This window comes from Vanessa cardui, chromosome 27, assembly GCF_905220365.1.
Source record: "Vanessa cardui chromosome 27, ilVanCard2.1, whole genome shotgun sequence".
Taxonomy (NCBI): domain Eukaryota; kingdom Metazoa; phylum Arthropoda; class Insecta; order Lepidoptera; family Nymphalidae; genus Vanessa; species Vanessa cardui.
Genome location: NC_061149.1, coordinates 4,124,221 through 4,383,102, shown reverse-complemented (window position 1 = coordinate 4,383,102; position 258,882 = coordinate 4,124,221). Strand labels below are relative to the sequence as shown.

Here is a 258,882-nt window from a genome sequence, read left to right as displayed (position 1 = left end):
TGACTTATCTTTACATTCATACCCGTTCAAATTCTGAGAAATATATCAGCCTCATAAATGTCCAACCACTCGACAAAGTTTCTCTCCTTAAACGGAATGAAGTTAATTTTGGTCTGGTCAATATTCATGGATAAACTATTTCGCAGAATTCAATCTGACATCGTGAGGATAATAAATAAAAAGAAATGAAGCACGATGAAACTCAAGATACGAGAAACCTCGTTGCATTTCTCGATTTATGCACACAACTTGTTAGACTCCATACACACAAGACCAGATATAGAGTTAAGAAGAATACATAAAATAGACACAAAAGGTAAGTTTTCATCAGAGAAATATTATCGACATAATTCTAGAAAAATTGTCTTACCAATCATTCGTCATTAATCAGCTATTTATAAATAACTTGTAATTTAAGTAGCAATTAGACAAGTCGTATCAATAAGCGTCCATAAGTCAAATCAATTGTAAAACGACGGAACTATGGAATGAAATACGAGCTTTGGAACAATGCACTTTGTACTGTACAATAACGTTATGACGTATGTCCATGATAGCTATTATTGTTCTTTTTACCAAGACATAAGCGCTATTTTCGTCTGTACATATATTTAAATGAATAAAATTTTACGAGTCAATTGGCGTATAAATTTTTTACTAAATATAAAGTTCCTTCTACATGCCATTACGGCACTAATCTCAGTCATTTTTGGAGCCCATGAAAATTTCAAAAAAAGAATCTTTTTTTATGTTATTTTACCACATAAACGTCTTATGTATACCGTTAGTCTGTCCGTGGAACAGAGACGGGTAGTTAGACTCGTATGATGTTTTATTAAGTATTCAGTGTCTTTGAATGAAATTTGTAAAGTAGTTCGATATTGACTAAAAACTCACCGTTATTCTCTGTTTGAATATTAATTTACATTTTTTCCTTCTGTTAATTTGTTATATGGCCTTTGAGGAGTTTAACTGATTCGTTACGGATTATTTACAGACATGTCATTTATTCTTTTCTTGCGCGTTTTGTGATAGAAGGCATACAATATGTAAGTTTGCAGTGAATTCTCAAAATACCAGTAGTGGTACGCCTTTATAAAATATAATTTTATTCAAAATGGTCTAATGCATTGCAAATCAATTTTATTAGCTGTGGTTTGTGAAATATTTTCCCACTAGTATGATATAATTTTTTACATTAGTAACAGGCGTTGCGCCAAAATATTCAAATGTGATAAAGCATTTCTAGATAAGATTCGCCGTTATTTGACTGATTACGATTTAAGGTTGTCTCAAACCAAATCTTTCAGATAAAACCAAACCTAGATCGTTTTAATATTATAACATTTCTCTTTTATCTTCACTGATATTCTCAATACGAAAGCAACTTTGTCTGTTACCTTTTTGGACTTAAACCGGTGAACAGAGTTTGATTAAATTTGGTAAGGAGATAATGTAAGCCCCGAAAAGTCATAGCCTGGGTAGATTTTTTTTGGAAACTGTTTTTTCAAAATTTACGACATACCCAACACGGCACAATGTCCAATTTATAATCAACAACAACAACAACAGCCTGTAAATTCCCACTGCTGGGCTAAAGGCCTCCTCTCCCTTTGAGGAGAAGGTTTGGAACATATTCCACCACGCTGTTCCACTGCGGGTTGGTGGATTTATAATCGAATTGCTTTAAAAATATATTGTTTCGATAATGTAGTAACCCTGACGTTTTATTAATCATAATTAATTTTATCTTGTCTCAGTAGCGAAGAATGTAAGCGCCGATAAAAACATAGTTTCTAAATAGTATATTTGATTTTATGTTTAACAAGTCACGACACGGTACATTTACAATGATATAAGCTTCTATATTTCCTTCTGCTGACAGACGTTTTATTGCCTGTGTATAAATTATCGCGGCGGTTCAATGGTATATAAGTTGAAGTGCTGCAACAAAATCTAGTAGGAAGTTAATACAAAGTTTTTTTGTTACTCGACAAAAAATCTTACTTAAGAGTTAACTAATAGACGTCTCTGAAATCCATTGGTTTTTTGTAACGATCTTTATAGGCGAACGTGCGAACTTATCATACTAAGCACACAGCACCCAATAGGACGATCAAGGCTTAAAATATATCCAAAAATGTATTCGTTTGTATAAATAGTCCGAGATGGCCCAGTGGTTAGAACGCGTGCATCTTAACCGATGATTGCGGGTTCAAACCCAGGCAAGCACCATCTCGTGCTCAGCGGTGAAGGAAAACATCGTGAGGAAACCTGCATGTGACAAATTTCATAGAAATTGTGCCACATGTGTATTCCACCAACCCAACCCGCATTGGAACAGCGTGGTGGAATATGTTTCAAACCTTCTCCTCAAAGGGAGTGGAGGCCTTTAGCCCAGCAGTGGGAATTTACAGGCTGTTGTTGTATAAACAGTCAATTTACCTGTACGAATTTCCAAGAATGTTTCATTCATTACACATATTATATATACATATACATATGGCAATCTTACTAGAAGACACAAGAAAATGTCACTCCTTCCGATATTACGCCACTAACAATATTATCTGATACGTTATCGTATGCCTGTATCAACATTGGCTCACTCAGGTTTTAAATCGGAACATCGCAAAAGTAATCATATTTGAAGATAGAATAAATTGATTAGGTAGTGATAGTACCACTGGATATCTACTTATTACCAGTACCTAATTAAAATAATTTGTTTATTTATTCAAAAATCTATCAAATTCGGACTGATAAGTGGTCTGCCCTTAAGACATTGGTACAGATATAATTATTCCTCATATAATCAATGTACCACAAATTTTGGGTACTAAGGTGTTATGTCCCTTGTGCCTATAGTTACACTGGTTCATTCCCTCTTCAAACCGACCACAATATTGCTGATATTAATAGATACTAAGTATTGCTGTTTGCTGGAGCTGAGATGGCCCAGTGGTTAGAACGCGTGCATCTTAACCGATGATTGCGGGTTCAAACCCAGGCAAGCACCACTATATATATGTGCTTAATTGTGTTTATAATTCATCTCGTGCTCGGCGGTGAAGGAAAACATCGTAAGGAAACCTGCATGTGTCTAATTTCATCGAAATTCTGCCACATGTGCATTCCACCAACCCGCATTGGAACAGCGTGGTGGAATATGTTCTAAACCCTCTCCTTAATGGAAGAGGAGGCCTTATCTCAGCAGTGGGAAATGTACAGGCTGTTACTTTACTTTACTTTTTTACTTTTTATTGCTGTTTAGCGGTAGAATATATCTCGGTACACACAGACGAGCTTGTACAAAGCCATAATACCAATGAAATAATCTTTTTGTTTATCATTTATTCAGAGAAAAAAAACACAGCATTCCTAATACAAAAAATATATTAAGTGCAGGAGCACTTAAAGGTCGCAATGCTGTCGCAAATTTTCGAATTTTATAAGTTCGTGTTCACGGATACCTTTTAATCTACAGCTTAATGCGAAATATTTATTTATCTGATATACTTCTATCACAATGTGATAAGACCAAAAGGCAATGACCAAAATCGGCGAATAAAGCATGCTGTCCAACGTATTCAATCAGGATAAGGATAATAATTATGTTTAATGTTTATGCTTTTAAGTATGCTATTTACTTATGATACTCAGTTTCTCCTGTCGACGGACAGGTTTCATGATCGGTAGTTTTCACCTCAGCCCATTGCATTGGGCTCTTAAGACCTTACAACCAATAGTGCGTTTGCCTACATCTGAAATGCGTGTGCCGCCAACCATAGGAATTATGAATTGCTAACCAGACAAATTTGAGAGATTGCTATATTCATATAGTCTTCTCATTACGACTCCCACCTCAATAACAAATTAGATAATTCCTTAAGCAACGAATTGGTTTTTAACAGCTAAGCTTTAGTATTCAATCAGGTAAACTCTATTGAATCTATTTCTTTTCATTACATATCATTGTTGCATGCCGTGATAAACTTGAAAAAGCTTGAAAATATGGTAGTTGTATTGATGAGTGATAAAATTTGTCCATAAGTATTCTTGTCTTGGAAAAACTATGATTTTAAAAGTAGTTATGCCTTTTTAACTAACATTTCATTTAATGGTCCACCTTGTTTATGTTATACCATGTGTGTTTATCAGATTAAGTGAAGTTATTAAGACATTATTCATAGTTCAGCTTTTGAACAAATATAGATCGCAGAAATTATTGAAAATATGTATAGATATACATATATATTCCATTATTTCTCGGCAAACGTAGGGTAGGACGTCCTAAAGCATGGTGGAGTGACAACAGGCGCAAAATGAAGTGATATTGATGAACTCGTGAAATGATATATATCTATATCAAATCTGGACGTACAGACAATAATGGCGTTTCACAACAGACAAAGAGGTCAGATTACAATTAAAACTGATATATTAAATGTGTTTATCGTAATGACATGAAATTACGTTAAGTTAGTGGCTACAAATATAGCTACGTCTATTTATAAGTCGAGTTAAACGCAAAATGTCGCCAGAACTTGGCTAGACGCCATTTTCATTCGCGAAGGTCGAATACTTTCTGTAAACAAAATTAGCACAATAACAGTGGTTCATTCACTGTCTTCAATTGTAATATTTTAGTGATATTTCCAAAAAAATATTTTTACTGGTAATTTCGACTAAAGATAGACTAAAAAAAATGGGAATTTACCAAAACATTAGCTCACGGTTTGGGAAGTTTGAGAGTATTTCTTTTTCAAGAGGCCCATTTTAATCCAGGGCGCACCGGGTGCTTATAACTTGGGCACCTTCACCGATGATAGTGAGTCCAATCTTGGGCAATCAGAGAAGTCTAATCCTATCTTAACCCAGCTGTCTTGCAATACATGACTAATATTACGTTTCTCTTCTAATTAGGCTTTACACTTGTGCTATACATAGGAACCATAATAGCACAAGGCGCTAACATTGTATTACATTTATTACTGGTAGTAAATACTATCTCTATTAGTCATCATCGACTACGTTTTACACATCTTTATATATACAAATTGATGTTGATATACCTTTTTGAGATTAAAACGTTACGACCTTATTCGCTGTTCGGCATGAAAAACGACACGTAGGTATACGTGCAATTTTTGCACGAGTGAAAACCAGCAGTGGGCACTTTCTCCCTGATCTAGACTAGGTTGGATAAGTGCCTCCAGACCCTGATTACCCGGACAATTACTCACGGGGAGCTTTGGCTATCTAGTTAATCTGTTTTGTTTTTTACTTTGAAGATCAAAGCTTACTAAAATGGGCCTTGCGAGTGAGATGGAATTTTGGTTGTGCACCAAAATCGATGATTGCGGGATCAAACTCACCTACCACCAATTACACCCATTACACCCAACCACCACGGAAAACGTTTTAATGGTAAGTACGTTATTGTAATTCACCACTAGAGTGCGTTGCGTAAGTTTGCAATATGCTACATAAATTAGAATAACTTTATATAATACAAAAGGTTTTTTTTTTAATATAAAATATACTATTACTATACAAAGTAAGGCATCGTCTTATCAACGAATCAGAGTTCACGCCGTGTTATCATTAACGCTATTAGCTCGCGAGTGATTTACGTAAATCGATAAATTAACCCCATTTATAGAGGTTCGATGAAATCATTTTCACCGAGCGTGTCTCTACCTTACTTAAAATTCTTGGTGGTGGGGCTGTGTGCAAGCCATCTGGGTAGGTACCATCCACTCATCAGATATTCTACCGCCGAACCATAATACTTGGTGTTGTATTCCGGTTTGAAGGGTGAGTGAGCCAGTGTAACTACAGGCTCAAGGGATATAACATGTTACTCCCTAAGGTTCGTGGCGCATTGGCTATAAAAAGAATGGTTAATGTTTCTTACAGCGCATTGTTGCCTTTACTTGTCTTAGGGCGGTGATGACCAGTTACCAACCAGGTGGCCCATATGCTCGACCGCCACACAATAGCATAAAAAACGTATATATTTAACAGGGAGATGTGTTAATGGATTATCTGATGAATAATGTATTTCATCCATTCCTGGCATTGTCATACAATTATATAATTGGCACCGAAAGTGAGTTCTCGTGATTGACATTACACTGGCTCACTCATCGTTCACACGGGAACCCAGAAATAAATACATGTTTATTGATAATAATTGTATGTTTATGATATAAATTGATTATATTTACCGGTATCTTATTATATAAGATAATTAATCAATTTAACAACTAGCAAATGAAAATATAATAAATTAATCTAATCATTTATAAAAATAATACTAAAACTATATTAGACTAAATATTTGAGAATCGGATGTATGAAACAAGGATCAAGATTGATTGTGTAAGAGATAAAGACAGGAACAATTTCCAAACAAATCCATCACAGGATACAAAGCTATCACGGAAAATGATTGAGAAGCATGTTTTGAGAATATAAGATAACTCAAAAGGCTATTTATATCATTCATTTACTATGATTACAAGATGAATCTTAACCGACAAAACTGAGTTTTGAACTCAAACTTCCAGGTCAAGTACTGCTGGTTTTATCATCAAGCTGAACAGCGTGAAGAAACCTGCACGTATTGATAAGAATCTGCCAAGTGTAGGTATCCTACATTGGTTAAGAGTGGAAACTCAGCACATAAAGATGAGGGTTTTTTCCGTTTCTTATTGCATATATTGTGTGATTTATGTTCATTCTATATGTAGATTCATTGTCTTATTTTTATATCTGTCATATATCACTTCATATAATATTAATATGACCTGAATTTCTATTGTTATATTTACGTTTCCACCAGACATCTCTCGTGCCTTTGGTGTATCAGCAATTTGTTTCTTTTTTTACTCTTCTGCATGTTTTCATTACCATTCAGTAACAAAATTCAATTACGTGACAAATTAAAGATTAAGTTAACAAACGGTTGCGTGTTCTACGAGCAAGCGATATGGCATTTTCATCTGCGCTAATTGTCTTTGTAATTCATCTCGTTCACCTTAACCTAACTATGGAACAATTAACTACACCTTACTTGAAGAGTTATAAAGGTACGATTTCATTGGCAACCATTTCAAAATCAAAGACATTAGACTAAGTTACAGAGGCATCATGATACAACAAACCGATGGAAAAGATACAAAATTAGACATGAGAATTCAAGAAGTATTTTGCAAAGCAGGAAACGCAGTTCCAATCTTACTATCTCATTCAACTTAATCAGCTACAAGATTGCTTCCGACATTGATCCGAAACTCCACTAAAAGCGGCTTCGTCATTTTATATTACACGGACATTATCATTAAATGGATATTCCATAGCAACAAAGACTTATATATTTATAGAGGTTCATTCACACTTGATAGCGGAAATACCTCGTGATCGGTGTGTTACGGATTTAATCAGCTGTTTATAAACTGCCGTGACTGAAAATTGTACTAATATTATCGTCTTTTGTTTAATGTCGGAAGTGATTGGATCTTGTGTCATTGAAAGTTTATTTGGACGTATGTTATGGAGTTGCATTTTATGGTTATGTACATCTGTACATTATAAAACAAAGTCGCTTATCTCTAACAGGTCTGTATGTTTAGATATTCTAAACTATGCAACGCAATTTAATACGGTTTACATCAATAAACAAAGTGATTTTGTATGTAATTTATGTATATAATAGTAGAAAAAGACGATAATTACAACTAGAAAAAGAGATGTCCATAGGAAATAATAAATGGATCTAAATACTCGTGACTCTAGTCAAATTACTTTTTTATCCCTTTTGCTGTCGAAACACTTACAGGAGAATTGGTGCAAAACGCATCATCATAAGTATAATACCTCGCCTTATTGCCTCCACTGGTGGCAGGAAGGTTCATTAATTTTTTAACCCAGAGGATTGGAATTGCGATTCAACGAGGAACCTTTTGCCACTATTTCACGGGGTCAAGATTTATACAGTAACTATTTTTAATCCATATTCGTATATATATTTTATATTAATAGGAAATCTATTAAATGTAATATTATCCAACATGAATACTGTTAGGTTTATTTGCGTCTTAATAATGTATTTTATTGGCAGCGCGGTTGCTATGCGGTATTACAAGATCACTAACCTACCAGTTTGAGATTTTGAGAGGTGCTCAAGGTCAACCTCATTTGGAACCAGTCATTGCATATCCATTCATATCGTATTTAGAAACGTCTACGAGGAATATATTCATAGCTTGATTATGACATGGGCTTAGCACACACCCGTCTGGGGAGATACTATCCATTTATTCCATATTCGTCTATTCTGTTTTTAGCAGCAAAATTTACAATTTTGAAAATTTATCAGAATCACAGTTACTAGCAGTTTCTTGCCGGCCCTTCCCGGTAGAATCTACATTTCGAACCGGTGGTAATTTTACTTAATAAAGTTTGTTAAATGACGATTTATAAGTACTTGCAAATGTGCTGAAATCTAAAATAAACAAAATTCGGTTAGCGTAAGTAGAGTGTAATGCGCATAAAAGTACCGTAACAATTTCTTTAGTTTTACATTTTTTAACCAACAATTATATCAAAACAGTACGGTCATGTTTATTACTGGCCAATTTATTGTGAGGTAATAACGCAGCATAATATTCGCCCTGATGGTCGAAACTACGTGCTTTTATTAAAAAAATCTTATCGACATAGAAGCAGACTACTCAAGGGCAGCAAAATATCTTCAAGACAAGAGAATAGGCGTCTTGTAGGCGTGTTCAATCATGGACTTACCATGGAATTAAACTGTAATCAGGTGCCTTATCAATTATCTTAATTTAAAAAAAAAAAAACAATATTTGTATCAGCTATTCATGTACACTGGCCAAAAAATGTCCAAAAAGTCAAGATTTTTTGGATATATTTTGTCCTACAATATTAACATGTAGATCCCTATCTCATCCATGTGAAATTGAGATGAATAGCTAGCAATTATAAAAAACTACAAATTTTCAATCGTTACGAAATGAGTTAATGAGTTAGATGACATTTAGAAAAACCGTGAAGGACGAACGTAAGCGGTTAAGGTCATCTCTAGCTCTCGAACATAAGATGGTCTATTTCCATCAGCTATCAGATCTTATCTCATACTTGACGAACAATTAATATGTAATGCGACTTCAATATAATATATTACAATATCTATAAATATTTTTTCAAAAATCAAAATCAAAATATACTTTATTCAAGTAGGCTTTTACAAGCACTTTTGAATCGTCATTTAACAATTAAGTGAAGCTTTATATAAATTAACTTACATGTCGTTTGATCATGAGTGGAAACTAAAGGTACGGTAAATTTGGTAGTATTCGTAAGTGGGTGATTTATATGAATCATAATTCAGAGACGTAAAATCCAATATACGTAAAATATACCAGGAGAAAGTTTTAGTATACAGTATAACTGATCTTGTCAGTTTCACTCGTAAACACAAACTTGCAATATATTTATTGACAAATGTTATATTATTTGCCGAATTAAGTCGTACAAATTGATGCGAATGATTAACAATTATAGAGAATAGAGAGATAATTCGGGAGAAAGAAAAATATTTTGCCGATGAAACTAAATAAAATTATGATTATACATAGATTTAGACCTATCCCATTATTTAACTGGGTATGTCAAAACCACTTCCTAAAAGATCCAGACGAATTTTTAAACTCATTATTTAAACATAGAACGTAACAAATTAATCTAAAAATTCTGAAAGAAAAGTATGTCTAATATGGAACAAAGAAATGCAACATATATCTATAAAGACATTTAGCAATCTCAATGAAATATACAGATAAGTAGAAAGTAGACACAGCTCAGAAAATGCATGCGCAGTAGATTCTGCAGTCAATTTATTGACTAAAATATTTTCCACGTGCTTGGGTACGTATTGTGCGAAGATAAATAGCCGTATACAAAACAAATGAGAGGAACGAATTAATTGATGTACAAATATTAGATGTTTTTAGGAGGAAGCAGATCGTAAAGTATCTACGGCCTTAATTAAACGCTGGTCTTAGTCCAGCGTGTTTAAAAAATCCAGACGTCGCTTCTTAGGTTGCGCCAATGGCGGTCAAGTTTTGTAACAAAGGTTCGAGGTCTCCTAATAATCTGTTTTTAGGGAGAAACGGTAAACAATGATTTGCTGGCTCCTGTCAGCATTGATGGATTTTACTTCCGTTAAGCCCATACCGACCAACCCGCATTGGAACAGCGTGGAGGAATATGTTCGAAACCCTCTCCTTAATGGAAGAGGAGGTCTTATCTCAACAGTGGGAAATGTACAGGCTGTTACTTTACTTTACTTTACTTAAGCCCATACCTTCGATACACTTGCATACCATTACTACTACCATGGCCCACAACTTTTGTAACAAACATTTACCTGTAAGTTCACTACCTATTGCACCACACATGCAAAACATATTCCTTTGTAGATTTGAAAATAAATTTTGATGCTACTTTGAATTCTATATTCGTTACCTAAAGTCTAGTAGTAGTAGTAGTAAGTAGAGGGTTTGGACTACACGGAAGTTTATCCTTGTTGATCTTACATTTAAAAGAATAAGACTTGAGTTTTGTTTAATTAATTACCACCGCTAAGTATAAACGTTTCTTGGACAAATTGCACAATATTATTCAATCACTAATGTTCTTTCGTTATCACTATATTAATTAGGATAGTTTTTCTATTGAAGAAAATTTGATAAGGTCTGACAATCGGATGAACTAACAAGATATATATTCTTACATATATATGTATTTTGTTAATAGATATAAAATTATAAATAATTACATGAAAAAAAAGAAAATACTAGCTAATATTGCAACAATGCCGGGCAAGTCTATCCATTTGACAATTTTTTTGGCCAAATGACTTTGGATTTGGCCAAAAGAGGACTTTCAATACGTAAACAGGTATTCAGCCAAAATTCTGTCACGGATCGGATTAATGTGAGTCAGCATACACGCAGACCACTCACATAGTTCTGACGCATTCGACAGAAGCTCGTCAGTCCATCGCGAAAGTAGGTGGTTATAGCGTGTGAATTTATCGAAACACAACTCTCCTGGAAACACCTGAGAAAACCTGAGCTGACATTGTCTATTCAGCAGCTCGCACGTGTTAACTAGGCTTTAGACTTCCTTTAGATTAAGCAGTTACGTCTGATTGATCATCCACGTCATCAAATACCAGAAAACACCTTATTATAATACAATGAATCAACATTTTACATATTGTAAGGACATCTGTTTCAGGAAGCCATACAAATTCGTATAAACGCCTATAAAATTTATTTCCTATAACGTATTCATACGATATGACGAGGTCAGAACGACACAATAGTTTAATTTGTACGTTCATACGTTACGTAGTTTATTCCTTGTCGCGCAAACATATTAGTATTTTTAGATAGTGCGTAGTTACGATTATTTCAGTAACAACACATAATTTATATGTTTACTATTGTGATTATGTCCTTGTTGAATTGAGGTCTTGGCGTCAAATTTTAGGTTTTAGCCAACTTTTAGGAGATATAGATACAGGACCAATTGTTTTTGAGGCACGCGAAAATAACTTTACCAACGTACTAACTGTCAGTTGCTATTGAATAATTACAAAAGAAAATATCGGTGATATAAATCCAGGATCACAGGATCGAAAGCCTTATCATCTAAACAAACGAGTTCTTTAACTTAAAATCATATGAAATGTATTCTTTGTATACAAACTCTTTTGTTTCAAATGTTTCTGGTCTTATTTTTAAAACGTCTTATAATCAATCAGTAAACATAAAACTATCGTCTTTAGCTTTTACGGGATGAGAGATATGTGATTCTTTTCCGAGAATATTACCTATATAGTCTGTATGCGTTAGTTTGTCCGTAAACAAATACGATGAATAGTGGGACTTCAATAACGGAAACACGATTTCTTATTAGAATCTTATTACATTTCGGAACGAATTTCAAAGTTTAGAATGACAAAATGAAGCCGAACCTTTTTATAATTAAATTAATAGCGGAAACAGCGTGACATTACACTTGGAGGTCGAACAAAATATTGGGCGAACCAAGATGCTCAAGGAAGCGCCACTGACGCGCACGTTAGGTACTCTCAATGTGATAGCAGACAAGGTGGATTTGTTTCGTTGCAGACTGAGTGAACTCGCAAGGATTGCTACTTGGAATATATCCTATACAACATAGATATAGATAGATAATCATACTTTAAATATTTTTGTTTAACATGCTTTAATATTGAATTGGGACAACATCCTGTAATGTTATGTATACAGTTTTGCATTATAAACAAATAAATATGTTTCATACATTTTTAGACAACACAAGACAAGTAATCTTTATATTTGTCTGAATTTAAGTGATCACCATTTTAAGTCACCTGATACGAATAAGGGGACCATCTAGATTTAGTCTACCTATCGTATTGACAGAACTTAACTATATAGCTTGTTATATATACATTATTGTACATCATATTTATGGTTGTCACGACATACAAGCTGTAACCGCTTTCAACTGCTTCCAATATGTACAATGTGTCAATATAATCATGTTAATGTATTACATAGGAACGACATTGCGAACTAGTTCAGTCAACAATTTTTATTGTGTTTACATTACAGTGTACAGTGGCTGAACAAATGCAATAATGAATGAATAAACTGACTAAAAGTGAATAAATACTTTTAGGTTATAAGTTGTGGGGGTTTGGAAAATATTTAGCCAAGATTTTCCTAGATTATCCATAAAAAGGTATTTATTTATCTGTTCAACATTACTAGACAATTGGTTTCTATATAAAATTTAAAGTGATTTGCATTCTTTAAGCCTCTGTGATTTAATTTGGTCAGGTGTCCAAGTTGTAATATTAATATAATAATAAGCAAAAAGACAAGGGGGCAAATTATATGATGAATTAATGATTACAAGCTCTGTTACCACCAATAAAAAAGTAGTCTTGGGTTTTGTCTAAGTGCTTTAATTCATTAACATTGATATCAATTACATTGTAATTATTGCAATTAATTAGCAGCCCTGAACATTCAATGTTACCAGATATAGGTTTGAAAGAGTTTACTGTAACATGTAATAGTCAATTTAGAGACTATGGGGTCACTTGTCAATGGGAGAAGCCTGCCAGGTGCTATCACACCCTCTGCAGGACTGACGTGGACTACAGAGGAGTCTGATAATAGGATAAGAGCTATTAGAGCATTATTCACAGCCAATAGCTCCAGATTTAAATCAATTCAGTTCTCATATAAAATTGGTTTGAAAAATATTTTACTTTTTTTTTTTATATCACTAATATATTTTGTGGTTCCTTTTTATAAATATGCATCAAATGAAGTCCAAAACATTTTTTTTTTAATTCCTTTAAATATCAGCCTCATTATCATATAAGGAAGACTGAAGTTTACATAACATTTAAGAAACAGTTATTAATATCACAGCTCAGTAAAAGCATAATTATTTTGATCATGAGACAAAGTTTTGACACAGACAGGATATACAGACCTATACAGAAACTACAAAATGAAATAATTTGAGGATTTTTTTGGTAATAATATAATGAAATGACTATTAATATATTTATTAGTGATTGCGTTTCAATTTAAAGAACTTAATATGTACTGTTCATGTGAATGAATTAATTAATAGTAATTATATTTTTTTTCTTACGATATTCTTAAATATTTAAGGACATGTTTATATACTTCAGTTTTACCGCGTTATTTTTATCTGTTAATAGGATTTACCATATTAAGCGCACTTGATTTAGTTAAATGTCTTATAAATTTAACATTATTCAGAGTTTAAGTAACTAATAAATAATTCAAATCTTTACCTGCGAATATGTGAGTCTCAGAGCGTACTGGGCGATTTGTGTCGTTTTCATTATGTCCGAACCAGATTGTTGGCTGAAAAAGAAATAACACGTTCTAAAAACACGTAAAACGATCGAAATCACACTTAAATCCTTAGAAAATTCCCGTAAAATCACTTGTCTCAAACTTTTACATAACCTAAATTGTATTGGAATGTCACTCTAAATATTTGACAGAAACATCGAAAAAACTAGTTTTTAAAAATCGAAACATTCATATTTATTAAATTAAAACGGTAAATAAACTGCAATACTTTTTTTAAAAGATTACAAAATAATTTATAATTTTCACGTACATTACACCCGCTGACAACCGCGAATGAAACAAAAGTATCGCTATTTGCTTTTGTCTTTTTCGCCGTTTCCTTCGATTTGTTTTGTTAGATTGCCCAACTTGTAAATCAGTAATACTATCTTAAAAAGGTAATAATACCAATTATTCGTATTTTTTTATTAACATGAGAATTAATTGCATTAATTCTTACAAATATATCAAATATAAATGATATTAAAAACCGAATTACATTTTAAAATGAATTTGAAAATCAAATATAATTTATTATAGTATTAATGTTATATTTATGAATTTCTTTTTTAATAAAAAAAACTAATAATTATTGTAAATCTATTAAAAGAAGAGCTATTTTTTTTAAATAATTCTATTTATATTTTATTATTGTGAATTAAATTTGTTACCTAATTTGATGAGTACTTTATGTTGTTGGCAACATTTATAAAAGAAGTTTACAGGTTTACCAATTGCACAAGATATGTATTGTGTTTAATGAAAATATATAATTCCACATTGTTTATTCAGGAAAATTAATTAAAATTTGTATGTAAACTTTTATGGGTTAATAATTTAATGAAAAAAAAAACTTGCATAAATAGTTATATTACTACACCAAGATAAAATCTTGGTAGCACTCTTATACATGATGCTTTTTCATATCTAATACAGATGGCGCTTTTCAGTACTTTACTTTTTAAGAAATAGTACTTAAATATTTGTCTAAAATAAATAGGTAATGCTTAAAATCACCTATTTATCGATAAATAACTTTTAGACGTTTTAAAACGTTAAATTTATTTTATTAATATATATTTTCTCACACTTTCAGATACGTATATTTTTATTAATGTATGAACATCGTTATCGACGTAATTTGTTGAGATAGGTATTTTAAAGGAATTAAAATCCTTTTTTATCATTCAAAAGGTCAGACGTACAGCAAATTTCTCGACAGCTAGCTATCCGAACTTGAAACACGTGTTTGATCGGTTACGTCCTTTAAATTACGAGGTGTACCTACCTATACGTATATTATTCATCAATATACCCACTTACTCAGAATTTAATTTATATTACGCAGATCTTACTATAAAGAAAACTTATTATTAATTACCTAAGTTAAATTGTATACAAATATAACTAAAGGAATTAACGAGATTGTTGGAAATTTCCTTGTAAAAATTTCATTCATCATCTTATTATTTTTTATTATGTTTATTTTATTAGATTTTCTATTCTATCTTTAAGTAGCGGAAGTTTCAACCTCAGAACACAGTTTATTTTGTAACACATGTTCTATTCAGGGAACCATCTAGGCATAACATACTTGTCATCTTTGATCTTAAACTAATATCATTTTGTAACCTAATTCACATAAAAATATAGCTGAGATGTTGAGTTTGAGATATTTGCATTGGTATTTAAAATATAATAAATATAATATAATTTCGTCACACCATATCAAACAGGCGGTATGTTTACACACGTTGTTTGATCAACTTATCGTGTGCTATCTCATAAACGAGGACAAGATACGAGATGAAATTTCAAATGATAAGTATGGAATTAAAATTTGAATCTCTTAAATAGGAATGTGTAATTAGTTAAGGTTTATAGCGAATGCTTCAATCACTATCTGTCTTACGGCTTTACTGAATTATTTTTATGGTTTCTAATCGAGTTAGTTTTTGAGATTCGTCCTTTAAAACATGCTAACTCCAGCTTCATATTATACTATTGAAATTGCGGTTTAGTCCATGTGAAATGTGTAAAACACTTCTAAGCTCTGTTTTACTATCGTAGGGAAGTTTCGAAACTCTTAGGTCTTAGCGAATGTCTAAACACTATAAGAAACTTACCAGCCAAATTTCAAGTTATTAGGTGAGATTTTGTGATTATGTAAGTCGCTGCTATCTTATAAATCATGAATTAAAATAATATAATAGAACTTATGATGAAAATATTTTCTTTCCTTTTTCTTTCGGTACATGGGAAAGAGATAGCGACTAAAAGTAACAGACTTATAGGTACATAAGACCTTTTAGCAGAAATTAGAAAGAAATGGAACAGTTGTACCATTCATAAAAAAACTCCATGTTCCATGTCAAATTCTGTCAAAATTTAATGAATGTTATTGCGTTATTCTTTCTTGCCTAGATCTTATCGTTATATCATATAATGTCTTTCAAGTTCGGTGACTGTTGTCCAGTGGCGTAGCTTGGTGAGGAAGGGCCCCGGTGCATAGAAAAAAGAATCGGGCTCTAACTCCCTCTTTCCCATCACTCTTTTACCTTTAAAATCATAGATACCAAATAAAAAATATTGTGCGCAGCGTCGTGATTTTTTAGCTTCAGAAGCTTAAGGTATAGTTTAGCCGGCCCCCTGAACTCCGGGGCCTGGCCGGGAATTGGCCCTATGATAAGTACGTCACTGATGTCGTCGTACTCAACAGAGATCACCCAACTCTTCGAGATAAATTAGAGACATATATTAGTGCACAAGTGCATAAAAATCACGTAAAACGAGAGTCCCATTTTATTATGGCCTTAGTCTCTTAAGCTGAAGAATATTTTACAGGCCGGACTGAGATTAAAACAAGGACCTCAATGGTTTGTAGCAAGCTAATTTATATATCAACGAGGCATTTTTCTTAGAGAGAGGTTACCCAAATATTACATATTCTTTTGACAAATGGCAACACTTAGTATTACATTACTTAGTTAATACAACTCTCCTTTTGAGGAGCATAATCCACCACGCTGTTCCAGTGCGTGTTGGTGGATTCATGTGTGACATAATTTCGTGGAATTTAGACTCATAAATCACATGAAAATTCAGTGGCGCTTGGCTGGGTTTGAATTGATTTTGAATACGTTAACTTTAGTTTTCGACACTTGAATTTGGATGTTGTTAAAAAGTAAATAATTATCAGATATGTTTCTATAAAATTTAAGATACTTTAATTTCACCTAAAAATAATAATATCAAATCCTCATAGTACTTTAAATTTTGCATATAGTTTATGGTTGTTATTATTAATTAGTGATAATGTTTTAATGACAAAGTATTCTGAACGCCTAGCGCTTTCCAAGCAACTACGAAAACTTTAACCGAAGAAACTTTACTTCTTGGATTATTAATATATCGAAATATTGTTTCACTACAAAATAAGTATATGAAACCAACTTTTTTATCTTGGTGTGTGTGATAGCCACGCTTGATTCGTCAATTGTAATACTACTTTACAAGTGTGCGTGTTTTTGTTGGACAAACGTTGGCCTTACTTTTTCGACGCGTACTCGACGGTCTATCTATACTTCTTTTTATGCTATAGGTTGGCGGACGAGCATATGGGCAACTTGATGGTAAGTGGACACCACCGCCCATAGACAATGGTACTAAAAGAAACATTAAAAATTCCTTACATCGCCAATGCGCCACCAACCTTGGGATCTTAGATGTTATGTCTTTCGTGCCTGTTGTTACACTGGCTCACTCACCCTTGAAACCGTAATACAACGCTACCAAGTACTGTTGTTCGGCGGTAGAATATCTGATGTGTGAGTGGTACCTACCCAGACGGACTTGCACAAAGCCCTACTACGAAGTAAATACGAGGGTTTTAAATTAACATGGTTATTTTTTATTATTTATTTTTACTCATATAAAGTTACATTTTTAAATTTAAAATACAAACATATGTATAAAATATATTTAAAAATATAAAATACAGAGACCAACCAGTGGCGGGAACAGGGTCTAAGCCACCGGTGGTCAGGGCTCCAAAGAGAGGAACTTCCTCACAATACGCGCCGTGCCGAGGAGTACTGCCTTCTGCATCAGGCCCTTGACCCAGCTGCCTAACGAGAGCCTCTTAAGATGTTGGTCGAGGCTCTTGGCCATTAGGCCATTCGCTGAAACAACTATCGGCACAATAACTGCTGTATCCACATCCCACATGTCGACAACCTCGTGAGCTAAGTCAAGATATTTTATTTGTTTATCCTTCTCAGCTTTCACGAGATTCTCGTCATGAGGGATGGTGATGTCAACAATTATCGTGCGGCGCTCTGATCGATCTATCACCACTATATCAGGCTTGTTGGCGACAACAGTCCTGTCAGTGATTATAGATCGGTCCCAGTACAGTGTGATATGATCATTCTCGAGAACTGGGTCGGGCACATACCTGTAGTACGGTACCTCTGATACCACAAGACCGTATCGAAGTGCAAGTTGTTGATGGATAATCTTGGCCACTTGATTATGTCTGTACAAATACTCACCGTTAGCAAGACGAGAACAACCGGAAATAATATGTCTAAGGGATTCGCCCGGAGTGTGACACGCCCGACAAATGTCCACCGTGCCATCCCTCACAATATACTTCCGGTAATTGTTCGTCATGATAACTTCGTCCATAATCGCACAGACAATGGTTATTTTTATTATTAAAGTTATTAATTTCGGGATATTTACCATGTTTTTTATTTTTGTTCGGTGGAGCTCGATATTTCGACATTGTCTACGAATGTCTTGTTCACGAGACTGAAGTTTGCGGGTAGATGCTGATAATGTTAGAGGTGTCCGTATCGAACTACCTCCTTTCTTGTACGTTTGCTACGTTTTTACGTACCAACTACCACCACCACCGAACAAAAATAAAAAACATGGTAAATATCCCGAAAATTAATAACTTTAATAATACGAGTATATAAATATTCATAACATTTCTATCTGCCGCCCTAGGCTCCAGCCTACTTAGCCTATTGGTAAATCCGCCACTGCGAGAAGTGCTATTCTGTAAGAATGTACACTTGTAATTACGTTAACGTAACGTATTGAAAGCTGATATTTAGAGGATGCGCTATATTGATAAATGTTTTATTTAAAACAGATGGAGCTATGGAGTTCCGTAGCTGTAACTAACACCATTTCTTTTTTCTCATTTTACCAAAAATTTATCCGAAACCATAATTGTATTTGTCAAAAAAAATGTTTTTGTTTGTTTGTTTTAAAGGTTATTTGTTTTGTCTGTGATATACGTAATAATGGTCCACAAATAAAGTCAAATTGTTACTTTTTTATTTCCTCTTTAACAATTTACAAATAATCAAAAATTCGTTACTGAAACTATTCAAAATATTATTATTTAAATATACTTATCGATATCCAAAACAACATATATAATTTACAAATTTGTAACAAATTTCCTTTTAAAATCTTTTTGACATTTGACGACTTTTTTCGATACTATGTGGTGCAGACGGAAGGATTAATTATCTCGATACTATTATAATACCTTAATTATGACTGTCTGTTATCTAATCAAATAATAGTGGTACTATACTACATGTCAGATATAAATACGCTAAAAAATATCATGTCACGTTATCAAGACATCGTTAAAAACTATTGACTAATTGATTTTTAGTCTTAATCTTTCACTTAATGTACACAAGCTAAAGTTAAATAATTTAATTTAACATTATTTAAATAACGGGTTTATTCTTTCATTATTTTAAATATGTTATAATGAAATTTTTATTTATTGGATTTAGACTTTCGTTTGTTGACATTACAAATTAGGGATTGAAAAAAAAATATGTTCGAATTTTACAATCTGAAGTCAGAACTCATGGTTTTACTTCATAATATGATAAATGCGGAACCAAGGTGGTAGTTAGTCAGCCAAACAACTATTTAGAAGAAAATATAACCGAAGTATGAATTTATTTCAACATTAATTATCATATTATAGTATTAAATTGTCATTACGAAAACTATTGCAATTGATAAAGCTTTTTAGTTAATTGTTCTTAGTTCAGCTAAAATTATAAAATAAAGAATGAAATAAAATATACGTATTGTTTTATCCCAACTGCGACTATATAACATAAATTATTACTAATGAATAATATTAAAATTGACACTAAAATACAAATGCTGAAATTTCTAAAACAATAAAGCGAGGTGCTGTAACCGCATACTAGCTCACATCTACCACTTAAACGTAAAACAATAGTTGAAAATCGAAAGCGACCGCCGTCCTGGCTATAAGAACGATTTTCCAACATACACGCCTCGAAACGATAAGAAAATATGAATAATATCCATACAGATGTGACGTAACAGGTAAGTTTGTATAAAACGCCACACTCGGAAGCGCAGCCGCCATTTTAAAATTTACCGTACACGGTATGGGTTCGTTTGAATTTTTTAAAATAATTATCACTCATTAACAACTTTTATATTTAGAATATTTTACAAAATTCAACGTCGAGCGAACGAGTTTTTCGATGTAGTTACATTATAGTGTTTCAATTGACTAGTGATATGTCAAATTTCAGCGGGAATTCGTTTATTGTTTTATCGGAAAATTTCGCTAGGTATCTTTTATCTGATTGGACAATAAATTATCTATGGTTATAGATATATTTAGTTCGTCTGCTCTCTGATTGGTCACATGACTGTGCAAGCAGTACATCATAATGAACTAATGAGATAAACATGTGATCCAATATGGCTGAACATTTTCATATGAGAATTCATAGAGGAGGCTGTGCCTAGTATCGGTAAGAAACTAATTTTTTTCTTAATTCTTTCCTTATATTTTTTCAAAAACTTTTTTTTTTTTTAAATTAACTTCTGTAATGACTCCATTACAGATAAGTAAAAAAGCAATAAAACTATTTGAATTGTATTGTATTATCGTGACGAGTGTAAAAAGAATAACATATTAATGTATTTCTATGGAATTTATAGTTTAGTTACGGTTTAAACTTAAGCTAAAATTTATACATACTGAATATTAATCATTTTACAACATTATCAAAACGACTTAAATATAAAATGATTTATATAATAATTATATTCGAACCAAATTTTAAATACTTAATAAGAATTATATACAACCGTTAAAATAAAAATAAAAACTATTCTAAAAATAAAATAACAGTTACATCTTATAAAATCTCATTAAAAATGTTCCACAGACAAAAAAATATACGAACAAAAAAGTTCCTATCTCAAATTCCGATGGCAGATCTAGCCTTCAAAACGAAAGCTTTTTCAAACATACTTTTATCATCTCACGCAGACCTAATTACACCAGAGATTAATGAACAAATATTTTAACTTTGAATACGGTCACACTGTTCAAGTAAACATTTTGTATTATCTAAGATTACGGTGCGGTAAAACCGCTGATAACAGAAGTAGGTCTAGTTATTATTTCACGGTTCAATTGGGATATAAACCGGTATTAAAATAGAAACATTTGTTTATAGCAATATAGAAATAGGTTTGTTAAAAATAAATTGAACTACATCAATCATTCAATTAAAATATATACAGATAAAAAATAACCGTGAAAGCGTGGAAGGGCAAGAATGTACCTAAGCAGCCATTTTCTTTGAAGTAATTTCGAATTCTGGATAAATTAATCAAATAATACTGAATTAAATTTGACTGAAGATCTCCTCAATGTTAGTCATTCTAAATCAATTCTATTGTATCGCAAATTGTTTTAATTTGACCTAATTTTAAATTTTAAGCCAGTTATAATGCCAAATTAAAAAAAAAACTGTCATTCTCTATATGTAAAGGTAGTTCTGAAATAAGTATTTCTAATCAGAATAATTAATTAATTGTTTTTGGCTGCTTGTAATACGCATTTTTGAATTATAAAAGTTTAATTTTACTTTTCTCATTTGGAATTCCATTCTTCACCGTTATCACAATTTTTAACCTCAGAAGATTGAGCGGTACTGATAAGCGATATGCGGCATAGTATTATACAAACTGTTCCTAAACGTTTAAAAAAAGAACGTGTTTTTTTCTTCTAATAAAATTAAGATTAGTTGTCAATGGTAATTGTTTAAAATTGATTTTTATTTAATATATACGATACAATTTTAACTACGTCGAAATCTGTTATACTAAATGAAGAGATTTTTCTCGACAGGCTCACGTAACACAATCAATGTCGGTTAATAGATAAAAATATTTTTTTGCGAAAATCTTTATGTCAATGATTCGATTTCAACGAGACAAAAAAAGTACACTTTTATTCTTTTTAAACGAGTATACTTTTATTCTTTGTTAATAATTAAACGAAAAATAAATATCGATTTTTAAAATGTAATCTATCGTAGGTCGTACGGTATTCTTAAATTACATTCAACACACAAATATTAATTTTATTTATATAAGAAAATATTACATAATCTTGTCGATGGATACTATATAAATAAAATTTTAACAAAAAGAAAAACCGACTTCAAACAAAACAGTATTTTAAAACAAATTAAAATGCACTCAAAAGTAATAAAAATAATTGCATATTTAACACATTTTTGAGAGTCCTCCTAGGTAAAATGAAATGAAAAATATTAGACTACTTAAAAGTCGATTTACGATTATATAACGTAGTTATAGTTATTGTTATATTTGGAGCCGGTGTCAGCCACAGGCACACGCTTCAACAATCAAAAGAAAGAAGCGATACGAGCCTCTTGATTGACCCAGTATAATATCGTATAAAAGGTAATTTGTAAGAAACATTTCTTAAAGTATTCTCGTATTGTTTTTTGGTAGGTATAGTATAGGGTTGGCTGACACCGACTCCAAATATAGCAATAATTATAACTACATTATATAATCGTAAATCGACTTTTAAGTAGTCTAATATTTTTCATTTCATTTTACCTAGGAGGACTCTCAAAAATGTGTTAAATATGCAATTATTTTTATTACTTTTGAGTGCATTTTAATTTGTTTTAAAATACTGTTTTGTTTGAAGTCGGTTTTTCTTTTTGTTAAAATTTTATTTATTTTTTGATTTTAAGTGAAGCTGATGTAGACTAACATTTTTTTCTTAATATGGATAGATTAAGCGTGCCGATTATATGAATCAGAAACTACTTCAGGGACAATTTCAAAAGAAACTTTCGAATAAAGCAAAAATAGACTTTCGAAAATGCGGCTTAAATACGTCATGCGGCATAAACTACAAGGTACCACTCTCGAAAGAGCTGTAATCGACCTCAGTAAAAAAACTTTGCAAAAGAGCTATTCGTATGCTATGTCGTACATCATATACACAAAATTTGTTTAAAGACAGAAAGAAATTCTGCCCCAAATCGCACCCTAACTGTAAGCCGTTTAGGAGTTCCGTCAATACATAGTATAAAACAAAGTCGCATTCTCTGTCCCTATATCTTTAAAACTACGCAACGGATTTTGATGCGGTTTTTTTTAATAGATAGTGTAATTCAAGGGGAAGGTTTGTGTATATAATAAATGAACAATATAGTAAAGAAACACTGACAATTTTAGAAGTTTGCAATGTGATGTCGTAAATAAACAAATTCTTTAGTATATTTAGTATCAGTATTGCACCCGTGAGAAGTCGGGGCGAGTCGCTAGTTGATTATAATATTTGATAATGACAATTACATGAACATAACCACGTTCCGGAAGGTGATTCAAATATCCAAGTAACCCATAAATAAAAGATTCGACCGAGTATTGCTAACGTGCTCCTCAGAATTGTTCCGTTCCCTCCCGTTCCCTTAATTTGTCATGGATCCTGTGCTCAGAACCTTACCAAACTTTCACCAAACTACCCTTAAAGTATATCCTTTATAATAAAAAAAGAATCATCAAAATTGGTTAACGTGATTTTGAGTTATTCACCTATTTGTCGCGCATATACATAATGCAAATTTAAGACTTACGTCGTTTTCATACGGATACCATCATCGGAAAAAAATAAAAAAAAAATGGGACCCCACGGGAAGCACTACCTTTCAAACAAAAAAAAAATTATCAAAATCGGTCCACCCAGTAAAAAGTTATGAGGTAACAAACATAAAAAAAAAAAAAAAAAAAAAAAAAAAAAAAAAAAAAAATACAGACGAATTGATAACCTCCTCCGTTTGGAAGTCGGTTGAAAAGTGTTTTAAAATATATTTAAAAAATTGGTATTTATTGGTTGAATATCTTTTGTAGTTAATTCCGCTAATGTATGAAAGTCTTCATAAGCGAAATGAATTAAAAACTCAACAGTTCCAAACATTAAAAATATATGTATTGCTAACATTTTGGTAGGATCGTGTATTTTTATTACAATACCGTTTTTTGTCATAAGAATCGCCACTGACTTGAAACGTAATATAATGTGTTACGACAAATATTTCGTAAACTTGGTTTGCGAATATGTTATAATTGGTTCTGTATACATATTTCGCACACACATATGTCTATTTAAACTTATTGTTAGGATTCAAGGCTTTGTATAAATACGTTTTCGTCTGAAGGCACGGCTTATATGTATTTATAATGCAATATATATTTATAACTTAGTATAAAAAACTTCAATTATAAATTCCTATGTACAAACTTGAGTTCTATTTTTGAATGTGAATGAAATTTTAAAATTCGTTATGTGTGATATTCAAAAGAATATTGCATTATTATAATGTTTTAATTTTGAAATAAAAAGTTTGGCGGAAGTATATTTTTTTCTAATATATTTTTTTAAAAAGTCGGCTGTAATTTTAATCAAGATCTATCTACTACGTTTGCTTTCACACAAGTCGTCGTTTGACTTATTTTATTCACTAACCAGTACAAACCAGAATTCAACTGTTTTTTTTAAACACAACGATAATTATAAAACGCTAATAATACGTGTTTAATTAAGATGACTTGACTGAAAAGTAACATCGACCATCTTGTGATATTATATATCAAATATTTTTATCCAAGCACCTTAAAATAGCAGTAATTGATTTTCTTCGAGAAGAATTTAAATTTCGAACGAGTATATTACCACATTCCAGATCTGTAGTACTTTCTTTTATAGGATGATAATTTTTTTTTTTTAAATTTAAATTGGAAGATGTGAATCTTATCAAGTGCAGCCCATAGATAATTTATTATTATAAAGTAAGAGGCATTAGTCATAACTATCAGTGCCAATATGTTTCGAACGATTGAATCTCGAATCCAAGCCATTGTCTCGTGTAATTACTAAGATTATATAAATATAAATATTACTCACTTTTAACATAGCTAGTAAATAGGTATAGTACTGAACTTAATCAAGAAAAATTTGTACATTTAATCTGCAGGGAATATTCGTTGTCTTATAGACATTATTCCAAATTATATTTTTTCACTTTACTTTGGATCACAAATATTGTGCCTTGTAGTAATAATTCAAATATTATTTAAAAAAAATAACGCTTGCTCTTAATGCCTGCACTGGTGACAGGTGGGAGTCTAAATACAAATTCTTATGATGTTGAAACGTTCGATTAGAACGTTTCAAAAATATATCACAAAAAAATAGATTTAAAATTAGAACGTGTCTATTATTTATCATGATATTTAGTTTTTTTTTAGAGTTGCATTCGATATGACTAATTTAGTTATTCATTACAAATGTATGTATGATTTAAAAATAACTGATTCATATTCGTTTTTTTTTGTTTCGTCCTCGAATCCGTTCCGATTATTGACACAGCTGATTAGGGTGTAATCCTAAAATGAACCTTATTACTATTAAAATATGACATGTAATTACAAATCACGTATCATTGATATACGGTCTGTTCGTTCAGCTGATCGTTTTAAAGAATAACTATTTGAATATTTGAAACAATATGACCATAGACAAAAATTCGTGTTTCGGAGAAATACTTTGTTTGAAATAGAATTGGAATTTTTGTAAAGATGTGTATTTTACATTCTTATGATAGAGAGAATGTTGCATATTCGATAATTTGCATATGCATGTAGAAGAGGCATTGGACATCCAAATGTCTGGTTATATATGCAGTATTTCCTTATTTATACTAATATTATAAATGCGAGCAACCCCGTCGGCCTGTTTGTCTGTTACTCATTCTCGACTAATACACTGAACAGAATTTGATGAAATTTATTACTATCAGACATGCAACTGACGAAAAATCCTAAAAACGTGGAGCGAAACCGCGGTATTCTAAAAACATACTCACAGTTCATTAGAAGGTGATGTACAACGTTGATAATAATAATTAAACATTTAAAGAACACTTAAAAAAGTACACATATTAAAAAAAGCGTATACCTGATCGATCGATCGATTTGCAGTAAGTGAGATACGATTTATAGAATAGTACTGCAACAAAAAACAGATTACACCTAGACTTAAATGTAACTTTTATTATTTTATTTAAACCATTTTTTAAGCCCGCCTTGGTAGTTTAAACCTTATGGTTATTCTATCGTAAAATGAGAAGTTGATTCTTATTTCAAATTTGTTGATACCGATGCATTTAAAAACCTGGTTTGACCAAATGATCAAGGTATTTCTGCCAAGTAAGGTTTTTCTGTCAAGATTTTTTTTATTCGGAGATTCCTCCTTCACTATAATAAATGGGTCATCTGACGGTAAGTGGTCACCACCACCTTATTCTATTAAACGCTGTAGAACCAACCATGTCTGACATTGTCAATGCGCCACTAATTTGTGTAACTAAGATTTTATGTCCTCGAGCCTGTGGTTAAGTTACACTGGCTCACTGACATTTAAGACTGGGACACAACAATACATAATAATATATACCCTTATATATATGTTTAGCTCTACAATATCGAATGTGTCGGTGGTATTTACACGGTATTGTACAAAGCCCTACCATCTAGTAAAAATCTCAAGATATAATATATTTCATTACTTTATATATTTTAAATAGCTAACTAAACCGTTTCACAATTAAAACACTTTGTAACAATCAGCAACAGAAGTATTTTATGTGACAGTCAGTCGCGCACGACTATGCACATATATAACATAGTATAAAACAAAGTCGCTTACCGCTGTCTGTCCATATGTATGCTTAGATCTTTAAACTTACGCAACGGATTTTGATGCGATTTTTTTTGAATAGATAGAGTGATTCAAGAGGAAGGTTTTTGTATATATAGTACATGGACAATATAGTAAAGAAACAAGACAAATTCCATAGTATATTTTTTAAAATTTAGTATCAGCATAACACCCCTATGAAGCCGGGGCTGGTCGCTAGCATGTTATAAGTTTTAGAGTAGGTTAAGTAGGTACAGATACGTTAAGAAATATCGAAGATCACACATACCGAACCATTATTTTGCAATGACAGATACTTAAACAGAATTTAGGTCCAAAACATTCGTAAATTTAGACATTCCTTATTTATTTTTTCGAGAAGGACTCTCAAGAAATATTGTAGTTCCTTATTATTACTGAGTATAAGCGGATTGAGTTCTGTTGCTAGACTCATACCCAAGGGAGACAATCCAACTGCATAAATCTGAATTAAACTAAATTTAATTTGAATTATATTCGTAAATATGAGAGCAATCTCAATTCCTTCATGGCAAAAACCCTGTAACAGTTTATTGCCCGATCAAAGGTTTGAATCCAGCATTACAAGATTTACGGCCTTACATTTTTTTATGATGTAGGTTGAGGAGGTAAGTGGTCATCACAATGCGCAACCGATCTTTCGAAGTAAGATTTTACGTCCTTTATGCCGGTAGTTACTTTTACTCACTCACTTCAAATTAGAACGCAAAATATTTGAGTACTGCTGTTTGGCGGTAGAATATCTGATGATTAGTTGGTTACCCAGGCGTACACGAAGTCCTACCTAAAGTATTTCGTCACTGAACTTAAATATCACTTCTCTGTTGAGCTAATATACTTTGACCGAAAATGAAAACGACAAATTCAAAGCTACATCTTGCGTACATAAGTCGTTTTAATATTTTTTTTAAAGTTGACATAAGTTACAATTTTCATTAAAATAACGAAATAATACGTTCATTCAAAGCGCAATCGTGATTACTTCAAGGATGTGAAGCACGAGATGAAATAACTAGAAATAGTTTAGTTCTATTCAAACGCAAATGTCTTAGAAAACCGCCTTATGAATTGTCTCATACCAATTAGCATCTATTTTGTTCTCTATTGTTCCTAAAACTATTTGTCTTGGACAGCCGTGATGCAACAGCCGACCCATTTAGGAATTTAGTATGCAGGCAATGATTTAACTTATGATGGTAATAACGGACGCGTTTACTTGAATTTGTATTATATTATTCGTTGAACCAATTTAGTTGTAACGTCTTCTATTGTTAGAGATTTTAAGACTATTAACTATTTTTTTGGCCCAGTATTTGATGCCTTTTTCTTTCGGTAGTATTTTTTTTTTAATTTTGACCTTACGTATTTAATTTATAAGGTAAAGGTATAAAATTATACGAATATGACGTATACATATACGCAAAATATTATTTTTAAGATTCAAGAGTTCTAAGCATATTCATTTCTGCTACAATTAGAAATACAATCGACACGCTCGTAGCAACTAATAATAATGTAGATTTTTTTTAATTTTTTTTTAGAATTTGATCATTAGTTCTGAAGAAGATCATGATCATTTAACTCAATTTTTTTTATAACAAACAATTAACGAAAAAAAATATTATTTAACAGATAATAAATCCACAATCGAAATCGAATCGAAACCGGAACGCGTCAATTAGAAAATAATTAACACGTTTCACGAAATCGTATCGAATTCCAAGATCTCCAACAAATAGTCCGTCCTATATTAGACGTGCATATGTCAACACGAGATCTTAATATTTTGAGCATATATATAAAAACCGTACAAAAGTTAACGGTTTCATGCGCCTTGTGTAACTCCGACAATCAAATTAGTCCGTTCGTGAGATACATGTTCACATAGTTAGATGTCTCTCGATAATTGTTCACTTTGCTAACCTAACCTCTTTTTATAACTGACTTTGACCGATTTTGTATTACATCGATTTGGAGAACTGGAGAAAATGTACCGTTAAATAACTTTTTTTTGAAATTGACATTTGAAAGGTAATTGTAAAAGGTCCAAATTTTTACAGCCCAATGAGAAATTGTCATAATTTGCTTATATGTTTTTGAAGACCTTCGCTCTGTGTGATAACATTTTCAATCCCATGATTGATAATGAATTGCGAATAGAATGAGTTTTAAAGTAGTCAAATGCACAGATGGCTTTATACTTCTTTCAAAAATTAAATTAAAAAAATTAATAAATATTTCAAGAAGTCCATTTAAGTTCTATACGCAGATATTTTGAAAATTCATAACATAATATTGCGTCAATTCGACGCCAAATGTTTTTTTTTTTTTTTGATTATAATATACCAGTAAAGTTATTCTGTAGAATAAACTCGAAACTCAATGCAGAACGCGTGAAATTTCCAAATGTGATATGCAACAATGATTATAATAATTGTGTAATGTATAGGATACACTTATCAAAATGGCGTATCACTGTAAGTTGGTTGTCAAACATTTTGTACAGAATGACATAAGTATACAGAGATGAAAATTTTCATCTGACGTCACAAAACTATACCTGAAATTGTACAGTTGGTAATAAAAGTAACTTACGCTCATCTGTTAATATTAATAGCGCCGTAAATAAATGATATAAATGAAATTTATAGACAATTGTCCTTTCGTTTTAAATCATTACGAAATGTTAAAACTACGAAAGTTGTCATTTCAATTTTATATTATACCTTTTTTGTCGTCAATAATGTTATCATTTACCTATTGACGCAAAATATTATTTTATTGGCATTTTTATGTTGAATTGTTTTATATTGTGTAAATATACTTTTTAAACGTTACGTTCTTGTTCTTGAAAAAAACAGTTAAGTTGTTATTAATGTATTGTATAAAATTAATTGTATGTAATATTATAATTTTGTTCAAGTAATTCGTTGTATGATAATCCAGCCCCGTTTTAATCACAGGATATTCAGATGATCTTCGCTTTCTAACAAAAAATATCAATGTTGTTTATTTACACCTATAAAGATATATCACCTTGAATGTTACCCATATTAAATATTTTATTTTTTTAAGTGTTTAGTGATATGTCGATGGTGTCACTTTTTACAATAAATAAATTAATTAATGGTCCAAGGCTGACCATCTTCGCTAAGACGCCAAAGAACGGGGCTGAGATAATAGAATTATTAAAATGTATTTTTGTGTGTTAAATTACACTTAAAACATTTAGTACATTTTGTATACGTATTGCAATTAATTTTTGATCAGAATTTCAAAAATATCGTATTTTGTTCAAAAGAAAAGTCAAATAAAAACTTAATGTTACATTTTTTTTCATATTATAATTTTACAATAATAAAACTTATATATATTATAATAGACATCATCACAGATCACCACGAATTTTAAATACACAGATTAAAAATAATTTTTATTTCAATGATCACAAAGTTTTTTTAAGCGGTTATTTCCAGGCAAAGAAGAGATCTTAAGAAGCACCTATAATCTGTTAATGAAGAGAGCTATCCGTCGACAGTATTGATACTAAACACTGTCATGGAGTTGCTCTCTTTATGAACGGATGCTGGTTCAACATATATGTATCATATAAACAAGATGGCGACTCAAGAATTCATAACGAAGATTTATATGTTTATAATTATTAATAGTGGTGCAAAAAGCTTCATCAAAAGTATAACACCTCGCCTCATTGCCTCCACTGGTGACAGGAGGGCTGGTTCGTTTTTTGCCCAGAGGATCGGAATTGCGATTCAACGGGGAAATGCTGCTAGCATTCTTGCCACCATTCCACGCGGTCAAGATTTATACAGTAACTAGTTTTAGTTCATATTTGTATATATATATTTAAGCATTTAATGTTGTTGATATTTTTGTGCATTTTTTTTATTATAGTCTAAACTAACTGTTATAGAATAATGATTTTTGAAGTTTAATGTACTTAATTTGTTTTTTTCTTTAATAATAAGTTGCTGAATACAGCATCGATATTAAAATATATTAAATTTAAATATTTGTATAACTGCTTTCAAAGCACTTTTGAATCGTCATTCTACAGAATTTCACGTAAAGTAAAGTGAGAAAAACCAGTTAAATAATCAGCATATTAGTACTAAAAACTTTTTCGAATCATCAAAATTATTTGGAATTAAAATTTATACCTTCAACAAATCGTATATGAAGAAATAATTTTTAACTTTATGGTATAACTCGGTACATGAATATCACCTGATTAAATATTTTAAGCCTCCATATCTATGGTATGTTTGAATAATTATAAAGATATGTTTGATCATTCGCATGTAAGAGATAGCGTCTATCATACTATTGTCTAATTGTTATCTAGATAATGTGTTGAAAATATGTTTTGTTTAATGTAAACTTATAGCTATAATATGACTAATGTTGGCAACATTGATTTAAATGGTGTTTTATTGTAAGGACTTTATTAAATATTTTTGAACAGTTCATCTCATTGCTTCCAGTGGTGATATGAGTAGGTATACCACATATAAATTCGCATTTTCCACCAAATCGCATTAGAACAACATGTTTGAATATGTTCCAAGCCCTCTTTTTAATGGAAGAGGAGGCCTTATCCCAGCAGTGGGAAATTTAAAGGCTGTTACTTTAATTTACTTTTATATAAATCGTAATACTTATTTACACAACAATCATCATTGCATAGTATAAAACAAAGTCGCTCATCGCTGTCTGTCCCTATATATGCTTAGATCTTTAAAATTGCGCAACGTATTTTGATACGTTTTTTTTTTTAAAGAAAAGTGATTAAAGAGGAAGGTTTTTGTATATAATACATAGTATAATAAAGAGGCACGGCTAATTTTAGAATTATCTAAAGTGATGTAGTAAATAAACAAATTTCGTAGTATGTTTAGTATCAGTATTGTACCCGTACGAAGCGGGGCGGGTCGCTAGTATAATATAATTATAATATTTTTTAAAGTAATAAGCTTTCTTTAAACACAAAACAACACACAACAGCAGCCTGTAAATTCCCACTGCTGGGCTAAAGGCCTCCTCTCCCTCTGAGGAAAAGGTTTGGTACATATTCCACCACGCTGTTCCAATGCAGGTTGGTGGATTACAAATGTGGCATAATTTCTATGAAATTTGTCACATGCAGGTTTCCTCAAGATTTTTTCCTTCACCGCTGAGCACGAGATGAATTATAAAGACAAATTAAGCACATGAATCAGCGGTGCTTGTCAGGGTTTGAACGCGCAATCATCGGTTAAGATGCACGCGTTCTAACCACTGGGCCATCTCGACTCTATATATTATATTTCTTTAAACACGGTGGTATACAACTCTCTCAGATGAGGTCTTTTATGTAATATATTCAAGTGTTCTACTTATTAGACGATAAAGAAACGCCTGGACTTAGCTCTGGTTTCGTCAATGACTGATTCAACAATTGTGAATAAGTTACTTGTTGTTTCTTCGTGAAGTTCCTTTCCGAAACGTTAGAGTTTAAACATTGACGATTCACACTGTAAAGATTATTTAAATATATTTGAATTATTGAATAGTTTGTTGATATAATTGTCAAATAAAAATATTGTCTTGTTCCGTACTTTTCAAAGTGAGGGTTCTATTTTTTTCTTAAATAATTCTAATTGGGATCAAGGAAGAAATGCCGTTGGGATTCGTGGTTATGAATTTATAATTACAATTTAAAATACTAGATATATATTTGTATATTTTATAGTACTTTTTCGTGTTACTAGCAATGTAGAAATTACCCAGAAGATACGGACCAGAGACGTAAATGTATTACTTAGCATTTACATACTGCACAATATTAAACAAATAACTACGCTCCACCCTTTTTTCTCATATATTTGTTTCTTTTTTATTTAATTGAATTAGTGGCAAATGTTAAAATGTCTGCGGTTAATTTTACCTTGATAGGTAAATATTGTTTTAAATATATTAAGAAGCAACATATAAAAGTTTTAGATTAAAAAAAATACATAGTAAGGGTACAGGTTTTTTGAAACTTATAATAGTCTTTTATAAATCCAATGATATTCTAATAAACAGATATGTTATATCCATACTAAACAACAGAAAAAAGTGTGCCGCGCCGGGGACCGTGTATTTTACATTTCGTTACAAGTAAAAAGGATAGCTTGATAAAAACAATAAGTAAAAGGGATAACTAGATGTTTTAATTACGCAAAACGTAGTACTAGGTAATTATGATGTATTATAACGTATTACTATGTAAAACGACTAAAGGCAAACGTCACAATTAGGACGTTTTCTAGTCTTCACTTTTTGCGCGTTAGTAACATATCTGTCTACTAGAACATCATTGTATAAAGCTGAACTAATATTATAAGTGATTATTTTTATTGTTTCGTCGTCTTATTACGCTATACAAATCCACCTATCTTCATGATGGCATAGACATTCTTAGGGATAAATGAAAGGCCAAAGGACTACGATGTTTGAGAATATACAGGTACAGTCTCTGTATCCCTCTGTTTTAAAATCATAAACCGACCTGAGCAATTATTTCTTCAGAAAGCCTTACGAACTAATACATGTACATTATATTTAAATAATCACTAAAATAATTTATAAAGCTTGTGTCTTGAGAATCATACCTCATCAGTAAGTCATCCCAGAAATCTTCCACAAACAGTTACCTAACTTAGTATAAATAGATTAAAACCGCCTTATCAGTGATAAGAGAGTTTGATAAGACTGATAGTAGGTCGGTACAGCGTTGAAGTAAAACTAGGTAAGTGAAAACTTTATCAAGATAAAGATGTAAGAAAATTGTGTATGCTTATTTGAAAAAAAGTTGAAGATATTACCAGTTAATATAAAATCTCGTCGTATCCTGCGGCTTCAACCGCGTTGTAAGCAGGGCCGTATTTAGGGGAGGGCAACCGGTGCAACTGCCCTGGGGCCTCCACATTAGTGGGGGCCACAGTTTTCAGCAAGTTAACAAATAGCGAGATATAGTCAAATTATAATAATGTTATTATTACTGATTGAAATAAAAAAAGTAATTAATTCATGTTAATATAATTATTAGGTTGTTTACGCTTCTGTTTGTCTAGGCCCCCACTGCTTTGTGGCCCGGAGGCCTCCAGACCTTTAAATCCGGCTGTGGTTGTAAGGTATGGTCTTCAGCTGTTAGGCGTAAAATTGTCTCACCCTGGAGTTCATGTTTGGCGGTGAAAGAAAGATTAGCAACAGACCCAGTTACTTCCAAATTTATAATATTAGTATAGACAAATAAATTACCTACTAACCACTCAATGTTTGATTCTTTTTTTTGTAATAAAAGCTACTTTCGGTATTTATGAAGATAGTTTGTTTATTGCTTATTTTTATGAATAATCGCCGAATTCTACTCTTGAAGATTAGAATGTTTTTTTTTCATATCTATATACATATATGTCGCAGAATCATATAGGTAGCTATTTAAACGATCAATATTGTCGTCCGATCTATTGATTTTACTTATTCAGTCAGTACCTACGCACGTCTGGCGCTGTAGCCGTCCCAAGATCAAGGGATCAAGAGCCTCATTCAACAAAGGTACATACACTGACAAATTTTTAAACATTGTGACATCTCTAAACAGATAACCTATAAAACTTAATTACGTTGTGTGTTATTGTCATTCTAATAAATGAGGTCGTATACCTGTAAATTCGTAATCTGCGACACACATATATGCATGTTAATTATATTTTCATGTAAACGCAATGTATTTTAAAACCCTGCTAAATATTCCTAGATTTATAACACCGAAACGTAAATGTCACAACCAACGCCAAATTTTCGTCGTCATTGTGTGACGTCATGAGAAATATGTTCAAAAATCGAATCAAAATGTTCACATACGCTGTTATAGTTTCAAAGCCTCATTATCAAGTAACCTGTATATGATTGACTTATTTGCTTAGCCTCATGTTTGTATGTTTTGACAAACATGATAGCAAGTGTCATTTATATATTATATGTATAATGATTTTATGGATGGATGGCTTTTCGTAGAGGACATGATTACGGATATAGAGGTCGTAAACGGCATGTTTTGGTACAATAGTACGCTTATACAGGGTGATACAACATTAATATGAGAGGAATTTACAACAATACAATTAAATGAAACAACATGTATAACATCAGCGATACACTTCGAATCTCACTTATGAAATGAAATCAGTAGTACGTTTCTGTAAGAAATCACTTCTTTTCTATTTACGAGTGAATGAAATTTTAAACGTGTGTAGTACAACAACAAACAACAACAATAGCCTGTAAATTTGCTGCGCTAAGGCCTCCTCTACATTTGCGGAGAAGGTTTGGAACATATTCCACCACACTTTTCCAATGCGGGTTGGTGGAATACACATGTGGCAGTATTTCTATGAATAATATGTGTCTAACACATGCAGGTTTCCTCACGATATTTTCCTTAACCGCCGAGCACAAGGTGAATTATAAACACAGATTAAGCACACGAATATTCAGTGGTGCTTCCCTGGGTTTGAACCCGCGGTTAAGATGCACGTGTTCTAACCACTGGGCCATCTTGGTTCTTTGTGTGGTATACATTTTATAATTATTATAGTCACTGTATGTCATATCCTGACATTTCAAGCTGGTGTTCTTCGGTGAGCTTAGATTTTCTTGTAACAGAGTTTTTTTTCGCTGAAAAAACGCATTACGCGCTTCCCCCACGTGATGGAAAGTGGGGGGGTGTGTGCGACTCCCAGGAGCATTGGATGCCGAGTGCGCCCAAGTACGCCGGGTTTACCCACTAAAAAACCAGCGGTACCCTCTCCGTCTTTCGGCGGACGCCACGTGATCGCTTACGCATGCTACCTTGACGCCCTGACGGCTGGCTCTCTAACACCTAGGGGGGTTTCCGGGGTACTGAGACCCCCCCTGTTCCCTGCGGCGCCTATTGAGGCGGGGGGAGAAGGTGCGTGTAGCGTCTTTTCCTCCTCCCCGTTCGTCTTCTGCGGAGCGAGTCAGCGGCGGCATTACTTTACAGAATAGCCTAACAGACTCTGTGTGTGCTTAAAATGTTACAATTATCATAATCAATATCGCATACAACACATTGACATTTCACGATCGTCCGCGGCGAGCTTTGATTTCGTTCTAATATAATAAATCTACAGGAATAAGATTTTAAAACGGATGTTTTAGATAAACGTCATGAAGCAACTTTGGTTACGAACGATTTATATTTTTAATATTGAACTATATATGGGCGCAAGTCGCCATCTATCGTTAATGATTGTCAAATAACGATGTTTATATTTTAAGTAATCGTTTATATTATTATATTTTATTATATAAATGTCTAAGGGGCGTAAATATGTATTTTAATAGCTATTTGTAAACATGATGATGTTATTTATCAGGCTCTAATAATTAATAGAGATTTGATTGTTTTATTCTTTGAAAGATGAGAGCTCATGTCGCCATTTATCGGCAATGGTTTTAAAATATTAATGATATTAATTAATAATTATATATTGTTAATTATCATTTTAATGTTTCTATTTTATTATGTAAATTTGTAAAACACTACTTAGCGTTTAATTTCAATGGAAGCTGGCAGCTGCGATTCGGCAGTGGTCAAAAAAAATTAAGGACGTATAGGCACCGTGCGTAGCGATGACTCTGCCATCTCATGACTCATATTCAAAACTTTTATCCTCAATGTCAGAAATTCTACTGTCAAACCACGAAAAAAAAATTCTGAATTTTCGTGTTAATTTTTGTAAATTTGAGCTATCGAAATGTATTGTTGTAGTTCTGGATGCTGTAAAACATCGAAAAACAACTTTAAGGGTGTAAAATTTTACTGTCACTCCTTTATCATAACCCAGTAATTGTCGTACGGTTTGCCCCATTCTTGTGCGTATTTAGTTTTCGATTCTGCACCTTCTGCAGAATTCACGTAATAGACTAAGGCACAGACGTGCTTACATTGTCCGGATAGACCTTCCTTGCATTGCAAGGAACAAATTGCAACTTTGATGTTCCAATTATTTGTTATAATCTAATTATTTGTTATTGCTATATGTATTGCAATTAAGCTGAAAAAAGAGGGATAAAATAAAAATAATGGTTTTCAAAAGATATTGTATTAACAATTAATTTTAAAAAGTACTTACTGTTATCTTAATATCATATACATTTGAAATTTTTGTCTGAGCAGCAATTTTTCTAGTTAGTATTGTTTCTTGTTCTTGGCCAACTGTTTTTGTGACATCGAAACATGTCCTGACTCGAATAGCTTTTTGCTTTTGATACATTTTGACCCTGCTGCCGATCGTTGTTTATTGGTAAAAAACCATATTTTATAATTTTAATTATAAAATATCATATAATATAATCATTGTAAAATCATATTTACAGACTTGACAGCTGCCAGTCTGCACTAATGTGCCTGGGAAGTTTCTGTTTTTACTCGCACGGTGTCTCTAGTGTTGGGATTATAACGCCCTCTATTGTTTCTGCACGATGCCTATATCGTTTAGACACATTCGTTATATGAGAGAGAAGAAAGATATGACGTATTGTGAGAGGGAATGAGAGCAATACTCTATTCCAACTATAAAGATATGACGTATTGTGAGAGGGAATGAGAGCAATACTCTATTCCAACTATTATAGAAGAAAAGTCAAATAAATAACATTTATCAGCAAACTGACCGGATATCATTGGCCGAGACCTTGATTATGATATTTAGTATGAATTTGCGAAAAAGGGGCGTTTTAAATATTGAAGAACTGTTATCGGAATTTTGGAACTAATTGAACATATATTTAGAACTAGCTTCTAGCTCTTAATTGTACAATATAGCTGAGTTATTAACGGCCGTTTTCAGTAATCTATCTATCCCTTCTTTCAGTAACTAAAGATAACCAAATCTATCCTTCTGCCTTTACTTTGTTTTCAATTACCTATCAACGGTTACCATTTCCTATCGATACTAGCTATCTGTCATCGGAATGTAATCGCATGAAATACGGTTTGAATATAAGTTTTGTATAGGTATCTCTTTTTCAAATTTCCATTGGACCACGCATATAATATCTATACTAATATTATAAATGTGAAATTTACTCTATCTGTCTGTCTGTTGCTCTTTCACTACCAAACTGCTGAACCGAATTTGATGACACTTGGTATGAAACAAAATTGATCTCCAAGACGGGCCATGGGATACCTTTTTTGCCTGACATATGACAACCAACTCGTTGCCATTGTCCTGGTGCCGTTAGGTGAAGGATTAACAAAAACGCTTTTATAATATTAAAGACACCGATCAATCTTCGTGTCTTCACCATCCCACATTATATTGACGGATTAATAATCTGTGCCTTGTGATATAACTAAAAGCCATAATACTAAGAATGCAATTGAATTGAATTACACAAAATCATGATATTAATTAAGAAATTGTGCAAAATAAAATACTTTAATATATGTACCTATTACCCGCCCCGGCTTTTCACGGGTGCAATGCTGATACTAAACATACTACAGAATTTGTTTTATTTACGACATCACATCGCAAACTTCTAAAATTATCAGTATTTCTTTACTATATGCATGTATTATATACACATACCTTTCCCTTGAATCACACTATCTATTAAAAAAAACCGCATCAAAATCCGTTTTGTAATTTTAAAGATTTAAGCGTACAAAGGGACATAGGGACAGAGAAAGCGACTTTGTTTTATACTATGTAAAGATATAAATTACTTACTTATCATAATAAATCAAATTCTAGAACGATGCAAAGAAATAATTGGAATACATATATGTAAGGTTCCCACAATCGTACGAGCTATTAAGGGCATTTAAAAAAATTACCTTATTTTTATACGACTGTGTATATCGTACCTTAATGTATTCACATACAATATGAGATGGCCTAGTGGATAATATATGTGGATGTAAATCGAAGATCGTGGGTCAAAATATTCAAGTTAGGTCAAGTTTGAGTTTAATTTCATATATCAGTATGTACTAGCAGATATGGCCCAGTGGTTAGAACGCGTGCATCTGAACCGATGATTGCGGGTTCAAACCCAGGCAAGCACCGCTGATTCATGTGCTTAATTTGTCTTTATAATTCATCTCGTGCTCAGCGGTGAAGGAAAACATCGTGAGGAAACCTGCATGTGATAAATTTCATAGAAATTCTGCCACATGTGTATTCCACCAACCCGCATTGGAACAGCGTGGTGGAATATGTTTCAAACCTTCTCCTCAAAGGGAGAGGAGGCCTTTAGCCCAGCAGTGGAAATTTACAGGCTGTTGTTGTTGTTGTTGTTGTTGTGTTTTTGTATCTACTAGTAATCCCTCGCGGCTTTGCTCGCTTTTTAGGGATCAATCCACAGGTATTAGGTATAAAATCTTCCCTGGGAGTTCAAGCTTACATCATATCAATTTTCATTCAAAAAGTCAAACAGACAGATTTAATTTCTCTTTTATAATGTATTAGTATAGATTACATTTGATATTTCACTAACTAAGGCATAAACTATTTTACAAGGAGATAACAGATTATTTGGATCAAAATACGAATACCTTCGCTATTGTAAATATTAATAATTAAAAAGCTATTTACGTTCTATTAGCCTTTGTTTGAATTTCCCGCCAATAGCATTAATTGATTATCATCTTATTTGACTGATAAAATGACGCATTAAGTATTCTAACAATTTCGATATAAACACAGATAATCTATATGATAATTATTATTGCCGATAATATATCAGTTAAGTTAAATCAGTGCAATAATTGTGACGGACAAAATGGCCGCGAGAAATGTATTATTGTTTATGTGTTTCATGCTTTGTTCGATATACGTAAATTGTGACATTTTATGTGAACAAGGATTTTGTAGAGTAAGTAATGTTATTTTTAATAAGATTTAGGACTTATACATCGTTCTAAATTTAAAATTAGGTTTTTAGTTGCAGATGTAATTTGTAAATATATTATAACAATTAACAACTATGTATACCGTAAATTCAGTTGAGATTTCCCTAAAAAAACATTTTTGATAGCAAATTATTAAAACAATGAAATTAATAATTAATAAATTGCTTTTAATATTTCACAATAGATTTGTGTTGAATATATAATTACAAATGAGATACTATTTTAAATACCTATTTTTGAAATGGCAACGTTTTATTATTTCTTATGAAATAAACTGTTTGTTATTATATTTTACACAATAAATTATATTTAAAAAGTTAAATCAGAATATTACCAACAATAGACAATCAAATGATTGTGATAATGGCGCTTCCACACATGTTACATTATGGTTAGCAAAGTAAAAAAAATAAAATATATTGAAATCAAATAATTATTAATTCTTTCAGGGACATATTAATGATGATAACCAATGTTCAACGCCTGCCCCAGAGTGTGCGATTAATAATGCAACCCATACGGGGTTATGGTTGCCATCACCTACTATATGTAATTGCTGCTCGTTCTGTTTGCCGTTCTATCGTACGTGTTTTATAAAATTATTCTTTATTTTACATTATCATAAAGTTGTTTTTTGAACGATAAATAAAATTATTATGAGTATTTACAAAACAATACATATCTTCATCTTATAGATAAATCAACATTGAAATTTTGTATCTATCGTTTTTTCTTCAGTGTGATTATGTGGACTTCCCGTCAGAGATATCCAATCAGGGATTTTTTATTTGTTAATATTCTTTTTTCAAAATTTTTAGTATAAGTTGTATTTTTCAGAATTGGGTCAGCCATGCAGTTTAGGTGGATCGGGCAATGGAATAACAATTGGCAGATGTGGTGATGGATTAACTTGCGATAACTCAACACGCAAATGTGTTAGAAGTAAGATTATATGATATGATTCCTTTTTAATAGTGTTTAATTTACTTGTTGGGTCGTATTTTTCACGGACAATTCACTTTCGGCCAGTTCATTGAATAGCTTAAGAGGGAGACTGATCACATATAATACATACATAATTATAGTTTTTAGGTTTGAGGGTCAGTCTGAGTGGAACATTTTGGTTCCGAATATCAGTGAAGCATTGACGAAGAAAGGGGGTTTTTATATTTTTTAAAGTCACAATATCTAAGGTTGATAGTGGACACATTGCATTAGGTAGTCATTAGTTAATGCCTATATGTAAAGCCCATATGCATTCTCTCATAGATACTGGTACTAATTCAATACAATACCGATCAAAGGATCGATCAATGGTCATTGATGTTAGATGATATTTGTTTTGTTTTTCTGCCAGAAATTACTTTCGCTCCATTATTATATTATGTTTATTATAATTTCCAGTGAAAACAAAATGTCACGATGCACAGGACGACTACGATGCCCGACACGCTAGAGGAGAAACAGGTTCTTTTGAGAATCGCCCCAGCTGCGACGAGAAAGGAAAATTCGCTTCCTTCCATTGCGTGCCTTCTCAAACGTAAAGTTAAATTAGATAAATTCGAATGTGATCGTTGTTTTAGTCTATTTTAAATTGATATACTATTATTAAATTAAAAGATCTCTGCTTAAGCTGTTTTTCTACGTACGTGTATAGAAGTTACTAAAAGTTACACTGAATAATTATCGAACATATATACTTCCAGATGTTTCTGCCAATCGGAGGATGGGGAAAGATTGTTCGGGGAGGTTCTATATACAGGCCGGTTTATGAATATGCCTTGTCGTAAGTCTGGTTTTGTTTCATTATCTATAAATTCGATTATTAATAACATTTAAGAACTCTTTGTTGTTTTAATATTATCTTCTAGCGTTGTGCCAAATGTATAAATTAAGAATGAATTAACCAATCGTAAATACTAAGTTAATTCCATAGACAATTAATGCGTCTATCATGGATGATATTCCTAACAGAATTAAATCCGTCAAAATAAATAGTAATTTATTGGTAATTCCCTTCTACTTATGCTCATAATCATCCGAAAATTTAGATCTTTATGAAACGGTAATTGAATATTTTTTTAGGTTGTTCCCGCATGGCTCACAAAATCCAGACGTTAATAGCGAAAGACTTACCGTACCCAGTATTCGGTATGAGATGTACTGCGGATGGGAATTATAATCCTGTGCAGTGTATAGAGAACATGTGCTATTGCGTAAACAGAATCACTGGTGAAAGGATACCTGGTCACAGTGTAGATTTGGATACTACCCACATATCCGAATTGCCGTGCTGTAAGTTTTATAACAACTCAGTTAACAAACTTAATCTATATTAATATTGTGTGAAAGTAACTCTGTTTGTCTGTCTGTCTGTCGCTCTTTTACGACCAAAACCGCTGAAACGAATTTGATGAAATTTGCTATGAAGTAAACTTGAACTGCAAGATTGGACATAGGTTACTTATTTGCCTCTAAAAAGTAGCTTAATTAAATTTCAACCGTTATATCCAAAAATTATAAAATATCCCTTAAACTCCAAAATCTTAACTTATTCTCATTTAGAGTGTACGTTGCCAAAATTCAATCGTACCTATTGCTTTGGCGAGGTTATGATGAGTTAGTCAGATGTATTTCGCATATACAATTAAAGCTAGTTAGTTACAATTTTAGTTAGTAAAAGATTGAACGTTAAACTACATGTAAAACTTAAAACCAAAGGTTATATAACCTAATTTACTGTCCTCACTCTTATGCTGACAACTCAAGCACACTAAAATCTTGTAAGCGCAAGTGTGACCCATTACCAATCACCGCAGATAATTTAACGTGGGAGCTCCATAGAAATGGAAAACAGGGCCTTTGTATGAAATAGATTGATATAATGATCAATTTATATTTGCAGATGACGAAAAATTGGACTTGTTCCCGAAGACAGAAGACAGTGAGCCTCCGTATGAATACACCACGCCTTGTTTCAACAGTGTGCAAGAAAGACGAGATCTAATAGACAAAAGTATTGAGGAAGGATATAATGTTGAATATTTCTCTACGTTTGGTTCCATTAGCTGTCTACCAGACGGAACTTTTGGGAGAATGACTATAAATTCGAATGGATCGTAAGTACAACCTATAAACGCTGGAAGTATTTTGTTTAGCTGTGTCCCGATGTAATGCTGAGTGATCCAGTACGGGTAAAGGAGATAATATCTTAGATCTTGTCTTCCTGAAATAATGAAGATTTTATTTTCTGCTTATCAAAACCCTATAACGAGATTCCTTAGTACCTATCATTTATTTATAAATTCATTATAGGTGATATGTTACACCTGGGAAATAAGAACAACCAGAGGACCAAGTCAGACTGCCTTACTTAAATGCATGTAACTAACTAACATACATAACTTTGGTACCAAAGGTTACTAAAATACTGGCTCACTTTCCTACCAAATGAAAATAGCATAAATTACCATCCAAACTGTTTTTATAGTTATTAAACATATTTCTATCTTTTCTCAGAAAGATTTGCGTGAACGAGCGTGGAGAGAAGTTAGGAAATTACGAGGCTCCAGCGAACACACCTCAGTTTAACGATATGGACTGCAGTATGTATACATTTTTTAGATAAGAATTTTCATCATCCATCAACAAATAAAAAAAATTGCCAAAGACAATTAAGTCTGTAGGATACTCGAAGAGAAAAGAGACCAAATTGGTAAATCCCCTGACAAAATAATCAAAACGTGACTTAAAAGATTGCTTCCAAAATCAAAATTACATCACTAATTGTCATAATATACAATTTAAATTCAACAATTTCAGAGTGCGCGCTGTCAACGACAGTAATGACGTCATCAAATGAACCACCACGGTGCTGCAAGAACGGCAACTTCAGGCCGATTCAATGTCACAGAGGAACGTGTCGTTGTGTAGACTCAGACGGACGACAAATTGGACGAGAATCAACAGATGTTACAAGATTACCATGTTACACACAAGATTGGAGGAACTGCTGATTATTATGCAAAAATTATTAACGTATCCTAATTTATAATAATAAAATGAGTACATATCGAGAGTGTGCATATTCACTTAATAAAAACTAGTACAATAAAAATATATAAAGTGGTTTTTTGAAAAACACTATTTCATTTCAGAGTAGAAATCAAATCTTTTCATACAAATAATTTGGACTAAATAGTTATTTGAGTTAAATTAAAAAATAGGTCACTCAAGTAGTTGTATATGAGCGCAAGCACTCTGAAATCATTATTTTTTCAACCATCGAGTTTTCACTCTTTTCCAACATTTTAACAAGAAAAGGATGTCAATCAAATACAATATATTTATATTATACAAAGACGAAGACAATTAACTATTATTACGCCAGCGTGTATTCATACAAACGCTTACTTCTCTTAATATAATAATTTTTTTTATTTTTTTATAAAATTGTTTATTAAACATTATATACATACCGATGTTTTTTTTTTTATTTATATTTCTAAATAAACAAAACTAAATAGTTGGATACCTATGGGATTACTCTCCCATTTGATAATTTTTTAAACGCTTTTACAAAAAGTGACTTTTAATGTTTTTAAATATGTGTATAGCACGCGTACATTGTAATTAAATAGCTAATTAATTTCGGATCGTAGGATATGAAGATATTTTTTTAAAATTTAGATGCTTTAATGTTTAAAAAAAAATCAATATATATTGTATTTAATAAACGAAGATGTAAATGAAAAATGAAAATAGATATTTCAAAGATATTATACAAATGATTATTGTGTATCATGTGCTTTATACAACAGTTTTCCTTCTACCGTAATGCCACGTCGGTTATTAATTGAGTTTTTCTCTGGACTTAAGTGTGACGTAAAATGTAAGGCAAATAAATTTATTTCACCAAAAGAAGAAGGATATATATTGAAAAAATAATTTATATTTAAAATTTTATATTTTAAGAAGAATTGTATAATTTTACCTAACGACTGATGTGGTCTAAAACGTAACGTTTATATCCTCTGTGGATTCGGTCTTTACGATTGTATGATAATGAAATAATATACTCGGAAAAATATATCAAACATGAAACTATTTATTTTGCAATAAAAATATTTTATAACATATTTTTTATAAAAACGCTTCTGTCGCAAAACCTTTCGTGAAAATTCGTTTCGTTTCGCATAATCTATGAGGCTAAGTTTGACTTCACTTGTTTCAGCTCAGTTTCGTGACTTGTGTAGCGCCTGCTTAACAATAATGAAATAAAATGAAAAAATTGTCTATGGCTTGAACAATCGTGAGTCTTGAAGCATGAATGACATATTATTATAAAAAGACGAGGGTGAATAAACGGATTGTGTCAAATTCGCTTCGCGTCTTATTTGTTTCGAGTTTTTGCTCTTGTATTTTTTCGTTTCCAATCTAATTAAATATTTCAACTGGATATGAGATCTGATAGTGTGTAATAAGTGTTCTAAATTATTCTAATATTTTTCAAATGTTCCAATATTTGTCGGCATTATAGGTTAGAGATATTCGTCATCAAAATAACGTATGTGTAATGAAAAAGTTATTTTTGGAAAGTAATAATTTAATACAAACCTCATTCAGTGTTTAAAAAGTGTGAAATTTCGAACATTATATTACGCACCTGGAAAGAAAATGGGTCTGATAATATCTAGATTTCGCGTAAGTATTTTGATTGATATTAATCTTATTTTGTATCGAAGCCAAAACTATTTCGATAGTTTAACATTTAATATGTTCTGGCGCGAATTCAAATGACCTACAAGTAGAATACTAACTGATAATGATGCTATATTAATTAAACGAGAAATAATCGCACAGGAAATAGGTTCAATATTAGACATTACATCCTTTAGAATGTTTAATTAATATTGTTATAAATTGTGAAAATCAAAAAAAAAAAAAACAGAAAAATTATATATTAATTGTCAACATCTAGCTAAAATTATTTAGCTAGATGTTGACAATTAATATATAATTTTAATAATGTCGACACCATATGTTTAGATAAAAATAAAAAAAATATATATATTCATATCTTATATAGTATCAATTAAAAAATTGAATTAAATAATTAACTAAGTACCCTCATTTCATATTAAAATTATAATATGATATACAAATATGTTCTAATGATATTTTCATAATCATAAAGTAGTTATGTATTAATGAAAGCTATAAATATTTATCATAACTTTCTTTTTTTTTCACTATGGCAACTCGACACCGAATACCCTTTTATATTGGAGAAATTTAAAACTAGAATACATTCAATTGTTATATATGCTCGAAAACAGGTCGATCTGGTTTTGTAACACCACAGTGAGGTTTTGTTCTACCTGTTCTTTCTATAAATATCGCTGTGTACGCAACGTAGTAGTAGATACCTCAGACATAAGTTTAAGCACTTTCAAATTTACCAGCATTAACATTCAATTTATTTCATCCTGTGTAATATGATTAGAAATTAAATATCAAAAAAGAAATATGAGAATGAAGACTAGATTATATGACTTAAATACAATACTGCTATTAATGCTTATACTAAAATATATGCAAATTAAAAGCATATGATAGATAAGTTACTTGTAATGATCACAGTTTTGAGATTTCCTATAGTAGATCAAGTCTGTAATTAAAATGGTGTTAATTTGTTACTACTGAGTTTCTCATTGGGTCTTCTCGGTAGAATCTACTGTGCAAACCAACAGTAGCTTTATGTTTAATTCAATATTGTAACATGACAATTTATAAATAAAATTTTAACAAAAAGAAAAACCGACTTCAAACAAAACACTATTTTAAAACAAATGAATATCACGAAAAAGTAATAAAAATAATTGCGTATTCAACATATTTTTTAGAGTCTTCCTAAGTTAAATGAAATGAAAAATATTAGACTACTTAAAAGTCGATTAACGATTATATCATGTAGTTATAATTATTGGTATATTTGGAGCCGGTGTCAGCCATGGTGCCCTTGATTGATCCAGTATATTATTGTGTAAAAGGTAATTTGTAAAAAACATATTTGTTAAAGTATTCTCGTATTGTTTTTTGATAGATATACTGTAGGGTTTTATTGGCTGACACCGACTCCAAATATAACAATAATTATAACTACATGATATAATCGTTAATCGACTTTTAAGTAGTCTAATATTTTTCATTTCATTTAACTTAGGAAGACTCTAAAAAATATGTTGAATACGCAATTATTTTTATTACTTTTTCGTGATATTCATTTGTTTTAAAATAGTGTTTTGTTTGAAGTCGGTTTTTCTTTTTGTTAAAATTTTATTTATTTTTTGATTTTAAGTGAAGCTGATGTTGACTAACTAATTTTTTTTAATATGGATAGATTAAGCGTTCCGTTTATATGAGTCAGAAACTACTTCGAGGACAATTTCAAAGGAAACTTGCGAATAAAGCAAAAATAGACTTTCGAAAATGCGGATTTAATACGTCACGCGGCGTAAACTACAAGGATCCCTCGAAAGAGCTGTAATCGAACTCAGCAAAAAAACTTTGAAAAAGACCAACTATATTTCGTACATCATATGACATCACATCACATACACAAAATTTGATTAAAGATAGTAAGAAATTCTGCCCCATATCGCACCCTAACTGCGAGCCGTATAGGAGTTCCATCACTACATAGTATAAAACAAAGTCGCTTTCTCTGTCCCTATATCTTTAAATCTACGCAACGGATTTTGATGCTGTTTTTTTTAAAAGATAGTGTGATTCAAGGGAAAGGTTTGTGTATATAATACATGAACAATATAGTAAAGAAACACTGATAATTTTAGAAGTTTGCGATGTGATGTCGTATATAAACAAATTCTGTAGTATATTTAGTATCAGTATTGCACCCGTGCGAAGCCGGGGTGGGTAGCTAGTTGATTATAATATTCGACTATGATAATTACATAAACATAACCACATTACGGAAGGTGACTCAAATATCCAAATAACCTACAAATAAAAGATTCGACCGAGTATCGCTAACGTGCTCCTCAGAATTGTTCCGTTCCCTTCCGTTCCGTTACTTTGTCGTGGATCCTGTGCTCAGAACCTTACCAAACTTTCACCAAATTACCCTTGAAGTATATATTTTATAATAAAAAAAGAATTATCAAAATTGGTTAACGTGATTTTCAGTTATTCACCTATTTGTCGCGCATATACATGATGCAAATTTAAGACTTATGTCGTTTTCAAATGGATACCATCATCGGAAAAAAAAATTAAAAAAATGGGACCCCACGGGAAGCACTACCTTTCAAACAAAAAAAAAATTATCAAAATCGGTCCACCCAGTGAAAAGTTATGAGGTAACAAACATAAAAAAAAAAAAAAAAAAAAAAAAAAAAAAAAAAAAATACAGACGAATTGATAACCTCCTCCTTTTGGAAGTCGGTTGAAAAGTGTTTTTTAAGCCTAATGTAATGGAGAATAATTTGATTTGATTTGTATGGCTTTGTAAGTTAATTATGATGTAAATTATCCACTTATTATTTTATCAACAACTTAAACATATAATAAGTCATTAGATGCTATCATTGGTGATATATTGACAGTGTAAGTAGTATATATTAATATTTAATCTGTCATGTGAGTTTCTATAGAGTAAAAGTGACAACTTATGTGCATTTGAATGAACAAAGTCTTTATAATTAAAAAAAAATGGTGTCCATGTCTAGCTCATCTTCAACTATCCAATGGTTGTATCATAAGACAATGATATCAACATTATCGACAAACAGTCTTATGAACGGCAAAATAAAACTGTAATTAAATCACACATATGTTACTATTTATTGTTACACTTATTTATGTGCCTTACAATTTTATTATCATTCAATTACCAATCATTCTCAACTCCACGTAATAACATTCTTGAACCTATTAAATTACTGTCGAGCGGAGAATTGGGCTTGACAAAGAATGTTTGTTTCAAAAGTTTTAGAATAAAAATACAGTCAGTTTTTAGTGTCTGATCAATGTTCAAGTACTAAAATCATCAGTTAAGAGTTATTTTACATTAAAGATATATAGTATTTACTAACTTTTAAGGATTTTCCGGGTTACATATTTTACATATAAACAAAATTTAATTGTGATATTATCTCACTATAATTTTGTCTAAATGTCTGATAAAATTTCTATAATAAAAGCATTTGTAAAAATTTTATAAGTGAGTGTTGCATGTCACAATGTGTAGATAGTCTTTTTTTTTTATTGAGAAACATTTGTAATCAATGAACATGTTCATTTCTGACAGATTGTTTGATAACTTTTTATCTGTAATCAGATTGTGAATAGCAGACATTACACAATACTCATTTTATGTTACATTTTCATGAATATACATTTCGATACTAAAATCGTAATTCGAAAGTGTTGCCATATTTCTTGTAATTTTGTTGCTAGTGATATTTAATTATTTGAAACCAGTTGTCGTTGCACGCGTCTTTAATTACGTTTTAGGGGTCACTCGTCAGATTTTAGACATAAAAGTATTTTTATATCATGTATGTAACTGGAATCACAGAATGTTCCTATTCGAAAGGCTATTAGCTCAGGACATTTATAGACTATTTCAGATGTATTTATTTTAACCATTTTAAGCGTGAAACAGCGCTGTATTCTGGACTATTGATTTATGCCGGCTTTTATCCCAGCATAACACGAGCGCCGGAACGCTTTATTACCCCGAAACCTGCTGAGCTAGATTCAGAACACGAAAGGTTTTGCGTATCTTCTGTGTTTCTTTGAATGATAGAACAAACTCGAACTAATTTAAACCAACACGTAATTAATAATAATAAAAGTCGAGTATAAACTTTTTCGTAAAACTCGATTCAAGAGTCTTGAGTCTAGTTTTATTCTCGTTTTACGGCTTTCAGTCAAGGACGGTGATGCATTTATACCGTGAGAGTGACTCGTTGGTTTGGAGGCTTGTTCATAATTCTGCATATACATACGTTTGAGCGCCAAGTCAGGGTAGTAAAAAGTTATTGAGTTATTCACCAATAACCTAAAAAAAAAGTAAAGTAAAGTAACAGGCTGTAAATTTCCCACTGCTGGGCTAATGACCTAATCTCCCATTAAGGAGAAGGCTTGGAACATATTTCACGACGCTGTTCCAATGCGGATTGGTGCAATGCACATGTAGCAGAATTTCAATGAAATTAGACACATGCAGGTTTCCTCACGATGTTTTCTTTCACCGCCGAGCACGATATGAATTATAAACACAAATTAAGCACATATATATGGTGGTGCTTGCCTGGGTTTGAACCCGAAATCATCGGTTAAGATGCACGTGTTCTAACCACTGGGCCATCTCGGCTCTCAACCAATAACCTGGAGTCGTTTTATTATCCTACAGCTATTGGGTCCTACGTCTGATTATTAGAAACTAGAACGAGTGTCTGTCGTCCTAATGGACATATACCAACTTTCATCAAATCCGATTTAGTGATCTTGAAAGAGCAATAGACGAACAGACAGACAGATCTTCGATATAGTAAATTGAGTTACGATATTCGCGTGTACATTGTTAATGATTACAAATCAATTCTATTGTACGAGAAGGTCAGAAAGTTCGACAAAATTATATTGAAGTACAGGAAATCAATCGTGTATTTATGTCTTTTGATTTTGATGCAATAGTCTGATCACCTTTATGTGTATTTAAAGTTGTATAATATAGTCTCCAAGTAGAGACCGTAGTGATGTTCTATCGCTATTATTCTTAATTATTTTCAGTATTTATTGATTTTATATTTCGACCGTTGCCGAGATTTACGATTTGTCTTCCCATAGGATTATCAGAGTGATGGAGGAAAGGACCAAGTTGTAAGGAAGGTTATGGTTGTAGATGGATATAGAGGAAGGGGACGACCGAAGAAACAATGGATGGATTGTGTGAAAGACGATATGGGTAGAAAGAATGTTACTTGTGAGATGACGTCAGTAAGAGAACTAAGGAAAAACAAGATCCCAAAGGATATTAAGGATGCTTGCACTTGCTACCAAAAGTAAAGATGGTCTTGGTGAAATCTCTACTAATATTATAAACATGAAAGTAACCGTTTCACGCTTAAACCGCTAAACCGATTTGGATGAAATTTAGTATGGAGATAGTTTGATAGTTTATACCACGGACCGGAAAGGACCTTGGATATTTTTTATCGAGGAAGTCAGTCCTTAAAGGTATAGGAAAGCGAATGGAAATTTGTATGAGAAATCAATGTTTGTTTGTGGCTGAAATGGATGCAATACAAATATATAGGTATCCTCACGATGTGTTTCCGTACTGCAGAACAAAAGACAAATTATCAGCAAAAATACGTAATATTTCATTATTTTAAACCGCAATCGTTCATGATAAGAGTTTAAGTATTTATTTTAGTCCAAATAATAATGATAGTGTGAGTAAATGTAATCTTTGCCTTCTAATTAATAATATTATAAGCCATTATCAAGTAAGTCAGTGCTCTTCAAAATTAATTACGACTGAATGATGTATTCTAACAAAATTACTTCACATATTTAGTGTCAGAATTTGAGTAACTACTGAGTTTTTTTGCTGATAACAAAACGTTCAATTGAATCCTTCGATTCAAAAATCATAAATAATTAGTTATATGTTCACAGAAATCAGTTTGATATAACGTAATTGATATAATTAATATTTTACTGGTGTTCCAAAACACGAGTGAAGTTGAGGGTTAAAAATAGTTTTCTGAAAGAGTTACAGCTTAAGACTTTTTGGTCCTTTTCCTGCTTTTAAATGGTATTTAGTTGAAGCAGTGAAAAACTTATTCATTATTAATAATTCGATTCAAACATTCCTGCTGTAACCGCTGTGATAAATCTCACCACCTAGTGGTATATGTGCAATGTAACTCGAAACTCACCGCATAACACGAGTACGAAGTGTCATAGCTTGATATGCGATATTGACTATAATAAGTATAAAATTCATAGAAGATACGCATCAAAATGCCGTATCACCAGTTATCATAAAGTCAGTTGTCAGCGTACAAAGGGAAATGCACAGCTGATCTTCTGAATTCTTGGCACCGTTTTGCACTGACCTATGATGATTCAGATAGTTCTGGTAGATGTTTAAAATATCACAGCTGGCATTTCAATAGTACAACCGCTCATTTCTTCTTCGATCAATTTTCTTCTGCCACTTGATACCATTTAAAAGTATCGGAAGAATTGACAGTGTATTGGAATACGCAATCTTGAGTTCAAACATCGTTTTTTCTTTATAACGTATGTAATGGTTGAAAGCTTTGCGTTAACAATGCTTACTATTTTAAAATAGTACATTTAGAATATGGTACAGTCCAAAAATAAACCCTCATTACAAGAGCAGTTCTGTCGAGTGACACGTATTTTTCAAGTATTATGATCTCTTATTGCTAGTGAAGTTTCATGGTGGTTTCATACCTGCCAGCCCAACAACACACGGTGGTCAGGAGATATAGATTATTTTGACTTTAAAAGTCCATGCAATTGGGTTTTTAGTAGATTGGCGTTAGGGCTTTGTGCAAGTCTCTTTGATCAGGTAACACCCACTCATCAGATATTCTGCTGCCAAACATCAATACTTAGTATTGTCGTATTCCGGTTTGAAGAGAGACGGATCCAGTGTTAGAAGCAAAAGGGCCAAAACCTTAGTTCCCAAAACTTGGTTGTTCACTACTGTGATATTAAAAACGGATATTAATATTTCCTATAGCCATAATCTGTATGAATGGGAGTGTAATATTTTTTTTTAGTTTTTAAGGCATATTTGAGAAAAAAAGATCTAAAAATAATTGAAAAAAATTAATTTTCCGTCTGGCATTTTTAAATTTGGACCGATAATTATTGTTTAAATATTGACAAATATCCAGTGATTAATCGTTTTTATAAAACAAAAGAAAAAAATTCATTTTAATTGATACTTTTTTAAATAAATTTTTGAAGTTGAATTTTTGACAAATTTTGAAAAAAAGCTAAAAAACATGGTAACTCAAAAATGGGTCACTTTTGGATTATGCATATGGGGGTTAAAATTATTGCAAATAGTCACCCCTATCACCTTCTAACGGGTTTACGTCGAGTTACCAATAACCCTGTATATGTGCGGTGGTGATCACTTACCATCAGTGTTCCATTTGCCAGTCCACACTCTTAATATCCCAATAAAATGAATACATACATACATAATTAAAAATATTAATATGCATTTAGCTTGTTGAATTGAATTAACTTATCGTATGAATATGTAAACGAATATGTAGGCGCACCAAAATTTATCTTTAAAATAATCTGCTGGGCTAAGGCCTCCTCTCCCTTTGAAGGTTTGGAACATATTCTACCACGCTATTCCAATGCGGTTTGGTGGAGAACACATGTGGCAGAATTTCTACGAAAAAAGACACATGTAGATTTCCTCACGATGTTTTCCTTCAACGAGATGAATTATAAACACAAATTAATCACATGCATGTTCACTGGTGTTTGCCTGGGTTTGAATCCACAATCATGAGTTAAGATGCACGCGTTCTTACTGGGTCATCTCCGCTCGTGTAGTACCGCTTGTGGTATAATTATTGTCGTTTCTTCTGCAGTCGGTCTCAGGAAAGAAATAAAGATAAATAAACAAATTTGACCTTGAATTGACGCGACGTCATTGGTCGAAATCTATGTTATCTGTGGTATTCGTGAAAAATAACAGTTTGGATATGGGCCAAGTTTTTATTGGAACTGGAAGTGAGATAAATGTGAATTTATGTAATCAACTCCAAAAGTTCTTTGTTATTGCATAATGTACCAAAATATTAGCGAATCTTTGTAATATGTGATCTATTAGATAATGTATCTATACATATAATAAAATTGGAGTGTCTATTTGTAATATTAAAATAGCCCTTTGTACACGTACATATACCAAAATAACATTTTTACAATTTTTGTTCGGCTGTCTGTTTCTTTGTTGCGGCACTTCTCTGGATCGGCTGGCCCGCTTTTGATGTGACTTTCACTAGCATATAACTGATGTAACAAGGAGTAACTTAGGCTGCAATAATATATTTTTTTGATAAATTCAAACGCGTATAAGGTAGCGGGTATAGCTAGTTTGACATATATATAGCATTACGTTTAATGCAATCCTATAAAAGCGTACTTAACTAAAGTATATTTTGATTTGATTTGATATTTATATACTAACGCTTGCGATAAAAAAGATACATTTTACTGCCACTGGCAATTGCAATGACACAACAACAACAACGGCCTGTAAATTTCCTACTGCTGTTCTAAACCCTCTTTTCCCTTTGGGGAGAAGGTTTGGAACATATTCCACCACGCTATTCCAATGCGGGTTGGTGTAATACACATGTGGAAGAATTTCTATGAAATTAGACACATGCAGGTATCCACGAACACGATGTTTTTATTGACCGCCGAGCACGAGATGACTTATAAACACAAATTAAGCACTTGAATATTCAGTGCTGCTTGCCTGGCTTTGAATCCGTAATCATCGGTTAAGATGCAAGGCTGCATGCGTTCTAACCACTGGGTCATCTCAGCTCTCGGCTCTGACACCCCAGTAAACAAATAAATAGTTAAGTTAGTATTTGTGTTATAAATGTAATCATATTAATTAATAACTCAGTAGTGAGCTATACGCAAATAGCTAAACATAGCTGAACTATTACCAGATCAAATGAAATACGTCAATCAAAGGTTTGTTTAACTTTATTCCATTTTCGAATTGAATAGACTACCCAATTTGTCATCATAATATGTCTTGATCTGTCAGATTGGAGTAGTTACCGAGATTCACTCAGGAACATATCAACAAAGAATTCGAAACAACAATCGATGTTTATTATGTTTTTCAATAATATCTCGTCTCGAATTCGTACGGTAACGTGGTCACTCTACCATTCAATACAGTAAATATTTATTCTAGAATTTATAAGCTCATTGTTCTATTATACTACAGAGCTCATTGTATTTAACGGTATACGTTGATACTGCTCGGAATGACTTATCGAATGAACGGACGTGTGTAAGAAATTTTAAATAGAGCAACATTCAGTCGAAATTTTTGAACGAAACACACTCATTTGAGACTGTATGCTTATGTAAATGTTTATGTGCTGAAGTTCGATAATGATTCGAAATTCAAATTAAAATCGAAATTAAAACAATAAGTTAGGAATAGAGACTGTATTTCGGATTTAACGTTATTTATGTTTATGTAATTGGAGTTCGATAATGATTCGAAATTCAAATTCAAAACAATAAGTTAGGAATAGAGACTGTATTTCGGTTTTAACGTTATTGATGTTTGTGTCATAGATTCGAAATTCAAATTCAAAACAATAAGTTAGAGATATAGTTTTTTTTTTTACTTTCCTTTAATGTCTGAGGTGTTTCTTTGAAGTATATTAACATATGAAAAATTTGGGTAATACAAATTACATTTTAATGTGATAGTACCGAGATAGTTCGAATTACTAGGTCAGCCATGTATTTTAAGCTTATAATTGTCGTATTGATTCAGGGGCTAGCACATACATCTATTAATAAAGAGGTCCAGTGTTCAAATACTCGGTGTTGCCGTTCTCTTATGCGTTTTGCTAATCTCCCTTGATATTTCTTAAGCCAACGAGACCGATGTTGATCAGACGGAAATCGTCATAATGATACAATTATTTTGTTAATATAATTTAAAAGAACAAAACACTTAATATAGTCCAGGTTCCATGGTCCATTTTTTCACTTGATTAGTATCCAGTTAATATTTCGTTAGTAGTCCTTTGTTAGTTATGACGAGGCTCTCAATTGTAGTAGTTAATAGAAGTAGAAAGGATATAATATAGATTTGATTATTCTTGATCTCAAAATTTTACCTACTCACTTAACTTACCTACCACCTCACTCACTAGATAGTAATCTAGTGAAAAATATGGACCATTGATACTGAACGAATACTATGTTCAATGTTTCAATATTATGATCCTTTACCCAAAGGTTGCCTGGAAGAGATCGCTGCTGAGCGATAAGGCCGCCTGTTGCACCTCATGCAACTTTTGTGTAACAAAAATGTTTTTTTGTTAATGCACTTGCCCACTATGTTTTCTCTTGTAAGTCTCTTTCAGTAGGGTTGCCTGGAAGAGATCACTACTCAGTGATAAGGCCGCCCTTTGCATACTTTTGTAGTGATTTTGATTTTAAGCTTTTTTCTTGTATTTTGTTTATTTTCTGCGTGCTTAAAGCTGTTTATTATTATTATTATTAAAAATGTTATTTTTTAGTTTTAAGATTGGGTGCAATACAGAATAAATAAAAATGTTATAACGCAAAGAAGCGATCTTCAAAAAACTTAAGTCGACATATAAAATTGGTTATTTAACATACTTTTTAAATTGTTAATACGTTGTTAGTAGGAAATACAATTTCGTTTTACAAAGTAATTTATCGTTTCGAAAATATTCTACTTTATGTTTTTCATTTCGATCGAGAACGTTTTAATGACATTTATGACGTCACACCATTGTAGCGGCAGCAGACACATTTACCTAAATGAGCGTTTTTAATTATTTTCGAATTCGAATTTCGAATGACAAAAACAATTTATTTTAAATTAAGAATTGATATCGATAGGTATTTTATGCATTTTTTTTGTAGTATGAAATTGGATGAAAATTTTGTTCTAAATTGTTTTCAAGCTTTATTTTTTTTTTGTAATTAAATCGATTCAATACCAAGTTAAGCGTATATATTACATACATATACATTACAGTACTGCTTGCGTTCTTTTTTTATTTTCTTACGCAGATATAAATATTGTTTTATTCTGTATGTAAAACTTCTATTGATTGCAAGAAGGATTCCCTTGAAATTCATTCGTATAGCAAATACATTGAACCTTAAACTATACTAATGTATACTTCTATTCTTATACTATAAATGGTGTCCCATTTATAGTTATACTATAAATGGGACAGTAAATCAGCTTATTGTTACTGTTGCTTTAATGGCCAAACGACTGAAGCGAATTCTGCTACATGTGTACCCACCGATCCGTATTCGAGCAGCGCTGTGAAATATGTTCTGAACCATCTTCTCAAAGAGAAAGGAGGCCTGAGCCCCGCAGTGGGAAATTTACAGCCTGTTATTGAGTACCACTGCAGATCAGTGGTACTCAATAACTTAATTTGTTTTTCTAATTCATCTCGTCCTGTATGTACCTAAACGACCTCCGTCGTCGAGTGGTGTGTACACCGGTTTTCATAGATAACCTTATCGAGTTTTCGGGTTCGATTCCCGGCCGAGTCGATGTCAGATAAGTTCATTAGCCTCCTATGTTGTCTTGGGTCTGGGTGTTTGTGGTACATTGTGATCAGAGTTATGTATGTGATGTTGTCCAATACTTATTATTATTATTAATCAAATTAGATGTAGCATCGGAAAATGCAATGGAATGCTAATAAAACCGATTACTGCCGATTTACACGACCAATAGAAATAGCTCCCTATCGCGCCATTCAACGCTAATCGTCGCTATAGATTTTCGCGACAGAGAAAGCAAGTGCAAGTAAAGCGACGTGTCAAATTGATGAATATATTAGGTCATATGATATTACAAGTTATTACGTTTGTGCAAAGATCATATTCGCATGAGAAATAAATATTGATAATTTGGGATAGCGTACGTAATTCGGATGTGATCGGTTTTACGAATTTTGCCGATGCTACATCTAAGTTGAGTCGTACTATACATAGTAACGAATTAAATAAATCATACCGATGTACCGAAACCGCGATTAGTCCGAACATGAAAGTTCTTAAATATCTCTATCAATGCTATAGCGTTAGAAATTTACTTTCAAACCTACCTCTTGAAATGCGACTCTACGAAAGTGTGTTACGTAAAAACCGCTCCAATTTGAACCTTATTACGACGCAATAAGATTTAACCGATGCGGAAATGGACTTTGATACGGTCTAATGGTTTTACTTTCGGATGCAATGTAAAAAATACAATTCGAGATTCATTTTGATGGAGTTTCTGAATGCAACAGTCATGTCTGTATAGTCTTAGGATGGTCACGAGTTTAAACAACGATATTCTTTCAGATTCATTTATTAACACTATTTTCACATTCATTTTACACATAATACATCCCGTATATTATTCATAAACCTAGCCTATACAACAAAAACAACAACAACAGCCTGTAAATTCCCACTGCTGATCTAAAGCCTTCCTCTCCGTTTGAGGAGGTTTGGAACATATTCCACCACGCTGTTCCAATGCGGGTTGGTGGAATACCTACACATGTGGCAGAATTTCTATGAAATTTGTCACATGCAGGTTTCCTCAAGAGGTTTTCCTTCACCGCTGAGCACGAGACGAATTATAAAGACAAATTAAGCACATGAATCAGCGGTGCCTGCCTGGGTTTGAACCCGCAATCATCGGTTGAGACGCACACGTTCTAACTACTGGGCCATCTCGACTCTATAATTAGCCTAGCCTATAATTCTCATTATTTCCAAATTAATAATATACATTATTCACCAAACATTGCCGCTTTCAATTTCTTGACATTATGTCCCTTACCAGCCAGCATCATACATTCGACCAGTATGGATCTTGAATATTACACTACAACATATTCTAAAAATACTCAATCGACATATTATTAATTAAATTATTCTAATAAATTATAGTTATACAATGGTTAAATCAAATTAAATCAAAATAAACTTTATTCAAGTGGACTTTGAATCGTCATTTAACAATTAACTAAAGCTACCACCCGTTCGGAAAGTAGATTCTACCGAGAAGAACCGGCAAGAAATTTAGTAGTTACTCTTTTTCAACATTTAAAAAAATACAGTTATGTTAGTTAATACAATTATTAAAATTAATATATCCTGGAAGTCAACAGGTATTAAAAAAATAACTCTGACAATGGTATAAAAACAAAAGTCGCTCCGATGTCTGTTCGCTTAGATATTTTGAAAAATGCAAAGGATTTTGATTCGGTTTTCATCAATAAATAGATTGATTCTACAAGAAGTTATAGTATAAGTTATGTTGTCTTAAATTTTCGCGATTATTACACACTTAAATAAAACTACGGGTAGACCTACCCGTGACCACGAACGCTGTGTGCTCGAAACGTCGGGATGTCAAAAATAATTAATATACGCGATTAAAATCCGTTATAACTAGTTTTATTAAGTTATAATTTAAGTCATATTATAGTAGAGAAAAGCCGAGTATTTCAAACTTTCCTAGTTTTTATTTTTTTGTGTTTTTTTATTCAATTAAAAACACATGTAAACAGGATGGGTAGCTAGTATTTCGTAATATATAAGATATTATCATTGCTATAGTTATATGGACTTTGTTGGTCTTTAGTCCAGTTAGCTTATAAAGTTCAAACTAGGATCGGGTCGATAATTTACTTATTTATTATTTGCAATTAATTGCAAAATTACTAACTAGATATATGTTACAATATGTACTTATATAAATTACTCTAGGTTTTCATGTGTTATGCAAAAAAGTTTGCTTAATACCAAATTTCATCAAATTCGGTTCAGCGCTTTGGTCGTGACTGAACGACAGACAGACAGAGTTACTTTCACATTTATAATATTAATATAGATTAAAAAAAATAGATGGATTGTACAAAGTTCCGTTAAGCGTAAGGCGGTCTTAGGTTGAAGCAGCGATCTCTTTCAGACTAACTGTAAAATGTGTGACACAATAAATAAAATACATAATTGTACACTGTAAATATATCGTCCGTTCTAAGAAGAGCTTAAGCGCCGGAATTGTGCTTTTGTAAAATGAATTTTAAAGTGATTACTTTAAATCTCATTTCTTAAAATTATCACTACGGAGGTTTAGCGGTTTTGCCTCGCTATTACGTGGTATACGTGGGAAATGTAAGGCGTTTCTGAACCGGAGTTTCTGTGTGTTAACGTTGTCTCGGGAAGTATGTAAAGCAGTTGCTTCTTTGACCGGAAGTCTTCTAGGTTTTTGAAATTTCCAAAGCGGAATACAACCACTTAAGCTAAGCACAGACTAGCAATAAAATGTGCTCTGGACTCTTGAGAATTATTATTCGACTACCCGTTTTATTATTATCACTACATATTATTAAAATGAAGTCCCCCGGTCGCGTCTGTCTATCTGTCTGTATGTTCGCAATAAACCCCAGAACTACTGAACGTATTTTCATGCGGTTTTCACTAATAGACAGAGGGATTTATTAAGGTTTTTGTGTAAATAAGTTGAAACGGAACGACAATTGTTAAATAGGTATGTCGGAAAACATATGTAACAGAAAATATATAAATGAAAGGTAAAAATATTAAAAAACATATATGTCTACCCACGCAAAGCCGGGAAAAGTCTGTAGTTCGCCATAAAACAATAAAAAAAAAGTCAAATTCAATTAATTATTTGTTTTTTTTTGGTTAAATTTTTACCATTAAACTGTCGATTTCAAACGTGCGTAATATGTAAATATAAATTAAAATACACTAAACCGCTTGAAAATTTTCGTCATTTAACGAAAGTAAAATTTAGTTTTCCCGCAAGTTATAGAATTTATGAAACCTATTGGTTATTTCAATGACTTTGACAACGACTCCGTGGCGCAACGGTAGCGCGTCTGACTCCAGATCAGAAGGTTGCGTGTTCAAATCACGTCGGGGTCATCTTGTCTGTTGCTGTATTCTTTTGTTTTTTCGTTTTTCTGACATTAAAATATTTTAATCATTTAAAATTATTTTAACTATATAAGGATTATTACGAATTTTGGATCTTCATAAAACTTTTTTTTTTAATTTCATACAGATAGACTGCTGCATGGTTATCTGATTGTGAGTGGCCACCGAGAAATGTTCAATGTTCATTAAAAAAAAAAAACACAGATTATATACATATACGCGGGTCGCATTTTCGCTGGCTTAAATTTAGACTATTGAATACGTGAAAAGCGTTAAATAAAGCAATTTATTGGATTGTATAGCTTAAAGATTAGTTGACGTTATCACCTTTCTTTGAAATTCAGATCAATGACGTCATAAAGCAAAAATCATCGTTCAAATATACTCGAGCTAAACAACAATGTAATAATGAATTAATTCGAATTCCGACCAATGGATGACTCTCAATTAAATGCTACGAAATTATACTTGGTTGTTTGGTCGTTGGTCTTATACTTATAAACAGAAGCTTAGCTAACATAAAAAAAAGCATACTCAGAAATAATTTCCATACAAATTTTCATCACCATATAACTTGTAGATGAATTTTGAATAATCTTCTTTTAGTGCTCATTTTGAGTCATAAAGAACTCCTTTCAAAAATCCTTCTTGTAAAACCCGCTCGTTGAGGTTAAATATTTTATTGAGTACGTATAAAGGACCCAATTGAAATCTCTATGTAAAATCTAAATTTACTTATACAGGGTTATTGGTAATTCGACGTATATCCGTTAGGAGGTGATAGGGGTGGCTATTTGCAATAATTTAACCCCCATAAGTATTACGAATTTCCAAAAAATAACTTTCCTTTCAAAGACTTCTTCGTGAGGATAATAGTAAAGAAATAAGATAAGAAATAGTAAAGAAATGAGATAAGTAATATTAGTGTTGCCCAAATGCAAGACCAAGACGAGACTTAGCCAGTCTTGGTCTTGGTCTTGCGCCAATAAACCTGGTCTTGGTCTTGGTCTTGGTCTTGCGCTGCCAGTCTTGGTCTTGGTCTTGGTCTTGCAGCAAGAGTCTTGCAAGTCTTGCAATTACCTATTAGTCTATTACTATTTATTAAAGTTTATTTTAAATCTTAGAAAAACGTATTAGAATTGGAACATTGTGAGCTTGAATTAACATAGCCATAGTAAAGATCAAGCAGATTAATAAATTACTGAAGATTTGATAAGAAATTTGAAAAATCAACTGACCTATATGTCGTTTAAAAACTTAAGAAATATAATGACTGAATGTACAATAATAGTACCTAAGTAATTAGTTTAAAACCATATAATCAATATTATAATATATACTTACTAGAATAAATTATTATGACATCTACTATCTATCCTTACCATTTTATCGTAATCATAATACTACTTGCGTGATCATTATAATGTATTCATTTTCATTCTAAGCACTCGGAAACTTATTTATTCTTTGGAACACCTGTAGGTACTCTTAAAATTCGAAATTATTTTGCATGAGTATACCTACGCCCTGTGGCGGCCATAAAATAGTGTCAAATGTAGTGATTTTGGCGCGGCGGCAACGATTGTTGTATATGATTTCAAAAGAAGCCGCCGGCGCGTGTATCATAACCATGTACTTCCGAAAAACGGCAAATATCTTTGAGAAGTAAGTACAAAACCATTGATGCCGCATTATCAAAGTGCCAATGATTAAAACATAACTATGCATGCACTCAGTTTGATTTTAATGGATATTTTTTATTCGCTATGTAGGTATGTTTATGGTATTAGTCGTAATGCGCATAGGTCCAGTTTTTCATATTCTTTGATACAGTTTTTTGCGTCTCATAGAATTCCTAAGCGTACCTATACACCGAACTGTTACACCTAACTACTCCGTGAAATAGCGCTAAGTACTAGCTGCAAGACGCAAGAGTCTTGCAGGGTATGTCTTGTTCTTGCTCAAGTCTTGCACGGTCAGTCTTGGTCTTGGTCTTGCTAGAAATACGCGGTCTTGTTCTTGGTCTTGGTCTTGCAAAAACGCAAGAACAAGACCAAGACTGCAAGACCAAGACTGAATTTGGGCAACACTAAGTAATATGGACAAATATCCAGTGTTTAAACACTGGATATTTGTCCTGGATATTAAACACTGTAAACGATTAATCGTTTTTATAAAACAAAAGAAAAAAATAGATTTTAATTGAAACTTTTTTTTAAATAAATTTTTGAAGTTGCATTTTTGACAAATTTTTGAAAAAAAAACTAAAGAACGTGATAATTTAAAACGGTTTACTTTCGGATTATGCATATGGGGGTTAAAATTATTGCAAATAGCCGCCCCTATCACCTCCTAACGGATATACGTCGAGTTACCAATAACCCTGCATAAACAAACACTAATGATTATTCACGACATCTCAGTAACTAGAACTATTCAAAGTTATTAACCTACCAGAGGTTTCTTATGGACATTCGCTAGGAATGGATTTTACAAAACGCCACCTCTAAAGGGTAAAATGTGGGTTGGTAGTTTGTGTTCTATAAATGTGGCGCTGATAAAGCTAGTATTCATATAGTAGTGATCTTCTTCTTCTCCACTGAACATGAAATGAAATAAAAATCTATTGGTTCTTATCTATATTTCTATATTCATATTGTTAATGTGTAAGTAACTCTGTCTGTTTGTTGTTGTCAACAACAACAACAAAAAAAACCCACTAAGTTTCTTACGCCGGTTCTTCTCAGGTCAGGGTATTTTCTTTTCCGAACCGGTGGTACTGTTTCAATTGACCATCAATAAGAAAGTGTAATGCTTCTATGTTGAATAAAGTTATTTGAGTTTGAGTTGTGTGTCTGTCGGTCTATTAACCCGCTGAACCGAATTTGATTAAATTTGCTATGAAGCATTATTGAACTCCAGGAAAGGACGTAGGCTATTTTATTTGCCGAAGCTGTGGGCGACTACTAGTATTTAAATATTCAATGAACTTTTACTTCTGCAGCGCAAGAAAACAACAATAGAAGTACTAGATACCCTCGAAACGAAGATAAAGAGCATAGAACAAGATGGTCAATACAAGGAGCAGACGCACAAAAGGGTCATCGGTTACGTGATGGCGTACTCAGTGGGCCTTTACGTCCTGTTTGCGGTCCTCTACTACTACATGTACGCCGGGAGGAGCCAGCACTGGTTACATTCCCTGCTGTACGCTTCGCCGCTACTGATCCTGCCTGTTCTGTAAGTAACAACAACAACGGCCTGTAAATTTCCCACTGATAAGGCCTCCTCTCTCATTGAAGAGAAGGTTTGGTTCCAATGCGGGTGGAATACACATGTTGCAGAATTTCTATGAAATTATACACATGCAGGTTTCGTCATGGTGTTTTCCTACACCGCCGAGCACGAGATGAATTATAAATACAATATAGCACATGAATCTTCAGCGGTGCTTGCCTGGGTTTGAACTCGCAATTATCGGTTAAGATGCATGCTTTCTAACCACTCGGCTCAGTTCTGTAAGTATATTGAAACAACTGCCAATCGCGAAGCCCTATCAGTACGCAACGATTGAATATCCAAGCTTTTTTGAACGTTCTCGAACAGTAGATTGAACTCACAGAAATCTTTGAGTAAGAAACAAACGTTTAACCCTCTATTTCAACCCCTATCCAAAATTCCTTCCTTAGTGGGTGTCTACTCTATAAAATGATCCTACTCGCCAAATTTCTTAGCCCCAACTTTAATAGTTTACGCTCGGCGATGATGGAGCAATCAGTCAGGACATCTTATTTTATATGTATAATAAAGATAGAATAGAATAGATAATAATTATTATGTCCTAACAATATTTAGATCATTCTCAACGGAGACTGGCCATTAGCACAATCCGCAAATACAAATGTTAGTACTCCACATATCCTTAATTTGTCACAACCAGAGACGTACTTGCTTTCAGATTCTCAAACATACTCCATTACTCCAAGACTTAATTTCTTCTAAAGTAATTTTGTTATGTCTTGTTACAGCGTGATATTCCTTCGATCAGCGATATCGTGGTACTATAATTGGACGCTTAACAAGAATCGTGTGAAATTGAACAAAATGAGAGAAGAGAAGAAGAAGATTCTAGAAGATGTTATGAACACGGAGACGTATAAGGTAAATAATGTTTCATTTACAGAAAGCTTGGTAGTAGTCCATCTGGGTAGGTAACACTAACAACAGCTTGTAAATTCCCACTGCTGGGCTAAAGGCCTCCTCTCCCTTTGAGGAGAAGGTTTGGAACATATTCCACCACGCTGTTCCAATGCGGGTTGGTGGAATACACATGTGGCTGAATTTGTCACATGCAGGCTCACGATGTTTTCCTTCACCGCTGAGCACGAGATGAATTATAAAGACAAATTAAGCATGAATCAGCGGTGCTTGCCTGGGTTTGAACCCGCAATCATCGGTTAAGATGCACGGGTTCTAATCACTGGGCCATCTCGACTCAGGTAACACTAACTCGTCAGATATTCGATCGTCAATCAGCAGTACCAAGTATTGTTGTGTTCCGGTTTGAAGGGTGAGCCAGTGTAACTACAGGCACTAGGGACCTAACATCTCAGTTTCCAAGATTGGTGGCGCATTGGCGATGTAAGGAATGGTTAATATTTCTTCCAGCGCCATTGTCTATGGGCAATGGTGACCACTTACCATGGTGGGCCGTTTGCTCGTCCTCCTACCTGTATCATAAACAGTACTACCAACAGGTACATTATTAAATTATCCAATTCTAATAGGACGGCTGGTTGATTTTTCGCGATACAACGAAATCCTCAAATTAAAGCTAAAATCTCATGTTCAGTAACTATTTTTTATTTTAACATTGTTCTCAACTCTTTGTTAAAGTATATCTAATCCAACTTATAAAATAAAATAAATAAAATAAATATGAGACAACATCACATATATTACTCTGATCCCAATGTAAGTAGCTAAAGCACTTGTGTTATGGAAAATCAGAAGTAACGAAGGTACCACAAACACCCAGACCCAGGACAACATTGAAAACTATTGATAATCTATATCGACTCGGCCGGGAATCGAACCCGGGACATCGGAGTGGCGTACCCTTGAAAACCGGTGTACACACCACTCGACCACGGAGGTCTTATGTAAATGCGAAAGTTTGGATGGATGAATGTTCATCTATTACGCTAATGAACTTATCTGAATTTAATTTGGCGCAAAGGTTTTCTTAGAAGCTCCCCTTTCCCTCCCATTTCAACACAAGCCATATGTAGGTAGTAACTAATACCCCGTCCCAATCAATTTTCTCATTGAACACCAACTAGCGTTCTAACTATTCATAGAAATATTCCCAGAATGTTAATCTCACTCGGGCTTACCCACTAGACGATGTGGTTATGGCCAGTAGAGTCAGATGCAAAATATATTACTATAGTAAAATTTGTCAAATTTAGACGACCTCCATGGTCGACTGGTGTGTACACCGGTTTTCATGGGTACGCCACTCGGGTTCGATTCCCGGCCAATTCGATGTAGATTACCATTAGTTTTCTATGTTGTCTTGGGTCTGGGTGTTTGTGGTACCGTCGTTACTTCTGATTTCCATAACACAAGTGCTTCAGCTACTTACATTGGGATCAGAGTAATGTATGTGATGTTGTCTCATTTAAAAAAAAAAATTAAAAGTAAAACAAATGGCCTTGAAGTTTAAGGTTACTTTTTAATCACAATATTTGTGTGTCAATCAAATGATATATAATATTCTCGATACGCGCCACTGCCTCGTATATTATGTCTTGTTTATTTGTTAACTAGTAGTTCCTGGCGGTTTTAGCCGCACTAATCATGGATTAATTATATTTACTTGGTGGTAGGGTTTTGTGTAAGCCCGTCTGGGTAGGTACCACCTACTCGTCAGTTGTTCTACCGCCAAATAACAGTACTCAGCATTGTTGTGTTCCGGTTTGAAGGGTGAGTGAGCCAGTGTAACTACAGGCACAAGGGACATAACATCTTAGTTCCCAAGGTTGGTGGCACATTGACGATGTAAGGAATAGTTAATATTTCTTACAGCGTCATTGTCTATGGGTGATGGTAACCACTTACCATCAGGTGGCCCATATGCTCGTCCGCCAACCTATACTATAAAAAAAAAGCTGAGATGGAATAATGGCTACATCATTTGCTACATACCCAGGCATGGCGGTTTTGACGTTCTTGATTTGTGAGCACGATCACCTCGTGCTCAGTGATGAAGGAGACCTGCATGTGTTAGCTGATATTCTGGTATTTCTACCAACGTGCAAGGGCCCGCGTGGTGGAATAAACTTAAGACTTCATAAGACCTCCTAAAGAGGTTCGAATAAAAAAGTTTTCATATATAATGTGTAATTATACACATTACATATTTCTATTTTCTGTTCATCCTCCCCCATAGCATGTGCTAATTATATAACTTTGGTTTATAGGTTTAACGAATGTTTAAGAATAGTCATTCCATAAGATAAAGATGAACTGTGTTATAGTTTCTCGTCTAAGCTTAACGAATGGTGACCTCAAACTTGTAGCAAAGATAAATAGCGAATGTGTAGCGTCAGCTTAAACATTTATAACGAATTGTAATTCGAACCGCGTCCTTCGCTAGACGATATAGTTTTCTGACCACTACTAAAGATTTCTTAAGATTGTATTCGTAATATAATCAACGTTATCCATTGCAGGTTGCAAAGGAGATCTTGGATAAATACGGAGGGCCAGAGGAGCAATCTAAAGCAAGCAAGCCGTTTACATCATTCAATGCATCCAGTAACGCGACTAAAACACCACCAGGTAGAAATAGTTTTCTTGATTACATATTTAGGCCAAAATATTACGGCTATCAGAGTGTCGTTTGATTTTCGACCTTATTACAGTGCTATAGAGTTGTACCACGACTTTTATATGTCTCAAATAGCTATTAGTATATTTTAAAAATAGAATTAAATATTCTAGAAAATCTGTCCAAATATATACTTTTTTAATTGTTGACAGTTTTTTGATTTGACATTTAGGCTGTATACTGCCATTCCTTAAAGGAAAATTTTTAAAAATATATATCACATTGATATGACCTCTTTTTTTAATTTTAAAATAAAATCAAAGTAAAATCTTCATTTAATTCCAAATATTGCAGTTTTAATGTAAAACATGATGTGGTATGAAGCCGAAAGTACTGATAATAATAAAAATAAGAAAAAATACCATACATTATGTATTATGAGATTTATTTATGTTCTTAATTGTTATTATAACTTTAAAATTGTATGTAAATATTAGAAAAAAAAAATTAGGCCTGTGATTATTATTTATTAATGAAAAATTTTACATCATTATAATTTTAAAGTATTATTAATAATATAAAAATACTTGGTTGCCATATCAAAAGATATTAATATATTTATTAAAAAAAAATAATCTTTTATTCTTAATAAATGTTAACAATTTTTTTAACAACAAAATTTACTTTAAGATCACATATATCTTACTTTAAGGACTAAATAATAAGTACATTATAAGTCATAAAAAATATTGGCGATTATATTAATGTTACTTTACTATGACCAGTAAATCCTAGGGAACTAATTATTTATTCTATTAGTTGGTTTGAAGATACATATAGAGTTGCTACAACCGCCGAATGACATTAATTTATTTATAAAAAAAAAACAAACAATGATATTGTAGTCTGTTCCAATTGAAAAAGGAATACAGATAAATAAAATTTTACAGACCATTTATGTCAATTAACTGTCAAATTCTATTCTTTTCAAATTATATATGGATTATAAGAAAATGGCCGTATTTTTGTCAGAATTTTAGTAATAAAAGTAAAGTAGCTATGCTGGATTTTATTTCTCTAAATAGACAATATTTAAAGCAAATTTATTTCCATTTTCGATACATTGTTTTTTTGGAGTAAAACCAATGCTGTGCTGAATTTTATTAATCACAGTAAGCATGTATTTGCTTTAAATAAACAATATTTAAAGCAAATTTACATTTTCGATACATTGCATTTTTGGAGTAAAACCAATACTACTATATTTAATAGATATTCATTCACTAAGACCCTAAGTTTTAACGTGGAGTTGTGTACTCTCAGATCTAAATGTAAGATTACTTCAATATAAAATAACTTATTTAATGGTTGTATCAACTCTGTGTCAATATCGTTCTTTTTGAGATTAATTATCTCTTATTAATCCGAACTGATTAATTGACTGTAAAATAAATCCGTTCATCCAAAATTAGCAATTAATATTAATCTAAAAAAAACTACATATAACTAATTAATTAAATTTTAATTAATATATAAATAATTGTGCTATTAGGATATCTAGAAATATTTATTATTATATAAAACTAAATATACATATTTGTTAAATTGTAAACAATTTGAATTACATATAATTTTTACGATTTTTTAAAATTGTTCTTCATTTAAATACCTTTTCCTAAACATTAACACATTAATAGAATATTTAAAAAAAAATCTTAAATCGAATTAAAGTTCTTTTTTTAAAAAAATAGCTTCATTTAGAAAATGCAATAAAAAAGGTCACAGACAAACAATATATTATATAGATTAAAAAATAAAACAAAATTGAATCAATCAAGTTGAACAGGAAGTGGTACCACTAAGCGAAATCGTTTTACATCTATCACTGTGTCCTGCTAAAAATATAATTTAAAGGGTATTCCCCTTTCAACGATAACTGAGCTTGCTAAAAGATTACATATAAAAGCGATTCTCCTTTACAACCAAATGATTGCGTTGTGTTGTTGAACGGGGAAGTCCCGACTAGCGGTTCTTTTTTATACGTTCTATTTTAATTCAAACTTTATTACATATAAATTAGCTATTTAAAATGGAATTTGTAATATTTTATTATCTATAAAAGTACAGATATTATAAATACATATAGTAAAATTATTAATTCGAGTCAGTAAAATGACATTTCCAGTGTTGCAGGTTTTTAATCTCAAATAAATAGTGATGTGATAGAATCACGACTATAATTTTGGGAATTTCGACTAAAGCACTATTACTAATTCCAGTCAGTAAAATAACAAGTGCAACTGTCACTGATACTGTTCGGCAATCAATAGACATAGTCATGCTTTATTTTATTAAGTATCAAAGCGTTTTTTTATTATAAATATTTAATACATATTGTATTAAATAATACGATTTTAGAAATATGGACCTTACCAGTGTATTAAAATTTCTCACTTATTATATATTTCTAAAATCGTATTATTTAATACGGTATGTATTAATTTACAATAAAAAAAACGCTTTGATACCTAATAAAATAAAGCATGACTAAATGTCGAAGTCTATTGATTGCCGAACATCACTATTGTAGCAGGTAACCCTTTTTTGTATCAGTGACAGTAGCACTTGTCATTTTACTGACTCGAATTAAAAATCGTACTATAGAAGTGATATAATGTGTTTTCTCAGTAAATATCTCGTATACTAAAGATCGATATCGTAAAGTAATAACAGATTTTTGATGCTGGTTTTAATTTTTTTTCGGTACATCAGAAGTGACATAATGTGTTTTCTCAGTAAATATCTCGTATACTAAAGATCGATATCGGAACGTAATAACAGTTTTTTTGATGCTGATTTTAAATTTTTTTTCGGTCAATCAACATGTTCGTCAAGTATTCAAATCGATCTAGTTTTTGATCAAAACTGAGAGGGGTTTGCCAAAATGGACATTTTGCGTCTTTATATAAATAATATTTTCGTTTAGACGCGTAACTGTCTCATCGGTTGTCCGTCTATGCATCTTTTTAAGGAAGATAGTCGATGTCTAAAATGTAATCATGCTATATTTATTTATTGATTAAAACAATTTAATAATTAGACATGGTATATATTATGTTACTAGCTGTGCCTTGCGGCGTTATAAATACTATATATGAAATGAAATGAAATATTAACAATAATAATAATAATGTAATCAAAATAAATTTAAATTCAATAAAACCCAGAATATTATATACTTATATGTTTAATTACATTACATATAAATATACAAAGTTCAAGCAAACTTTTGATAGCCATAATTTATTTTAATAAATAAAGACTTATTCGTACTTTAGAATATTGATATAATTCTAATATATTTTTTTATTCGATTTAAGATCTACATTCAGGTATCAAAAATAAACAACTCAACAATAATCGTTATTTATATTATTATTGTAACATTTTTGTATAGTCTGTCCATAAAGGTCCATAGACAATGAAATTTTAAATTTGGAACAAGCGGTTGAACTTTTAATGTTTCTTTTCAGCGACGCCGGTTCAAATACGACCGAGATTAGCGATACAGAACTCGACGCCGATAACAAATAATAATCTTAATTTAGTTCCCGTCAACGCACCGACGGCTCTCTACAAGGGACCGCGGCTCAGGGTGAGTTGCATTCAAATCAAATCAAATCAAAATAAACTTTACTCGAGTAGGCTTTTGAATCGTCATTTTACAACCAAGTGAAGCTACCACCGGTTCGGAAAGTAGATTCTACCGAGAGTAACCGGCAAGAAACTCAGTAGTTACTCTTTTTTAACATTTAAAAATACGAAGTCATGTTAGTTAAATACAATTAATTAATGTATCCTGCGTGGAAGTCAACAGGTATTAGCTCCACGCTTTTTTATCGTCTATAAAATATTGTATTGAATAATATGCTTTTTAATTAATATAATCATCAACAGCTTATAAATTTGCCACTGCTTGGCTAAAGCCTCCTCTCCCTTTGAGGAGGTTGGTGGAATACACATGTGGCAGAATTTCTATGAAATTTGACACAAGCTGGTTTCCTCACGGAGTTTTCCTTCACCGCTGAGCACGATATGAATTATAAACACAAATTAAGCACGCTGAACACGAGATACATTATAAACACAAACACATGCATATTCTTCTATTTCAATAATATTAAATACATAATACAACCTGATGTATAGTCGGGGTAAGAAAAGGTTCGTCACCTTAAGATCTATTTTCGTGTGCTCAGTATGAGCGATAATCTGCTTTACCGATCGAGAATGACATATTGCGTCGCAATGATTTGATGTTTAGATTCAAAAGGTACCTTAAGACTTGATAAAGGAATTAACTTGAAAACTAACAAAGGTTTTCTTACTCTGACTGTACACATACAACAGTGCATCTCGTTTTTTTATATTCGAAATCAAAATCAAAGTATACTTTATTCAAGTGGGCTTTTACAAGCACTTTTGAATCGTCATTTAACAAGCAAGTGAAGCTACCTAAAGTAGATTCTACCGAGAAGAACCGGCAAGAAACTCAGTAGTTACTCTTTTTCAACATTTAAAAGAATACAGTGTATGTGTATTTGGATGGTTTTCGTATGAGATTTTAAATGTAATAATGAAACCTTCTTTTTCCAGTCGGACCAGTTGCCGAGACCGTTGCCTGATAGCCACCGCTCTGCTTTAGATAAAGTGGTGGACTATCTCCTCAAAGATGGACCGAATCACCGCATGGCCCTTATATGTACTTCTTGTTTCTCACACAATGGTATGTTATGTTCTCACATTATCCCTGAAATCATAGAAAATCTATGAATATTAATATTATAAGGGGAAGTAGCTATCTGTCTGTCTGTCTGTGTGAACCCAGTGATCGAAATTCGACGAAAATTTATATGAAGCAACTTTTAACTCCAAGACAAGACATTGAGTACTTTTATAACTAACGTCCACTTTCCCCCTCCCCCTAAAACGTGGTCCAAATCCACCATAAATTAAAAAGAAACATTGGAGTTTTTTGGATAGTTTCTTAATTGAATATTCAAGCAAATCCAATTTTATCGTATCAGAGTTAGCTGTTAATTACGTGGATCTTTAGAGGTAATAAATAACAAAAAGATCTTGGAAACATTCTGAGGTAGTTACCAGTGTTTATACTCCTGTATTTTTTAAGTCTTTGGTCCTGCGCTACAAGTTATGTGGGATTGCCATTCCATCGTGAAAGTAAGGGAGCGCATTTTAGCAAAAATATGGGACCACTAATTTTTGCGCACTTGGCGAATTTCTGTCGATGATGGTGGTAATGCCATGTATCCATGACACGTAGCGTTAGTTACCTGATGACCTTGAAATAAAACTAGCTATAACGGATTTGAATCGCTTATATTAATTATTTCTAACATCCCGACGTTTCGAGCACTTTACAGCGTTCGTGGTCACGGGTAGACTAAGGTGACATTTGTCTGTTTGAAGAACAAAGGAAATATTATTTACAACTACCGTCAACGATAAATTTAATTAAAAGTTTTATTTCAATGTGTAATCACGAATATTTAAGACAACATTACCTGATTTAAAAAAAAAACAATTATCAGATTTTTTATTGAATAATAAGTAGATCTAATTTGTAAAATAACAATTAAATTTAATTTGAGTGTATAAGGTGAGACCAAGTTAAATGTTTTAATTATACACGATTATTGTTTTGTTTGTCGCTAAAAAATTTTGTTACCTATGTATGCGTACCTACAATAATACATAAATGTTATATAAAAGTAAAAAAAAGTAAAGTAACAGCCTGTAAATTTCCCACTGCTGGGATAAGGCCTCCTTTTCCATTAAGGAGAGGGTTTGGAACATATTCCTCCACGCTGTTCCAATGCGGGTTGGTGGAATGCGCATGTGGCAGAATTTCTATGAAATTAGACACATGCAGGTTTCCTCACGATGTTTTCCTTCACCGCCGAGCACGAGATGAATTATAAAGACAAATTAAGCACATGAAACAGCTTGCCTGGGTTTGAACCCGCAATCATCGGTTAAGATGCACGCGTTCTAACCGCTGGGCCACTAATATTAAATGTAATGGCTACGACGATAGACTGTAAGTGAACATTGCTTTAATTTATTGTTATCACATAAGTGACAATGTATGTAAAACTAGTTATACCGGATTTGAATCGCGTATATTAATTATTTTTGGCATCCCGACGTTTCGAGCACTTTACAGCGTTCGTGGTCACGGGATGCCAAAAATAAATAATATACGCGATTCAAATCCGGTATAACTAGTTTTATTTAAATGTGTAATAATCGCGAAAATTTAAGACAACATTATGACAATGTGTGTCTTTGTTGGTAATAAATTCTTTAAAGCTAAACCTGATGACGTGTTCGTGTGTGTCAGGCATGGCGATGGCGGAGGAGTTCGAGTACGTGTCGTACGTGTGCGCGTACTGCGGGCGTCTCAACGCGGCGCGCAAGCAGCGCCCCGCCGCGCCGCTGCTGTCGCCCGCGCGCGCGCTGCCCACCCCGCGCGCCCTCGGTGAGTACCCAAACGACATAAGTGCCGCGAGTGTGCCTCTCGAGAACACTCTTTTAGAAATAAATTACTTTTCATAAGTTTGTCGCCGCGCGCCCTCGGTCAGTGCCCGAACGACATAAGCGCCGGGGGTATGCCTCTCGGGAACACTCTTTTGGAAATAAATTACTTTTCATAAGTTTGTTCTCATTTTTGTAATGAAATAAGTATAGTACGTCACAACTTAGATGTCGCATCGGCAAAATTCGTAAAACCGATCGCATACGAATTAAGTACGCTATCCCAAATTATCAATATTTATTTCTCACGCGAATATGATCTTTGCACAAACGTAATAACTTGTAATATCATATGACCTAATATATTCGTCAATTTGACGCGTCGATATACATGCACTTGCTTTCTCTGACGCGTGAATCTATAGCGACGAATAGCGTCGAATGGCGCGATAGTGAGCTATTTCTATTGGTTGTGTAAATCGGCAGTAATCGGTTTTATTTTCATTCCATTGCATTTTCCGATGCTACATCTAATTTGTGTCTTACTATACTTGGAATGACCTGACATGGGTACTTAAAAGGTGTTTCAATGCTAACTCCGTCAATGAGTCTTGAGAACTAAGCTGTTATTCCCTTTTTATACTTTTTTTGTAACACACACTGCTATAGGAAGATATTACTAATTAATTTAAATTAATAATAATAAGAAAAAAAGTCATTGTGTATTATGATAATAATATGTTAGCAAAGCAGTGTAACGACGCAAAAGAGAGATTAATCAGCTGATGTTTAAAATCGCTGATGAAATAAGCGTAACAGTTCAACGCTTATGTTGAGTGATTGCCTAAGAAAGTACCATACGAACAACTGTAACAGCTACAAATAAAATTAGCTTACTGGCTCACCTACCCTTCAAACCGAAAATGCTGGAAATGAGCTACCCAGAAGGGCCAACATTAAAAATGACAATTATATGAATTCTAATTTCAAGCCTGTAACATAGGCATAGGTAGTTTAATAATAAATACTATTTTCCTTATGTTATTCACAGGTAGTGGCGACGACTCCTCGATAGCCAGTTCGAGTGACAGCGAAGATGAGAAAAATAGTAACGATACTACGAAGATTGGAGGTAGGTTTTAAAATTAGAGCATCAATAGTGATGCCAGATCTGGTGTTGTCGTAATGCCTCAAAAGTAGTTTAAAAGTAATAATTAAAGGACTATATACACCTAAACAAAATGTTATATGAAAAATGAGTCCCTTTATCGAAGAATAGCACATCCGGCTCGAAGGATCATGAATAAATCATAACTACTAAGCTAATATTATTTACTTTGCCAAAGGATAGCGTGTTTCAGAAAAACCAATAAAATTATTCACGCCATCTATTAATAGATATAAAAAGTAATTAAATGTTTAATATTATAGATAAAAGCTATTATTCCAAAGTTATTGTTTACAGCTTTCTTTAAAGTTTTATTTATATTGTAGCCATATTAATGAACATTACCAGATTTGATGGCATATAATTAATATTTACCCTACTGACATTTCTAATTAGTGGTTTTAATTTTGTACTGAACCCTCTTAGTGTAAAATATTGAAATACATATGTATAATTAAAACTTCATTACTCTTTCAGAAGGCGAACCGGATCGTCCCCCCTCCCCGATGGAGGTCGAGACGAAATCCGAAATGGAGAAAAAAGAAGACTGAATGAATTGTTGCATTGTTAATTATTTAATTATAATAAATGTCTGCTGATAATAGTTACGAGCAATCGATTTAACTCGGCTGGAAATGTTGATTTTTAAAACGCGCCGTATAACGTTGGTCTTATGAATACAGAAAAATTTTAAAAGCAGTTAAGTAAGTAAAATAATATATGCGCTAGAATTATTTATATCATCCAAACTTTTTTTTAGAACAGTCTGTATAAATTTATTTTAGATGTGTATAGTATGACTTAACTAGGATGTAAGCATCGACAAAATTCGTAAAACCGATCACATCCGAATTAAGTACGCTATCCCAAATTATCAATATTTATTTCTTATGTGTATACGAACATTACACGAACGTAATAAATCGTAATATGATATGAACTGATTTGACGCGTCGATTTACATGCACTTGCTTACTCGGGTTGAACTGACGCGTGAATCTATAGCGACGAATGGCGTCGAATGGAGCGATAGGGAGCTATTTCTATTGGTTGTGTAAATCGGCATTAATCGGTGTTATCGAATTTACCGATGCTACATATAAGTTGTGTCGTAATATAGTCATCTCTTTAGTAATATCGCGAAATAGCAATATTGTCTGTCCTTTTCATACTGTTGGATGTTTCGAATATGACAATTATATACAAGTCTATCGATAAGCGTTTATTAACAGGAGTTTTAACTTTTTTTTAAATTATAATAAAGGCTTAGAACTCGCTTTAAAATATGGTGTTCATAATATAAGCAATCTGTGGTGAAAACGTAAAGCATTAAATACTTTTTTGAGGTTCGACTACAGATTAAAAATAGCGTTATTTTATATATAACGTAAAATCATAGTAAGATACTACACGATTTATGTTTTTTTTTATGATCTTTACATATTTATGTGTTTAAATGATGTTTTTTGAGGGAGGAACAAGGGAGTTTTTGTGGTAAAGGTTTTGAAGAGGTCGCTTAATTTATTTAACCGATGTTCACATTATATAAACTCATTATTTATTTTAAAACGCAGCAATTATATATAAACTTCAAAGTATATTTTGATTGAAGTCTGACAACTAATATCTTTAACATGGCAATATTTAATAACGTCAAATTTATAAATGGATTATTTTGCCTTTGACATTGACATAAAGATTTGATGTTGCCATTTATATGAATATTATTTGCAAATTTATTACATGTCTTCTTAATAATTCATAAAAAAATTGTTATAAATCTATAATTAGAACATAGTTGTAGTTTTTATAAATCTTACAAAATATATACTCACTATGAAAATTAATATAATGGATGTTACAGTCAATTATAAAATTTAGTAACAAAAGTTTTTAATTCGAATTGTTTTTTTTTTTAATCGTTGTACGTAAATCGCTTTCTAATATTTTTGCTCTGTTATATATGATTTACAAAACATGCTTATTGCAATAACAACAATTTCTATGTTTTGTATATATTGGTCTTAAGTCGTTTTTCTTCCAAGGTATGTATTTATAGCATGCGTCGTAACATATTCCATTCTTTGACTAAAATTTTAAAGGTAATTTTACACTAGTCGGATAAATGCTGCGTTTTAGCTACATACTAATTTATTAAAGTAATTTTAAGTTATTATGAATCTTCCTAGTTGTAGAATTAGGCTTAATACAACCTACGGCTTGTTAGGCTCGATACTTAATTTGTTTTTTTTTTTCTATTTGACATCTCAGAATTAAGTTCGCTTTTCTTTAGACAAAGTAATATAATTCTTTGTTTTTTTTTAAATTTGCTTTTAGAAAATAAAAATCTGTAATGCAATAATTCTTCGTTATGATCATTGTTCTAAATTTAAAATGACATTTTGACACATGTTACGTCATTGCATAACGCGAAACGTCACTTTTGCCGCTAATTTTTGAATGCAGTACACGCATAATGATTGCTGTTACTAATTGAGGCTGCCTTTGCCTGCTCTATCTCAAATTTCTAATTTATAGATCAATGTAATTATTTCGTTTATATTTCATTATAGTTAAAGAATTTACACTCTCATATATTTGTATATAGCAATACTTTGTTTGATTTAAAAATATATTCAATTCATATATAATCAAACAGTATGTGCTTCAATACCGACGTTAAATTTTATTTAAAGAAATATTAATATATATTTTTTTAATTAAATATTTATCGTCGTGGGAATAATTACGTTCAGTTATATCAAAACTTTCAAATATAAAAGACTTTTATAAATTCAAAAAGCGAATACTCTTAATGCCTACTGTATTGATAACGGCTAATATAACATCATTGTACTTATTGTTGGTGGTGCCTGTGTTTATTCGCGGTGGTGGCCACTCACCATAAGTTGATCCATTTGGCATTGTTGAATTCAATTTATCAGTACGAACATATGCCAGTGTAAATTCACCATAGAGAATTTAAAATCATATTTGCATGTAAATGAAATTTTTGTTCCTATTAAAATTTAATTGTTATTACAGTAAGTATTTTCTTGAACACGATATAACACCCATTCTTAATTATCAGTTATGATATTTTCCATTAAATGCATAATTCCGTTCCATAACAATGTATTAATGTTTTTTTTTGTTGCTAAAACAACTAATTTCTAAATAAAATTGTTTACTTCAAAACCTTTTCTAGTCAACTGGATAAAAAGGCATTTTATACGATCTTTTTAAAGGATTATAAATTTATATTTAGACCAGACATTCCTTATATGAATCGTTTTAAACAAAATAAACATAGAATTGGTTACTGCTTTTCATCACACTATTGTTAAGGTAGTTATTGTTTGCGTTTTTTGTCCGAAAGTTATGTTAGGGTCATACTTGTTTTTTTTTAATATTCAAAGGTCTAGCCGCAGCTTCAACTTTTAATAACTCATACTAATTGCATTTTTTTATCTTTGATCTATACTTAATATATATAGATGATAGATTATGTTGCAATAGCGCTATATCGCATATATTTATTGTGCACTGAATAATTTTAAATATTGTTAAAAATAATCAAATTAATTTAGCATTTGACTTACATTGTAATTTACTTATACGTTTCTAACAATTTATATTTTAGTTATCAACAAAATTGAGTGACTGGTGACCGCTAATGTCATTTTGTCGATGCCAGACATTAAAATATTTTAAATAACAATGCAAATTATCTGTTAATTAATAAAAAAAAGTTTTTACAATTGTGCTGAGACGGCTTTGGATTGTTTGATAAATTTGATTGACAGACTTTCTAAGTCTTTCGTAAAATATTATATGTTTATATTTTATGACATCAATTACGATCAGTTTGTTTTCTCTCCATATATAGTCGTTCGTATTTTCATTTTTCTTTAATAATCTGTTAAGTTGACATTTGAAATGTCAATGTATAGTGAAACGTCACTTATCGCGCTCTTTTTTAAATGTACAATTTAAACAGTTTAATGTTTCTGTGTTTCACTAAAACTGAAACAGTTATCGGTCTTTACTGTATTAATTTCCATTATAATATAATATTATAAAATTCCATTTAAATATACGTATTTTGTCTAAATTTAATTTTGACTAAATAGGACTTTTGCTATATAGCAAACTTAAGAAAAACAAATGTATACATTTTTCAACTTGTTAAATTATTATCACACTTTCATTCAAACATTTATTTTATTTAAAAACATTTTACTGTAATAATCTCATATAAATGTCAGATGTCTACACATTTTGTAAAAAGTTAACATATTATTTATCGAATGATAAGTGATAATTATATAAGATTGAAGAGTAGGTATGTCGCTGTGAATTGCAGAATTAATTGTTGAATTGTTTGGACAAGGGCAGTTAGGGGCCTTAAAAACGACATTCGTTAAATTTGTCCACGAATGACCATAAACATTTAACTTTTTTTATAAATACATTATGATTCCAATTCCTGCATATTATTAAGATGTAAAGACAATAATATTCGTGAAATATGTTACATGAAACTGCATTTTTTGAATTGACAAACTTTACTCCAAGGATTTACAGTCGCAGATAAAAAAATAAGTTTTTTAAATCCTCACATGTGATTAAGGCGAAGTCGAATGATTAGCGTTGTTAAATTTGTTATTTATTGCTTGTATCGTTGATTAGCCGTTTTATAATGGAACTAATATATTGTAAGAAACTATTTGATGTTTTTTTTTTAATCTGTACCAAATTTTTAGTATTAAAGCCTTATATTTTATTTCCTTGAGCATAATTTAAATGATGTGATGAGAAGTAAGAGATATTTTTTATAGAGCAATTGCCAACTATGGTAAGTCACTGCCCATAGACACAGCAACGCACCTGTTCACCCATCCCTAGGTTTTACTAATGGCAGTGGCAATCACTTTCCGTGAGGTGAGCTTCCTACTCGATTCTATTGTATTTCATAAAAAAAATAAAAGGAGTTTCAGTTTTCACCCTTCAGCTGCAATAATACAGTTCTTACAATTCATGGAAGCTTTATTGCATTCATTTGTATAAACACTGTCGGGGAAATCCCATTTGACATATATCTACATCCAATCACCGATCACGTGATTAATTATAAACGCAAATAAAGTAGCCTTTCCATTGGACACCAGTTAGAACCACTAAACCATTGCACTTAAAAGACGTAAAATTATTTGGGGTCAAAGTACGTTTAAGAATAAGTTTCAAGCTATCGTTGATGTTCAAATTTAGTAATAAAATGAATAAGCCATGTTCGTTTTACATTTTGAAAGAAACTTATAGATAGAGTATAAAATCATTAATCATCAATATCATAAGCGTTAATATTATGATAAGCATAAAATTACACGATATAATAATTTTTGCAGCATTTATATTTTTTGTCAACTTAAGGGAAAACACAATAACTATAATTTTCCTCTTTACGTAAGAAAGTACATAAAATATTTTACATTCTCACAGGTAATGTATGTTGCGATACGGCAACTGATCGTACCGATTTTCTAATCTGTTATAATCATAAAATCCTTATATGTTACTTTTAGAGACTGTTCGATTAACATCATCATGCATGATTATTAAATACAAAGGCGGTCTAGTCCGTTACAAGATATTTTCAATGGTGAAGCTGAAACGTGGTTGGCGAATATTGTTATTATTTATTTGTAATGCTAAACGGAAGTAATAATAAGAATTTAAAATCTTAAATTTATTTCACAATTTTATACGACGTGGTGTCTTCTTTCTTTATTTAATCTTAAAAATAGACTGGGATATTGGGTATATTTTAATTTAATATCGAAATTTGAATGTCATCTCTATTAAAAGTATCCTTTTTTGAAGTACTTACCATTATTATTATTCAGTCCATGTTATTGTGAAAATCAAGATATCTTACTGCACTTGTTGTAATTACAATTGCTTCTAAAAACTTTTCAAGGTATTATTAAGCTGTAACATCCTTATTACATTTAAATTCAATAAATATTAGTAATATACGTGTAGCGTTACGTTTAAAAAAATAGCAAAAAGCCTTAGACTTTAAGAACGAATGATATCTGTCAAAGTCAAAATGATTACCTATTAACTAATCTGTAGAATGTAGATATTCTGTAGGAATTCAATTCGCTATCAAATTTCACAAGGTCGTGCAAAAGATTTTAGGTTTTATGAAAGTTTATCAAACACATTGTTATCAATTATAACTGATTAAATATATATGGAAATAATTTATCTGTTGGTCACGCCTCTAATTGACAGTTCATTCACAGCTGTGAAGGCGTGTACATGTATATCGGAGTAGTGAAAAAATAATATTTATATATTATTTACGTTTGGAAAAAGTGCTTAAAATGTCAGTGTTAAATAATTTTACAGTGTCGATAGCTAAGGGCTTGAGGCGTAAGTACTTATATTTATTTTTGATTATGAATACTTTTTGTTGAAAAAAAAATAACACGTCTTGCGATTACGGTAAATCTGTGCAAATTTTCGTAAACGTTTAAGTTTCGATTAAAAAATATATTTCAATATCTATAAATATTTTAAATAAATATACGAAATGAAAATATACTTTTCGTGTAAATGGGCAGAATTCTTGTTTACCTTTGTGTAAAGCCATAAGATAAAAAAAGTAGAACATGTACTTTCAATTCCTTTTTGATAATGAATATTAATCTATTTCCAGCATAACAAAAATCATCATATATATAATTTAAAGAAGTGAATTAAAAAAATAAATAACATTCTGTTTGTAAACTTTGTTATTTCTACAAGGTGAAATTTATTTATCTCTAAGTATACTTTAAACATTAGCAGGCAATATTTGTAACAAAACGTCATAGAGAAGCTAATATTTTAAACATTATTTTACATAGATACAGCTGATTAATTTTTAAGGTTTTTCTAGAAAATTCTGTAGTAAAGTTATAAAACTATAAGATTACTAAAATATGAAACTAACTGCTATATTTTGGGTGTGCAACTGTTTTCATATGTATTCTATATAGGCTAGCATAAATAGAGTAATATTTTAAAATGTGACTTAGTTAGTTGATATAAAGCTCATTTAAAAGTTAAATTCCTTTAAAAATATAAGTTAATTCATAGTATAAGTATAGTTGCATGTATTTATATTATATTTTTGAAAAATTTTAATGAAAGCAATTTTTAAATTAATCAATTAACCTTTTAACTTTGAAAAAGTATCATTAATTGCATAATTTCATAAAGAAGGACATTATCAAGATCATTCTATTTGTTATTATAGCAATGTTATCTTTCCGCATATAGATAACAAACCAAAATAGCGATTAATTACCATAATATTATGATAATTAGTTGATTACTCTGGTATTCCTAGGGTTAAGGTTGAAACGATACATCTAATACCCAATAATTATGCTCTTAATATGAAGATGTAAGGAAATAATATATTTTCTATTTATTTTTTTAAGTAGTTGTAGACACACCAAAATATACAACATACTTAAATTTTATCTTATATTAAAAAGAAGTAATTGTCTATAGGATCATCTTAATAATAAAATAAAATAGTTGATTTATTTGACAGTATGCCAGAAGGCTATATATCTCATATATATGGAGTAGATTGATTAATCTATATCTTTAGATCCAGTACATGTAAACAAATTTTACCCCTGAAGGGGTATTTTTTATTTAACCTTAAGGGGATTATCCTTAAGGGAGATAAACTAAAATTATTACATCAATTTAAAATTGTAATTGTAATCACTGGCAGAAAGCTACATTATATGAGTGCTAAAAAATATATAAAAATTGTGTAATTTATTTTATTAATAAGTGGCAATGTTGTCAAGCCAAGGTAGATTTCTGGTACGAGACTAAAGAGTTCTTCTGACAGTAATATATATATATCAGAAAGATTTTCTCGTTCTTAATTGAATGATATATTTACTGCTAATTAGAACTAGATTGAAATTAAAACAAAACATGGTTCTTAGTTCTAATTAAGGCCATAGGTCAGTATTGTTACACATGTTGTTAAACTATATATTATATATTATACAATTACACATGTTTATAAACTATGTTTAAAAGAACAAACAGTTTAGATAACGCTATTGAATGTAAAATCATGAATAGACATGTCAATATTATTATAAGTTAATAATAACTTGCTAATAATAAATCTAACCATAATATTTTCCATTGATTAAATATTACAATAACATGAATTGTCAGTCATAGTAAGCTATGCAGATTAAACATCAAAATTGATTAGTTATTGAAATTATTATTGAAAAAATATATATCGAGCAAAATATCACAATAAAAATTACACAAATGTTTCCTTATGATGTTTACAGAATGAATAAGAGATTTTTTGTTGTTAAAGTAAATATATTTTACTTATTATAGTATATATTGTAGTATAATTCCTGTTTGAAGGCTTAGTGAGCCACTGTAACTACAGGCACATATGTGTTCCCAAGGTTGGTGGTCCATTTGTGATATAAAGAATGGTTAATATTTCCTGCAGCACCATCAACTATGGGCGCTGGTGACCTCTTACCAATAGGTGGCTCATTTGCTTGTCCATCTAAATACATGTATCATAAAAAAAAGAAATAGGAGTTCTTGCAACAAGACAAGTCACTTTTGATGTTTATTATCCGTTTTTATGTTTTTTATTGATACTTAATCTTACTAAATTAGTTACTCAAATGCTGCACTTGTAACACATGACAGGAATATCCCTCAAAATTCAAAAGTCTTAAGAAATCTAGATCTCAGCGAATACATTAATCCATCAGGTGCACAGCTAGTGTTAGAATAGAAGTAACTTGGCAATTTCACTCGCTTTTAATTTAGACTATTTGAAGATAAACTTGCTGAAGAGTGAATTGAATATTCATGTACAAAATAATCAGCACCTCATACTAGAAACATAATTGACTTTCAAAAAAATGTCTTTTGTTTTTTAGTACTTAATTAATTATATTTTTACTTAACTTCTGATAAAATAAAGTTTCTCTGACTAATTATAGAATAGAAATAAACAAAGATGTGATAAAAATAATAATTGTAATTACTTTTGAGAGATAGTAATATTGAAAAAATTACATATATTTTTATGAAGTGAGCAGTGTTGCATAATGTTGAACTATATGTTGTACGAGACAATATGTAAGAGATAAATAAATTTAAAATAAGTTAAGAGTTTACACCAATGATATTCTAATAAACAGATATGTTATACCCATACTAAACAAGAGAAAAAAGTGTGTCGCGCCAGGGACCGTTTATTTTACATTTCGTTAAAAGTAAAAAGGATAGATTGAAAAACAATAAAAAAAAAGAGGCAACTGGCAAACGTCCCAATTAGGACGTTTTCTAGTCTTAACTTTTGGCGCGTTAATAACATATCTGTTTAATAGAACATCATTGGTTTACACATTCAGATTACCCTCATATTAATTCTCCGCTGAGTAGTAATACTTAGAACTGTGTTCCGATTTGAAGGGTGAGTGAGTCAGTTTAACTGTAGTTCCAAGAGATGTCTGAATTCCAATCCTAAGGGCGATGTTGCATTGATTACGACGTGATGCATTGTGCAAATTTTATCTGTGGTCAAACAACACTGACAAGTGACTCAAATATTTTTTAATTATAACAAAAAACGTATATAAATTATCCAGTAATCTTATAGCATATTGTAGCGTGATTACCACGTGAGTATGTTTGTATCATGAGTTTATGTAATATTTATTAATTATTGCTAGTACATTATATAATAAAAGCAAAAAAATGGATGTCATTATAAAAAATCGATAAGAAATCGTTACGTGTATTTGCGATCATGTAAATTCAACCTAGATAGTTCTTTTAGATAATATAAATTGTTGATAAACAATTTTAAAGAAAAAAATTATCATGGATTTCTAATAGATAAAATTGTATTTGACGTAATAATTAATCTGTGTAATGTACGATGCCCCCGGACTTTGGAATCCAAATGCGATTCTTTTTACGATATAAACCTTCAAAAAAGTCAAAGAATATGGGTATACAAAGAAATTAAAACTATGCTTTATTATTTCAATATTTGTAACATACCTTATCTAAGAATTTCTTCCATTATAATCTAAAAAAAAATTTTTTGTTTTTTATCAAACATTATTAATGAACTCTATATTTAAAAAATAAAAAAAGAAAACGTTGCACTAACTAATTAATATACACATTAAGTTATATAGTCCCAAATGTATTTAATTGATAGGATATAATATACGTTTTTTCATTCGCAAGACGCTTTGAAATTGAATTGGAATTACATATATGGATTTAATATCGAAATGTTTTGTTTATGCGAATTACGGATAGTTTGTCAACTACAAAGTTGACAAAGTAATAACATTTTATAATTGTGGATAAGTTCAGATGGATTCTCTCGTAGACCTAAGCGAATGAATATAGAGTAGCTTAATTTTTTTTAAAAAGATATTGTATAATACATATACTTTTATATAAAACCTACTTAAGACTACGACTTCCGTGTTCCGCATTGAAAGTGACGCTCTAAGTCAAAGTAGCCTTTTAAGATAGCGCATATAAGATACTCTACGCTTTAGGTGGTCGTTTTATCTAATCTTGACAATATTAACGCTAATCATAATAGATTGCAAAGGTCAAACAGACATAATACATACCTGACTGATTATAATTTGTTGTATAAACATCCCATAGAAAAATGCCATGGAAAAAATGTGCTAGTATACCCAAAAATCAAGACAATCAACAATACCAAGGTTTCACTTTTTCCACAGAGCAAGCAAATAGTCATAAATCGAAGACCTTTTGTACACAGATAATGTATTCTGTTTGTTTTTATTATCATGTGAATTTTATCTTTTAATTCATTACTAAGAACTTAAATTGGAAATTGACAAAAAGATTAAGAGCATTGCGTCATAATTAACAATAATCTTGCGTATAGCCATAATAATATTGATTATATTGATTGAGATAAATACGTAGTTATAGTTAGGGAGGCGAATAGGGGAATTTTCGGTAATACTCGAGCGTGGCAGTTTAAGATATAGGAGATACCTTAGACCTAATAGAACAACCTTGCAAAGTATTTAGCTCTATATGTAGTGACGCGCGCCTAGGATAGACGATCAGATTAGTAAAAAAAAATTGATAGTCTGAAATACTCGAGCGCGTCAGATTAAGATATTGGGGGTTGATTTTAGTGTTTTAAGACTAAATTTAACTAATCTGACGATACGTCCTTGACGCCGCCGAGTTATAGGGTCGCGAACTTGTAAAAAAAAAAACGTAAATCCGGCATTCTCGAGCGCGATTTTTTTTATTTTTATTTTGAAGAATATAATCTAAATCTTACTAAAAATACAAAATCTGCCGGTTTCCGCATGACCGGAAGTCCGGAGGAGCCATTTCGTCTTCCGAAAAACGCGTTGCGGCATATAAGTCGCGAACGATACATTTTACAAAAAAAAAGATTAAATAAACAAAAAAGGTAATTTTATTTTACACAAAAAAGGTCTCTTTACATTTTTGTCCAAAGTTAAAACTTTTTGACTTGAAGCATCATGATAACTCAAACTCCCGGTTTTTTGAGTATATCTCGAAAACTGAGGGTGTTAAAAAAATTGCTATAAAATAACGATGATTAAATTATGTGACTTTTATTATATCTCAATTTTTTTTTTCTCAAGCTTCTCGACAATTTTCGTGGACTCGGAAAAAGTTACGCGTATCTGTATACAAAAGTATTATTAACATGTACAGTTTGATGTATGATCAATAGCCTGTTGATCCTCAAATTGTTTTTTGGACGTACCGTAAGCATAACGAACCAGTATTTTTCTTTTATTTCACAATATTGATGGTGGGGAAAGGAGCGGTAGAAGGGAATTTTCGGTATACCCTTATATATATATATATATATATATATATATATATATATATATATATATATATATAGGTTTATGGTCCCCCTACCGTAGACCTTTGTGCCCTCACTATGACGCCGATTGAAGAGAGAGAAAAGACCCGACGGTATGTTTCTCGAATGTGCTGGAAACTTTCTCCCCTGTAGCCCCGCCCCGCACTCGCTGTATCTATTTTTATACAATAAATAATACAATTCGTACGACATTTCATCTACATTTACGTTGGTTGTATCTATTGCTTTATTGTTATTCTTAAATTCCCCGTTTAATCGAGGAGAAAGAAAGGAAAAAAAAAGAAACCCAAAAACCTTTTTCGGTCAGATTAAGAGAACCCACCAACATTTTTGTCAGATTAAGAAAATATGCTCTCAGGATACCGTGATAAACCTCCCCTTTGAAAATCTGACGCGCTCGAGTATTTCAAAAAAACTTTTTTTTTTGCATTTTCAAAAATTCATCGTAACTTATCGTCACGCCGAAATCGTCAGTTTTTTTAAAGGGAGCTTCCTTGGGGCCTACTTAACACCCCCTTCCGAAAATTTGACGCGCTCGAGTAAATTTTTTTTTTGTGCATTTTTGACTACTTCATATGCCTAGCCCCACCACGCAAACCGGCAGATTAGTATACCGTTGTTATCAGAGGCACTTGGGGCATACGTAGTATGAATATCTGACGCGCTCGAGCATGCCCAAGTAACTGTTTTTTTAACAGTTTTGAAAAACCGTACACGCCAAACCCACCGCTAAAATTGTTTTTACCATACGAGCTTTTCTTTTCGAAATTGTTTTATCTTTCGATTTTGATAGGTCTCGACGGCGCCGTTGAATTACGCCATTTAGCTACCTCGCCTCCCTAACTATTAAGATAAACAAAATACTAACCCTTGTTTTTAATGAATTATGTCTGGTTTACATATTGCGAGCTAGCGTGCCAATTGGTATATCTAGTGAATGCAGTGCAGCAACTCGCTTCTGTGTAAATTTACCATACGTGTTATTCGCAATTCTAAGTTGAATTTACCTTCAACATTTTTGGGTTTCACTGACCTGCTCACCTTCTTCCACCACTAGCCATGTATGCCAGTCAGTTACGAGAAGATCCTGATAGTTGTCGAGATACATCACTGTCTCATCTCATCTTGAAAACAGTTCTAATAAGTAATAATGATTCCGATAATATTCCGATTCAAGTTCAACAATTCTTAACAAGAATAATTGTCAATTGATTGATTAATGGTAAACGTGAGTGATTAATTTACGATGCAATTTCGACTGAACCTAAAACTAAATAGGCTATTTGACAATGCGAATAATAAATTGTGAATTATTGTAATCAGTGTATATTGTGAGTTTAGAAATGGTTATTTACTAACGAAATTTGAAAATAATACTAAATTTATTTAAAAATAAATAAATTAAAATGCATTTTTTTCAAACGTTTGTCACGTGACACAAAAAACGGTCCTGATTGGCCACACCACAGATTAAAATACAGCAAAGTGACGTCACCGACCCCATTGCAGCGCCATATTGTCCAAGTAGCGTTTTCGCGCGTTATTTAAATATAGAATTTTTAATATGATATTTTTCGGCAAATATGTACTAGAAATAAAAAAAATCAACTTTTACTGGGTTCCTTAACCTCTACTAAATAATATAAAATTGATTTTATAAACCAGTCAAATAGCCTATTGGTGTTTAAGTAATGTAACGGTATAAAATGTAAACTGGTAATAGACAACGATGAAGTTTCGATGTTATTGCTATAAATTTACAAGTGAGAACCAGAATTGGCCTCCAGATATGTCAAGCCTAGCTATTGATCAGCTGTTAAACATCTCGTTAATTTAAAACTGATCTATATGCACACTGTGAGTTTTGCTAAATACTCGTATAACTCGCTCGATCACTCACCCACTCGTCGTACCATCTCGTTAACTTAAATTATACTTTTCAAATTGTCAAAATGTCATTCACCTTTAAAAGATTAGTATAAATATTAAGAGTTGTATAAAATATTCCCACACCAATTTCTTAAAGCGGTAACGGGACTTATCTTCTAATTTGACCCAAAAAAATATGATCTAATGTTTGGCATTAAAAGTAAATACATGGTATTTATTTATTTATTTATTTATTTATTGTAAAAAGTTACACCATCGACTTATCACTAAACACTTAAAAAAAATAAAATATTTAATATGGGTAACATTCGAGGTGATACATCTTTATAGGTGTAAACAACATTGACGTTCAAAATTAGTAACCAAACTAATCTATGTAAATATAAAATCTTATTTTAAACTAAATTATATAATAAATTTAATAATTAAAAATAACTAAAACAAATCATAAAAGCTAATTATAAAATTTAAAAAAGAACAAAACTTAAACATATTACTTATAGGGTTTGAGATCGAACTATGAGATCTTTGGAATGTTTAACAAAATAATTTATATTATTGTGAAAGATGTCAATATCGCCGTTAGATGACAAGTCATTAAACGAATTCATAAGTCTGTTAATAGGAGCATATTTACCCAAATTTGTTTTAGATGTTGCAGTGATAAAGGGTTTTTCAATTGGACGTCTAGGTATAGTACGAGGAACTGCTAAGTTGATATGCTGGATTAATTCAGGTGAAAATATATCTCCGTGAATTAGCTTGTATAAGGTCAAGATATCAGTGATTTGACGGCGCATTTCAAGCGATATAATTTTAAAGTGAGCTAGTCTCGTATTATAGTTAGCTCGATACGGACAAGTGCGATCTTTATAAGCTAAAAAACGGGTAAAATTACGCTGTATACGTTCTAATCTTTCGACATGAATTTTATAAGACGGGTTCCAAATTGAAGAGGCATATTCGAGGTGAGATCTTACAAGGGAATTGTAAACACAAAGCAAAGTGGGTATATTTTTGAAGTCCTGGCCAGTGCGTTTTAAAAAACCTAACATCTTCCATGCCTTCAGTATAATGGTATCTAGGTGATAATTAAAGTTTAATTTACTATCCATTATTACGCCCAGGTCACGAATTGTATTAGACTCAACTAAAACAGTGTTAGAAATTGAGTAATTGGATGAAATCGGGTTTCTGTTTCTAGTAAATTTGATATGAACACATTTATTTATGTTGATATCCATTTTGTGTATTTCGCACCATTTAGAGAGAGCATCTATATCTGCTTGAAGTAGGGTAATATCGGATGGTGATTTAATAGGCCGATATATTTTTAGGTCATCAGCGAAAATTAAGCACTTACTAAATTTAACATCTTTTGAAATATCATTGATAAAAACTAGGAAAAGTATCGGACCTAGATGAGACCCTTGGGGAACACCAGATGTAGGTACAAATGCAAAAGAAGTATAGCCATGTGTAATAACACGCTGTGATCGATTTTTTAGGTAAGATTTGACCCAACCTAACAGATTACCATGAATACCGTAATGTTCTAATTTTGTCAGTAATATGGCGTGGTTTACCTTATCGAATGCGCTACTGAAGTCAGTATAAATAGCATCTATTTGAGTTTTATCATCAACATTCTTGGAAAGATCAGTTACGTAGTTTAAGAGATTACTAATTGTGGACCTATTCTGCCTAAAGCCATGCTGTTGCTCGGATAGAATATTTTTAAAATATTGAGTTATAAGTGGACAGATTAGTTTTTCAAAGAGTTTTGGAATTGTACTCAATATTGAAATTGGACGGTAGTTTTTCACATTACGCTTATCGCCTTTTTTATAAATTGGTACTATATTAGCAGCTTTCCATATTTCAGGAAATATCGCCGAAGGTTTCACTTTTTCCACAGAGCAAGCAAATAGTCATAAATCGAAGACCTTTTGTACACAGATAATGTATTCTGTTTGTTTTTATTATCATGTGAATTTTATCTTTTAATTCATTACTAAGAACTTAAATTGGAAATTGACAAAAAGATTAAGAGCATTGCGTCATAATTAACAATAATCTTGCGTATAGCCATAATAATATTGATTATATTGATTGAGATAAATACGTAGTTATAGTTAGGGAGGCGAATAGGGGAATTTTCGGTAATACTCGAGCGTGGCAGTTTAAGATATAGGAGATACCTTAGACCTAATAGAACAACCTTGCAAAGTATTTAGCTCTATATGTAGTGACGCGCGCCTAGGATAGACGATCAGATTAGTAAAAAAAAATTGATAGTCTGAAATACTCGAGCGCGTCAGATTAAGATATTGGGGGTTGATTTTAGTGTTTTAAGACTAAATTTAACTAATCTGACGATACGTCCTTGACGCCGCCGAGTTATAGGGTCGCGAACTTGTAAAAAAAAAAACGTAAATCCGGCATTCTCGAGCGCGATTTTTTTTATTTTTATTTTGAAGAATATAATCTAAATCTTACTAAAAATACAAAATCTGCCGGTTTCCGCATGACCGGAAGTCCGGAGGAGCCATTTCGTCTTCCGAAAAACGCGTTGCGGCATATAAGTCGCGAACGATACATTTTACAAAAAAAAAGATTAAATAAACAAAAAAGGTAATTTTATTTTACACAAAAAAGGTCTCTTTACATTTTTGTCCAAAGTTAAAACTTTTTGACTTGAAGCATCATGATAACTCAAACTCCCGGTTTTTTGAGTATATCTCGAAAACTGAGGGTGTTAAAAAAATTGCTATAAAATAACGATGATTAAATTATGTGACTTTTATTATATCTCAATTTTTTTTTTCTCAAGCTTCTCGACAATTTTCGTGGACTCGGAAAAAGTTACGCGTATCTGTATACAAAAGTATTATTAACATGTACAGTTTGATGTATGATCAATAGCCTGTTGATCCTCAAATTGTTTTTTGGACGTACCGTAAGCATAACGAACCAGTATTTTTCTTTTATTTCACAATATTGATGGTGGGGAAAGGAGCGGTAGAAGGGAATTTTCGGTATACCCTAATATATATATATATATATATATATATATATATATATATATATATATATATATAGGTTTATGGTCCCCCTACCGTAGACCTTTGTGCCCTCACTATGACGCCGATTGAAGAGAGAGAAAAGACCCGACGGTATGTTTCTCGAATGTGCTGGAAACTTTCTCCCCTGTAGCCCCGCCCCGCACTCGCTGTATCTATTTTTATACAATAAATAATACAATTCGTACGACATTTCATCTACATTTACGTTGGTTGTATCTATTGCTTTATTGTTATTCTTAAATTCCCCGTTTAATCGAGGAGAAAGAAAGGAAAAAAAAAGAAACCCAAAAACCTTTTTCGGTCAGATTAAGAGAACCCACCAACATTTTTGTCAGATTAAGAAAATATGCTCTCAGGATACCGTGATAAACCTCCCCTTTGAAAATCTGACGCGCTCGAGTATTTCAAAAAAACTTTTTTTTTTGCATTTTCAAAAATTCATCGTAACTTATCGTCACGCCGAAATCGTCAGTTTTTTTAAAGGGAGCTTCCTTGGGGCCTACTTAACACCCCTTCCGAAAATTTGACGCGCTCGAGTAAATTTTTTTTTTGTGCATTTTTGACTACTTCATATGCCTAGCCCCACCACGCAAACCGGCAGATTAGTATACCGTTGTTATCAGAGGCACTTGGGGCATACGTAGTATGAATATCTGACGCGCTCGAGCATGCCCAAGTAACTGTTTTTTTAACAGTTTTGAAAAACCGTACACGCCAAACCCACCGCTAAAATTGTTTTTACCATACGAGCTTTTCTTTTCGAAATTGTTTTATCTTTCGATTTTGATAGGTCTCGACGGCGCCGTTGAATTACGCCATTTAGCTACCTCGCCTCCCTAACTATTAAGATAAACAAAATACTAACCCTTGTTTTTAATGAATTATGTCTGGTTTACATATTGCGAGCTAGCGTGCCAATTGGTATATCTAGTGAATGCAGTGCAGCAACTCGCTTCTGTGTAAATTTACCATACGTGTTATTCGCAATTCTAAGTTGAATTTACCTTCAACATTTTTGGGTTTCACTGACCTGCTCACCTTCTTCCACCACTAGCCATGTATGCCAGTCAGTTACGAGAAGATCCTGATAGTTGTCGAGATACATCACTGTCTCATCTCATCTTGAAAACAGTTCTAATAAGTAATAATGATTCCGATAATATTCCGATTCAAGTTCAACAATTCTTAACAAGAATAATTGTCAATTGATTGATTAATGGTAAACGTGAGTGATTAATTTACGATGCAATTTCGACTGAACCTAAAACTAAATAGGCTATTTGACAATGCGAATAATAAATTGTGAATTATTGTAATCAGTGTATATTGTGAGTTTAGAAATGGTTATTTACTAACGAAATTTGAAAATAATACTAAATTTATTTAAAAATAAATAAATTAAAATGCATTTTTTTCAAACGTTTGTCACGTGACACAAAAAACGGTCCTGATTGGCCACACCACAGATTAAAATACAGCAAAGTGACGTCACCGACCCCATTGCAGCGCCATATTGTCCAAGTAGCGTTTTCGCGCGTTATTTAAATATAGAATTTTTAATATGATATTTTTCGGCAAATATGTACTAGAAATAAAAAAAATCAACTTTTACTGGGTTCCTTAACCTCTACTAAATAATATAAAATTGATTTTATAAACCAGTCAAATAGCCTATTGGTGTTTAAGTAATGTAACGGTATAAAATGTAAACTGGTAATAGACAACGATGAAGTTTCGATGTTATTGCTATAAATTTACAAGTGAGAACCAGAATTGGCCTCCAGATATGTCAAGCCTAGCTATTGATCAGCTGTTAAACATCTCGTTAATTTAAAACTGATCTATATGCACACTGTGAGTTTTGCTAAATACTCGTATAACTCGCTCGATCACTCACCCACTCGTCGTACCATCTCGTTAACTTAAATTATACTTTTCAAATTGTCAAAATGTCATTCACCTTTAAAAGATTAGTATAAATATTAAGAGTTGTATAAAATATTCCCACACCAATTTCTTAAAGCGGTAACGGGACTTATCTTCTAATTTGACCCAAAAAAATATGATCTAATGTTTGGCATTAAAAGTAAATACATGGTATTTATTTATTTATTTATTTATTTATTGTAAAAAGTTACACCATCGACTTATCACTAAACACTTAAAAAAAATAAAATATTTAATATGGGTAACATTCGAGGTGATACATCTTTATAGGTGTAAACAACATTGACGTTCAAAATTAGTAACCAAACTAATCTATGTAAATATAAAATCTTATTTTAAACTAAATTATATAATAAATTTAATAATTAAAAATAACTAAAACAAATCATAAAAGCTAATTATAAAATTTAAAAAAGAACAAAACTTAAACATATTACTTATAGGGTTTGAGATCGAACTATGAGATCTTTGGAATGTTTAACAAAATAATTTATATTATTGTGAAAGATGTCAATATCGCCGTTAGATGACAAGTCATTAAACGAATTCATAAGTCTGTTAATAGGAGCATATTTACCCAAATTTGTTTTAGATGTTGCAGTGATAAAGGGTTTTTCAATTGGACGTCTAGGTATAGTACGAGGAACTGCTAAGTTGATATGCTGGATTAATTCAGGTGAAAATATATCTCCGTGAATTAGCTTGTATAAGGTCAAGATATCAGTGATTTGACGGCGCATTTCAAGCGATATAATTTTAAAGTGAGCTAGTCTCGTATTATAGTTAGCTCGATACGGACAAGTGCGATCTTTATAAGCTAAAAAACGGGTAAAATTACGCTGTATACGTTCTAATCTTTCGACATGAATTTTATAAGACGGGTTCCAAATTGAAGAGGCATATTCGAGGTGAGATCTTACAAGGGAATTGTAAACACAAAGCAAAGTGGGTATATTTTTGAAGTCCTGGCCAGTGCGTTTTAAAAAACCTAACATCTTCCATGCCTTCAGTATAATGGTATCTAGGTGATAATTAAAGTTTAATTTACTATCCATTATTACGCCCAGGTCACGAATTGTATTAGACTCAACTAAAACAGTGTTAGAAATTGAGTAATTGGATGAAATCGGGTTTCTGTTTCTAGTAAATTTGATATGAACACATTTATTTATGTTGATATCCATTTTGTGTATTTCGCACCATTTAGAGAGAGCATCTATATCTGCTTGAAGTAGGGTAATATCGGATGGTGATTTAATAGGCCGATATATTTTTAGGTCATCAGCGAAAATTAAGCACTTACTAAATTTAACATCTTTTGAAATATCATTGATAAAAACTAGGAAAAGTATCGGACCTAGATGAGACCCTTGGGGAACACCAGATGTAGGTACAAATGCAAAAGAAGTATAGCCATGTGTAATAACACGCTGTGATCGATTTTTTAGGTAAGATTTGACCCAACCTAACAGATTACCATGAATACCGTAATGTTCTAATTTTGTCAGTAATATGGCGTGGTTTACCTTATCGAATGCGCTACTGAAGTCAGTATAAATAGCATCTATTTGAGTTTTATCATCAACATTCTTGGAAAGATCAGTTACGTAGTTTAAGAGATTACTAATTGTGGACCTATTCTGCCTAAAGCCATGCTGTTGCTCGGATAGAATATTTTTAAAATATTGAGTTATAAGTGGACAGATTAGTTTTTCAAAGAGTTTTGGAATTGTACTCAATATTGAAATTGGACGGTAGTTTTTCACATTACGCTTATCGCCTTTTTTATAAATTGGTACTATATTAGCAGCTTTCCATATTTCAGGAAATATCGCCGATTGTAAGGATTTCGAAAATGAAGCAATCCTACGATAAATCGTTAAATAATCGATATCAATACTATTTAACATTATTATAAATATTACGTTTTCGGTTTAGATCTTCTTAAGAAAGTACTTGTAATTAATTCACAGGAATAATCTGTATGATTATTTGAAGTCTTTTAAGACGGCTAGCTTGAAGTCCACAGAAGATCTGCTAAAAATATAAAATATTAAACGCAAAATGTGTTAAAGTTGAATGTAAAATATTTATCAACATCCACGGGTCCATGCAGTTGATGTGGATGTTGTTCAATTGTTTTTTTAATGAAATAAAGAAAAAAATAATCTGAAATGCTCCAGTGACCAGAACATGCCCAGCCCAATTTTTTTTATTTTTTTATTATTGTACATATTCGAGTCACCGTACGCTGTTTCGCTTTTACGTGTTGAACAATTACGTTAAGACAGGTTCAGCCGTTTATATAATAAATCGAAGTGATGTGCAAATCGCATATTAATTATACGCGATTTGCTTGATGTCATATAGTTCCTGCTTTTAAAGCGTATAATTTACAATTATGATAATTACAATTGAATTTTTTGCCAATCAGATAGATAGCTTATCTTCGTTGTAATTTAAATATTCGTAACAAATCCAGTCGTGTAATTGTATTTTTATATACAGTATAATTTTGAAGTTAATAATGTTTGTACTTCCGTGACAGATAACGAAAGGGAGGGAGAATCATCTAGATCTCTCTCTGCTACCTTTCCATTTCTCTCTATCCTTTCCAATTTGTCCATATTATCGATTTCTGATGTTCTTTTGGTCGATTTCCGAATCAGCTTTTACTTCTAAGTGAGTGTAAGCATTATCATCGTACGACGAGGCACGCACACTTTTGCACGAGAATGTTCGGAGAATTTCTGTCAATCAGTAATATGTAATCAAAATCTGTCTGCATTTTATCATCAGTATCATGACATTAAAATAATTCTTATTAATTTATTAGACCGTAGTAATTTAACGAGATAATTACAATGATTAAAATGATATTTAAAAAGTCTGTAATATTGGTGCATAGGTAATACTTGGTATTAGACTATATGCAGTCTGAAACTCTTTTGGAACAGGATCTTTGCAGAATATTTGTAACAGGATCTGACAATGCTTGATTTTTTATCCTACTCACTCATCACCGCTAGTCAGTAATAGTTAGTATTGTTTCGTTATGGTTTTAAGAGTGAGGGATTCAGTGTTACTAAAGCTACGTAAGATCTCATAGTTTCCAAGGTTGGTGAGAGACGAAAGGAATAGTTGGTATTGCTTTCTATCCCAATATCTATGGGCGGTGGTACCCATTTAACATCAGGTGACCTATTCGTCTATCGCTTACCTTTACCATAAAATAAAGATTTGTAGAAGCGTGATTTACATGTTCTTGTATTGAATAAGGATATTTGAATTTTCATTCGAGCAATGTAATTCATTTGACAGGCAGTTGCATTAATTGAGGGCATGGTCAATGAGAACGATCGTATAAAGTTTCCTATCATAATAAATTGACAAAATAACGATACGTACATGTTTCGTTTCGTCGTAAACAAATAGCTTATCGTCACTATTTTGTCGATAAATAGAAATTCCTCGGTAAGTGTAAACGGCCTTTATGTGTCATCGATATATTTGTTTATATTTTAGCCACAAGCTGAAACTAAATACTTTCAATGAATTGGTTAAGAAAATCTAAAAGATCTGGCAATTTGACGAGCTTAAAATAATAGAGGATACCAATTCAGCCCTTTTTTGTATCATAATCTTATTTTCAAAATGGAGGATTTCCTTTAATAATTAGTAATTGTTACACGACAGCGTATGTAATGAAGATTTTGTTTGTGTGGATATGGACCCAAAAATTGTCTTCCAACTGAAACAGTTTTAAATTGGAACCAAAGTTTTACACCACGTACTGGATTGAAGTGATTTTTTTCCCACAATTATGGTACTGATAACAGAACAATATGACATATTTTATATCGTAATTTGTTCCAATTTTCCAGTAAGTAAAGTTTTATTAATTTAAATCTATATGAAGTTTACATTACCAAAATTATTAGTAATTTTAAAGTTACTTGTCTATAAAACGATGTAAAATCTACTCTACTGTTATAATAATAATAATAACTTTATATTTCAAGTGACTATGATTCATTTTTATTGTTAGTGATACATATTACTTATCTCCTATGTTAGTGTAATAAATTAATTAACAAAAAACTATCACTAAATTGTAATTATGGTAGTAATTGCTGAACTAATCCGCTCGAAATTTATTGTTAATGCTCGAATGTTATTAAGGCTGTCCATAATACCGTCTCTAGGAACGACATCCCTGTCAGACAAAAATAATATTCTTTGTATTGAAAAGTATATGACCATACCCACGAGACCGCCATTAGTCAGCACGTTAAACTTTTCAGCTTCATCTTAACGTGATTTTAAATAAGCTGTAGTGCTTCTAATAAATGGAATATTTCAAGCGAAAATATTTTTCATTATCTGACGGTGAAACATGAGATTAGCGCAAAAACAAATTATACTCTTCTTTTTTATGTCATGAAATTTATGTCTTAAGAATGTGTCCCATAAAAATTTTATTCAACAAAGTCCATCTAAAAAAAAATAATCTTTATGTGTCAATAAGTACAATATATAAATAAGACGAAACCGCTTCACGAAGTTTCTCTCGATTGCATTCCGAACAATTCCAGTGTTTATCTCTTACCCTCTGCCCTTCCTCCGTTCTGATCGTACGAACCAATTCTTTCCGGTGCCCGCTAAATATAGCGATCAATGGAAAACTACCAGGCTAAGATAAAAGTATCATGCGGTTATTGGGTCGATGTTAATCTATCTTTATCAATTAATACACAGAAGCTTCATTTTTATCTGTTTCGTTAACGCAAATAAGTGATTCAGTTTTTCTGCACGAGTACAGAGATAAAGTTATTAAGTAAATGCGTCTAAGTTGGTGAAATGCGTAGTTTTATATTTATTCATTTTGATTAGAACCGTCTCCTTGTTTTATTTGATTATAAGGCTTATTCTGATGTCCTCGGTCCGTTGTAAGAAGCAATTTTATAAAAATAGTATTTTTATGCAAAACATGCTCCATAAATAAATTCCATTATTACGAACAGACTACTTATTTTGGTGGTGTAGTGCCATAAATGCTGCAAAATTCTGAAGTCAAAGGTTATAATTTTCATGACCTTAGGTAGGAGAATTATCCTATCATCAAGATATTACAGATTTTTTTGTTTTATACGTAAAATAGTCGAAAAAAACATTCACTTATTACGATCTAAATATCGATGATACAAAAACCCCGTTTTAAGCTATTGAGGAATTTCCATCTATCGATACGATAAATTATTTTGTTATCGTAAATAGATAATGTGACAGTAAACATAGTTATGATTGATGGATTTGATGGATGAAATTCCTGCCCTAGTCAGAAGAGGTGGCATTTGGTGACCACTTTCTAACTGCTTTCAGCCTAGGTGACCATTAACAAGGCTATATTCGCGTGCCCAACTTTGCCCAACAAGTGCAATCTGATTTTCCTTACTCTCACTGACGTCACATTTTCACTCACAGTGTCTTTTAAGGCGGAGGAGATTAGCTTATGGTACTACTGAAAGATTTTCGGAAGAAAAACCCAATAACATTTTAATAGCCTCAAGTCCTTTGTAATTGAAAGAAAAGAAGTATACCTCTTTAACTTATGAGTAAAAATACATCCATAAATAATGACAAAGTTGTTTTTAATGATTATTTCGTTAGATTATAAACAAATGACGAATAACAAATCGGATGTTTTTGTAAACAAATATGAACTAGAAGTCTTATAAGAATTGGTTTCGCAATGACATTTATGTTTTAGTTTTATATTTAGTGATTGGGTATAGTACGACACAAATTAGATGTAGCATCGGAAAATGGAATGGAATGAAAATAAAACCGATTACTGCCGTTTTACGCAACCAATAGGAATAGCTCCCTATTGCGCCATTCGACGCTATTCATCGCTATAGATTCACGCGTCAGAGAAATCAAGTGCATTTAAATCGACGCCTCAAATTGACGAATATATTAGGTTATAATATGATATTGCAAGTTATTACATTTGTGCAAAGATTATATTCGCATGAGAAATAAATATTGATAATTTGGGTTAGCGTACTCAATTCGGATGTGATCGGTTTTACGAATTTTGCCGATGCGACATCTAAGTTGTGTCGTACTATACGGAAAACATCAAGAGATAGTGTTAAATTCAACGAAGGTCATATGCCAGGTACAGTCGGGGTAAGAAAAGGTTCGTCACCTTAAGATCTATTTTGTGCTCTGTATGAGCGATAATCGGCATTACCGACAAGAATGACGTATTACGTCGCAATGATTTGATGTTTAGATTCAAAAGGTACTAAGAGTTTAAGAATTGACAAAGGAATGAATTTGAAAACTGACGAAGGTTTTCTTACTCTGACTGTACATATGACGACTTATAAATATATTTTTTACAATTATATCGTAAACTTAAAAACAAAGTTGTTGATATTAAGTATAAAAATAGCATTTAAGTAGTGAATCACTTAAAAAACAAAACACAATCTTGGCTTGATTAGATATGCCTTCAAAACAATTTATTATAAGTACATTAAATTAAGCCTCCCATTATTGACGATTTATAATGATTACTCTGTTTTGTGTTTATAACAAGGAGTAAATTGTCTGTATCGGCTAAATAATGCTTCAATTTATCAATGTCAGAACATCTTAACCGATGATTGCGGGTTCAAACCCAGGCAAGCACTACTGAATATTCATGTGCTTAATTTGCGTCTGTAATTCATTTCGTGCTCGGCGGTGAAGGAAAACATCGTGAGGAAATCTGCATGTGTCTAATTTCGTAGAAATTCTGCCAAATGTGTATTCCGTCACCCTGTATTGTAACAGCGTGGTGGAATATGTTCCGAACCTTCTCTTCAAAAGGGGCCGTCCTTTTGAGGAGAAGGCACAGCAATGAGGAATTCGCAGGTTGTTGTTGTTGTTATTGTTATCAATGCCATCTATTAAAATTTAAATAAAATAAGTGCCAACTGTGCCAAATTTATGCGTCGTGTATAAAAAAAATATTGTCCAAAATTTTTTCTAGAAAGATCGTAAAAATACTGGACCTATCTTAATTTTTTTGTCTAATGAAATTCTGTAATTAATTTCTAGGTCTTCGTCAAAGTAAGGAGCTATGCGACCGGGGCTCAGGTCTCACGCGAAAACAGCACGGCTCCAATGAACAAAGTCTGAAAATGCAGAAATGTCTCATCGTCTCCAAAGTGACCAGATATGAATATGAAAAGTAAGATTTATAATTAAGAAATGTCAATTATATCTTAGTACAAAAAATCAAAATATACTTAAACCAAGTTGGTTACAAGCACTTTTAACAAGAATCGTCATTTAACAACTATTTTAAGTGAAGCTAACACCGGTTCGGAAAGTAGATTCTACCGAGAAGAACCGGCAAGAAACTCTAAATCTTATTACAATTATATATGTATCTATTTTATCCTGCCTGGATGTCAACAAGTATTAATTCCACGCTTGTTAACGTCTGCATAATCTTGTATTAAATAATATGCCTTGTTTACCAATGTATTTTTTACAAATGATTTAAATTTATGAAACGGCAATGTTAAAAATGTCTGTGGAATTTTATTAAAGAAACTGACATCTTATCTCAAGGAGGATTAATTGACTTTGCGAAGTCGGAAACTAAGTTTAACCCAACTATATTCTACTACTGGACTAAAACTCTTTGTAGATTAAATTTGTCGTATTTAAACTCTCGGCTAAGTTCTCATCTCTAGCATCCCAAGTTGATTATTTTAGTCTCTAAAACATACAAAAAAATCAGCTTCAGGCTGTTACCAATTTTGACGTTCCAATTTTGAAATATCATTGGGTTTTTCTTAATAATTCTTATTTCTTCTATTTTTTAGGCACAGCCATGATAATATAGAAGATTCAAAGTTGGAGAAGATCCTGAGGAAGCGTGGATCAGATTACGACGCAATGATCAGCACTCATCGGGAACAGAAGGCGTTTGAGGAGAGTGTTGCCAGAAATTTGAAAGATATGGGGCTCGAAGTGGAAATGGCTAGTAGGTAAGGTATATAAATAATATTGTAAAAAAAATATAAAACCTCAAATTGCACAAGGGTATAGTTGGCTTCGATCGGGTGCAAAGCTGATACTAAATATACTACAGTTTTTTTTTATTTACGAAATCACATTAGACTATATAGACTATATTCTCGACTATAGACACGAATTCCTCTATTTATAAAAAAAAAACCCGCATCAAAATCCGTTGCGTAGTTTTTTAAAGATTCAAGTATACATAGGGACAGGAAAAGCTACTTTGTTTTATACTATGTAGTGATAATATAATTTCCTTGATAATGAAACATAACGGATTTAGATAATGATTTTCAATTTGGTTCTGTATTTGAAACAATAATTAATTAAATAACTATGACTTTCAAATCACGATAAAAGCCATTGATTGTTATTAAAAATTAAAGTGTCATGGTTGTATTCCGTTACTTTTACAAGAATCGAATATTTCTGATATTCACTGTTAAAGATTAGCAGTCATGCACGATTATGGTTTATTTGTTAGAAAGGCATTTTACAAAGTCATTTGATAGCAACTATTTATCACGTATTGTATAACAAAACAATAATACTAAAAATATTTGTGTTACGGTTATGCAAGTGAGTCGTTGGTGCATTGGAGATTTAAGATATGATTTATACTTAATTTTGGTGTCCGCTGTTGGTGTTAAGCACTTACAATTAGGTTTGCATTCATCATAGTTCCCAAGATTGGTGGCACATTGACGATGTAAGGAATAGTTAATGTTTCTTACAGCGTCATTGTCTATGGGTGACGGTGACCACTTACCAGGTGGCCCATATGCTCGTCCGCCAAATACAAAAAAAATACTATACGTTGGATAAATTGTCATTATTTAAAAGTTTGTTATGTTGACCTTGGATTACTCTCATTAAAGACAAGCTATCAGACAGAGTTTCGATAGTTAATAATATTTAATATATACATATGACATTTACGGAAATACCAACTGTCGTTTATTTTTATGTTCGTAATTTGATAAGATATGTATTCTCAAAATAATATAATTTGCAAATATTGTGCATTAAATAAATGTTTCTCTATCAATAAAGATAATCTCTGCATGTTTGATCTTTGTGATAAAAAAAAAATGTTTGAGTGATTGGGTTTTCTATTGACATCATCTCGGGGATTCTCCTACTTTGATGAAGTGTTAGATTTGAGATAATTTTGTCTGCCTTTGTCTGTTTTCTGTTTACATTCATGTCACGATAAAGGTCTACATATCGTCTAAAGACATCTCGGAATTTACAATTTGCTTAATTATCATTTAGGAAAATGCAGTCGAATTTCCCTTTAAACTTTCATTTAATCAATTTATAGAGGGCTACGAAATAATTTTTAGAACTAAATGTAGACTAAAATATAAGTCTATTTTAGTCTACATTTAGTTCTAAAAATTATTATTATTATTAATTATTATTTTTCTTGTCCAAAATTACCAACAATTATATCTGCATATAATAAGTAGACAATTGCTGTGTAACCTATTTAAATGGAAATAGGAAAAAGGATAAATGAACCTTAGATTAACATATTTCATGCAATTTGTTACTTACTTTTCGGCTATATTGTAAGTTACCAACAGTTCTTGATTTTAATGAACATGTTTTTATATATAATACAACACTATTGCACGTAATCACTTTTTTCACTTTAATATTCCTTCCAAATTCTGATCTGAATAACAGTTTCGTCGACATTCAAAACGGCATATTTTCGCAAATCCATAGATTTTGCATATGAATGTCATGGATTAATCGAGCTCTTGACCAATGATAACACTTCAATTTGGTGTCAATATTTGCTTATATGGTTTCTTTCCTGTAAATGCAATTTATATATAAAATATAGCTGAGCTCTTAGCAAATTGTGTGAAACACGTAAATCTATGCTTTTTTATCATTATCAGTTAGAAATCCATCCTCCAGCCCTTATCCCAATTTTATTCCATACTTCTCTGTCAGACGTCATCTCAAAAGTAACATTCTTTCTAACCATATCGTCTTTCATACAATCCATCCATCGTTTCCTTGGTCGTCCTCTACCTCTATATCCATCCACATCCATTCCTTTTATCCGTTAGAAATAGACTATAATAAAGAAAGGAAACTTAATAGCATGCGACCTCTACTCATTTCTTTTTAATTTATATACTTTTATAAGATCGTTATAAAATACGAAAGTCAATGCTTGTGCCTTTAGTAGTTTAAGTTTATTTCATTTGTTTCAGATTAACATACAACGAAGAATTAATAAATTGGTGCGACGTAGTGGTACCGTGTGGTGGGGATGGAACGTTCCTTCTGGCAGCTTCTAGAGTTCGAGATGCGAAGTGAGTTTGGATGTTTTTTAAAATCTCTCGTCTTAGTTTCGATAAATTTTCTATTCATAAAAAAATCGACTTTATGGCACTCATCATAAGGTCCACTATTAATACTTATCATGTATGTATAAATATGTTAAAAGACTTTTACCTCTTAGTTTCCATAAATTTTCCATTCATAAAAAAGATCGACTCTATGGCTCTCAACATAAGGTCCACAATTAAAATTCATCTTATATGACATGTCTTCATATATTTTTTCTTCTTAGTTACGGATAAATTTTCTATTCATTTCAAAAAGCGTCTTTATGACGCTAAACATAAGATCCACTACTAATAATTATCATGAATAAATATGTAAAGACTTTTTCTTCTTAGTTTAGATACATTTTGCATTCACTGCAAAAGGTGACTTTATGTCCCTTGACATAAGGTCCACTATTAAAATTTATCATATATACATATGTGCTCAAAGATTTTTATAGATACCAATTATTACTTCTGTAGGTTTTTGTCAATTTATTTATCTGTTACGATTAATTTATCGACGACCTCCATGGTCGAGTGGTGTGTACACCGGTTTTCATGGGTACGCCACTCTGAGGTCCCGGGTTCGATTCCCGGCCGAATCTATGTAGATTACCATTAGTTTGTTGTCTTGGGTCTGGGTGTTCGTGGTACCGTCGTTACTTCTGATTTCCATAATACAAGTGCTTCAGCTTACATTGGGATCAGAGTAATGTATGTGATGTTGTCTCATATTTGAAAGGCCAGGAGGGCTTTCACCAGAAGAAGGGCCTTCACCAGAACTCATTTTATTTAGAGCGGGTAGATGGGCGTGGTAAAATAAACGATCCAGTCCAAAATGTTAATTACAATTTAATAATCACTGTAGTCACAGGAATAGTTCGAATACACAGCACTTTCACACAAAAATCAACTAAGATAGTTTAAACAAAACGGCAATATGGCGGCAATCACAGCGATTCGTCATAAGTGTGGTAAACGGGCGCCGTCTCGTTTTAAGATGGCTGCTCGCCTCCAACGACAATGACGCTTCGCTAGGTTGACAGCTTGTCAACCTGATATAGGACGGAAACGCCGTCATATTTATTTATTTATTATTATTTATTATTTATGTGTTTCAGTAAACCAGTCATCGGTTTCAATAGCGCTCCACACAAGTCAGTCGGGCGACTTTGTCTGCCAACATGGTGTTCAAATGACGTCAAGGGTGCGCTGCAAGCGCTGAAAGAGGTAGTCCATCCCTTTGTAATATTTCACAACAACAACAGACTGTAAATTTCCCACTGCTGGGCTAAGGCCTCCTCTCCCATACAGAAGAAGGTTTGGAACATATTACACCACGCTGTTCCAATGCGAGTTGGTGGAATACACATGTGGCAGAATTTCTATGAAATTAGTAGATACATACAGGTTTAATATCCTGCCTGGAAGTTAACAAGTATTAATTCGATGCTTTATTATCGTCTGTTTAATCTTGTATTGAATAATATGACATATTTACCAATTTATTTTTCTATAAATAATTTAAATTTATGAAACGGCAAAGTTAAAAATGTCTGTGGACATTTATTATTATACGATTAATAATATCGCATGCAGAATAGTAATATTGCACTCAAGCATAGGAAAGACAGTGTTATTCTTTTAAGTGTCAGATAACACAATATGAGCTGAGATGGCCCAGCGGTTAGAACGCGTGCATCTTAACCGATGATTGCGGGTTCAAACCCAGTCAAGCACCACTATTTATATGTGCTTAATTTGTGTTTATAATTCATCTCGTGCACGGCGGTGAAGGAAAACATCGCGAGGTAACCTGCATGTGTCTAATTTCATCGAAATTCTGCCACATGTGCACTCCACCAACCCGCATTGGAACAGCGTGGTGGAATATGTTCCAAACCCTCTCCTTAATGGAAGAGGAGGCCTTATCTCAGCAGTGGGAAATGTACAGGCTGTTACTTTACTTTACTAATAAAATATATGGCATCTGCTACATATATTTTTACATATACATATGTATATCTTTGTTGATCTACAATGCTGTATTATTTTAGGGTAGGTTTACATGGATGAGGCGTTCTAGGATAAGGACGACGATTAAATCTGAACCGAAAGTTCTGGACACAATAACGCCAGTTGACCTGCACACATTGCATTATTGCAGGTAAGGAATATTTAATCAATTATCACCTTTGTTGTGTAGGTAATAAATGCGTTTTTGGAGTGGTAACTTCTTATGGGAGGGAAACAGTTTCGTTATGTAACGCGTTACGGCACTAGTCTGTCTCTTTCTCTCATGTATATGGCAGCGGTAAGTAGGCTATACCTTTCTCATTCTTAATCACAACGCTAGTCGTATTTCGGACAGTTCAAATTAACACTTCTGGCGGCCGTTCCGAAACGCATATTTATCTTTTTATAATCTGTAATTTTAAATATAACAATAATTGTTTGTTGTATTCAACTGAGATGTTTGCTAGTTGTCCCCCTAAAGATAAAAATTTAGATTATATTCAATTTTAATGTCTTATTTTCAAGTTCGATTAAATAATTCTAAAATGAATTAAATAGAAGTAATAGTCAGAAATAAGGCATAGAATAGTAGTATATTCCTTAATATTAATTATTAAAAAAAATAAGCCTGCAATTGAAAAATGCCAGTATGCTAAAATTCAAAGATTAAGCTTTATATGTTTTTCCGAGACTTAGGAAAAGTGAAGCACTTTGAATATCGAACTCTGTACTGATCTAACAAGTTCGTCTTTTAATTTTATGTGTTTAATTTTTGTAACAGGTATCCCCCAGTGTCAAATCCGCACGACAGTCCAGAAACTTCGAATAGTCCGAACTTCAGTAATGAGGAGTCAAATTCGACGCTGGCAACTAAAGTTTTACCGTTTCTAGCTTTAAATGAGGTAAGTACTTTTTTATTTGTAATAATTCCCAAATAACTATCGGAATTTTAATTTTTCTTACAGCGATAATGTCTATGGATGGCAGTTATCATTTGCATTGGCATTCTATAATATATTAACAATTTCGTACATCGCTAATGCATCACCAATCTTGGGAACTAAGATGTTAAGCGCCTGTAGTCACATTTAGTCATCCATCAAACCTTATAGCTGATGATTATATGATGAGACGGTGGTACCAGCTGGTACCCGGACGGACTTCCACAGATGCCCACCAAGAAAATTAAAAGTTTATACATATATTCTAATGACAAATGGCATAATAAATTGATACATAGTAAAAAACAAAGTCGCTTACCGCTGTCTGTCCCTATGTATGATGAAATCTTTAAAATTACACAACGGATTTTGATGCGGTAAAAAGAATGATTCGAGAGGAAGGTTTTTGTATATACTACATGGACAATATAGTAAAGAAACAAGAAAAAACTGTAGTATATTTTGTATAAACATTGCACCGGTGTGAAGCCGGGCGGGTCGCTAGTATACAATAATACATGCATCAACTAAGTTCCCACTGATAATGATCATTAAAATTTGACAAAGACTTAATATCAATCAAATTGACTATTGAAAGTAGTAGTTGTTAGATGACGAATGTAACGATAATAGTTCGTTTCATTTTCAAATTTTGTTTTGAACAATGATTTACTTATCGTAACAAATCGAAGACAACTATTGCGCGATTTAAAAACCCACTAATGCCATCTATTAGTGATAACTTATAAAAATAATTTGATCAACATAAACATGAACGGTAGTAGTAAGTTGTGTTTTTTTTTTTTTTTTTTTATGGTATAGGTTGGCGGACGAGCATATGGGCCACCTGATGGTAAGTGGTCACCATCGCCCATAGACATTAACGCTGTAAGAATTATTAACTATTCCTTACATCGTCAATGTGCCGCCAACCTTGGGAACTAAGATGTTATGTCCCTTGTGCCTGTAGTTACACTGGCTCACTCACCCTTCAGACCGGAACACAACAATACTGAGTACTGTTGTTTGGCGGTAGAATAACTGATGAGTGGGTGGTACCTACCCAGACGGGCTTGCACAAGGCCCTACCACCAAGTAAGTGTGTCTGTTCCAGGTATTCATAGGCGAGAGTGTGACCTCCCGCGTGTCTCTGCTCCGGCTGCAGATCGACAACGGCCAGTGGACGCACACGAAGAGTTCCGGCCTGTGCGTGACCACTGGCACGGGGAGTACTTCGTGGCATTACAGGTGAGCAGCTTTCTAATTGACTGGCATATCAACCCTGGCCGTGCCAGTGCGACCAACCATGGGAACTGTGATGTTGTGTCTAGTTACATTGGTTCATTGAACCTTCATTTATACGTTGGTTTTTTGCAGAAGAATTTATCTGGGATATTATTAATTTACCCAGACCGACCACTTAAAAGCTCTACCTCCAAATATAACCTGCAACCTTTCCTATAAACAACCTTATTATTTCTATGTCCATTTCTATGACTATTCCTTAAATTTATAGTCTTTAAAATATGCTTGAGCAAATGGTCCAGTGGTTTAAATCGGTTAAGAACCGATGATTGCGGTTTCAAACCCAGGCAAGCACCACTGAATTTTAATGTGCTTAATTTGTGTTTATAATTCATATCGTCCTTGGCGAAAACATCGTGAGGAAAACTGCATGTGTAATTTCAATGAAATTCGGTCACGTATCCAACAACCTCCATTAGACCAGCGTGGTGGAATATGCTCCAAACCTTCTCTTCAAAAGGAGAGGAGACCTTAGTATAGCGGTGGAAATTTGTAGGCTGTTACTGTACTGTATTGTAAAATGAGCGTAACACGGTAACGTTACCAATGTAACGGTATTTAAGTTAATATTGTTTTCCCAGTATAAACTGTCTCCGCACCCACTCAGTACTGGAGCTGATGAAGATTCTCGGCGAGGATTTCAACGTCAAGATGGACAGCTCCTTGGAAAAGGCGAGGGAGGTCACCGAGAGATATAACCAGAAGTTGATGTTTCCAGCAGGTAGGCTTAATACCAATAGGCTATTTGACAATGCGAAAAATAAAGTCTCAATTATTGTAATCAGTATAAATAGGCTGGTTATTAAAATCCATTTTATATTATTTAGTAGGAGTTAAGGAACCCAGTAAAAGTTGTGTTTTATTATTTGTAGTACATATTTGCCGAAAAATGTCATATTAGAAATTCCATATTTAAATAGCGCGCAAAAACGCTACTTGGACAATATGGCGCTGCAATGGGGTCGATGACGTCACTTTCCTGTATTTTAATCTGTGGTACATATAGTAGAAAAGCAAAGTTTACAAGAAAGTGACTTCATCATAAGCCCGGCCAATCAGAAGCGTTTTGTGTCACGTAACAAACGTTTTTACTAACGAAACATTTACTAACGAAAGTTGAAAATAATACTTAATTTATTCAAAAATCCATAAATAAAAATGCATTTTTTTAACGTTTGTAACGCTCCTGATTGGCCGGGTTTACGACGACGTCACTTGCTTGTTAATCTCGTTTGGCTACTGTATGTGGATTATAAGTACCACAGATTACAATATAGGCAAGTGACGTTACCGACCCCATTGCAGCGCCATATTGTCCAAGTAGCGTTTTCGGGCGCTACTTAAATATGAATTTTTTATTTTGATATTTTTCGGCAAGTATTGTTTGGAACATATTCCACCACGCTGTTCCGATTCGGGTTAATGGAATACACACAGAATTTATATGAAACTATAGTAGCGGCACGCTATGATGGCCGTTTTGACGTTTGCCCGCTCATGAAGTTTCGTATTCAATAAATAATTACATCAAAGGAGCAAATTGTTGTTCTTTATTGTCAATAAACGTCACGTCACCACGTGCAGTTAGTCATAAAATTTATCGAAAGTGATTTCTAAACTACAAATATTAGGGTAAATAGAACTATTAAATTAATAAAGGACGATTATGAAATAAATGTGAAAATAGATAATATTTTAGGAAATGAACTTATAATTAATGTGAGTCACGATAGCAGTGATAGTGAAAGCAGCAGTATGGACGACTCCGATTAAATATAGCCACTAGTGATTTTGGTTTCTTTTTTGTATCAACTTATTTCTTGTATGTAATGTGTTTATGAAGTTATTTATTCTAATTCTAATTTTTGATTTAAATTACTTCGTTCGAATATATTAGTTAAACTTATTTTATATTTTTTTTATTAAACCTTTTTAATCAGATACTACTTGCAACAAAAACTTTAATTAAATTACTTGCAAAAAAACAAAGATTTGAATATTTTATATCGATAATAAATTTACATTTCACATCACTTTTTTAATGTGTCAAAACGGCCATCGTATCTTGCCGCTAGTATAGACACATGCAGGTATTTTCTTTTACCGCCGAACATGAGATGAATTATAAACACAAATCAAACACATGAATAATCAGCGGTGCTTACCTGTGTTTGAACCTGCAATCATCGGTTAAAATGCACGCGTTCTCTCTGGGCCAAATCGGCTCTTTAATAGTAGCCTTACCTGATTTAATTACTGGACCTTGTCTATGGTCTGCGAGATCATATAAATCGACGAATAGACTAACAGAGGTGTGGTTTCAGACTCGGAGTACCTCGCGTACTCGGTGCGCGAGTACATCACGTTCGAGGAATGGCCGGCGCCGCGCGGACTGCGCGTGCGCGACCGCGCCGCCGCCGTGCGCGTGCGCTCGCACTGCACCGACGCCGGTGAGCTACCCGTCCCGCTCTTACTATATGCCGCGAAAGCGAGATAGGAGATGCCAATTATGTATTACTGATATGCTGAGTGTTTTGTTTTATTAATCACAGTGTGTTATTTAATGTTAGAGTTACTCAGTGGAAATGCGAACATGATTGGAATCAATTAATTGTCATTTTGAAGGTATTTTTACATATTGTTTTTTTCTAATGATGCAGTTATAGTTTTCATTGTTATAATTACAATTTAAGCTTATTATGACGTATGTAATGGCTTATACGTGACAATAATTTGTTATACGCGAAATATAATTTCCAGTTCATTCTACATATTATTACAATTTGCATTTGAGTTTGATTTGCACAACCTTAGAACCTGTACTGAGGGCTGAGGTACAGTAAAGTCAAGTTTCCTTAAAATTGATTATAGATAATAATTAAAATATAAATAAAAAAACTTGCTATCAAGACTACCTCTGAAATAAAGCCCCTCTTATTTCATATCTAGATTTTCTTGGATAAAAACGATTTAAGATAAACATTACTTACAGGCTTGGTCGTCGATGGCAGCGTATCGTTTCCTTTCAACGATGGCACAGAAGCGTTACTCGAAATCCACCCAGAAGATTCACTCATGACTGTGCACATGGATGACAAACTGCCGTATTGATAACATACGTCGAATTCGTTCGTATTTCTCCAGACTCTCCCCTGGGTAACCGCTATGCCGCGATAAGAAGTATACTTTCCGGTGACCCAGGATGATGCCGTGAGTGTAAATCATGCACAATCACAAATAATATTTAAGGTTTAAAGCTTCGATTATATGCTTTAAGTTTTTTTGTAGATTGCATTTATCGATATTGAGTGTTTTTTAACCTGGGTCACCGGTTGTGTCCCATGGTGACCCAGGGCGCATTTTGGGCTTACCGTGAGATTTAGCCTTTTTGATTGCGTGATGTACGGATAGAACAATAATTATGATAATGTTTTTTTTTATATATATGTCCCATGCACAAAAACTATATTCTATATGATGACATATATATATATTATATCACCCTTATAATACCAGGGGACGGAAAATCAGACAAGAACGCAATGAGTTTTTGTAACTGTTGAAATTATCACTTAAACTTAAAGTCATAATTTTATAAAGAAACTATTTTTTAAGTCTTAATTGTATTGAAGCTAAGGTAAGACAGTTAAACTTATTTAAATGTTAATATATCCTTTGTGATGCTATACTTTATAAATAATGTAAAAAAAGATACTTTTTTTAAATTTAATTCATAATTTAGCTCAAAGTAAAAATAGACAAGTCTAAATACTTAGTTTATTTTTTGTTATATCCAAAAGCTTATATAATATGTCATAATTTATTTTAAGATAAAATGGTTCGTAAACGTTCAATAATTCAAAATATGTTCAAATGAATTTATATAGAGATTAATTACGAACTCTGTAAACGAAATTTAATTCTTAAGTGTAAAGAAGTGTTGAATTATTATGTAAAGTCGATTCCAATGGCACTAGGAGCGAAGGTAAACAAACCTACTTTGACCTTGAACTGACATAACATCATTGGTCGAGAGTTTTATAGTCTGTGGTAATTACGGATTCGTGCAAAAATAGTTTTGATTATCGAATAAAATCCTCATAAGACGTGACGATCTTCGTGGTAGTGTGTACACCGGTTCTCATGATTACGACACTCCTAGGTCCCTCCCGGGTTCGAATCCCGAATCGATGTAGAAAAACTTCATTAGTTTTCTATGTTGTCTTGGGTCTGGGTATTTGTGGAAACGTCGTTACTTCTGATTTTCCATAACACAAGTGCTTTAGCTACTTACATTGGGATCAGAGTAATGTATGTGATGTTGTCCAATATTTATTTATTTATTATATAGGAACTTTAAGATATTCCAATCGAGAATTTTTATTAGTGCATAATATATAACGAATCGTTTTAATTATATGTTAGTCTATGGTTTGTTTACCTTAATCCTGCTGTTGGCATATAGTATAGTATAAGACTGAATTTATATAAGAAAAACTTGCCTTATGTAAACAATTGTGCTTCCTATGTGATAATTATATATAAGTATCAATATTTTAAAGTGTTTTGATTTCGTGGTCTTATCGCATTTAATTCTATGGCACTGGGATAAAATGTCGCAACTTGAATATTTAGATTTTTTTTAAATTAAAATATTTTGGTATGTCTCGGTTGCCTTTCGATTGTAAGAAATCTGGAAGAAGTTTCAGTACTTTAGGCTATTTGACTGGTTTTTAAAATACATTTTATATTATTTAGTAGAGGTTAAGGAGCCCAGTAAAAATTGTTTTGTTTTATTTCTAGTACATATTTGCCGAAATATATCACATTAAAAATGTCATATTTAAAAAGCGCGAAAACGCTACTTGGATAATATGGCGCTGCAAATGGGTCGGTGACGTCACTTGCCTGTATTTTAATCTGTGGTACGTATTGCAGAAAAGCAAGGTTAACAAGCAAGTGACTTCATCATAAGCCCGGCCAATCAGGAGCGTTTTGTGTCACGTGAAAATCGTTTGAAAAAATGAATTATTATTTATGGATTTTTGAATAAATAGAATATTATTTTCAACTTTCGTAAATAAATAACCATTTTTACACAAATTACAGTAATTGACACTTTATTTTTCGCATTGTCAAATAGCCTATTGCCACAGAATTTTTTTTTTTCGTTGTCCAGGAACCCTTATAGATTTTTTAGTAAAAATTGTGATTTTCAGGAAGATTAAAAATAAAGTGACTACTTAAGTTGGGTTTATATCTGTAAACGTGCCATCTGACTTAAAATATGACGGATGTGACGCTTGCAGTACCCATTTCTCAGATAACACGTTAACAGTAATAAGAATTGCCTTAGATATGACATAAGTTCATACGATTATTGTGTTGCCAGTTAAACGTACATTTGACGGAAATTAGTTTTGACTGTAACATTTTTTTTGTACATTCTCGTCCGTATTTTTCATAATAAGTAATCATATAATAATAATATTAGCCTTTTTACAATTTTTCCAACATAAATACTTTTTATTTATATGATTATTTTTTATTTATTATTAATGAGTTAATTTTTCACAAAATATGTTACGGTAGCTTTGTTAAATCTTCGTTTATTTTATTATCTATAAGCCAAGTCTAATTTAGATGTGAAAATAGATCAAATTTAAACGCTTAATGTAAGTATAAAATTATTTTAAGCTTAATTTACATTTTTCTATGTTTTGCTGATGTAACAAGTCAGTACTCACCTTTATATATATTATTTAAAACTAAACAACGTACTTATCACAATTTTGTTAATAAAATCGATTTATGTATTCTTATCGAGGAATTATTAAAGACATTTTATTATTGATATATTTTTTGTTTTTTTTTTTCCAATAACTACTCTGTGGTTTCATATAGGACCATAAGGGTCTATATATAAGTTGGAATAATACAAAAACTCTCCTCACAATCAATACTTTATCTCTCCTGAAGTGGTTTACGATCCTTCCAATTCGACGATTAAAGTAAGAATGACCATTTCTAGGCTTACTCATAGTATTTAATGTTTACACGCCCCTCCTTCGACTGTAGCAACATCCGGTTTCGATCCATTTTAAAAAACAATTTAGTCAAAACCGGATGTTGACAGTCAACGCAAATTGTAACAACTATTTAAATCGAATTATTTATGCTGATAATACTATAATACATTAAAACAATAAAATATGATCATATTAAAATAAATATGCTAACACAAGGTACAGATTGAGAAACAAAAATATAAAGAAAAAATATTTTTATTCCGACTAATAAAACTCTCAGCTGTAATATGCATGTATTATATGCAAATCTTCCTCTTGGATCATTCTGTTTATTGATGGAAACCGCATTAAAATCTTTTGTGTAATTTAAAAGATCTAAGCGTTTAGATCACCCGATGACACTTTGTGTTGTACTGTTTCTGACAATTCATGATTATGTTCTGAGTTTGTTCTAACACCTCTTTAGTTTCAAATGATACTTCAAAAGATTTTTTATGCAATCGATGTGGACATTGGCAATAGAGATTGGTCCTGTAAATATCAACCATTTCTTACATCGCCAATGCGCCACCAACCTTGGTCGTCAAACTGTACGTTTTCTTTTACTTTAGGGCGTGAAGGTTGTAACAAAATAAAAAAAAACATAATTTTTATGTCAGTATATTTGTTAAAAATTCGTACACATACAATTTTAATCTACATTTTACGCTTCGATATGGTTCCAGAACTCCATTGTAACTAAAAAAAAAACTAGGTAAATTAGTCATATACTAAAATACAATGGAGTAATTATGAAACACGTATCAAAATTCGTTGTTACAACATTATAGGAAGCAAAAAGCATTTAAAAAGCTACTAATATAAAAATAGCACCTATACTTGGACGGAATACTGGCTACTAAGAAGATTTAAAAATTAAATATGGCATCTATATGATGAAAAAAAAAATCGATACAGATAATATTACATATTTAAATACAATGACTACAGTCTTTTAATGCTTAAGTCGAGATAATATTGAGTAATTGTGTCTCTTAACCAGATTAGCGTCATCTACTGGATTTGGATTATATTTTTTTATGAAAACTCTTTTGTAATTATAATTGTCAAATAACCATGCTATCACAGACTATATAAAATATTACGTAGTCATCATATTCTTTTACATAAAGAGGGACCTCTAACCATGGACAGATTTAGTTCCCGCCACCGAAAAAATAAAAATAAGGTCCCGTGCAAACTATCAATAAAAAAATTGAGATAATCATTTGTTATTCTTATATTGTCAGTGCTAGTATTATAACATACATTTATTTGAATAGTTCACACGGGTTCAAAGTAAAATTAAACTAAAATCACATAAAATATTGACGTCGAAGAAAAATTTATACATTCTTCTAAAAGAAGCTACAATTTTTTTTCTAAAATTTATTACGTAACGCAAGGCAACCATTTAACGTAACTTAAGGGACGGAAACATTAATGCACGAACTATCACAAACGACGTATTAAACACATAATATCCCCGCTGTTTTTAGACTTAAGATTAATTTATTGGTAATACTTAACTAAAATTGACTGAATCGTTGTGGTTTCTGAACACAACATTCTATTTTTAAATAATACGTGGACCTAAATAAGATATATCGACATATCGATATCGAATAAATGATTATTTCATTAAGATGTTATGACTGTATCTTAAAAAAGTATTAAGACGTTAAGATTATAGTTGAAACACTCAAACACACCTGAAGACAAACAGACATTCAAACACACTAACAAAATTTTTCTCAATTGTCATATTTATTCGTTGTAATATTTTAAAACCAATTTATTTCATACTAAATAACTATAACGAAATAGTCACGTTTACCCTAAAAAAATTCTCGTTCCGGTTACAAATTCAATATATAATGTAACCGTCGTACGTAGGGTAAAGTAGCTGATCATGGGCAGTATTAGCTCGTGTGTGAATATCCGGTGTTAGTGTACGGTCCACTGTAGAGGGAGCTACCGGTCCTAGAATAAGTTTTAGGGTTTCTTCTCCTTGCGAGGATAAACGCAATGGCAGCGATCACGCATATCATTAAAATTACTCCAGCGACACATATTCCGATTGCGAAGTTGCGCTGTGAAATGCAGATTTCATCTTCTTTCTGTAATATAAACATAGTTTAAGTAGTATTGTATTGGGGTTGTTAAAAAGGATGGTTATCTAGGAAGCGTTTAGCTTCTAGAGCATAGGATTGTATTTAATTGGGATAGGGTTCTACAGAGTCGAGATGGCCCAGTGGTTAGAACGCGTGCATCTTAACCGATGATTGCGGGTTCAAACCCAGGCAAGCACCGCTGATTCATGTGCTTAATTTGTCTTTATAATTCATCTCGTGCTCAGCAGTGAAGGAAAAAATCGCGAGGAAACCTGCATGTGACAAATTTCATAGAAATTCTGCCACATGTGCATTCCACCAACCCGCATTGGAACAGCGTGGTAGAATATGTTCCAAAACCTTCTCCTCAAAGGGAGAGGAGGCCTTTAGCCCAACAGTTGGAATTTACAGGATGCTGTTGTTGTTGTTTGTAGAATTCTACAAATTCCAAACAGTTACTTTAACTTACAAAACTGGTGCTGTGCCATAATCTATCACACAAAAAAAGTACTATTAATGATTTCTGTCAAATCGTTCAATAATTTGGATAGAGCTTTATATATATAACTATACATATTCCTCTCGATATATATAATTTGTAAATTTTTATGAAAAATATGTGTTTATTTTTTTTATGGTTTAGGATGGCGGACGAGCATATGGGCCACCTGATGGTAAGTGGTCACCATCACCCATAAACAATGACGCTATAAGAAATATTAACTATTCTTAATATCGTCAAAGTGCCACTAACCTTGGGAACTAAGATGCTATGTCCCTTGTGCCTGTAGTTACACGGGCTCACTCACCCTTCAAACCGGAACACAACAATACTGAGTACTGTTATTTGGTGGTAGAATAAAATATTAACTATTAAGTTCGGTTTTCTAAAGGAAATATATTAATCCGCCATGCATACTTGCTAAAAACAGTAACAGTCTGTAAATTTCCCACTGCTGGGTTAAGGCCTCCTTTCCCATTAAGGAGAGGGTTTAGGAACATATGCAACCACGCTGTTCCAATGCGATTTGGTGAAATGTTGGTATTGTTGGTAAATTTGTTCTTAATTTGAAAACACTCTTAAGTGAAATCAAAATATGAATACAGTTTACTGTTTGGATTATTCAAAGATCCTACCAACCTTTTCGCTGGTAACCTCATCGTTATCGGGCGAGTCAGCTTCGTTGACGTACAACCCTGAGAACACTTCCACAGTAGCTGGTGACCCTTCGTCCGATTGGCGACGTACTCGGTTCTTCTTATGGGAACATGGCTCCTGGAATTTCATTAAAAAAAAAAATTAATTATTAAGTAAAATATTGATTGATTTTTTTTTAATTTTAATTTTTACACCGAAAAGCAATGTGACAAACTGCTTATCTGGATCTATACTCAAAAACACATGCTTTTTTAAAAGTGTATTGCAATTATTGGATTGTCCTCAAAATATTATATTATCGGCCATATTTTACCAACAATTTGTGTACTTTTGGAATCTCCTACTATCTAGTATATTCATTTCACACTAGTAGTCATTTTTGGAGTAGACGATGCTACTGTCTAGTCTTGTCATAATATAAATTAAAATAATGAAATCTCATAATACTAAGTGCATTGCAAACGATATTTTTAATACAGCACTTGGATGACGGCCAATGTATTTCTCAAATCTTTATGATTAAAAAACGCAGTAACGGCCCAGTTTTGTGTTTATTATTTTTAGACATATAATTATAACGTGCGTCTGATAGCCCGTTTACATTACGACGTTACGATTTATATAAGCGATAAGTGTTTTTGTTTGGGTTTTTAATATGCTTATCGATTACGATTATTATACTGGTATTCCTTTGATGTTTCGTATTTATATTACATAAGAAAATCACTATTAGTCGCCCGCGGCATCTCTCGCGTTTTAGAATGTTGGTTGTCGTGTGTCAAACAAAAAAGTAGTCTATGTCCTTTTTTGGAGTTCAAGTTTGCTTTATACCCAATTTCATCCAATTCGGTTTAGCGTTTTGGTCGTGAAAGAGCGACACACAGATAGAGTTACTTTCACATTAATAATATTACTATAGATCAGACACTCAAGAAGATTAAGAGATTCTGCAACATTGCATAGCTTACACTAATAAAATAGTGCACCACATTAGATTATATCGTAGTTGCAATGCCGTGCAGGTATAAAGTTACTTACGCAATCAGTCGGGTGATTAAGATCGCAGAGCTTGACTTCGCACGTGTAGTATACGCTGGCTGTGTAGGGGAACTTGTGGGCGGGGAAAGACACGCGGGCCTCTTGCTTCTCGCGAGAATATTGGAACAGTCCCATAATCTCACCGTCAAGTGGACATCTTGAATAAAAATATTATGGAATTAGTTTTTCTTTTAATTACCTTTAAACACAATCTTACAAAGGTTTCTTGATGGTATCTTGTACCCTCAATTAATCGTAGTTTCTAATACGATTAGCACATTTGATTAAATTGATATTATTGCCACATTTTATATGTTTTCTATAGCATTTTACTAAATTGAAACAACGTTTACGATTAAATAGAAATGACACAAAATAAAGAACTGTCTTGTTATAAATTGACATATTATGTATTGGACAAGTTTCTGTGCACCATTGGGTTGCAATATACATATGAAGTGTTGGACTTGTAGCTCTTTTTCCAGTCGAATTGATTTGCAATTTTTTTTGCATATAAATGCTGCTGCACAACAGTATCTCCAGTCTTAGCTGTTGGACACCGTGGACAAAATTCGAGCACATCATTATGGAGTGAACAATTTATAATCACTTGATAAATTCGTTCCAACTTCAAAATATCACTAAGCATAAATAATAAAAAAAGCATAAATATAATAAGAGTTTGGGTTAGTCCGGGACGTTCCGTGTCTACTTTTCTTGATTTTAGGTGTCTCGTAATGTTAAAGTTATTCAGAATTAACTTTTTCTTCAATAAATGTAGAGTGTTTTTAAAAAAATTGACTTTAATTGATTTACTTGAATTTAATTTTTTTTTAGAAAAAACGTTTAATATTACTCTTAAATTCCTGGGAATTCTTTGGATTGTAGGATGTCTCGTGTCCCGGGACTTTGATATTGTCACCAATTCCTAAACCCTAGTTATAATATGTGAATAATCCTCAACTAGGAGATAGAATAATCTTACCCGTCGTCCGCTATAAGGCTTTGTTCGGCCCATCCCAGACCATCTCTAACGGAGCATTCGGAGACCAGAAGACCATACTGCCGTTGCTTCTCCAACGAAACGACCAGGGTCAGAGTGTCACCAATTTTAACGTTCGACGCCACCTAGAAATGTATAACATACAATACAGGATAATTAATAATCATTAAAATAAAATGAATGTAATCTTTTCCTTATAAAATATTTGTCAATATCATTTTTTTATTCATTATATTTCTATGCCAAGATGTTTCGTTATCTGAATGATTCAGATTGAATATTATTTAAAATAATTAATTAAAATTTGATTAATTTAATATATTTTAATTTGATACTGGAATTATTGGTGATGATTTAAAGAGAGAAAAAAGGGCATTTTCTACTTTTTCTGATAAGAATAATAATCAAGCATGTATATGCAATATTATGTCATATTTTAATTATTAAAATATATATTATATGTGTACGGGCAAATGAGTCCCCTCCTGCCTAAGTTACGCCTGGCTCACTCACTCTTCAAACCGGAACACAACAATAATGAGTAATTGTTTGGCGGTAGAATATCTGATGAAAGGGTGACCTACCCAAACAGCAGACAATTCAACCAGCAAAAGAAACCTTACTAACAGTTTTTATCTATCTTTGGGTACTAGGAGATCATAAATTAATATTACCTCTTTATCTTCAGGGTCTCCTTTGTATATCTTCATTGTGACTGATGGCAGCAATCCTGAGTCTTCATCGTATTCGTCACTGTTAAAAAAAAAGTAAATACTTATTCAACTATTTGTTTGTGGACGCTTAAAATAAAGTAGAGCAAACATCAGTTAGATTTGTTTGGGAATATGACTTAGCAGTGGAGCAGTAATCTGTTATATCTCAAAAGAGCGCTTGACTATTACACAGGTGTGTGTGGGCATCATTTATGGGTACAAACGTTCAATGCGCAACGAGGTCTAATACGCCTCGTATGTACAAGAAAAACATAGATTTCTTTGTCGTGCTGAGGCCGTAACATCTATTTGATATATTGGAAGAAACTGATAAATATATTTGTACAATGCCTGTTGAAAATAGAATGCTAAGGTATATCTACTTAATACGGGGTCTTTTCGACCATGTACCGCACTGAAGAAATAAAATTCGATTATATCACATCACATCGAGTTTTAGTTTCTTAAGCGTTACGGGGTCTAATAAGCCCCGTACCGGTATTACGGTAGTTTACATCGAGGTGTTAAACGCCTTGTACCGCAGGAATGGAATAAATAAAAAATTATACCGCAGTCAACGTGTTGATATGTTTGTTTTAATTAACTGGTTTTAATTTATGACTGTATTTTTATACTAATATTGATAAATACTTTTAATAAAAAGAGTGCATGTGTCATTTTTATAAGATCCAACTGTATTAATATTTAACGAAATAAATGTCATATTCAACAATTCATTAAAAATGTAAACATTTATATGTAACAGTTGTGTGTGACTAAGTACTTTCATTTATCATTGACTTAAAAAACGTCCTTGGACGTAAGTAGGTATCTTGTAAATGTCAAATCAATAAAAGTCGTGAAATAGGCATTTATAATATAATATTAAGTGTATTTAAAGTGTGCTCCTGTTGTTCATTTCAATTTTGTTGAAATCCAAAGCACGGGAGTCTATAGTCCGACACAACTTAGATGTTGCTTCGGAAATATTCGTAAAACCGATCACATCCGAATTAAGTGACTTCGAAATGATCAATCTTTATTTATTTCTCATGCGAAAATGATATTTAGGCAAAACGTAATAATTTATAATGTCGTATAACATAAAATTCGCAAAAAACAAAAAGCTATCAATCTTCAATGACATGTTTTTGGTTTTTATTTGTCGATGCTACATTTAAAATGTGTCGTATTATATAACAACAAACAACAACAACAGAGCTGAGATAGTCCAGTGGTTAGAACGCGTGCATCTTAATCGATGATTGCGGGTTCAAACTCAGGCAAGCACCACTATATATACATATGTGCTTAATTTCTGTTTATAATTCATCTCATGCTTGGCGGTGAAGGAAAACATCGTGAGGAAACCTGCATGTGTCTAATTTCATCGAAATTCTGCCACTTGTGCATTCCACCAACCCGCATTGGAAGAGCGTGGTGGAATATGTTCCAATCCCTCTCCTTAATGGAAGAGGAGACCTTATCTCAGCAGTGGGAAATTTACAGGCTGTTACTTTACTTTACTTTTAAACGTATTAATTTATAATGTCGTATAACCTAAAATTCGCAAAAAACAAAAAACTATCAATCTACAATGATATGTTTTTGTTTTTTATTTGTCGATGCTACATTTAAAATGTGTCGTATTATATACATTTCCAACTTTGTGTCTTATATACTGTACTCCTTAGTCTACATACGTCATTATAAATTATTACGTTTATGTAGGCCCTTGTCTAAATAGAAAGATTATAATGAAGAACAACATAAAAAGAAAAACAATTTTGCAACCAGGAATGATGCCCAGCATACGCAGTATTGCTCACCACAATTTCCATAAAAAAGAAATCAATGGTGTATAAACGCATTAATTACAAATATATAAAAACGTTATTTTTCACTTACAAAATTTTAAATGTATTCACTATTTACGGAACCATTTTATTTATCAATAACTAACGATATGCCCCCGCTTCGCACAGTTGCAATCCTGATACTAAATATAGATACTGAATGCCTTACAATGTTCACAGTGTTTTTAGTCATTTTTACTATATTGTGCATGTATTATACATATAAATCTTCCTTTTGAATCAATCCATCAATTGAAATAAGCCGCATCAAAATCTGTTGCATAAATTTAAAGATCTAAGCATACATATTGACAGACAGCGGTAAGCGACTTTTATGCTATGTAAAAACTTACTTATTATAATTATCCCTGGTGTTCGTCAAACGGTCAGCGTGTGGTCGATGTAGGTGGTAAAGGGTGAGGTCACGGCGACGGTAGCGGCAGCGTACGTGGTACCCTCGTCCTTGTCCAGTCACGAGCCGAAGGTGAGGCTGTACTATGATGTTGTTGTAATATTCTACAGTACCATCGTCCTGGAAAGATGAAAAATATTTGATTAAATGTTTGTTTGTGTGTTACAGTTTAAAATTAAACTTCTCCTTTACATATGGTATCTTCAATGATATTCTAATAAACAGATACGTTATATCCATACTAAACAATAGAAAAATGTGTGCCGCGCCGGGGACAGCTTATTTTAGTTTATTTTTACATTTCGTTAAAAGTAAAAAAGGATAGCTTGATAAAAACAATAAGTAAAAGGGATAACTAGATGTTTTAATTACGCAAAACGTATTACTACGTAATTATGATGTATTATAACGTATTACTACGTAAAACAACTAAAGGCAAACGTCCCAATTAGGACGTTTTCTAGTCTTCACTTTTTGCGCGTTAATAACATATCTGTTTACTAAAACATCATTGGGTATCTTCATATTGATGTATAAGTTTGACAAATGATGACGTCGTATCTAGGAGAGAAAAGTTGAATCAGTTGATGAAAATGACGTCAAAACTCATTAGCTTACTACATGATTTATTTCAATAATAGCCTGTAAATTTCCCACTTCTGGGCTAAGGCTCTCTTTGAGGAGAAGGTTTAGAACATATTCCCTATATATATATTAACTTCATTTAAAAGTTAATTATTTTGATATCTTGTAAATATAATGATTAATATTTAGAAGGAATTAAGCACACGACTTAAATTTAAATGATCAATAACAAAGCAATCAATCTATATAAAAATAATAAACGTGTAAGTAACTTTGTCCATCTGTCATATTGTTCGCTCTTTAATCAATATCAGAAACATTTTTATCATTTTTTTTTTTTAGAGCAGAGATGGCCCTTTGGTTAGAACGCGTGCATCTTAACCGATGATTGCGGGTTCAAACCCAGGCAAGCACCGCTGATTCATGTGCTTAATTTGTCTTTATAATTCATCTCGTGCTCAGCGGTGAAGGAAAACATCGTGAGGAAACCTGCATGTGACAAATTTCATAGAAATTCTGCCACATGTGTATTCCACCAACCCGCATTGGAACAGCGTGGTGGAATATGTTCCAAACCTTCTCCTTAAAGGGAGAGGAGGCCTTTAGCCCAGCAGTGGGAATTTACAGGCTGTTGTTGTTGTTGTATTTTTTTTTTATGTTATATCTATTTTTTTTTATCTAAACAAACAAAAATACATAAGAAAAAATGTACGGAACAGACTTGTCTTTATCTATCTATAAAGACACACAGTTCACACATACATGGCGCAAAGGGGCGTGTCGAGTAAAGCCTATTTATTTCAGCCTAGCTCTCATTCGCCAAGCGATTGCCGTGTGATAAGGAAGTTTCTCCCAATTCAATTGCATGTCAAAAACGTCCAAAGTGCATTTCCTTGAAATACAAATCCCACTAACACTTAAAATTTATCGACTTTGTTAAGTTAAGGATTTTGTGTTTAATATTAATATCGTGTTAAGCGTTATAAATTGAGGAAATACTTTGTTTTTAGATTGAATTTAAATGTCATGACTATATAAGACCTAATAATTCGGAATTTACATTAATATATCTTTCAATGTAACCTGGAAAGGAAGAAATCCTAAAACGTCAAAATGATATTTTTGACATCTGTCAGAATATTTGTTATTCTTTTTTAATCCCACACATATGAATGAAAAGGCAATATTTGAATACATATGTAGCTGCCACCTGCTAGGTTGTTTGAGAGGATATACTGGTTGTATATTAAAAACTAAAATACACCGAGTTCCGAAATATTTCCACCAAAATTGTATATTTTAAGATCTGCGATTTGATTTTTTCCATGGAGCCAGATAATTATCAATGCATTGTTTAGTTGCTTATAAATTCCTATCACATATGTCCGTTTCCTTCCGACAGCTGTAGGACCGGATGTGACGTCAGCTCCCCCTTCGTCATGGCCACTGAGCGGTTCTAACGATAATTACCCATTTTCGGGTGATTCAAAAAGTTTTACAAAGTCTATATATCTGAACTAATATAATTAATTTAAAAAAGTAAATCGGTTTTCAAGCTGTCATAGCTAAACTACTGAACCGAAATTGATGAAATTTTGTATGAGCTTGAGTCCCAAAGAAGGACATTGGCTTTTAATACCAAAAACCTTCAAAAACCGACAAGAACGAAGAAGGCTGTAAAACCTAGTTGCGTCTGATATGAGTGTTGGCGACACATCTATGTTATAATATGAAGAACATTTATGTCAAACCGTTAACTATCAGGAGAAAACTATAGCCATCTTCTTCTGATTTATAGGTTCTAGGCGGGTGAGAGAGAGAAAACTATGCAAGTGTGCAGAGCTCATGTGAGTGCGCTATTGCAGACGCGCTGTCTATTCCTTTACTTTTATAATTCGATGAGAATTATTAAAAGTGTTTTACTTGGTTTAGGAAGTTCTTTTCTTAGACACTCTAACAAACTACAATCTTGAGAAGTATTCATCAGATAAACTGAATGATTTATTATTGTTAGGGCTAAATTCTTAAGTATGTGATCGATGTAATTGCTGCTAAGTGATTTTCTAATAAGATGTTCTGCTTCATAGACGTGTCGATTTTTTTTTAAACTAATCGGGAAATAGGCCAATGTTAAGTGGTCATCATCCGTCATAGGTATTGGCACTGCTAGAAATATTAATCATCCCTTTTGCCAATGTACCACAAACCTTGGGAACCTTTGTGCCTGTAGTTACTTGCTGCTTGGCGGCATAATATTTGAAAGTTTTGCTATGAAGCCAATTTTGCTATACGACGTTTTGCTAAATAGATATTCTGGTTACCTGGAAGTTTTGGTACTTGGACTTATTGATTAAAGGCCTAGTTTAAGACAACCGGGTCCGCTATCATAAAGATTATACTAATAAGGTTTTTATTGGCGTACAGATTATGGAAGTTATGTAAAGAATTTGACGCAGATCCAGTATTAAGGAACGTTTAAGACTTGTTGTGACAGAGCTGGCATTCTTTTTACGAAATGACATTAAGCCGGACCTACACATGCAATATAATTTGAGTCATTTCATATTCATAAGTTGTCCAAGCCGCCTCCACACAGCAAGGCCAACAAAAGGTCTCTTGCTTTTCGCTTTTGAATATATGTCATTTTTACACAGATAATTAATTATTCGAAATTCGAAAATGTTTCTTCTTGAATATATGCTATGACTGTTTTTTTTTTTATTGATACGTACTCATTTTTTAAGTTACACGAATTTAATTATATTAAAAAAAACATTTGACTCGATTTGAATTATACCACAAGAGGCAACCCGTTTCGTTATCAAAATCAAAATAAACTTTATTCAAGTAGGCTTTTACAAGCACTTTTGAATCGTCATTTGACAATTAAGTGAAGCTACCACCGGTTCGGAAAGTACGGGGACACCGGGGAAATACTACGGGGACGAATCGGCAAGAAACTCAGTAGTTACTCTTTTTAAACATTTAAAAAATACAAAGATGCGTTTCGTAATAATGATGAGTAATTGATAAGCGTCCATTTCAAGTTCTTATAAATAAATAAATATAAAAAATCCTAAATTAAAATTCTACCCGACAGCAATGAAAAGAAGGATAATGTATTTGTCTCATTTGCATGCTGACATCACCTTGAAACGTCTTAATTAATGTCAAGTTCAAAAATAATAATAAATATATCAAATTTAAATGTTAAAGAGCAGATTGTAGAGTTAATTTATTTTAATTGTTATTAGTTCAACATATCAATGTTATTTATTGTGTCTTCTTCTTTCGAATGACTAATCAATGATGTAAGAAAGAGAGAAAACAGTGTTTAAATAAAGACAGTTATAAAATGATTATTATATGTGAGACTGTACATAAACATCATCAGTGAAAAATAAGAAAAGCTAAAGCACCGTTTGATACTATTGGAAAATGAGGTTTATCCACTTAACATTAAATCTCATTTTTCAAAAGTACCATCTTGGCGCTTTAGTCATTTTTTCTTTCCGCTGACGATGTACTCGTAAAATTTAACAGGTTATCTTCTAGAATTCAAATAATTTCCTACTCCTCGAAGCGTACTCTACATATATGGTCTACATTTTACATTACATGGTCTAACCTAACCTAACCTAACCCACTCCTCCCCAGAACTAGTGACAATATTAAAGCCAGTAATGAGTAAACTCAACAGTTCAGAAAAAATGTGATTGAGGATAGTAATTTATTGGTTCAAACGCTTTACCATTTATGGGAATGTGTCACCCATTCAACAGTCATTATATCACCATATATGAATACTTCGTATATGTGTGTGGATTTTAAGCATGTGTGAGTGAACCGTCCGAGAGGATTGAAAACATTGACGTTGAAAGAAATCTTACCACCACCACTTGACATTTAATTAATCCAAATCTTGACCTGGATCTCAAAGAACGTTACAGGAACAAATCCAAATCAGTCAACTTACTAGAGAAAGAAATTACGTAATTATATTTAAATAATTTGTTTTAATAATTGTCGAATTAGATTACATAGAAACTTATATTTCAGAGAAGACATTCGTATCTTCGAGGCATTTGAGGTTCAATAACAATTAATGTTATGTAAAATTTTATCTTAGACAATATGCACCCTTTTTATCTTCAACTTAACTTAATAGTTAAAATTACTTTTAAGCACACTCGGACAGATAAATAATTATTCCTATTACGTTTTTTAATTAGAAAGAGTCGTGATTGAAACACAGTAAAACCTTTTTATTAAAAACTCTGAGACAAAGCGTCGAAGTTTTATATAAAATGTAGTAATATGTACCAGGTTAAAACAGGTCGTCTGTGTGTAATTACAAGATGGATAGAACAATGCGATGAGATAAGATGTGAGATAAAAATTATTAACAAGTATATTTTAAGTATTTAGATCTAATCGATTGTTTTGTTTACGATACACTACGACCTTCGTTAAGTAATTAAACGCATCAAATAGATATACATATGACCTACAAGGTAGTTCTAAGGTAAAACTGATAATTATTGACCCCTGTGATATTTATGTTTTTTGTTTAATTAAAATAATAGGATAGCATTACATAGCTGAGATGGCCCAGTGATTAGAACGCGTGCATCTCAATCGATGATTGCGGGTTCAATTCCAGGCATATCTCTCTATATATATGTGAGCAATTTGTGTTTATAATTCATCTCGTGCTCGGCGGTGCACTGGAACATTGGAACAGCGTGATGGAATATGTTCCAATTCTTCTCCTTAATGGAAGAGGAGGCCTAATCCTAGCAGTGGGAAGTTTACAGGCTGTTACTTTACTTTTATAGCATGGTTAAAAAATGACTATTACTGTATGTCGTATGCTATTTTCTGTTACCCTAATAACGTGAATGATGGAAGCGTGACAAATGAAAATATCACTTTCTTTTTGAATTTTAGCTTAGAAGTACATACAAACCTTTCGTCATCTATTTTTCAAGTGATAATAATTTCCGAATATAGATTAACGAACGAATAAGATATAGTTGAAAGTTAGTATATTTATTTCTTAGTTAAAATATTTTTGATTTTAATTATATTCATTATGAATTGGAAATACTTATTAGCTTAATAGTGACTTCATAGTAACAATATTTTGTCATTTAAGTCCTATTTAAAATTAAAATAAACAGCATGGTAACAGTAATTGTATCTGTTACCCTACAATCATAAAATAATTAATGAGAATACTTTTAATTATTGTAATTATTTAGCTTCATCTAAATACTTTTACACTTACACAGAGAGCGTCTAAAGTTATTTAAAGCGACATTCTTTTATACTTGTTCCATAAGTGGCAATGAGTAGGCGCTACAGGATATTTGCATAAGTAATCTCGCTATTCTAAAAGAATTTGCAAGATTATGAAATGCTCCATGCTCATAATTGTGCAAAGTTTCAACGTTAAAAAAGAGTAACTACTGATTATCTTGCCGGTTCTTCTCGCTAGAATCTACTTTCCGAACCGGTGGTAGCTTCACTTAATTGTAAAATGACGATTCAAAAGTGCATGTAAAAGCCTACTTGAATAAAGTTTATTTTGATTTGATATTTAAAATGAAACTATGCAAAAAAAGTGTTGAGAAAAATTAAAATTTAATTTTAACAAATTACAAATTTCGAAAAAGTAGTATGAACGTCAACTTCAAGTAAAAAGCTTAACAATTACTAAAATTGGAAAGAATGTGGTGAACCCAATTGAACCAAACTCCAAAAATCGCTTCACAAAAAAAGGTACATGTAAACACACATAAATAAAAAAAGCGTTACAACTTTGATAATATTGTAACGACACAAAACGAACTAATATTTGATTTTCGAATGTTTTTAAATTTCGAACGTCACTTTTTTAAAACTATTTACTTAGGTTCTCTTGTTTGAACTTAAATAGTGTAACAATGAAGTGTTAGTATGAAAACCGGCGTATAAATATTTGACTAAGAGATATACTGATTATTTATATATTTAGATAGAGTATCGTACTACAAATGAACTAAAACAAATAGGCCATTTGTTATATTGGTGTGCGTGACAGCGTCCTCAGTTTTGACAGCCTATCTGACATATAAACAATCAAAGATACGACTAAAATACCAGGTTAAAAAAAAGAAATTGACTTTTGCATTAAAATTATTGTCTTTGTTTTAAACATGTTTTTTTTTTAAGAATTAATATAGTATTTTTTTAAGTTGCCAGTTATGTAAAGTTTTTTATTTATTTGAATCATTTTACGTTTTAATTTATTCTTAATAATAATTGCCTACAATATGTTGACGCTAATAAACTTTACTTCCTTTCTTTAATAGTAGAGAGCATTTGTAATGCCTTGTTAGTCTAGAGGTAACTTGTTTCAGTTGGTGGTAGGGCTTTGTGCAAGCCTGCCTGTGTAGGTACCACCCACTCATCAGATATTCTACCGCTAAACAACAGTACGCAGTATTGTTGTGTTCCGGTTTGATGGGTGAGTGAGCCAGTGTAACTACAGGCACAAGGCACATAGCATCTTAGTTCCCAAGGTTGGTGGCGAATTGACGATGTAAGGAGTAATTAATATTTCTTACAGCGTCATTGCCTATGGGCGATGGTGACCACTTACCATCTGGTGGCCCATATGCTCGTCCGCCAACCTATACCATAAATATATATATATATATATATATTTATATGTCATGAACTTAACTCTTTCCGTTCTTGAAATATTCTCCGTCTCATCAAATTACATTGAGCGAAAAAAGAGTGCATCTACATATGTATATGTATGTACATATTTGCCCACGCACTTGATATTCCACATTTTTCTGCCATTCCGATAACAAACATTTCGATGGCACGTTTTTTTTCCTATTACGTAATGTCAATACAATTTAAAGTAACTAGTGATTCGTGATCGTGATCTTCGTATTACTCACGGTCTACGATGTTATGAATTCAATACACCAAGTCATACGAGAAAATAGATAATAAATAATAAAAATCATAGATATTTTTTTTTGGCTGATAAAAAAATGCCTTCGACTGTCAATTGTTTTAGACTCATCTATATTTCGTCAAGATTTCATCAAATATCAAAATATATATTTTATTCAAGTAGGCTTTCAAAAGTTTCGTATCTAAACAGAACTATATTAAGTAAAGGTACCATTTCGGAATGTACATCCTACCGAAGATGGTAAGAAACTCAGTAGTTACTCTTTTCCAACATTTAACTAAATCACCGTTTTGCGAAACGTTTCTTTATTTTATAAATATGTCAATTAAATTAATAATTAAATGTAATTTTAATTGACATCTCAAGTATTCGCTTTCCGTGTTGTTTTTACTTATCAAATACTTAAATAGCAGTAGTAAAAGTATCTCTGCCCATAAATAAAAGTATTTATCTCCACTGTGTTACTGCAATACAGATCGGTAAAATACTAATTTAGTACGTAAGTATCGATTCACCCCACCGAATACTATTTAAACCCATTGAAGTCCATAGCTAAGATTAGATTTTATACCCTAAAATTTTCAGCGTTTAGCAGAATATATCATATACACCAAAAGTAATACCGCTCATTCGATTGTATTGTACGGAACCTGTGACTTATGACTTCACAGTCGTGACCTCCGTGAGGTTTTCGTCACGAAACATGAACTCATACTGTTTGTTTTACATATTCGTACCAATCATAACATTTCCTGTTCCACGTTAGCTCGTGGGGATACCAACCACTCTAATTGGAATTCATTTTTTATACATTGTTGTGTTAGTAGGGGTCTTGTTATAGTGGTTATAGCGCGTGGAGATATCACCCACTCAAATTTGACAGCATTTTTCTATACATTGTTGTGTTAGCAGGGGTCTTGTTATAGTGGTTATAGCGCGTGGAGATACCACCCACTCAAATTTGAAAGCATTTTTCTATACATTGTTGTGTTAGTAGGGGTCTTGTTATAGTGGTTATAGCGCGTGGAGATACCACCCACTCAAATTTGAATGCATTTAGTGATACATTGTTGTGTTGATAGAGATCATGTTATAGTGGTTACGTATGGTACTAGTTGATTATGTAAGGAATTGTCAAAAAGTCGCGCCTCTGCTATTAGATATTCTCTCAAACAATCGTCATCGTCACATTTGAGAGAATTATTGGTAGCCATTTTTAGGGTTCCGTTCCTCTAAAGGAATAAAGGAACCCTTATAAGATCACTTCGATGTCCAACTATCTATTTTTCTGTATGATCGTCAAGATCGTTCTTAAGATTTGAAACGACCGTTGCATAATAAATTCTGGGGTCTGAAATATGGAGGTTTTTTCTTTTTTTTTATGTGATAGGTGGCAAACATGCAGGCACCTGATGGAAAGTGACTACCACCGCCTATGGACATCTGCAGCACCAGGGGGCTAGCAGGTGCGTTGCTGGCCTTTGTGGAAGGAGTACGCTTTTTTCTTGAAGGTTCCTATGTCGTATTGGTTCGTAAAAACCGACGGCGAAAGCTGGTTCCACAAAATGGTTGGGCGAAATTATTATCTATCGTATTTCCCATACATTCGTAATAGTAATCAAACCTTTAAGGTTCAATCCTTTCATCTTAATCATGTAATTTGACAAGGAGCAATGTCCAAAAACGAATACATTTCGGTATTGTCTGGTGATACGGAACCCTCAGTACGCTTATCCGACTCGCACTTGCCCGACAAAAATATTATAATTAATATATAGCAACAGTTGCTATGCTCTACACGTAATAACCCCACTGGTTTGAATGGTGAGCGAGCCAACGCAAGGGACTTATCAGTGGTGGTACGCAGTCAGTGGATGCTTTAAATTTAATTCAACAGTTACAACAGTATTAGTTCATGTAAAACGAAGATTCAAAAGTGTTATGTGAGCCTACTCAATATTATACACAAGGTTTGACCTTATAGGTGAAAAAAATGGATCCCGCCAGGTGATTTGGAAACAACAACAACAACAGCCTGTAGATTCCCACTGCTGGGCTAAAGGCCTCCTCTCCCTTTGAGGAGAAGGTTTGGAACATATTCCACCACGCTGTTCCAATGCGGGTTGGTGGAATGCACACGTGGCAGAATTTCTATGAATTTTGTCACATACAGGTTTCCTCACGATGTTTTCCTTCACCGCTGAGCACGAGATGAATTATAAAGACAAATTAAGCACACGAAACAGCGATGCTTGAATGGGTTTGAACTCGCAATCATCAATGTGGAAAACCCCGGGCTTTTCCTTGATCTTCGATTAAATTATCCGGACTGGCTTTTAAAGATGAATTCCGTCGAGTAGTGTGTACACCGGTTTCATGGGTAGGTCCCGGGTTCCGATGTAGAAAAAGTTCATTAGTTTTATATGTTCTCTTGGGTTTGGGTGTTCGTCGTCGTTACTTCTGATTTTCCATAACACAAGTGCTTTAGCTGCTTACATTGGGATCAGAGTAAAGTTGACCATTATTTATTATTATTATATAAAGATCAGAAGATCACTTGCTTATCGTGTTATCAATAGAAAATCGAACATATCAACTTTGATTACTGTTGTTACTGGTAATATAACTCCGATATTACTAATTGTTATAAAATGCCAAGGTCCGTTATGACGAATGTTTCCTTCGAATAGATCGTAAGATGCATCGATTCATATCACGTGCTTCCTCTTGCGTGCGCATGCGCAACAACACGCACACATGTGCACTGTGTTAGTGACTTTGATATGTAACAATACCTGTGAATTTGAGGAACGAAATATATTGAACCTGTACTAAGAGTTGACGATGGCGAAAAGGTTCCGTATGATATCTTAAGGGATATTACGTTCGGTTATATTTTTGGAGCTAATCACGTAAGGAAGCAGTGTGACATGATTTAAGATAATGCTTTCATCTCTTTCTATTTCCCTCTTTCTCTTTCTGTTATATAGCATGATTGCTTGTATAACATTATTAATTTATTTCACTATGTATTGTAGTACATATATATACGAGCTACAATTGAAAGTAGTGACATTTATTTAATAAAGCTTAAATAATTTGTATTAACTATTACTTAATTTAAACAAGTTTATCTGTATACGTATCACGCACTCATTTTATATTCTAGTTTCAAATACAGTTACATCCTATACATTTACCATTGCTGGTATAAAGGCTCCTTTAGGGAGAAAATTTGGAGCAAATTCCACACACTCATATGCAGACTTCACGATGTTTTCCTTCACCGCCGAGCACGAGATGAATTATAAACATAAATTAAGCACATGAAAATACAGGTGTTTGCCTAGATTTGAACATCGGTTAAGACCCAAGCGTATTTGCTTTCTTCAAGTAGAATACATAGTATTGTTGTATTCCGGCTTTATAAGTCAGTAAGCCAGAGTATAGGCACAAGGGACATGTAATTCCCATGGATCTTCCCGGGGAGGAGGCTCTTACCCAACCGTGGAATATTAACAGGATGTGACTCTACACAACTTTTTCTAATTGTTTAAAATATTTCGTAAATTCAAAACGCTTCAAAAATAATTATGTAATGAAATAAATAAAAAATAAATTTCACTAAACGCAGTTTAAAAGTTTGAAATATATTATAATTTTACGCAAGACTCCTGTATAATTTACACTGTTTCTCTTTATTACGCCACGGCATATAACTTGGATGGACCCCGTTAATTGAATTGCGTTAAATGTGAAAGTTTACGAGCATTTTGTAACGCACAATGTTTTGGTAATTCCATGTATGACGTTCTCTTGATGATCAAAATTCATTTGGAAATTCATGTAATATTCCATTATTTGGAGTATGAAATTGTAAACAACAACAGCAACAACAACAGCCTGTAAATTTCTTACTTCTGGACTAAGGCCTCTTTTCCCCTTGAGGACAAGGTTTGGAACACATTTCACCACGCTATTTCAAATGCGAGTTGGTGGAAGACGACCTCCGTGGTCGAGTGGCGTGAACACCGGTTTTTATGGGTATCCCACTCCGAGGTCCCGGGTTCGATTCCCGGCCGAGTCGATGTAGATTATCATTAATTTTCTATGTTGTGTTGGGTCTGGGGTGTTTGTGGTACCGTCGTTAGTTCTGATTTCCATAACACAAGTGCTTCAGCTACTTACATTGGGATCAGAGTAATGTATATGACGTTGTCTCATATAATACACATGTAGGAGAATTTCTATAAAATTAGACACATGCAGATGCTTACGATATTTTCCTTCACCGCCGAGCTCGAGATAAATTATAAGCACATGAATATTCAGCGGTGCTTGCCTGGGTTTGAACCTGCAATCATCGGTTAAGATGCACGTGTTCTCTGTGGTCATCTTGGCTCGAATGAAATTGAAACAACGCCATTTTTTCATTTCTTAGCTACAGGCACAAGGGACTTAGTACCCAAGATTGGTTTATTGGCGATGTAAAGAATGGTTAATATTTCTTAAAGCGCCATTGTCTATATGACCCATTTGTTCGTCCGTCTAATTATATAATTTAATAAAAAAATATGAGGTCAACCAAGTTCATTGCGCCTTTGATTCTTTTCTTAATTTTGAAGCATTACATTAGTAAATTCAAATTGGAATTATTTTTTTCAATATTTAAAAATTAATCGTACTCATTATGGGTAGTCGAATTCGTAAGTAAAATAAATGAATTTTACGGATTTTTTTCTGGTATGGGAAGAAAGCGTAGTTTTTTTATTCCATTCATATTGTTATTAATTATAATTAATTATTAAAAATAAACGACTTACATTATCGATGGACATCGTATTGCATCCCTTTAGAGGTAGAGTGTATTGCAGGTCACCTCTTGCTGTCACGTATTCCCGGAGACACGTCGAGTTGCTCCCCAGTCCCGCTGGATACACGATGCCGTTGAAAGTGTCGTATATACTGGAAATTATTTAAACATCAGTTACAGTGGCATAACAGCCCCATGTCCACTATAACTGGGGCTTACAGACTTTATAAGATAAATAAAAATTTTAACAAAAAGAAAAACCGACTTCAAACAAAACACTATATTAAAACAAATGAATATGCACTAAAAAGTAATAGAAATAATTGCGTATTCAACATATTTTATAGAGTCCTAAGTAAAATAAAATGAAAAATATTAGAGTACTTAAAAGTTGATTTACGATTATATAACGTAGTTATTGGTATATTTGGAGCCGGTGTCAGCCACGGCCACGCGCCTCAACAATCAAAAGAAAGAAGCGATACGCGATAGCCCCTTGTTTGACCCAGTATACTATCGTATTGTTTTTTGATAGATATACTGTAAGGTTTTCTTGGCTGTCAACCCAGCGAAAAGTTATGAGGTAACAAACATAAAAAGAAAATACAGACGAATTGATAATTTCCTCCTTTTTGAAGTCGGTTGAAAAACAAAATTTACTTTATTCCAGTAGGCTTTTACAAGAATTTTTCAATCGTCTTTTTTAAACTGTATTAAGTGAAGCTACCACCGGTTCGGAATGCAAACTCAAACTCAAATAACTTTATTCAATATAGAAATATTACACTTTCTTATTGATGGTCAATTGAAACATTATCACCGGTTCGGAAAAGAAAATACTCTGACTTGAGAAGAACCGGCGAAAGAAACTCAGCGGGATTTTTTTGCAGATTCTACCGAGAGCAACCAAGAATAAACTCAGTAGTTAACACAAGGGACATACCATAATAGCCTATAAACGTCTTACATGCTGTTACTTAAATAGGGATTGTCTCATACAGATCCTCACAATATCTTTCTTCATAACTGCCAGATATTAATTATACATACAAATTATGTAATGGAAGGTATTAATTTGAAGCAGATTTGGTCCTGTAATCTTCGATTGTTTCAAGTATTCAGGCTGCTAATAATTTTTGCTATAAATTCACTCATTAAAAATTGACATTGTAGTAAAATTTCAATTTGACTCTGTAAATTTATCCTCAACTGTTTTCAAACTTCATTAGGCAAAGAGTGGACTAAGATGAGGTTTGAGTCATCCAGTTCATAGATGTGTGGAAGACTTTGTCCAAGTCACAGTTCGAATCTGGCTTAGATTATTATAGAGGCAAGTGATAGGAGAGGCTTATGCTCATTAGTGTGATAAAGAAGGCATGATGAAACAGCAATATGTATAAAAAGGTCACTCGTCCAATCAAAGTCTAGGGATTTAATGAGAGAATACATATAGATCATTTCGACGGTAGCACGAAGATATATATAGTACGACACAACTTAGATGTAGCATTGGCAAAATTCGTAAAACCGATCACTTCCGAATTGAGTACGCTATCCCAAATTATCAATATTTATTTCTCATGCGAATATGATCTTTGCACAAACGCCATAACTTGTAATATCATATGACCTTATACATTCGTCAATTTGACACATGATTTGTATACATTTGCTTTCCCTGACGCGAGAATCTATAGCGACGAATAGCGTCGAATGGCGCGATAGGAAGCTATTTCTATTGGTTGGGTAAATCGGCAGCAATCGGTTTTATTTTTATTCCATTGCATTTTCCTATGCTACATCTAATTTGTGTCGTACTATACTTAGATCTTGAATTGATATGACGTCACTGTTCGAGATCTAAAATAATCATTGGTATTAATTACAGATTTGTGTAAATATGGTTTTGCATTTTGGACAAGTTATTATCTGAACTTATATCTACGTAGAGTAGCTGACAACCAAATGGGGACCATTTACTATAAATGGTTACTATCATTTTGACTATAGTAAGACCACCCTTCAAAAGGGAATACAACATTGCTGACTACTGTTGTTATGCGGTAGAATATTATAAAGTTGATATAAATATTAAAGTGGAATAGTGTGGTATTAGAAATAAAAATCGGAAATGGTACAGTGGTTAGAACGCGTGCATCTTAACCGATGATTGCGGATTTAAATCCAGGCAAGCATCACTAAATATTAATGTTTGTTTTGTGTTTATAATTCATCTCGTGCTCGGTGGTAAAAAAACATGGCGTGGACCTGCATTCCGCATTGGAACAGCGTGGTGTAATATGTTCCGAACCTTCTCCTCAAATGAAGAGGAGGTCTTAGCCCAGCAGTGGGAAATTTAGAGGCTGTTGATGATATCAATTAAGAGTTAATCGTATGGATCACAAAATAGAATATTAAAATTTGATGTTTGTTTATATTAACTTCTCTTGCCATTGGATTAGACATTACATGTATTTTGATTGGACGTAAATATAGAACGGAATGTCAGTAACACGAGTAGCGCGGTTGTGTGTGTGTCTTCGTGGTTTGATTACTTAACAAACCTGTGTACGTATAAAAATGTCGATATATTTATGAAGAGCTAGAAGATTATTTAATATAGTTATGTTATGTAGTTAAAAATGTTTTAGTAATTTGTTTACAATAGCTATGTTTTTTTATGGGAGTAGTAATTGTTCTTATTTTATCTTCTTTTATTTTCCAAGTAGGTGAGCAAGGAATGGGGATAATAATGGTGAAATTAGTCAATGAGATGTTGAGCCCCCTAGCGGTTTATTTTTGAGCTAACAGAAAAAAAATGTTTTGAAACAGCAAAGTCTTTTTAAAAAAAATGTAACAAAATATTTTATATTGGAAAAAATGTAACATTGGACTACAATGTTGCATATAAAATATTTTGTTACATTTTTTTTAAAAAGACTTTGCTGTTTCAAAACATTTTTTTTCTGTTTTGAATATTTTTGTTAAATGTATAATATCTTATTGATCGGATGTGTCCGAGTAATTTAGTTAATTATTAACATATTACTCAAATTAAACTAAAATTATAAATACAATTAATAGCGTTAATGTAAAAATAGCCTGTATAAATAAAAATAAAAGGCTCAATATATAAAGCCTCTTTAAGTTCTTTTTTGAAAGAAAGGATTTTAACCTTTGTACATTCCGTAAAAATTATCTGTGCGACAATTTTTGCATTATACCTGTTTGGATGTGACTGGATGTGTGCGAGGGAGATGGTGACATGCATGTTCTCCTTCTCGCAAGCAACTGCAAGAGTGTCGAGGGGCGCCAATGCTCCGGGCCATTCTGAGACCGGCTCCGTGGCCGTCGCTACAGTTGTCGTAGCTATTTCTGAAAGAAAAAAAATGAATTCCAGCTGTGAAAACTAAGATAAGTAATCTAGTCACAAAGAGGCAAAGACATCAGTACATTATGTTCTAGTTGTCAATTGTTTTTGTTCGTTCGCTAGCTCGAATGTTCTTAAAAAAAAAAATGAATCAAAATTAAGAAGAATAAGTTCGATTTTTAAACAACAATGTTCTTCGTTTGAACTATGATCACTGGTCGAACGCTATTATTGAATAGTTTGACATAATATGAATTCAACTGTACAGTCTAAAAATAATTTTCTGTTCACTATATATTTTGGTATTTTAATCTGTAATAATTAATACCTATATTTATAAAACCCTTAAGGCACTTATAACATTTTACATTCAAACAGCAATACTTGGCATAGTTGTGTTGCAGGGCGAGTTGCCAGTATAACTTCAGGGACATATTATCTTAGTGTCTTGGGTTGGTAACGCATTGGTGACGTCATCAGTTATTATTCAACTGAGTGCCAATGTCTTTGAATGGTAACGATCATATATCTTATGATCGTTAAATATGATCATAAAATAATAATAATTAGAAAAAGTCTGAGGCTTCAATAATCATTACATAGCAGAAAACAAAGTCGCCTATCGCTGTCTGTCCCTATGTATAAAGATACATCTTTAAAATTATGCAACGGATTTTGATACGGTTTGTTTTAATAGATAGATTGATCCAAGAGTGAACGTTGAATATCTTAGATGTTTTGTAGTAAATTGAGTTATTAATTACGGGATATTTAGTTTAGTTAAGTTTATTCTTTATTGTACACCACACAGAGAAATAAAAATAAATATAACAAAGATTTGGCCTTCATAGAACAGGCGTACAATTTTGGCGACGGTTGTTCCAGAGCGTAATAGCCTGAATTGTAAATGATTTATCATGTTTTACTAGACTCTTGTGAACAAAACATTCGTAGATAATGTCGAAATATCGAGCTCCACCGAACGAAAATAAAAGATATCGTAAATATTCCGTAATTTATAACTGTAATAATGTTAAATTTAATTTTAACAAAAAGAAAAAGCGACTTCAAACAAAACACTATTTTAAAACGAATAAATACGCGCTAAAAAGTGATAAAAATAAATGAATAAAGTCCTCCTTAGTAAAATGGAATGAAAAATATTAGACTACTTAAAAGTCGATTTACGATTATTATAATGTAGTCATAATTATTGCTTTATTTGGAGTCGGTGTCAGACGAATTGATAACCTCCTCCTTTTTGAAGTCGGTTGAAAATAATCATGTTAATTAAATATCATATAAAGTATATTGAGGTCATAAATCAGTGGTCCTTATCGTCTTACAATTAGTTACGGATCTCTAATTCATGTAACGTCTAATGTATCGCATGTCCGGAACCGTGTTCACGGATGTGGAACTTACACTTGACTAATTTATACTTCCTCCGGGAGTACTGGACCAAAACGGTGGTTTCTTTATATGTTATTAATATTATATACTTATACCATATATAATAATCTATATTAATATTATAAATGTGAAAGTAACTCTGTTTGTTTGTTGCTCTTTCACGACCAAACCGCTGAATCGAATTTGATGAAATTTGGTGTGAAGCAAACTAGAATTCCAAGAAAGGGCATAGACTAGACTATGCCTAACGCGTGACGTCACGGTAGCATGGGTAAGCGATGCCGTAGCGCTCGCCGAAAGACGGAGAGGGTACCGCTGGTTTTTAGTGGGTAATCCTGGCGTACTTGGGGGCACTAAGCGTCCAGCGCTCCGGGGAGTACCACCCCCCACTTTCCATCATGAGGGGGAAGCGCGTAATGCGTTTTTCCAGCGAGAAAAAAGGCCTAACAACCAACACACTGAAACGCGAACGAAGCCCCAGGTGACCATTAGTATATAATATGTTTAAAAGTGTATGTTGGTTTACTTGGTAGGGCTTTGTACGAACCCGTCTGGTAAAGAAACTGATTTGAATGGGAGTGGGTGGTACCAGCCAGACGAGTACTAGAATATCTGACTAGATTCTGGTATTGTTGCGTTCCGGTTTGAAGGGCGATCAAGCCAGTGACACTACAGGCACTAGGGATGTAATATTTTAGCACCAAAGTTTTTTTTTTTAATAAATATGAGACAACATCACATACATTACTCTGATCCCAATGTAAGTAGCTGAAGCACTTGTGTTATGGAAATCAGAAGTAACGACGGTACCACAAACACCCAGACCCAAGACAACATAGAAAACTAATCGACTCGACCGGGAATCGAATCCGGGACCTCAGAGTGGCGTACCCAAGAAAACCGGTGTACACACCACTCGACCACGGAGGTCGTCAAATTTGATGATTGATGGTATATTGGTGTGATGAAAGGAATGGTTGTTTCTTATAGCGTCAATATCTCTGGGAAGTGGTTACTACTTAGTGTCAAGTCCATTTGACCACCTTCATAATAATTATTTCAAAAAATATCATGTGTGACCTTCACATTGATCTATATTATTAATATTATAAATGTGAATGTAACTCTGTCTGTCCTTAGTCATTTTTCCGGATGAAATTAAAATAGTGTAATCAAAAAAAAAAAAATCGATGCATTTGATTCAAATGAAAGATTAACGAGATCAAAATTGGAACATATTATATAATATGCGTTTATACAAAATGCACTGTTTATGTGATAAACAGTTATTCCTCTTTATTTTTATTATTCGTTTTATTAATACATTCGTATAGCTTGGTGGTGTTTAACGGTGCAACTATTGTCGCCGTCTCGATGTCCAAAAGTACAGCTACATTAAGCCGGGTGTCCGACCAGGTCAACGACCGAACAGTGACGGATCCTTCACGATTATACGAATCCTTAAAGACTTTATTTATAGATTTTAAATTAAATACGCTTGTATATTTTAACTGGTAGTCATCACGGTACTTGGAGTACCAAAGTTAAGGATAAAATATTTAACTGATTCTCGAAAGTAACTAGTAAGATAACATATGAACATGTATCGTCAAAAGCTGAGATGGCCCAGTGGTTAGAACGCGTGCATCTTAATCGATTATTTCGGCTTCAAACTCAGGCAAGAACCACTATATATATATGTGCTTAATTTGTCTTTATAATTCATCTCGTGCTCTGCGGTGAAGGAAATAACGTGAGGAAACCTGCATGTGTCTAATTTCATCGAAATTCTGCCACATGTGCATTCCACCAACCCGCATTGGAACAGTGTGGTGGAATATGTTCCAAACCCTCTCCTTAATGGAAGAGGCCTTAGCCCAGCAGTGGGTAATTTACAGGCTGTTACTTTACTTTTTTATGTATAGTCACAGAATTAACATTTTCCTAATAATCATCTCGTGATTGTTATTGGAGCAAATTATTAGCTATCTTTCAAATGTCACAATCCGCTTTGGAATAGTGTGGTGTGTAACTCCAAACCTACTTCTCAACAGGCGATATTAAACATTTAAGTTTGACGTATGATTTATCTTCCACTAGTTGCTTTTTTATGGAATAGGTTGGCGGACTAGCATATGGACCTGATGGTAAGTGTTCACCACCACCCATAGACAATGACGCTGTAAGAAATATTACATCGTCAATGCGTCACCAACCTTGGGAACTAAGATGCTATGTCACACACTGGCTCATCTTTTAAACCAAAATAATAGTAAGTACTCTTGTTTGGGAGTAGAATATCTGATGAATGGGTGGTACCTACCCAGACGGGCTTGCACAAAGCCCTACCAATAAGTAAAACACGCTTGCGGCTTCGCTTGCGTTTTAGGGCGTCGGTTGTCGTGTAACAGGCAAAAAAGTAGCCTATGTTCTTTCTTGGAGTTTTCTTGGAGAAATTTGCCAACCAAATTTCATCAAATTCGGTTCAACGGTTTGGTCGTGAAAGAGCAACAGACAGATACAGTTACATTCACATTTATATTATTAATATACATTTTTGAATCGTTATCCTCAGTAGGTGATAGATAGATAGATAAAAACTTTATTGCACTCAATATCATATAAAATAAAAGTACATATAAAATGGTTCATTATAGAAAATTGAAGGCAAGGCCTTATTACTAAAAGCGATCTCTTACAGGCAACCCAACAGATGAAGACAACATATTTTGTAAAGAGGGTAGTGCATATTATATTATGATGCACAATGATTTTCTAATAAACAGATATGTATAATCCATACTAAACAACAGAAAAATGTGTGCCACGCCGGGGACCGTTTATTTTAGTTTATTTTTACATTTCGTTAAAAATAATAAGGATAGCTTGATAAAAACAATAAGTAAAAGGGATAACTAGATGTTTTAATTACGCAAAACGTATTACTCCGTAATTATGATGTATTATAACGTATTAATACGTAAAACAACTAAAGGCAAACGTCCCAATTAAGACGTTTTCTAGTCTTCACATTTTGCGCGTTAATAACATATCTGTTTACTACAACATCATTGATGATGCATAATACAATGGATATTTGATTTAATATAAATTACGTAATTAATAAGGTTTAAGTAAATAGTGTTACCGGTGTTGGAGGGTATTTGCTTAGAACGCGCGGTCGCGAACAGCGCTGCTACCATCAGTATACTCCACATATTTCAGTCTGAAAACAAACAAAAATATATATTTAACAATCAATTGAATCAAAACTAATTATAAAATAACTTTATTTTTTATTTAAACTAATATTTTATATCTGTAGTTATAGTAGCTATATAATTGTGATGACAACTCTATTTGACCGGTTAATATACTATTGTTACGTACAGTCGGGGTAAGAAAAGGTTCGTCACCTTAAGATACATTTTTGTGTGCTCAGTATAATCTGCTTTACTGATCGAGAACATACGACACTGTCAGACAGTAGGAGATATCATATCTAATTTAAATTTGTAATGACTTATTACACCTTTAAAAAAATTTCATTTTGATATAAAACTAGACGTAGTACAAAGATGTTACACTATTTTGAACTAAGTTATTATACTATGTAAGTTTAATTGTATATGCAGTTTAATGCTTTAGTTTTAAAAGGTACTAAGAGTTTACGACTTGATAAGAGAATTTGAAAACTGACGAATATTTTCTTATTCTAACTTGACCTACAGATATTGATATTCATAATAATAATTCTATTATTAATAATTATTTTTATATTATAATACCAGAATTAAAAATATTTATCGCCCAGCTTGTGTAATTTATATGGTTCAGGTACACATTGTACCTTATAACAATCAACCATAATGTAGTTTTCTAGTACTAGAAGTATTAGAAGTACGTACGGAGAAGCAAGTTTTACTGTAAAGGATATTAGTATTGATTTGAAGTATGAGACAAGTCTATTAGTTTTTGTTACAGCATTTAAAACAAATCTAATATACCTAGATGTTTTTCTAAATGGGATTAAAATATATGTGTAATTTAATTTATTTATAAAGAATAATTTAGAAAATCTGTATTAATATTAATGAAACTTAAATATTCTACCGAACTAGGTCACACGTTATTTTGAATAAATCACATAATGGATATAATATATTCAAATCTACAACGAGTTTACCAAACATATGGACCAGCTCAAGTAAATATTGTTTCAACAATTTCATAACACATAATATATCTTTGTACGTAACATTTGGTTAAATATGTCGACAGACGCTTTTGTCTTATGTTGCGTTAAATAGCAATTGTTTAAATACGAAATATACATATTATAATGACACATTTACTAAAACAAGATCACATAAAACACTTTTTGCGATGTATAGTAACGACACAACTTAGATGTAAAAAAAAAGTAAAGAAACAGCCTGTAAATTCACCACTGCTGGGCTAAGGCCTCTTCCATTAAGGAGAGGGTTTGGAACATATTCCACTTTGGTAAAGTAAACACATGTGGCAGAATTTCTATGAAATTTGACACATGCACGTTCTCCCTCACGATGTTTTCTTTCACCTCGAGAACGAAATGAATTATAAACAAAAATTAAGCACATGAATATTCAGTGGTGCTTGCCTGGGTTTGAACCCGTAATCATCGGTTAAGATGCACGCATTCTAACCGCTGGGCCTTAGATGTAGCATCGGCAAATTCAGTAAAACTAACTAACTTAGAAGTCAATAAATACTAAGTATACTGTTTTTTATCTTTAACATAATCATGCTTTGAGTAATACCTTCTTAATCCATATTGTATTGATATGGGTTTTAGTTTTTTTTTAACAGGATAAGTCAAAAATAGCTGTGACCTCTTATTATAGAGACAAATACTTTGAAGAACATAACTTTTTCATTTGTTAATCTAATAGGAAGGAAATTGAATGTTAAAATTTAAGATTCAATTTCCTTCCTAATAGATGGACATTGATGATGATTGATACCCAAAAGAAAAAAAATATTACATTAAATTATTACAATTATAATTTAAAATATGTTCATTTTCGATTCTTACGTTTGCCTAATAAAACTTTTTGTAAAATAAAATTTACAGTTTATCTAGCAAGGGTTAAAGAACTAGGGTTAAGAATTTACCTTATTATTTCGGACATTTTTGAGTTTACGAAAATGATTATTTATTTATTTGTACGCAAAATGATTATTCTTTTGTATATATTATATAAGTTAATTTTCTCTGACGCATGTGACAGATTAATTAAGAAATAATTGATTACAAAAATGCTCACATTATTTATTTTATGTTTTAATCAATTCTGTAGTTATAATTATATATATAGTTATAGTTATAATTAAAATAAATAATTTGTGAATTGTATTGATAACACGCAGAATCCAGATGTTTTCCATTAAATTACAAGTAACGTCAGAAATCTTTACTCGGAGTAAAGATTTGAGTGAAGAGTTTACAAAATAAATTACAGCCGTCCGAAGCCAGGTATGATTGCTAGTCAATAAACTAAAAGTTAGTAACAGTCCATAAAAATTACACTTCCGTAGTTAAAGCCTCCTTTTCAACCGACTTCCAAAAGGAGGAGGTTATCAATTCGTCTGTATTTTTTTTTTTTTTTTATTTTTTTTTTATTTTTATGTTTGTTACCTCATAACTTTTCACTGGGTGGAACGATTTTGATAATTTTTTTTTTGTTTGAAAGGTAGTGCTTCCCGTGGGGTCCCATTTTTTTTATTTTTTTTTCCAATGATGGTATCCATGTGAAAACGACATAAGTCTTAAATTTGCATTACGTGTATGCGCGACAAATAGGTGAATAACTGAAAATCACGTTAACCAATTTTGATAATTCTTTTTTTATTATAAAATATATACTTCAAGGGTAATTTGGTGAAAGTTTGGTAAGGTTCTGAGCACAGGATCCATGACAAAGTAACGGAACGGAAGGGAACGGAACAATTCTGAGGAGCACGTTAGCGATACTCGGTCGAATCTTTTATTTATAGGTTATTTGGATATTTGAGTCACCTTCCGTAATGTGGTTATGTTTATGTAATTATCATAGTCGAATATTATAATCAACTAGCTACCCACCCCGGCTTCGCACGGGTGCAATACTGATACTAAATATACTACAGAATTTGTTTATATACGACATCACATCGTAAACTTCTAAAATTATCAGTGTTTCTTTACTATATTGTTCATTTATTATATACACAAACCTTCCCCTTGAATCACACTATCTTTTAAAAAAAACCGCATCAAAATCCGTTGCGTAGATTTAAAGATATAGGGACAGAGAAAGCGACTTTGTTTTATACTATGTAGTGATGGAACTCCTATACGGCTCGCAGTTAGGGTGCGATATGGGGCAGAATTTCTTACTATCTTTAATCAAATTTTGTGTATGTGATATAGTTGGTCTTTTTCAAAGTTTTTTTGCTGAGTTCGATTACAGCTCTTTCGAGGGATCCTTGTAGTTTACGCCGCGTGACGTATTAAATCCGCATTTTCGAATGTCTATTTTTGCTTTATTCGCAAGTTTCCTTTGAAATTGTCCTCGAAGTAGTTTCTGACTCATATAAACGGAACGCTTAATCTATCCATATTAAAAAAAATTAGTTAGTCAACATCAGCTTCACTTAAAATCAGAAAATAAATAAAATTTTAACAAAAAGAAAAACCGACTTCAAACAAAACACTATTTTAAAACAAATGAATATGCACGAAAAAGTAATAAAAATAATTGCGTATTCAACATATTTTTTAGAGTCTTCCTAAGTTAAATGAAATGAAAAATATTAGACTACTTAAAAGTCGATTAACGATTATATCATGTAGTTATAATTATTGTTATATTTGGAGTCGGTGTCAGCCAATAAAACCCTACAGTATATATATCAAAAAACAATACGAGAATACTTTAACAAATATGTTTTTTTACAAATTACCTTTTACACAATAATATACTGGATCAATCAAGGGGCTCGTATCTTCTTTTGATTGTTGGGGCAAGGGCACCGTGGCTGACACCGGCTCCAAATATACCAATAACTATAACTACATGATATAATCGTTAATCGACTTTTAAGTAGTCTAATATTTTTCATTTCATTTAACTTAGGAAGACTCTAAAAAATATGTTGAATACGCAATTATTTTTATTACTTTTTCGTGCATATTCATTTGTTTTAAAATAGTGTTTTGTTTGAAGTCGGTTTTTCTTTTTGTTAAAATTTTATTTATATCTCAAGGTTTTTGGGTTTATTAATTTTATTATTTTTCATCATTTGTTATATAAAATATAGGCTATATATAGGCTATCCTTTTATTGTATAGTTCTATAACAAATATATGCTTGTTTTTTTTTGTTATTTGTAACGTAACATTCAATACGATTGGTATAACAGTTACGTTTAATTTAGTATCCTAGGAGAGAAAGTTATACCTAGGCACTAGTCTAAACCTAGGTGTTACGCAATATATACCGTTCACTTAGGTGCAGACTACGCCTACTTCGAAGTCCTTAGAACAAATTAATTAGAAGTGATACGAATTTCATTAAAATGAGTCAATTTCATATGTCTTATAATAATTTATTGAAGTATATCGATGATGAAACATCATTCTCAATTCATTAAATTTATAATAAAATAAATAACCGATTTTATAATTTAAAATTTCAGTCTTGCTTATAGAATAAATTGAACTTAATAGTATTATATATTTTAATGTTGAAATAATTTCTTAAATAAGTTAATTCGTGACATTTTATGGTTAAGGAATGGAAATTGTTTAAAAGTCCTCGGATGAACAAAATTCTTCACGAACTGTCTGTAGTAGAAAAATTACGAAATAAGCCTTTTTTGCATTAAGAATGCGAAACGAGAAACTCAAAGTTAAAATGCCGTAAGTACTTCAGAAAGCACGTAAGCTGTCGGACTTTTTGGTTCTAGAAGAGATCGTTAATTAGTCATAATTCCGCCTATTTTACAACACATCAAATATTTTTTTATAATTTTGTTTCTATTTTTGAAAATATTTCTTTTTTTTTGTATTCAGATTTCTGTATTTTATGGTTGTTGGACACAAAAAAGTATATATTAACTTTTTCAACTATTGTGATGGTTGTCTTCTTTGAGATAGGAGATCGGTTGCAAGATCGTGTTGATGTAACGTAAGGCATCCACGGCCCCTCTCGTGAATCCATTCATAGGTCCTGCATAATCTGACCTTGTGTTTAGGTACAATTCATTTCATGCTGTATGAATGCCAGCACGCGTTTATTATACAGTAGCTATTTTTTTTTTAAATTGAACCGAAAAAGTGGACCCTTATTTTGCATTTACAGCCTGTTACCAACTCGATCTTTGCCTAAGCGGTGAATAATTCAAAAAAATAGTAGTTATTAAGCAATCCTACTGAAAAGTATATCTATTATTTAATATTCTGTTTTTCAAACGAATAACTTGACAAGTACGCGTTATTCCTATTATTTTTTTAAGATTGTTAGTAAGAATCGCTAAAATCTTAGTTTAAACAAGAGAATAATTATATCATATTCAAAATAAATATTTTTTTATTATCATTTGTATTCCTCACAAATTTAATTAAACAAAGTCAATTCATTTTACATAATAACGGTATTTTTGGTGGAGTAATTTAAAATAATTGTTTTTTTTTTTTTTTTTTCTAAACGAAATGTATTTATATTTATCAAGTATTTTATATGCGACTTAAAAATAAAAACAGTAACATAAATTGTTGATAGATATTTTTCGAAGCAGTAGATATGGCCAAGTATGTAAAAGGAACACTGGCTGTTTAATTACTTGGGAAAGTTAGAAAAAAAAAACATTTAAAAAAAAGAATTCACATGATAATGCTGATGTGAGTTATCACATATACCTCTATTACTGACACCCACAATTATTTTGATTCTTAGACCATTATTTCTGTCTGAATGTCATGCTTCGCGGAGTATGACCTCTTCCGCGTTTAAATGGATGTACGGATGGCTGTTTGTTAAATCTATACGTATACAGATAATAAAATACTTATGTTCTTTTTTTAAATAACAATAACATGTCAAAGTTCGCGGTAATAGCACAAAACATTATGTCAAAAATCCCTGTGAACATCTTTTTTTATTACAGTTTAGCACAGATCACGGTGATACAGCCATGAATGAACTTCGAATAATTAATAATTTAATTTTATTAATGGGGTTATTGAGCTTATAATGTTTTAAATTTTAAGAGATATTTTATTATAATAAAACCCTTATCATTTAATACAATATTTCTGATCTGAATGGGAAAGTTTTTTTTTTAATTGATGTAAATACAAAAGGAGCCGAAGGTTTCCACACATTGTGTCAAAAAAGGTGATACAGTACAACTAATATTTATTAACTGTTTTATTATTAATGCGTTTCCAACCTGGAATATATGACTTGATATCCTTCTCTAATTACAGAGATAACTCATCCTTCAAATTTTATTACATACATATATAATATATATTATGCAAATTGAAATTCTCAAAGTGGCAGATTGAGTAAAGTGTAATTAATATATTTTATATAAATTCGTATACAGACAAAATCGTAGTCAGAATTAATATATATTATGTTATACCCTACTATTATTATAAATGAATTTCTAAGGATGGATGTAAGTATGTATTTTTGTTACTTTCTCACGAAAAAACTACTGGACGGATTTGGATGAAATTTTACATTAATATTGGATGTACAGTCATAGTAAGAAAACCTTCGTCAGTTTTCAAATTCATTCCTTTATCAAGTCGTAAACTCTTAGTACCTTTTGAACCAAAACATCAGATCATTGCGACGCAATACGTCACTCTCGATCGGTAAAGCAGATTATCGCTCACACTGAGCACACGAAAATAGATCTTAAGGTGACGAACCTTTTCTTACCCCGACTGTACATCAGAATAACATATAGGTTACAATTTATAATGATTTTATGTAATTCGATCATAATATAACGATACGTACTAAGTAGCCGTGCGTAGCCGGGGCGGGTCGCTAGTTTAATATATATCTACGGATACAAGATACGTACGCCTCAAATATACCGTATTGTAATTAACGATTGTGATAATAACACTTAAACGAACGTTCTACTTCTTTTATTATGAAAATTTTCAGTTTTATAATCTTTTAGGATTGCATTATTTTGTTATTTGAAGTAATCTTACTGTTCATTAATTTTATGTGTAATTATTTCGTTACTATCTTGCAAAATTTGATTAGCGTATTTAGATTAGTTTCTTGGTATCTTAATTGTGTAGGACTTATGTACAGATAATATAAAATAAAATAAAAATGTATGTCGGAGCATCAAAGAGTTTAATTTTTTTTTATCGTAAATAAAACAATCATCAAATCAATGTATTATATAATCATAATCATAATATATTCAAGTAGGCTTTGTCATTTAACAAATTATATTAAGTGAAGCAATCGGTTATGTAGATTCTGCAAAAATGATCGGGCAAGAATCTTAATAGTTACTCTTTTTCAACATTAAAAAATACAAAGTCATGTTAGCTAAATTTCAATTATATATGTACGTATTATATCCTGCCTGAAAGTCAATTAGTTTAACGCCTAATCCGCCTATCTATAAAATCTTATATTGAAATAATTCTTCTTTACCAATGTATTTTATATTTACAAATGATTTGAATTTATGAAACGGCAAATTTAAAAACACCTATTTCTTTGGTATCAGTCAGTTGTTCTGTGGTAGCTTCAAAACATAGATTTTAAAATGACGATTCAAAAATGCTTGTATGATATATTTTGATTTTATAAGCTCAGGCGTATTTATGATAATTTCTCGAACGAAAAACCCTATCACTTGACCTGAATCAGATTTGAACATAACAGTCAAACGAGGCACTCGGTGGTATCGAATTAATTCTAGATTCTATAACTAATATTACAAATGCGAAAGTAATCTGTTACGCTTTCACGACCTAATGACCGAACGGAAGTTAATATAAACCAAGCCCCCAGGGAAGAACATAGGCTAAGTATATAATAGTACGTAACACTTATCACCTGATCACAACCCCGCTCCTGAAACTGAACGACCACTTAACTTAAATAAATAAATATGAGACAACATCACATACATTATTCTGATTCCAATGTAAGTAGCTAAAGCACTTGTGTTATGGAAAATCAGACGTAACGACGGTACCACAAACACCCAGACCCAAGACAACATAGAAAACAATTGATAATCTACATTGACTCGGCTGGGAATCGAACCCAGGACCTCAGAGTGGCGTACCCATGAAAACCGGTGTACACACCACTCCACCACGGAGGTCATCAAACCACTACCACCACTAACACTTTTAAAGACACAAATATTATTAAACTTTGCTTTCAAACTTATAAAGATATCTTATATATAAGAAATTATGGCATGACCTTTTGGACAGATGCAATCATTAAAAATACATAATTATAATAACAAAAGGTCACTTGACCGAAAGAGATGATTCAAAAAAGGTTATACATATTTAAGGCGAAGTCGGTGTTTGTGAAAGTAGGCCGCTTACGTAACTAAGGACGTGTATGTGTGTCATTCATAAAAAAAAAACAGCAATATTTAGTATCTGTGTCTCTTGTAAATTTTCTTGGAAACAATATTTAACATGATAACAGAGACATGTTACTTCTGTATTGAACCGAGATGGCCCAGTGGTTAGAGCATCATAAACAATGATTGCGGATTCAAAGCCCAGGCAAGCACCACTGAATGATCATGTGCTTAATTTGTGATTATAATTAATCTCGTGCTCGACGGTGAAGTAAAACATCGTGAGGATGCATGTGTCTAATTTCATTGAAATCTAACACATGTGTATTCCACAAACCCGCTAAGGAACAGCCTGGTATATGTTCCAAAACTTCTCAAAAGAGAAGTTGACGAAAAAATAATATGACTTTCTTTTTTAAGACATAAAATTAATCAACAACAACAACAGCCAATCCCAAAGCTGGGCTAAGACTTCTTCTCCCATTGGGAGAAGGTTTGGAACATATTGCATTTATCAATGGTATATATTTAATAGATAATATAAATAGTGTCTTCTCTATCTATCATCATTTATTTCACATAGAAAAGAAGAAAACAGAGTATTGTTGGACAAATCACTCGTTAAACAATATCCAATATGAAACCACATTAGCGTGAGTAAGACAATTTAAACTACATCGGTTAGTCTGAGTCAATATTTCATAACTTAAATAGGAAAGTAAGTTTATGAAAACAAACCAATGCCATTAGTACTGTAGAAAGAACACACCAATCTGTATTGGTTTTGAGAGTACTGTAAGCAAAAAAATTGTTTTTTTTTTTAATTAATTAATTAATTATATAAATTACTATTACATTATTTTTAAAAAGTTAATAATGAAATAACAATGATTGCTCTGTGTAAGGTGCGGATTGAAAAATAGAATCAAGTTGATTTCAAACCGGGGTCATTCAGTTCAAGTTGAATTTTTTTGTTAATTTATATTCTTATTGACCTTTTTAGGTGTTTATTAATTAACAATTTTAATAATTATAACGAATTTGTTTTGAATCAAAATCAAATTATACTATATGTAATGTTATTAGATTAAAAGTTATCTCTTGTTCGGAATGTTTGTTTAATTGAGATCCGTCAAGAAAATCAGTAGTAACTCTTTTCCAGCTTTTTTGTATTGTTATGTATTACTTATTCTGCATGGTAATCAAGTAATACTGTTCTGAATCTGAATGGTTATTGATCAATGACAGATGATGACGCGATACGTGACCAATGAGGGGTCAGTATTTAGACATACCTATCTGAAAAGGTATTGAATATTTTATAGCTTTTGTCATGGATATTATTTTTTTTTTAATTAGGGATTCGTCCCAGCTTCACACGGGTGCAATAGTAATACTAAATATACTTCAGAATTCGTTTATTTACGACATCACATTACAATATTCTAAAATTATTAGTGTTTCTTTATTATATTGTCTATGTATTATATACAAAAACCTTCCTTTCGAATTACTCTATTTATTAAAAACCGCCTCTAAATCTGTTGCGTGGCTTTAAAGATTCAAGCATACAAATGGATATAGGGACAGAGAAAGCGACTTAGTTTTATACTGTGTTGTGATAGAGAAGTATGAATGTGGTACTATCATGTGGATTTTACGAAATAGAACCAGGAAAACCCCAGACATTATATATTATAATTATTGATGCGTGGCTGGAAATTAATATTTTTAAATATCAACGTATCGGTTTCATTGAGTAAGAGCCACGCCTTGTTTGATTCATAAATACAAAAAATACCCTTGAAGTTTTTCCCTAAGCGTTTAAGCTGAGTTCCACGAGGTCGAATTACGCAATTTTATGCTTAACGATGAGTGGGCTACATACCATAATAGTGCATACCATTAATTTAATTAATTACTTATTTTGTAAATGAAAAAAGAACACAAATTTGACTTTATTGAGTCTTTCAGTAGGAAGTTTTGAGTAGGAATTAATTTAAGATTCCTACTGCTAAGTTTAAGGGAAGCCCCTTTTCATGAAGTATTTAAGACTATAATTTGGATCAATTTTCAATTGAAATATGATCTGACCCAATCAAGAAAGCATTTGTCTCCGTAATAATCGTTAAAGATTCATGGCTTTTAACCACTGCACCACTTCTATTCTTGAAACACGAGTCTCACGAAATTTTATCTTGAATTTAATTGGCTGTATTTGATTAATGTTTGTTATTCGTATAACTTAACAATAAATGATATCGAATACAATCTGTGTTGTGAATAAGAACATATCATAGTTTTAATTATGTTAATGTTATATAATACTATTGTTTTGCTGACTCTACCCAAGAGCCGGTTGCACAAGGTTACTTACGTCAGATTTTGGGGCGAGTGGTCGCCACTCGAGTATCAGATCAATGCTATGTGCCGTTACTCAGAGTTCGATGCTCATTTTTTTAGTTCAAAATGGTCTTAAATGTAATTATAGTTCTATTTCTAAAAAGTCGAATAGCGATTACGTTGTAAAATATATGTTGCATAGTATCAGCAACTGCTCTTTAATTTATTATATATAAATAACAAAATGTATAGTTATATATTTATTGAAAGTAAAGAATCTGTAACATTTAAAACAAAATTTGAGAAACATTTTAGTATCCGCGAAGTACACTAATCACATATATCTGACAGTTTAACTTTAATAAATGAAAAAAAATAAACATTCTTGTTTTCGGAATCGATCGGATTTTCTTTTATTCTTGTTCAAATAATAAACAAATTAGACACATGCACGATTCCTCACGACGTTTTCCTTCACCCCCGAGCACGAGATGAATTATAAACACAAATTTAGCACATGAATACTTAGTGGTGCTTGCCTGGGTTTGAACCCGCAATCATCGGTTAAGATGCTCTTACTTTTACTTTACTTTAATCAACAAAATCGAACCCTTGAGAACCGGTGTACACACTACTCGACCACGGAGGTCGTCAGATTTGATGTGTTATCTAAAACAGAAAGCTATTATTGCAGTCGTATTTCATAATCATTTTTTAATCCCACAAGACAAACTATAATCCAATACATAACTCGTTCATCCGGTGTTGCGGTGGTCAGTCTTTAAAAAATCCGGATCGATATAATAAATTGAGATAAAAAAAAACATGTTTACTGTTACGACATACGTTCGAAATTTAAATTGAAAAAATCCATAACAGTACACACATAAACAAATGTTTTACATGACAAATAAAACCTTTAACTTTGTTGCATGAACATTTTTAAAAACATATAAAACCTCGTTTGAACGACTTCATTGGGTACAGAAGGCTCTTTTGTTGGTTTGGTTGGATTGGTTCTTTTTTTTGTAAGTTCAAATTGTGATTCAACAGCAATGTTGCTATTCTTGTCACCATTCCGTACTGCTTTGATTTGTACAGCTATTGTATCAAACCCGGCTTCACACAAGTTGAATAAGGGACTTCGTAAAAAAAATGTCCTGATATAAATGTCTAGCTGGCCCAGTGGTTAGAACGCGAGCATCTTAATCGATGATTACGTTTTTAAATCCAGGCAAGCACCACTATATATATGTGCTTAATTTGTGTTTATAATTCATCTCGTGCTCGGCGGTGAAGGAAAACATCGTGAAACCTGCATGTGTCTAATTTCATCGAAATTCTGCCACATGTGCATTCCACTAACCCGCATTGGAACAGCGTGGAATATGTTTCAAACCCTCTCCTTAATGGCCTTAACCCAGCAGTGAGAAATTTACAGGCTGTTACTTTATAAATGTCTATTGGTCTGCATGTTTTTTTCCGAGAATTTAAACAATTATACTCAGTTTACGTAGAAACCTTGATGAATTATGCATTTAAAACTTCCTTATAAATCACTTAATCTATTATTGAAAACCGTATTTAAATCCTTTCATAGTTTTTGAGTTTATTACGCCCAGATGAGAAGAATTTCTAACACGTAATGATTGAATTCTTAAAATAAATAATTATTTGTTAATGAGAATATACACCAATTTGTCTATAATTAGTCTTTCAGTAGGAAGTTTTGAGTAGGAATTAATTTAAGAGTCCTACTGCTAAATTAAGCGAAGTGAACTTTATGAAGATTTTAAGACAATAATTTGGATGAACTGAGAAGTCTTTCTAATACGTAATGATTTAAGTTCTTAAAATAAATAATTATTAATTACTAGTATTCGCCTGCGGTTTCGCTTGCGTTTTAGGGCGTAAAAAAAGTAACCTACGGTCTTTCTTGGAGTTCAAGTTTCCTTCATACCAAGTTTCATAAAATTCGGTTCAGCGGTTTCGTCGTGAAGGAGCGACAGTCAGACCGAATTAATTTCAAATTCATAATATTAATATAGATTATGTTTTTGTAATAAATTGTAAATTTTTTGTTCATTAATTTATTTTCGTGTGCGCGCATGTGTTTGTTTGCCCAATAGTCAGGGGCCATCTGAAAATCAGTGCTGTGCATTAGCACAGCTTATACTGAGACGAACCCCTTGCTACTTACACTGTGTTCTTTAAATTTAATTATTTTCTTGTGTATAATCTGTGTCATGTATGTGTGTAGCAAAAAATAAATGGTTTATATAATTGTAATAAAACCACGCGCCTGAACTAGGTTTTTTCTAGTATAGTATGCTAAAGAAGGTCAATACCGATATGCATCAGTGACAGTGCGTGCGCGCAGCCAATCAGTGATCGACTTATGTAACTGAATCACTTGTAGTCCGACTCTGCATTCAATATTAGTTTTGTAGCTCTACACGATTCAATATTTACGATTTAATGGACCAGATTTCTTCAAGGTCATTGGATAAATATAATCCTATATAACTATCTATATATATACTAATGTAATAAACAAGCTATGCCAGCGAACTTTTACGCATTTGAATTTAAAAAAAAAGTTATTGTAGTCTAAGTTACTCCTTATTATATCAGTTATCTGCCAGTGAAAGTCACGTCAAAATAGGACCAGCCGTTCCAAATGTTATATGTACTGTGTATTCATACATATGCATTGAGTAAAAAAGGACTATTTTAATATTACAAACATACACTCCAATTTTATTATATGTATAGATGTAAAAGTAACTCTGTCTGTCTGTCGCTCTTATACTACCAAACAGCTGAACCGAATTTGATGAAATTTGGTATGAAGAAAATTTGAATTCTAAGGAAGGACAGAGGCTACTCTATTGCCTAACACATGACAATCAAACCCCTATAATTATAGCGAAGCCGCGGGCGACAACTAGCTCGTAGTGTATAACAACAACAACAACAGCCTGTAAATTCCCACTGCTGGTCTAAAGGCCTCCTCTCCCTTTGAGGAGAAGGTTTGGAACACATTCCACCACGCTGTTCCAATGCGAGTTGGTGGAATACACATGTGGCAGTATTTCTATGAAATTTGTCACATGCAGGTTTCCTCACGATGTTTTCCTTCACCGAATTATAAAGACAAATTAAGCACATGAATCAGCGGTGCTTGCGTGGGTTTGAACCCGCAATCATCGATTAAGATGCACGCGTTCTAACCACTGGGCCATCTCGACTCTAGTTACACAACAATGTACATATACTAAGTATATTATATTCTATGTTTACTGAGTATTATTAATATTTAATGGTACCAGAAAATTGCTGGTTGTATTAATATTAATGAACGTCAATGATCCGTCAGGCCTATCAAATAAGATGTTGTATTTTGTAATCACGCTGACCTTATTTGTAAATACATTTATAATTGTATTTAATTGACATGACTTTGTATTTTTAAAGGAGAATGAGTAGCTACTGAGTTTCTTGCTAGTTCTTCTGTCTGCATTCCGAACCGGTAGTAGCTTCACTTAATGTAGTTGTTTAATGACGATTCAGAAGGGCTTGTAAAAGCCTACTTGAATAAAGTATATTTTTATTTTGATAAGTGTACTCCCCCATATCTAGGCTACATACTTACAATATTTTCGATTAATTTTTATTCGAATTATTGTAAATCTAATGTATTATGTATAAAAATATATGTTAACTCGAATTCTATCGAAAAGAACCGGAAAGAAACTCAGAACAGTAGTTACTCTTTTTTAAACATTTAAAATACAGTAATGTTAGTTAAGTTATTGTCATCAAGTTTGAAATATTAATTGACATCAATGATGTTGTAGTAAACAGATATGTTATTAACGCACAAAAATGAATACTAGAAAACGTCCTAAATGGGACGTCTGCCTTTAGTTGTTTTACGTAGTAATACGTTATAATACATCTTAATTACGTAGTAATACGTTTTGCGTAATTAAAAAATCTAGTTATCCCTTTTAAATTATTGTTTTTATCAAGCTAGCCTTTTTACTTTTAACTAAATGTAAAAATAAACTAAAATGAACGGTCCCCGGCGCGGCACACTTTTTTCTGTTGTTTAGTATGGATATAACATATTTGTTTATTAGAATATCATTGATTGATATAATTCCGCATAAGGATAATTACATTTTTGGTGATTGTATTTTTTAGACGGAATATAGAGATATTTTAATATTGAAATGTTTTTGTAATTCAATTGTCGATTGTAATGCGGTGTGGTATATTTTTTTTTCAAGTGTTCCGTCGCCAGTATTCGTTTGCGAAAACGTTCGTTTCTCATAGGCCTTTGTTAGCTGGGAAAATTGTGAAATTAGAGTTGGTAACATTTTGTAACAGTCACACAGGTGTTGGGTTTAATTCGAGGCATTTTAAATGTTGAATGTGTAGCGAGGTCTAATGTGCCTCGTATGTGTCTCCCTTGCGGTACGGCTTCAAAAAACATTGATTTCTGTGTCGTGCGGAGTCCGTAACAGTTATTTGATATATTGTAGGAAAGTATATGATGCCTATTGAAAACCGAATGCTATGGTATCCTTACGGGGTCTCTTTGACCACGTACCGCATTGTAAAAATAAAATTCGATCACATTATACCAAACTTGAGTTTCTTAAACGTTATGGGGTCTAATAAGCCCCGTACAGGTATTATGATAGTTTTTATACGAGGTCGTAAACGCCCCGTACCGTACGCAGAAATGGGGAAATTAAAAAAAAATTGCCATCTGTCAACGTATGCTAATATTCTTCTTATGACTAAAAGTCAGATACTGCGGTGTATTATTAATATATTATTAATTTATCTATCATTAATATATTATTAGCTATGAAAGCTTGGAGTCCGGAACTGGATGTAAGCGACTACTACCAATATGTATAGGCGATGGACTTATCAGATAATCTATTTGAAAATGAGCCTACTTCGATGGTTTTAGAAATTTCTCTAAAATTAGGTTGTCTGGAAGAGATTGCTTATTAGCCATAAGTTCGCCCGTTGTACAATCGGAATAAACATAATTTTTTTTATTTTTGCATTTTACTAATTTTGTTTTATTTTTTTTGCAAATATATATAAATAAATATATGTGTACACTTCATTTCAAATTCGCCTCCCGATTTCCATACGATAAATTAAAAAGTTATTTATTACTAGCCTAAGATGAAATAACTTTCGACGTTTTAATTAAAAGTATATCAGTATATTAAAAATTTAAAAGCGGGTGTGATATTAAGCGTGCAAATTAAAAACACCCGCATTTTCAAGAGACGAGATATTATCATTAATGCTTTCATAAGTCCAGCCTTGATTTTAAAAGGTAATGTAAAACGTGACGCTGCCGCTCTATATTGTCCATGGTGTTACAACACTGTAATAACTTCGTTTGAGCCCCAGTAATTCAATAGTTAAAAAGCTGGCATAGAGGTTATTATCGGGGGTTCAATTCTAATCAGGAAGTAAGCGTGGCTTTGTGCTAACCCGTCTGGGTAGGTACTACTCGCTTTAGATAATGGGTTTAGTACATTTTCATTCACCTCTAATTAGTAATATATAACGCTGTCGTGTTTTGGTTTGAAGGGTGAGTAAGAGTACCTAGAAGCACAAGAGGTATAACATCTTAGTTCCCAAGTTGGTGGCGTACTGGCGATGTGAGGGATGATTATTTTACCACCTACGACCTACCAACAAGTGGTCCATTTTCAAGTCTCCCATCCTATATGATATAAATGAAACTAAAATAAAACTTTTGGTAGTCAGATTTATTACAAAATCTTAAGGCTAATATCGAAATGATTAATCTGGATGACAGGTTCCAAGTATAATATATTAATTTTTTTCTGTATATGAGCCGAGATGGCCCAGTGGTAATGATTGCGGGTTAAAACCCAGGCAAGCGCCACTGAGTATTCATGTGGTTAATTTGTTTTTATAAATTAGTGTCTTGTTCGGCGGTGAAGAAAATACCCTGAGGAAACATGCATGTATCTAATTTCATCGAAATTCTGCATGTGTATTCTAACAGGAACAGCGTGGTGGAATATGTTCCAAGCCTACTCCTCAAATGGAGATGAGGTTTTAGCCCAGCAGTGAGATATTTATAATGTAAAAGCAAAAAAAAATTGAAATGTTTAATTTTTGAGAATAATAAATTTCATAATAACAAGAATACCATAAATTTGTCCACATATGTAGCACATCGACTTCTAAACTAAACGACTTATTAAGGCTTAAACTGGTTAAGACAACTTTTGTACATACTACAGTTTAGTATGTTAATGATAATGACTATTTAAATTTTAGAAAACAAAAGAGGTTTTTTGTTACTTTAAGCGGTCATTGTTACTATATTATATATTTATAGAGAAAAACACAAAAGGTTTTTTACTATAAATATATAGTAACAATAAAAAGTTTTTAATAGCTAAGTTACATAACCACTGAAGCAATATACGTAAAACGTAAACCAGAAGATGTTCGTTTTTTATTTCGATACAGGATAAGTAACAATTGAATTATTGTATTCAATAATCTACACTAATTGTCGAAAAAGACTAATTATTCTTAACCAAATCAAATTCCAGACTTGTTTTGATTTAGTTTAGTCTTAAAACTGCGCAAAAACTAATAAATAAACCATATTATTCATTATAAGAGTATAGAATCGCCTGGAGTTAGGCTCGGGTTCCATCATAGGACATTAATTACTGTAGAGAACAGCATTGTAATTATGCGAGTTTCTTGCCGTTTCTTCTCGCTAGAAGCTGCTTTCCGAAACGGTGGTAGTATTTAATTATTGACGATTCAAAATTGTTGTGAAGTTTACTTGAATAAAATTGATTTTATTTGATTTGATTTGAAAGCCTAGTTGAATAAAGTATACGTCGTTATTTTATAATGCGACGCGTTTCATAGGCACATCTGTGAGTAGATCCATTTATATTATTATATACGTATATTTGCTTTAAATTTAGACTATTTGTATGACAAATAGTTTCCATATATATTCATTATATATTAACGAAACTCAAGGAACAAAAACAATTCGTGATTATTTTTATTACCGTGTAAGAGGCCATGACGGAAGTTGCGTGTTTTGGAATAAATTCCGAGACGTGTTAAATCGTCAATACGCAACAGATCATCGTAAAAAACCTTCAAATTAACATTGAATTAGAGGACTCTTCCTCCCGAAATATCATAAAATATATTTGTTATATTACTAGCTGGACTTGTGACCTTACCCGAGTAAAACTTATAACACTTTATCTATAACACATAGTAACAGCTTGGAAATTTCTCACTGCTGGTATAAGGCCTCCTCTCTCATTAAGGAGAAGGCTTGGAACATATTCCACCACGCTCTTCTACTGCGGGTTGGTGGAATGCACATGTGGCAGGATTTCGATGAAATTAAATACACGCAGGTTGTTTCACGATGTTTTCCTTCACCGCCGAGCACGAGATGAATTATAAACACAAATTAAGCACATATATATAGTGGCGCTTGCCTGGTTTTGAACCCGAAATCATCGGTTTAGATGCACGCGTTCTAAACACTGGACCATCTCGGCTCTATTATAAACCGTAACTATCAAATATACCCCTTTAAGGAGTGAATAAAAAAACTGAATATTATGTATCATCTTAGCCAAACTAATTCCACGGTTCAGCGGTGTATCTAAGCATGAATAGGTAACAGACAGAAAATTCTCAATACAATAATAATCTAGAAATAATAAGCTTCCACCTGCATGTTTTTTTAAATAATATAAAATCAAAACAAGCTAATTCATGAACACGGATTTGTATAATAAACATTATATAACAAAAGAAGGAAGACGACACCAAGGTAAGGTCACCAATATATCAAAAACCATATACTAAAACATTTCTATAGTTACTATGTGTCAAGTTAAAATTGATATACCTTTAAATCTAACCTCGAAAATGACCTTACTGTCAATTGTTATACAAGTTTACTTATGTAATGTTTAGCGAACATATATGAAGTCCAATTTCCAGTATAGGTAATAATTACAGCTAAACAGTTGAACCAGTGGCGTTAACTTCGTGAAATTCAATTTGTGACAAAAACCCTTGAAGAATCTATACAAACTCTTATAAAATCAAAATCAAAATAAACTTTATTCATGTGGGCTTTTACAAGCACTTTTGAATCGTCATTTAACAATTAAGTAAAGCTACCACCGGTTCGGAAAGTAGATTCTACCAAGAAGAATCGGCAAGAGAATCAGTAGTTACTCTTTTTCAACATTTAAAAAATACAAAGTCATGTTAGTTAATACAATTATTTAAATTAATATATCCCGCCTGGAAGTCAACAGGTATTAATTACACGCTTTTTTATCATCTCCAAAATCTTGTATCGAATAATATGTCTTTTAGATTTGAATTTACGAAACGGCAAAGTTAAAAATGTCTGCGGAATTTTAGTATATAAAATTATACCCCTTGAAGGGTAAGAAAAAGTAGCCTCTGTCTCTAGGATTGAAACTTGCTGCAATTTACCATTTATAATATTGGTATATATGTACAAAATATTCTGTCTCAACATCGTTACTAAGTGTGAAGTCGTGGAATATTGCTAGTCAACAATCACAAGCAATAACAAAATTTGTTCGACAACCTACACGCGTTTAATGACATTCAGCCTCATATGGAAACACCAACTTAATTGAAATGGCACCAAAAAACAAAACCTCTAACTCTTCTCGTTGAGAGAGGAAGACCATTACCTACACTCTCTTCCAATCACAAGAGAATGAAAGCCAAAAAAACAACATTTGACATTAAGTATCTCGATATTGGTCGAAAGTATAATCTATATTATTTGTTAAAGATTTGCGTAAAAATGGCGTTTTGACGTCGAGGAAAATGTCATTGGAACTTTGGAAGTGGACATATTAAAGTGGATATTAGTTAAGTGGAATAGTTTTATACAGTAAATAAAGATATAACTGTTAGTAGAATAATATTGCTGAGTTATTAGCAAACAGTATGGAATACGTAAATTACAGGTTTCTTTATCTTCTTCAAAGACGATGTCATCAGCATATTTAAAGACTTATTTACTTACAATAAAGCAATCATTGTAATGGTTTTCGTATGTATGATTATAAAAATACGAACATTAAAGAATCGCTGATAAATTCCTGCATGAGTGAGTCAGTATGCATATTGATGGAGGTTATAAAAACTGGTAAACATTATGTTATTTGCTTTTTATAATACTAGTTTACGACCGACTTTGTCGCTGGCAAATCATTTATTTTCATTTCATATTATTGGCAAATATGTCTACATTACCATAAACTCTGTTAGAAATATTCGCCATCGTTAAAATGGTAATGCCATACAACAACAGTTAATACTACAAGATTGACTACTACACAACATATAACACAGATTTAACTCACACAGACGGTAGAATATGTGAATAAGTGGCACCTAAGGAAAGGGGCTTGAATAGTCATACAACCTATTATTAGTTTCACATTTCACCATGCACATGAAGACAGTTTCCCCTCTTTTATTGTCTTATTTATGATTAGGTGGCAAATAATCAAGAGGCTCATCTGATGGAAAGCGACTACCATCTCATGAACATCTGCAATGCAGTGAAGCTTATTGGTGGCTTACCGACTTTTGACAAATGTGTAGGTTCGTTTCTTGAAAGTTCCCAAACATTGGTACGGAAAAACTGTTGACAAGAGCTGATTTGCTAACGGTTTTTACCGGTGAGAAAATTGACTTAAAAAATATGCTGTCGTGGATTATTCCAAATAGTCACTGTTCATTGGTCTATTGTATTACAGTGTCGTGAAAATGACTTCCGATAAAAACTATCTGATAAATAAACTTGGTCAGTTTGTATCAAACAATGAACGACTACATATATACAATTTTAATATTCTAAAATATATTTTATTAAACGAACGTCGCTATGCTATTTAATTATTATATGTCTTCCGGGTGCTGTTTACATAAATGATCACGTCAGTTATAAAAATAGAATTCATTGAAAATTATCCTTCTTTTGGATATGGTTTTACTTACGCTCTTTTGATATTAAGCAGGTTATGATCTCGAATGAAGTATTTAACTTAAAATTCAATAATAATTATGTCGTAAATGTTATACTCATAGAAACCCTTGATACTGTAACACGCGAAACAGCGCGTTTATTTAGAAGATTTTTTGACAATTTTCGAAATATATGACAGTTTTTTTTTCATTAATTGGGTTACTTATTGGAGTGACTACAACCGCCCATGGACATCTGAAACACCGGTGCGTACATGTGTTGCAGGCCTTTAAGAAAAGTATATATACTTTTCTTGAAGATTCCCAAGTTGTATGGGTTCGGAAAAATCAGTGGTTCAACTGAGGGGTTGTGTGAGGCAGAACATACTTACAAAAATACGCTGTTGTGGATTAATTGGACGTTACCGTTAACTTAACTCCATTGTTTAAGTAAAGGACTGTTTTGTGTTTCATTACGATCTATTAAATGTTATTTGAGGTTATGTTTTATAAGGTAACAAATATACATACAGCATTTTTCAATTTATAATAGTTCGAAAACCGGAAGTGATGAAATAACAAATCATATTTTTGACCATGACATCGCAAATTTGGACTTGACACTTCAAATGACATTTGACATTTCAATTTTTTCTTCATTCATTGATTATTTACGGATTAAATATGCTCTACATTATATGTATCGATTAATAATCGATTCTCAGACATACTAATTCCTATCGCTTGATGACATTCGTATATCTGCCCACATGTAAAATGACGTAAGGTTACGTGACATCATTGTCTGTTAAGACTTGTTTATACTGAATGTATTTTAATATATTTTGCAATGAAACTTCTTGGATCACAGTGGAAGTCAAATATATGTGCATAACTTCTTATTGTAATATTAAATATATTCTCAGATCCGCTATAATTTGAAAAATAAATTAAAAATATATTATTTACCTATTATCGAACTCGTTATATCATCTGATTATATATTTGATAATAATTAAAATATATTAAAATATAATGTTTATATCAAAATCAAAATACATTTTATTTAAATAGGCTTTTACAGGCACTTTTGAGTCGTTATTAAGCAACTTTATTCAGTGAAGAACAGGCAAGTAACTCAGTAGTTACTCTTTTTCAACATTATATACAAATTATATGGACTTATGACTATAGTGTGAACCAATCTTTGTCAGGCAGAAGTCACAGGTGATTACGACCGACCTCGACTCGAGGACGCACAAACAAACATACATATTCCATTAATATGTGCCTTATCACTAACTATTTATAGTTCATTTTCCTATAAAAACGATGATAAATAGTTTTGTTACGTGGATTACATATTCAAATGAGTTTAATAGAATATAAACCTTATGATCTCGAGATAAGAGTTATTTCGCAATGTATTAATCATTGCATTTTGTTCATACACGTTTTTAGGCAAATAATCTGTTATTTAGTTTACTATGTATATGTGTGCGTTGGTTTTTTTGCCTTTATGTTAATATGCCATTATATAAAATTGTTTAAAAATTACATTAATACACATGTCCTAGGATAATTCGATAATTTGAATTTATTGAGAGCCTTAAGGATATATGTTCCAAATTTTCTCCTTAATCCCATTAAGAGGAGGCCTTAATCCAGCACTGGGAAACTTACAGGCTGTTATTGTTATTTATTGCGAAAACTCGGATAATTAGACAATAGTGAAACATATCTTAATATTGATAGCTATGCGTATATTTGTTTGCGCAGAATTCACATAAAACCACAGCGCTGGGTTCAAGCCAGTGACAATCGTGGCTAGTGCCCGGGATGCCTAATGTTCTGGCAACATTACTTGGACGTAGAGGAAATTCTTATTTTTGGCCAGAATCGGCTAGAGGGATACAATCACACAAATTACAGTAGCTTTTATTCGTTTGAACTTAGTGTTGACAAAGTATTTAGTATATAAGATCCGAGATATCCTAGAGGTTACAATGCCTGCATCTTAACCGATGATTGATCAAACCCAGACAAACACCACAGGAAATCGTTATAAAAATCTTATCTTTAAAAATATTGTGCCTTACTTGTATTTAAATTTATTAACTGACTACCTATCCAAATGTAACGGAACTACGAAAAATAAAACAACAATTAGAAAGAAAAAGGAAATTAATTAAATGTACGAAAGCGGATGTCAGTAAGGAAACAAAAAAAACCGAAAATAATAAGTGATTGATACGATTTATTAATCTTAATATTATTAATCCCCGGTTCCGGTTTGAAGGGTGAGTGACCCAGTATAAATACATAATGTATAATTATATAATACTGATGCACAGGTGATACGTGGAATGATTAATATTTCATGCAGTAACTAATGGGTGACTACTGATGATAGTACTGTAATGTACTGTAGCCCATTTGCAAGTCTGCCTACCTATGACAGTAAAATATGACGATAAATAAAATTGTGTTTGTGATACTTTTTTTATTTATCTAGGTGATGAAATTGCTTAAACTTTAACTGTTCACACAAACAATCAAACCCACTTTACTTATACATCATTATATAGGGCAACACTTATTTCACTACACTATTAATTAATCCGTGATATAACATTCATGTAATCCGCTCAAGGAAAGGTTCATGACTCTTTGTATAAAATGCTTTAATGTAGTAATCTTTTTTTAATATTAATTTGAAATAATTGTTAAAAACAATGTTTTCTTTTCGAAGTGTTTTGTCATCTAATTATTTCAACATCTAAGTCTGTGTTGCTTAATAATACGGCCTTAAAGATAAATTCGTATTTGGCGATAAAACATATCTCTATGCTAATGTGCGAATGAATCACGTGTGTTAAATACATTATAACTATTTTCGGTCGAGAGTGGGTAGAATTTGACAGTAGGCGGTATTGTCAAATATGTACAAAACCATATAATTTCGTATGCGGTTATATGACGTTTATGAACGTTTCAAGTTTTTATTGGAAATAATTAATATTTAGTTGTTAAATTAATATTATGAAACTTAATCAAGAATTTGACTAAAACAGTCCCTTTTCTGATGCTAAGAGTTGTGGGTTGGTACCAACTCATCAGATATTCTACCAACGAACAGTCATATTTAGCATTGTTGTGTATCTACAGGTACTAGATGCATGACATGTTTATTTCCAAGGTTGGCACATTGGTGATGTATTGGCAGTCTTAGCCATTTCTTACGTCACATAGTACGGAATAGTAAAAATTTATTAATGTCTATGGGTAATGGTGACCAAGCGGACACACCACTAGACACTCAGAACACTGGGTGATCAATTTGCTCATCAGCTAGACCAGATTAAAAAAAAACAATTTAAGAGGCCAGGTAACAGCTTAAGATAAATTATTTTGATCACAGCTATCAAATAAGAGATTCCTTTTTAATTAATAAATAAATTCGTTAATATATCTAACTTTTGACAAAGAGACTGTATAAAGCAATACCTTTGCCAGTGTTGAAAGAAAGTTTATGGAAAAAAAAACAATTGACTGAATTGAGTTGAATTTTCTTGGTGGTAGGGCTTTGTGCAAGCCCGTCTGGGTAGGTACTACCCACTCATCAATTATTCTACCGCCAAATAACAATACTTAGTATTGTTGTGTTCCAGTTTGAAGGGTGAGTGAGCCAGTGTAACTACAGGCACAAGGGATATAACATCTTAGTTCCCAAGGATGGTGGCCCATTGACGATGTAAGGTAATATATCGTACAGCGTCATTGTCTATGGGTGATGGTGACCACTTTCCATCTCTGTGGCTCATATGCTCGTCCGCCAACCTATACAATAAAAAAAAATGCTGTCAAAATAATATCGATAATGAAGTTTGAATTATCAACGAATGGCGCGAAACGTATTGCGTACTATTGCTCAACATTGCAAATAGTTATTCAAGTGGAAGACGCGGTCGGTAAGGCCGGGATTCGAACCCGTTACGGTAGCAAGGGCGTGCGCGGGCGTGTTAGTTACCTTGGTCAAACCTTCCTATCTACTTTGTTTAAATGGCAGCAGTAGATTTATAAACAAACAATTATCGTGACACTATTAAATAACTATTTTATATAAAACGAAAGGTTAAATTAATACTGAGCGTGGACGTAAGTGATTAATGTTTTATCATTAATATCAAATCGAAATTGAATACGCCAAAGGAGTTTTTATAAACTTTTTTTTTTATTTAAAATAATATTTTAGATATAAAGCTATTGCCGATTTTCAATATACATATGTATATTCTTTTTTCTCAGTAATTTTTTTTTAGATTCGTTACACCCTATAAATATCCTGCAACTTGGCATAGGTTCTCCATTTGAGGAAGCTTGGAGCTCCACTTAGCTACAATGAGCACAACTTATACAGGTTTCCTCACGATTTTATCCATCATCGCCGATCATGAGATTAATTATAATTTACCGATCTGATCTTCGTAAAGACTTAAGTCTAGAGCCTAAACCCTCTTCGTTATGTGCTATCCTACTGTGTCTGGGTACTTATTTGTCAAATATATCAATATATGTCTAGCCCAATTTGCCAATCGCTCTTGAGAATACTGCGGACGAAATTGGTGAGGACATTATTATTGAATCTTCAACTGTTCAACCTTTCCAAACCCACTTAGACCAAATAATCTGATTTGAAATGTTTTAAATCTATACATATAATATAATTGGTGTATCTGTTTGAAATGTTACAATAGCCCTTTTTCACACAATGTGCATATGTATACACGGTACATATACCAAAATAACATTTATAACAATTTTTGTCCTTCTGTTTGTTTCGGCTAATCTCTGGAACGTCTGGACCGATTTTGACGGGACTTTCACTGGTACATAACTGATATAATGAGTAACTTAGGCTACATTAATATTTTTTTTGTTAAATTCAGACGCGTACAAGGTCGCGGCCCCAGCTAGTTGTACATAAGTATCCAATCAAATCAATAATCTTACAAAACAACCACTTCTAATGTTTTAGAAATTTGGCAACACTCCCACGATACCCGTCTTCGGCGATCGTAAGCTAACTAAATAAAATTCGTAACAGCAAGTGCGTAGCGTGGGAATTATATTTCTTAAGATTTAACCTGAAATAATAAAACGGAATAGTGATGGCTCAGTGGAGAGACAACGAAGATCTTAAGATACCAATCGCCAACACTCACTTAAGCGGGATATTCAAAATCTTACCAAGAGCTGAACAGGTCTTTGCTCAACTCTTCGATGCTCTTTCATGCTCTAATCCAAATCTATACGTATAATAAAATTGGAGTGTCTGTTTGTAATATTAAAAGAGCCCTTTTTTACTCATTGCATATGGATGTATATAAATGGTACATATACCAAAATAACAATTTTTTTATGTTTTTTCTCTGGAACGTCTGGAACGATTTTGATTTTGCTTTCATTGGCAGATAACTGATATAATAGGGAGTAACTTAGGCTACAATATTTTTTTTTTTTGATATATTCAAAGGCGTACAAGGTCGCGGGCACAGCTAGTATAGCATAGATTTTCATGTTGGATATATAAAATCTATATATATATATATATATATATATATATATATATATATATATATATGTTCATAAACGTGGTTCGTTCGTGTAGTGGCTATATGTACGACCACGGATTCTGAGGTTCTGCGTTAAAATACAAGATCTGGCTGCCAAAAAATTAATTCTGCTGAAACAACTCGGATTCTGATTCTATATCTAAGTCGGAAAGTACGTAAAACCGCTGATCCTTTGCCTGAATTATTTCCAATCTATAATCTATATAAGTATACAATTATGAATGAAAATATACACCAAGTAAATCGCGAAAAAACCCCATAAAACGATCTAGATGTTTGATTCATAGCGATTGTATTCATGCCAATACATAATCTATATAAATGTTATAAATGCGAAAGTAGCCCTGTCTATCTGTCTGTCGCTTTTTCACGATCAAACCGCTGATTTTGATAAAATTTGTTATGAAGCAAGCATGAACTCCAAGAAAGGGCCCTACCCTTTTTCCCTAACACATTACAACCAATAACCTTAAACGCGAGTGAAGCCGCGGGCTACTACGAGTACATAAAAGAAATACTGTTTTATAAATGGTTAAAGAAACCGGGTCGAGTCGTCACTCAAATATAAAACAAGATACTTCAATCATGAATTCGTACATGGATTACATTATGTAAGAGTAGTTCGACCTTATTTAATGAAAGGCCGACCTTTATTGGTAACTTAGACTGCCTTGTTGGTTCAGTGGCTGGTTTATAAAGCTGAATACTTCGAGGTCCTAGATTTAAACCTGTTGTGATTGAATGTGGATATTGGCAGGTTTTTTTAAGTTTTTCTAGTCCTCTCGGATTTCAGGTCTCGAAGTATAGGAGTGACGGAATAGAGTTCATTAATGTTAAATTACACCTAAGAAGAAACACCCCTGTACAAGAATGCCACAAATTAACTAAGAAATTACTAATATTCCTATTTAATGTGAGTAGTTTCGAAAAATTGTAACATTTGTATATTATACATGTCTATCCACCAAACCGCATTCGAGCAGCGAGGTGGAATATGCTTCAAGCCATCTCTTCTAGGTAAGAGGAGGATTTAGCTTTAATATATAGGGTGGAATGATAATAAATAATTATTAAAAAAATTGTTAAATGTTAGTAATGTAAGGTATTAAAAGGTTACAACAACAACAACAGCCTGTAAATTCCCACTGCTGGGCTAAAGGCCTCCTCTCCCTTTGAGGAGAAGGTTTGGAACATATTCCACCACGCTGTTCCAATGCGGGTTGGTGGAATGCACATGTGGCAGAATTTCTATGAAATTTGTCACATGCAGGTTTCCTCACGATGTTTTCCTTCACCGTTGAGCACGAGATGAATTATAAAGACAAATTAAACACATGTAACAGCGGTGCTTGCCTGGGTTTGAACCCGCAATCATAGGTGATTGATGAAAGATGCACGCGTTGTAACCACTGGGCCATCTCGACCTTAAATTATAATATTATAATTTTTTTAACTTCACATGCACAGATATCATAAACACGATATCTCCCCCCATTTCGTGTTTATGATCAATTATAATGGCCGCCATATACATAGATGAGATTATAGAACGTAAAGATGACATTGAAAAATTTGATACAACAAAGAAACATCGGGTCAACCTTCCCAGCTAATATGGCAGAACAACAACTACTCTATCGCGTGAACCGAGACGTAATTAAATTTAAATAAATAAATAAATAAATAAATTTGAGACAACATCACATACATTACTCTGATCCCAATGTAAGTTGCTAAAGCACTTGTGTTATGGAAAATCAGAAGTAACGAAGGTACCACAAACACCCAGACCCAAGACAACATAGAAAACTAATGATAATCTACATCGACTCGGCCGGGAATCGAACCCGGGACCTCGGAGTGGCGTACCCTTGAAAACCGGTGTACACACCACTCGACCACGGAGGTCGTCAATTGGGACGATCGGACAAAACCTCGATATGTTAAGACAGACATCTCGTGCCTCTGGTGTATCTTATTTTTAATTTGTTTTTTTTTTATATTTTATAGTGTGCCTGTATTTTTTATTACCAGGCAGCATTGTTAATTATGCTTGAGGATGTTTTTGAATTTCGAACCCATAAGGATATTATAGATATTGGTACAGAACTCTTTGTACATGAATCCGAGTCAGATTTGACCGTTTTATGGTACTCATATGCAATATAATTCGGTCACAATAAAAAAAAATACAGACGAATGATAACATCCTTCTTTATGAAGTCGGTTGAAAAATAAAGAATGATAATGTCATCTCATGTTATATTATACAGTATAATATATATACAAAGTTAATTTAGCAATAATAATGTTAGTATAGAATAATATTAATCTCCTAATAAATGTAAAATTTATTAAAACTAGACGAAAAAAAAATAACATTGGGTGGCGCGTGATCCCAAACCGTTACAACGACAGATGCAACTCGAAATGACGGGGCAAGTAATAAAAAGCCATATCTTAAAAATATTTAAATCTTTTTTTGACCACCTCCATGGTCGAGTAGTGTGTACACCGGTTTACATGGGTACGATATCCAGCCGAAACGAAAAAGTTCATTAGTTTTCTATGTTGTCTTGGATCTGGGTGTTTGTGCTACCGTCGTTTCTTCTGATTTTCCATAACACAAGTGCTTTAGCTACTTCCATTGGAATCAGAGTAATGTATGTGATGTCCAATGTTTATTAATTATGGTAACGTAAGGTAAGGACTCTTCGTTATTCGACTGTTTGCCTGTCTATCCGTCAAGATCCCTTCCTAAGGAACGCGTAGAGGTATAAAGTTGAAATTAATTCCCAATACATCAGCGTACGATTGTGAGAAAATCGAACCTTTGGACTACGCAATCATAAGATATGTTCATTTATGAATCAAAACATTTTATAAGGTACTTCCAATTGATCTAAGATCATGATACATTGCAAGAAGCAATATACTGTAGTACAAGTATAGAAAAACGTTTTTAAAACCCATAACGTCAGTATTAGGTACCTTTTAACATGAGTATACGGAACCCTCAATTTTTTTCGAAATGTGTAACTTAATAGCGGAATAACGTGTACATTTCAAAGAGGATACGTTAGAAAAGGTTTCTTTTTTCATTTTTTTTATGTTAAAGTGAAAAAACTGACATTCAAGGGATTCCCAGTTTTATATTATGTTTATGAGTAAGAATTTAATGTATTCTATGTTGTCGTGGCCATATTATACTTGTAAGAATTAAAGAAAGGTGACTACGGTTTCGCTTCCGTTTTAGGGGTCCGTCGTTAGATGTTCCGTATAAAAATAGCTATTGCCTTTCCTTCGGGCTCAATCTTGCTTCATAACAAATTACATCAAATGCGGTTTAATGGTATAGTCATGAAAGAGTTCCAAACAGACAGTCAGAGTAACTTTTGTTTTTATAATAAAAGTACAAGTCGCCAGTGTCTTTGCTTTAGGGTATAGCCTGGAGTTCAAGTTTGCCTCATACCAAATTTCATCAAATTCGGTTCAGCGGTTTGATCGTAAAAGAACGACAGACAGAGATACTTTCAAATTTATGATATTCGTATAGATTTCAATTAATATTTAACTTGAAAAAAACAAAGCAGGCACATTTTTATGGCGTCTGAAAAAAGGAAAGACCTAGAATTGTATACAAGGTATTTTTTTAATATGTTTTACTATTGAAGTTACTACAGTACATATTATTATTATTAGTATTATATAATTCCGTTTCAATAACGTTTTTTATCGAGGAGTTGTAGACACTTGACATGTCGGACAATGACTGGTTATATCACTGTGAAACGAACGCCTCTTAATCATTCAAATATTCCTCGATTTCAAACGTATAGTACGACACAACTTAGATGTCGCATCGGCAAAATTCGTAAAACCGATCACATCCGAATTAAGTATGCTATCCCAAATTATCAATATTTATTTCTTATGTGAATATGACCTTTACACAAACGTAATAACCTGTAATATCATATGACCTAATACATACTGACGCGTGAATCTATAGCGACGAATAGCGTCGAATGGTGCGATAGGGGGCCATTTATTTTGGTTGAGTGATTCAGCAGTAATAGATTTTATTGTATTTTCCGATGCTACATCTAATTTGTGTCGTACTATATGTATAGACGGATCAACTATATTTGATAATTTGAATTTTTGATTATCACGTTTATTAAATTTAAAAAAAGAACTAAAAAAAAATTAATTAAGGAACCGTCCAACAGCTGCATGAAGTAATGTTTTTGTTGTCTTTGAATAATTACCTAAACAAAATAAATTATTAATCTTATTTTGATGTTCTCACAATAATTACAGGATAAAATTAATGACTCTCAACTTTTTGTTACAAAGTAATTACAATAAGTGCTTAAGTTAAGAATAATAAGTCAAGGTCGAGACGCCCACCATTAGCCCACGCTGTGACGTCACAGCCGGAACTCGCTTACTGACTTAACGTGTAATTTGACTTTCCCAATCGAATGCTTAATCAAGTACTTAAATCAATTTACAGTCGGGATAACAAAAGGTTCGTCACCTTAAGATCGATTTTCGTGTGCTCAGTATGAGCGATCTGCTTTACCGATCGAGAATGACGTATTGCGTCGCAATGATTTGATGTTTAGATTCAAAAGGTACTAAGAGTTTAAGACTCGATAAAGGAATGATTTTGAAAACTGACGAAGGTTTTCTTATTCTGACTGTACTTTCAAATATTGTGTATTGGGTTATCAGTTAATGTTTTGTCCTGCTCTTTCAAAATTATGAAGGAACGCGTCTGTGTGAAAAGTATAACACAATTATCAAATTTATGATTGATATCAGCACTCCTTGGGAATGTTACAAAAAAATTGATACGCTGAGTTTTTTCACCAGTACTTCGAAGTTTAGTTTTTGTTTCCGAACCAGTGACAGTGTTTAATTAGACAATCAATAAATGTAATATTTCTATACTAAGTAAAGTAATTTAAGTTTGAATTTGAGTTTATCGAATGACAAATCTGTGATGATTGAAAGAGGAAATCAGTGTTCAACGATGTTGATTAGTCAAATCTACGATAAAACATAAGTACCTAACTAAGTGTATGATTAACTGCCTATTTAGTATCCTATTACAATTTTTTCTTACGTCACAATTATCAAGTAAATTCCGATAAGATCCGTCCCGGCTTTGCAAGGGTGGACGTAAGATTTTTTTTATATTTTTAATTATTATTTATATCTATATTTTTCTTATTTTATTAAATATATACCTTTATTATTGAAAATAAAAAATATCTTATACCGTTGATACCCCACCAACCTTAGGAGCTAAGATGTTATGTCCTGCTTGTAGTTACACTGGCTCATTTACCCTTCAAACGGGAAAATACAACCAAGTATCACTAGACACAGAGATAGATTAGATTTGTACAAAGTTACCACTAACATTCTTTTTAATTTTTTTTAGAATAAAATTAATTTGAAATAAGACCAAATATAATTTATTCATCAATTTTATTAGAATACTTAGATATAGTCAGTATGTTAGTAGCTAGTAGCCAGTATGTCTGTTTAAACGTTGAAAAAGAGTAACTACTTTCTGGTTCTCCTCAGTAGACTCTACATTCCGAACTGGTGGTAGCTTAACTTTATATAGTTGTTAAATGAACATTCAAAATTGCTTGTAAAAGCCTACTTTAATAAAGTATATTTTGATCTGATTTATCTAAATCATCACCAATATCAACGCTAAATTTATTAAGTTGATACACTTTTAATTAAATATTTAAATAATATTCAATATTAATGAATCAGATAACGAAACGCCTTGACACAAATATTATGTTGAATTAAAAAAAAAATATTCAAAAATATTTATAGGCAAAATTTACTATAGAAAACTATAAAATATAAACAGGTCCTGTTTTACTTCTATGCATCTCTAACTATGAGAAATAGAGTATAAAGTTATATCAGATTTTAATAGCGATCTTATCCCACATAACCTCCGAAGTATTTGCCCACGAGGATATATAGGACTTTTGAAATAAATGTTTAGTAATATAAGTTTGAAATTACTACGTCACGAAAAGAGTATGTAAAAGAAAACTTGAAGAAAGGAGTATATAATAACTTGCCAAGCGATAATAAAGGAGATAAAATAAATACATTCACAAATAAATTACAAAAATATATAGTGATCGGTTTATTTTGTTTTGTAAATATAATCATAATTTTTTTCTCTTTATAAATGTTTTTTTTTTTAACTTTTTTATTGTGCTTGCAGATGTATAAAAATAATTTATAAATAAATTATTTAAAGTTTATGTCGCATTGTAGAAAAGGCACTTGTTTTTTAAATAAATAAATCACTTAAGCCTTTTTAATACTTGAATAGTGACGATATATTCGACCGTACTTCTACTAAATAGCTTTTATTTGTCTTAACATTTAATCCGACCACTGATATGTTATGCAATTTCTAATAAACATACTATGTAACTACATATCGGAACTACTTATATGTTAAGAAAAAAACAACAATAACATAATTACATAATACTTTAACTTGTTTTAAAGCGAGCGTTGCTGATGGTGACGAGGTCAGAATACTCATGGGCGGAATTAATCTCATTAAAAGTAGGTTATAAGTTATTAATTCGATCAAAATTCGTTTATTAATATATACTGTATTTAATAATAGTATATAATATAAAAGTCCTTTCGAAAAGTCTCTAGATTGAGTATATTATAAAAAGCCAAGATGCCGTCATCTTAATTGGAGATTGTGGGTTCAAATTCAGGCAAGTATGATTTTTTTATGTGCTTAATTTGTGTTCATAATTCATCACCTTTTCAGCGTGATGAAATGATATGACATTTGAATTTGATACATGTGTATAAATCTTAAATTAGTGAATGTATTTCCCCTTTTTTGCTCAACAAGAGATCAAGCTTTATTTAAGGCTGTTACATTTAAAAAAAAAAAAGTCAAATTTCTTGACTGTATAGTTTTGAACGTTTGTCCATTTTTTTTTTAATTTTTGCAATCTTGATGTTACAAGACAGACGAACTGTTGCTTAACCTTTGTATCTTTAACTTTCAAGTAAGTCATAACATAACACTGATGTAATGAGCAAGTAGTGAATAAACTGAGATAAGTTGTCCGGGTTGAGAAATACCTACTTAGAGTCGTAGTTATAATACCTAGGTTTTTACAAGGTATAAACACTTTTGTTAGTAATTATCCTACACTGAGATATATCACGACTGTACCTCTTGATACTTTTTTTTTTATTTCGCAGATAAGTATTTTTATTTTATTTAAAAAAAGAATATTCCTTTTTTAAAATCATAATGATACGTTGATTGAAATAAGTTTGAATTTAGAATCAGTGTCTATAGAAGTAGTTAAAATTTAAATGTATTACTTATGTATTTATGTATATTATGAAAGACAAAGAAAATTAACGTATGCTGGACTACAACCGCATTTGGCGCATGGTCAAGAAGTCAACGAGAATAAAACAAAGCCTTACCTTTTAAAACTTATTTTTAAACACAAAACTCAAATCGCAACCACACATACACACAACACACGTCCTTATGTGCATCGACACTAAAACCACATTCCTTTGCGACACACTATTTAAAAATAAAAAAAAAATAAATCACATCCTTGGAGCCATATGCTTTGGAACAATCAAGTTTTCTTCGTTCAAAACTCGATAGTAAGTTTTAAAAACATTTAGTTAGTGGATTTGAATTTTTTTTTCAAATTTGGAATGTATCAATTTGAATTATGTTCGTTTTTCGTTGAGAATCGTTTTTATTACTCGCATGGCGACCGCGCGCTCGAGAATCGAGTTGGGTACTGGCTTCGAACCGGTTTGTATGGGCGAGAAGGTCGTATGTATCGATTTTTTGCCGAACGAAAATCGATTTGAGGAGATGATGTCAGAAAAGGATTTAAAAACTCGTTGTGCCATAACGGGAACGTTTTATGTTGGAGTCGAGGTTGAGACTGAATTTTAAGAAGGCTATTATTATGTACAATGTACATTATTTTCTTCTTAAAGTATTTTTATACTTCATAAAGATATTTTTGTAATAAGTATCTAAGGCGGCGACTTCTTACATTCTTATAGTTTAATATGGATACAGGTTGAAATCTTTTAGAAAACATTAAAATTGTTACTTCTCGGTAGAATCTGCATTCCGAGCTGGAATCAGTGGTAGCTTCACTTAATGTAGTTTGTTAACTGACGATTCAAAAGTGCTTGCAAAAGCCTACTTGAAATATACATTACATTATGATTTTCATTAATAATAAAATTAAAGTATTGATCATTGCTAATCAATAAACTCACGTAATTAGACAAAGTTACAGCTCTACCCTCACCATATAGTCTTTTAAACCTGTGTTCGACTAAATTAGATAAAGGATCTACAAGTAATACATAAAACTGAAAAAGGAGGGGGGAGGTATATACCATAAAGTGTGCGTAGATTACTCTTACTTATCAAATAATTCAGCATAAATTTGATATTTTAAATTTTTATAAAATAATAGCGACCCGATCCGGCTTCGCACGAGTCCAATGCCATTACTAAATAAAGTAAAAAATTACTAGTGTTTCTTTACTATATTCTCCACGTATTATATACAAAAACCTTCCTCTTTAATTATCACTATTTGTTAAACAAAACCGCATCAAAATCCGTTGCGTAATTTTAAAGATATAAGCATACATAGGGACAGACAGCGGTAAGCGACTTTGTTTTCTACTATGTAACGATAATGATGATAATGACTTAGGAGACCGAGAAAAAGACCTCTAATGGTATGTGGTACCATTGCAAGTCATTCGCGCAAGATTAACCTTTTCATACAACACCAATACACCACAAATCTTGCTAACTAAAACGTAACGTCCCTTGTGTCTGTAGTTTCACTGGCTCACTTACCCTTCACATTGGAACACAACAGTAATAAGCATTGGCATTTGATGGAAGAATATGTTATTGGTACCCATAGGACGACCTCCATGATCGAGTGGTGTGTACACCGGTTTTCATGGGTACGCCACTCTGAGGTCCCGGGTTCGATTCCCGGCCGAGTCGATGTAGATAACCATTAGTTTTCTATGTTGTCTTGGGTCTGGGTGTTTGTGGTACCGTCGTTACTTCTGATGTCCATAACACAAGTGCTTCAGCTACTTACATTGGGATCTGAATAATATATGTGATGTTGTCTCATATTTATTTATTACTCATATTTATATGAGCTCGTAGAAAGCCCTACGGCCAAATAAACTAAGTTCAATAACTATGTTTTTATTGCTCTGCCATTGTGTGATCAGCCCAAAGATTATGGCAATTAAAATTATAAGTATTCTTTAGAGCAATTGTCAGTATTTCAAGTTATAGTAAGTCTCCTTATTTTTAGGAGAAAGTTTGGAGTTTATTACAACGCTACTCCATGGAGGTTGGTGGGACATGTACGAGTTATAATAACCTATATTCCCTTATTTTGTGTAGTAAGCTCTCCGGGTTAAAGGAGCTTATTAAAAATTCGATCCATACTTTTACTCCCACAGAGATCATTTATGAATTAAATGAGCAACTTAACGAGTCGAGATGGCCCAGTGGTTAGAACGCGTGCATCTTAACCGATGATTGCGGGTTAAAACCCAGGCAAGCACCGCTGATTCAAGTGCTTAATTTGTATTGTATTTAAAACTTCATAATTCATCTCGTGCTCAGCGGTGAAGGAAAACATCGTGAGGAAACCTGCATGTGACAAATTTCATAGAAATTCTGCCACATGTTTATTCCACCAATCGCATTGGAACAGCGTGGTGGAATATGTTCCAAACCTTCTCCTCAAAGGGAGAGGAGGCCTTTAGTCCAGCAGTGGGTATTTACGGGCTGTTGTTGTTGTTGTTTGTTGTTGAGGAACCTAATCCGTATTTATCGTCGTGCCGTATCCTTCTTCTCAAATATTAGAGATTAAATTACAGATTCATCTAAACAAATATGTCTTCGGTTCTTAAACAAACAAAAAAAATTGAACATCTATAAATAGAATTACTAGGAAATCATAAATTTATTTTATCGACTAATTTATGATGCAGTGAAATACATCATAGAAGAACTAAATTGCCATAATGGAAAGGTCGTTGAACCGACTAATCATGATCTTACCAATATAGTCATTAGTGATGGTACCGTTTTGTTCTAATTGATATATGCCATATGGTATTAATATATTTTCTTAATTTCAATTCTTGGTATCGATTTGTATATATGGCATTTTAAATTTTACATTCATCTTATATTACTTTGACTTGACTAATGTATTTTAATTTTCATATATATGTATGTGATAAATAGGGGGCGATTCTACTCACATAACGGTATTAATACGTTCCCAGTTCTATCGATCTATTTGACTCGATTTGACTGATCCTCACTTTTCATCAATCTACGTCATAATCTCAAGGGGGATAAGGCTTAAGGCTACCTCTGTCGATACTTTACTGTAAATTAATATTCTATTGGCACCTTTCCATCTTACTCGTCCTAAGTGTTGACGAAATATCTTGTCTTTTGGCACAAACAACAGCGATTAATCAGAGTATTCTTGCCACACTTTAAGACAGTCGTGGTTTGAACATTTTTGTATTTAATACGAATATACGTATATTTAACATGAATACTAACAGACCCTAAATTAATTAAGGAATTACTAATATTTTTTACCCCTCTTTTTAAACTTACCACTTGTGTTAGGAGTGACGACAATAGCCTAAGGGATCAGGATCAATCCTGAGACTTTTTACATCGCTATGCGGCCCGTATACCATTGCGTTTAAATAATATATTGCACATCAAGATTCGAATTGTTAAACACAGCTTTACTTAATTTGATAAATATCCATTTCACAAAACAACAAAATTTAATATTATTGTGTTGTAAGTGCAACTACAGGCACATGGGATGGGCACATAACATATATTATACAGGGGATGATTTATATCTCTCAGCGTCCTCATTAAGAGGGGGGAGGCAAATCTTGCCTTAATGCTTTATTTTCCAGCCTGCTAATATATTTCATTCGTCATGTATATTGAGATTTTTTTGTAACTGCAATAGTTTAACGGTTAATTAACATTCAATTAATCAATCTCTTGTATTCAATCACTGCAATACTTAACTTTGATTCCCGAGACGTTGACGTTACAACATGTGACATCGTTAATACTTACGCAACGATTGATGTAAACACTTCCAATTAACTTAAAACGAAATGACTATGTGGCGAATTAATGAAAAAGTTTGATGTACACAAGAAATGGCGGCAATCCTTGCGAATGTGATTTATTTGATAATACCATCAAGAAGTATAATAAAAATATCATCATATCATCAGGTTTTACAGGTCTTCTAAGATGGGATGGAAGGAGTCCCACCAACATCTTCGGGACTCAAGTTAATCTCACCTGCTAACATTACAGTCTACTGATCAACAGACGAGGAAATCTTCTTTTTCCCAGTGGGAAAGAGAGAATGGGCAGCAGCATTATCTTAAATTGTCGAAGATCCGACCTCACGCTGCGGTCACCAACCCGCTTGCCCAGCGTGGTGACTGTGGGCATTTCCTCCGCCGAATATTCATGTGCTTAATTTGTATTTATAATTCATCTTCTGCTCGGTGAAGGAAAACATCGTGAGGAAACCTGCATGTGTCAAATTTCATAGAAATTCTGCCACATGAGTATTCCAAATGTGAATATGTTCCAAATCTTCTCAAAGCGAGAGGAGGCCTTAGTCCAGTAGTGATAAATTTCAAACTCAAACTCAAATAACTTTAATCAACAGAGAAGTATTACACTTTCTTGTTGATGGTCAATTGAAACAGTACCACCGGTTCGGAAAAGTAAATACCCTGACCTGAGAAGAACCGGCGAAATAAACTTAGCGTTTTTTTTTTGTCTCATATATTATATAAACAATTTAATAAAAAAAGGAAAATTTTTTTTTTTTTTATTTACATAAGAATTAACAACATTAAATGCTTAAATATATATATACAAATATGAACTAAAACTAGTTACTGTATAAATCTTGACCGCGTGGAATGGTGGCAGGAATGCTAGCAGCATTTCCCCGTTGAATCGCAATTCCGATCCTCTGGGCAAAAAACGAACCAGCCCTCCTGTCACCAGTGGAGGCAATGAGGCGAGGTGTTATACTTTTGATGAAGCTTTTTGCACCACTACTCCAAGGGCCAAGCGTTTCGACAGCAAATGGAACAAAAAAGTAATTAGATATAATACACGAATATTTAGTTATTTTTTTGGCTTCAGCTTTTTCCGCAGCGGCACCGGCTCTTAACATTGTTTCTCGGATATGAGATGGGGTTAACGTGTCAACACATGTAGCGTCCCACACAAGGGCCCGACCTCGTTCCCAGGGAACCAATGTTAATCCATCAGGTCTCTTACCATCATCACGACTAATTCCACGAGGCTCAGTAAGAGCAGGAACGTCGATGGTGGCAAGAGCCCTTTTTATTATGTCATTAAGAGAACCGTGGCGGAAAAGCCTACCTGAACTCCTTGGGCAAGAGAGACCATGTAAACCGAAAGAGTCTACCTGCTTTCCACACGGGCATCTGTGTACAGAACACAGAGGTGTTCCCAGTCGGAGACCAATCGATATGCGAAAACATTCATTATCTAAAAGTGTCCCAAGATTTTTAGAGGGTAATGAATTCAACCAGTGACTAGACTCTTTAGATGATAACGCTAGAAGCCTGGCACGGTCTTGAGCACTTGTTAAATTTTGTGTCAAACTGTGTAGTGTAGCGTGAACCAATGAAGAATCCCAAAGTTTTTGTTTTGTAACTTCCTTAGGGATATCATCATTAGGGCACTTTACCTTCCAGGTCTCTATCGCCTCAGTAACATTCATGATTTTTACAAATTTTGATTTTAAAATTTCTGAACAAAGGTCTGAAATGCTATGTACAGAAGAGAGAAAGGCCGGGAGGGCAACACTTGATATTTTTCTCACGCCGATGCCACCAAAAGGAATGGGAAGTGTAGCTTGAGTCCAAGAATATTCATCAAGAGATAAATTTAGAATTTTTTCTAAAGCTTTTTTAAGGGTGGCATCGATTTGATTGGTAAGACTAGGATATTTCCAGATTGGGGTCGCACGTAGAATGTACATTAATTTTGGAACAAAAAGGCAATGTTTTAAGATTGTATAAGCTATATGAGAATTTAAAATGCCCAGTCTGTCAAAATTGTCCGAAAATATTATAATTTTTTCGTTAAGAGAAGGCTCTATGCCCTCATCAAATAGTGGTGCACCAAGGAGGCAAAGTGTATCTTTATGAAGAATTTTTATGTTAGGTGCAATTTTATTAAATTTATCTATTGCCAAACTAATATTTTTGTGAGTGAAATTGTCCGTAAAAAAAAATTCACATTTTGAAAAATTCAATTTAAGACCAATTTTATCAAATTGTTCTTTAATTTTAATTAAATCTTCAATAACGTCATCTACTTTACCTCCTATAGTTCCATCATCTAGGTACCAAACGTTTAATTTAGATTTTAAATTCGAAATGCAGCTATGAATACCTAAGCTAAAAAGAGCAGGACCCAATGGATCTCCTTGCTGAACGCCTACATTAGAATGAATTGTATTTTCACCAAAAAATAATTTGGAAGGTGAACTGTAACATTGCCAAACTTATGGGTAAATTTCAGGCAGATTAGAGAAGACTTCGTTAAGCAAGGTTCCTCTATCTAAGGAGTTAAAAGCATTCTTTACATCAACTTTCAGAAGTACCTCGGCCTCGTGTCCTTTTAGAAAGGTACAAGTAGAGTGTACTGCTGCTTCACAACCACCTCTGCTTCCAAAACCGAGTTGAATTGGTTGAAATTTTGTTTTTAGGGTGGAGACTATGTGCTTACATGCTAATTTAGATGCCAAACGGCGAAAAGTGGTCCCGATTGCTATTGGACGGATACTTCCGTCATTTTTATTAAAGGCACAAAGTCTTGCACCATAAAGATGTGGAAAAAAGGATGAAATTACCTTACCAGATAGCATAAAATTGCAAAGATTAGTTATGTCACTTAATAGGGCCCTGCCAGCGTCACCGGCCGAGGCACTCACAAGATCTTTAAGATGTTGTGGAGTGATACCATCAATGCCACTAGCAGACCCGCTAGAAAATGACATAATGGCGGCATAGGTATCTTCATCCTTAACCTGTAAAAAATTTAATATGAAATGAAATAGCCACTAGGCGATCGTTTCATTCCCAAGGTGTGCTATCGATCATAAACTCATTAATTAAACTGATTTATAGGCTGTTGTTGTGTGTGTGTTCTACTTGAATAAAATGTTAGTGCAAAAAAATATACTATAAGAGTACTTTATAATAAACAGATACTTTTAAATTATACGGAAAGCAATTCTTTAGCAATATCTTTAGATCATGTACCGAGGCAATATTCTCGGGAATGTTTTTTTGCAATGCAAATATTATTTTTAGTTCTAGTAAACCAAGCTTAAACCTAGACGCTATGATACATATCGTGTCATGCGAATAACAGCATTATGCTTATATCATTTGTGAATAATTTAGCTTGAAGACTAATCTGCTTACGACGTTATGAGATAATATCCTCGATTTACAAACAAATCAATATGAATACGTTTCTCAAAGAAAAATAGTGCTTATTTTATATGTATTTCGGTTTAAATTTGTTTTGTAAATCATGTACTTAAGACATTATATTAATTGATTTAAAAATAAACGACCAATACAACTCAATGTACGAGACTAGCAGGTTTGGTTCGTACTCGTCTTCTTATTTTTATTTCAATAATTTATGTTCAATAATTGCGGATATTCAAAATTAAACATTACTAAAAAAATATGTGTTAAAGAATGTATGAATAACTTATAGTAGTCGCATGATAATTAATATACCTTTCATAAATAGAATTGGAAATAGTTTATAAGAATCTTCGTTGCATATAAAGGGTTCCAAGGAAAGGTGTCATTTTGATTTTCAAAGAAAAGTGCCATTTTTTAATAAAACTGAGGAAGGTTTTTTTATTTATTTTTTTATGTTATAGGGCCACCTGATGGTAAGTGGTCACCATCACCCATAGACAATGACGCTGTAAGAAATATTAACTATTCCTTACATCGTCAATGTGCCACCAACCTTGGGAACTAAGATGGTATGTCCCTTGTGCCTGTAGTTACACTGGCTCACTCACCCTTCAAACCGAAACACAACAATACTAAGTACTGTTATTTGGCGGTAGAATAACTGATGAGTGTGTGGTACCTACCCAGACGGGCTTGCACACAGCCCTAACACCAAGTAAAAATAATTAACATATGAAAGTAGAGTAGGGTAAAGACTGATGCGTCTTCCCGGAATAACTTCGCCTCACACAAAGTCTTCTCTGAAGACGAGAACCAGTCTTACGACTATAGAACTGCCTCGCGATTTAAAACAAAGCATGCCTTGATAACTTTACTCATTATACTAGTAATTTATTGAAATTCCACCCATGAGTAAGAATAAGTTGGTATATACTTAAATTGTTATACTGGCTGGTAAAAATATGCACGAAAATAATAAAATTAAATATGTGTGTATGAGCTGAGATGGTATCTTAACCGATGATTGCAGGTTTAAACCAAGACAAGCAACACTATGTATATGTGCTTAATTTTGTTTATAATTCATCTCGTGCTCGGCGGTGAAGGAAAACATCGTGAGATTTGTGAGGAAACCTGCATTTGTCTAATTTCATCGAAGTTCTGCCACATATGCATTCCACCAACCTGCATTGGAACAGCATTGTGGAATATGTTTCAAACCCTCTCCTTAACGGAAGAGGAGGCCTTATCCCAGCAGTGGGAAATTTCCAGACTGTTACTTTATGTATATGTAGATGCACTAAAAAAAAGGATAAGTATGAGGACGTATAAATATAACAGTAATATAGATAATACAAATAAAACATCGATAAGTTAAAAAATAAATATATAATATTACTTACAATTAATGAATATACTTAACGTTTAAAGGCGAAGGTTGTTCTGATATTTATTTGTAATATTTTAATAAATACTATAGTAACAAGTCACAATTAAAAGTAAAATAAAAAAAACACAAAAATATTCTTTATTCAAGTTGGCCCATAAAAGTACTTTTGGATCATCGCTACAATATTGAATCAAATGTAATTCTTATCTATTGGGTTTATATTATAACACTACCAAAAAAATGATATTCTTGAGTTCATTGACCTTTCTGACGTTTACCTAAGTCATTCTTTTTGGCTGGTTTATTGCTGTCCACAATAAATGTCATTGTTATGCTAAGTGCTTATCTACAATCTTTCAGTTGTTCTTAACATCATGGCTTATATGAGGCGTTTATTCGAATCTACTGGAAACCACAGAATATAAAATACAATTATATTAATAATATAAAGGAGAACTGTTTATATTTTTATGAGAAGTTCTGAAATTATAACGTAAAGAAAATCAATACAAAGTTTTAAATGCAATTTGCAACAGCAACTAATAGTTTTGGTAACATAAATTATTTAATAAAAAATGCAAGCAATGTATTTCTAAGTGTCATTTAAACAGATGGTTAGTGAGCCGTTTATTCTGGTCTAACTGCGAAATAATTTAAGCCTTTCCTCACTGGATATACGAGAATACCCTATATTACAAAATAATAAGCATGATTTTCTTTTGCTTAAAATAATAGTTATATTATTACATAAAAATATTTATTTAAAAAGTACAAACATAATTTGTTGATTATTAGCGACTTAGTAGAAACGTTTTCACTTATTGTTACAAAACATCTCAAAAATAGTCTTGGAGAACAGAATAATGCAAGCTTAAAAGTTTTGAATACATAAATATATGAAGTTTTAATAAATATGACGTGAGCTAATTAGTATGGGTTTTTCCATTTAAAAACTAACAATAATTATTAATTAGAAATACATAATTCAAAGTAAACAAACGGTATATCAGAATAATAATTTAGTAAATTTTACACATATCATAATACAGTATTTATATTTCGTCTTTGTTTGTTGATTAAAAGCAAATTATTTGCATTAATTTAATCAGCGTATAAAAGACATCAACGCGAAACGGGCGTCAAGGTTATTGCTCGTCAGACTAGTTTCAAGAAAAACATATAATGAGTCATACTAACTTACTTAATTACACTATATATTAACACCTTTTTATTCTTAGTACTGTTTGAGTAACTTAAAATTATTATAGTGTAGTTTTTAAACTAAAATAACAATACTAGTTTTAGTCATAATTTTGTAGAACTTATTTAAGTATTAAGGCTTCTATTGCAATATTAATAAGCTATTTAATTTATTCTCAAATATAATCTGTATATTTGTGGAATGATGGAAGTTAAATCGAATGGTTTCCTTGAGAAGGTTTAAAGATTTTTTAGTAAACATTTCCAATACAAATAGCTGAATACATATTTTATGAAATTTCATTCAAGCAGTTGTACGTTTAAAAATATTTTGCTTTAACGCCAAGAGTACATGAATAACACGATGCATTAGTGGTAGGATTTTGTGCCAGCCTGAGCAGGTACCACCAGTATTTTTGTCTTTCAGTTGGAAGGTTAAGCAACCCAAAATAATAGGTTATATCGTCTTTTTCAGGTATTGGGCATAAAAAGTAGCTTATGGCTTTCCTTAAAATTCAACCTCTATTCTAACTAAATTGCATCAAATATGGTTTAGTAGTTTGGCTGTAGTAAAGGAACGTCAGACTAATAATTTAACTGTCGCGTTTATAATATTAGTATATATTAAGAAACTTATTTTTTTAAATATTACATACATTTCAATAATTAAGTTAAATTAAATAAAAATATAGTTTGTCTTGAAGATTGATGTGGCACCATCTATGTCATAAATGTATAACTAGATTAAGTTCAATACCTTACTCACTAATTTATAAGTGTTAGTTACACCGCACAGATGGCGTGGAGGCTACAGACGTGTTTCCGCTGACGTTATTCTAAACGCGGCTTTACATATCTCATTCAAAATTGGAACCTCTACCACCATGGAAATATAGTTAATTCTGTGGTCTGATGCTATAAGACATAGATTAGTTTTTCTGATCAGAATGGAAATAATGAACAGATGTTTGTTGATTTACATAAAACTAGTTGTCACTCGCGGTTTTGCCTCGTATTGGGAGTTGGATTCAGGTATATGAAGTACTCCATACCAATGTAACTCGTTACGGACAGACAAAGTTATTACTTCAGCTAAAACTTTTTTGAGTTTAAGTGTTGGTATTTGTAATTTTGAGTTTAATTTAGCACAAATTTGATCTTATTTTACTTTTTGCCAAAAACTACATTTCAATCTTAAAATGCAGCTTATTCATTTTACTAAAAATATGCTTTGATACTTTTTCCAGGCCACAATATTACACTTCTTTTTTAGTAAAATTGAGATTTTAACCACTCTATAGCAAAGGTAGAGCAGTAACTTAAGTAGAGACCTCTCCTTTAATCTATTTTTTTCTATTACACCTATTTATTTTGTATAATCTACGGTCACTACAAAAGGTGGTAGGTAACTAATTAGTTCTTGTATAAATATGTATTTCCATTGTCACTAAATTATATAACTAGCTGGTTTTATAGATCTAACAGCTTTTTTAATTGGGGCTAACTACTTGTATATTTTTAAATTTTGTGTTTTTGATTGGATAGTTATTTTGGCTTATTATATAAAATGATAAAAAAGTCTTTTTATAAAGTTCGTGCGAGGAGACATGACACCTACATGGACTAAGTTTCAGCAAATTAAGTGTATAATCTTTCAAAGTAGATAACATTTTATACCTTATATTATTTTCCGGTCACTATGTTATTACAAATTTAAATTTCGAACGTTTTAAAAGAAGAAGTCCTTCTCACGACTCACACGCCCATATAAATTAACGTACCTTTTCTTATTTATATGTTAGCAATTATAATAAAAAAAATGGTTTGTATTATTATTTTTTATTTAAAAAGGCGTTAAACTAATTTTACAAAAAAACAATTAGTCTAAAAATAAATTATTTAACTTAAAATAAAAATATTTAGACCACATAGTCTTTAACATCCTAATTTAGGATTTTCATTACATTCAAATTAAACTCTCAACAATAAATAAATATATATACATATATAAAACATTAATTAATAAATAAAATCCATTTCATACAAAAAATACAAAAATAAGTCTCTAAAATATATTCTTATTTTATATAAATACAAATTCGGCTATATATTTAATTTATTATATGTAACACTATGTTTTAAAAATATATTATAGCACCTATTTACAAATACATGAAAATTAAAAGATTATTAAAAGAGATCTCTTATAAACGTTCAATCAAATAAGAAAGTTCAATTTTAAGGTAAAAATGTTATTTGGGTTATATTCGTAATTACCTAAGGTAAGTTTCAACAACATTTACCTTTCACTTTAGGTAAAAAAAGGTAAAAATAAAAGTACAACTGTGATTACTTTATAGAATTTCATTTTTTTTTCATGTTAATAATATACGATTAAATATATCACAGCATAATATTAATAAGTCATATGAACATCATTCGATGTTATGAAATTAAGGGAAATGATTATTATTTTAATTACAGTTTAAAAATATATTTTTCTTTTGTAATTCGGTAAGAATGACAGTAAGTCATATTTATGAAAGTTGGAAATCGCAAAAAAATACTTTTTAAAAATTGTTTTCTACAGGTATGGTAAATCACATAATATTTCAGAAAGTTACCTTTATCAAAAGGTAAGATTGATAAAATACAATTAAGTGTTTATCAATTTATCAACCCATGGTACGAATTTCTGTATGTTTGTGTAAACTCCCGGTAAATGTTCTCTGCCGCAGCCGATGCCCCAGGAAACCAGTCCAATCAGGGTGCTTCGCCCCTCATATTTCATAGTCAGCGGACCCCCAGAGTCACCTTGACACGAATCCCTTCCTCCCTAAAGTTGGATATAAATCGTATTTAATATGTTGTCGAGGTCACAGCGGCAGATCACCACAGGACAAGCACACAACTGTGTGTGCAAACAATCCAACACGATCAGAGAGTAAAAGAGAAAAGAGATGTTTCTAAACTGCTCTTAAGAAACTCTTGCAATAGCGTTTTATCATGACTGATGATTTGATTTGAACCTAAGTCTGTTACAAAATCACAGAGAGCAGAGATGGCTCTGTGGTTGAAACGCGTGCATCTTAACCGATGACTGCGGCTTCAAACCCAGGCAAGCACCGCTGAATATTCATATATATATATATGCTTAATTTGTGTTTACAATTAATCTTGCTCGTCGACGAAGGAAACATCGTGAGGAAACCTGCATGTGTCTAATTTCATAGAATTTCTGCCATATGTGTATTCTACAAAACTACCTTGGAACATTATGATAGAATATGTTCCAAACCTTTCATCAAGACTATTGAAGTATGAGGGTATAATGTTGTCTTAAATTTTCGCGATTATTACACATTTAAATAAAACTAGTTATAACGGATTTTAACGCGTATCGTTCGTGGTAACGGGTAGACAGTCGACAGTCTACCCGTGACCACGAACGCTGTAAAGTGCTCGAAACGTCGGGATGTCCAAAATAATTAATATACGCGATTAAAATCAAGAATATGGTCCGAGATGATATGGGCATATCTACTAAGATACGCCCTTGTCTAAATGAATCAAGATGTCATGAGTGCCCACCTCTTTGTATCCGGCGCAGATGAAGACGTCGTGTATGGTCTCGCGGCGGCCGGCGGCGCGGAACCAGCGCTGGCAGCGCTCGTTGGGGATCACCTCCACGTCGACTTCCTTAAATTATTACACTATTTTTTGTAGCTGTAAGTTGCCTGGATGAGATCGCTGTTCCAGCGCTGAAGCCGCTTCATGTGCGTCTTTTTATAGTGTGACTTATGTATATGTTTATTGGTGTTTTGTTTCAAAATCAAAATCTAATTTAATCAAGTGGGCTTTTTCAAGCACTTTTGAATCGTCATATAACAATTAAGTGAAGCTACCACCGGTTCGGAAAGTAGATTCTACCGAGAAGAACCGGCAAGAATTCAGTAGTTACTCTTTTTCAACATTTAAAAAAAAGTACAGTCATGTTAGTTAATACAATTATTTAAATTAATATATCCTGCCTGGAAGTCAACAGGTATTAATTAGTTTTGTTTTGATTTTATTTTATTTCACATATAAATAATACAATCTGCTGAATGGATCGCTGTGACGGAAATGGTGATAGATGTATGACTTATTTATTTTCTAACTGAATGTCGTTCACGATTTACGCTAATGAGTAAAGAGTCTTCAGATTAGAGTTTTATGCATAAAAAGCTTGCTTCATACAAAATTTAATCAAATTTGAATTGTTGTTTTTGCCGTAAAGAGCAACAGAAAAACAGACACACATATTGGTATATAGTATTTGATTAGTTAGTAATAGTCAGTGCAATTGATTGCTGAAAAAGAGTAACTACTGAGTTTCCTGTCGGTTTTTCTTAATAGGATCTAAACTATTAAGATTTTGCTTACTTGGATAAACTATAAATTAATTTTGATATTTTACTAGGAAGTAAAGACCCATGTGTTTTATTGAGGACGGGTTCAGTATAATATAAAACTTTTACCCAGCATTGAAATATTTACCGACAGTCTTAATTTTCTTAAATATCCTCGACGATTCTGAATCTACTACAAGATTGTTCTTTAGGAATAATTATAATAATTGCCATAACTTGACAATAATGACAGTCCAAACAAGGTCTGCTTACTATGATGTCGTTCTGATCAATTTTATAAATATTTGCTTAATTTGAGTTTATAATTCATCTCGAGCTCGGCGGTGAAGGAAAACATCGTGAGGAAACCTGCTTGTGTCTAATTTCATTGAAATTCTGCCACATGTGCATTCCACTAACCCGCATTGGAACAGCGTTGTGGAATATGTTCCAAACCCTTTCCCTAATGGAAGGCTTTATCCCAGCAATGGGAAATTTACAGGCTCGACTCCGGCCTCTTTATCTCTACATTTTTCGTCAAAACAGCCAATCATTTTTTATCGACCCGAAATGGGGTTATATAATCAAATATAGAACTTTAGGATCTGTGCTATATAAATCCTCTAGATCAACAAGACAGTCGCTATGGTTTTATAATGGTGACCATGCTATCGTTACCTGCAGCACGGAGGGCACGGTGCTCTGTCCGTGGCGCGTCCGCCCCCACCCCGCGACGGTCGCCATTTTTCCCGCTAACTTCATTTGCTTCTGAGGAAGACATACCTGAAATGCACAAATCAATACTTGTATTTCGTCGGAACAGACCTCATTGTATTGATCGAACTTAGTAATTTATTATGTAACAAAATGGAATCTGAAAGATGAAATTTATAGCATATTTTAGCAACCCAATGTTACAGTTTCATAGTGTACACCCGAATATATACCTTAGCTACACATAGAATGCACTAAATTCAAATGCAAAGATTTTGTCTGGAGAGATTTGAAGATTCTTGCAACTATATAAGTAAACTTTTCAACTATAAATAGGTATTTGCGCAGTTTTGGTTTTCAGAAAACGACCTCGAGACTCTTTTGAGTATTTTATAGTCGTTATAGTATTACATAATGTTTTAGTCACTAACGCCCAGTGGAAAAGTACACTTGTGAAAGTGTTTTTATATTCGCTTGGGACTCGCTGTTGTTACGAATTGGTATTTGAAAAATTGGATTGAAACGAATATCATATTATAAAACAAGGACCCGTCTGTTTGTCTGTATGTTCGCGATAAACTTCATAACTACTTTTAGTAATAGATAGAGTGATTCATGAGGAAGGTTTAGGTTTTTTTTATGGTATAGATTGGCGGACCAGCATATGGGCCACCTGATGGTAAGTGATCACCATCGCCCATAGACAATGACGCTGTAAGAAATATTAACTATCCCTTACATCGTCAATGTGCCACCAACCTTGGGAACTAAGATGTTATGTCCCTTGTGCCTGTAGTTACACTGGCTCAGTCACCCTTCAAACCGGAACACAACAATACTGAGTACAGTATTTGGCGGTAGAATAGCTGATGAGTGGGTGGTAACTACCCAGACGGTTTATAATTTATTATGGTGTTTTGTCTAAATATGTTAAAAAAACTTTGGCCGCTAGGTAGATATAAATACTGATAAGTTTGCAACATTATACTAAGCATATAGATCATAGTTAAACGTCACTTACAGGTATTATATGTTGCTTGAACACGACTCCTTTGTCAAGTTGGACGAGAGCGACGTCGTTTCTGAAGTCTGACGGCTCGTAGGCTGGGTGCACCTCCTTGCGCTGGACAGCAAACTCCTCGTGCGAGTACCTTTCTCCAGCGTCACGGACGTCCCATTCGCCGAGACGCACTCGCAGTTGGGAATTTGGTGTGCTGGGGAGGGGGTGAAATATTATTGGTTATTAACTAATTATTTCATATGTGTTATCATTCCCGTCACATTAGATTTTCTATCATTTATTTATGAGATATTATAATAAAGAGTGTACTTGCGCAAAAACTTGTGCGCTATCTCGTGCAATCTTATATATATCCTGATATATCCGTCAAATTTGCCTGTCAGAAATGTATAGTGATAATATGTATAGTAATATGCACATATGCGAATAATTTTGACTGCAAATTCTTCAGTAAGGCATCCTTTTATTCTTGATGTAAATTTTTACATTGCATGTTGCATTTGTCAAAAATTATTCCATACGACTTAAGGATATTTACTATCTGATTAATAAATTAACGAAATTAAAACAAAGGAAATCCTATCGATTAAACTTTTTTATAATCTGTAAATGACTTTACTCACGTAGCGACACAATGCGCAGCTGTGATCACCCATCTATCGGATATAAGAGCACCGCCACACGCTAACTTCTTGCTGAGGAAGCCAGACTTGATGAGGGCGGCTTGCCACGGGTGGGAACCAAAGCCAGTGGAATGACCCCCGACTATTCGATTCGAGCGAGTGTAATGTTCACCGCAACCTGGAAGGGAAATTATTTAATTATAATTTAATAAAAATAAAAGGAATTTTTTAAATTGATTTAAAAATTTGGAGTACAATTGAAGTCGTGTGTGTCTTTTTAATAAAATATAAATATTAACAAGAAAATAAAATATTTATAAAAGATGTAAAATAACACATAAAATACAGAACATAATGATAGTGCAAGTTTAGTCTGTAAACAAAGTTGTCAGTCTGTGAATATCTGGCGAAGCACAGGTTTTGCACGTGTACACTGTGGGATGTTCGAATTTGCGCGCGGATTCTCGAGCAAAAACGTTATTGTGCGACATTGCGTAATAATTTGCGCATGTCTACTTTGATACTCTTTAACTTATTTATTTCAATAAAAGTGTTTATGTACCGAGAAAAACCTCTACACTCTGCTTCGCCAGATATTCGATGACCCTTAAAATTACAGATATTACCGAAATTATAGCCCAGAAAAGAACTGTGCATAACATGCAAATTAATAGTTTTCTAGTTACGTTCGTTGTTTGAAGTTGTAATTTACCTAAATGCCATCAACGACACATTTTCCTACCGCAGAAATGATTAAATATTATTGTTTTCATAAAACAACCAGTTTTGATTTATTAAATAACATTTTTAATGTATTCAATTTGTTATTCCTAAATTTAGTGTTTGAATATGTCCTTGGAAAAACAAAAGGCAATTGATTCCTATTAGCTTATAAATACAAATTACTGTACACATAAAAAAATATTATGAAGTTTATTAAAAATATAACACACTAATGTGGATGACAATGATCTTGGTATTTATACTTTGCCCATCGGAACTGCAGTCCAAGAGGCCAATACTGTTAGCGTTCTTGCAACTATACTACACGATCATGATTTTTGTTATACCATTTATTAATAAAACCAAAACAAATAATAATAACTACCGCTGTTTAGCAGTAGAATAATTGATGCTTGGGAGCTACCCAGCTACCTGGCTTTCACAAAAAGCCTTAACTTATACAGCTATTATTAAAATACTTTCCGAAATCAAAACACAACAATATAAATTAAAATTTAACAAAATAAGTTTGTAACAATATCAAATCAAACATAATATAATTTAATGTTAATAATCTAGATTATTATTGTAAGTTCTAAAAGCAAGTGCTGTACATAAAACAGAAAAGTGCATGATGATTATAAAAACGCAGTGCGGTATTAAAAAGCAAGACAAACGGCCATATTCGAGAAAACTCAAGAACTTTTACAACTATTATTCATATATATATATATGTACATATATAAGAAAATTTTCTTACTATTTAAAGGTAGATATAGTATATTTTCGGTGGACGGTAATGGTGCAGAAAGGAAAGGTGCATTTTCTCGTAATGATTAATAATTAATTTTTGTTTCATGAAAAGCCAAATATATTAAAACTGACTAACTATTACTAATTTATTATTCTTGAAGTTTATAATTGTTTATATGTTTTTTTTTTATATGTGCACAATAAAACAAGAAATAAGTAAATTGACAACACATATTGATGTATTATTATTTATTTATTACCAATAAAAATATTAAGCAATTCAAATTATATATCTGTTTTTATATTGATTAATAAAACGGGATAAGGCTGTCACTATTTTTAATGTATCATATTCTTTTATATATTATATATAAATGTATATAAAGAAAGTTCTTGAGTTTTCTCATCACCAAAATAAGAAAGAAGAATATAACCCGATTTTACAAAATGTATCTCACCCGGGTAGCTAGGTCTCTGTGGCTTATGACCGTTCGTATGCACCGGTACATAATCATCATCACTGTCCGGTTTATTCGAACCTACATCCGGGTAGAATGAATCCGGTATACGTGTTGTGCTTTCATGATACGACGGTTTGACGTGATAATAGTGATTCTGATCGTAGTCTTGTACGTTCCAATCCGGTTTCTGAAAACCGGTTTGATCCGGTTCAGGGCGGTCTGTGACCGGCTTTGGGCGGTTGTAGTGCGGTTTCGGGCGGTTTGTGTCCGTGTAGATGATGATCGGGTCCTCAAATTGTGTGTTTGTTTGATAATCATACGTTTCGTGTGGGAATGTACCAATGAAGTCAATTAGATCACCTGTTGTGAAATGTTTTATTTACTATCTATTGCTTAACTATATATATTAATATCTATGTTCAAGAAATAAACAAAATATATATATGAGGAAGTAATTGTATTTATATTATATACATTAAAGCATGAGAGATATAACAGAGTAAGAGTAGCTATAAAATTAAATAACATGTGTATGTTTCAGAAAAAATGTTACAAAATGTATCTATTGTAATGGCCCAATTGGTATGTTTTGGGAATTGCTATAGTATAGCTGGTGTTAGGGCATCCATATAATGTCTAAATAATTATTACATTAATAAAGATTTGTTGCTACTTTACATGACATAGTATCGTCATAACTCGTCATTACAGAAACTCCGAATTACAGACTCTATGTTTATGATCTTAAAGTCTACTTGCCCTTGGGGTTCTGTCAAAATTGCCGTGATGTTACCACGACACATGCTGGCACATTTTTACAATCAACTTGTGGTGATTCTTTGGCATGTTTATAATTTTTTTATATATATCTTATATTGATGGCCAATATGCTTAATATGCTAATACGTCAGTCATGTGATTTATATTTTGTATTCAAAGCGGTACAATAATCTATACTTGTATACTAATATTATAAATGTGAAACTAACTTTGTCTGACTGTCTGTCTGTCGTTCTTTTACGACCAAACCAATGAACCGAATTTGATGAAATTTTATGAAGCCAACTTGAACTCCACTAAAACGCGAGCGAAGCCGTGGGCAACAACTAGTAAAAATATATTCGTTGAGAGGAGACTTAAATAAGCGCCTACCATGACGAACCTGTATAAAACTCAAATCAAAAGTGTAAGCAAGATGGCAGCAGTGTGCATCCACCAATGGCATTAATCAACCAATAGCAAGCAAGGCCATTATTGCTATCTCTTTATTATTTGGAGTTGAAAAAGGATAGCTAGTTACTATTTAATTGAAAATAGAATCAGTTCTATTATTTGTAATTTACAACGAATTTAGTCTATTTACATCCTTTATATCAGAAGCAAATGCTTTTATTGCGTTGCAAAGCCTCAATCAAGCATTTTATCTTAATTTGTAGTGACATGTGTCACCTGTTTTCCATTGAAGGAGATTAACAGTAAAGGCTTAAAAATAAAATTTCCATTGCCGTGTGAAAGCCTTCCCTGCTTATGGGGAGATGACTTTGGCACTTATTCTTTATGCTGCGCTAACTCCACGCCAGCCGTGTGACGGACAATATGAATTAACAAAATCAAACTCAAATTCCTTTATTCAACATAAAAGCACTTACTTATTGATGGTCAAATTAAACACTACCATCAAGAATTAAGCACATGAAAGCTCAAGTATGCTCACATAGCTTGACTTGACTTCACATAACGTGTAAATGTCTGCGTTTATAATTTAAGTAATCTACCAAATAAAATAAAAAAAGTAAAGTAACAGCCTGTAAATTTCCCACTGCTGGGCTAAGGCCTCCTCTCCCATTAAGGAGAAGGTTTGGAACATATTACACCACGCTGTTCCAATGCTGTTTGGTGGAATGCACATGCGGCAGAATTTCAATGAAATTAGACACATGCAGGTTTCCTCACGATGTTTTCCTTCACCGCCGAGCACGAGATGAATTATAAAGACAAATTAAGCACATAAATATAGTGGTGCTTGCCTGGGTTTGAACTCGAAAACATCGGTTAAGATGCACGCGTTCTAACCACTGGGCCATCTCATCTCAATTTTAAATGTTATGTTCAAAGCTATTCGACGACATCCGTGTTTAAGTTTTGTGTACACTAGTTTTCATGGTTACACCACTCCGGAGTGACGGTGTGGTGGGTTCGATTCCCGGGAAAGTAGATGCAGAAAAACTTCATTAGTTTTCTACGTTGTCTTGGGTCTGGATATTTGTGGGACCGTCGTTACTTCTGATTTTCCATAACACAAGTGCTTTAGCTACTTACATTGGGATCAGAGTAGTATGTGATGTTATTTTAACTGAATCAGCGATGCGTGAACGAACGAACAGACAAGAAGTATTAATTGATATTATAGATCATTAAAATAGTCGACGTAACTAATTATATCACTAGCTGCTTCCTAAATCTGTACGTAATTGTTCGTTATACACACATACTCGTGAGTATAATTGCATAAATAGGATTTCCTTTTTTTAATTATTTACCTAATTGTAAATAAATCATTGCGTACGATTTCAGTTGAGTGATTTAATAACTAATATTATTTTCATTCGAACTATTTATTTGTATAATAATGTAAAATAATTGTCCATGTGTCTGTCCCAATGATGGGCTAAGAATTTCTTAATTATTGTAATCGAATATCTTGTAACGGTTTAAAAATGTAAAGTAAAGTAACAGCCTGTAAATTTACTACTGCTGAGATAAGGCCTCCTCTTCCATCTTCCATTAAAGATAAGGTTTTTGGAACATATTCCACCACGCTGTTCCAATAACGGTTTATGGAATGCACATGTGGCAGAATTTCGAAATGAAATTAGACACATGCAGGTTACCTCACGATGTTTTCCTTCACCGCCGAGCATGAGATGAATTATAAACACAATTAAGCACATATATATAGTGGCGCTTGTATGGGTTTGAACCCGCAATCATCAGTTAAGATGCACGCGTTCTAACCACTGGGCCATCTCAGCCTATATTATAAATGTATATTAATCAAAGTCAAAATAATTTATTTAAGCGTTATTAATTGACATTTTAACCCTCAATGCTTGTGTTGGGTCTTCAAATTTTCATGAAGTTTGTTTCCTCAACCGTACCAACCAAACTTTTTCATGTATCCCATGTGACATTGGCGAAATAGCCTGTGCTCTGTCGGCACAACTAAAAGTCATTAAACTAAGAATTATATAATTGATATTCTATACAATTAAAAGGTTACGTTAACACTGGTTGGTAAAGTTAATCCTGAAACCAAATAGAAACTATTTAGTAACTCAGTATCTCGTACGAATATTACCGGAACAATTTTCTGTAATAGATCCTTGAAAGAGGGTTACCATATATTGAAATATACACACTAATTTTTATTATTAATTTTTGAAGGCAAAGATCGCGAAGAAAAATGATATAGTACGTATAATTTTTCTTAAAAATGTTAGCACTAAGACTGTTCGAAATTTAAATCGCTTCATAAACCATCAATCTAGATTTTCCCCCAGTCACACTATCACTTTGAAATTGTCCAATTTCAAAGTCAGAATTCTCTTCGTTTATAATTCGCCGCTATAATCTCTCGTAATTTCGAATTATTATTATGAACCAAATCTATAATCAAATTCTATAATACCGTGTAATTATGGACATTAACGTACTTTCCAAACTTAGATAACTCGTCCCGGATATACAATTACTTTTTTTTTAAGTGTCGTCCAAGACTATTGTGTTAACGCTCGACTAGGCGTGTTGCTGCGACTTTCACCGGATTTCTCTTAAATGTAACTTCTTTGACCAGAAAATTGGGCAATTTCTCTCTAATTCGTAACTTTTGTCTTAGTTTTTTTTTATAATGTACTACAGATTATAATTAAGTAGTTACATTCGGATTATGTAATTTCTATACGAATATTTTATTTTTTTACTGTAACGACAAGGAAATCAGTTAATTTTCTGTATACTTTTATTGTTCATTTTTATAGTTTGGCAAATTTTAAACTTCGAAATGTTTTCTACTTTTTCATAATTATTATTCTTTCTAATTCATAATTACCACCCGGTTATAAGTCGAGATAATTATCAACTAGCTCATACTATACATAGATTATAGGATCGTTTGTTACAAATAGTATTTCCAATCAAATATATAAACGAATTAAAAATTGTATCTAATTAGACTTTTAGTATTTGCAGGGTCTTATTACGAAAATAAATAAGTCACTCTGAATGTAATAACAATAAATACACAGTATTGTTGTGTTCCGGTTTGAAGGATGAGTGAGCCAGTGTAGCTACAGGCACAAGGGACGTAGCATCTTAGTTTCCATGGTTGGTGGCACATTGACGATGTAAAGAATAGTTAATATTTCTTACATCGTCATTGTCTATGGGTGATTGTGACACTTATTATCGGGTATCACATATGCTCGTCCGCCAAACTATTCCATAAAAACAAAAATGTTGTATTGGCTTAGTGAATTTGTATGCATAGTCTATTCCAATAGGAGCTGTAATGAAGACAAACTAACTCAGCTATATTGTGCACTACTAAGTGTACGATTTTTAGATCTTGTTGCTTTTTTTCATTTTTTTTATTGGCATAGTTGGCAAACGAGCAGGAGGCTCACCTGTTGGAAAGTATGTACCGAAGCCCATCAACACCAGGGGGCTTGCAGGTGCGTTGCCGGCCTATAAGAAAGGAGTACGCTCTTTTCTTAAAGGTTCCCATGTCGTACCGGTTCGGATAAACCGCCGGCGAAAGCTGGTTCCATAAATTGGTTGTACGAGGCAGAAAATGTCTAAGAAATCGCGCTGTTGTGGATTTTCGGACATCAAGGTGATTTATAACATAATACTATTACACAATTACTTCTTCCCGCTCTAATTTTACTTCCAAAATACACAAATCAATTTAAACCGACTACGAGATAAATGAGAAAACCAATGGCAAAGTAATCCTTTAAAGCATTTGGTATGAAGTCTATAGCGAGATTTCTTTAAATAATTTTACTGAAAAAACTATTATATTTCAACAATATAATTTCGCTAAGATTATTTTAATATCTTTATTAAGCACTTAAAAAACACATTAAATTTAATACAATAGATATTTATTTTTATTGCTTATTAAGAAACTAGGTTATCGGTCTGCTTTAGGTAATGATATATTTAGGTAACAGCTGAGACGTATCCTGAAAATTTGTAATGGAATTAAGCAATACTAAGTTCAGTATTTATCCATTTTTAACTTACTTAAGTCAACTGATGATAGGGCTCGGTGGTATAGCTAGGGCATGTTCAAACCTGGGTTTTGCCCACTCATTAGATATTCTACCGCCAAGCAGCTGTACTTAGTATTTTGGTCTTTTGATTTGAAGAGTGAGTGAGCCAGTTATAAAGGCCGTAACTCACAAGGTTGGTGACGCATTGGAAAAACAAAAACGTGAGAAGAAGAAAGATGTACCAGCGGTTAGAACTGGTACATCTTTACCGATTATTGCGGCTTCAAACTCTGACAATCACTGAATTTTCATGTGCTTAAATTTTGTTTATATTTCATATCATGCTTGACGGAGGAAAATATCGTGAAAGAACCTGCATGTTTCTAATTTCAACGAAGTTCTGCCACATTGCATTGGGGCACCGTGGAATATGCCCAAACCTTCAAAGGAAGGCCTATATTATGTGCGTGTAAAATATCTATTACTTAGGATATAACTCACATTCTTTTTAATCCGTTTGTATAATTGTTATACAATTGGGGCCATATTTTCGTTATGTAACGTTATAAAAACACAATCGTTATTATAAACGCTCGAGAAAGTGTAAACATAATACATTACGAAATGCGCTGACGAGATAATGAATCGTTAAAATACAGATCCGGAAATAATACATTCACTAATTGTAGTGAAGTTCGAACAATCGGTGCGTAAACTTGATAGTTCGGCGGTACAAGACATTAAAGACAGCGTAAGTATGAAAATCAATATATATAACTGTTCCGTTGCTGAGCTACTGAGTGACTGACAGACAACGTACAGCCTAAACCACTGGACCTAGAGACTTGAAATTTGACATACGTATGCCTTGAGTGTCCTAGAGGTGCACTAAGAAGGGATTTTTCAAAATTCAAAAAAAACGGGATAGGGAATAAATGGGATTTATATTTTCGAACCAAAGTAGCTCTATCTCCGTAACTATAATTAAGTGTTTCAAATTTAGCATGCAAGTAGGTTATAACAACAACTAAAAACTGTTTTTAGGATATTTCAGAATTCCCAAGGAATAGGGTATAAACGGGATTTGTTTAGTATAAGCATTGTACCTGTACGAAGCCGGGGCGGATCGATAGTGTAATATATGTACTTTTTTGTGACGTCGACGAGTTTTGAACTATGAAACCTTTTGAGATTATTTCGTTACTTATTCTATATTATTTTATGAGTCGTTGGTATTTTTAGTTTGACTATGATTGAGTAAGTGGTATACTTCTTAACGTTAATACAAGAAAGATGCGTTACGGCATCTGTACACTTAAATCTTTTAAACTATGCGACGGATTTTAATGCGGCTTTCATCAATAAACAAGAGTTATTTAAGAGGAATATTTATGTGTATTTATGTGTTGTAATAATATCAAAATTTGTAATAATTTAAACAAAAATATAATTATGTTTCGTCTATATAATAAATATTAGAAAAAAAACTATGAACCAACTATTTGTAAGTGGTAGTCTTCATATACTGGTATTATTTTACTTGGTGGTAGGGCTTTGTGTAAGCCCGTCTGGGTAGGTACCACCCACTTAACAGTTATTCTACCGCCAAATAACAGTACTCAGTATTTTTGTGTTCAGGTTTGAAGGGTGAGTGAGCCAGTGTAAGTACAGGCACAAGGGACATAACATCTTAGTTCCCAAGGTTGGTGGCACATTGACGATGTAAGGAATAGTTAATATTTCTTACAGCGTCATTGTCTATGGGTGATGGTGGCCACTTACCATCAGGTGGCCTATATGCACGTCAGCGAACCTATACCATAAAAAAATATGGCTTACGTGAGAAATGAACATCTTCTGACAACCTTCCTCACCAATTTGTTCTAAACAAATTTTTATTCACTGTATGTGTGTTACATATATACCGTATTAAGAAATAAATTCCAACCTTTATTAAGACAAAGTTCTAAATAATGAGAGATATCAATTCTAAACTATTACGTATTTTAAATCGCTTTCCGCTTGTAACTCGCACGTGTAACCAAGCAAGAGAGAGCCTTTTGTATTCCTACATAACACAGTTTCATAATTCAATGTCTTGTGATAAAACTTCGCCGTTCGTTTCGGAGCGCACGAAAAAACTAGGTCAGTTTTGCAATAATATTGTATAGAATTAAAAATTGCTCTCAAAAAATATTCTCAGCTACATTGCTTTGTCTCTAGTACGTTATCGTAGAAAGGGGGAAACGCTAAATTAGATTCTATGTAAATAAATTAAAAATCATTTTTCAAAAGCATAGGCTTGGTAAAACCAGACCACAAGAATACTGACTACTGCTTTTTGTGGTAGAATCTGATGAGTAAAGAGGAAAGAACATACACAAACCTTATCTTTACGTTTTTCATGCTTTGCTGATAACTCAGCTATATCGTGTACTACTGAGAATTTATGATAAATACATCTTTGTAAATAATACAACTCTATTAAATTTAACTACTTATTTTCATTTTACTTCCAAAATTCGACGACGTTCAAAACGTCATTTTTTCTTAAATCCATAGATTAATCAGCTGAGATGGCCCAGTGGTTAGAACGCGTGTATCTTAACCGATGATTTCGGGTTCAAACCCAAACAAGCACCACTATATATATATGTGCTTAATTTGCGTTTATAATTCATCTCGTGCTCGACGGTGAAGGAACCCATCGTGAGGAAACCTGCATGTGTCTAATTTCATCAAAATCCTGCCACATTCCACCAACCCGCATTGGAACAGCGCGGTGGAATATGTTCCAAACCCTCTCCTTAATGGAAGAGGAGGCCTTATCCCAGCAGTGGGAAATTTACGGGCTGTTACTATACTTTACTTTTTTAAGATTATGTTGGATCGAAGTAGAATCGAGAACGTATCATAAAAGTTTATAGAATCACCCGTACTCTGCTGTATGAAACACACACTCCCAACTATTAAATACAGTTTAATAGATTATTCGAATTAAAAAGAGTTAATTAATAATTAAAACACAAAATTAAAGTGTTATCACAATATGAAATAGTGCAATTATAAATAACATATAATAATCATATGAGTTTTGTAAATACTTGGCCTTATACAATATGATATACATATATAAACGTACATACTTCCATTGCAAAATATACAATACTAAAACCCTACTAATAATAACCCTAAAATTAAATCCATTTGAATTGATATTTGCCTTATCTATACTGATTCATTTTTGTCTAGAGGATTGGAATTTTGATTCAACAGGGAATGCTGCTAGCTTGCCACTGTTTAAGTCATAATTTGTAATTTTTTTTTTAATTTGTTTTTAATTAAAATCTTATCAGAGTTTTGACTCAAAAGAGGACATTCTATAACAGACACTATTTATAAAAAACGTCTAATTGGATTATAAAAAGGAATAATAGCTTATGAACCATATTTGAACGCCGAATAATTACCTATTTACTTTATGCATAAATACAAGTATTATTATATAATGCTCAATGTATATTTATATACTATCTAAGATTTTAACGATGACATTTATAATTAATTTATCGCGTAATAAGGCGTCTTTTCTTTTGGCCCAAAAAATAATTTTGGAACTATGTCAAAGAAAATTTGTCCTTTAAGAATTTTTGTTTTTCCGTACTACCAAACTTCATCAGAATATACCAATATTTGTGTTTGAAAATGATAGTGAAATAATACTCACTGGCATTGTGCACAACCGGCGCAATCTCTGTCGGTCGTTCTGTTGTGTCCTTATCCACACAGCACGCCCAGATCATACCCCCTGAGCACAGATCCATAGGCTTCCCACCCCCGAGCACACATGATATGCTCAGACCGCAAGGGTACCTTGCTCCTCTATAACGGCAGGTTTGAGGTATCACTGTAACAGAAAAGGATAACAATTGTTAATTAATTTATTTTTTCAAATTACAAATTTCATAGAAATTCTGCCACATGTGTATTCCACCAACCCGCATTGGAACAGCGTGGTGGAATATGTTCCTAACCTTCTCCTCTAAGGGAGAGGAGGCCTTTAGCCCAGCAGTGGGAATTTACAGGCTGTTGTTGTTTGTTGTAATGCTAAGCAACTCAAGTTCGATGAACATGCCCTTTGTACTAGGTGAACTGTATGACGGTAGGAGCACATTTCTCGATCGCGAGTCAATAGCATAGTATAGCATAGTATAAGCAAGTTACATGCTACTTCCATAATTCTTCTAATAATACAGAGCATTTATTTTCATTTTATATTAATTTGAATATAATGTTTTATTGGTAGTGGAATATTGTATGTATATGATTATAACTGGATACTTTTTAGTGTTAGATAACCGTGAATCTTATTACGAAAATAATGGGATATATCCATTTCGAATTGAGTTTCGGTATGATCTCGTAAGAGTTATAGAAGTTACTTAATATTTTTGAGTTTAAAATTTTTTTATGTAATTGTTTGGGCGGGTAAATGAGACACCCCTATCCCCCCACAGATATTATAACGGGACGTAATAATAATCATTCTGTATATCATCACACCAATGTCTTCAATTTTAGTAGCTACAATTATTATTTCCCTTGCTAAACACTCAAAAATCATATTTTTGTGCCTGTAATTAATCTTGTTTTCTGTACGGTATGGGAAGGGCGTAGCCCTACATACCAGAACAGAATAATTAAGATAAGATTAACTGTTAATTTGTACTCTCAAATAACTATACAATATTTTAAAACGAAATAAAAAAAAATAATGGCAAAAAAATCTAAATATCTAATCTTTCATTTGGCTGGCATTTTGATAATATCACAATATACTGTATACTAGCTGCCCGCGACCTTGTACGCCTTTGAATATAACAAAAAAATATGTTATTGTAGCCTAAGTTACTCCCTATTATATCAGTTATTTGCCAGTGAAAGGTCCGTCAAAATCGATCCAGCCGTTCCAGAGATTAGCTGGAACAAACAGACAGACAGACAGATAGACAGACCGACAAAAATTGTAAAAAATGTTATTTTGGTATATGTACCGCGTATAAATACATATGCATTGAGTAAAAAAGGCCTATTTTAATATTACAAGCAGACACTCCAATTTTATTATATGTATAGATTATCATGACATTCAAAGTTGGATCCACACATACTAACAAGTAGCGTTAAATAAATGCCATATATTCGTGACTCATTTTCTTCGTATCAAATTTGAAAACAATTTGTTAAATTACCAGGGCGTGAAAGAAAGTCAAAGAATCACACGACCTGAACGATCATCATTAGGGGTATCAATGATTAAACATATGAAAAAACATATATAAAAAGACAAATTTCAAAAAGAAACTCTATGAGGCATATTAGAAGACGAGGAGAATTCCGTACTACTCGGATATGATTTATTAATCAATATAATGTAAAGATTTATGTCATGATATGAACATATTATGAGGAAGAATGAGGAACATGTTGTAAGGAAGCATGGATGGATATGGATTGATAAAGAGGTAGAGGACAACCAAGGAAACTATGGATGGATTCTGTGAAAGAAGATTTGGTTAGAAAGAATGTTAGTTGTTTGATGACGTCCGACAGAGAAATATAGAAGGAGAAGAAATGTCAGCCCAAATAAAATTGGGATAAGGGCAGGAATATGATGATTAGCCAGTGTTTCACAAACTATCTTATAATTTCAACTAGACCTTATATATGACCTCAGACGTCCTTTTTAGAAGAAAAGATACAATGAAATCTGTCATAGAGTATTGGGAACTATTTATCGTAGGATTTCAATTAAGGTACAGATCATAAATAATGATAATATAAAACGAAATAAATATTCAATTTGATAAACATATTTACAACGGAAAATTAAGTATCATCTATATTTCTGGTAAAAAATACATTATGCTAATTAAAAAAAAGGCAATACAGTCGCGTGTTTACAAACATCACAACATCAATGAGAGTAAAAGTGCGCGTGCGCAGAGAAATTGATCTATAGAGGCCATTCACCGCCATAATATTGATCTATCGTTGCGTGAATTATGATATTTATGTAAGCATTATACATTTGAAACGTATTGCTTCTTTTTTCCTAATACAATTATTAATAATTTAATTGATCCTGGTGTAACCCACTGTTGGCCAAATCCCTTTCCATGATTTCCAGTTTTTTGCGATGCTAGATCAATTTGCCATTTCAATCAAGATTTGCCGCTACAAGGAAAAAATTGGATGTAATTTTTGCCCAGATGTCGTATTCAACAGATCCTAGTTACTTCCTTATTACGGTATTCTTTACGTGATCTGATATTAATAAACTATCGTTATATTTATTCTACTCGCATCTCCTACAAGACCCAATTGTCTCTGACTTTGTTGTTATTTCCAAAATCCGTAGAAAATACATAACATTACATAATATAATGATGATACCATCTTTAAAGCATCTTTAAAGCACATTGATTGTATGTACGTTGATAGGCATTCACCGACTTTGCGAATTGACTTATGCACCATATATTTTCATATCATATATCTATGAAATAAGTCACTACTTCGTATATCAATTGACATTGACATTTAAAATGTAACACATGTAAAATATTCCTTACAGCGCCAATGCACTTACATTAGGATATTATGTCCCTTGTGTTTGTAGTTATACTTTTAGGAACACTAACAAATCCTTCAAATTGAAACAATACAACAATATATTGTTACTTGATCAGTGGGTGATACTTTAAACTCGAGGACTTGCACACCACTGAGAAAATATTCGTCGTGTATTCAAAAAATGTTTCGAGTGTATTTATTTTTGGTTTAGATGTTCACCGATAATTCCGCGCAACTTTGTATGTTTGTCTTTCAATAAAAACGTTTAATATGGACAAGGTAAGTAATAGGCTAGATAACATCACGCTGGATCGCATGGAAGATTTTATCGGACCATTAATGTTGATCGTGGTTAAAGTGATTCATCTAGTATACTTTTTGTAGTATGAAAATATTTTAAAAACACATTCCCAATCTTTAAAAAGTAGAGCCGAGATAGCCCAGTATTAGAACGTATATCTTAACTGATAAATGTGGGTTCAAACCCAAGCAAGCACCGCTGAGTATGCATGTGCTGAGTTTATGTTTATAATTTATCTCAAGCTGGCGAAGGAAAACATCGTGAGGAAACCTGCATGTGTCTAATTTCAACGAAATTCTGCCATATGGGAGCAGCGTGATGGAACATGCTCCAAAACCTTCTCTTCAAGCGGAGTGACCTTAGATCAGCAGTGAAAAATTTACAGGTAGTTGTTGTTGTTGTATAAGTAGACAAGAATAGACTACATGAAACGTATAAAATACTTCCAGTGATCTTCATAATAGAAGATGAATGTGACGAATTACATAAAATTGGTTTAATAACAGTACCAATATCAGCGTTATTAAGGAAATAATTTGTGCATGGAATCAACTTTCACGATGTAATAATATCATTATAAAATAGAAAGGTAAGGTTTGACATTTTCGTTTCTACTTTCAGATCGATACAGACACAGCAGCCATTTTCTTAGCACTCGCTTTTATACTCCATTGCTGGTCTCCTGAGAGGACCATATCTCACAACGCTACAACAACGAGTGTTAGACGATGTATTACATAGATTTTCATGTGACATAAACATGCATGCATTATATTTATTTTCTACAAACGCAACGCAAGAGAGTAGGAAAATTTTGTTGAGCTTTCCCGGATTTGAATCTGAATAATGTGACAAGTTATTATAGCCACTATGAATCGACGATTAATTCAAAAGGAAATGTTATTTGTTTGGGATTTAACTTTTATTGACATAGGTATGTGGACGGCCAAATGGGCCTACTAATGGTTAGTTGCCACCACTGCTTATAGACAATGGTGCTGTAAGAAATATTAAACACTAGCTTTTGCCCGCGACTTTGTTCGCGTGGACTTCAGGTTCGTCCCGTCTAGTCTAGTAATCGCTTAAAATCGCTTCGTAAATAAGCCATTATTTCTTGTACAAAGTAAAGGATAAAAAATGGTTATTGTGGGTTATTCCTAAGAGATAAACATATACCATCATGGACTTTTTTGTAGACCTTTTTAAGTCGTACAATACTGTAGTACATTGTTTTGATCTATCTTGTAGGATTCAGTCAGCGTTTGCAATGTAAGCGCAAAAAATGTGTTTTTTTACGACCTCACATTAGAAACCTCAAAAATTGTAGCCTATGTGTTATTCTGATGTATAAGCTATATTGTGGTAAAGTTTCATTCAAATCCATTCAGTAGTTTTTACGTGAAAGAGTAACAAACATCCATACATCCATACATACAAACTTTCGCCTTTATAATAGTAGTAGGATTTCTTACATGCGCAATGCTCCACCAACCTTGGAACAAAGGTATTTTATTCCTTGTGCCTGTAGTTACACTGTATCATTAATCCTACAAACCAGAACACGACAATTTTGAGTACTGAGTTTGTCAGAAGAATATATGATAAATAGATGATGGTGGTAACTACTTTGACGGACTTGCATAATACCCTACCGAAATTCCCAGGTATGAAACCTGGTTCATACCAGTAGAACTTATGAAGTTCTAGTCTCTAGATATAATTTGTTACAGTTTTGGTGGTTCTGAATTTGATGATTTTACTATTCTATTCATATTTATTTCAAAACGTTCATTAAAGTACAAGGTCCTGTCGACTCGAAACGGTACTGATATCTGATTGGATGGCTTAAGAGTCAGAAAATAGAAAGTGAGCGCTTTAATATCTTCCGCGACTAATCTCTGCTGAGATTAGCAACCGTGACCGAATTTTGGTGAGGAAAATTAATCTGAGTACAAAGGTATTTTAAAGATAAGCCTTTATATGTATGTATTTTATCCAGCAAGGACGAAAGTTATGTCTCTATAGTTGCTGGAGATAAATCACTTAGGGACCATATTTGAGGATCATTATCATAAACCATATCACATTCATGACTAAAATACCCTAAGTTTTGTATATTTTCCATAATACAATTTTGGACAAAGTCAAAGTCAAAAATCCTTATTCAAAATACAAGTGATTAATTACACTTTCTTATCAAAAATCAATAATCTACCACACAAACAAAAATTTTACGAGAGGACAAATTCTATGAGCCAGTTTACATTTTAATTTCCTGTAAGTTGGCATACTGGTAAATGGCACCTGATGGTGTTACTAACACTGTCTTTAGCCTCTGTCTATAACCAATAAATATCATCTATCCTAAACATTGCCAAAGTGCCACCAACGATGGAAACCAAGATGTTATATCCCATGCACCTGTAGTTCATTCACCCTTCAGACTGGAACACAACAATACCAAGTATTGGTGTTTGGTTAGATAGATGAGGTAACCCAGTCATCTCAGAAAAGACGCTATATTCCCAAAAATATGGTATTGACTTAGCTTTGAAATGAAAATATTAATTGCCCGTCTATTAAGCAGCGTAAAATAATATATAAGGCTGTTTCGGTTTACTCATACACTCAAGGATATACAAACATATTTCAGGAAAGTATAACAGCTATTGCACCACCCTTTATATTAATATCTTGACTATTGCACTAACTCAACCTTCAATTTAGTAATAAATCAATTATATGTTTCGTGATGTAGCGTTACATTTGAAATAAAAATGAATTAGTATTTTTGTGCTAAAGGTGAAAATTATACAAATGAGTTCATAAACGATAGCACCCTTGTAAATTGATCGTCTCCTATTTGGAAAATGATTTCAAGTTATTTTCGCCTGGACTTAGTATTCATATTTGTAATTATTTTTCCGTATTTTTTTCAAAATCAAAATCAAAATACCCTTTATTGTACAACAATAAATAAACGATTTAGACACGAATTGAGAAAGATGCACAAGTGGCATTTTCGCTAAAGTAGCGATCTCTTCCAGGCCTTAAGGTAGAAGAGAGGAACAGATATAGAAAGAGGTAGAGGTGTACAAAACAGATATAATCATAATAAATAAATACAGTTAAATATTAATATATTTAAAAATAAAATAATGTGCTGTACCTGATATCGAAAATGCATACATATATGTATCTAATTGGATAATAAATAATATATAAAAAATTTCCTTGTCTATAAATAAGTGTAATATTTGTATCTATAGCTTTTCATAAAATGGTTGATTTGACTTTCAACATTAAACTTACTGAATGTAAAAGGTTGAAAAAATATATATATTTTCACCTCTCTCAACTAAGTTTCATAACGATCATATAAATATTTGAGGACGGAGGACAAATATAAGATTTGAATTTTTTTTTTCATTTATATACAGATATAATTAACATTAATTAATTGTTGCCACATTCAATAATTAAAGAACTTTGATATATAACATACGATATATCAATCATAAGTATGTTGCTCTTTAGTATGTCGTGTATTGCATATTTTATTACATATTAGAATACAATGCGTTCACAAAAGGACTGGATGTGATGAATAACGCAATCTAGATGAGTACTTACATACTTTCTATGAAAATTTATTGTATTATTATTGATAAATATTGTCATAAGTGAAATAATAAGAAGCTTATGATTGTTTTAAATACAGACGAATAAATTAATTATGTGTGGGTCAAATATAACAAGAGAGTTTTTAAAATAGTTCCACAGATAATACAAAAATAAAGTGCTTACTTTTAATGCTGGTTATAATACAATCTATGAAACTTTTTTTTTTAATCCAGAATTTTTTATCTGGAATTATCTTAATTAAGGAAGGCGTTTCTTTTCTATAAATGTATTTTACTTTTTTAGAATTTTAAATTAACATGGTTATTTTTATTATTACAATTATTTAAAACGGGATATTTACCATGTTTTTTTTTAACAGGTAAAATAAAAATAGAAAACATGGTAAATATTTCGTTTCAATTAACTGTAATAATGTATTTTACTACCTTAAATTAAAATTCATTTGCTTAATAAATATTAATCAGCATTACTTATATTAAAAAAAAAAAAATAGAATGATAAAAATGTTCAAAATCTACGAGGATATAATCCTTATTAATGTTTTTAATACTTACTTTTTCCTAATAAATCCATAATAGAGTCATCTTCCTGTGAAGAGCTACTGCTATACGAACTTTGGTAGGACCCTTTCCTTCTGCCCAGCGCATCTAACAATAGAATATCCTTCTCCTGGCCATTTATAGGTCTTCGTCTATCGGACACTTCGTCACTCAAATCTAAATTATCTTGTAAAGTCAAAACGTCATTGCCAATATCAGAACACGTGCAAATATCGAGTGCGATGAAAAGAAAAACAAAAACGAATCTTCTTCGAATTTTAAAATTCTGTTTTCCCGCCATCCCGTTTGTAAACACGCACATATCACTGACAACACTTTTGGCACATGTTATGTTATACGAACTCTTTGGTGCACTGTAACCTTTTTTTTTGTTTAAATTATTCAACACTCGATGAGGAATTCTATTTTTGAAATATATTCTTATAAGTTTTGAACTGGTTTCGAATTTTTTTTTTAATGTTGCATCTTATTTAATCTGTGCAAGACGTCCATGCGCGGGAAGTCAGAATTCGGAAGTAAGCGTTAGGCGCGAGCGTCACGTGCCTTTTTCACTTTCGTTGGTGTAACATTTTCTCTGAGTTACGTAGCTAAAACAAACATTTATTTATGTTAATCTAACGCGTATAGAATAATGATTGATGATGTCAGATCATTTCGTAATATTATAATTATAAAATGTTACATTGACGTTTCATTGATAAGTTTTTTTTTTTTTAGAACGATTTTATTGGAGACGAAAGTATTACGAGATTTATATAAGAGATTGTTTATTTTTAATCTGTTTTTAATGTCATATTTTTTAATTTAATTTCATTTCATTAATTTATTAATTATGCTTTGTTTTGTTATTGCGAAATTATATGCAATAGATATTAATGTAAATTTATAATATTTCTGAATTAGAATTTAATTCTATTTTAGAAAACGGCTTTATAATAACTAATTAAACAAGCACCATCCGTCAAATCGTGCTGTTGACATTAGGACTTTACTATTCAACATATTAAAACATGCTTGATACATAATCGAATAGTCTTGATCGTTGAAATCGACTCTGAGAACATAAAATTAGTAATTTTATACATCATTAATATTAATGCTAAGCCTTTTTAATGAGAAAATTAAATTTATGACAGATTCGTATTAAAATATTTTAATTAAAATTATTGTAGAACTATTTTGGTTTGATAGAAAAAGTTATAGATAGAAAGTATTTAATCATATATATATGTTAATATGTGTATAGATATATATTTTTTAATGACTTTTGTAATAGACTGGCCTGTTCTTTTAAGCACCCAACTTTGGGTACTGTTGAGGTATTTTTAAATGAATCGATTTATCAAAATTACCACAAATACGTACAATATTATAAAGACATTATTATATTGGTATTAATGTTTATCTTAAGCTATTTTAAAACTTAGTATCACGCACCGGATATAATAAAACAAATAAAATTATAATTTACGATAAGTATCAATACTATGCAGTCACACTACAGTCAGCTTCTACTTTCGCTTTAGCTTTCCAAAACATGCCTTTAAATAATTGCAAAACGCCTTAAAATACTTCACATTGTCCAAGGGAATTACAACTCTATTGCTAAAATATAAAGTTGATATTGCCTTGTCTCTTAGTAATTATATATTATTCAGCTATAGGCGGATATGATAAATTTAAACTTAAACACTTAGAATATAGAATTTAAATTCGAATGAAAAGTATGTTAAGGACTGCTTTCTTTAATGACAGATGCTAATGATAGCGCGGCTGGATCAGTAAAAAAATTTAATAGTAATATTTAACTTTTTTATTTCTTTATGTTCTTTACGACCTCCGTGGTAGTAATGTGTACACCGGTTTTTATTGGTAGTCCACTCTGAGGTCCCGGGTTCGATTCCCGGCCGAGTCGATGTAGAAAATTAATTAGCTTTCTATGTTGTCCTGGGTATGTATATTTGTGGTATCGTCATTACTTCTGATTCATAACACAAGTTCTTTAGCTTACATTGGGATCAGAGTAATGTATGTGATGTCCAATATTTATTTATTTATGTAAATATTATATAGAATATACTTATATTTATTTATTTATTACTTATGTAATTATTGTATACAATTTACTTGACATTACAAGGAGTTATTTCATGTCCCTTGTGGCTGTAAGTGTTACTTCAAAAGAAGCCTTGTTAAATGAAAATCCATAATTACATAAATAAACTTTATAAACGGTATTTTCATTTATGCTTAACATAATCCATTAGTTTATGATGATGTTTTCCTCTTAACCGATTTGTGTACAACACATGGAAATATTGTGTATGTGTGCGTGCAAATACACACTCCACAGACTCTCTATTTCCTTACATTCGTAATCAGATTGTAATGCTATCAAAAGAGGAAGGCGGATAATTCTAAATATAAATGGGAATTGCTTGTATGTTACGATTTAATGACCTAATCATTCAACCGATTAATATGAAATTTTGTAAGGGACCTCACTGAGACAAAGTTGTACATAATGTCTCAAATCTTGGGTAAAGTTGTTTGATTGGATTTTCTTTGAAAACAACCTCTCAGAAGCGTCAGAGAATTTGGGGATTGGTAGTTATTGTCCGCCTTGAGATGCCTTACCTAAGAAAGTACTTAGGGCCTTCTAGCCTAGTTCTGTGGCTGATTTTTCTTTTATTGAATCAGATTAACCGTGCCCTTGGATTATGTGACAACTAAACGTCAATGCCCTATCAATTGGATGGGAATTTTTGGCAAAACCGACTGGGTAGGAACCAACCACTCATTACATATTCTACCGCCAAACATACACTGTATTGTTGTGATTTATTTCTTCCGAATTAAAGTTTGAGTGACCCAGTGTAACTATAGGCACAAGGGACATAACACCTTACTTTCCAAGGTTCGTGTTCCATGAATGTTTTAAGGAATGGTTAATATTTCATGCCAATGTCTAACCTAACTTAACTTCAGGTCTGCCTACCTATTTCATATGGCGGCAATATCTATTGGATATGGTCATCACCTACCATCAGATCCCCCAACTTATTTAATACATTTCATATGCTGTTAATATCTATGAGATATTATCACCACGTACCATCGGGCTCAACTAATTATTTAAATTAAATTTAAAAAAAAACAGCTTTCAAAATTGACGAAATAAAGTGGCCTTATATTCGAGAACAATATTGCACAGTACGAATTCTCCAAATTTCTTTTAACTAATTAACCATGTAGGCATATTAACAAGAGACAAGATTACCAAAGCACTTAAGTCCACTGACATTTGGCATCTCGTCAGATAATGAGATTGTTTGAACAGCAAAACCAAATTTCTACACCATGTATAAAAGTCCATTGTGCGCTTTGTGATTGGTCTATTCTTGGGACATTTATGAGTATTACATCTACATCCGGTATGCAAAATTACTCTCAGTTCTTCGCAATGGTTACGAAAACCAGAGACATATGCATACCGTCACGTTCTGTTTAACATGGTAGTACCACGTTTAAAGTTAAAAGTATAAATGAAATCTTTGAAAATATCATTTGTATATTGTGCAATACTATTATCTAGAGCGTAAGATAAATGGATCTCGCTATATCTCTTTGATATTAAAATATTTGGACAGTGTTTGTCTAATTACCATAAAGGTACAGTCAGAGTAAGAAAACCTTCGTCAGTTTTCAAATTAATTCCTTTATCAAGAAACTCTTAGTACCTTTTGAATCTGAACATCGAATCATTGCGACGTAATATGTCATTCTCGATCGGTAAAGCAGATTGTCGCTCATACTGAGCACACGAAAATGGATCTTAAGGTAACGAACCTTTTCTTACTCCGACTATTCGTATATTTACTCTTATCATGGAATGATTTATATCCTTCACTTTGTTCTAATACACCGCTAGATGGCGTTTCATCTTATCAACTTCAATATATTTCAATCGTTTGTGAACATAACATTACAACATTGACAGCCTGTAAATTTCCTAAGCTGAGCTGAAGACTTCTTTCCCTTTGAGGAGAAGGTTTGGAACATATTACACGCTGCTCCAATGCGATTTGATGGATACATGTGGCATAATTTAGTTGAAATTATACACATGCAAGTTTCCTCACGATGTTTTCCTTCACGCCGAGCACGAGATAAATTATACAAACAAATTAAGCACATGAAATTAATATTTTCAGTTGCCAGGGTTTGAATCCGTAATCATCGGTTTAGATGCACTATAACGACTGGGCTATCACAGCTCATTTTATTACTTTAATCATATGAAAATGACTTTCGTGAATGAAATCGGTGAGGATGATAAAATCAACATCACTGATCATCAATTCGCTTACTTTGATTGTATTATCATATTTGATTATCTATATAATTTATTTTGTGATACAATCTACAAGCCCATCCGGTTAGGTAACACCAATACATACATTCTACACTTTAATAGCAATACTTAGTATCAGATATGTTATGGGGCCTCTTTACCGTAACTTAAACTATCGGATAAATAAAATAGAAATATATCCGAAACCATAACCAAATCCAACAAAAATATTGTGTATAGTAATTTTGTAATTGCATAATGTTACAACCACAAAGAGTAACTAGTTGTTTTTAAAGCTTTTTGTTATTAATAAACAAAGTCAATTTTTATCTTGTAATGTTCACTTTTACGATTTCTAATTAACGTAATATCCGTAACTGATCTATAATGGACTATCCGAAACAACCGGATAATCCGAAATAATTTCGTGTCCGTAACTGTATCTCAAACAAATGTATTTTTATATATCCGTTTCCATATCTGACATATTATCTATAACTATATCAGATGTCCTTTTAGCCAGACATAAAAAATGTACACAACCTATATCTTAAATAATCTGTATAAAAACTGTAAGTTCGGAAAGTCGGAACGGATATCTAACCTATAATAATCGGAAAATAAATTAATAGCCGAGATTTTAGGTTAGTATCTATCTATTCATAACCTCTCTCTATTCTTACGTACTTACATTATGCGTTCTTAGTATATTTATATATATTTCTTAATCTACTCAACTAATAAAAATCGGAAGAACAAGTAAGAAGTAGCTGGCATCTCTTTCTAATTTAAAATAAATTTATGTCAATCTTATAAAGTTATCCGAATTAAACCAAGTTAAAAGTAATAATAAAAATAACTGCGTGTCTCGTAAATTTTAAATAATAACAGTGATACCTTATTATTAATACTACGTTTATTAATAAACGTTATAAGTATAGTAAATATCGCATATTACGCTGACATTTCACACTCGTGTTTTGAGGTGAGTTTCGAGTTTTCGCCTCGCTTACTAATAACTACATAATTATCTATGGTAACATTACTATTGCGAAACTCTATATGTTAACTCTTTGTTAAAACACTGAACCGATTTAGATAAACTTTCGTATCAAGATATTTTCAGTACCGGAAAGATAAAGATTTTTTTTTTATTTAACCCTGAAATAATTAGAATGAGTAACAGTTTGTGTGCTATGGGTAATTTTTTTATAAATTTCGCGCGGATAAGCCGATGTATCAAATATTTGTATATGACATATATAACATATATCCACATACGTTATATTCACTCACTCTCTTGTTGAAAAAGAGTAACTGGGTTTCTTTTGGTAGCTTCACCTAATTGTAAAATGACGATTCAAAAGTGCTTGTACAAGCGTACTTGAAAAAAGTTTATTTTGATTTTGATTTCTCTCTCTTACTCAATCACTATCAAACAATTTGACGGAGTTTTGAACAGAGATAGATTCTATCCAGATAAGTCTTCCCCACAAGCGGCCGAAGCCATGTTCGGTATGCATCCTAAAATGCCTTCATTCCTTGTCCAATTATTCATTACAATATTATTTAGAAAAAAGAGTGGAGCTAATGCTTATTGACTTAGGATACATTATACATACATTTATAAAAAAAAATCTTTCCTTTTATTATGGAATTGGTTGTCGGACGAGCATATGGGCCACCTGATGTTAAGTGATCACCATCACCCATAGACAATGATGCTGTAAGAAATATTAACCATTCCTTAAATCGTCAATGTGCCACCAACCTTGGGAACTAAGATGCTATCCCTTGTGCCTGTAGTCACACTGGCTCACTCACCCTTCAAACCGGAACACCACAATACTGCGTACTATTTTTTAGCGGTAGAATATCTGATGAGTGGGTGGTACCTACCCAGGGCGGGCTTGCACAAAGCCCAAGTAACTAAGTATTTAACTAACAAACATACAAATAACTTTGTATTTTAAATTTCGCAAAAGAGTACTGAGTTTCTTGCCGGTTCTTCTCGGTGGAATCTAAATTTTGAACCAGAGGTTGCATTACTTAATATACCAATTTACAGAAATTGACGATTCTAAAGTGCTTGTAACTAACTAACTTAATTGAATAAGGTTGATTTGATTGAGTTTTGGTTTAGTCATAACTTTATATATTTAACAAACAACATACCTAATAGTTATATACTTTTAATATATTATCAATTATTGTTTAATTTTAATAAAATATTTAGAGTAATATTTTGTTTATATTTATTTTTATGTTTATTTAATTATACATGAGATATTTTAAACAAAGAGTTTATTTTATAATATATCGTTGTAAGAAATTATATTATTATATTGAATTAAATATTACATATCGCTATTTCTTTCATAATGTGTTTAATTGTTTATATTTAAGCAAACTTACCGATGTTATTTTATTAATAAAAAAATAATAATAATCACATTTTCAAGTAAGTCATTTAGGGCACATTTTTATTTATCTATTATTTATATTATATATTATTAATAATTATAATAACACGTGTTATTGTATGTAATACAACCGCGCTACTGTCTTCGCGAGACGATACGGTCACCTGATGCAGGGTTTGCAAACACTATGTTAATTTTTATATTATAATCGTAATCTCTAATGCTATGTATGATTGGGAAAAAAAATATTTATGAGAAAGTGAGATACTGTGAACATTGGTTAATGAGTTCAATGTACACTAACTTGCTACTCTTGTTACTACAACAACAACAACACCATTCAAATTTTCCACTTCTGGACTAAGGTCTCCTCTACCTTTGAGGAGGTTTTTGGAAATATTCCACCACGCTGTTCCAATGCAATCCCATGATTGGTGGTACACATGTGGCAGAATTTCTATGAAATTAGACACATGCAGGCTTTCTCACGATGTTTTCCTTCATTAATTATTAACACCAATTAAGCACATGAATATTCAGTGGTGCTTGCCTGGGTTTGAACCCGCAATTATCCCAGGCTATCTCGGCTCTTGTTACTTGGCTGTAACTTTTTTAAAGTAAATATTAAGATTTTACAACATGGTTCGAGATTACGTTCAAATTCATTCAGTCTAAGATACTAAGTTAAAAATGTATAAATAAATGTTAATTTTTTTATTTATGTTGAAAGAGATAAAGAAAAAAAAAACACACGTAAAAAGAGTTTATATATGATAGCTAACCTTGGAAATATAATATACTCGAATTCCTTGCTATTTCTTTATTTAATTTTTTTTCAATTAAATATTAACAGAAACATGTCCACTGATGCTTAGTGGTCATCATCGTCCATATTTAAAGTAGAGTTCAAAATTGTTTTGTTACTTGAAAAAGTTATATATAAAAATTCCGTTAATTTTTAATATTATTAAATAAATTGAAAAAGCATCACAATATAGTATATCATTAGTCAATTAGTTAACACGGTTATGTTGCTGACGAAAGTAGCTACTGTTTGAATTCAGAAAATATATTTGATTTTGATACCACAGGCTGCACAGCCCTGCCGGCGCCAGAGAGAGGCGTCTATCCGCGAGAGCGACTCGAAAGCTGGTTTTACTTTTTAATAGTCAAAATGAGATCATACTAACTTCCCATCTAGATTTGTAGATTAGGGCACTATTCACGACTCCGTACTAACTAAACCGGCTTTTGACACTTTGACTACGAATAGTCAAACCTACCATCGTACGATGAAATAAGAATTTTATTTATCGATTGCAGCGCCACCTATCGGGTCCAATCGACATAATTAAATAGGCACGAAATGTTTCTTAGAAATTTGTTGGTTCCTTGGTTAGTGTTTAGATCCATACTAATATTGTAAATGTGAAAGTAACTCTTTGTCTGTCTGTCGCTCTTGAACAAATCAATGAACCGATTTTGATGTAATTTGGTGTCAAAGCAAACTTGAACTCCATGAAAGGACATATGCCATTTTTTTGCCTGCGACATGCCAACTTCTAAAAGGTGAACGAAGTCACGGGCGACTACTAGTATATAATAGTCAATAAACGGTTAGGTGGTTCCCCTGATGAAAAATAATGGGATGGGACTCATGGATATTTGCAACACAGCTTGCAGGTGCGTTGATGAAATTTGAAGAGTAAGGCTCTTTTCTTGAAGGTTCCCAAATTACGGTTACGAAGAACCGCTAACGAAAGATTCATATGTATAAAATAAAGTAAAGTAACAGCCTGTACATTTCCCACTTTTGAGATAAGGCCTCCTCTTCCATTAAGGAGAGGGTTTGGAACATATTCCACCATCAACATTCACATATGTATATATGTGCTAAATTTATTTGTAAATTTAGATGATAATGATCGGTCAATATCGATTACACCGTTGTCAATGAAGACTGAAAGCGATAAGTGTATGCTTACAACTTAAGTAAGGTAACTGAAGTCTCTCACATTCCCTTACTTCTTGAACTGCAAGGAGTTGCCAAGATTATCGGCTTTGTGAACTCTTAGAGGAACGCGAATTCCATATACCACTAATATAGAGAGTTCTTTGAAAGGAATATGTATCGATTCTTGGACCTTAAAATCTGCAGCTCTGAAAGGTTTCATAATCATGCGTTTTAAGCCATATATTATTTATATTACAGTTTATTTTAGAGTCGAGATGGCCCAGTGGTTAGAACGCGCGCATCTTGACCGATGATTGCGGATCATCACACCAAGTCATCGCTGATTCATGTGCTTAATTTGTGTTTACAATTTCGTGCTCAGCGGTGAAGGAAAACATCGTGAGGAAACCGGCACGTGTCGGATTTCATAGAAATCCTGACACATGTGTATTCCACCAACCCGCATTGGAACAGCGTGGTGGAATATGTTCCAAACCTTCTCCTCAATGAGAGAGGAGGCCTTTAGCCCAATAGTGGGAATTTACAGGCTGTTGTTGTATTAGTATGTCGACTAAGTTCGGCTGTTTCAGCTACTTCAATGGATATCAGCCAACTACGAAGGTTATATAGGTAAGGTTATATATTATATAGAGGACATATACAAAATTTACTAGGTCTTGCAAACTCTCAAAAATTCTTTATCTAGAAATAATTGATTGATCGATTCGTAAGAATGTTTTGCCTGTATAATTTAAGGTTTTGAGTTAATTGGACGACGACAACCTCCATGGTCGAGTGGTGTGTACACCGGTTTTCATGGGTACGCCACTCCGAGGTCCCGGGTTCGATTCCCGGCCGAATCAATGTAGATTATCATTAGTTTTCTATGTTGTCTTGGGTCTGGGTGTTTGTGGTACCGTCGTTACTTCTGATTTTCCATAACACAAGTGCTTTAGCTACTTACATTGGGATCAGAGTAATGTATGTGATGTTGTCTAATATTTAATTATTATATTTATTTATTTATTTATTAATTGGCAGTCTGGCTAGGTACATAAAGGACGTACCATCATAATTCCCAAAGTTGGTACCACGTTTGTGACGTAAGATATGATTAATATTTCTTACAGTGCCTTTGTCTATGGGCGGTGGTGACGCAAAAAAAGATAATTGTATACCAAGTCAAAAAAGTCGTACCGCTTGGGAGATTTACTGCCGTGCGTCAACCAATGTGAATTAGTATATTTACTTATTCGTAGTTACAGAAACAGTTTGCAATCAGGACATACATTAAAAATATGGACTTATTTATTTTTATTTCCAATAATCAAATATTATTAAAATGTCATTAAATTTAATAGTTAAAATTTTGTGAAAATTATGATACTATTAATTCAGCGATAAGGCGTGATAAATATGTTAGTTTTTGTAACCATCTGTTTTTAGTGGGCTATAATTTCATTTAATTAGTTTCGCTTGTCTCAATAACTCATATTTGTAATTAAAAGTAGGTCCTTACATTATACGGTCATAAGATTTGACAAAGTACGTGTTTTGTTTCAACGCCATCTAGCGGGAAGTTACAACAATATATATTACAAAAAAAACAATATTTTAAACAGTGTCCGAGTATGTTAACCTATCTGCATCAACTATTATGGATTTCCAGCAAATTTCAACAGCATACACTGTGTCTGTGTATGACATATGTATGTGATAGAGTTTTTAATAGTGGATGTGTAGCAGCGCCATCTAGCGGCGAGTTACAACAATAAAAAATTTAAACGGTATGAAAAGTAAAGTAACAGCCTGTAAATTTCCCACTGCCTGTTATAAGGCCTCCTCTTCCATTAAGGAGAGGGTTTGGAACATATTCCACCACATTGTTCCAATGCGGGTTGGTGGAATACACATGTGGCAGAATTTCGATGAATTTAGAACCATGTAGGTTTCCTCACGATGTTTTCCTTCACCGCCGAGCTCGAGATGAATTATAAACACAAATTAAGCACACATATATGTAGTGGTGCTTGCCTGGGTTTGAACCCACAATCATCGGTTAAGATGCACGGTTTCTAGCCACTGGGCCATCTCAGCTCATCAAACGGTATAGAGGTCTAAAAATATTTTATGCTTAAGCAACATAAACTTGAATATATATAGAAGTATGCAAACCAGTTGAGTAATTTTTATCTGTCTGTTCATAAATAGTCTTTGTTTTTAAGCTATTGATGAATTTTATCTATAGATACGTATAATAAAATTACAGTATCTATTTTTAATAATAAAATAATAATTTAGCATTTTACTAAATGCATATGTATGTATGCGTACGTGGAACATATACCATGATAACATTTTTTGTCCGTCTGCCTATTTGTTCCGGCTAATCTCCGGAACGGCAAAACTAATTTTGACGGGACTTTCACTAATAGATAGCTAATGTAATAAGAAGTACCTTAGACTACAACAATAACTTCTTTGTTAAATTCAATCGCGTACAAAGTCGAGGGGATAGCTAGTAATAAAAATAAACTGGAAATAAAAACATAATAAACAATACATGATAATTAAGAAACGTTTTGCCTTTATTTACAATAATAATAATAATATAATCAAATTTTGATTACTGAGTGTTCTCTAGTAAAAAACCGAATTGAAACTAAAACAACAACAACAGCCTGTATATTTCCCACTGCTGGGCTAGCTCGGCTAACTCCTCCTCTCCCTTTGAGGAGACAGTTTGGAACATATTCCACCACGCTTTTCCAATGCGGGTTGCTGGAATACAGAAGTGGCAGAATTTCTATGAAATCTGAGACATGCACGAGGTGAATTATAAACACAAATTAAGCACATGAAAATTCAGCGCTTGCCTGGGTTTGAACCCGCAATCATCGGTTAAGATGCACGCGTTCCAACCACTGGGCCATATCGGCAAAACTAAAACGCTGAACCGAAACTAAATCGTTCTCTCCAAGACTTTCTCTGAGAATAATAAGATTATAAAATCGCAGTTATATTTTAATAATACGCTTATTACAGATGATAACGTAACTTAGAAAGTTCTGTTTAGATATTTCACTAAATAAACCATTACGGTCGTTAAGATTCTCGATATAAGGGAAAATTTTAAGATCAACGTGCTAAGATGGCGGTATTAAATGTAATGTTATGTATACTATAGAGAGAAATTCTTTATGGGATACCCATTTATTATAAACAAGTTACCCGCTCTGGCTTCGCACGGGTGCAATACTGTTACTAAATATACTACATCACATTAGAAAATGAGCTGAGATGGCCCAGTGGTTAGAACGTGTGCATTAAACCGATGATTTCAAGGTTCAAGGCACGCACCACTATATATATGTGCTTAATTTGAACGAAAACATCGTGAGGAAACCTGCAAATGTCTAATTTCAACCAAATTCTTCTACATGTGCGTTCCACCAACACGCATTGGAACAGCGTGGTGGAAGATCTTCCAAACCCTCTCCTTATTGGAAGAGGAGGCCTTAGCCCAGGAGTGGGTAATTTACAGGCTGTTACTTTACTTTTTTTTTACATTAGAAACTCGTAAAATTATCAGTGTTTCTGTACTATACAGTCCTTTGTATACAAAAACCTTTCTCTCGGTTCACTCTGTCTTTTAAAAGAAACCGCATCAAAATCCGTTGCGTAATTTTAATGATCTAAGCATACATATGGACAGACAGCGGTAAGCGATTTTGTTTTATACTATGTAATGATGATGTTAGACATTAAATGAACGCCGAATTACTTATTAATATACGAGCTTTGTATAATAAATAATTGTTGCAATGCCTACTTATAATGATTTATTAGTATTTCTATTTACCCCTACATTTAAAACTTGTGTTAGTAGGTATGTCAATAGGGTTTTATCTTGCGAATTACGTATTATTCGATACAAGACTTTATACATGATAAAGAAGTGTGGAATTAATACCTGTTGACTTTCAAAATACATTACATACATATATAATTGTACTTAACTAATATGACTGTATTTTTTTAAAGTTGAAAAAGAGTAACTACTGATTTTTTTGGCGGTTCTTCTCGGTAGAATCTACATTCCGAAGCGGTGGTAGCTTCACTTGATTGCTAAATGACGTATCAAAAGTGCTTGTAAAAGCCTACTTGAATAAAGTTTATTTTGATTTGATTTGATTTGATCTGAATAAAAGTTAGTTACGTGATGCAATAAGACATATCACTAAATTGCTAACCCGTGTCGTCTGTCTGTACGCGTAAAACTTAAAAACTATTCTACACGGATTTTTACACGATTTTTATGTGTGGTTTCGATGTGGTATGATGATGACTGTTGAAATTGTCGGATATAGAGACCAAGCAAAATATTAAGATATGGAGGTTTTATGTAGAGCCTCCTCCTATCTTAATAGTTAAAGGCTTTGATTGTTGTTGACTATATATTATATATATAATAAAAGTACATTTAAACAACAACAACAACAACAGCCAGTAAATTCCCACTGCTGGGCTAAAGGTATCCTCTCCCTTAGAGGGGAAGGTTTGGAACATATTCCACCACGCTGTTCCAATGCGGGTTGGTGGAATACACATATGGCAGAATTTCTATGAAATTTGTCACATGCAGGTTTCCTCACGATGTTTTCCTTCACCGCCGAGTACGAGATGAATTATAAACACAAATTAAGCACATGAATCAGCGGTGCTTGCCGGGTTTGAATCCGCATTCATCGGTTAAGATGCACGCGTTCTAACCACTGGGCCATCTCGACTATACATAAAAGTAGTTTTTTTAAAGTGTTGATTCCCTTATACAATGCTCACAATCGTTTCTATTATCGTGAGACAAATTATGAGGACAAATAAAGTACATTATTCAACAGTGCTCGGTTTGAGCTCTTGGTCTTCGGCTATGATGACTAGAATTTATGTAATCTCATCTCTAGAATAATTACCACAAACGGATACTCACGTCCGATTTCATCGAAGAATTTCGACTTCATTGCGTTGGATACGTCACGGTCGTGTCCTAAATTCACATCCTTCTCACTTTCACTCTTATCGTCACTGTTACTAATTAAATTATGCAATTCGACCGGCACCTTTGCTTTTGCGGATTTATATTTTAAATTTTTCAATTCGCCATTTTCGTCCAAGATAGTTATGTCCTCGTATGAGTTCACAGCGTCATTGTCGTTACCGAAAGTTTTTATAATGTCCTTATCGAATTTTCGATCGTTCAAAAGTCTGATTAAAGCACTGTTCAAATTATTGTTTGCTAAGTTTTTGTTTTCTTGTAGATTTTCGTTTTTTATATCTGTGTTTTCATCGGGTTTAACAAAGTTGTCCTTTAATAGAATCGTTATTACAACTAAAGCCACATTATTAACGTAACCCATATTATTGAATAATTATTTTTTATTTACGTCGAAAACTATCTTAGAAAAACATCACTTTGAAACAACACTTATTGGATAAAAAACTTCACTTAAAAATTTTAAAAATCGAACGTAGCAGTCAATATTTATATATGCTACATTTATTATTTCCAATAACTTTTTCTTAACTTAACAAAACTATGTTTAATTCCACAATAAGTCCAACACTATTAATGTTCTGTTTTTATTTTTATTTTTACACAAAAATGACAAACGTCTTAAAATTCACAGAAATTAATTATCTTTATGCAACGAGTCTTTATTTTTTTTTAAATCACTTAATTGTCAAAATTAAATTCACTTCACGTTTATTTTTAAATGGTAGTAAGTTTTGTTAAAAGCGAAAGTGGCCGGTACGCTGAGACGTCGTTCTTGTGACGAAAAATCGATTCGTTTGAGACGAGTTTTGGAGAAATGTGACGTTTACATAACTGCTTTAGGCCCTGTCGAATTCAGCCAAACGCCTTACAGACGATTCGTCCGTGTATCGGTAATGGCTGGATATTATTTATGCTTTTATTTTTTTTATTTCAAAATATTTATTAAAATATTGATATTGAGCCGAGATGGATAGAACGCGTGCATCTTAACCTATGATTTCGGGTTCAAACCCAGGCAAGCACCCCTATATATATGTGCTTAATTTGTGTTTATAATTCATCTCGTGCTCAGCGCTGAAGGAAAACATCGTGAGGAAACCCGCATGTGTCTAATTTCATTGAAATTTTGCCACATGTGCATTCCACCAACCCGCATTGGAACAGCGTGGTGGAATATGTTCCAAACTCTCCCCTTAATGGGAGAGGAGGCCTTAGCCCAGCAGTGGGTAAATTAAAGGTTACTTTACTTTTTTTTACTTATATTTATCAGCACGTAATCATTATAAAAGAAAAGTGAAAGCCTGTTTACGAATAGAGCTTATCAAAATTAGCTTTATTGGACCTTTGTGACAGTTTTTGTTCACCATACCGAGTGGTACGGCTTGACAGAATATCTGATCAATGGGTGGTACCTACCAGATACTTATTAGTTTTATAAATATCCATCCAGTATATTTGTTACTGTTCACTCAAGAAAATCTGATCGTACCTGAGTAAAATTTGGTACTAATAAAAGATTATACCTACTACTGGAAAGGTTATACTGGAATAGACCGTAGGTTATCATGTGTCTGTAACTTCTGCATCCCTAGTAGGTAAACTAGTATTTTATAAAAAAAGAGGCAGATGACTTTTATCCAGAAGTGGGATAAGGGCAATGATGCCCATGATGAATGTTTAGTAACTTTACCTCTAAATAAATAAATATTGGACAACATCACACACATTACTCTGATCCCAATGTAAGCTAAAGCACTTGTGCTATGGAAAATCAGAAGTAACGATGGCTCCACAATCACCCAGTGAATGACTGAACTACCTACATCGACTTGGCCGGGAATCGAACCCTGGACCTCGGAGTGGCGTACCCATGAAAACCGGTGTACACACTACTCGACCACGGAAGTCGTCAAAAGGGAATAATGGTACGGGATCCTGTGTTCTTTCGAGTGACATACAAAGCACCCATACGGAACGCTTACTACTTATATACTTATGTTCTAAGATAAAACTACTTTTACAGTTTGTTAAACAATTGGATAGGAAAGTGCTCTTTCAAAAATTAAAGGTAAGGTGTTAATTGATTGTCTAAACGGTAAATTGTCGAACGTAGCGTGTCTAGAACGCTATCGACCTCATATTTTTATGTGACACACAGACAACATATGTCTGTTTACGCGTCTTCTTTGCTGCCATTATTTACTTGCATGTGTGCGTGAGTCATATCATAATCATGAGTACTTGACTCTGTGAGCCGAAATGGCTCAATGTGTGAGCCGAGATGGCCCAGTAGTTAGAACGCGTGCATCTTAACCGATAATTGCGGGGTCAAACCCAAGCAAGCACCACTGAATATTCATGTGCTTAATTTGTGTTTATAATTTATTTCGTGCTGGGTGGTGAAGGAAAACAGTGTGAGGAAACCTGCATGTGTCTAATTTCAACAAAATTCTGGCACATGTGTATTCCACTAATCCGTTTTGGAGCAGCGTTGTAAAATATCCACACCCGCTCAAAGAGCCTTAGCCCAGCAGTGGAAAAATTTACAGGCTGTTAATGTTGTTGTTCACATTTTGGTTAAGTGGAAGCCACATATCCCGAGGTTCTGCTAGGTTCAGACCTTTGGTAAGTTCGATATAAAAGTTAATGTGTATAGAAAACTGTAGTAACTGCCTAAAGTTGAAGGGTCTTCACTCCCGTGCATCGGAAAACAAGTAAAGCCTTGAGTCTTGTATTTAAACTCTTTCCATGACAGATATCGTCCAATCGGATCACGAGACTGAGAGAATAGAAAGCGGATTTACGTAAACATAATATGTCGTAGTTGGCAGGTCTCCAAAGGCCTCTTAAGATTGACCGCGCGCCGCGATTTAATGACGTCATCAATTTAAAAAATATGTATCAACACAAATTTATTTTTATTTATTTTACTTCGTGTTATTATTACTTTTTTTTATTTAATCTCGATGTTTCGAATCTGTCGCGCGTCTCATTTCGGACATATTTTGCGCGTTGGCTGCGACATCATATTTTTTATCTTGCGGTACGGGGCCTAATAGACCCCATAACGTTTAAGAAACTAAAACTCGATGTTATATGATGCTGTAATGTGATTGTGATTTTATTGCGTAATCCATCAGTGCGATACGAGGTCAAAGAGACCTCGTAATAAGTAAGAACACCATAGCATTCTGTTTTCAATAGACATCATATAAATATATATATCACTTTTCCCTATTACATCAACGCTACGCCCTCCGCACAATGGATAAATCTGTTTTTCTTAGTCGCACAGCAAGGAAGACGCAAATTACTTGATGGTAGGGCTTTGTACAAGCCCGTCTGGCTACCCACCCACTCATCAGTTATTCTACCGCCAAATAACAGTACTCAGTATTGTTGTGTTCCGGTTTGAAGGGTGAGTGAGCTAGTGTAACTACAGGCCCGAGGGACGTAACATCTTAGTTCCCAAGGTTGGTGGCGCATTGACGATGTAAGGAATAGTTAATATTTCTTACAGCGTCATATGTCTATGTCTATGGGTGATGGTGACCATTTACCATCAGGTGGCCCATCTGCTCGTCCACCAATCTATAACATAAAAAAATACGAGGCGTATTAGGAGGTCTAATCGGAGGCTTCGCATTAAACGTGTTAAAAGTTAAAACCTGTACCATATAGATTATCAAGTTGCGTTTGGTTACGTAATCTGTGGTAAGTTTTAACGATGACTAAATATGTTGTGTTTCGTTATTATGGCCCCAACTTTCTCTTTATATAGCTTTAGGCATGAAATTATGTTTTTTTTTTTATGATAATGTAGTAACTTGATTGTTGCTTTTTTATAGTCTCAGATTAACACTACATAATATTTCGATAAGATTAAAAAATAAACTAATATTATTGACGCGAAAGTGATTTTTGTCTGTTTGTATGTTGTTGTTTGTCGGTCGAATCATTGAATGGATTTTGATGAATTTTGGTATGAAGCCTGACCTCTTTTATGTCTAACACCAGACAAACAACCCCTAAAACGCGAATGAAGACGATTACAACAACTAACTTTTAATAAAATAACTTCAAGTAAGTATATAGGAGGGTTCATTTACAAACTTTACGTCACAACCTTTGTGTCTAAAATATTTTTTTCCTGTGCATGCTGTGGTCTCCTATAATTGAAGGAGCACATAACTTGTGTAACCTTTATATCGTTTTATTTTGAATGTGTAATTAGTGTGTATCCTTTGTTGGGGACTCATAAATAAATAAATAAATAAAATAAAAATTTGATAAAAAAATAAGTTTAATTGCATTTTTATCGAGTAGATATAATCAGACAGGCGTATTTATTATTTTTAATATTATAAGTAAAATATGTAGCTGATTAAATATATGTACATATCAAACTTTATCAGCAAAGAGATCAACTATTGATTTGTATAATTTTAACATTGAAAATGCTAATATTATTTATTTTAAAGATTTTTTCAATTGGTAAAAAATAAAATGATAATTTTGTATGAACTCTTTTGTACACTGTTCTAAAATCTGTAATCAATTTACATTACATGGAAACGAATAAGATACTTGATAACGCTCGGCAGCGAGAGGTCTCCGCCCATATTCGCCGCAAGGATGTGCCTCTGGGGCCCCCACGCAGCACACTCGTACAGCGTGTGGTACGCCGTGTCCACTGGCGCACCACACTCGTGGCAGGAGGGTGTCTCCTCCCGCCGCGCTATCGCGTGCAGGTACTTACCGAAGCATCCGTGTCCGGTACTTACCGGACACGGATGCTTCGGTAAGTACCTGTCGTACAGAATGACGCAGGTACTTACCTGCGTCATTCTGTACGACAGTGTGCCGTGCTTCCCTTCAACCCAGCGACTCAAGTGGGGACGGATCGCCTCCACTGTCGCCAGGTCCGCCGTGGGTGACCCCAAATCCAAACAAATATGATACCCATCAACCAATAGGTAATTACGTTTCGTTCAAATTCTTTTATATATTTATAAACTAACTGTGCCCGCGAATTCGACACGTTTGAAATTAACAAAAAAGTTATCGTTTTAGCCTAAGTTACCTCTTATTACGCCAGTTATCTGCCAATAAAAAGCTCCATCAAAATCAGTCCAAACGTTCCAGAGAATAGCCGGTACAGACAGACGGTTGTACCGTGTACACATGTTTGTGGTATATGTACCGTGTATACATTCATATGCATTTAGTAAAATAAATAAATATGAGACAACATCACATACATTACTCTGATCCCAATGTAAGTAGCTAAAGCACTTGTGTTGTGGAAAATCAGAAGTAAAGACGGTACCACAAACATCCAGACCCAAGACGACATAGAAAACTAATGGTGATCTACATAGACTCGGCCGGGAATCGAACCCAGGACCTTGGAGTGGCCTACCCATGAAAACCGGTGTACACACCACTCGACTACGGTGGTCGTCTTATTTAGTATAAAGAGGTTATTTTAATATTACAAACAGACACTTCAATCTTATTAAATCTAGAGATGGTCATCTCTGCTTTAAAGCTTATAAATATACAAGGGAGTTTAATTAGCAAAATAAAAAAAATTAACTTATTTCCATAAATAAAATTTAATACTTAGTCAATCCAAATACATTTTGGACTTTGGAATCAGCAGTCTTGTTGACAACCTCCCAATAAACATTTCTTATATTATAACTTGCTTCTTGCCTCGTTTTTAATCTGTGACATTTCCCTTAGCTTTCTTCTTAAGATTTTCCCGCTAGGATTCTTCGGTATTTCTTTAACGAACTGAACTCCACCGCGGAGATGCTTTGGATTTGATAGCTGCAACAAACACATTCTTTAAAACTCCAGAATGATATTTGGTGGTAAAGTAACAACCCTGTCAATTTCCCACTGCTGGGATAAGGCATCCTCTTCCATTAAAGAGAGGTCTTGGAACATTCTACCACGCTGTTCTAATGTGGGTTGGTGGAATGCACATGTGGCAGAATTTCAATGAAATTAGACGCATGCAGGTTTCCTCACGAGATGAATTATAAACGCAAATTAAGCACATACATATAAATTAGTGGTGCTTGTCTGGGTTTTAACCCGTAATCATCAGTTAAGATGCACGCGTTCTAATCACTGAGCCATCACAGCTCTCATTTGGCTCAGCATTTGGTAATAGGGCTTTGTGAAACCCTTTATACGTTACGCACTCATCAGATATTCTACCGCCCAAATGCAATACTTATTTGTGTTCTAGTTTAAAGAGTGAGTGAGCTGGTTTAACTGCAGGTAGGGGTATAATATTTTAGCTCTAAGCGTTCGTGATGGAAGGAATGGTTAGTATTTCCTACAGATCAAATGAATATGAGTTTTTTAACTTTGCCTTTTCATACATTCGAATCATTTGTAAACATTGGTAAAGAAAGCGTATTATTCAATGCGAGATTATATAGATGATAAAAAAGCGTGGACCTATCACTTGTTGACTTCCAAGTAGGATGTATTATATACATAATATATAATTATATTTAATTAAAATGAATTTGTATTTTTATATGTTAAATAGTATTTGACTACTGAGTTTCTCGCCAGTTCTTCTCGGTAGAATTTATATTCAGATTCGGTGGTTGCTTCCCTTAATATAGTTGTTAAATGAATATTCAAAGGTGTTTGTAAAAGCTTACTTGAATAAAGTATATTTTGATTTCTATAGCTAGATACATAATACACAAATTCGAGGAAAAACGAAACGTTATTTCCGGAGATTTCGATTATAATGTATGTACTATGTACATTTAAAATTAGAGCAAAAAGAAAGTAATAATTATCATGAAACGATGATATGAATCACATTCATTACTCTGATCCCAATGTAAGTAACTAAGGCACTTGTGTTATGGTAAATCAGAAGTAACGACGGTGCCACAAACATGCTGCGTCGATCCCAAATGGAGTTGAGATAGGGGCAGGAGGATGATGTATTTAAAAAAAGTAACAATTTTACCTTTTGCTTAACAAGATTCTTAATTTCATCTTCTGTAACATTAGCCTCCGGTTGTAAAACGACGTAAGCTCGCGGTACTTCCCCCGCATCAGCATGGGGAATCCCCACTACCCCGACGTCACGTACACTTGGATGCTGGAGCAAAACTGCTTCTATTTCTGCCGGTGGTACCTTCGGAAAAAATATTTTGAATGTCCATATTAACTTGCCCTGCAGCTCTGAACCTTTTTAAAGAAGAGGGGGAACTTTGCCTAGTGAGGGACTTTAACAGACTGTTATTTTACGTTTGAAATGATCATTGATTTTGCTGTATCTTAACACTTTGCTGTAAAAATACTATCAACATATAATTGCCAGTACTCTATACTGTGGTATTAATTAAACTTGTAAGTCATTTTCAAGGCAGTTACTCGAAAAACCAGTGATTTAAAATACAATGCGCGTTCGAATGGATGTAAAGAGGGCAATTCTACTAACAAATTGTCACATGCTCGCAATCGTATTGAATCGAATTTCTATTCTATAATTTTATTAGAGTTTAACGCATCGATTCAGTTGTGGTTCGGTCATAATGAGATCGGATTATTATTGAGATGGTAAACAATTTAAATAAGCAGAATTAGACTTCAGTTAGTTATTAAGGTAAGGTTTATTTTTGTGAGAAATAATCAAAGTTGGATCGGAATTGAATTAGGAACCGTCTAATACCGTGTCATTGCCGTTATAAATTAGTAGAATTTAATGGAAATAGTTTTGATCATCGTCAAGCCGGGCACTCACGAATGAAAACGAACATCGTTCGACTCGAGATCCCGAATAGCCGCTCGCTTGAATCCCGGTAGGTATGAATCCACCATTTGAAGTGGACGAGAATGAGATAGATGAAGCAAGAAGAGCGATCAAAGTAGGAATATTTCTGTTACGTAACGTTTATCGACGTTTTCTGAACCGCGTCCATAAATAACGTATTAATAGACGACCACGTGTTTGATGAACATTATGTGTTAGTAGAATTGCCCGGGCTAGATGATAATGACATTACACTGACTAATTTGTGGTTACAATGTAAAAAATGCTCGATTACGATTTGGTCTGCTTTCTCTAGCCAAGATGGCCCTAATTATAACACGTGTTTTAATATCGAATAATTTTCAAATCTAGTAAAACAATTCTTTAAAAATAAACTCGAAAGTCACCGCAAAAAACATTGGTGTAATATCAGAATGTGATAAGCGATATTGACTATAATAATTATGAAATTTACAGGACACACGGATCAAAATGGCGTATCACCGTTAGTAGAATGTCATCATTTCAATAATGAGATACGAGATGAGTTCAAACAGAATCACATCCCAAGCACTACTGAGTTTTTGTGTGCTTTATTTATGTATTTTATTAATTATATCAACGTAGAAGGAAAATATCGAAATGAACGCTTTTTTAGCCATAACACCGGTCGAATTCTACTATAATTTTGTAAATCATAGTATACATCAATAGATACAACAACAGAACTTGGTATTGTTGTGTTCTGATTTGAAGGGTGAGTCAGCCTGTTTAACTACGTAACGTTTTAGTTCCCAAGGTTGGTGGCGCATTGGCGGTGAAAGGAATTGTTAATATTTCTTACAACGCCGTTGTCTATGGGCAGTGGTAACCACTTACCATCAGGTGGCTCATATGCTAGTCCGCTTACCAAGAGAAAAAAAAAGTTCAATCTTGTTATGCAATATATAAATATTATCTGCATTAAATATGCATTCTTTCCTTCACAAAAAAGAGGACAAAAATTAACAAAAATTCAAAGTAAATGCCAACTCGCCAACCCATAGCATAAAAAAGTTAAATCTTGTTTTGCAATATATAAATATTATCTGCATTAAATATGTATACTGTCCTACACAAAAAAAGTGGACAAAATTCAAAGTAATTTTGAACTTACCTGATAACCCTTGTACTTAATAAGTTCCTTTAATCTATCCACAATGAAGAAGCATCCGTCTTCATCATAGTACCCAATATCACCAGTTTTGAAGAAACCTTCATCATCGAAATCCTCGCTTCTATTTTTTCCAATATAGCCCTTCATGACTAAAGAGCCCTTTACGTAGATCTCTCCTGGTTGATTGACGCCTAATGGTACTTTCGTTTCTATATCTACAACCTTTGATGGTAGAGAAAGATATAATAAAGTACAAAGTCCTGTTTAAAAAAGAGTGAATGAATCGGTGGCAGAAATTAAATGAGGTTTTGTATTCAATGCAAGCTTGGGGGTTGTGTTGAGGCTGGAAAAGGGAGCTGGTGTACAGGAACAATTAAAAGTAAAAGAGTGAATGAATCGGTTGCAGAAATTAAATGAGCTTACTATACTCGAAAGCAATTGTTTGTTTTCACTTGGTATTACGACTTTTTGCAAGTTTGTGGGTTGTGTTGAGGCTGGAAAAGTGAGCCAGTGCACTCGAACATGGGACATAACATCTTAGTCCCCAAATATAAAGTATAGGCGATTTGTTTTTGGGTGGTGGTGAACACTTACCATCAGTTAGAAGACTTTCTCATCCGCTCATCAATTGCATATCAATATCAAGTCACAGGAAAAACTTTACTTGTGACCGTTTGGATTGAATTTTAGTCACCAGAGTCTGATTTAGATGTATGGAAACCCTGAGGCATCATTTGCATAACTTCCTTTTGCTAATTATAACAAGTGCATATTGTTAATACTCCACCTTAATAGTACAACCGGAAACGGCACGTCCTACGCTTCCTATTTTGGACAGGTGAGCTTTATCATAGGTGTCTCTGGTGACTCCAAGAGTAGATTCCGTCATCCCATAGCCTTGGAGGACGCTTGTAACATTTGGAAATCTAAAGAAGGAAAATAATTGTTATTTATTTCAATCAAAAGTGGTTCATAATTCCCATTAATAGGAGTTTAATTATCACCATCATCATGGTATCCACACACGTAATTCTTTTTTTTTAATATTGGACAACATTACATACATTACTCAGATCCCCAATGTAAATAGCTAAAGCACTTGTGCTATGGAAAATCAGAAGTAACGACGGCACCACAAACACCCAGACCCAAGAAAACATAGAAAACTAATTAATTTTTTCTACATCGACGCGGCGGGTAATCGAACCATCTCAACCACAGAGGTCGTCAATTCATATATTATTTTATACAGATACCTGACTTTAACTGCATTTATGGTATCACTTCTTAATGGTGCCGCTCCGGAGTAAACTAACTGTACCGAACTGACATCATATTTCGATTCATATTTACAAAGTGCAACTAGTACTGGAGGAGCTACTATAATCTGGACTATCTGAAAAAAAAGTGAAATAAACAAAAAACGATCTAAATATAAATAAGATAAAATAAGAGACTAAAATAAGAGTCGAGATGGCCCAGTGGTTAGAACCCAGGCAAGCACCGCTGATTCATGTGCTTAATTTGTCTTTATAATTCATCTTGGGCTCAGCGGTGAAGGAAAACATCGTGAGGAAACCTGCATGTGACAAATTTCATAGACATTCTGCCACATGTGTATTCCACCAACCCGCATTGGAACAGCGAGGTGGAATATGTTCCAAACCTTCTCCTCAAAGGGAGAGGAGGCCCAGCAGTGGGAATTTACAAGCTGTTGTTGTTGTGTTGTTGATCTAAATATTCGAATCACTTGCGATGTCGATCTTTCAGCCCAAGTAACGTTAATACGATTTCGATGAAAGTATCATATTTTAAAAGATTTATTAAAGTAATAGAATATACCTCTTTTCAAAATTTCACGATCGTTTTTTGCAGTGGGTTCAAATAAGTTCACTTGATTCAGTAATTTCGTAATTATCTTTTTGTTAAAAGATGAATTATTATTGTGTAAATAATTAAAGATTTTTAAATTTAAAATAACTCGTCTGGAGTTCTTATTAAGTAAAATAAGACAATTGGTAAGTTAAAAGTTCATTTGAAATTGACCGGTGGTAGCATGTTGCATAACCTTGGTTATGATAATTATGAAAAAGAATGATAAATAACATCTAAAAAGTAACTTATACAATCACTTAAATAATCACTAATTATTTGGTGCTGTTTAAAAATTTAAAAAAAATTAATATATCTTTTGTAAAGAGTAGTTATGAAAACAATCCTACAATTTTGGGCACAAGATGAAAGACAAGCACTTGATCACTGCACAGAAAACACAGGATATTTATCTGAATTTCAAAATTTTAATTAAAACCCATATGATCTAATAAATTAAAGTAGGAAATACTTTAAAAGACAAACTTACTTGATATCTTTCTATTGTCCTTAAGTAAAGCTCACATTCAAATTTAGGTAAATATACGAAATAGCTACCGCTGGCTAGTATTCTTAAGTTCCCCATTAAACCCATAGTGTGGTACCACGGGGTAATTGTTAAAGACGGCTGTTTTGGGTTCATAGTGCTTGATCTGAAAAATTAATAATTTATTCACGTCATACTTTTTTTAATTATTATTCACGTTAATTAAACAAATATCTATGCATTTTATTCGGTTTACTTTAAATTTCCGCCTTTTATTTAATACTAGTATCGATCAAGGCTTCGCGTGATTTTTGGGTTCGCCGTCAGCTATAAGCCTAAAAAAGTAGTAATACCAAATTTCATCAAATTCGGTTCAGGAGTTCGGCTTTGTAAGAGCAACAGACAGATCGACAGTTTTTTTTCATATCCTTAATCTTTTTATATATATCCTTCTTAGACAACGTTAGAATATTTTGCCATCAACATACGCCTTTCTAAAACCATTTATATTTTTAATGTCTTTAAAACAATATAATTTATTTTCAAATGTAAACTAGATATCTATTAAGTAGTAAGAATGTGGAGAATTATGCATACGTCACCGCGAAACAAATCAATTAGTAAAGCTGTTTTTCGGGTTGAAGGTATTCCCAGTGGAATTACAGGCACAAGAGATATAACACCTCAGATCTAGTAGGTTTATACTTTGCCAGTGTCTATTGGCAAAGTTATTCCTCTGGCATGTTAGTCCTCCCCTAAAATACATTAGAAGAAACTTACACATTGCAAGTTGTCAAGATATTTAAGTGTGTCAACATAACACCCTTCGGCAAGCCAGTGGTGCCAGACGAGTACAATATGACAGCTGTGTCAGTCTGTCCCACCACATCAGCTGCTCTGAAGGTCTCCAATGTAATATTCGTATGGTTAACTAAATCGTTGTACGAAAGCGTGTTTGGCAGTCTGTCTGTACCGAATATGATAATCTTCTCCATGTATGATAGACTCCGTAAGGTCTTCTCGTGTGCTTTGTAAGCGAGTTGGGAACAAAATATCATTTTTGGTTTCGATATATTTAGAACGTGCTGGAGTTCATCTGAAATACAAATACAGAAGTTACTAGTGATAGAACTTTGAAAGGTCTTTATGAAATTTTGCTCCTATCTTCATCTTGAATGGTAATAAAAAAAAATAACGTACCCTGAGTATATGCCGAATTAGTAGCAGTGAATGTAGCTCCAGTACATGAAGTACCAATAAATGCACTCCAATACTCCTGCCTATTTTCTGAACATATTGCGACAATATCTCCCCGCTTCACTCCTATACGAGTGAGGGAGATCGCTATATTCATGGCATCCTTTACTATATCTCGATATGTCAGTCTTTCGTGAGTTATTCCATTAATCTGTAATATTCATCTTCTTAATCATACCTATTTCATAACTCATCCAACTTATTTAATATATAAATGCTATAAATTCCTTCTCCCATCTCCACTTAAATAAATCCACTTAATTAAATTTCTAACTTTTTTTGATAAAAGACGGGAAAATTGGTCCCGTAAGCCATAGGCCATAGACAATAGCCTGATTTTCCATATGACCTGATTAGATGTTCCAGTAACTCTAAAGTCTCTTTGGTTTAGTGGATTCAAAGGCTGATCCTGAGGTTCTGGATTCAAGCCACAAGTCACGCCGATAAAAAATAATTGATCGTCAAATTCTCAGTAACAGCCTGAAGTAGGAAGAATGTAGACCTCAGTAACAGCCTGAAGTCTGGAAGTTGGAAGAATGTAAACTGGAGAAGGCTTCATTCGGAAAACACGTTAAGCACACAAGAACTCTTTCTCCCATCAGATTTTTAGAGTTCTGCGATTGCGCACTCTCTTTTACCCTAAAATATGTCCTGCGTAGTTTTGGCTTCAATGAGATTAACCTTGATGATTATCTTTATTGTATGGTTATCTTTAGTCGTATAGAATAGAAAACTAAAGTAATGGGTGTACTTCAGTTTTCTGTTTCCATATAACGCATCTGACTTACTCCCTTTTGTGACTAAAATCATTCAAAACATCATCATCAAAATTCGTTTTCTTGTATATACAAACATTTTAAAGTCAATAAAATATTATAAGCGATTAGATAAGAACAAATTAATCTAAAGTGTCCAAGGGGGTCTTGTATTATATATGTTCCTAACAATGAATATATGAGTGTAATCTTTATGATACAGAACACACATTATATTATTGTTTATAATCGTTTCCATGCGCTGTTATCTTATTCGTAATTGACTGATTATGAAAAAGCATTGGCGAGCGGGGAGCGGAGTAAACTCGCAGGTCTGATAAGTAATTATACAACAAAACGGCCTCGTAAATTAATTTTGATTACGTCGGTCTTTATCAAGATATACGAGCAAAGAGAGGTAGTAGAGAGATGGAAAATGACTTTCCAGCTCCTGCAAAAATTATTATGGATTTAGCTGAAGTTATTTATTGTTATGAAATAGGATTGACTAGTTAGATAGTGGCTAGATATAAGACCGCAGATTCCTAGGTCCTGGGCTTAAATCCTAGATCAGGACAGCAAGTAAGGATTTATTTATTTATATACTTTATTACACCAAACATTCTCATATGTTAAGTATTTTTCCCTTTTCTTATGTAAGAGAAACCAAAATCTTTGACGTATGGTGCGCAAAGCCGGTCTTATCGCTTATAGCGATCTCTCACCAACAAATTTTGGTCATAGAAGCTTTGAAAGAAAACATGGAAGCGCAGATATAGATAGAGAGAGAATATAATAACTTTAATACAAGAATATTTATATTAAATTATAATAATAAACTATACATAATAAATTTAATATATACTACATATTATTTCATACTGCAGGTATATTGTATACATTATATATGGATAGGTAGTTTGTCAAACGATGCTGTTTTTCAAAGATGCCTTTCAACTCTTTCCGATCGTGTCAAGCCTCTTAAGTGACTGAGGAAATAGTGAGTCCACCTCTGTTTACATATACACTTGAGCACTGGACTAAGGTCGAGTAGTTAACTGTTCGCCATTGACATTTGACGACGTGCTGGAAATCAGTTAGGACATCATCATTGTTGCAACCATGATGACATAATAAGTTCGATAGGACAGCAATCCAATCTTAAGATAGATCAATACTTAGTCTTTACGTGCTATTAGAGGTACAAGTGTAACACAACTAATTCCTAAGTCCAAACTGTTACCAAGAAATTCTTAATAGATACACCAGATAATCCAGCAATCGATTCCAGAACCTCATGACCATGTCGGTGGGTAGATCCCACCACTCGAAATAGTTCGTAACCATTGCTCATAAGACACCCAAAACGCAAAGAACAAGATTGAAGGCAAACATTATATGAAAAATCCACTAAGCCTAAAGAGTCCACTAATGGGCCACTAAATACTAATGGACTAGATTTCAAATTTTTCACTTCGACGAGAGCTGTTACAGGAAGAGGACTGTTAGACTTACCATTGCAGTTTTATCTCCATGATTCCACATAGTGGTCACCATGTACTGACCGAAGTTTAAATGTGATGGTACACCGACCACATCGTCACCGTACACGTAGAGACGGTTTTTCAACATTTTTTCATACACTTAAATACTTTTATTTCAAAATTAAAATATTTTATGACTTCGGTCTTGAGTTTAATGAGTATTTCATAGATAATTTACAACAAACAAAAATTCTTTACAGATAATATTATCAAATTACGGCTTGTGTTTGTTTGCGCTATCTCTAAATATGGTTGTGATATATGTACACTTCACTAGCGATTTGCCCCGGCTTTGTACGGGTCCTTTGTATCGTTATATTATGACATAAACAAATAACATAAAATCATTATAAATTTTAAACTTTCATCCAAATCCGTCGAGTAGTTTTTTCGCGAAAGAGTAACAAACATACATACATCCATCTTTACAAACTTTCGAATTTATTTATATATTTCGAATATATTATTATAATTTGTAGTTCATTTAACGTAACATAATAAAAATGATAATTTTAAATCAATTGCAATTAAATAAATATATTTACGAAACTATTTAAGTAAAGTTTTAACTTGTAGTCTATATGTTATAAGCTGTTGGTCTGAATCACGCGATCAATATTTTCTGCGATTGATATATACATAACATACAGTTAGCTATTTCTATTACGATGATTACATAAATAACATGTATATAGTTTTAATTCGCAACCAAAAAACGAGAGTGTTAACCCTTCTATATTTTGTTATCAAATATTTTATCGAGAATTTATTAATGTCTAAAATTTAAAAAAGGAAACCGTCTATTATTTTTATCATTTGTTATCTATATAATTATGCAATAAATCACCCGAATGATAAACAACATTACACGTTATACTAGAATTTGACGTTTATTGAAGATAAATTTTACGAGATCTGACGAGGAATTCTGCTTTTAATTTTTTATAAATTTAGTACATTCATTCATTAGAAATAGTTTTTTTTTTTTAAATGTCAAAATTAGATTCTTATTTTGAAAATTCCAATCTCGTTCTTTGAATAGTCTTATGGTAATGTTTTATTACTAGAAACCAAACTAGGATTTTATTCTATTCTCCACAATGAATGTATATAACTAAAAAATAGAATGATTATTATCAGAACACAGCACTTTAGTCTAATGGTTCCGGCTTGAGTGAGCCAGTGTAACTACAGGCACAAGGGACATTTTAGTTCCCAAGATTGGTAGTGCAAGCGATGCAAGGAATGATTAGAACTTCTTATGGAGCCAATGTTTTAGTACACTGGTCCACATATTATTAGTTGGCCCATTTGGACCTTCGCAAATATGTATTAAAAAAAAATATTATTTGTGTATTAGGTGTAGGATTATTACTAATGAATACTATAGTAAATATTTTCCTCAAAAAAATAGTTAATTGGACGCTGTTTAAAAGTTTTCTTAATTAAAAAAAAAGTTAAAAAATTATTCGTTTATTTAAACTTTTTTTTAACAATTCATATTAATATGATTATTTTTATACATCTCATAACAGTCTTTAATCATGTATCAAATATTATTGAATCCATAGGGATTACATATTTGAATTGAAAAAATATAGTATTTTTCGGATTCAAATAATAAAATTTTAATGACCTTTTAATAACAAAGTAAAAAGGACTTTGTGTGTCGAGCATTAGAGTTTACTTTTGGTGGATTTGGCCATTTTTCTTAATTCCTTTCTTAATATCTTGCCAGTTTGGTTCTTTGGTATTTCATTGATGAATTTGACTCCACCACGAAGATGCTTAGGATTTGAGAGCTGGAATTATAATTACTTAAATGTAACAGGTAATTATTTAGGTATGGTAACAGCCTCTAAACATCCCACTGCTGGGCTAAAGCCTCGTCTACCTTGGAAAAGGCGGGTTGGAATTATTCCACAACATTGCTCCAATTGATTAGATGGATATTCATGTGGTAACTTATTTATTGGAATTACTCACGTGCATCTTTTTGCATGCACATGTTTTCCTTCACGGCTCAGAATATGAAAATACATTGGTGGTGAAAACTCAGACAGGGTTTGAACTGGTAATCATCAGTTAATATAATACGTTCTGAATACTGGGACATCTCGGCTCTCTCGGTATTTATTTATGGTAATAAACACACATTTTATTGATTTCAAGGTCAGTTATTTATGTAACTTAACATCTAAAAGTAATGTATTTACATTCGGGTTTGAATTTAGCCTTATAATGGTTGTTAAATCGTAAAACAAATCGAATCAAGGACAAAGCGATTTACATATAGACAGTTGTAATACTTTTTAAACGTAAAGTAAAGTAACATCCTGTAAATTTCCCACTGCTGGGATAAGGCCTCCTCTTCTATTAAGGAGAGGGTTTGGAACATATTCCATCACGCTGTTCCAATGCGGGTTGGTGGAATACACATGTGGCATAATTTCGTTGAAATTAGACACATGCAGGTTTTCTCACGATGTTTTTCTTCACCTCCGAGCACGAGATGAATTATAAACACAAGTTAAGCACGTATATATAGTGGTGCTTGCCTAGGTTTGAACCCGCAATCATCGGTTACGATGCACGCGTTCTAACCACTGGGCCATCTCAGCTCAGCAATACTTTTTAATGATGTGATAGTACGAGTATTTCTAACAGTTTTTATTTAGGTAAAAGGTTAAGTCAAGTACTGAGTCCCCTGACATTGACAGTCCCATTATGACAATGTTTTGGTATATTGTTTTAAAGTCAACATACCCGTTCAGCAACGAAGTCTTGAACATCCTTCTCTGTAAGGGTCCTCCCGGGCTGTAATACGACAAACGCCAGAGGTACCTCCCCAGCGGTCGGATGTGGTATACCTATCACTCCAGCGTCTCGGATGTCAGGGTGTTTGAGGAGCACTGCTTCTATTTCTGCTGGTGGTACCTGAAATTTATTATAATATATTTATATATATATATTTATCTGATTCATGTGCTTAATTTGTCTTTATAATTCATCTCGTGCTCAGCGGTGAAGGAAAACATCGTGAGGAAACCTGCATGTGACAAATTTCATAGAAATTCTGCCACATGTGTATTCCACCAACCCGCATTGGAACAGCGTGGTGGAATATGTTCCAAATCTTCTCCTCAAAGGGAGAGGAGGCCTTTAGCCCAACAGTGGGAATTTACAGGCTGTTTTTGTTGTTGTTATATATAACCGTTGGCAATGGCGGCGTAAGGCGTGGGCAGTGTGGGCCACCGCCCACGGCCTCGCGGTGCATAGGGCCTCGCGCCCAAAATTTGAAAAAATAATGTCCTCGCTCTTGCCCACATTAAGATTTTCGATCACGATCTTGCGCCGCCACTGGTAACAAACAGCTACGGTCTCTAGCGATGCAAAGGGCCTCGCGCTCGAAATTTGAACAAGTACAACATAACATTGAGATTAGAGTATCGCTACTGACCGTTGGATGGTCTAATTAATCTAAAATAGTTTTTTTTTTTATGGTATACGTTGGCGGGTCACCTGATGGAAAGTGGTCACCATCACCCACAGGCAATGATGCTGTAAGAAATATTAACCATTCCTTACATCGTCAATGGGCCACCAACCTTGGGAACTAAGATGTTATGTCCCTTGTGCTGTAGTTACACTGACTCACTCACCGTTCAAACCGGAACACAACAATACTGCTTACTGTTGTTTAGCGGTAGAATATCTGATGAGTGAGTAGTGCCTACCTATGCTCGCACAAAGCTCTACCACCAAGTATTCTCACTCATAAGAAACAATATAATAATATTAAACAACTACATATATAATAATTAATATATGTAGCTAATGGCCATAATATTGCAAGATCGTAATGCCTCTTAAATGCTCGTAAACAATTATTATCAGATAAGATTTGAGCGCTATCTACTGTCAATATTATGAAGCCGAGGTATTTGTTTGTTTGCTTTTATTGCTTTAGTAAGCGATCAGTTCATGATTTAAATCATTGATGTGATGAAAATTAAATAAATATGAGACAACATCGCATACATTACTCTGATCCCAATGTAAGTAGCTAAAGCATTTGTGTTTTGGAAAATCAGAAGTAACGAAGGTACCACAAACACCCAGACCCAAGACAACATAGAAAATTAATGGTAATCTACATCGACTCGGCCGGGAATCGAACACGGGACCTCGGAGGGGCGTACCCATGAAAACCAGTGTACACACCACTCGACCACGGAGGTGGTCTCATTCTCAGTTAAAAATTGTGATACTCCCTTTATTGATTGGTACCTATGAGATATTGCTAATGGCTAACAGAAAATAGAAAGGAGATAACATCTTAGCTTCAAAATTTGGTAACGCTTTGGCGATTTAAGGAATGGTTTGTTTTTCATCAGATGGCCCATTGGCTCGTCTCCCTACTTATAATCAAATATAATTTATAAAAAAATTAAACCGACTTCAAAATTAAAAACAGCTAGTGAACTAAAAATAAGAAGAATAATATACAATACCTAGCTATATTTTCGTACGAGTTATTAACCTATATCGCTGAAACTACTGGACCGATTTTAATGAAACTTACACTGTTCCCTAATTTAAAGTGTACCGCTATGCTCACCTCGATACGACTTTTAGTTTTTAAGAAAATCGTGAAAAAACACACAAACATACATTTACGAAATTAAGCAATCATGCTAGGAAGACTAAATGGATTATCATACCCAAATATTATTCAATTCTTACAATATTACATACATACATGTTGAATTGATATTTTTAGTTTATGGTATAGCTTGGCAGACGAGCATATGGACCACCTGATGGTAAGTGGCCACCTTCACCCATAGACAATGACGCTGTAAGAAATAGTAACTATTCCTTACATCGTCAATGTGCCACCAACCTTTGGAACTAAGATGTTATGTCCCTTGTGCCTGTAGTTACACTGGCTTACTCACCCTTCAAACCGGAACACAAAAATACTGAGTACTGTTATTTGGTAGAATAATTGATGAGTGGGTGGTACCTACCCAGACGGGCTTGCACAAAGCCCTACCACCAAGTGAATGACCTCTTTTTTTTAAGCCGGGTAAAAATAACTCTTCAACTTACCTGGTATGCTTTGTATTTAATGAGTTCCTTTAATCGATCAACAATGTACAAGTATCCTTCTTCATCATAGTAGCCAATGTCACCAGTTTTAAGGAAACCTTCGTCATCGAAATCCTCGCGTCTATCCTTGCCAACATAGCCTTTCATACCCATAATGCTTTTAACGCATATTTCTCCCTTCTCGTTCGGACCCAGAGGCTCTCTTGTTTCTGGGTTCACGACCTGTAATTGCCAACATAAATCCACGATAAGGAATCAACGATTTATAAAAGCAACAATGACATACCTTATTTGTATAGAAATATTTGGAGCCAATATATACTAATATTATATACAGATAGCAAGTCTGCCTGTTAAGCTTTCACAAGAAAAAAATTGTTAATATTTGGTTTGGTTTGGAGCAGCGTGATCGAATATACTTCAAAACCTTGGTAAGGGAGAAGAGGCCTTAGCTAAGCAGTGGGAAATTTACAGGCTGTTGATGTAGTATGCACTTACCTTGGCAACAGTGTGAGAGATAACCGATCCAACACTACCGAGTTTCTCCGGATTAAAGTTGACCGAAATAGCAAGAGTTGTTTCTGTCATTCCGTAGCCTTGCAGGACAGCTTGTGCACTGGGAAATCTGAAATTCATTTTCTATTACACCCATATCCAATCGATCAACAATAATATTCATTCTTTCATAAGTGTTACAACGTTATATTTACTGGAACCCAAACATTCGCTATTTGATTTTATAGACAATCTAAAAAACGATCATTAGTAATAAAATAATTCAGCTTAGGCGTTCAGATATTCGGCTGAATGACTGCTTCGGTGGCCAATCCTCAGGAAATCAACTTCACTGGACATAATAAAAGAAGTGCGTGCTCAAATACAGGATCTTTAATTTCATAATTCAATGGAACAATAATTTCAATGTGACTGGAAAGAAGTTAGCACGGGTCCAATTTGAGTTCTTTTCGTGGAAACATACACACTTCTAGAGACTACAGAGCTAGTAGACTTCAAGCTCCGTATTTGACCTCGGAATTGGCAATTTTCACGAACCTTACTTAAATGTACCTTTTTTGGTGGTAGGGCTTTGTGCAAGTCCTAATGGATAGGTACCACCCACTTATCAGATATTCTACCGCCAAACAACAGTATTTGGTATTGTAGTGTTCCGGTTTGAAGGAGTGAGCTAGTGTAAAGGTATAAAGACCATGAAAGGAATGGGTAATGGTTCTTACAGCGTCATTTTCTTTGGGCGGTGGCTACCACTTACCATCAGGTGGTCCATATGCTCGTCCGCCAAGCATAAAAAGTCCCGTGCAACCACGGAAATGTTACGTCTCTTATTCCTATAGTGGTCAATTATTCTTCTAACCTGAACTCAACGATACCAAGTTCGGCGGTAGAAATATTGAGTACATGATGCATACCCAAATGGAGATGCCGAGATGGCCTAGTGGATATAACGCGTGCATCTTAACCGATGATTTCGGGTTCAAACCCAGGCAAGCAACACTATATATATGTGCTTAATTTGTATTTATAATTCATCTCGCACTCGGTGGTGAAGGAAAACGTCGTGAGATTTGTGAGCCAACCCGAATTAGAACAGTGTGTTGTAATATGTTCCAAACCCTTCCATAATGGGAGAGGAGGCCTTAGCCCAGCAGTGGGAAATTTACAGGCTGTTACTTTACTTGTTGTACCCAAATGTTTTTGCATAAACCACCAAGTAACTTAAATTAGTTACAAATTGATATATGATTATTACCTTTTCTTAACAGCCTGCGCGGTTTCTTCATACAAAGGTGCAGCTCCACAGAATATGATCTGGACAGAACTGGTGTCATATTGTAAATTTGATTTACACAAAGCGATCAGCATCGCAGGAACTACCGCCAGCTGTGAAATCTGTTGACAAAAAACGTGCAGTTTATATTCGTTGGCATAAAACTATGGAGCTTTATTGCTCTTCTCAGAAGAAACTACATCTATATTAATATTATAAATGTGAAAGTAACTCTATATGTCTGTCTGTCTGTCGCTCTTTCACGACTAAACTTTGAAATTTGGTATGAAGCAAATTTCAGCTGTAAGAAAGGAAATAGGCTACTTTTTTGCCCAACAGACGACAACCAACGCCCTAAAATGCAAGCGAAACCGCGTTCGAGCACCACTTTTCTATATAAAATTTTTACGACCTCCGTGGTCGAGTGGTGTGTACACCGATTTTCATGGGTACGCCACTCCGAGGTCATGGGTTCGATTCCCGGCTAAGTCGATGCAGATTATTATTAGTTTTCTGTGTTGTCTTGGGTCTGGGTGTTTGTGGTACCGTCGTTACTTCTGATTTTCCATAACACAAGTGCTTTAGCTACTTACATTGGGATCAGAGTAATGTATGTGATGTTGTCTCATATTTATTTATCTATTTATAAACAAATATGCTAATAATATATAGGAGGGTAGATGAGCAACTTGACGGAAAACGGTCATAAAGGTATTGTTTGTATTGTTCGCTGTAAGAAATATTATCCAAAACTTATACCGCTAAAGAAGTGATCTAATATATTATTCTCCTTGTGGCTGTTAATATTATAGACCCTAGAAGAGAAATCAGAATATGACGTCACAAGATAATAGAACCTCTTTGGTCGAATACTTCATGAGTGTGCAAGCGAGGTCTTGCTGAAGTATAAACCCATACAGAACACAAAATAAATTACACCAGATACTATAAAAAAGTAAAGAGAATTTACCTCATATTTTTCAATGGTCTTCAAGTATAATTCCACCTCAAACTTGGGTAAGTAGACTGACGTGACTCCCTTGCAAAAGTTCGCTAAAGTACTGATGAGACCCATTGCGTGGTACCATGGAGTGATATTTAATGGCTTCAGTGGCGGTAGAACAAAACTTGGACTGTGAAGAAAGTTAACGTTGTAAATATTATTTACTTATTGTATGTTAGAGCGCAAATACAGGCAAATATATTCCTCCACAATCATAGTCTAGAAAGGCAGTAAGATCAGAGAGATTCCATATTTATCCTCATGGCTTAGACCCAGGTTATTACTAGACAAACATATACCTACTGAGATGTCGTGTCGGAATAAATTAATACCATACTTGGTCCCGGTACAAATATTCACATCGCTTCAAAAGCCACATATCGGTATAGTAGGAAACGAGTATTTTAGCTTTTTTAACAATGTGTACGCTGATTAAAATATTATATTATAGTCCAGGAATTTTAGCACCAAAAATTGGTCTGCTCTGCATAAAATCCTTCTACGTGTTTTTCGATTTGATTATATCAGAGGGTGCCTCCTAAGTATAAAACCGAGTTTCTGTCGCCCGAACACGCGAGCTTTAGCCACCATCTTGGAAACCGTTTTTTTTTTGCATATATCTCGGAAAAAACAAACTTTCCACCTATTTCATACCAAACTTTTCCCCTTATTATTGATACACACATCAACACTGTCTAGGGATATTTTGAATTTACTCAATTATTTCAAAATTTATTAAAGATAATATGCAACATGTTTATATTTTTATAAAGCCCATTTATCTGACTATACTCCAGAATAAAAAATAAACCATATTATTTTGCGTAAACAATTTTATGCTTAATTAAAGAAAAAACGTAAAATAATGGTAAAACTAACAATTAATGTTTGTCTCAAGAAAATGTGAAAAATGTAGAAAAGTTATTGTTTTTAACAGTCATATGAAAAATCAGTAGTCTGTAAAACTACCCAGGACATTTATAACGGTCCTCCAACGATTTTTCATACTTTGGATTAAGTTATCAAAGTCTTTCTGCGGTATATTGTCCCAGGTCCGACTAAGATGCAAAAAAGTGGCTCAACCGTCGCAATATTTGCAGGGAAATTCCTCGAAGCCCTTCTTTGGAGTATGTTCCACGCGTGCTCTATGGGGTTTAGGTCAGGTGATTGAGCGGGAAGCCTAAGACTGATACGTCTTGTTCCTACAACCATCTCGTCACCACTCCCGCTGTGTGCGGACAGGCGCTATCGTGCATGAGTGTGAATTCTTGGCCCATTTTTAGTCTATGGGGCTAAATTATTGGAACAAGCATCTCGTTACGGTATTTTTCGGCCGCCATGGTGTTTCTGATCCAAACGAGGTCTGTTCTTCCACCAAGATGAATTCTCGCCCAAACCATAATTATGCCGCCGTGGTATGAATGGACTTTCTGAAGATGTTGCAGACAACTATCATGACCAGAGAATCGCCAAACACGTACGCTACGTGTATCGGGATGGAAACCGAACCGGGACTCATCGGTAAACAGCACTACAGACCACTGGTTATCCTCCGAGAGCAAATTTACACGAACCCACTCTAGTCGTCGCCCACGATTTCCTCGGCGTAGTGCTGGAGTACGAAGCGGTCTGCGAGGATGAAGGTTAGCTTCATGCAGCCTTCTCCTTACAGTTTGGTCACTCACAAGCAACTGGTCCTCTGGCTGGAGCCTCTGTGGTTCAGAGGCTTGATTGAAGTGCCGTAACATTTGGTTCTCTTTTCGCGGCAACTTGCAAATATCGGTCTCGTCGTTGATTGGTTATGCGCTTCCCACCTGGATATCTTTCAGTCACTTCACCAGTAGCACGGTAGCGTGACCACAACCTAGATATGACGTTTTGTCTTGTTCCAATCTCCTCAGCAATTCTCTGTTGAGTAGCCCCAGCTTGGAGCATGCCTCCTGCCCTTAGCATTTCTTCTCTCGTTAAATGGCACCGCTGCATGATGCACACAATAGGTTTAACTCGAAATTAATCGATAACTTGTTATAAAACTTAAATTTGGCACAAAAAAATATCTTAATTTGACGGTAGGTAACCTTCGGCCATCGCTACCATTATGTCGCGTAAAAATTTTATTTTTATTTATTTTTTTCAAATTCAAATTTAGAATCGTCCAAGAAGGTTTACAAAATAGTCTTTCATCAAAAGATTTTAAAACCGGGTATGATTTTTTGAGTTTAAGAATTTTATACAAAATATCCCTAGACGGTGTTGATGTGTATATTTTCCGATATATTTCAGTAAAAAATAAAACCAAATTTTTTGTTTCTGTAAAATAATTTAATAATTTTTGGAGATACGAAAAAAATGTTTGAATTAAAGTTGGAGAGCACGAAATTTCCTACAAATTTTGTATAAAACTTTTTCTTGTAAAATGATTAGTACCCTCCGACATAATCCAATCGAAAAATCACGTAGAAGGGTTTTATGCAGAGCGGATATCTAAAAATCTGAGACTATTACACCAAAAGTAAAATCATATAAGTGTCACAATTACTTAAAGAAGAACACAGCATCCACACAATAAATACAACTAACATCTTAACCTAATGTTCTAATGCTTCTTAATTTTATAACTAGATAAAAAGAAACGTTAATATATGTATTAGAAAGAATGCATCAACTTAGACACAATTTTTGGTGCCCATTACGAGCTTTGCCATAGACGCCCTTGCCCTTTCATCTTGAACCGCTGAGCCTCGTTAAATCTTTGATATGAATCAAGACTTGAATCTTGGACGTTCGCATTATTTATCTATGCTAAGAAAACCTTAACTGCCTGAATTCTTTCTGGTAAAACTATAGAGATTCCACTTGTGTATACATACTTGTCACATTATGGTCAGTTCAACTATTAATCATATGACTGTATGTAGCGTATCTCATTAAAAATCCTACTCGATCATGTTATTCCAATATTCCCGCAAAGAGGTTACAAAAATGACAACATCTTATCCAAATTCAAAAAGTCGTATATTGCGACGAATATATGTATACATACGTCTTTGTATAAATTATTATGTTGTGTCAGATTTTCTCAGAATTTGCAGTGCGTGATTGAGTGGATGCTATAGATCTGACCACATAGGATATGCGTTCAGGTTTCAGATTCCTTTTATAACAAACAAAAATACTCAGAACTAGGTAGGCAGTAGGAAAATATACAAATAGTACTTACGAGCATAACGTTATGACGTTGAGATGGGTCAACATCACTCCCTTCGGCAAGCCCGTTGTGCCCGATGAGTATAAGATTAACACAACGTCATTTTGTCCTTCTACATCTACCACTTGGAACTCCTCAAATGTAACGTTACGCGTTATTTTGTAACGCTTAACGTTATTTTTCGTTACATCGTTACTTGGTATTGCTAAATCTTTGTACAGAATTGTATTTGAAGGACCTTCATCGCCGAATAAAAATATCTGCTTCAAGTGACCGAGGCTTTTGTATATCTTCATATGCGATTTGTATGCGAATGGTGAACAGAATATATATTTCGGTTTTGCAATTGACATGACGTGTTTGAGTTCATCTGAAAAGGGAAAAGGTTCTTTTTTTAAATATCTTGTTATTATTATTATTAAATCGGAGAACTTTGGAGATTATACCACATCGCTAATACACTACGGATTGAAGGATATATTCTTGTAGTACATTAAGAAAACCTTCGTCAGTTTTCAAATTCATTCCTTTATCGAGTCTTAAACTCTTAGTACTTTTTGAAACTAGACATCAAATCATTGCGACGCAATATGTCATTCTCGGTCGGTAAAGCAGATTGTCGCTCATACTGAGCACACGAAAACAGATCTTAAGGTTACGAACATTTTCTTACCCCGACTGTACAAAGGGTAGTCTTTCATGGCTCAAAAAAAAATGACAGGATTTTAACCAGAAATCTTCTGAAGTAATCGACGCATTCTGTCTACCTTAATCTATCAGAGACTAAACAAACAAGATAAGGTTTTGACAACCGTGGTCGAGTGGTGTGTTCACCGGTCTTCATGGGTATGCCGGCCGATTCGGTGTAGATTATCATTAGTTTTCTATGTTGTCTTGGGTCTGGGTGTTTGTGGTATCTGATTTTCCATAACCCAAGTGTTTTAGCTACTTACATTGGGTTCAGAGTAATGTATGTGATGTTGTCTCATACATTTATTAAAAAAAAATCATTTGACAATTTTGAAGATATGGTGCTAAATTTGTGCAAGTGTATCATTGATGTATCTTGACTGCCTTTAAAATTAAATAAGATACTTCAAAGTTCAATGGTTTCATTGTTTGAAAGTCAAACATAAGAACTTATTATTATACTGATAAATAAAGAGCAATATAAACAAAGAAATTGCATTATCTTTGATAAAGAAGATATCAACCGAGAATAGTGAGTTATTACAGTCATAAAGAAACGAAAATTATTGTATTTTTTAAAGGTTATATTAATAATTCATAACTCTGTCCAATGTTATCTCTGATAATATAATGACAAGCAATATTGTTTAAAAACACATAATCCAATGTATATGTAATCACTACATAGTATAAAACAAAGTCGCTTTCTCTGTCCCTATATCCCAATGTATGCTTAAATCTTTAAAACTACGCAACGGATGTTGATGTGGTTTTCTTTAATAGATAGAGTTAGTCGAGAGGAAAGTTTTTGTATAATACATGGGGAATTTAGTAAAGAAACACTGATAATTTTAGAAGTTTCTACTGTGATGTCATATCATTGTATCCGTACGAAGCCGGGGCGGATCGCTAGTGAATGGTAAATATGTACAATGATGTAGTTTATTCCTATCACCTTTGGAGGAGGATTATGGTAAATCATTCGAATTGTCAGATAAAGTCTGTTTTGGTAAGCAGTAGTAAGATTATTAGTTCATCAGTTTAGTTTCAAAAAAATGAAATAGATTGACTGTCTGACAATTACTTATTACATCAGATATCTGCCAGTGAAAGTCCATCAAAATTGGTCCAGCCGAGATTAGCCGAAACAAATGGACAGATACACACAAAATGAAACCCGTGTTATTTCGCTACGTGTACCGTGTAAGCAGACGTGTGCATTTAGTGAAAAGCGGTTACTTTAATATTACAAACAGACACTCCAATTTATTATATGTATAGAAGATGGCATAGCGTTTAATACTGGCATACAACACTATTTATTATTTTAAAAATGATTGAGCTGTCATAATAAATATAGAGGGATTGGAGCATCATTGTAAAACATAACTTTATTTCGCCATCCCGAACTATTGAAATTACATGTCATGTTGCTTGTCGGTAGAACATGGGGCCAGTGGAACCTATACCTACGAAAAGTTTCACAAAGCCTTATCACCAAATTCTTTTTTTTTTAAACCTGCTTTTATTGACTTCATATTGTTATTCAAAGTAAAGCGATACGTATTTAATTAGAATTACCATCGTTTTAAAACAAAGATAAATTGCACAAAAAATAATTAAACGTAATGTAACCTATGTCAGCCAAACTTTTACGAAGGTTATGAATAATTAATAAAAAAATAATTAATAATTAATAATAATTAATAAAAAAATAAAAATAGTTAATTTGTTCAAGCTGCCGAGATGGCCCAGTTGTTAGAACGCGTCATCTTAACCGATGATTACGGGTTTAGACCCAGGCAAGCATCACTGAATATTCATTGCTTAATATGTGTTTATAATTCATTTCCTGCATGTTTCTAATTTCATAAAATTACTAACTAAATTGAGATGAAGGTATGGAACATATTCCACCACGCTGTTCCAATGATGGTTGCATGCACATGTCTACCACATGTGCATGCATGTGGTGGAATATGTTCCATACCTTCATCTCAAAGGGAGAGGAGGCCATAGTCCAGTGGGAAATTAATAGGCTCTTAATGTAATGTAGTAAATTTGTCAGTGTCAAAATAAATCAAAGACAAAAATTACTTTGATTATAGTATGCCAGTTGACAATGATAGAATGAGATATATGCCGGAGGATTCTTCTGTAATAAACTGTATATGTGTTATTGTACATTGTACATATTACACAAGACAATAACTTATTGGTGGTAATACACCTATGATCTTTGATAATGCAGCGAAGCTTAGGTGTTGGTAACTTGGTGGTAAGGCGTTTTGCAAGCTGGCCAGTACCACCTACTTATTGGTTTTTCTGGTTTGAGTGGTAAGTGAGCCAATTTACCTTCAGGCACAAGGGACATAATATCTTAATTCCCAAGGTTGGTGGGGTATTGGTGATGTAAAAAAATACTTAATATTTTTAAAGCATCATTGTCTATGGACAGTGGTGACCACTTCGTTACGATAAGTTCGGTATAACTATAAGCCCAGGACAATATCTGCCAGTTTTTGCAAGTATTCTTTATATCAAAGTACACCTACCGTTTGTATATCCAACATTAATAGTGGTGACAATGGCTCCCGTGCAAGAACTTCCAATCAAAGTGCTCCAGAATTCCCTTCGATTTTCTGAACTTATGGCGATCACATCTCCCTTTTTAACTCCTAAGTGTGTGAGGGAGACGGCGAGATTAATTGCTTCCTGTTGAAGCTGATGGTACGTCTGTTGGTCATGTGTTGACCCGTTTATCTAAAAGAGAATTAAATAAAACAAACCGCAATTAATTGAATTCCATCACAATTGCTTACAAACATGATGATTTCGGGTTAAACCGCGGTAAGCACCGCTGAAAGTTCGGCGGTGAAGGAAGACATCGTAAGGAAAACTGCATATCTAATTTCAAATGAAATTCGCCACGTTTGTTTCCACCAATCCGCTTTAAAGCAGCGTGGTGAAATAAGCTTCAAACCTTCTTCGAATAAAGACGAGCCTTTAGCACAGCAAAGGAACGCTTAGAAGTTTTTACGTAATTCGACTTAAAAAAAGAGTTAATTCTATCATATTCATTCGAAATAGTACGTGATGAAGAATAAATAAATAACAATTAAAAATTGCATGTATGGCATTCTTGGATTTGAACCGGAGCTTAGGAATAAAACTATTGTTATCTGTCCACTGAATCATCAGCACAATACGTATGTAAATAATAATGTGTGAATATTATTAATAAATATATATCAATTGTGATTACGCGAAGTTAAATCAAATAAAAAATTTATAACAGGTTTCTAAGGTTTTTCTTATAAAAAATTATACATGTATTTTGTAACCTTTTAACGTACAAAATATACTTAAACTATCTGTGGTAATATACTATGTTTACGTACAGTGAAACAACAAAATATTTACATTAGTAACTACGTTTCAAACACTTTATTACATCACATTAAGCAGCGTACAAAAAAATAGTACTTACCAAGGCGACTTTGTCATTATGTTCATTTATTTTCTTTAACATAAATTCACCAAAGTTTATACTGGCCGGTATCAAGCGGTCTGATGGACCGTAAATGTATTTGGGATTTTTAAGCATTGTCAAAGAGGTCTGGATAACACGGCGTCTCAACTCACACTGACGTCTGGCGTCCGCACTCGGCAAACTGTTTGATATGCAATGACCGGTTGGATTCGTTTGGTCGACTCATAACTGTCTTGTGTACGATTGTAACCGATAATTAGCACGATCGTGGGAGATATTTTATCTCGTTTTTATTAAACAATATTGCTATTTATTAATGTGTATAAATTTCATTTATAAATACAAATATGAAGTACTTTTTCAAATTATCATTTTCCTGTGGTTAGAGGTCAACGACATTGATCCAAAATTAAACATTTCTAGGATACATCTGTATATATGTTTATTGTCTATATCATCATCATTACATAGCATACTATATCATCAACATCATCATTACATAGCATAAAACAAAGTCGCTTATCGTCAGTCCCTATGTATGGTTAGATCTTTAAAATTACACAACGGATTTTGATGTGGTTTTTTTAATAGAGTGATTCGGGAGGAAGGTTTGGTATATAATACATGGGCAATATAGTAAAGAAACACTGATAATTTTACCAGTTTCTACTCTGATGTTATTTCGACAATATGAATTTAGTACATGCCCATGTATTGTGTGGATCACGTAAAATATAAAAAAAGGATACATTTTTTTTATTATTTAATAACTTGTTAGTAATTTGTAATTGTCTTGTCTATGTAATTTGCATTTTTATATTGTGTTATTATTGTTAGCAATTTTTTTCCCCTTTTGTATAACGTAGTAGAAAAAAAGTTGTGTTCGGTTCATAGATAAAATTGTTCTTTTCCATGTCGTGACAACTTCTAATTGAAAAACACTCAGCTAAAAATGAAATAGGCTATTGACAATGTGAAAAATAAATTGCGAATTATTGTAATCAGTGTATATTATGAGTTTAAAAATCGATATTTACTAACGTAAGTTGAAAAAAATACTTAATTTATTCAAAAATCCATAAATAAAAATGCATTTTTTCAAACGTTTGTCACGTGACGCAAAACGCTCCTGATTGGTCGGGCTTATGATGAAGTCACTTTCTTGTAAACTTTGCTTTTCTACTGTATGTACCACAGATTAAAATACAGGAAAGTGACGTCACCGACCCCATTGCATCGCCATATTATCCAAGTAGCGTTTTTCCGCGCTATTAAAATATGAAATTTTGAATAACTTTTACTGGGTTCCTTAACTTCTACTAAATAATATTAAATGGATTTTAAAAACCAGTCAAGTAGCCTATTCCATGTATTTTAAAACCTTCAATTGGTGTATGTTTTGTAAGTTGTCCCAAATAAAAAAAAAAATCATTTCTTTACATGGCTTTTTTTTCTGTTATGGGAAAACTTAAAAATAATTTGTTAATTACATCATACGATGTATTATCTCTGAATTAAATTAAAACGTTTCGAATACTCAAATTAAATTTGGAACCTTCTGAATTTGTTAATTTTAGCCATTTTCCTTCCTATCTATCAGAAGTTGTTTGTATTTAAATTGGAATATAAAATCACTAAATACTAATGAAATAATCGCCTTGGTTTGACAAAATACCATTGTTTTATTTTATTTACAGATTTTTATGCGTAATCTATACGCACAAATTGAGATAGTATATGTAAAGGTTTTCTAACAAATCTGTATAAGGCGCTCTGCGTAGTGCGTTCTGTATTGACACTTTTTTCCAAAATTCTTCGCAAAAGTTGTGTCTTGTGAGATTTTAATGTGAAAGTTTCATATTAATCAGCATATTATGCATGAGAATATGTTTCATAACTTTCAGTTGTGTGTACATCATTTATGAGACTGTCTCCTTAACAATTAGGTACTTTCGTATATCAATTAAAATAATAAATCCACCAACAGTTAAATCAATACCTTAAATCTCTGTGAAATACTCAACCTCAATCTCTCAATCAAATCTTTGTAGTATTGTGATAACACACTCTTCGTACTAGTCACGTTATTAGAATTCAATGATTATTTC

The 258,882-nt window shown here is 32.9% G+C and overlaps 7 protein-coding genes and 1 non-coding gene across 11 annotated transcripts; 4 read left to right on the top strand and 4 right to left on the bottom strand.

Moving 5' to 3' along the window:
- The first annotated feature begins 39,867 nt into the window (after nucleotides 1-39,867).
- On the top strand, nucleotides 39,868-44,197 carry LOC124541071 (thyroglobulin-like). The gene is made up of 9 exons (XM_047118888.1): nucleotides 39,868-40,137; nucleotides 40,624-40,756; nucleotides 41,012-41,116; nucleotides 41,579-41,714; nucleotides 41,881-41,960; nucleotides 42,260-42,469; nucleotides 43,080-43,293; nucleotides 43,694-43,779; nucleotides 43,997-44,197. Exons 1-9 carry the CDS (start codon nucleotides 40,045-40,047, stop codon nucleotides 44,188-44,190), a joined length of 1,251 nt encoding a protein of 416 aa, XP_046974844.1. The 5' UTR covers nucleotides 39,868-40,044; the 3' UTR covers nucleotides 44,191-44,197.
- A 1,282-nt stretch (nucleotides 44,198-45,479) lies between these two features.
- Nucleotides 45,480-76,175, top strand: LOC124541159 (endoplasmic reticulum junction formation protein lunapark-B). Its single transcript, XM_047119015.1, has 10 exons — nucleotides 45,480-45,591; nucleotides 45,714-45,877; nucleotides 64,011-64,246; nucleotides 65,035-65,167; nucleotides 67,744-67,852; nucleotides 71,375-71,496; nucleotides 72,498-72,627; nucleotides 74,266-74,403; nucleotides 75,451-75,531; nucleotides 76,045-76,175. The coding sequence occupies exons 2-10, from the start codon at nucleotides 45,851-45,853 to the stop codon at nucleotides 76,116-76,118; spliced, it is 1,050 nt and encodes a 349-aa protein (XP_046974971.1). The 5' UTR covers nucleotides 45,480-45,591; nucleotides 45,714-45,850; the 3' UTR covers nucleotides 76,119-76,175.
- Nucleotides 60,923-60,994, top strand: Trnaw-cca. Its single transcript has one exon. It is a non-coding gene; the product is annotated as a tRNA-Trp (tRNA).
- Nucleotides 76,176-81,719: 5,544 nt separating the features above from the next.
- On the top strand, nucleotides 81,720-112,684 carry LOC124541097 (NAD kinase 2, mitochondrial). Its single transcript, XM_047118925.1, has 11 exons — nucleotides 81,720-82,008; nucleotides 101,620-101,752; nucleotides 102,396-102,560; nucleotides 104,829-104,930; nucleotides 106,070-106,178; nucleotides 107,006-107,115; nucleotides 107,746-107,866; nucleotides 109,020-109,153; nucleotides 109,792-109,931; nucleotides 111,535-111,660; nucleotides 112,203-112,684. The coding sequence occupies exons 1-11, from the start codon at nucleotides 81,960-81,962 to the stop codon at nucleotides 112,319-112,321; spliced, it is 1,308 nt and encodes a 435-aa protein (XP_046974881.1). The 5' UTR covers nucleotides 81,720-81,959; the 3' UTR covers nucleotides 112,322-112,684.
- A 3,199-nt stretch (nucleotides 112,685-115,883) lies between these two features.
- LOC124541087 lies at nucleotides 115,884-178,316 on the bottom strand. The gene is made up of 10 exons (XM_047118912.1): nucleotides 177,960-178,316; nucleotides 143,882-143,959; nucleotides 139,175-139,325; nucleotides 135,961-136,102; nucleotides 123,515-123,693; nucleotides 121,267-121,345; nucleotides 120,575-120,717; nucleotides 119,590-119,746; nucleotides 118,534-118,668; nucleotides 115,884-117,398 (listed from the first exon to the last, which is right to left on the bottom strand). The coding sequence occupies exons 2-10, from the start codon at nucleotides 143,949-143,951 to the stop codon at nucleotides 117,201-117,203; spliced, it is 1,254 nt and encodes a 417-aa protein (XP_046974868.1). The 5' UTR covers nucleotides 143,952-143,959; nucleotides 177,960-178,316; the 3' UTR covers nucleotides 115,884-117,200.
- Nucleotides 178,317-190,269: 11,953 nt separating this feature from the next.
- LOC124541270 (serine proteinase stubble-like) lies at nucleotides 190,270-227,187 on the bottom strand. Of its 4 annotated transcripts, XM_047119173.1 has the most exons (9): nucleotides 219,593-219,653; nucleotides 212,818-213,410; nucleotides 205,409-205,588; nucleotides 196,403-196,765; nucleotides 194,469-194,646; nucleotides 193,846-194,038; nucleotides 192,789-192,893; nucleotides 191,311-191,418; nucleotides 190,274-190,555 (listed from the first exon to the last, which is right to left on the bottom strand). In XM_047119173.1, exons 2-9 carry the CDS (start codon nucleotides 213,122-213,124, stop codon nucleotides 190,376-190,378), a joined length of 1,614 nt encoding a protein of 537 aa, XP_046975129.1. In that variant the 5' UTR covers nucleotides 213,125-213,410; nucleotides 219,593-219,653; the 3' UTR covers nucleotides 190,274-190,375. The 4 variants fall into 4 exon arrangements, with proteins under 4 accessions (XP_046975127.1, XP_046975130.1, XP_046975129.1 ...); XM_047119171.1 differs by lacking the exons at nucleotides 212,818-213,410; nucleotides 219,593-219,653 and adding an exon at nucleotides 226,545-227,187 and having other exon boundaries at nucleotides 190,270-190,555; XM_047119175.1 differs by lacking the exon at nucleotides 196,403-196,765 and having other exon boundaries at nucleotides 190,277-190,555; nucleotides 219,593-219,640.
- A 5,036-nt stretch (nucleotides 227,188-232,223) lies between these two features.
- LOC124541079 (4-coumarate--CoA ligase 1-like) lies at nucleotides 232,224-241,635 on the bottom strand. The gene is made up of 9 exons (XM_047118902.1): nucleotides 241,451-241,635; nucleotides 239,124-239,331; nucleotides 238,704-239,019; nucleotides 237,927-238,089; nucleotides 236,821-236,960; nucleotides 236,352-236,490; nucleotides 235,565-235,786; nucleotides 233,620-233,790; nucleotides 232,224-232,445 (listed from the first exon to the last, which is right to left on the bottom strand). The coding sequence occupies exons 1-9, from the start codon at nucleotides 241,565-241,567 to the stop codon at nucleotides 232,311-232,313; spliced, it is 1,611 nt and encodes a 536-aa protein (XP_046974858.1). The 5' UTR covers nucleotides 241,568-241,635; the 3' UTR covers nucleotides 232,224-232,310.
- A 1,343-nt stretch (nucleotides 241,636-242,978) lies between these two features.
- Nucleotides 242,979-256,979, bottom strand: LOC124541177 (4-coumarate--CoA ligase 1-like). The gene is made up of 9 exons (XM_047119038.1): nucleotides 256,772-256,979; nucleotides 255,837-256,044; nucleotides 252,604-252,961; nucleotides 249,351-249,513; nucleotides 248,363-248,502; nucleotides 247,093-247,219; nucleotides 246,595-246,816; nucleotides 244,246-244,416; nucleotides 242,979-243,281 (listed from the first exon to the last, which is right to left on the bottom strand). The coding sequence occupies exons 1-9, from the start codon at nucleotides 256,886-256,888 to the stop codon at nucleotides 243,156-243,158; spliced, it is 1,632 nt and encodes a 543-aa protein (XP_046974994.1). The 5' UTR covers nucleotides 256,889-256,979; the 3' UTR covers nucleotides 242,979-243,155.
- Between the last annotated feature and the right edge of the window lie 1,903 nt (nucleotides 256,980-258,882).

Excerpts from the sequence above, each read along its gene's own strand:
- LOC124541071 (XM_047118888.1), top strand. The coding sequence starts at position 40,045 with ATGGCCGCGAGAAATGTATTATTGTTTATGTGTTTCATGCTTTGTTCG. Across the intron at positions 40,138-40,623 it reads GTGAACAAGGATTTTGTAGA|GGACATATTAATGATGATAA; the intron begins GTAAGTAATGTT and ends TAATTCTTTCAG. Across the intron at positions 41,715-41,880 it reads CATTGCGTGCCTTCTCAAAC|ATGTTTCTGCCAATCGGAGG; the intron begins GTAAAGTTAAAT and ends ATATACTTCCAG.
- LOC124541159 (XM_047119015.1), top strand. The coding sequence starts at position 45,851 with ATGGGTCTGATAATATCTAGATTTCGC. Across the intron at positions 65,168-67,743 it reads TGAACACGGAGACGTATAAG|GTTGCAAAGGAGATCTTGGA; the intron begins GTAAATAATGTT and ends TATCCATTGCAG. Across the intron at positions 72,628-74,265 it reads TTCTTGTTTCTCACACAATG|GCATGGCGATGGCGGAGGAG; the intron begins GTATGTTATGTT and ends CGTGTGTGTCAG.
- LOC124541097 (XM_047118925.1), top strand. The coding sequence starts at position 81,960 with ATGTCAGTGTTAAATAATTTTACAGTGTCGATAGCTAAGGGCTTGAGG. Across the intron at positions 101,753-102,395 it reads ACCAGATATGAATATGAAAA|GCACAGCCATGATAATATAG; the intron begins GTAAGATTTATA and ends TCTATTTTTTAG. Across the intron at positions 104,931-106,069 it reads TCTAGAGTTCGAGATGCGAA|TAAACCAGTCATCGGTTTCA; the intron begins GTGAGTTTGGAT and ends TATGTGTTTCAG.
- LOC124541087 (XM_047118912.1), bottom strand. The coding sequence starts at position 143,951 with ATGTGGAGTATACTGATGGTAGCAGCGCTGTTCGCGACCGCGCGTTCT. Across the intron at positions 139,326-143,881 it reads GCAAATACCCTCCAACACCG|AAATAGCTACGACAACTGTA; the intron begins GTAACACTATTT and ends TTTTTCTTTCAG. Across the intron at positions 121,346-123,514 it reads ACCAGGGATAATTATAATAA|TGACGAATACGATGAAGACT; the intron begins GTAAGTTTTTAC and ends TTTTTTTAACAG.
- LOC124541270 (XM_047119171.1), bottom strand. The coding sequence starts at position 226,971 with ATGGGTTACGTTAATAATGTGGCTTTAGTTGTAATAACGATTCTATTA. Across the intron at positions 196,766-205,408 it reads GCCGGTTGTGCACAATGCCA|GTGATCTAATTGACTTCATT; the intron begins GTGAGTATTATT and ends ATTTCACAACAG. Across the intron at positions 194,039-194,468 it reads GCTGCGCATTGTGTCGCTAC|CACACCAAATTCCCAACTGC; the intron begins GTGAGTAAAGTC and ends CCCCCTCCCCAG.
- LOC124541079 (XM_047118902.1), bottom strand. The coding sequence starts at position 241,567 with ATGTTGAAAAACCGTCTCTACGTGTACGGTGACGATGTGGTCGGTGTA. Across the intron at positions 239,020-239,123 it reads TAATTCGGCATATACTCAGG|ATGAACTCCAGCACGTTCTA; the intron begins GTACGTTATTTT and ends TTTGTATTTCAG. Across the intron at positions 238,090-238,703 it reads ATCTTGACAACTTGCAATGT|ATCAAGCACTATGAACCCAA; the intron begins GTAAGTTTCTTC and ends TTAATTTTTCAG.
- LOC124541177 (XM_047119038.1), bottom strand. The coding sequence starts at position 256,888 with ATGCTTAAAAATCCCAAATACATTTACGGTCCATCAGACCGCTTGATA. Across the intron at positions 256,045-256,771 it reads ATAATGACAAAGTCGCCTTG|ATAAACGGGTCAACACATGA; the intron begins GTAAGTACTATT and ends ATTCTCTTTTAG. Across the intron at positions 247,220-248,362 it reads GCGCAGGCTGTTAAGAAAAG|ATTTCCCAGTGCACAAGCTG; the intron begins GTAATAATCATA and ends AATGAATTTCAG.